This window comes from Delphinapterus leucas, chromosome 15 (genome assembly GCF_059928025.1).
Source record: "Delphinapterus leucas isolate spDelLeu-1000000601 "Yukka" chromosome 15, BTC_Dleu_Yukka2, whole genome shotgun sequence".
Lineage (NCBI taxonomy): Eukaryota > Metazoa > Chordata > Mammalia > Artiodactyla > Monodontidae > Delphinapterus > Delphinapterus leucas.
Genome location: NC_143143.1, coordinates 78766107 through 79054464, shown reverse-complemented (window position 1 = coordinate 79054464; position 288358 = coordinate 78766107). Strand labels below are relative to the sequence as shown.

Genomic DNA, 288358 nt, shown 5'->3' with positions numbered 1-288358 from the left:
AACTTCTAATGCCAGCTTCTACCAACACCCAGAATACATTTCAACAAGTTTCCTCTCCTATCAGTCCATGTTTTATCAAATGAAAATACATGTTCCTGCTAGTCTAAAGCAAAATGTAATTAGAAAGGTGAATCTGCAGCCCTGAGTCAAATATGGTCCTCCAAAGTCACACTTAAATGATTCTGGGTTTTCCACTGTTTTGAATTATCCATGCCATTGCTCCCCTTATTGGCACTGATAACAGAGTGTTAACTACATTACGTGCAATTAAGTTCAAAATATCTGTGCAGCAATTATATGGATTCATCAAGCCTAACGGTGCAGTCACAATTTCGTGTGTTCTCATCAGTGCTGCTCAGGAAGAAAGAGAACTGGCATGTGCAGAGATGCATTCCCACAAGCCGGCAATCACAAACTAGACGTCCTCCCGGCAGCTGGTACCTGTCCACAGTAAACAACTTAGAAGTTTCCCACAGCACTGACCCTACTGCTATCAGTATTCGTACGCACCCTGCATTAGGGATCAGATATATCAGGAGGGTATTTGTTCAGCAAGCAACAAGTAACCCACACTTGTGTTTATTCTTCTGTTTAGAAGGTTATCCATTTTCTTTCTTCCTTTGAAGTCTTCTCAACAAGTCTTCTTGTTTTTGGTTTTCCTGCATATGAACCCATTGTTAATTCCTAACCCCATACACTTGGTCCACCTCCAAGTTGACCAGGTGCCAAAGTGGACATTTTCTGCCCACAGTGACAGCTTCCTACCTCAAGCATTCATGACTCTTTCTCTCCCTGGGAGCTTTCTCCGGTACCAGGAAAGCTTACTCAGCTGGGAGTTGAAGGACCCTATTGGGACAACCCTCAACCAAAGAAGAATGGGAGTTGGAGGAATCGTACTCCAGCTTTCCCACCACTTGGTGGGTCAGTTCTGAAGCTTGTCCTACACAGTTCCTCAGAGGGTTCCCAAAGGGATTGAGGCCCAGATGCCCACAGTGGTAAACCACCGGCTAATGCTTCTTTTATTGACTTTCCTCCCTTCTTTGTCTCATTTTCCCCACTCCTTCACTTGTGCTTCCTGGAATCATCTTCCAAATACACTCCCTGGACCCAAGCTCTTGGAAAAGGGTTTGCTTTGGGGAGAAACCCAGCCAGCACAGCCCCTTTTGTTTAAGGACTTGACCTTCTTACAAAACTCCCACGGTAGAAGCTATATTCTCACTTTCCTGGACTCCTTTGTAGTAAGGATATATAACATAGGCTCCAACAATCAAGTGAGTCTTTGGGAGTTTATAACACAAAGAAGCAGAGCTTGTGCATCATCTATTCTAGCTAAGGTAGCAGCAACAGTGGCAGAGCTATATCTGGTTTCCAGAAATGGCACTAGCAGTGATTCTAACTGAAATCCCATTTCTGCCTGGTGTAGGCAGAAGCATCCGGACCCAGGAGTGTCTTCATGATACCAGTTCCTCCCACAGACTGATTTTGGCCTTTTTCCTGGCTTCTCTGGCGCTCTGGCCCTCTTCAGATCCTCTAATAAATTCCTTTTCTGTTTCAGTAAGCCAGAGTTCATTTTCTGCGGCTTGAAACCAAAAATACCAACTGATATGGGTTATGTTCTCCTTACGTATAAAAATAACAAGGCTACTCATGACATTGTCTGTCAGAGGCAAATACTAGAGACAAGCTAAAATATCCATGAGGAGGAAACTGATCAATTATGAAGTACCAAGTCAGTGCCTAAAAACTAACAAGATAGCTCTGAATGTACATATGTGGAATTTTCCCAAGATTCAGTTAAAAAAATCAGAACCATGTATGTGGTTTGCTACCCTTTCCATTTTTAATAGATAAGTGTGTATGTATAGTCTTTTATATAATAGAGATAGGTAGGTAGGTAGGTAAATAGATAGATAGATAGATAATGTCCTATATACTTGCACAAGTATTGAATGTCTCTAGAAAGATCTGGTAACAGGGTTTGCATCTTGGAGGGAAACAAGTATTCTGAAAATCAGGTATGGAGCCAAGTCTTACATTTCCCTATGTATCTTTTAAATATTTTGAGTTTAAACTTATGAATATTTTTCATCTATGCAAAAATAAATAAAATTTCAATTTAAATGTATAAATGAGGACAAAAAGCTGAAGAAGAGAAAAACGCAGATTCCAAGACCCTGATACACTTGGTCTAAGGCGAGACCAAAAATGCTGCATTTCTAGCAAGTAGCTCCAGCAGCTCTGATTCCAGGTGCTTCTGAGACCCTGGTCTATATTGTCAGGGATCCGGAGTGGTTTGTGCTACTCCATATTGTCCAGATCTCTGCAATGAGCCCAAATTACTATTGTATTTTTAAGTCAATACTTTTTTTAAAAGAGTTCATGCTGGGAAGACGCACATGCGCTGACGTCCACAGATTTCACCAGGTGTGTGAAGGGCTGCGTCAATATATTGACAACCAGCGGAGTTTCCTAGACCCAGACCAACTGCCCAAGGGCAAAGGTTCTAATTTATACCTCCTTTCCCATCCTTCTTGGAATATTACGTGGATATGATCCTATGTTCATAATATGCTATAATGTCTACATCAGCGTACACACACACACCCCTGCACACTATTCTTAGCTCTCATAAACCTTAAAGTTCTTGGAGTGTTTTCCACCAGAATATATTTTGAGCATGAGGACAAAGGTCACTCCTTGAAAGCTGAAAGGTCACTATTCTCATTGTGTGGTTGCTTTTCTCGGCTAAAAGGCTTCTTGCCCTATCCCAACTTTTGTCTCTTTCTTACTTTTTTACTTTCTTTCTCTGGGCATCGTGCCAAACATGTAAGGAGGTGACCCACTTTATCAATCTATCATAATCTTTTAAAGCCTCTGCCATTTCAAACCAATTTATTTTTATATGGCATCTTCCATAAAAATTATCTCAAAATACTTTGAGAAGAAGTAAAATTATGATGAAACGGTTGAAGCATTTTAAAAATTCTTGGTTGTGAGGATCAAGAGTTAAGCACATTTCAGTAATTTCCTGTAAGTTCACAGCTCTTAACCTAAGAGTTTTATTATTCTTAGCAATTCCTGTTTTAGAGAACAGTGGCTGGCAAAAACTGAAACTTAGGTCTAGATTACTCAGAGCGTGAGAAACGTTGTGAGCCGAATCGGGAAAATTCGATTGCATTCGATTCAGACCTGCGGTCATTCTGTTAAGCCAGCATCCTAGCCCGCTCCCCAAGCCTCACTTCCGCCTTCCTTCTTCCCCTCTGGCTCTCTCAGTGGCATTTGACTCCAGTCCTTTTATGTGGCTCTTCCCTGCTCTGTCCTCTATGACTCCAAACTCAACAAGTTCTCCTAACATTCTGGCCATTTCTTTTCCCTCATTTTTCTGGAATCTCATTTTCTGGAATCTTCCACCTGTCCCTTGGTTTTCCCCCAAAACTGTTTCAAGGAATTTGTAGGAGATCTAAATTTACACCAAAGCTGTTTCTGATCCCCTGTTTTCTCCTTTTCTCACTTGCATCTTCAAGTCTGTGTTGTTGTTTTTATTCCCAATGGAGTCGTCTATTCTGCTGACCAACATATTATTAATGGATTCTTCTTCTTCAGTCCTGCTCAGAATCTACTCTTTCTTATGTTGGTAATTACCCCCAAGACCTCCTTTGGAAAACAAGACCTCCACCATCTGTGGTCTGTGTGTCTTAAGTGGAGTCTCCCCAGGGCCCAGGTTGCAGAGGTGGGCACATGACCCTGACTGACCCAATCAAAGCTTTCTATTCCCCTGACCATGATCAGTTCACACATGAGTATGTGGCAGTCGTTTATTCTGTATGTGATCCCAGGAAACACCAGTAGGGAAGTGGGGGACATTAGACAGGAAAGGGGAGGCAGCCAACACAGGGTTTGTTAACAATGAAGGTACCATGTTGGGTACTTGGAGATCAGTCCTTCTCAGCCACGCTGGCATCCAGTGTAAAACAGGATCCAGAAGCAAGAGAAAGTCCTTTGGAAAGGAAATGCAGGTGCTGGATGATGGAATTTGGGCCAGTGTCTAATGAAGTGGTGAAGGCGTAGGGGTGGGACTCTGGGAGCACCCGCTACAGCTTACAGGACATAGTGGCCATTTGCCACGTGTCCTTGCCAGTCCCAAACATGAACCCTCTTTCATAGACATGGGTGAATTCCTACTAATGAGTCTGGATGAAACATAGTGACCACCTACGACTATAAAGACTAAAATCTATTTATTCACATTCCAAGCCTCTCTTGCAGCTAGGGTACAGGCATGTGACCTTCTCCAGCCAATGGAATGCACCCAAGCAAGATGTAAATAGTGACGTTTTGGGACTTCCCTGGTGGCGTAGTGGTTAAGAATCCGCCTGCCAATGCAGGGGACACGGGTTCAATCCCTGGTCCGGGAAGATCCCACATGCCGCGGAGCAACTAAGCCCGTGTGCCACAACTACTGAGCCTGTGCTCTACAGCCCATGAGCCACAACTACTGAACGTGCGTGCCACAACTACTGAAGCCCGCGCACCTAGAGCCTGTGCTCCGCAACAAGAGAAGCCATGATAACGAGAAGCCCGTGCACCACAATGAAAAGTAGCCCCCACTCACCACAACTAGAGAAAGCCTGCGTGCGGCAACAAAGACCCAACACAGCCAAAAATAAATAAATTAATTAATTTTTAAAATAAAATAGCGACCTTTTGGTACTCGGTAGCAGGAACATATTCTGGCAATATTGTCTGGGTCATAGTCTGCGCTCAACAAATGTTAGCTATTCTTATGATTAAAAGGAATATTTCCAATTATTTTCTTATATTTAAAATATGGGACCCCTCCCTTTAACAACAACAAAAAAAACCCCATATGCCCTCCAAAATGTTATTTGATATTCAAAAGAAATTAAATATTATTATGGAAAATAAACCAAAACAATGGAATAAAGCACTACACTGTTGGCAAAATATGCACAGCCCAATCCCCCAGCAGTGTGCTGACATGCCCACCTCCAGACACTTTTTCCCCAATGAAAAAAATGGAATGATTTGAAAGATAATTTATTATACTGACTAGAATGTCTAATTGAGCTTCACCATGTTCTAGACTCAGCAGATATTGGGGATAATACGATAAAAGAAAAATACCCTGCCCTTCAAAAGAACACAGATTAGGCAGGGAGATGCACTGGTAGAATAATAATTACCAAAGTGTTACCATCAAAATATTTCCAGAGGGCAATAAGAACGCCAAGAGGGGAGCACCTAATTGCTGGTTGCTTAAGCTGCATCTCGAAGTTCAAATAGGATTTAGCCAGAAAGAGAGAGGGCAGAAACATATTCCAAGAAGAGAAATGGCATGAGCAAAAGAGATAGATGTAAGAAGGTGTGAGCCCTTTGGATATTACCAGTGGAGGAGTGAGTGAGAAAGGGTGCAGGAACCTCCAGGAGCCCCTGTATCCACTCCATGGTACACAAATCTTACCATGGCTTCCTTTCTCCAGAAATTGAAGGAGGGAAGGAATTTCAGAGAAAAGATCAAGGCTGCTACTTACAGCCCTCTTTAGAACAAACGTTATCCAATACTAAGGACCACCCCTGGATCAACACGTGCAACCACATTTCTGTAATTCCTCACGTGAGCGAAAAGGCAACTGACTAGAAGATCCCATTCATTAGGAAGTAAAGTTTTGTGTGTGTACATGTGTTTGCATGTGTGTATATGTGTTTGCGTGTGTGTTTGCGTGTGTGTGTGTTTAAAGAAAGCTTCTTAATTATAATTTATCTCTAAGGAAAACCAATGTATAAATATGTAGATTTCAAAGTTATTCTTTAAACTAGTCATGATAACTATTCTACAGTTACTTCACAAATAGGAATTATCACAATTAGAAACACAGATGTATTAGTCCAGATTACTTCAGCTTTCTAAGAAATACCAAAACTCCACCTGGAATCACATTTTATTCTAGTACTTAAGTATTTATTATTAAGGAGATGAGGTGACAATTTCCACATCATCGATGTGTCCTTGTTTCATATTTGGAATACTGCTGGTCTCATTCCTTCAAACTATATATGCAATTGTCTTTTAAAGTTTGACCTTTATTCAGCTTCATCAGAAATTTCATTTTGGTCTTTGTGGTAGTCATCAGTATAAGAAACACCAACTATTCATTTCTCTTTTCAATTCAAATCGAATCAACAAGACTTATTGAATACTGGTGACTAGTTCAGCACTTAGTACAGAGAAACTAAATTTTCCTCCTGTCTATTTGTATTTACTACTTCTTTTTTAGCTATGAAATCCACTTAGGAGTCAAAAAAAGGAATTCTATTCAATTTCTTATTTAATGTAGGTAAATCACAAATGGATGCTTTAATTCTGAAAAGCCCAGTATTGTTTAGCCAACAGATCATACACATGATTTTGTTATTGATACATTCTGTTTGAAATCTACTTAAGGATCAAAATTTTAGATGGGGTACTAAGTTTAAAGTCAAATTTGCCCAAAATATTGAAGCCAAAACATAAATAAATAAAAGATGGAGTACCTACCTCTATAATAGCCCTTGTTCTGCAAATAAATCTAAAATCACTCTTCTCCTTCCCGATTTGTGAGACAATTTATCTGGATGAAAGTCTAACTTAAACTCCTGTGTAATTTTGGGTTTGTTTGCAAGTGGGAAATCCAGATGTTAACTAAGAGATTCCTTTGGGAGATGTGAAATGAATGATCCAGATGTTGAACACACAATCTGTATTATTTCTACTCTAGGGACACAATGCTAGAAACCATCAGAAATGTGGGATTATCTTGGTTTATTATCAATGGGAAGAGGTAGAATGATGAAATGTGGGGTTTATTTGGTCTAGAAACCAAATAACTAGTGACCTTAAGAAGAGGAGGATACTTTTGAATGGTCTCATGTTGACTTCCATTTTCCTAGAAGGCAGCTTTACACTCCTCTCTAAATCTGAGTTGTGCTAGTTAGCCAAGTACAAGATGCCAACACAGTCAAGAGACAACGTGCACAGGAGTTGGGCTCTAGAGGCAGCACGAAAAGCGCAAATTACAAATGGTCCAAATTATCCTTAAAAGGGTGTCATGCCTACACCTACCTACCAACTACACCTATACACCATCTCCCAGCAAGCCCAGCGCAGATCCTTTTTCTACAGAATTGAAACAGATGGTTACTTTTCTGGTCCATTCTAGAGCTCACTAGCACTTAAAGGCCATGTTATATGACCAATATGCCTCTTTAAATGCTAGAACCACAGCAAACAGGGTGAGATGCCCACTCTCTAAGTGAAATGCAGGAATTGAGACCAACTGAAGGAAAAGCAAATTCTCATTTCCCATCTCACACTGTGTGGAGCATTAAGTGTTACATAGACTGGTGAGCGTCCTTATTTAGATTGCTTTTTTCTTGTTCTCCTTTGCTTTATATACTTTTGATTGATATATATTAAAAGCACATAGGATGGACTCCACTAGCCCCTAAGACAGCTGTGTGATTCAATGGCACAGGAAGTGCCCCAGCAGCACGGGGTACATATAAGGCCACACTCAGCAGGCACACCCTGGCAAGGCAATGCCAACTGTTCATTTCCAGCACCTGTTCTGATTGACTGGGCTTCTCTTATGACTGGTTGGTGCCTACAGTTTAGTAGTTTTAGTACCGCCACTGCGTACAATTCCCTAAATACAGGGGCACAGAAAGTTAGACCACTGACAGAATTTGCAGGAGAAGTCTAGATATGTTCCAGCCTAACCAGTATACAAACTACTGAAACCAAAAGAAGTCAGGACTTCTAAGAAAAAGAATTTTCTGCCCTCTCTGACTCTCAAGGTCACGGTCAGGTAGGCATTTTTTTTTAGCTCTCCCCACCCTCAGAGAAGCCAACCTCTAAGGACTCCTGCTGTGCATCACGTGGGGTCCCAGCAGGCCTTGTGACAGAGAGGATGAAGAGCTGTATGGTGGGAGCCTCCGACTGTGGGGGGATGCTTATCACATGCCTCGAACAGCCCCCCGTGTCAGGGAACTCACAGAGCAAGTGTGGGCGTTGAAGGAAGCAGATAACCCTCTCTTCCCATCGAAAGCACAAGCCTTCCTTTGGCAGCTACACAAAGGCAGCTCGGGAGGAAAAAGCAAGATAGAAATGAACTCCAAAAGTGAAAGAAAAAGGCTGGAGTGAAATGAGAGAACAGGAAAACGTAGAATGTAAGAAGAACTTGCCAGATTCCTCCCAGCTGGTCACATCCCATTTGGCAGGAAAACAATGGGGCCGTCATCTCTATGGCTTTAGCTGTAAGAGCACACTTCCCCCACCCATGTCCCATGTTCTGAGGGGCAGATCGGTTCCTCCTTCCTCCATGGTCATGCAGAGTTTATGCAGTTTCCAAAACGTCACCCACCTGGGCTGGGGCAGGAAGGTACCAGGTGAGGTCTCCAGACTCAAACACAATTATCACAGTCAACAGGCTTCCAGTGCAACAGCAGTCTCTTTCACGTACTGTTGCTAATGAGAAATTACTAGCTGGCTTCCAGAGGGAGGGCACATACATATGACGCTTCTGCCTCTGTCCTCGCGCCAGGGCTCGTATTTACATAGAAATTAGGAATCAGCACTGGAAGTAAAGAATACATTTAAACTCTAGTTTACTTTTCTCCCCAACCACCAAAATCATCCTGGATGCTCTTCTCTGTGCTAATGGGATGGGCAGTGGGCAGCCTGCAGTGGGGACTTCCTGACCCTCCCTCTCCATGTCATGGTCCTATGAAGCCATCCTGGGTGTTCATGATAATATCATGCTATAGAGTCACATCCTACATGCATTCAGCTCCTGCCAAATCTACAATATGTGCTGGGTCGAGCAAGATAGAGGCCGAAAGGAAGAAAACCGTGCATGCTGGTAAGTCTGCTCCCTGTTTTCCTCAGTAAGCGTGTGCCCAGAACAGGTGTGAGAATGAGGTGTAAATCTGAGCTCCCCTCTGTCATTCATCAGCACATCCCTCCCACAGGTGAGCATCTCACCCTGCTGACCGTAGATTTTGTGCCTCTAAACACAAGCCAGCTCTTTCATCTGGAGTTCCACCAAAGAATCTGTGATCCTATACTAACCCTGGAGGAAAGCCTGGCTGGCTTGGACTTACTGAAAGATGCTGCATTGTTATGTAATTAGTTTGGGGATCTTCTGGGGGTAGTTTTTTGGGTTTGGTTTTGTTCTAATTTATTTATTTATTTATTTTTGGCTGCGTTGGGTCTTCATTGCTGCGCGCAGGCTTTCTCTAGTTGCGGCGAGCGGGGGCTACTCTTCGTTGCGATGCGCAGGCTTCTCATTGCGGTGGCTTATCTGGTTGCGGAGCACGGGTTCTAGGCGCACAGGCTTCAGTAGTTGTGGCACGTGGACTTCAGTAGTTGTGGCTCGCGGGCTCTAGAGCACAGGCTCAGTAGTTGTGGCGCGCAGGCTTAGTTGCTCCGCGGCACGTGGGATCTTCCTGCACCAGGGCTCGAACCCGTGTCCCCTGCATTGGCAGGTGGATTCTTAACCACTGCGCCACCAGGGAAGCCCCCAGGGGCAGTTTCGACTCTATGAGAATTCTCCCGTTGAGGATGACCTGAGAACCAGACTGATGTATAGGATGAGCATCTTCCTAGTGGTTGATGAGGATTTGAAGTGTGACCCAAGGTGGCCTCCATGGGTAACGTTTCTGAAGTTGGGACCCAGGACCCATCCTGTGTTGTCCCCGATCTATGTCACAGTTAAAGGAACCCATTGCACGCAAGCAAAAGTGATTTCAGAATTATGCCAGTCCTTTATATTTGACTGCAAGAAATAACCCTTTAAATATTTCTCCTGTGTCCCCCACGGCCTTGCACAGCCCAACTTCTCACCTCAAACCACTCGGAAACCATCCTCCAGCTCAATTCACCAAACACCTATTTCAATCTTGCTCCTTTTCTTCCTTTTTATTCTCCACCGCAAAGACCTACGTGGCATAAGGCCCTCTTTGAAGGGCAGAAAAGGGGAGGAGATAGAATCAAGCCAAGCCACAGTCTTCTTTAGGAGGCAAGGAATGTGGAAAGGATGGGGGAACATTTTATAATCAATATAATTTTTATCCTGTCACACATTTGCAGGCTCTTGAAAATAAATTATGTTAAGCCCTGAGGGCTTAAGCTATGATGGTGGGAATGCCAGGTGGTAAAGGCATCTACCTGGTACCTTTTCAGTCCACACAAACAGAAGCTACTGAATATTCCAAATCACTCAATATGGTCAGTTTGTTAAGTCCCAGATCTTTAGTTTGGCATTTGAGGCCCCCCAGAATCTACCCCATTCAACTTCCTCCATCTTCTCTCTCACTGTTCTTTCTATGCAGGAAGCACTCCTGCAAAGCTCACCTACTCACTGTTTCCCATACACACGCATGCTTTCCTAACACACCTTCTTGCCTGTGCTGTCCCCTCCACCCAAATGCTCTTTCCCTCATTCCCACATGCTGAAAATCTGCCCCATCTTCAATACACCATTCAAATGCCACCTCCTTCATGAAGCCATTCTTAAACTCCTTGGCCTTTTTCTTCTACCTGTTTGATGGCACTTACCAGTTTGGGGGAGACTCATTTAATACTGAATGAGTATAGCTTAGCCCCAGCATAGACCTAGACAACTAAATGGGCATCTGTCAAATGGACAAATAATGTAAACGTAAAGAGAGGAAACAAAACATGCACCTGTCAAAGACAACAAGGGAACGTATTTATGTCATCCCTATACCACACCTCTAAATTAGACTGCCAATATATAATGACATAACTCCTATACTCATAACAGACATTAACAATCAATCATGACTCTGAATCCCAGCACACTATGCCTCTAAATCAGAGGTTGTAATTATGTAGCATGTGTGCTGGTTTGCATATCTTCTACACCCACGGCAGACATTACTAATCAATCATGAGTCTTTTTCTCCTTAAACCCTCACAATCTCAGCATCCCTCCAACACAGAGCTCCAGGCAGACACTACTAGGCAATCTGGATCACCATGAAGCCCACTGCCCTGCAAGCTCTCCTTCTCTAGTCAGAATTGCTTATGCCAATTATTTTATATAACACATTCCATTCTTCTCTTAATCCTTCTGGGTCCAGACCTGTGCTCATGCCAGCCTCAACTTCAAGACTTAGCACTGGGGACTGTTTCCCACACAACAAGGTCAGCAAGGCATTGACCACAGTTCTAGCTTTCTAGCCAACTGGCTGCCTCAAGTAAGCTGGCCTCTAGTTCAACCCAATTGTAGGACCCTCACCCCTACTTTGGCACTGTTCTTACCCCAGAAAAAGAAACTCCTGTTATGTGCCCACCCCAGGAGCAGGAAACAGACACCTTAGGTCAGGAAGGGCAAATACATAGCATATAAACAGCAACTACCCCTTTCCCATGCCCATGGCAAACATTGCTGGTTGAATAAGATACTCTTTCATATGAGTCCAGAGGCATCCTCAGAAGTTTTCTTAACACAGGACCCCAGAAAACCACTAAAAACCAATCTCAGCTTGCATTTGAGATGAAATTTATTTGCCAGTCATGCCATATAGACCAGTGGGGACTCCAGTTCCAAAATCATATAACCCTGTAGAGTGGTTTTGTTACAAAGATCTCTTTTCATTTCCCTCTTAATTCTTGGGAGATTCTTAGAATAAACCTAAAATCCACATGAACCACACAAGGGCCACACCAAACTGAACTAAGGACTCAGCTGGAATCTGCTGCCCCAACATCTGAGCAGTGGCACACTATCGTGGCCAGCTGAAATGTGGCCCAGATTCTCAAGTCCTGGGCAATGAAAACTTTCTCAAACTCACTTCCTGCTTTACATTAAGGCAATCTTACAAAAGTTACAACCTGTCACATTATATTACCTCAAAGCATGATGTAACATCATAATTTTTTAAAAAGCATTCGTTTTAATTTATAGCGTTGCATTATACTACAGAAATCTTGATTTTCCCCTGAGCACCAATAAATTTTGACAGCGATGGTTTATCCCAAAACTTTGGCAGACTACAACACAATGAAGGTTGGCCAAAATCAGGTATTTAACTGCTACTGAAGAACTGCTTATGAGTCACCAGGGCACTATGCTGTCTCCTGTCCTGAATCAAACTCTATTGTCCTGTTCTGTCCAATATAGTAGCCACTAACCAATATGGCGATTGAAAACTTTACATGTGACTTATTCAAACTGAGAAATAACCACAAGTATAGAATACACATCGGATTTTGAAGGCTTAGTACCAGAAAAAGTGTGTAATATCCATTTAGTAACTTTTTTAATATTGATTACATGTTACTATTATATTTTGGATATATTAGGCAAATAAAATGTATTATTAAAATTAACTTCACTTTTTTCTTTTTACCCTTTTAATATGGCTGCTAGGAAATTTTATGTTACATTTGTGACTTACATTATATTTGTGTCATTAGGGTTACTACAGAACATTCCACTGTCTCCATGAGCAGGAAGACCAAACAGCTGAAATTCTATTTTAAGTAAAAGAAACCTTAAATCTCCTTTGTGGGCTCAGATAAGAGATGGCAGTCTGATTCCAAAGAGCAAAACTCTAAGTATTTTTATTTATGCATTCAAAGAGCATTTAGTGAACACCTACTATACACCAGGCACTTTTCTAAGCACTAAAGATAAGACAGAAGTGGAAAAGAAAACTAAGACCTTCCCCTCATGGAACTCTCACCCTAGGAGAGAGATAGACAATAAATATATGACAAGAAATGCTGTGAAGAATAATAAAGCGCAGTAAAGGATGGTGCCTATCAGGACAAAAGGTCTTGCTATCTTACAGGATAGCAGAGAAGACATCTCTGAAGGATAACAGACGAACCTTAATGCGGGGCAGAGTGACCTAAGGGGATGCCTGGGGAAGAGCATTTCAAGCTGACACAACAGCAAGTACCAAATCTCCAAGGTAAGAGCTGGTTTGGCATACCCAGCAAGTAGCAGAAGTCCTACAGGGACAGAACAAATTGAGAGAAAAAGTGGGAGGTAGAAGACGACATCAGAATGGGGGAGATAGGCATGTTTAGATCATGGAGGGTAGGGACCAGCAAACCAGGACCAGCGGGCCACATCAGCCTGTTTTCGTAAATAAAGTTCTACTGGAACACAGCCATCCCCGTTTTCAAATGTCAGGGCCAAGTAGTACCAACAGAGACAGTGTGGGTAAGTAGTCAGGTATTGGTAGGCTGATTCCTATAGAGTTAATCAAATCAAGTCCTCAAATATCCAGGGTGGTGTCTTTCACCTTAAAGACAGAAAAGTAGGAATTTATGGGATTTTTATTTGGAAAGGGTAGGGTTTCCCTCCTTTGTCATGTTCTAGGTTAAGGGGTGGACAGGTCAAATCAAGCCCCCCATCTGTTCTTTTATGGCCTAGGAACTAACGATGGTTTTTACATTTTTTAAAGGTTGGAAAATTTTAAAAAGGATAGGGCTTCCCTGGTGGCGCAGTGGTTGAGAGTCCGCCTGCCGATGCAGGGGACGCAGGTTTGTGCCCCGGTCCGGGAAGATCCCACATGCCGCGGAGCGGCTGGGCCCGTGAGCCAGGGCCGCTGAGCCTGCACGTCCAGAGCCTGTGCTCTGCAACGGGAGAGGCCACAACAGTGAGAGGCCTGCGTACCGCAAAAAAAAAAAAAAAAAAAAAAAGGATATTTTCTTATATGAAAATTACATGAGATTCACAATTTACCATCCATAAATAAAGTTTAATTGGAACACGGTCATGCCCATTTGTTTCCAAATTGTCCATGGCTGCTTTCAAACTACAATGGCATAGTTGGGTAGTAACAACAGAGACCTACAGTAGAAAATATTTATTCTCCGGCCCCTCCCAGGTGAAGGTTGCCCACCTCTGGGGAGGGCATTATATGGACTCTGGCGTGTATCCTCAGTTTTGTGACCTGACCAGACATGTGGTTTAAGGGTATCCTGTTTGTCACGTGGACACTTCTGGGATGGCCCACCCGTCTGCAATCTTCTTGTAGACAAAAGTTCCTGTCTAGCTCCAAGCCTCAGCAGAGCCTCACTTTACTCATGAAAGGTCCTCTGTAAATGTTTGTAGAGCGGCTGAACAATTGAATGGGAGGCTAGCCCCTACCTTTATACATCATGAACTGCGATAACCTATGTGGCCCTTCTAGGGACAGAGATATTCTACATGTGTGCCTGTGGAAACATTCCCTCTGCCTTGTCACACAGCTGTTCCACAGCGTGTAGAATTTCTGCCCTAAACACCAGCCACATCTGCTGGCCTAGGAATTCAGTCTTATCTACATGAGGGAAATTCTAGTGCTACCTGCCAGGATAATTTTTCACCTTGTTACATTATTTGTTTAATTCCTGATTATTTTAACCCAAACAGAAATAAAAAGAAATATATCTCCTTCAATGTGAGTAAGCAAATAACCCAAACAATTATCTTTTGACTAATGGTTTTAAATGTTCCCACTATGCAGACAAAATTTCAAAATATGAGAAAAGATATATGAAAGAGATACCCCCAAAATCATACAATTAAAATTCTGGTTTCTCAGATTAGTAGAAAGGGGGTGCGAATAAGCAATGCTTTGTGACACGTAAAATCTTAGTTCAGCACAAAAATTCTGGAACAATGAAAATAGTGTTCACAGTGTTCATGATAATAATACTAAAGTAGCTAGCATGTATTCAGCACTTGGAGATACCCAGCACTCTGCAAAGCTCTTTAATACATATTACATTTAAAGCCCTAATTCAATTAAAACTAAATTAAAGAGCACAATTATTCCCATTTTACAGATGCGGAAACTACAGTTGAGAGACGGGAAGTAGCTTGCTCAAAATCACCGAGCCAGTGAATAGTGGAGCTGGGATTCAAACCCCCTTCGGTCTAACTCCATCCAGACTGCAAGCTTTGCATCCTCGCTTCATGTTGTCTTTATTCTCCTCACCTCCCTCCTGACAGGTTACCATGTCCATTCATTCCTGCATATTTCTGTCAAGCCATGTCACCTTCCAGTTCTTGCAAAGACTGGCCCTGTACCTGGGTCTTTGGAAAATTCATTGCGTTTCCAGGATGACTGCATGGCCCCAACCTGTTTTCTCTGTCTAAATGCCTACTTCTGGGCACAGAGCTGTCCCTTTAAAATGCCTGGCTGACAGTGCATCACAGTGCATGCAATTTCCACTCTTTGCCCCTACAAGCAAATCATCTGTGGAATGTTTGAGGATAGGAAATTTTCATCAACGGTGAGACTTTTGATTCTGGAGCAGGAAGGAAAGGAAAATGCATTATGATGTATTATGCAAAGCCAGAAACCTTAGAACAAGCTTTCTGCTCCTCAGCACTACTGAGATTTGGAGCCTGAGAATTCTGCATTGGGGTAGGGGAGGGGTTTGTCATGTGCACTGCAGGATCTTCAGAAGCGTCACTGGCCTCTACCTAGTAGCACCATCCCTGCTTGTGACAACCAAAAAATGTCTCCAGGCGTTGTCAAATGTTTCCCTGGGGAACAAAATCACCCCTGGTTGAGAAATGCAGCTGTAGAAATATCCAACCAAAGTCTGCCATTTGCAAAACATCCCATTTTGAGAACCTTCCCAAGAGAATGTTTCTGCATTGGCACATCAGCATCTCTATACTGAACCTGCAGTTAAAAAAAACAGCACCTGGAGGCCCTGCATCTAGGGAACTGCAACAAAGACCAGCCCCAAATTCACAGCAGCATATAAAAAGGCATTCTCCCACCGCTCAGCAAATCCACCTCAACGACTCCCCTTGCCAAGTGGGCTCACATTTGCTTGGGTCTCAGAACTTAACACTTTTACTAGGAAGCACAAGAAAAACAATCCTGAATATCACAGACTTCCTGGCTTTTCATCTTCAGAGTCTAACACACTGAAAATAAACTAGATTTTCTTTAGTGTTCTATAATCTATTTTCACAATCCCTTCCTGGCTACCCGATTGTTTGTATCAGGGTTTCTCAAGCTCTGTGCTGACATCTGGGGCCAAGTAATTCTTTGTGGAGGGGGCTACCCTATGCCTTGCAGGGTCTTCCGCAGCATCCCTGGCTTCTACCCACTAGATGCCAAGAGAACCCCATCTGTGACAATCAAAAATGTCTCTAAATGCCCCCTGGAAGCAAAAGTGCCCCCTGGTTGAGGACCACTGGGTTACATGAACTTCTCTTTCCCAGCTATTCTGTCTTGATTAACCATTCCTGGTTTTACCCAGCCATCAAGGCACCATCCTAGGAGCCATTTAATTTTTAAATCCTTTGTCAACCATTAATACATATATGTTGTATCAATACTTACACTCTATTAATAAATCCATACATTTCTTTTCGAAAAGGGGTAAATCATCCCAAAATATCATCTTGGAGGACATAAGAGGAGGCAGCAGCATTTCCTTTCTGGAGCATTCGGCAGCTCTCTCCAGCCCAGGAGCATGTGCTGCGTTCCCTAACCATGGCAGCTGCACGACGATGATCCGTCATTTCAGAAAAATACTGAAAGAGCCTCGAATCCTTACTGCCCTCTTGAGAAATCCCAGCAGAAGAGCTCAGTCTGTTGCAGTCAGCAGAAAAACAACGCTGCCCCTCGCAACTGCGCCTGAAGTTGTAAAGCAAACAATTTATTTGCTGAAATTTTTGAAAGACGAGTCTACCAGACCCTTTCCTTTACAATCTCACACCTGAATCACGAGCTGATGTTGGCTCCTGAGTCGACGCAATCGTAATTTTCCCAGCTCCAGGTCCACCCTCCAACAGAGATTTTATGCCCACAGATGAATCAAATTCAGATCGTTGACAAAGTCACAGGTGACCATATTTTAAATGCAAATACTCAGGTTTGTACAAATGGGTTCTCTGGCCTTTGTTTACTGGCTTACCAACGGTCATATATACAGAGATTTCTTTTTTATGCGTCTCAGAAAAACCAGGACTGAAAAAGTTATTCACCAATTCTTCACATTTGCATTAGGTTTTGGTGGATAAGAACTATCCAGCACATCTTGGAGCTAATCATAACTCCTTTTTCATTAAAGCAATTTTTTTTAACTTTAGATATGGTTTTGATGAAGACCCATTATTTACTGACCATCTGTATTCCGATGAGTGCTGCGACACAGATTCAAGAGAGCTTTCCCTACCAAAGTCCTAAAAAAGTTACCCCAGCTCTAAACTCCTGTCTCTTTAGTATAGTTGGAAATTAAAAGAAATAACTTTAAGAAGCATATGCTTGAAGACATACACTAGATAGGAAATCTTGCAGGTTTAATCAGAACTTTCAGATCATTGTTTCCATTATGACAGGCAACAGCAAAAAATGCTGAATGTTTATGCCTAATGGGTTTGCCCTTTGCCAGACAAATCCTTTTAGCTACGGCAGGGAAACGCATAATTTTTATGGGCTCTTGGAGAGAGTGCACACTGCCCTCTGATGGTAACACATGCTCATAATTTTATGGGGTCCCTTGATCAGGTTCCAGAAGCCTGAAGGATGTTACTACCAAAGGCAGATCAATAATCCCATAGATTAATGGGCACCAATGGTTATCTTTACTTTTCCAATTTTGTCCATCCTCTTGACAAGGAAGTAAGAAATTGGATCCTTTCCTTTTTTACCAATAGCTGTGAGAACTATTTTGCCAAGAAGAAAATGTGTCAAAAAAGTAATACTTAAAATATTTAAACACCATCAGACACAAAATAATATGCACATATATAGCACAGCACAGACATAAAGCCTCAATGAAGTGATGTTTTACTGCTGAATAAAAGAAGTAAACTTCTCTCTGATTTCAACCTATCAATAAGTAAGCCACCTAAGGTATCAGAAACTCAGATTCAAAATTAGCCCCCCCCCCAAAAAAAAACAATGGAAAGGCTTTTGAGGGCTTGAGGGGCCTTTAGCTAGAGTTCATAAAGGTATTTTTTAGATGAATGAGACAGAAACTATAGTGTAGGATAAATTTTCCCCCAAGGCCTTTTGAAAGTCACCATACTGCACTGTGACCTCTTTAAAAATGTACAAATTTATCATATCCAACTATTTTTATCTACCAAATTACAGATGCCTCCGAATTTCTTTAATTCCCAACATCTAAGAAAAGGGAACAGGGAAAAAGAAAAGCCAGCATATTCCCTATGACAGCGAAGCTCTTGGAACCATATCCAAACGGGGCTGTTGATCTGTGGAAATGTAAATGTCACTTCTAAATATAGCATCAGGGAGCCAGAGAATCAGCATTTCTGTTGATGAAACACCTTTTTGGGAAGTAGCATGTGCAAGGCAACGCTTCTCTCCACACATGGGAGAGTCACGAATCTTCTGCCCAACGCTCCATCCCAGAGGCGCTCCAGCACCAGTCTGTGCTCAGAAGCCAGCGCGTTCTCACCAATTTCCTTAACCTTCTACGGCACCAGATTGTGAATCAAAGCGAATCATTTCCTGTGCCTCTCTCCTCTTGTCTTAAAAATAAAAAAGTAGGATTTCATTCTGCCTGATTAGGATTCCTTACTAGTTAGGGATGCTCGCAGGCTCACAAAGGAAACCCAAAATGGGGCCGTGGGCCGAACTGTGCAAGTGAGCTTATACTGGGATTTGGGGTTGACCGCACAGCCACCAGCTGCTGGGACACCATCATGACCTGCTTTTCAGCCTTGACCCCTGCTGTTCTTCCTTCCCTAAACCACACTGGAATGTTTTCAGGTTTTGGAATATTACATCTTTCCCACCTCGGGGGCCTTTGTGTAGGCTGTTCCCTTTGCCCAAAACCTTATTTTCCTGTGTGCTTTGCATTTCTAGCTCTTTCTCATCTTTCCAACTCAGATGGTCACTTGCTAGTAGGAGCATTTGTGACATCCTTACCCCCCCCCCCGCCCTTGATTTTAGTATATTGCAGCCCTGTTGGGTGTAAAACTTCTGCTCAGAAGGGCCCCAGACTTGGTTTAATGCTCTGCTATAGCTGTTTGAAATTCTTAATGTTTTTCACAAGAGGCCCTGCATTTTCACTTTTTCACTGGGCGCCACAAATCATGTAACAGTCCTAGTCACAGCCCTTCATTTCCTTCATAAAACAGAATTTGTAGTTGTTGATTTGTCAGTTTATGGGCAGGGGGGGACTGATCTGTGTTCTCCATTGAGGCAGAAATTGTATCTATTTTGTTTACTGTCTAGCCCAGCACTGTCCAATAGAGTTTTCTGCAATGATGAAATGTTCTAGATCTTTGCAGTCCAGTATGTTAGCTACTAAGCTACATGTGGCTATTGAACACTTGGTGGCTAATGCAATTGAGGAACTAAATTTTTATTTTATCTCATTTTAATTAATGTAAATTAAAATTGAAATAACCTCATGTGGCTCGTGGATACCATGCTGGACAGGTCTAACCGCTAAGGCCTAGCACAGCAGCTGGTAAACGCATCTAGAATATGATGAGGACTTTTTAAAAGAAGCTACTTGGCAGCAACACAGCACTTTGGTAGGACGCATCAGAATTCCCTGAGGAACTTATTAAAAATGCAGGCGTCTCTGCCCCACCCTCCAAGACTCTGATTCAGCAAGTTGACAAAAGGTCTAAGCATCTGGTATACCCCAAAATTTGAGAAGCACTGTGTATAGTTTACCAAAGAGGCTTGTCTTTACAACAATTATTTAAATCTTAACTCTTCCTGGTCAAATAATGTTAACACAAATACCATTTCTAGAATTTTATTACCCAAAAAGTGTCCCAGTTACAACCAATGGCTGTTTCAAGCGATATCTAACCCAGTAAAATTCCAGTGGAGAAAATAATTTTGACTTTTGGTTTTTTGTAATGAACTTTGATCTATGACCTTGACTTTCAGTGCCAAGAGTGACAGAGAGCTCTTTTTTCAAGACTCGAAAATTATGGGTTAAGTGTATGTGTTTCACCCAGCACTAGGTAAGCAGCACAACTTTACTAAGGAGACACATAGACTTCAACTAGGAATTATTTGTGGGGAGGGGCAGGAAAGTCTTTGTTCATAAATTTGGAGTGCGTCCTTTTTTGATGACTTGATCTAATCTTACTCTTCCTTTTCACACACAGACACACAAAAATGCAAAAAGCTGTTAATGTCCAACCCTCTATGTACCTTTGTCTTTAACCATTACTGGAATTCAGGCCTCTAACATGAGTCCTTTTTCCTCCACTGAGCTATCAAAGACACCTTCCTAATCAACATTACACACAGTAGCATAATAGATGGCACCACAGTGAATACAAGGATAAGCTGTAATTCACTCTGGGGCTCTGCTGATGTCATAAACCACACGACCAGCTTTATGGAGAGTGGCGGAGCCCAGAACGTGAATTCCGATCTCGGCTCACTCTGGGAGCCATCTGTTAAGGAAACAGATTTAAATGCCGACCTTTTCATCTCCGTCGTTTACAGAGACTTCAAAATTTGCTGTAAAATTTAAACTTTTCAGCCATGAACAGATTAAAATTCCTTTCTAGAAGCACTTTTTGTCGTGTATTCCCATCTTTAACTGACAAAGAGATTAGTGGTCTTACCACCCATTGCCACAAAATATTTTAAAAGGGGGAGGTGCACCCGGCTATAGTGAACGTGGCGGCTCTGTATGCCTGTTCCTAATGGCCAGACCCGCCTCCCACCCCAGAGACTGAAAAAAACCCAATGATTCACCTTCCCAGCCTCCTTTGCGGCAAGTGCAGGTCATGTGACCCAATTCTGGCCAATGAGACACAAAGGGGTGCCTTCTGGGGAACATGTTTTCCTTGTTTCAAAAACAAGAGCATGTGAAGAGAGAGCCCTTCACCTGCCGCTCCTCCACTCTTACCCCCAGCCCAGCACTTCCGACTTTGTTTGCTCAGGGGCGAGTGCATTACCTGAAGCTACAGTGGCCATCTTGTCATCATGACGGAACATGCCTGAAGGTACAAAGCCACCTGCTGCAGAGGGGGGAAGGGAAGGAGAGAAAAGTCTGGGTGCTTGACCACCTTGCCGAGATGCTGAGTGAACCAGCCCCAGCACTGTCCACCTCTGGGCTTTCTGTTAAGTAAATATTTCTATATCAGTTTCCTCCAGAAGCAGAGCCTGAGATCAGCATTTGGGTGTAAATAATTTACATGGAAGGTGATCCCAGGAAGTACCAGTAGGGAAGAGCAGGGGAGACAGGGAAGGGAAGGAAACCAATTCAGAGTGTTAATGAGCAGATAACCCCTTTGGCCATCCAGGGCCCAGTCCAGAGACAGCCCTGAGGCAGAGAATCCTGCTTTGAGTGATAAGCCAGTGACCTACGTGAGAACACTGTGAGTGTATATTGGGGAGGGGGGTGATGGTGGGCAGGATTCCAATAGCACAACATCCTCTTCTAGAGTAAACCATAAAGGCCTTAGGTTTTGAGTTACTATTTGTCAGTAGTCTGTTACAGGTTAACAGGTTGTTCCTAATTGACATCACTGCAGAACTGTTCCTCTAAGTCATTTGTACCCTACAAATTTCTCTACAATTCCATGCCAGTGAAAAGCCACAAATGCTAATTTGTTTGGCAGATTCTTACTGAGCACTGCCCTGTGTCCGGCATCAGCAGTGCAATGGTGAACCAGATAGATGTGGTCCCTGCTGGTGTAGGTCTTCCTCTCCAATGGGGGAGCTGGACACGGAACAAATCATCCCTCTCACGCTTCCCACTGGAACACAACAAGCAGTGCTAAGCACTCTCAGGAAACGGTGAAAGGATAAGAGAGTGCCACAAAATTAGAGTGTGGAGTCAGGGAGGAGTTCATGAATCAGAGACTGAACAGAGTGGGAGGCAGCCAGAAGAAAAGAGAGAAATATTACCCCTAATCCTGGCACAAGTGGGGAAGAAGCGCTACTGGATAGGACACCATAAAAGCCCCAGCTGGAAGGTCATTCAAATAACATCTTTCATGGGAAAAGAAAACAAGAATTTGACCCTCACCCAAAAACTTACACTGGCTGGTCTGAGTAAAAAGCAAATTGAATCATTACAAGAGCCATCATTTTCTCTTGAAACCAACCAAAAGTCATGTCCAGACTAAATAAATTCTGATCTTCCTACTGCTTCAGACTAGAAGATAACTCCTTTGGGACTTTATCCTTATAGAAATAATAAACAGTTATTCACAAAAGTGCAATTTTACTGTGGAAAAAAATGTCACCATTTCTTTACCACCACACTTAGGCATTTGTATGCACGCACATATAAAGAAGATCTGATTTCACAGATCAGTCTCTCAAAATGTCAGGTTCATGAACATGCCCATTGCCCTGGGGTCAGGCCTCCCTCTCTTGGCCCTCATCATTCCAACACCTCCACAGACTCTTACACCAGGGGTCCCCAACCCCCGAGCCATGGTCCCGCAGCCTGTTAGGAACCAGGCCGTGCAGCAGGAGGTGAGCAGAGGGCGAGGGAGCAAAGCTTCATCTGCTGCTCCCCACCGCTCCCCATTGCTCCCCATCACTCCCCACCGCTCCCCATCACTCCCCACCGCTCCCCATTGCTCCCCACCACTCCCCATCGCTCCCCATCACTCCCCACCGCTCCCCATTGCTCCCCACCACTGCCCAGCGCTCCCCACCGCTCCCCATTGCTCCCCATCGCTTGCATTATTGCCTGAACCATTCCTCCTGCCCCAATCCATGGAAAAATTGTCTTCCAGGAAACCAGTCCCTGGTGCCAAAAAGGTTGGGGACTTCTGTCTTACAAAATTCCATTAAAACACCAGACTACAAAGCACAGTTTGGAAAACACTAATAAAAGGTGTTTTGGGTTTTTTTAACTAGTAAGTCAAGACATAGATAAAGATGTTGCTGATCATCTAAGTCAAAGGTCAGCAAACTATGATCCTCTGGCCAAACCTGTTTCTAAATAAAGTTTTAATGGAACACAGCCACACCCACTCATTTACATACTGCCCAGGGCTTCCTTCTAATGACAGAGTTAAGTATTTGTGACAGAGACTGGAATAGCCTGCAAAGCTTAAAACATTTACTCTGGCCTTTTACAGAAAACAATCAGCTAACCCTTGATCTAAGTCATAGTTTGCAGGAAATGAGCATGATATGAATTCAAACTGTAATCCTGGCCTATACCCTAACAATCAGATTGCAGTGAAAGCAAGGAGTAGGGAGAGCAAAGGGAAACCACAGTGGGATGTGAGGCTCTGAGAATGCCTGGAGGCCAACCTGCCTCCTCCCATCTGAGAGAGAGAGGACCAGGGGCCTGACCCGGCCTCCAGGAGGATCACACCATAGCTGGGCTCTCTGACAAACTCAGAAATCCTCTCAGCATCCCTCATCTCTCAACTCTGGGGCTTGCAAATGCTGCTGCCTCAACCAAGAGCATACTTCCCTCCCTTTACTTGCCAAATCTGCATCCTTCTTGTGGCATCTTTGATATCACAACTTCTAAGAGTCTTCTCTGAGCTCCCCAACCTGATAAGGTGCCCTCATCTCTGGTCCCACATTGCTTTCTCTTTTCCTGCACCTCCACCTGTCATTCTGTGTTATAACTGATGGATTACTTGTCTGCTGCCTCCACTGAAGAGAAGCTCCATGAGATCAGAACTGCACCTGTCTTGTTTACTTTTGTCTTGTTCTCACTCTAAAACAGTTCCTGGCACATAGTAATACATAAATGTTTGGTGAGTGAATTCCTTTGTACGAAGGTTTGTAGATGAAATATGTAGAAGGGGAAAGTGATGCTTATGGAATAGGAAGAATTACACCCTATCTGTCTTAGATAATAATCTCCAGAGAGCATGTGCAAAGCCCCGGAGGCAGGAAGAAGCATGGGGCACTGGAGGCATGGAAACTAGACCAGCATGGCTGGAGCACAGAAAGCCAGGTGTGAAGAAAATCAAGGCCAGACCACACAGAACCTATACATCAGGTTAAGGATTTTTTTTCTCTCATCTTAAGAGCAATGGAAGAACCACAGAAGGTTTTAAGTGAGGCAGCAGATGATCTGATTTCTACTACCAACAGTGGAATTTGTAAATTCACAGGTAGTACATAACATACTTAATTGCCTTTCATTGTGCTAGACATTAAAATAAGATACTTAAGAAATCATTGTCCCTGCACTTGACATATTTTATATAAGGAAAACATAATCACAGTTTGACAACGGCTTCAGCAGAGTTAAGCTTAGAGGGCCACAGGGCAAGCACCTAAAAGGCCTCTACATTTTACTCACATGCATAAAAAGAGTGGATTCCTATAGGAAACCTTTAGTATTGCTCTCTACCTGGGGGCATATGACTAAAGGAGAATCACTCAACCCAGTGGAAATATTTCTGTAGCCAAAATTTATAATAACAGATATGAAGACTGAAAACATGAAATTATTCACAAGAAAATGTTCAGCCGGGACTTCCCTGGCAGTCCAGGGGTTGAGACTTCACCTTCCAGTGCGGGGGATGCGGGTTCGATCCCTGGTCGGGGAGTTGGGATCCCACATGCCTCATGGCCAAAGAACCAAAACATAAAACAGGGGCAGTGTTGTGGAAAATTCAATAAACACTTTAAAAAAGATGTTCCAGGGCTTCCCTGGTGGCGCAGTGGTTAAGAATCCGCCTGCCAATGCAGGGGACACGGGTTCGAGCCCTGGTCCGGGAAGACCCCACATGCCAAGGAGCAACTAACGCTGTGGGCCACAACTACTGAGCCTGTGCTCTAGAGCCCGCGAGTCACAACTACTGAGCCCACATGCCACAACTACTGAAGCCCGCACACCTAGAGAGAAGCCACTGCAATGAGAAGCCCGTGCACCGCAACGAAGAGGAGCTCTAGAGGCCAGGAGATAAAAGCCCACTCCCCACAACTAGAGAAGCTCTAGAGGCCAGGAGATAAAAGTCCACTCCCCGCAACTAGAGAAAGCCCACGTGCAGCAACGAAGACCCAACGCAGCCAAAAATAAATAAATAAATTTATTTAAAAAAAAGATGGTCCACATCAAAAAAAAAAAAATCTCTGAAAAAAAAAAAAAGAAAGGAAGAAAGAAACCGTTAAGTGAAAAAAAAGCAGAATTCCAATTCCAATATATACCAGGGATGGCAAAGTCTTTCTGTAATGGGCCAAATAGTGAATATTTTTAGGTTTCAAGGACCATGTGGTCTCTGTCACAACTACTAAACTGTGCTGCTGCAGCATCAAAACAGCTGTAGACAACATTGAGCGAATGGGCGTGGCTCTGTGCCAATAAAACTTTATTTACAACAACAAGTGATGGCCAAATTTGGCTCTTGGGCTGTAGTTTGCTAATGCCTGCTCTATTCTACATTAAAATTGTTACTAAATAAATGTGTAATGTTTATGAACATAGACAAAAGGAAACATAGAAAATGGAAGCCCTCGTTGTGTTTGGAGAATGCAATTATAAGTTTGGTGGCTCTCTATTGATTTTCCCTACTCAACATGTATTTATCCTTCTGGGAACAACACTCTAATTTAGGGGAGAGAGAACTACCTTTCTATCATCTTTAATCCATGTGATCCCTGGGGTTAGCCCACCCCCAAATCCAAAGTAAGGCACATGCCCCAGACCTGGCCTCCATAGGTCATCACATTGCCTTGGCCATGGTAATTCATTCAGAGAGAAGCATGGGCCCAAGCAGACCAATGAGAATCACTTCCCTGGATTTTTCTTCTCCTTTAATATCAAGAACAATGAGACCTCCTACTGCTGAGGTTGCTGAAATCATGGTGTAAGAAGCTGGAGCTGCTCATGACCATGTTGCCACTCCAAGGGTTGTCCTGCTCAAGAACAATGCCCACACATTGAAAACAGAACTAAGAAACAGAGAAATGCTGATGGATGTTCGTGGACTCTCAGGATCCAGCCTTATCTGAAACCAGCCCTATTCCTGGATTTTTCCATGACTTGAGCCCATATGTGCTTTCTCCATCTCAGCTTGTTTCAATTCAGTTTTTGTTTTTGTCAACCAAAAACCCAGAGTGAGGTCATTGTGAATGCTTTTCTTTCTTATTTAAAAAAATTCTTTAATGTTACTATACTACCACTTTATGAACAAATAAAAAACATGAAAAGGCAACATGTTTTAAAATTTTATTTCTCAAATCAAAGTCATGCTCTATTTTTTTGCTTTTCCTTATCAGTTGAGTGACTGAGTCAGTTGCAGTTCTTAAATTTAACCAAGAAAATCTAAACACTCTCTCCAAAAATTGACTTGGATCCTATTTTGAAGAAAATATATAAAGACAGGGCTATAGTGGAGATCACAAATGATGACAATAGAAAATATTTCAGGAAAGACCATCTGACTCTGCAAAAATATAGTGACATATGTAGGACAGCTGAGAGTCTCCACGAGGGGATGAAAGTGATCTGTGACCATCACGTGGTCACAATTCTGTAGACAAAAGACTTTGGAAGAAAACACAAATCTGACAGTGTAACAGCTGTGCTTAAAACTCAGCAATGATCCCCAGTTGACCTCTTGGGCCCAAACTCCCACAGTGGATATAATTTTCACAGAACACAAATATGAGTGTAAAAGAATATAATTTTTTTTTAATTTTGTAACTCTAATTTCTTTTTTTTTTCTCAAATCCCCTATCTACCTAATAGCAGAAAATGTAGTCACTTCCAGGTAAATGCCATCATTTGGGGCTAAACACAATCAATTCAGGATTCTACATGTGCGCGCGCACGCACACACACACACACACACACACACACACACACTCCTTCCTTCTCCCTTGGGCAGCCTCCAAAGACTAGGAGATTTGGGCATATAATCACATGAGGAGGCAGAATCTGGTCTATCACTGTACTCTACTCTCCAATAGCGTCTGGTAATATTTTCTGGTCTTTGGTGGTGTTGGCTTTTATCTCCTGGCCTTACTGAGATACCCGTGTTAACCTGTGTCCGTGGTTATCAGGTCTACCAAGGTCAAGACATGGCTTCCATGTCCAGGTCCAAGGGAGCTGCTCTGCCACCAACCCTCACAACCAGTTCCAGCAAGCAAGCAGTCAATGGCCTTGCTGCGCACAAGTGCCCCCAAACAGTGGCAAAAAGCACTTCTACTCACATCCATTAGGCCAGAAAGAGGTGAAGTGGTCTCCTTAGTCCCACAAAAGGCTGGGCTATGCCGTGGTACTCTCAGTGACACATGCCTGGAGAACCTTTGGGGTTCTCGCTCCTAAGAAGGAAAGGGAGATGTTAGGAGAAAGCAAGTGCTCTCTGCCTCAGGCGTTTAATACGCACCTCAAGATTGTTCAAGGTATAAAGACAAGCGCAGAGAAGCAATAGGTCAGAGACTGAAAACAAAGAAGGAAGGAGCAAAGGAAGACAACAAAATTAAAAGAGCAGAGGGAATACTAGTAATCAAAAAAGTAAAGGGTTTAAGAGTCATTGTGGCCAAAAGCTGAAATAGGAAGGAAAAAGCTAGAGTCGAGAACTGGGTGGTGGCGGGGCGGGGGGGCGGGTAGGTGGCAGATTCCGGAGAACAGAAGTAGAAGAATTGAGGCCACCTCAAAACGTGAACAAACTTTTCACAGTCATTTCTTGATTCTTTAGGGGAAATAAACTGAGCGTGAAGCACAGAAGGTGAGAAAAACACGGCTTATAAATGGAAATGCACCAAACAAAGTGGAAAATTCACATCAAGCCCATAGATTACTCTCAGAATAAAGGGGATCTTCATAGGGTCAAAAAAAGGAAAATGAGGTTCTCACACTGGAAAATGTGAGTTGAGGAGGAACGGAAGCTTTGGGAAGAAACTAAGCAGGTGCTCCCACCGAAACCTGACCCTCAGATTGGTGAAACTTGGTTATTTGGTTTTATAAAATAGAAAATTACATGCAGGTTTTATCCTGGAATTTGATACCTGGCATTTCTCATTGTCTGGTTTTGCACCGGTTCTAATTCTGCGAGAGCGAAGGACCTGCCTGCTCTAAACGACACGCAAATTAAGGTGTGACTTTTGGCTCCCTTTTTTGTTATATATAGCTATCGTCTGCTCTGGAATAAGCTGGACTTCTTCCACCGAGTTCATATCTCCTTCTGTCTTTTCTAAAATGCATTTTAAAGCTTCGTGTTTCTTTCTGGAAAATCTACCATAATGTAAAAACAGATTTTAAAGCTTATATATATATTAATCAGGATGCCAACAACCACAATCTAATATAGTCCTTACCTTTTACTCACAATGTGAATTTTAATTAAGTGCATAATTAAGATCCGAAATGCAGAATATATTTTTGGTCCTGTTAACTGTGTGTAAGAAACTCTAACATGGAATGAACTTAGCCTCCCTGCTTACAAAGACTTAACATGTTACAAATTAAGTGAATGGCAGCTACAATTAGGTTTTCAAAGGCAGTTTGAAGCCTTCAAGACTGCAGACAGAAATTGGAAACAAGTTTTATGTTCATCAGTGGAGTGGGGGGATGATCAAATAAATTATTGTACATCCATACCATGATTCCATATCCTTTCTTCAAAATAACAGTAAACTTATAGGCACTGATAAGGAAAAATTACCAAGATACATTATGTATAACAATATACATAGTATGACTCCTTTAAGCTAAAATATATAGGTGTGTGTATGTGTGTACATATATATGCATTCATATATGTGTGTGTTTATGTGCAAAGATGTGTTTGTATAATTGGATACATATTCAGACTTACTCAAAAACATGTAAAAGAGTCTGAAATAACAGACAAGAAATGCAAACATTGATCAGCTCTAGAGCAGGGCTTAGCAAACGATTTAGGTACAGGGACAGAGAGTGAATGTTTCTAATTCTGAGGCCATACAGTCTCTGGCACAACTATTCAACTCTGGCCTTGTAGGACAAAAGCAGCCGTAGACCATATGAAGCAAAGTTTGTGTCTGGGTCCGAATAAAATTTATTTACAGAAACAGGCAGGGTGATGGGGCAGCTGGCGGTAGCCCATGTGTCATACTTTGCCAAGCCCTGCTCTGGAGGAATGAGTGAAAAGAAATGAGGAAAGAAATGATTTCTTTCCTTCTGCTAACTTTGGGGGTTTTTTGTTCTTCTTTCTCTAATTGCTTTAGGTGTAAGGTTAGGTTGTTTATTTGAGATGTTTCTTGTTTCTTGAGGGAAGATGGTATTGCTATAAACTTCCCTCTTAGAACTGCTTTTGCTGCATCCCATAGGTTTTGGGTGGTCGTGATTTCATTGTCATTTGTTTCTAGGTATTTTTTGATTTCCTCTTGGATTTCTTCAGTGAGCTCTTGGTTATTTAGTAGTGTATTGTTTAGCCTCCATGTGTTTGTATTTTTTACAGATTTTTTCCTGTAACTGATATGTAGTCTCATAGTGTTGTGGTCAGAAAAGATACCTGATATGATTTCAATTTTCTTAAATTTACCAAGGCTTGATTTGTGACCCAAGATATGATCTATCCTGGAGAATGTTCCATGAGCACTTGAGAAGAAAGTGTATTCTGTTGTTTTTGGATGGAATGTCCTATATATATCAATTAAGTCCATCTTGTTTAATGTATCATTTAAAGCTTGTGTTTCCTTTTTTTATTTTCATTTTGGATGATCTGTCCATTGGTGAAAGGGGGTGTTAAAGACCCCTACTATGATTGTGTTATTGTTGATTACCCCCTTTATGGCTATTATCATTTGCCTTATGTATTGAGGTGCTCCTATGTTGGGTGCATAAATATTTACAATTGTTATATCTTCTTCTTGGATTGATCCCTTGATCATTATGTAGTGTCCTTCTTTGTCTCTTATAACAGTCTTTATCTTAAAGTCTATTTCATCTGATATGAGAATTGCTACTCCAGCTTTCTTTTGATTTCCATTTTTTTTAATTTATTTATTATTTATTTTTGGCTGTGTTGGGTCTTCGCTGCTGTGCGCGGGCTTTCTCTAGTTGCAGCGGGCAAAGGCTACTCTTTGTTGTGGTGCACGGGCTTCTCATTGCGGTGGCTTCTCTTGTTGCAGAGTATGGGATCAAGCACGCGGGCTTCAGTAGTTGTGGCACACGGGCTCAGTAGGTGTGGCTCGCGGGCTCTAGAGCACAGGCTCAGTAGTTGTGGCACATCCTCTGCATTGGCAGGCAGATTCTCAGCCACTGTGCCACCAGGGAAGCCCTGTAGCTCCCATTGTTTTTGGTGTCTGCCCCCAGTGGGTAAGGTTGGTTCAGTGGGTTCTGTAGGCTTCCTGGTAGAGGAGACTGGTGCCTGTGTTCTGGTGGATGAGGCTGGATCTTGTCTTTCTGGTGGGCAGGACCACATCTGGTGGTGTGTTTTGGGTTGTCTGTGAACTTATTATGATTTTAGGCAGCCTCTCTGCTAATGGATGGGGTAGTGTTCCCGTCTTGCTAGTTGTTTGGCACAGGGTGTCTAGCACCATAGTTTGCTGGCTGTTGAGTGGTTCTGGGTCTTAGCGTTGAGATAGAGATCTCTGGAAGAGTTATCGCCATTTCATATTACATGGATCCAGGAGGTCTCTGGTGGACCAATGTCCTGAACTCGGCTCTCTCACCTCAGAGGCTCAGGCCTGACACCTGGCCAGAGCACCAAGACCCAGTCAGCCACACGGCTCAGAAGAAAAGGGAGGAAAAAGGAAGAGAGAGAGAGAGAGAGAGAGAGAAAGAAAGAAAGAAAGAAAGGAAAGAAAAGTTATTAAAATTAAAAAATTATTAAAAATAAAAAAGTAGGGCTTCCCTGGTGGCGCAGTGGTTGAGAGTCCGCCTGCCGATGCAGGGGACATGGGTTCGTGCCCCGGTCCGGGAAGATCCCACATGCCGCAGAGCGACTATGCCCGTGAGCCATGGCCGCTGAGCCTGTGTGTCCGGAGCCTGTGCTCCGCAATGGGAGAGGCCACAACAGTGAGAGGCCTGCGTACCACAAAAAAATAAATAAATAAAAATTAAAAAGTAATTAAAAAAAGAAAAAAGCAAGCAAGAAAGAAGAGAGCAACCAAAGCAAAAAACAAATCCACCAATGATAACAAATGCTAAAAACTATACTAAAAAAAAAAAAAAGGACAGAACACTAGGACAAACAGTAAAAGCAAAGCTATACAGACAAAAATCACACAAAGAAGCATACACATACACACTCACAAAAAGAGAAAAAGGAAAAATATATACATACATATATATATATTAAAATATAAAAAAGAGAGGAACCATATCAATAAACAAATCTATCAATTATAATAAGCTCTAAATAGTAAATTTAAAAAAACATAAAACCAGAAACAAATTAGATCCAGAAAGCAAACCCCAAGTCTACAGTTGTTCCCAAAGTCCACACTTGTTCCCAAAGTCCACCACCTCAATTTTGGAATGATTTGTTGTCTGTTCAGGTATTCCACGGATGCAGGGTACATCAAGTTGATTGTGGAGCTTTAATCCGCTGCTCCTGAGGCTGCTGGGAGAGATTTCCCTTTCTCTTCTTTGTTCGCACAGCTCCCGGGGTTCAGCTTTGGATTTGGCCCCGCCTCTGCGTGTAGGTAGCCGGAGGGCGTCTGTTCTTCGCTCAGACAGGACGGGGTTAAAGGAGCCGCTGATTCGGGGGCTCTGGCTCACTCAGGCCAGGGGAGGGAGGGGCATGGAGGCGGGGCAAGCCTGCGGCGGCAGCGGCTGGCATGACGTTACACCAGCCTGAGGTGCACCGGGCGTTCTCCCGGGGAAGTTGTCCCTGGGTCGCGGGACCCTGGCAGTGGCGGGCTGCACAGGGTCCCGGGAGGGGAGGTGTGGAGAGTGACCTGTGCTCATACACAGGCTTCTTGGTGGCTGCAGCAGCAGCCTTAGCGTCTCATGCCCGTCTCTGGGGTCTGCGCTGACAGCAGCAGCTCGCACCCATCTCTGGAGCTCATTTAGGCAGTGCTCTGAATCCCCTCTCCTCACGCACCCGGAAACAATGGTCTCTTGCCTCTTCGGCAGCTCCAGACCTTTTCCCGGACTCCCTCCCGTCTAGCCATGGCGCACTAGCCCCTTCAGCCTGTGTTCACGCCGCCAACCCCAGTCCTCTCCCTGGGATCCGACTTCCGAAGCCCAAGCCTCAGCTCCCAGCCCCCACCCGCCCCGGCAGGTGAGCAGACAAGCCTCTGGGCTTGTGAGCGCTGGTTGGCACCGATCCTCTGTGTGGGAATCTCTCCGCTTTGCCCTCCGTACCCCTGTTGCTGCGCTCTCCTCCATGGTTCTGAAGCTTCCCCCTTGCCCACCCATTTTCTCCACCAGTGCAGGAGCTTCCTAGTGTGTGGAAACTTTTCCTCCTTCACAGCTCCCTCCCAGAGGTGCAGGTCCTGTCCCTATTCTTTTGTCTCTGTACTCACATTCTATTGGCTAGAATTGTCATATGGCCACACCTCGCTACAAGAGAGTCTAGGAAATATAGTGCAACCATTGCCCAGGAATAGTTTTGAACAATTAGCAATCGCTGCTACAAGTGGTATGTAAACCCCTGGAGGGCAAAGATTTTTGTCTATTTTTTTCTGCCCCTGTGTTCCAAGTATCTAGAACAGGGGTCAGCAAACCTTTTCTAAAAAAAGGCTAGATAGTAAATATTTAGACTTGGTGGACCACATGGTCTCTGTCCCAACTACTCAACTCTGCTGTTGTAGCATGAAAGCATCCATAGTATGTCAATGAGTGAGCATGGCTGTGTTCCAATAAAACTTTATTTACATCAACAGGCAGAGGGCCAGATTTGACCCTGATTTAGAGCAGTGCCTGACACAGTGGGTGGTGCAGAATAAATGTTTGCTAAATGAATGATAGGGCATAAATAGTCCAATTTCACAGGTTTGTCCTGAGGAATAAATAAAATATTGCATGAAAAGATTTAGCAAAGTACCTAATGTATGCATGAACGCTATGCACTCATTATTTGGAAATACAAAAGAGAAATAAGATATATTCCTCAAGGAGCAACCACTATAGTAGAGGAGATAGATGTTTCCAGGAAAATAATTAAAATAGTGTTTGTGTGAGGTTATAGGAGTATGGCCAGGGCTCAGATATAGTATAGGGTGGTTAATTCTGGGGAGGAGAGTTGGCCAAGAGGAAAATCACAGAGTGGGTAAGACCTAAAAAGGGGTTGAAGAAATAAAAGCACCTGCACAGGCATTCCAGGAAATGAAAATTTCTTTCACCTTTCTGAGCCAGAAACTCATTAAAAGAAAGCTGATAGCAGATGCCAGAGTCTGTGTAGGAGATGTTCTGTCTGCCTGTACCAGTCCTCCCCTCCCATGTTTTTACCTTTAGTTCCCATTCTCCCTTCAAAGTATCAGCTCAAACATCACCTCCTAAGGGAAATGTTTCCTGCCCGCCTTTCCCTGCCCCATGCCTCACAGACCAGGTCAGCCTCCACTGCTGGATGCATTCAGTATTTGCTCCTTGTAGATTTATACTCAGCTGACTGTGTGTGTGTCTGTGTGTCTGTGTGTGTGTGTGTGTGTGCAATGTCTACTTCCCCAGAGTACAAATCAGCAGGACTGCATTGCTCACCACCTGGTCCCTAACTCTATGCGAGGTGCAAGGAAAGCACTCAGTCACTATTTGCTAAATGAAAGAATAAATTTTGCATCATGTCCTCCAATGGGGTCTTGAATGTAGTTAATCGGGGCCTATAACTAAGGTCAGAACTACAGTTAAGAAGCTGGGTGGGCTGGTGATAAAGTTGACATGATTTGGTAAAATCTTGGAGTCTCAAGAGACAGTAAAATGCAATGGTGAAACAGTAGGCTCGTACTATCTCTGCAACTCCTCTGGAAATCTAAAATTATTCCAAAAATCAAAGTTTATTTTCTTAAATGGCAAGCTCTAGAGCAGAGCATCAGGGCTGCAGTCTTGGCCCTGCCGGGTATTCAGCATCATTGGGCGTTCACTCAGCCAGTCTCCTTATCTATCAATTAGGGATGGCAGGAATACAGGCTTGGGCTCCACAGGGCAGTAAGGAATTTGCAATGAAGTGCTTGCACATGGGGAGTTTTCAGTAACTGTTAGCTACTCCTATTATCATTTTTTTTTCCTCCTACCTCTTCAGAGTTAAACAGGAGAGTCGTTCCCCTTCCCCAGGGGTGAGCCACAGCGGCAAATGGAGGTGACAGAGTACAGGACCAAAGAGATTTAGTTCAGAGTAATCATCTCATCACATTCTTCAGACCTTACTATGACTTCATTTCCTTGAGACGATTCACAGACGTTCACACACCAATGCAGGGAAATAGAGCTACTCAGGATAAAATTAGGTCAATATTGATCGAGAAGGCCGAATGACGCTCAAACACACTGCCATGTGCACCCATTTAGCTGTGATATAATTGACATTTCAAAGTTAAGACCACAGGCATTGGGATGAGAACATGACTCACAGATATATGTGTATACATTTGTTCACCAACTCCATGGTATATATATATGCACACAAGCCATGAATTAATTACCTGATAATTCAATATTAGATGCACATAGACTCACAAGCATACAATGTCGCTTCCATTTAAATAAAACGTGTGTGTGTCTGTGTTTTGTAATAAAAGCTTACATTGATCAAGTGTTTACTATGTTATAGGCGTTGGACTAAGCATTTTATATACGTTAAGTCTGTTTAATAAATATAATGACGTATAAGTTGGTCTTTACTATCATGCCCGCTTTACATATGAAGAAAATTGATGAGAGGTAAAGCAACTCACCCCAGATAACACAGCCCAAAGAGGCAGAACAGGGATCCCAACATTTGGAAACAGTGCAGCACTATCTAATACTAGCTACTTTTGGTGTTGGTGTTGTCAGCAGTTAGTGTATAGAAAGGAAGGCCCAGGGACTTCCCTGTTGGTGCAGTGGTTAAGAATCTGCCTGCGAATGCAGGGTACATCGGTTCGAGCCCTGGTCCGGGAAGATCCCACATGCCGTGGAGCTACTAACCCCATGCGCCACAATTACTGAGCCTGCGCTCTAGAGCACGTGAGCCACAACTACTGAGCCCTCGTGCCACAACTACTGAAGCCCGCGCACCTAGAGCCCGCACTCCGCAACGAGAAGCCACCGCAACAAGAAGCCTGCACACCGCAACGAAGAGTAGCCCCCACTCGCTGCAACTAGAGAAAGCCCACATGCAGCAACAAATACCCAATGCAGCCAAAAATAAATAAATAAATATATAAATAAATTTATTTTTTAAAAAAAGAAAGGAAGGCCCAGATTATAATAGTAAAAAAATTAAGTAAATGTTCAGTGTTTAGGTACTAGAACAGAACTGGAATGATTCCAAAGAATAAAATTTAGCTTCATTTGCTATCATGACCCATTTGCCTGATCTCTGAAATGAATTCTAGCCCACCAGAACCAAGCCTGGATGGCATACACTGTCTCAACTGAAAAAAAAGAATTCTTTTTAGCTTATTAGAAACTCTGTGCATTCCTGAACACAGCTTATAAAAAAATTCCATAGAAAGAAAATAGGTTCAATAAAAGACCAAATTCTAATTAAAATAAATAGAAACACTGGTCATAGCAGAGGTAAGAGAAAAAAATAGGCAAAAAAAAAAAAAAACTAAAGCTGTGTGATTTAATCTTCTTATTGTCACATGGAAATAGAGAAACCATGACAAATGAACGTAAGCAGTATCTACTAAAGAGGGGTAAGAAAGGAGGGCACAAGAAAATGTCCTTTTGCTAATTTGAGATATTTGGCCAGATAGTTCCAGAAAAACAACCAAACACTACTCTTGGCAAAAGTTTTGCATTAACATTTTCTTCCAAAATTTTCTTGACTTTGAAACAGGAAGATGGGTAATACGGAATTTCTTGAGTCAAGGCCATGGACAGAAACATGCAAAGCTCCCTCTGATAAGTGAAATGGGGAGCCCTGTGGCATCTGTACCCGTCACTTCAGGGCCAGGCTCTTATCACCTGAGTGAATGACACTGACATCCAAAGCCAACAGCACCTACATTTCTTTGCCTGGGAGATTTCTTTGGCCTCTGGAGACAAGTTGGCCACTGGCACGGTAGATCAGAAGGACCAGAAGGACCTCAGGAGGCAGCCTTCAACCACCAACTGACAGTGTTGGTGTATAAATACCCCAACTCCCTCTCTCCTCGTTGGGAGCAACTGTGAGGTGTTTTTCTACACTGGCTTCCAGAATTTTCCAGGAGGCATTAAACTCCAGTTGCCTGTGGTGGTAGCTGTCTTGATGATGCAACTTTCCTTCCCTGTCTCACTCCTTACCCCTTTTTTAGTATTTCCTGGTACCACCTCCCAAGGAAACGACCTGCACTTAGACCTTTATCTCAAGTTCTTCTTCTGGGAGAACCCTAAATAAGACAGAATCTATGTACATGTTGAGGGGGAAGAAACTTGCAAGGACCCAGCTTTATTCAGGTCCCCAATGGGAGTTGGAGAGGGAGAATGGGGAGATACAAGGAGATCAAGAAGAGAAAATAAGCACAACGCACATCCTTTTGTCTCAACCCTTTCATGGGAGTAGTTCCCATAAACAGAAGTTGGGATAGTGATCCTATAGTTTGTATGCACATGGGAGACCCCACATGGGAACTCTCAGAAATGCCTGAGAAAAAGGTGAGTTGCAGGATCTGTGGGGCAGTGTTACCGTGCAGGTAAAGGCTATGATGCAGGTCAGTGATCAGCACTCTATTACTGCCCCTGGTGGCTGAGGCCTGGGAATCTGGGATCTCAGGGTGGTTGAGAAAGACAAGGCTGATAAGTTTAGACAAGGCTAAACTCACAGATACACTTAAATTGCCATATTCTAAGCAACGTTTTTAAAGTTCTCAATTTCTTTCCATAACAGATGGTAAACTTCTAGAAATTACATCCCAAAGGTAATACTGCTTGTAAATTTAAGTAGTTATGAACATTTTTGTTAAAAAAAAAACTCTTGGACGATATATACATAGGGAATGTTTTTTAAATAACGCTGTAAGAATTAAATGAAGAGGTCGATATCAAGAGCAAAATGATTTACCCCTCAGCATAGGGTATGTATTTTGACACAAATATAAAGGTAAATTTAAACCTTCTATACTTTCTAAATGTGTTTTTAGATTTGGTGTTTACAAAATTCTATTTTTCAGATGGTTGTAAGCCTGGTGTCTGAGGTGGGTAGTCTGGGTTCAAATCCTGGTTCTGTCACTTATTGGCTCAGAAACCTTAGGCAAGTTACTTAACCTCAGTAGGTCTCAAGATTTTCATCTCTACGACAGGAATTAGTATGACGTTGTTGTGACCATGGGCAACGTATTCAGCATCTCTGAGTCATTAGATTCTGTTATTTGAGGAAAGGCTGTGATTCCAAGTTAAGATGTTCATTGGAGGGCTTTATCACCTCTTACTGAATTTCCCTGGTGGCCCCCTCATTTAGGGTATGTATTCCACAAACGCACATCTACAGAAAGGCAAATAGTTAAATAGGGCTAAGGGCTTTGGAACCAGAGGTTATGTGGCCCCTGAGCCTGAATCCCTAACTCTCCTGATCTTCTGTGAGAAGCCAGTATTCTCTTAATAAACTCAGGCTTTGTCTAAGTTAACCAGAGTTAGTTTCTGTTGCTTACAGCCAACAACCCTAACTGATAAGATACTTCATTCTATTTCTGGGCTGAACTCTCTCAGGGCAGTTTCTCTGCCTTAATCACCAGTATGACCAAGAACTACTGACCAAGGATCACAGTATTAACCAGGGGCAGAGTACCAGCACTTTGGCAGTGTGTTAGTTAGGGGGGTGGGGGAGAGTGTAGAGCAAATAAAGTTCTACACATCTTCCTGGCTCTAGAGACGCCACAGAAGTCTACCGGGCAAATACAAGACTGGGAGAGGTGAAGAGCTCAAAATCTAGAATGAGGGAGATGTGGGTCATATTCAAGCTCCACTGCTTCCAGGCAAGAGGGTGCCAGGGAATTTACTCTTTGGGTCCTCAGCTTCCTCACTGGCAAAAGGCAGATAATCATTTTTCCCACCAGACAAGGTTGTTGTGAGGATTAAATGAGAAATGGTGCTCTTTGCACTCAATAAACGTGGACCAGTAATGATGAAGGTGATGAGGGTGATGGGTATGTCTGGTTCACTGTGGTGAAACCTGCAGGGAGCCTGAAGAGCATCCTGGAAGAGAAGTCATCCCAAGGGAACAAGGATTCAAACACAGTGAGACTGGCCTCATACAGAATTCTTAGTCACCTAAAAGAAGGCGTGGTTCTAAATATAAACATAACTTGGGTTTATTTCCTGGCCAAGACCCTATTGGACTCTTGTCCCCAAGTCTGATGCAGAACTGGAAAATGTGAGTAAACACTGAAGATGCTTTAGGCACGGGACCTCTGTAAGACATGGGGGTACCAGCAGATTGTCTGGGGCCCCTTTATCAAAGAGCATTACAGGGGGGCACCTCCACATAATACAGCACACCTTGAAGCCTTGAGAATCCAATTTCTCAGTATTCTTCTCCATAAGATGGATATCAAAATTTTAAATAAAGACAGAATCACGAATAGCACTGCATAGCCAAGCCATATGGGAGCCTGAGGCATCAGGAAACAACAGCTGTACTGACCCTGTCCTCATTTTAAATTTTTGATATTTTGTTCATAGTGGATTTCTTTGCATTCATTTTGATTTTTTCAATGTTCCATTAAAATATTTATCTTGATAATGGGGTTTTGGGGTACCCTTTAAATTCTGCACCCCAGGCGAGTGCCTCACTTGCCTCATCCTTCAGGGTACCCCAAAATATTCATTAAGGAGGGAGGCCACTTGATGGTGCAGAACTGGGCAGATGGAACCAAGGGGCAGAAAAGGGTGGGTTAATTCTGTCACTGTGCCCCCAACCTCCATTTGCACTCACCAATAGAGGCAGACAACGGCTTTGCTGGAAAGCATTTCAGAACAACTGATATTTTGGTAAAGTGTTGAAAAATTACCTTGTCAGTTAAATCTGCTTTTTGGTGCATGGTCAGGGCCTGGTTCCCTTTCCTGCCCTGGCCTGCCCACCCCCCAACCCACTGCCACCATACACACAACACGGGAAGTTTGTCAGCAGCTAATCTGAGCCCATCTACTACTGCTCTTTTGTCCATAATGGAGTATCTCCACGTGGCGACACAGCAGTACATACGAAATAGGACCTGCCCTCCTGTCCAGCACACACACGCGGAGGCTGAGGCCAGCGCTAACAAAGGCTAATTGGCAGGCTCAGCAGTCCGTTTCTGATGACACAGTCGAAATCATAAAAGTCAGAGATGGGAACAAAGAAAGTTTAGAGGGAATAATAAAGGAAATAGCTATACCTTGAACATTTGCCAACGAGAAGAGAGGGCAATTTGAAATAGAGGGGAGGAACAGCTCTCAGGAAAGAAGAAGGAATAAGAAACAAAGACGTGGATATGCCTTCCTTGATAGACCATGTTAAAATAGATCAATGCACCAACCAATACATAAACCGACAGAAGCGCTGATGAAATAGATAATTTGGCATGTTATATATTCTGATCCTGCCATGTACTTGAATTCAAGGAGAGACACACATATACAAGTTAAATTTAGTAATAAGCAGAGCTCAAATTATAAAGTCAAATACTGATGCGACTTGAGGGAATGGCTACAATATCTGTTTACATACCCGCATTTGCCCTAGAGTTTTCCAGGAATATTTTTATCTCCTCATTTGTTACTTCACCCATTATTAAATTCTACAAAATGGAAAAAAAAAAAAAACCTACAAACTTCTGGAAGGGAAGGAGAAAAAATAAAAACAAATAACTACGTTCCTTGTAGAGGTCAATGTTGTCTTAAGGGAAACTAAGCAGTTGAGTTGTGTTCTTGCAGGAAAACCAATTCAGGATTTCTGCTTAAATTAAAGTGATTAAAAATTTTAAACTGCATGAATTTAGCATTTTGGTCTGACGTGTTTTTTTTTTATTGTTATCAAACTCTGTGTATGTTTCGGGGGGGGGAAGTATATACTTCTTTAGCAGGAAAATGATGGATTTTTTTACTACTTTTGTTTCAGAGAATTTCCCTGTCCAAGGAAATGACCTAGTTTATGGCTTTTCTGCATTCAGGGCATGTTACCAATGTGCACACAAAGACAAAAATATACAGTAACAATGGGAAATATCTTTTGGATTATTAAAAGAGAAATTATAAGCCCAGTTTTATGTATGGAAAATGCTCCAGACTTCTTTGACCAAAATTCAATTCCATTCACATCTATCTGCCTATCTTCTGTGGGGAGGTCACAGTTCAAACCCTAGAGGAAGCTATAAGATGAAGCAGAGGTTGCAAACTGGTGGCCTGGGGGCCAAGCTGAGCTAGAGACGCAGGGTTTTTTTACCCTCCTGTTGTTGCACTGCAAAGGATATTAAATTTTACTTATTTAGCTGCCAACATTTAAAAATTAGGAGACTTCATATAAGATTTCAGTTTTGGCTTCTCTTTAAAAACCTGACAATCCCATAACATAAGGAGGTCTGCATTCCCACATGAAAACAATTCGCCTGAGTAGTGGCTGCCCCCTTAGACTGCATGAGCTCGCTCCACTTCTTCCAGTCCCCACCACTCCCTAACGTCCTTTGCATAGAAGCTGAGTCTCAGGTACCATTTATCACCATACTTATGCTATTGTTTTCCTTATAGTGAATTTAAGAAATATGACTACTATTCCTTATACCCACATCTCTATCTAAAGTGGGAAAATTAAAACAGATCAAGCAATTCATGTGCTTCAAGGAAAAAAATTTTCTCAATTTCAGCTTGCTTGATTCACTTCACTAGTAGGTCCCCATAAAAATAACAGCTAACACTTCTACAACTATGTGTCAGGCAATTTTCTAAGCCCTTTATGTATTTAAGTGCATTTCATCTGTACATCTACTCTATGAAGTAGATGTTGTTATGATCCAATTTCACAGATGAGGAAACTGAGGCTCAAAGATGTTAAGTGACTTGCTCAAGGTCCATTGCTAGGATTTGGGAGGACCCTGTGGGCATTTGAATGCATGCCCTTTGGCACAAATATATGATACCAGCATATAATAAGAATAAGCTAGCATGTGTTACCTGCCTAGTGTGTTCCAAGCACCAGAAAACGCTCTTAAAATATAAATCGGTATAGAAAGAAACTTATGGTGGGTTGCAAAAAGGCTACAAATAAGATGCTTCAAAGGTTAAAAAGAGAAAACTGTTACACTGAGTGCCCATAGGAAGCTCAGAAGTAGTTTTCATTGAGGAAGTGAAAGTTGTAATGGACCTTAAAGTGTAAGAAGGCGTAAAATACATAGGGATGTGCTTGAACACAATGGTCTTTAGCTGGAGAGAACTGAATAAATGGCAGACTGTGAATGGGAAAGTACAGGACACAGCCCAGGACAAACAGGGGCAAGGCCAAGGTAAAGCTGGGTCATATTTCTTCACGTTTCTTGATATTTCTTGAAGTAGCAGCAATGCATCATGCATTTTGGAGGAGACGGGGATGAACAAACCTTGACACTGCCCTCACAGAGTTAACACTCCGGTAAAGAAGAATAAAGTGTGTGGAAGCATCTCCAATTCAAGGGGGGAAGTGAGAAGTAGCCTAGAAGAGTGGCCCACTTATCCAACTGCCTGAGGAACGTCCTCACTTCACTGTCCTGCAGGCACTGCACCCCAACATAGGACGACGAGGGCCCACATCTCCTGCCACACACACCCTTTCCAGTTCAATGAAGGGTGGCTCCCTCCCAAGAGGACAGCTCAGATAATTAGCACCATTCTTTTCTTCTCCTTCATCCTCACTCCCAACATCCCAGTCACCCAGCCCTGCCAATCCTACTTCTAAAAGGTCTCCAGAATCCATCCTCTTCTCTTCTTGCTTCTACCACTGTCTGGCCCAGGCTGCCATCTTCTCTTATCTAGACCATTCTAACAGCATTCTCATTGGATGTCTCCCTTTTCACAGTCTAGCCATTTTCCCTAAGTTTATAATATGGATTTTCATTTATTCATGGCATATTTTTCTCTGCTAGAGTCCACTTGATCTTGTGAAAAGACATATTATGAATAAGGATACAAAAACTGACACGTTATCAATGTAGAAAATCTATTTAACACAAAAAATAGCAATTCAGATAACGTAAGGCTGCTAATTATCTCTGCAGAGAGTGATATAATGGTTATGTTGCATTTTTGGAGTCTACCAGGTCTGAGTCAAAGGCCACCTCCACCACTTACTAGTAGTACGTGACCTCAAGTAGTGTGCCTCTCAGTTTCCCCTTCTATAGACTGGGGTTAATAATAATACCAGCGAAACCTTCAAGATGGTGGAGGAGTAAGACGTGGAGATCACCTTCCTCTCCACAAATACATCAGAAATACACCTACACGTGGAACACCTCCTACAGAGCACCTACTGAATGCTGTCAGAAGACCTCAGACTTCCCAAAAGGCAAGAAACTCCTCACGTACCTGGGTAGGGCAAAAGAAAAAAGAATAAACAGAGACAAAAGGATAGGGACGGGACCTGCACCTCTGGGAGGGAGCCGTGAAGGAGGAAAGGTTTCCACACTCTAGGAAGCCCTTTCACTGGTGGAGACAGTGGGCGGGCGAGGGGGAAGCTTCAGAGCCATGGAGGAGAGCACAGCAACAAGGGGTGCGGAGGGCAAAGCAGAGAGATTCCCACACAGAGGATTAGTGCCAACCAGCACTCACAAGCCCGGAGGCTTGTCTGCTCACCTGCCGGGGCAGGGAGAAGGGCGGTTGGGAGCTGAAGCTTGGGCTTCAGAGGTCAGGCCCCAGGGAGAGGACTGGGGTTGGCTGTGTGAACACAGGCTGAAGGGGCTAGTGCACCACAGCTAGCCGGGAGGGCCTCCGGGAAGAAGTCTGGAACTGCCTAAGAGGCAAGAGACCATTGTTTCGAGGTGCGCAGGGAGAGGGGATTCGGAGCACCGCCTACACGAGCTCCAGAGATGGGTGCGAGCCGTGACTATCAGCGTGGACACCAGAGACAGGCATGAGACGCTAAGGCTGCTGCTGCAGCCACCAAGAAGCCTGTGTGCAAGCACAGGTCACTATCCACACCCCGCTTCCGAGAGCCTGTGCAGCCCACCACTGCCAGGGTCCCGGGATCCAGGGACAACTTCCCCAGGAGAACACGTGGCACGCCGCAGGCTGTTGCAACGTCACGCCAGCCTCTGCCACCACAGGTTCACCCTGCGTTCCAATTATAACTATAGTACCCCTCCCTCCCCCTGGCCTGAGTGAGGCAGAGCCCCCTAATCAACGGCTCCTTTAACCCCGTCCTGTCTGAGCAATGAACAGACGTCCTCAGGTGACCTACACACAGAAGTGGGGCCAAATCCAAAGCTGAACCCCGGGAGCTGTGCGAACAAAGAAGAGAAAGGGAAATCTCTCCCTGCAGCCTCAGGAGCAGCGGATTAAATCTCCACAATCAACTTGATGTACCCTGCATCTGTGGAATACCTGAACAGACAACGAATCATCCCAAAATTGAGGCGGTGGACTTTGGGAGCAACTGTAGACGTGGGGTTTGCTTTCTGCATCTAATTTGTTTCTGGCTTTATGTTTATCTTAGTTTAGTATTTAGAGTTTATTATCTGGGCTTCCCTGGTGGCGAAGTGGTTGAGAGTCCGCCTGCCGAGGCAGGGGACACGGGTTCGTGCCCTGATCCGGGAAGATCCCACGTGCTGCAGAGCGGCTGGGCCCATGAGCCATGGCCGCTAAGCCTGCGCGTCCGGAGCCTGTGCTCCGCGATGGGAGACGCCACAACAGTGAGAGGCCCACAGACCGCAAAAAAAAATAGAGTTTATTATCACTGGTAGATTTGTTTATTGATTTGGTTGCTCTCTTCCTTTTTATTTTTTAATATATATATTTATTTTCCTTTTTCTCTTTTTGTGAGTGTGTATGTGTATGCTTCTTTGTGTGATTTTGTCTGTGTAGCTTTCCTTTACCATTTGTCCTAGGGTTTTGTCTGTCTCTTTTTTGTTTGTTTGTTGGTTGGTTGGTTTAGTATAGTTTTTAGTGCTTATTATCATTGGTGGATTTGTTTTATTGGTTTGGTTGCTCTCTATTTCTTTCTATTTTTTATGACTTTTTAATTTTTTCTCTTTTTAATAATTTTTTAATTATTTTATTTTATTATATTTTTCTTTCTTTCTTTTTTTTTCTCCCTTCTGAGCCGTGTGGCTGACAGGGTTTTGTGCTCCAGCCTGTGCCTCTGAAGGGGGAGAGCCAAGTTCAGGACATTGGTCCACCAGAGACCTCCCAGCTCCATGTAATATCAAACGCCGATAACTCTCCCAGAGATCTCCATCTCAATGCTAAGACCCAGCTCCACTCAATGACCAGCAAGCTACAGCGCTGGACACCCTATGCCAAACAACTAGCAAGACAGGAACACAACCCCACCCATAAGCAGAGAGGCTGCCTAAGATCATGATAAGTTCACAGACACCCCAAAACACACCACCGGATGCAGTCATGCCCACCAGAAAGACAAGATCCAGCCTCATCCACCAGAACACAGGCCCCAGTCCCCTCCACCAGGAAACCTATACAACCCACTGAACGAAACTAGGCCACTGGGGGCAGACACGAAAAACAAAAGGAACTACGAACTTGCAGCCTGAGAAATGGAGACCCCAAACCCAGTAAGTTAAGCAAAATGAGAAGACAGAGAAATACACAGCAGATGAAGGAGCAAGGTAAAAACCCACCAGACCAAATCAATGCAGATGAAATAGGCAGTCTATCTGAAAAAGAATTCAGAGTAATGATAGTAAAGATGATCCAAAATCTTGGAAATAGAATGGAGAAAATACAAGAAATGTTTAACAAGGACCTAGAAGAATTAAACAGCAAATAAACAATGATGAACAACACAATAAATTAAATTAAAAATTCTCTAGAAGGAATCAATTGCAGAATAACTGAGCAGAAGAACGGATAAGTGACCTGGAAGATAAAATAGTAGAAATAACTACCGCAGAGCAGAATAAAGAAAAAAGAATGAGGAGAATTGAGGACAGTCTCAGAGACCTCTAGGACAACATTAAATGCACCAGCATATGAATTATAGGGGTCCCAGAAGAAGAAGAGAAGAAAAAAATGGACTGAGAAAATCTTTGAAGAGATTATGGTTGAAAACTTCCCTAATATGGGAAAGGAAATAGTCAATCAAGTCCAGGAGGCACAGAGATTCCCATACAGGCTAAATCTAAGGAGGAACACACCAAGACACATATTAATCAAACTATCAACAATTAAATACAAAGAAAAAATATTAAAAGCAGCAAGGGAAATGCAACAAATATAAGGTTACAGCTGATTTTTCAGCAGAAACTGTGCAAACCCGAAGGGAGTGGCACGGCATATTTAAGCGATGAAAGAGAAAAACCAACAACCAAGATTGTTCCACCCAGCAAGGATCTCATTCACATTTGATGGAGGAATTAAAACATTTACAGACAAGAAAAGCTAAGAAAATTCAGCACCACCAAACCAGCTTTACAACAAATGCTTTTTTACAAAGGAAATCCTTTTCCTTCTCTTGTGTTTCCTTATCTCTAGGCAGGAAACACAAGAGAAGGAAAAGACCTACAATAGCAAACCCAAAACAATGAAGAAAACGGTGATAGGAACATACATATTGATAACTAACTCAAATGTAAATGGATTAAATGCTCCAACCAAAACACACAGACTGGCTGAATGGATACAAAAACAAGACCCGTATATATGCTGTCTACAAGAGACCCACTTCAGACCTAGGGACACATACAGACTGAAAGTGAGGCGATGGAAAAAGATATTCCATGCAAATGGAAATCAAGGGACTTCCCTGGTTGGCACAGTGGTTAAGAATCGCCTGCCAAGGCAAGGGACATGGGTTTGAGTCCTGGTCTGGGAAGATCCCACATGCCTTGGAGCAACTAAGCCCATGCACCACAACTACTGAACCTGCACTCTAGAGCCCACAAGCCACAACTACTGAGCCCATGTGCCACAACTACCGAAGCCCGTGCACTTGGAGCCTATGCTCCACAACAAGAGAAGCCACCACAATGAGAAGCCCACACACCGCAACAAAGGGTAGCTCCCACTCACCGCAACAATAGAAAGCCTGCGCGCAGCAACGAAGACCCAACACAGCCAAAAATAAATAATAACTAAATAAATTTTTAAATAACAATGGAAATCAAAAGAAAGCTGGAGTAGCAATTCTCATATCAGACGAAATAGACTTTAAAATAAAGACTATTGCAAGAGACAAAGAAGGACACTACATAATGATCAAGGGATCAACCCAAGAAGAAGATATAACAATTGTAAATATTTATGCACCCAACATAGGACCACTTCAATACATAAGGCAAATGCTAACAGCCATAAAAGGGGTAATCAACAGTAACACAATCATAGTAGGGGACTTTAACACCCCACTTTCACCAATGGATATATCATCCAAAATGAAAATAAAAAAAGGAAACAAAAGCTTTAAATGACACATTAAACAAGATAGACTTAATTGATATTTATAGGACATTCCATCCAAAAACAAAAGAATACACTTCTCAAGTGCTCATGGAACATTCTCCAGGATAGATCATATCTTTGGTCACAAATCAAGCCTTGGTAAACTTAAGAAAATTGAAATCGTATCAAGTATCTTTTCTGACCACAATGCTATGAGACTAGATATCAATTACAGGAAAAAATCTGTAAAAAATACAAACACATGGAGGCTAAACAATACACTACTAAATAACCAAGAGATCACTGAAGAAATCCAAGAGGAAATCAAAAAATACCTAGAAACAAATGACGATGAAAACACAACGACCCGAAACCTATGGGATGCAGCAAAACGGTTCTAACAGGGAAGTTTATAGCAATACAATCCTACCACAAGAAACAAGAAACACGAAACACTTCAAATAAACAACCTAACCTTACACCTAAAGCAATTAGAGGAAGAAGAACAAAGAAACCCCGAAGTTAGCAGAAGGATATAAATCATAAAGATCAGATCAGAAATAAATAAAAAAGGAATGAAGGAAACGATAGCAAAGATCAATAAAACTTTGATCTTTGAGAAGATAAACAAAATTGATAAACCATTAGCCAGACTCATCAAGAAGAAAAGGGAGAAAACTCAAATCAATAGAATTAGAAATGAAAAAGAAATAAAAACTGACACTGCAGAAAAATAAAAGATAATGAGAGATTACTACAAGCAACTATATGCCAATAAAATGAACAACCTGAAAGAAATGCACAAATTCTTACAAAAGCACAACCTTCCGAGACTGAACCAGGAAGAAATAGAAAATATAAACAGACCAATCACAAGCACTTAAATTGGAACTGTGATTAAAAATCTTCCAACAGGGCTTCCCTGGTGGCGCAGTGGTTGGGAGTCCACCTGCCGACGCGGGGGACATGGGTTCGTGCCCCGGTCCAGGAAGATCCCACATGCCGTGGAGTGGCTGGGCCTGTGAGCCATGGCTGCTGAGCCTGCACATCAGGAGCCTGTGCTCCTCAAGGGGAGAGGCCACAACAGTGAGAGGCCCGTGTACTGCCAAAAAAAAAAAAAAAAAAAACTTCCAACAAAAAAAAAAGCCCAGGACCAGATCGCTTCACAGGCGAATTCTATCAATCATTTAGAGAAGAGGTAACATCTATCCTTCTCAAACTCTTCCAAAATACAGCAGAGGGAGGAACACTCCCAAACTCATTCTACAAGGCCACCGTCACCCTGATACCAAAACCAGACAAAGATGTCACAAAGAAAGAAAATTACAGGCCAATATCACTGATGAACATAGATGCAAAAATCCTCAACAAAATACTAGCAAACAGAATCCAACAGCACATTAAAGGGATCATACACCATGATCAAGTGGAGTTTATCCCAGGAATGCAAGGATTCTTCAATATACACAAATCAATCAATGTGATACACCATATTAACAAACTGAAGGAGAAAAACCATATGATCATCTCAATAGATGCAGAAAAATCTTTTGACAAAATTCAAAACCCATTTATGATAAAAACCCTCCAGAAAGTAGGCATAGAGGGAACTTACCTCAACAAAATAAAGGCAATATATGACAAACCCAGGGCCAACATTGTTCTCAATGGTGAAAATTGAAACCATTTCCTCTAAATCAGGTACAAGACACGGTTCTCCCCTCTCACCACTATTATTCAACATAGTTTTGGAAGTTTTAGCCACAGCAATCAGAGAAGAAAAAGAAATAAAAGGAATCCAAAACAGAAGAGTAAAGTTGTCACTGTTTGCAGATGACATGATACTATACATAGAGAATCCTAAAGATGCTACCAGAAAACTACTAGAGCTAATCAATGAATTTGGTAAAGTAGCAGGGTACAAAATTAATGCACAGAAATCTCTTGCATTCCTATACAATAATGACGAAAAATCTGAAAGAGAAATTAAGGAAACATTCACATTTACTTGCAACAAAAAGAATAAAATACCTAGGAATAAACCTACCTAAGGAGATAAAAGACCTGTATGCAGAAAACTATAAGACATTGATGAAAGAAATTAAAGATGATACAAACAGATGGAGAGATATACCATGTTCTTGGATTGGAAGAATCAACATTGTGAAAATGACTATCCTACCCAAGGCAATCTACAGATTCAATGGAATCCCTATCAAACTACCAATGGCATTTTTCACAGAATTAGAACAAAAAATTTCACAATTTGTACGGAAACGCAAAACACCCCGAATAGCCAAATCAATCTTGAGAAAGAAAAACGGAGCTGGAGGAATCAGGCTCCCAGACTTCAGACTATACTACAAAGCTACAGTAACCAAGACAGTATGGTACTCACACAAAAACTGAAATATAGATCAAGGAACAGGATAGAAAGCCCAGAGATAAACCCACGCACCTATGGTCATCTTATTTTTGATAAAGGAAGCAAAAATATACAATGGAGAAAAGACAGTCTCTTCAATAAGTAGTGCTGGGAAAACTGGACAGGTACATGTAAAAGAATGATATTAGAACACTCCCTAACACCATATACAAAAATAAACTCAAAATGGATTAAAGACCTCAATGTAAGGCCAGACACTATAAAACTCTTAGAGGAAAACATAGGCAGAACACTCTATGACATAAATCACAACAAGATCTTTTTTGACCAACCTCCTAGAGAAGTGGAAATAAAAACAAAAATAAACAAATGGGACCTAATGAAACTTAAAAGCTTTTGCACAGGAAAGGAAAACAAATAAGATGAAAAGACAACCCTCAGAATGGGAGAAAATATCTACAACGAAGCAACTGACAAAGGATTAATCTCCAAAATTTACAAGCAGCTTATGCAGCTCAATATCAAGAAAAAAGCAACCAATACAAAAATGGGCAGAAGACCTAAATAGACATTTCTCCAAAGAAGGTATACAGATTGCCAATAAATGTATGAAAGGATGCTCAACATCACTAATCATTAGAGAAATGCAAATCAAAACTACAATGAGGTATCACCTCACACCAGTCAGAATGGCCATCATCAAAAAATCTACAAACAATAAATGCTGGCAAGTGTGTGAAGAAAAGGGAACCCTTTTGCCCTGTTGGTAGGAATGTAAATTGATACAGCCACTATGGAGAACAGTATGGAGGTTCCTTAAAAAGCTAAAAATAGAACTACCATACGATTCAGCAATCCCACTACTGGGCATATACTCCGAGAAAACCATAATTCAAAAAGAGTCATGCACCACAATGTTCATTGCAGCTCTATTTACAATAGCCAGGACATGGAAGCAACCTAAGTGTCCACTGACAGATGAATGGATAAAGAAGACCTGGCATATATATACAATGGAATATTACTCAGCCATAAAAAGAAATGAAATTGAGTTACTTGTAGTGAGGTGGATGGACCCAGAGTCTGTCTTACAGAGTGAAGTAAGTCAGAAAGGGAAAACCAAACACCGTATGCTACCACATATATATGGAATCTCAAAAAAAAAAAAAAGTTTCTCAAGAACCTAGGGGCAGGGCAGGAATAAAGACGCAGACGTAGAGAATGGACTTGAGGACATGGGGAGGGGGAAGGGCAAGCTGGGATGAAGTGAGAGAGTGGCATGGACATATATACACTACCAAATGTAAAACAGGTAGCTAGTGGGAAGCAGCCACATAGCACAGGGAGATCAGCTCGGTGCATTGTGACCAGCTCGAGGGATGGGATAGGGAGGGTGGGAGGGAGATGCAAGAGGGAGGGGATATGGGTATATATGTATATGTATAGCTGATTCACTTTGTTATAAAGCAGAAACTAACACACCATTGTAAAGCAATTATACTCCAACAAAGATGTTAAAAATAAATAATAATATCAAACTTCCAGGTCGTTGTAAGGACTGAATTAAGTAGTCATAGTGCTAAGGGCTTTGCACATACTAAGTGCTCAAAATTGTATTGTCTTTATTATAAAGGTTATTTTTTTATTAGGTAATCCAAAATGTTGATTGTTTAATAAACCAGGTGAGCTGCATTGCTGCTCCCTTCCAGCATATAATCAAGAATTCCAGCATACCTGCAAATCCTCAGGGCCTTGAGTACTCTGAAGCTAACCAGTGTGTGTTGCCTTAATTAAGAGCAGAGAAATGGTTTCTTCTCTGTGCTGTGATTTTAAGTAATATCAATGTTTCATAAAACTTATTAGTATAAGTCTAGGTGAAACAAAAATAAGATAGCACACTGGGAAATTAATTTTAAACAAATTACATGTAAAATGTGAGGATTCATAATATTGTTTCTAAAGCAGTCTCATCTTAATATCATATATTTTGCTTTATGAAACTCCTAGTTTTAGATTAATCATATTTTTTTATTTACTACTTCATATAATAATTGGCTTATCTGTGATATTAATATGCATGAATTTTTTTAGTTTGCTTCTTCAAGAAAGCATTCAGCCTGATGTTTATAATATGTTGATTTTAATATGCAATTGATATGTTTATATACAGATTAAATTGGATTGCATTTATACTAAACAAGAAAACTAAAATGTAGAGAGGTGCTGAGACCTGAGTAAATCTCATTAAAGTATGAGAATCCATGATGGAATTTTAAGCTCATTACCTTCTTATAGCATAGCAGTAGATCAAAATTTACCCTGTCTACTTTCATGATGCTCTACATATTTTTAGAATGATGAAGAGGTATTTGACTCTGGGTTTCTCCCATAGCAGTGGTACTAAATGAGGGAAAGGGGAAGGATTTTGACCCCCAGAGGACGTTGGGCAACATCTGGAGATATTCTGGGTTGTCACCACTGGTGAGGGGTCAGGGAGGGAGGAGCTACTGGCATCTAATTGGTAGGGGCCAGGATGCTATTAAACATACTACAATGCACAGAACAGCCTCCAAAACAAAGAATTATCCCTCCCAAAATTTCAAAAGTTCTGAGATTGCAAACTCTACCCTTACTACACAAAAGTTAAATTGCTGTCTGCTTACAAGCTAATGATTTCTATATATTTATATATATTTACTCATTTATTCAACAGATATTCATTGAATTCCTATGGTGTGTCAGAGACTCTTCTAGGAAAAGTCTTCACAGAGTTTACATTGATAGATTGAGATAGATAGAAGATAGACAGACAGACCAATAGATCGATGATAGATCGATAATAGACATGATACAATTTAGTGGGTAAGTGCTATGAAGGAATATAAAGTAAGTTAAGAGATGAGGACTTTCAGAAACACCTTTCTGAAGTGATGACATTTGAAAGAGACCTATCTGAACTGGAGAAGGGACTCATGCAAATACCTGGGGCCGCAAATGTAGGCAAATGCAGACTGAAGTGGAGATGTGCTTGGCATGACGAAGAAGGAGCAAGGAGGCCACTGCATTGCAGGGAAGTGAACAAGAGGAAGAAAGGAAGAAAATTAGGGCAGAGATAGCGAGGGGTGGAATCAGGTAGGGCCATGAGAGCCCTAATAGGACTCTGGATATTATTTTAAGTGTGACATCTTAATAGGGGCGTGTGTGTGTATACATATATATATTTTTTTTTTCTGGTTCCAAAAGTAATACATACTTATTGTTTTTAAAATATTGTATTTCAGATATAATACTTGAAAATACACCAAAACACTAATATTCACAGTTTGGTGTATATTCCTCCAAATTTTTTTCCAAGAGTATACTAACACTGCCATATGTACTCTGTTTATTTATTCATTCACTTTTTTACAAGTGCATATATATATACATATCCTTTTTGGCATCTTTCTTTTCTCCCACTTACTTCTAAAACCCAAATGGTTTTGCTTTGTTTTCACTTTTTCAACAACTCTCTGAAGAGGAGCAGAGAAGGGAGGAGGAAACATTTAAATAAGTTTTGTTTCTGTTCCTTACCTTTCCACATCCAGCAGAAAAGTAATCAAGAGAAAAAATAAACAATGAACAGCACAACTATTGGGCTTTACAACAGCAGATTTCTCTATTTTTCAAATGCCTGCTTCGTTTCTGTAAATTTCTCCATAGATATCTTACGCGTCTTTTGTTAGTTTTTTCCTATAGGTGTCACTGTCTTCCTTGAACACTTCACTTACCTGTTTACAACATCCCAGAGTCCCCAGGGGCTGCTGGGTAAATGGCAAGCCCCTTCGCTTGACAAACCAAGTGCTTCTTCATGAATGATCTTCCATTTTCACACACGTGTTATGTACTTTCAGACACCTTCCCTTTGGGGCCCTATCCTTTCTGTCAACAACATCCTTTTTCTTTACTTTACCTCAGAGACAAACTTATCCTTCAGTACCAGCAAAAAATAACACCTCTTAGAAAAACCTTTAATGACCCTTTAATCAAGGTCTGTGGCAGGAGTAGGTCTTGAACTATTGTTCTGTGTTATTTCAGCCTCACTCCCTCCCCCGCTGTTCTCACTGGTATTCCGAGAAACATTTTCTCCCAAACCAAAAACAGACTCAAAGAAGCCACAAGACTAATTCTGAGACAGAAAAATTTAGATGCATGTTTCCAGGGGGAGTTTTTGTCTCCCAATAAATAGGCCTCAGACTTGGATAGTAGGAAAGGGGGTCAGGGGGCAGACAAGTGGCTCAAACTGGGGAAGGAGTAAAGACCTTGGAATCCGGAAGCTGCAAGAGAGAATTCATACCGATGGCATTTTGTCTCCAGGACGTCAGAGCAGAATATGAGACCTAGTGCCAACACATCCCCATGTAGACAGTTCAATGCAATAATCCAAGGTACCTGTAAACCCTCTGAGCAAAGAGTTGGGGGATCTGGATATCTTGAGTAGGGAGAGCATCATCAAGGGAAATCCTTGTCCCCTAAACAAGAATTAATGGAAAAACAGAAAGGTTCTTATGCAAGTTCTCAGCAGTGGGAGAAGAATCTCCAAAGAACCCAGGACAATGAGAGGGAAAAGAGTCAGCTTACACGTCTGCTAGTGTCAGACTGTGGAGGCATTTCACAGCATTATCAGGAACGTGGACACTTCCCTGCTCACCCAGCCTCAACTCCATCCCCATTCTCTGAACAAGAAGGTCAGAAACCCCTTTGAACTGTCTTGTATCTACAGAGTAAAGGAAGAAAGAAGGTGACCACGTCCCTATTTAATGGATGTAGGCTTTCTTGAAGAGTATGTCTAAGGGAAGGAGATTTCAATTTAAGACACGTTCAGAAATTGGCTTCTTATATGGTGCAAGACATTCTAATTTCTGAACTAAACCTATGTTTAGTAACAGAGCAACTGTAGAAATTTCTATTAAAATGAGTGATCAAAATAAAAATCATCTAGGGGCAGAGGAAAACCCCTCCCAGTTCAATAAAGTTTTAAGTGATAGTGGGAGATAAAATAAAATTGCTTTATGTTTACACCCCATTATTCCTAACTTGTTTAATGTTCTATTATATACATAAAGCCAATGCTTAGCATAATGTCTTACACATGGTAAATTCTCAATAAATGTCCTTGAAATAAGGAAGACATCCTTGAAAATTACCATTTCAAGATAAAAGAGAAGGAAGAGAGAGCACAAGAGGACGAAATCCACATAGGTAATTTCTAGCCCACTTAAATTTAAACTGACATTAAAATTATCATTCCATTTATTCCTGAGCACTTGAAAATTTCTCCTCTGCACCCATTCCTGTTATTAAGTCAGTGAACAAATGAGGTTGATAAGAACCCAGAGTTCCAAGGAAGGAGGGGCTTAGGAAATGTATCTTCTCCTTGAGGAAAAGCAGTATGGTGCTACCCCAGAATTCCAAAAGTTCAAGTTTTCAACTAGTTATTCTATCAAAACATAAGCCTCCATAAAATAAGAACTCTGTCTATACACATTTCCAAAAACGGCCAAACTACTTCTCGAAACACTTATTCAAATAGTATCTCTGCCTGCCAATGGTGATTTCCTCTCTTCACTTCTTTTTTATTTTTCTTTCATGTTTATTAAGATATAATTGACATACAGCACTGTGTAAGTTTAGGGTATAGAGCATAATGACTGACTTAGAATCATAAAATGATGACCGCAGTAAGTTTAGTGAGCATCCATCATCTCATATAGATACAAGATTAAAGAAATAGAAAAAAAAAATTTTCCTTATGATGAGAACTCGTGGATTTACTCTCTTTCATATATAACACACAGCAGTTAATTATATTTATCATGTTGTACATCCCTGGTACTTATTTATCTTACAACTGGAAGTTTGTACATTTTGACCGCTTTCATCCAATTCCCCCTCCCCACACCCCTACTCCTGGTAACCACAAATCTGATCTCTTTTTCTATGAGTTTGTTTTTGAAGTATAACTGACCAACAACACTATGTTGGTTCCAGTTACACAACATAGCCATTCGATACTGCTATACATTTCAAAATGATCTCCAAGATAAGTCCAGTTACAATATGTCACCATACAAGGATATTATATAGTTACTGACTGTATTCCCCTCACCATCTTCATTTCTTCTCGAGGGCAGTTAGGATTTGGCCTCTAAGAACTAGGAAATAAGGGACATGTCAGACGGAGATAATAATTGTGCAGAGAGATGTGGAAGCAAGGAGATATTGGAGACGTTACCTGGTTTTGTTATGATCCTCTGGAGTCAGTCCCCAACAAGAGGCCTCCTGCCCAGTGTCACTCAGGACAACAGAACGAGACGGAGCTCAGTTCAGAAGCAAAGGAAAGCTTCATTGTTTGATGCAAAAAGCTCGGGAGCACGCGCTGCCCCACAGGTAGTGGGCAGGCCTGCTTTATAGGGTCTTGTCAGCGGGGAGGGGAGAAGGCGGAATTCTCGCGGCGCTAGCAGCGGGGAGGGGAGAAGGCGGAATTCTCGCGGGGCTTGCAGTGGCTCAGCTGCTCACGGCACCAGATCACAGTGTCGGGTGTAGTGTCTCTGCGCACGGCTTGCCGCTGCCATCTTGGATTGAGTGTCGAGTGCAGCGCTGTGTACACGGCGCCCCAGCTGAGGTGCCGGCGCAGATGTTTTGCATCAGGAACTCTGGTCTGAAGCGCCGGGTGCGAGGCCTCTGCACGTAGCGGCCTGTGAGCCAGTGAAACCAGATGAAGCACACAGGAAAAAAAAGGTTAGGCTTTATTTTATTACCCAGATTCTATTTTTATTTCCGGGGAATTGTTCATAGGCTTTGCCGGTGACAGTTTGGTTCAGCGGGAACATAGGTTCTGTGGAACAGGAGTGTAAGGAACGGCACCAAGAAACGGAGGAGAGCTTAAACAAGCGTTATTTGGGTACGCTCCCGGGCGAGGTTCACTGGTCCGAGAGAAAGGGGCCAGAGAAGTCGCGCCTGGGCGAGGGTTTGGGCAGAATTTATAGGGGAAGAAGGGAAAGGGGTGTGGTGAATCCGGGAGGGCGCAGGGTATTCCTTATTTAGTGGTCTTTTCGGGTATCGTGGCAATATCTGGTGCCCGTCGCATCAGTCTTGGGACCATTAGTCCCGCCCCTCGAAAGGCGGGAAGGCTGGGCCGGGTGGAAAATCCTCAGGTCAGTTCCTGGAACTGGGTGGCCCGGAAAGTCTCCAGGTCAGTTTCTGGAACTGGGTGGTCCAGAAAGTTTCGGTCTGATGCAACCTGTGAGTCTGATTGCGTTCCCCTGCCTCGGGCCAGTTGGCCTTACAAGGAGGAGGAATAAATGTCAGGACATGAGATCAAAATAGTAGACCAGGACTTCGCTGGTGGCGTAGTGGTTGAGAATCTGCCTGCTAATGCAGGGGACACGGGTTCAAGCCCTGGTCTGGGAGGATCCCACATGCCGTGGAGCAACTAGACCCGTGAGCCATGGCCGCTGAGCCTGCGCGTCCGGAGCCAGTGCTCCGCAACGGGAGAGGCCACAGCAGTGAGAGGCCCACGCACCGCGATGAAGAGTGGACCCCGCTTCCCGCAACTGGAGAAAGCCCTCGCACAGAAACGAAGACCCAACACAGACAAAAATAAATTAATTAATTAATAAACTCCTACCCCCAACATCTTCAAAAAATGAAAAAAAAAAGATAGCAGAAAATTTCGAATTAGTCATGAACATGAATTAAAAAAAAAAACATAGTAGACCAAAACTATGCCAGGCATTTGGAAATCTATTCTGCCAGAGGTCCCAACACTCATCCTGTTAAGATGCTACCCTTGGGAAAAGGAGCGTTTTCTCCCAGCATTGTCCCCCTCTCTTCCTCACTCTTTTTGTTTTTTGGTACGTGGGCCTCTCACTGTTGTGGCCTCTCCCGTTGCGGAGCACAGGCTCCGGACGCACAGGCTCAACGGCCATGGCTCACGGGCCCAGCCGCTCTGCGGCATGTGGGGTCTTCCCGGACCAGGGCACGAATCCGTGTCCCCTGCATCGGCAGGCAGACTCTCAACCACTGCGCCACCAGGGAAGCCCTCTATCTCACTTTTAATCAGGTTTTCAGATCTGTATTCAATAGTTCGGGGCAGAACTCAAGATGTTCTCAAGGTTTTTTGGCTCTCTTTTCCCAAAATCCTGCAATTAACAAACGTGACTTTTAAAAGACAGAGAGAGGAGGTTTGCAAACAAACCCAAAGCATATTGGACAAAATATGTAGGAAAAGGGGTTTCCGCAGAATAGAAGGAGAATCCTTCCAGGCTGGAGAAGATGAATATAAGCAAAAGAGAGAAGGAAGGTGGTCCATGGGCTCAGAAAGGTGGGAGGTCTGTACCTCACTTCTTGTAGCCCACTAAAAAGGCAGCAAGTCCCAAAATGCGAATGATCACACAGCAAGTCTAGGCGGATGGGGCCATAAGCATCTCCCCCAAAGTCCCTTCATCCCAAACATGGCAGAGTGTTAGCAGGAAGCTGCTGGGTTTGTCAGGCAAATTGGGCAGTGGACATGCCTATGTGGTTTAAAGCCAGTAGATCAAGGGACTCATCTCTGATGCCTGGACACAGTGCAAGGTCCCCAAACTGTGGCACAAATCAGGAAGGATCAGGACTCACGGCTGCAAGCAACAAAAGCTCATTCTGATTAATTTCAGCAGAAAAAAAAAAGTTTTAAAGTATTCTCTGTAGCTCACAGAATCTCCCAGAAGCTCTGAAGAACGAGAAGCTCTGGAGACTTTGCAGTCATAACAATGCCTAAAACTGAGCTGTGAGGCTGGTCCCATGGTGATGCCCCCTATGGCCAGCATTGGGCACAGACCCTGTAGTTTAAACAGTGCTGGACATTGGACACTGATGTCAGAACAACTTCTACCTCTGCCTGGACGTGACCATTGCTATTGCTACAGCCTACTGCCAGAATGGATCCTGTGCAATCTCTGCTTTTCCTGTTCTCAACAGAATTTGGAACTTCCAAGGAGACTGGGAAAGCACCTTTCCATCATTAGAAGTGGGAGGTGAGCTCAGCTTTGTACACATGAGGGCTCCTCAGACTTGAGGAGGGAATTCAGATGCTCAAAAACCACAAACAAGGACACATGTCCATGACAGAAGGGAATCTCCAGGAAGAACTTAGTCAGCAGAGTGGGAGCTCCCAGTCAACAATTAGGTTGAAATCTAGAGACTACAGTTCCATTGTGCATTTCACTTTGCAAACTAAAATTGATACTCACTCCACCATGGTGGTGTGAGATTTCCAAAGCCCAAGTCGATGAGCTACAGGTTTTGTGTTGGTTACAACCAGCCTAGTACAGCAGCAAGAGCCCAGACTCTCTCAATTTCTGACTGGAGATTTTCTTGTTGTTTACAGCATTAATTAAGCACCCTATGCATTAATTTCCTCTGTTGCAAAATGGGAATAATAACAGTACCTACCGTATAGTGTGATGGTCAGGTTTAATGAGCTATATGGAGGATTCCATTACAGGCCCCAATTCTTTTTCATCCCTGTGTGTACACCCTTTGCCAGATCACTTTACAGTGTTTCTCGATAAAGAGGAAGAATCCCTTATACCTGAGTTGACCTTGTGACTTGCTTTGGCCGATAGAATGCGACGGAAATGATGGTGTGGCAGTTTGAGTCTAGGCCTCAAGAGTCTTGTGTATCCTGCTTGGCCTTCTGCCACTATCATGAGAACGTGCCCAGGCCAGCCTGCCAGAGGATGCAAGATGTGGAGCAGAGACAAGTCATCCGTCACCCAGTGGCCCCAGCTGACACCCACATATGCGAGCAATCCAGACAAAGGCCACTTAGCTGGCCGCCCTCAAGCAAGAGTAACAAATGCTTATGTGTATGTCGCTGAGCTTTTGCAGCAATACCTTAATGATACAGAATGGTTAAAAGAAAAAAAGAATGTTTAGCAAACAAAAAAACCAAGCACATAGTAAGAACTCTATAAATTTAACAAGCATATCAAAAAGAAGGTATCCTATTCATGCTAGCAGCTGTGTAATTTGACAGAGCGGGGGCTGATAGTCCATATAAAATCATCAACGAGATTTTTCAGCCAAGGGCACTTTCCAAGGCATAGATATTCTTAATGTCACAGGTAGAAAATGTCGACCCTCTCCCTAAAACACGGATCTGAGTGAAGGTTAAAAACTAAAGAACTTGCAGACCCCAGCTATCGAGATTTGATGTCTGCTAGAAGCGTATTTGGCCTTGCTGACTCAACACGTAAGTTACATGGGATAAAATAGACAATTGAAGCTCAAAATCCTATTTAAGCCCTAGATCAATGGTTTAACTCCTATGTCAGGACAGGTAGACACCGCTATGTGATGGAAATGTTGTTTGGGAAAAAATGAGTTTTAGGTTTTAGTGGTAAAAACCAAGACAACCACACCTGTTTTTACTGGTTTAATGTCAAACCAACACTTCAAAAGGTAAATTCCAGATACATGTGAGTAGATTGTGGTGCAAGCAGATTGTTTTTATTCTCTATTATTGCATGTTTCATCTTGCCCCAGTCGCTTCCCTTACAAACTTGTCATCTCCCAAAAAATCACTGTAGGAATCACAAAATAGTCTTACTTTGCAAATCTACCGAGATTATCAAAAATCTGTTCCTTGTGCTTCATTGTACAATGAAGTCAAAAATTCAGTAAATAGAGCTCAGTGGGCCTACTTTTTTCTCCTGACTCCAGTGATTATCATAATTTGATTTTATAGTTTTCTGTCCTAAGCTACCAGCTAGGGAATAATCTTTACTGAGTCATGAACTTTCCCATCATTAAATGTCTGCACCTATTTTCAACGTATCAGAAGTGTCCAATAACTACATTTTATCTGCCTTGAATAAAGTCGAGTTGGGACACAGGGGAGCATACATATAATAAAGTTTCCTTTATGCATTAGCGAAGTCCTTGTGGTTTGGAGTTCCAGCTTTGTCTTTGACCACTTTTTCAGGAGCATAAAGATCGTATAACACATCTTCCGTAGAGACCAGGACATATGTTTACAAGGACAGAAATCTGAGTAATTTCCCACCAGTCCAAAGAGAATATTAAACTCTTCTGTCATTCTGTAGTATATTATTTATGGTCCCTCTTTTGTTGGCTTTTTTTTTTTCATTTGTAAGTTCAACTCCATGTCCTGATAGAAGGTGATAAAATGCTCCATATGTTAAAAAATCTTATCACTAAATCAGGAACAATACTATAAATTTTGACCTTTGAAATCAAACTGACTGGTGAGGACCATTTTGCTCCTGAAATATTACAGTAGTGATCAATTTGCTGTAAAACTAAGCAGTTTAGCTCAGCAGTCTATAGTTGGAAAGCAAGTTGTTCAAGAGGAAAGTTTATACTCAGCCCAAGGGATAAATTAAATTTTATGGGGAAAATATGCATTATTACGTGCTTATCTGTTTAACATATTATTCTTTTCCACATCAGCATAATAAATATTTTTAATCGTATATTTTATCTCACATACATATAGTGATGTGGTAATTTTATTCCTCCTGTATTGGCCCAAACATGTTCAATTAATCACAGAATAGAGAAGAGCTTTCAAATCTTTTTTTAAAATTCTGATGCACTTAGCAAATGTGCATTCTCAGTGAGATGGAGTTGCTTTGCCATAGGAGAATAGTTCAAATTCTATTTCCTTGAAGGGTGAGCATCGACTGATCTATTTTATCCTTTTTCCCAATTTAAAACCCCTTCTCCTTGCATAGCGGCTCTCAGCCAGAAATGCTTTGGCCTTACTTGATTCCATTCATAAGGAGTGATTTCACTTTGAAGATTTTTGCCTCAGAGTACATGTTGGTTGTAAGAAATCAAAATTAGAGAATATGAATTCAGGGCCTGTGCATATAGAAGTAGTAAATCATGAGAGCTAACATTAGTTGAGCCTCAGTACTTGTCAGGCTGACTTACCTTATTCCATGTCATTCTCACAAAAATTCTGTGGGGTAGGAATGTTGTTATGTCCATTTCAGAGATAAGGAAACTGGGCTTCAAGAGTCAGGCTAAGCAGTGCCTGGAGCAGAAGGCGAGAACCACTTAGGAAGCCATTGCTATAACCCCCAAGAGAGAAAATAGCAGCCTGAAACAAGATGGCAGCCATGGAGGTGAAGACAAATAGGTGAATTCCAGAAATATTTGGAAGATGGAATCAACAAGATGTGATGGTTTGGTGGCTGGTGCCATTCCCAGAGAAATACATTTTCGAATGTTTGCCAGCAAGCTCTATCTATGCATGTACAAGAATAACTTAATACAGAAAAACCCAGGCATGTTTCTACATTTTCTCTTCATCCCATCTATCTTGCATGTAAGTAAGTATACAAGGACATGTTACCTCAAACTTCAAAGGGTAGAAAAAAGGTTGAGTCTGAAGCTTATTCTAAAAGCATGAACTGTTCAGTGCATCATGGTGACTCCCAGTGGGGAGGGGGTGATTCTCCATGGTGTTTCTACATGTCTTGTGACAGGTTTTGTCCCAGACTGTCTTCTCAAGGATGTTTGTTTGTATAGCATATACCCTTGAAAAATAGAAATTGTGTCTTCCTCCAGAGCAGAGAGCAGATTTGTTTCCTGAACGAGAGAATAAAGGTAACGCCCCCCTCTAAGGCAAAGGTTGAGCAGATATGCCAGTAGCCCCTTTATAATGATATTGGAAGTTTCTTAAACATGGGGGTCCTCAGCTATAGTATAAACCTGCTGCATGTGCAAAATCTACCTAGGCCACTCCACAGTGTTCACATGGGACTTGCAGGCAAGGGGAACAGATACAGATAGGAAGCTCATGCCTTCTGCTGTGCTATGGAGTATCAAAATCTTTTTTCTCTGACCCAAGTCTTATGTCTTCTGCCAGCATCCATGAAACTGTGGCAGGCTCACTTGTCAGCTGGAAAGCAAAGTGAAATCTTATACCCTCCACAGATCTTGACAGTGACATTGCCCATTATCTAGTGATTTTTTAAATTAATTTATTTTTAAAACTTACTAAATTAACCAGTATTCCTCCATCCTCTCCAAAGGACCTAGAACAGCCTATTAATTTACATTGCTCAGGTTCCACCCTTTTGGATTTCTGCTTCCTTTCTTCATTTTTCAGTTGGCAAAATCACATGGCACATCAGTATTATCACAACCCCAAAGTATGAATTATCACAACTATCTATACTTGTACATGTCTTAACAACATTCTAAATAGACTGTTTCATATAAACAAACTAGCGTAAGCACTCCATCCATCAATAAATGTTTACTGAGAGCTTTCTATGTGCCAGACACCGCACATGTCATAGTGAAAAAGACAGACACGATCCCTGCCCTGGGAGAGCCTCAAGTCTAAATAGAAATGCAGATAATTGATCAAGCAATTACAATGAAAGGGATTAAGCATCATGTTGGAGAGATGGTAGCTGCCATCCAGGGGAGCTAACCTGTAAGCTGATATTTGACACCACTCATGCATAGCGGGGTCAGCCAGGAAAAGTGAAGAGAGTTGTGGAAAAGTGACTCAGCTTATGCAAAGTCTGTAGGAAAGCCAGGACACAGTGCGTTTATAAAGTAAGAATGGGACAAGGAAAGAGATGAGGGGAAAGGTAGGCAAAAAACAGACAAGGGAGCTTTGTAATCATGCATAAGGATTCAGGTCTTACCCTACAGGCAATGAGAACACAATAAAGGGTCTTAAGCAAGGAAACGACGTCATCAGATTTACTTTTTTTTTTTTTGGCTACATCGCACAGCTTGTGGGATCTTAGTTAAACCCAGGCCTTGGCAGTGAAAGTGCCTAGGCCTAACGCCTGGACAACCAGGGAACTCCCCAGATTTACATTTTAGAAAGTAAAACTCACTATGGCTCCTGAATTGAGAACACATCGGAGGGAATGACTAGAGCAGGGATTCTCGGTACTGTTGACATTCTAGTCTGGAGAATTCTTTGTTGGGGAGGGGGGCTGTGCATTGTAAGATTTTATCACCATCCCTGACCTGTACCCATTAGATATCAGTAGCATCCTCGTGATTATGACAAAAAAAAAATCCCCTGGGAAGCAAAATCACCACAGTTGAAAACCACTGGGGGGAAGGAGACCATGTTGGGAAGCCATAAGCAGGAGAGAGGAAGGCAGCCTGGACTGTAGGAATGGGGAAAGGAGATGGATTTAAGAGAAATGTAGACACACCCTTTAGATTTCCCATCATCAGTTTATACATCCCTGAGAAGGGCCTGCTTCAGTGACCCACCCCTCCACTTGTGTAAGGAAGTGAATTTTACTACTTGCTTCTGCCTCTTATTCTAAGCAAAGCCTACTGTTGTGTGTGTCTGTCTCATCCCTGCTAAGTTGTATACTTTCATACATATGTATGCATAAGTTAAGTTTTTGCAAGCATAGTTTAGACTTTTCAAAACAGTGACACAGTAACAAAGAAAAATTGAGACATGCATGCATTTTGAATATTGATTCCAGTTTCTCACATACTACCCCTGACATTTTCCATACTGCTTTGTTTTTATGCGTTTGTTTTCTCTGCTTTCCCACGTCTTGCCCAACTTTAAAGGAATCTGCAGCTAACAGGCAATTAGGCCCACCATTAACTATAGAATGTAAACACTATTCCAGGCCAACCCACCAGAAAAATCTGCTGGTTACTAAATAGGGTTTTCATAGGCTAAGGGACAACTTAAATAACAATATTTTCATAAAGTTTACTTTGGTAGAAATGGAAATTATGTTTACGGGAAGTGAACTGTGTGCTAGGAGCTTTGCAAATATTACCTCAAATGTTAAATCTTCACAAGTACTATAAGGGAGCAATTATTTATCCCATTTTATATTTACAAAATCTGAGATGAGACTCAGAGAAGTAAAGGAACTTACCTAAGGGCACCCAACTAATAAGCTACAAAGCTAGAATAGAAAGGCCGTAGAAAAGGGCTGAGCAAACTTGTTCCATAAAGGTTTGTAAATATTTTTAGCTTTGCAAGCTATTCAGTCTCTGTCGCAACTACTCAACTCTGCCCCTGTAGCTGCAAAGCATATGCAGGTGATATGTAAATGAATGAGCACGGCTGTGTGCCAATAAAACTTTATTTATAGACAGTGACATTTCAACTTCATATTTTCACATGTCAAAAAATGTAATTTTTCATTATTATTTTTTGACTATTATAAAAGATAAAAATAATCATAGCCCATGGACAGACAGAAAAGGGCAGTGAGCCAGATTTGGCCCACAGGCCAGAGTTCACCAAGCTGTTGGCAGAGTGTGGGAAAGAACACAGACTCTAGAGGCTGGCTCCCTTGGTGTGAATTCCTACTCTCCCACATCATCTTAAATATAGAAACTTAATGAGTTACTTAACCAATATCTCTGTACAACAGTATCTCAGGTTGGGTTCCCCCAAAACAGACCCTGAGACAGGTTTTGAGGACAAGTAGTTTATTTGGGAGATGATTCCCCAGAAGCACTGGTGGGGATGTAGGAAGCAAGACAGGGAAGGGAGGGAGCCCGATATGGAAAGTTACTGCTCATCAAGGAGCAGGTTACTGCTGGGGACAACTGGACACAATCCTGCCAGGCCCTCCAGGAGACAAGCCTCAGTACTGCCCCGCCTAGCAAGGAAGGGGGCTGGGGGGATATTCATCCTCTGCCAGCAGTGGTGGAGGGCTGCTCTCAGGGGTAATGACAGGGCAGCACCTCTACACCCATGTAGATAAGACCATTCGCTGGGGACCAGAGAAGGCCCTGGGGCAGAGTCACAGGATGCCTAGGGAATGGGGCGGTGGGGGGGCGGGGAGCACTGAAAGGTCCCCTGCCACTCAGCTTCCTCATCTGCAAGTAGGCATAATAATAAGGCCTACCTCGTGGGTGTATTGAAAGATTAAATGAATAATATATAAAGTGCTTTAAGTCTGAGACTAGGAAAGGTGGGTGAAGCACTTGCCTCAGGCATAGAATATAAGGGATGCCAAAAAACTCAGTAATCAAGATCAATCATATTTTGGGACTTCCCTGGAGGTCCAGTGGTTCATACTCCATGCTTCGACTTCTGGGGGCACAGGTTCAATCCCTGGTCAGAGAACTAAGATCCTGCGTGCCACACGGCGCAGCCAAAAAACCAAAACAAAACCAAAAGAGTGTTAACTTTATTTTTTTAAAAAAAAAAGATCAATCATATTTTGATGCAACATTTTTTTGAAAAAACAAAGTTATCGGAAAAAATCCATGATGAACAAAATATCAAAATGTTACATAAAAGTAGGATCAGTAACAACTCTGTGTGAATCCATACTGGATTCTTAGTCAAAACAAAAAAATATACATTACCATAAACATGCTTTTATGTATTTTTAGTGGTTAATTTTTTTCAGAATTAGATTTTGAAAATGTTGATGATGGGTTTGCTTCCATTCAAGGAGAAGCGTGAAATTATCATTAATTCTGTTTGGGGTAGAAATAAAATATTTAAACTTAATGTTATGCACTTTAATACAACTGCTTGTCAACTTTTCAGTATTTTTTTTCAACTTCTTTAATGTTCTGGAAAAAAACTAACAATTAAAAAAATACATATGAGCATCATATGGGAAATGCAAATTTTCCTCTTTTGCCTTAGGTTTCAATATGGCTCCACACAGCACTGTCTTTATTTAAATTTTTGATATTTTGTTCATTTTGGATTTTATGTTAATTTTGATTTTTTTAAATATTGTACAAAATATGAGTTATCTTGATAACTGAATTTTCTGATGTGCCCTCCCCCCTAAATTTTGTACCCACAGTGAGTGCCTCACTTTCCTTACCCTAGTCCTGGCCCTGGTTAGTATATACCTGGCAAATAAGTGCCTAATAAATATTACAGCTCATCTTCAAACCCGGTTTATGCAGCACTACTATCAGTGTTCCTTTTTACAGCCCCCATGCTGCTTCCTTGGTCTATCAGGATAACCACATATTCACATCATTATATCTTTTTTTTCTATCATGGCATGTGGGAAAAAAATGCAGCCTTTTATTGAATATTTCTGAAGCATATGTGTTGATAACTACTCACATAACCTGTTATGGAGGGGGGGAAGTTAGCAAAGCCAAGGCAATTATGGCTGGATAATTTGAAGGACCCACTTTTTCTTGACAGCAAATTAATTGATGTTATAATGGGTATGTCACCCTGTCATCCATCAACATTTAGTGAGTTCTGACAATGTGCTAGGTTACACGTGAAACAGAACACACACACACACCAAAATCCCCAACTTATTCCTTGCCAAGTGTGATCCATTGATGATATGGTTTGTAATGTATATTTTTTTGAGTAAAAGGGAAATAATATTGCCTGTACTCCCTGTTTCATCTTACCCTGCCTCTCACCTCCTCCCTCTCTGTGCCCTCCCACTGCTTCTTTCTTTCCCTCTTCCCTCCACCCTCCCACCCCAAATTTATCTTAGCACAATGGTTCTGGTTCGTTTTGAACACGAGTTGTAATCAACTTCTGAAGTGGAATAAAGAGAATTCTTATTTGTGGGAGGAAGTAAATTTGATAGATGCATTTTAATGACTTCTGCTTATTAATGACCCAGGCTTTCCAGAACCACATTCAGGCATTGAAGCTGTGATCGGCTCTGCTGATTTGGCCTCACAACATATCACTGTAAAGCAATGGAAGAATCAGCAGCAGCTGCCTAAGCGACTAACCCCCTGTGCTCCCTTCTCTGGGCCTGTTAACAGAGAGGTGCTGGGGTCTGGAGAAGTAAATAAACAATAGCTTTGTTGAAAGTGCTCCTGGAAGAAAAAAAAAAGCCTATGACTCAAAAGAAAAAAAAAAAACACACCAAGTAATTACAAAAGAAACTTCGTTTCCAGTTGCTGAATAAGACATTAAAGAATTGTAGGAAGCAAAACCCAGTACAAAAACAGCTATTTAATTTTTAGAGTTGTGGTTAGAAATCAAAATGAAAGGATGCTCTGGAGTGGATTTATAACTTTGTCCATAATTCCACATTCCCATTTTTTTAATTTGCGTATGTACATTTGTTTTGGACAACACATTCCAGTATCAGATTGAGACCTACAATAGTGAAATTTCATCCTTAACCCCACATTTCCTTTATTCCAGCAGCTCTAGTTACAACCTAATGTTATTTTAACAGTTTTTCTTTAATTTAACGATATTTAATTTGCATTCGCTCAAGTGACATACAATAGATCATGCTATTACCATGATTTATATCAGATGAACTGGCATAAATTCAACATTATAAATTGCGCCTGTAAATGAAACTATTATTTTACAGGAATTACTGAGCAGAAAGGGTAAGGACCCTCCAGTCAACCTTAGTCAAACCCACTCTTTAGAGTTTTATATTTTATGCCTGCAATAAATGCTTTTGTGAAAGCCCATAACCCACAAAAAAGTCATCCGAAGTACATTAATTACGATAATACTATCCAAAAAGCTGCAAGGGCCTATTTTTGTGACATCATTCTTTGATTTCTTGCTGCCTTAAATTATCCCTTTGATGGCTGTGGAGATTAACAGTCATACTTTTGTCATTAAATGTAAGGCATTTTAAAGCTTAATCCACCTAAGTCCTAATTGATATTGCTTTCAGTTGGCAGATAGCAACCTGATTTATAATTTAAATATGCGGCATTATATGCATCTCTTCAGTATAATGAAAAAGCAAAGTTCCTCTCATCTTTCTCAGCAATGTTAAACATCAAGGAAAAGTCTCTTTCTTTTTTCCTTTTATATCCTGAGCCTAATTGAAAACTGTTCATTGAATTTCAACATGATAGAAAAGTCTTTTTATCTCTCAATTTGTCCATTAGCGATTATAATTGAAGTATCTGCTACACAGCTGAATTGATATTGTTCTTGTTTAAATTCTGAATTACTCTAAATCTTTCAGAAGACATCAAAAAATATATATGTATATGTATGCACACACACACACACACACACACACACACTTGCATATGTATGTGGCTGAGGAGATATCAGCTAACGACTTTGCTTAAATGGAACATTAGACTAGCTCACTCTCCACGTAGATAAAGCCACACAAAGAAGGAAATCATCTAATTTTGCTGGAGAATGTGTTGCATAATAATCTTACCGGCATGACCATAAGGTTTGCTAATTGCCACATCTGTTTAACATCTGTCAGAGGCTTCCCACATGTTGCCAGCAATATTACAACACGAATTTTATTGTTTTCAACTGTTATTTATTTGTCATAGACATTACTACAGCTAATGATGTCTATTTATGTTATACCACTAATTATTTTCTGTTTTTTTAGAAATCTCTATTTAATCTACTTTCTCAGTTTGGATTATGCCTTTCTTTCCTGCCCCCCGTCCCATGACCCCTGGCTTCCTGTAACCTCCCTGACAACCCCTTCATGTTAATGATACTAATTCTTCTTCATCCGGAGTCATAAATATCCTAATGGGTTTGTAGAATTGAAAAAAAAAGTTTGCAAAATGTCTTCATTTCTTAATGGCACTGCTGAATTCTTTCACTAAATCTCTAGGCTGAGCCCATGTTAGTGATGATAAATGTACAAATATATCACTGTTTAGGCTGCCTTTACGGAGGCAGAGTGAGTCTTGCTGATTTTTTAAATTATTTTTATATCTCACCTGGCTCCTCACTACAGTGCCTTTTTTTTTAAGCACAGCAAACCACGACGTCTATTAAGCAGAAAGTAGAGATTGACAAACTGCAGACTGAGCGAAGTACGCATGACCTGATTTAAAATGAATTGATAGGTGTCACTGATCTCTGTTACACATAGCATATGTGAATGCCATATGATGTATTATTTATCCATAGTAGATGCCTTTTCGTTTCATTAATAAACCTGTATATCAGAGATATACAGTACCAATGATTAGTGTGAGGCAGTACAAAACGACATGGTATTTGCCCGCCATTGCTCAATTATTTTCCTTATTTTTTCCCTGTGTCTTTGCATGAATTATTAAGACCTTGGCTGTTTATTTAAGAATCTAATTTTAGTGCATGTGTCCAACTGAATTCTGTTTTCTCCTCTAATGAAGGAAAATAGTGTGAGAATTTCCAATCTTGGTCTCTGATTTTAGATATGCAATGCACAATGCAAGTCGTAAAGGTCATTCTGCTTTTGAACCATATAGTATAGACATTTGATGGGTCTAAAAATCCATTTTGGTTACGCATCACATCTTGCCAGCAAATTAAAGCAGAGCTGTTTGGTTAAGTCAAGCACAATTTGCATTCGCTTAGAGAGAAAGAAATTAAAGGAGCAAGGATCTGATTTGAGCAACCCTACAGAAAAGCTCTTCTGTAAAAGGAAGGTAGGTGATTGGAGATAACTTCTTGAAGTTGCTGTGAGTGACCGTTGTTCGTATCGTGATGTCTAACGTTGCCCGTCCTAGTCACCACGTTTGGATGACTTTGGTTTTCACGTCTAGTAATGCACATTCATTTACAACCAAATCATGCCACACCCTGCATAGAGATCTTTGAGATTGCTTATTGAGAGAGTAGATAGAGATGGCTTTACACATAAAATTTGCTTTGCTTTTCTAAATATGAACTGAATGATAACATTTTGTTATGGATTAAAAGTGATTGAAGATAATATATAGATGTATAGTTGGGGGGTTTTCTTAGATTTTTTTTTTCATTAAATGACTTTTTCAAAGATAAGTCTGAGACCAAGTTTCTTTAGCTTGTTTGTTCAAGATCTAGTGGAAGGAAAATGATAAGTTTTCAATGTCCACATTGCTTTGAGAGAGTAGTAAGTGCTGCAGAGTCTGATAAGAAATCTCACATGGTGTAAACCAAGCAGTGTCTGGAAGCATACAGTCCTGCCACAGTCAAATTTAAATTAACTAGGGAGATGCAACGTGGCAAAATGAAAAAAATCACCATGCATATCAAAAACACCTTTTTCAGAACCAGGCACACTCCTTCATAGCTAGTGGGAGTTTAAATAAATTCAAACTTTTTTAGGGCAGTTTGGCAATAGCTTTCAAAATGTATAATGCTGTTCCATTTGACCCCAATGTTCTCCTGATAGGAACACACGCACTATAGATATTCTTGCACAGGAGTACAAAGTTAAATGTACAAAATCAATTTTGCAAAGTTGTTTGTAAAATTAAAGATTTTTAAATAGAAAACTGGAAACACTTCGAGGTTGATCAATAGGGGAATATTTGCACAAATCATGCTTGATCCATTGTTTGTAACAGAAGAATATTGGAAGTAATCTAAATGATTATTATTAGGAGAGTAGACAAATGATGGGTTCATATAATGAGACACCGCACAACCATTAAAAATAATAAAGAAGATCTATGGTACTAATATGGAAAGATGTACTAGATGATAAGTAAAAAGCAAGCTATGTATAATATGGCCAGTGAGTGTGTGTATTTGTGGATATAAGGTGTGTTGGATATTTAAAGCTTTACACATTCACTAGAATGTACATCCCCAGACGGAAGGGATTTGGCCTGTCTGGTTCACCAACATATTGCTTACATCGCTATATCAGTGCCTGGCTCAAAATAGAGACTCAATAATTGCTTGTTAAATGAATAAATGAATTCTCATATACTAGTACAAGCATAAAGGTCTGCATTAAAGATATGGAAGGATACAAACCAAATGTATAAAAGATAAGGCACAGGATTAAAGGAGACAAACTAGGGAAGGTTGTGTTGATTCTCTACACTGTTGGAGTATTTTTAGAATTGAGTGTTTTTCAAAAGGCTTTATCAGAAAAAAAAAATTAAAAGGCTTTCAAAATATAATAAAACCAAATAATGGAAAGCCATGTTGTGGCTCCCATTTGCATTTTTGTATGACTGTAGGATCTGCCACAAAGATCACAGTCTCTTCTGTCATGCCCCATTTCCCCCTTCCGGTTAGAAAAGAGGGCGGGTGAGGACATGATGGGCAGCATTTACAAGGAATAAGATGCTCTTCTAAAGTTCCTGTGATTGCACATTTGGGGGGCTGACCTCAGCTCTGTGGATGCTGACCTTGTGAAATACTCAACAGGAAAAGACTTGAACAAAGCCATCAAGGACAGCTCAATCAAGGTGTCCAACTCTCTGGAGCAGCAGTGAAGAGAGAGGGGGATGGATGGACATCTTAAAAATTAATAGAAAGTATATTAAAGGACTTCGGGTTTAAAATGGTGGGTTGAATTCACCGGTTTATCTTCTCTTCTTCTCAAAACCATGCTAAAATGATGGTAAAGGGATTAAAGAGTTATAAACTCCACAAGGACAAAGAGAGTGGGAGAACAGACAATGACAGGAGAGAAATGTCAGCCAAATTTTTAAAGATGGAAAATGAATGAACAAGTGGTAAGTGACTAGGTCCCAGTACTTTCCCATTAGCCCAGGACTGGATGGTGGGAAGGCATCGTGAAGCCAGTTCAGCCCCAGCACCTGGAGAACTTTGAGACTGGGAGGCACCAGTTACTTCTGAAGGCAGAAGTGCAGGCTTGGAGTGAAATCAGGAAAACTCTAAGGATTTCCTCCCTCACCTTCCTCCTACAGAAAGGAAAGTTACTAAGGGCATGAGTTTAAAGACTCTGGAGGGAAGGACACCCAGCACAAAGGAGGCTGAGAGCGACAGCCCTTTATGATACAAGCAGGCATACTGACAAAGACCCTCACCATCCTGTCTCTGCTCAGCTCCCAGTCTGGGCTACCAGGTCAGCACTCACCTCCCTCCCAAGTGAGAGGCTCACTGTTTCCTCTCTGAAAAAAACTCACCTAAGAGAAAGGAAAACTACAGATACTGACATCCTGGGGGATTTCCATGAAACAGGCAAGTCACAGCCCATTGCTCCCACTCAGAGGCCCACCTGTCAACAGTCATCCCCAACGTAAAGCATTGAGTGTGCTTTTAGTGCCTCACTTCAAAATACAGATGGACATCCAAGCATCACCATGTATTTGAGAAAAACCTCTAAGATAAAATTCAGAGATGAAGACATGGGGAAAAGGAGGAACGCTAAGGAGATAGAGACTGTGTAATGTGCAAGAAAAAAATGTCAAAAATACTGAAATATCTTCAGAGTGTTAAAGAATTCATAAATAAAATGCATACAACGATAAATAGCTTTTGGAAATTAAAAGATAGAGTGCAACATTTAAAAATTCAAACGATAGTTTGGAAGACGATGGTGAGAATTCTCCCAGAAAGTAGAACCAAGGAAAAAGAGGTAGACAATAGAGAGAAAATATTAAGAAGAAAATTAAAGATACAATATCCAAATAATAGAAGTTTTATAAAACAACAATATTAAAAATTAGGAGTGAAAAGGGGGAAATAACAAGAAAGTTTGGAACCCATTAGTTACCCAGCTCAGTAAGTGAGAAAAGTCCACACCAAGTTATATCATCATAAAATTTCAAATCCTGAAAACTTCCCAGAGAGACAGAGATTAGAAAAGCATCATCACACATCACAACAGCCATGCTGAAAACTGGAAGACAATACATTTCTTCAAAATGCTAATGCAAAAGTATTTCTTACCAAGAATTCTGTAACCAGCCAAATTGTTACTCAAGAATAAAAATATTTTCAAACTTGCAATCTCTCAAAAATTGAAATCTCAGATCCCCTTTCTTTAGAAAAAGGGGGAATTTTTTTCTTTTTCTCCAGATAAAGGGGGTACGTCTGTCTGAGAATGAAGGCAACCCAGAGGAAAAGAGAAAGGGCAGTGGGGAGGGAAGGTGGAATCTCACCATCATCATTTGAGCCCTGAACCCAAAAGTGACGAGGAGTGTGGGTGTGTCACCTGCACCGCAGTTTTTGGTTCATTCTGACTAATGCAATCCCTGTTAGTTAGAGCCCATCCCTTTCTACCTCATCCATGAGTTTTTCTGAATTGTGCCAACCAATATGGATCTCTCTTCTTCCTGATCATGAATCATTTTAGCTTATGATATTAAACCAGTAAGACACTTTATTTCTAAGGCATTACTTCCTTAGCATGTAGGTATTATGTTTCTCTCCTACATATAAGCCTGTCTTTCCAAATGGGTTAAAGCTACTCTTAGACTGAAATGGTGAGTTCCTGGTTCCACCTCCCCCTCACACCCAATGGGCCACCAAGTTGATTCCACTTCACCTCCTTGCTCCTCCCACCTTCTTTCACCTAAATTCCTACTGATCTCCTTGCTTTCAATTTCCCTCCTCTAGAATCAGTCCTCCACACAGCTGCCCAGCCATTCTAAAATGCCAATTGGATCATGACCCTTCTTCCTGTTTGAAACACTTTAATTGCTCTCAATGGCAGCAGGATAAAATCCAACATCCTTAACACATCATGCAAGATCTAGCCCCCAGCTATCCGCCTCCCCCTCCCACGTGAGTCATCTGAAACCACTTAGAGCTACTTCATACCCCTATGACTTTGCACACCCTGTACCCTCAGCCTAGCATGTCCACCCCTTTAGTCAGACAAGTTCTCACACATCCTGCTAGAAACAGCACAGATAAGTCCTGCTCTCTGGAATGTCCCCTAGTCCTTCCCTCCCTGTTTAGATTGCCTGCTCCCTCCACTAACACCTGTCCTCTATTAGAGCACTTACCATATCTTTTACCTCTTGTGACATGTTGGCTTCTCACACTAGGTGATGAGTTCATTTCTGTGCCCCAAAATTGAGACAGGCTCTGTCCTTGGTAGATAATAAATACTTAGTGACGGATCAATGAATTCTCCTCTAGAACCCACTTCCTAGCACTTTTGTGGAAATACACCTCAATAGATATCTAGTAAAATAAATGGAAGTTTCTTTACTCTCTGTAGGGTGCTTTTGTTGGCTTTGTCTGGCCCACCGTATTCCCCATCATCCCGGTGCTGGTGCTAGAATGATGATTTTTTTTTTTTTTAGGAAACTCTCTCTTGGTCTCTTCCACCTCTCCTTTGTCTTACCAGCTCATGAAAGCTGACTGTTAAAGTTTTAGCAACCTTCTAAGCCATTTGAGACTGTGCAGGTAGTCTGAAATCAGGCATGGTGGGAGTATTTGCACATAGAAATGTCCCCTGCCCCATCCCCAGAGCCAGTTACTAAATATTTACCAGATTTCAGCCCATGTGGTTTGACAGGAGTTGACCCCACCCACAGCCCACCCAAGGTGGATACTTGGCCAAAGCCTGGCCACTCAGTGTGGGCCAAGCTTCCCAGGGCCACAGTGATTGGTTCACAGAGGGACACGTTATTTTTGCCTGACCAATGAGAATCTCCTGAGATGTTGCTCAGACTACTCAAGAGAGGTGCTCCAGGCACTGAGATGGACATCTCTACAGAGGACAAATAATCCCCGAACTTCTGGGCTGCCAGGAAGGGAAAACCTGTCCGAGAATGAAGCCAACGTGGGGCCGGGGTTGGAGGCGGGGGAGAGCGAGGGAGGTGAAACTAAATCCTGACATAACCATTTGAGACTTGGATCCAGCAATGACTCAGCCGGTTTTCGTTCCTACACATTCCAGTTTACTGAGTCAGTAAAGCCCCTTTTTTCCTTTGGGGGGTTTGGGGGTTTTTTTTTTATGTCACTTGCCATTGAACATATCCGGCATGACGTATAGTCTATCCCACCAGGTCGTGTGAATTCTCCTGTAATGTGGAAGGCACCTCTTCAGGTGGTTACCTTGCTCCAGTCAATGACCTTGCGCTGGGGACTGCCCCTAGACATGGACCAGGGCCCCCAGCAGCAGTCTACACACCATGGCCTGCCTCTCCTGGCCACAACTGAACCTCTTCCTCCCCTGTATTAGCAGGTTTCAGCGGGAGGTGTCTTCGAGTTAAACCACATTATTGGGAGCACTTGAGAGAAAAGAGCCACAGCCTTCACTAAGTCCCAAGCTGCCCAGTGGCTGCCCTGCCCATGGCTGCTTCCTTGATTTTATGAGAAAGCCCAATAAATTCCTTATTTCAGCTTAAGTTACTCAGACCTGCTTTCTATTAACTGCACTTAAAAGAATCTTAACGCAACCTTTCCCAAAAGGTAGTTCATGAACAGCTGGGGTACAGGACAGTTTTAAGTAGCAGAGATGTCTACTTCTAACATTGTGTATTTATTTTATGTATATTCAGAAAAATAAAACTAACACATCTAAAGTGATTCCGTGGATACCATTACTTAGGATGAAGCTGAAACAGGTTTGTTTTTTTTTAATTTGTCAATTTCAAGAAAACATTCAATAAATATACCCATCAGGGTTCTTGGCTACAAGCAACAGACCAAATCTGGTTAACTTAGCAGAAATTAATTTGTTGGCAGGAAATCAAGAAGTCCCCTAAAAGAGAAGAAGGCTGGAAAAATGAGCAGGAACCAAGCAAGGGAAGTTGTGTCAGAGGAACCACTTCAAGGTCACTCCAGAGGGACCTTAACTCTTGTTAATACACAGTTACCCAAGTAGCATGGCCACTGCTGCTACTGGATATTTCTGCCATTGAGCTCACAACACTGTCCCAATGCCTTTGCTACAAATACTAAGTAAAGTACCTCTACGTCCCTCAAGGTTTAAGTGCAACAGGGTGTGATGTGAGCCAAGCCAAGATGCCACCCCTGTACCACAGTGGGGAGAGAGAGGGAGTACTTGCCAGTGGGTCTCAAATGTGGCTGCTCGGTGGAACCATCTGGGGAGCTTTACAAAATGCTGTAACCTGGTCCCACCACACAGGTTCAGACTGTATTGGCCTGGAGTACAGCCTGGGCATCAGAGCTTTTAAAGCTGTCCAGGAGGTTCTATTGGGCAGCCTAGGTTGAAAAGCACTAGGCTAGGTCGCCTAGCTTTCATAGTGGGCAGTTTTATTCACTGAAGGGAGCTCGGCCTTATCTGAACTTCTTTCCTACATTCCACGATTGATTTCCTTACTCTCCTTATATGCTCTAGTGCTAATGCTGTTTTCAGCTCTTTCAATTATGCGATTTCCTAATCTTTATACTACTGAGAATACCTTACAAGATTTCTTAAACAGCAACTAAATTTATCTGCCTGTCATTTTGTTTTCATTATCCATGATCGCAATCTCTCGAATAGCTTATGAGATCATATCAAGTGATTGGTTTTAAACAAACAAACAGAAATCTACAGAGTCAACACTTGTCCCAAGGTGTATAGGATGCTTGTTGCTTCGATGGCTTTGGAGTGATCTGCATCTGATTTGGGCGTTCATCCTGGCCCACAAAGGCTTCTCTCCTGAGCCTGTGGACATTTGTTCTATCTACTGTTCCCCTTATCACAGATGCTGGCGTACTGTTGTCTGGAGTGTGTTGCTGTGGCCCAAGTTTTGCTCCATAATGAAAGCAATAATTCTGAAAGCATGCCGAAGGCATAAAGACACATGGTAATTGTCAGAAGTTCTTCATTTTGAACGTGAATTGCTCATCGTGGTTGACAGTTGATGGCTTTTAGCTGTAGAATGCCTGTAAAAATAACAAGAATTTTAACAACCTAACTTCTGGCTTGCTTTCAGGTGAGCTTATGAACAAAGGAGGTCTGGATCCATGGAACACATGAGGAGATCAAACTCAAAGCTGTGTTGAACCCCCATGATTACCCACTTGGCTACCTGGGTACAGTGTTCATGCGTTTCTACTTGCCACCATCTGCCCCAGAGTTAAACTCGTATGATGCAGCTAGCCAGGCTTCTCTGACTCCTCTAACCCAGGGTTTCTCCACCTCAGAATTACTGACGTTTTGGGCCAGATAATTACTTGTCGTGTGGACTGCCCTGGGCGTTGCAGGATGTTTAGCAGCATCCCTGGCCTCTCTTGGTCCACAAGATGCCAACAGCACATACCTCTCCCCAAGCTGTGACGACCAAAAATGCCTCCTGCCATTGCCAAATGTGCCCTGGGCAGGGAGCAAAATCACTCTCATTTGAAAACCACTGTTCCAGTTCTTGCTGAATATTAGGTTTACCCTTGACGCCATCCCAATGGAATCAGAAGCTTTGGGCATGGACCCCAGGCGCCAGCACTGGAAAAGCTACCCAGGGGTTCTAAAGCACAGCCTGGGTTGAGAATTTCCATCCTAAAGCAGCTAGTCTAATATTGCTATGGAGCTTCTTAAAGTCCTGCTCAAATATTTTTATAATCGGACCCTCCACTTAGCAACACGTGAGCAACTACTACGTAGAAACAATATTAGCTATAATGTCAAGTACCGTCTCATGGAATTTGCAATTTAATGAGGTCATGAGAGTGCGAGGGAAATAAATTGTTTTTCATGTGTGAGTACATATGGAAAAATACCTAGAAAGGAAACCTAAAAGGAATAAGAGAAATGAGTGCTGATCTGTGAAAGGAGGGCAGGGGAAGTTAATAGACAGGTTGGACCCCGGGGAGCTCAGCAGGGGTGAATATGCCCAAGACCCCTGAGGGGGCAGGAGAGGCATAGGGCATTTTGATGTTTTGAAGATCCTGGTGTATTTTTAAATGTAGGGGGTTACAAAAACTATATGTTCAGCATTTACCTTTTTTTAAATATCAGCTTTATTATAATTCACACACCATAAAATTCTACATTTCAGTGTACAATCCAGTGATTTTTAGTATATTCATAAAATTGTGCAATCACCACCACCATCAAATTTCAAAATATCTTCATCACCCCAGAAAGAAACTTCATACCCATTAGTAGTCACCCTCCCTCATTCACTGCTACTCCCCAGACCCTGGCAACCGATAATCCACTTTCTGTCTCTGTAGATTTGCCTATTCTGGACATTTCGTATCAACAGAATCATATAATATATGGCCATTTGTGTCTGGCTACCTAGACAGCATCTAAAAACAAAACAAAGCAAAATGAAAGGGAAAACAAAACCTTCCTCCCAAGAGGCAATTTAACCTGGAGCCCAAGAGATAGACTTTGGCACCAGACAAAACTCAGATTAAATCAAGTCCTAACCCTCTAGCTGTTTGATCTTGGGCAGACAGCTTTGGTCAGCCACCTAAAAGCATTCCCAACACCCTTCTCAGCATGCGGAATCCTAGTTCCTCAACCAGGGATCAAACCTGGGCCCCCTGCAGTGGAAGCACGGAATCTTAACCACTGGACTGCCAGGGAAGTCCCTAAAAATCGAGTTGTTTGCTTTTTTTTTTTTTTTCTAACACCCTTCTCAACGCCCAACTCTTACCATAGAGACTGGAAAGGCTAAATAGGCATTGTCCCAAGTCCTCCAGTTTTACCAAAAAGAGAAAATGGGAAGTCTCAGGCAACTCCTAATAAGGATATTTCCTTCTGTGATTAGAGAGAGATGTACCAGAAGAAAACACTGTGTCATTTGTCCTCCACCCCTTTCTTCCTTTGAAGGATGTGTGAAGGCAGGAAGCTTGGACAGTGGCTGCCATATTGTGACCATGAGGGAAAGACCAAGAAGATCACAGAAATGCCAGCCCAGATTCTGATGTGTTGCTACTGAACCAGTACCAGCAACTGCCTTCTCACTGATTTGTTATGCCCAAAAAATAAGCCCTTGTATGTCTAAGCTACTGTTAACTTGGGTTTTGGTTACTGGAAGCATCAACTATCCCAAACTGGAACAGAAAGTTATTTCATTTCTATGCGTAATTTCACATGTTGGTGGGCAGAGCTTCCTCACTTATGTCCCAAGAACCATTACCATTTGTTGAAAATAAGGAGTAGTTTCCTTTAGGGAGTGTCTCTTCCCTTTGGGGAAGCTCATGGGACTTCCATCCTGTTCTCCTTTTGGTAAGATATGAGCCTGTTAGTCAACATACACTCATCAGAAACCCCTCCCTGAAATTTGATTTTTGAAATGGAAAATTATTGGAGTTCATTCTTTCCAGTGGGAGCACAATGACTAATGAGTCTGTTTCCACCACAGGGCTGTTCCTGTATTTACCCATGCATGCATTCATCCATGCATTCTGAAAAAAATTTATTGAACACCTAATATGTGCAGTGTGAGGACATGGAATTGAAGAAAACAGACAAATTCAAGTACCTTATATCCTAAGAGGGAGTTAGACTATAAACACATCTGTGTCTTATATAACATCACGTGGTGATGAGGCTATGAAGAAAAATAAAGTAGGCTGAAGGGGATAGATTGTGAGAGAGATGGGGAAAACATGGCTTCTATTTTAGAGGGCAATCAGAGGAAACTATATTTGAACAGAGAAGCTCTGCAAAAGTGTTCCAGGCAGAAGGCAGAGCAAGTGCAAAGGCCCTGAGGCAGGAGCCTGCTTGGTATGTTTGAGGAACAGAGAGGAGGAAGTCAGTGTGGCTGGAGCAGAGGGATGGAATGGAAATATGGTGGATGAGAAGGCAGGAGAGGTGTCAGGAACTGGATCAAGTCAGATCAAGCCACTTACTAAGACATGAGGCAACCATTTTAACTTAATCCTTCTGGCTGCTGAGTGGAATGTAGACTGAGGGAGAAGACAGGGAGACCAGCGAGGAGGTGATGGTAGTACTTCAGGTGAGAAATGATACTGCCTAGAACCAGGGTTGTAACTGTGGGGTGAATGGGAAGTAATCACATTCCATATATATTTAGAAAGTAGAGCTAACCAGGTTTACCGAAAGACTGGACGTGAAACGTGAGAGAAATAGGAGAGTCAAGTACAATTCCAACACGCTGGCCCTTAGGAGCCATTTACTGAGGTGGAGGACCACGAGAAGGATCAGGTTTTTGGTAGACGGGGTGATGTCAGACGTTGTGATGGCCGTCATTACTGTGGGTCTGCTGCGTAGCTCTCTGGGGCTCCCTCTCGGAAAGTCTGGTCCCTCAACCTTCCCACTGATTCAGGGCTCCCGCTATCCTTCCAGTAATTTGGCTTAAATTAACCAGAGTTAGTTTCTATTATTTGCAACCAAAACCCTGTAATCGATAAAAGGGGCTCACTTGGCTCTTAAGTGTCAGCACAGGACCCTAAACACCATTCTTACTGTGGGAAAAACGTGTTCTGAGCAACAACCAACAAATTCACAAATGAACTTTCGGACGCCACCCATCTCTCCACGGGAGGCTGACTTTTCCTCTCTGGCATCTCTCCTCAGAGAGACAGCTTCTGCCAGTACAAGGTGGGGAAGTGTCAAATACTATTAAAACCTGATTGCTAATTCAAATGCTATTGTGCTTGATATGCTTGTCATGTAAAAGTGCACAGTGTAGCTTAATAAAATTGATAGAACTCCCTTTGAAGATATTTTTGTCACAGAGGCACTCAATAAAACTGTTTCCATCAGGCTCTTCTGCCTCTTCGATATTTTGCTAGTGACACATTTTAGTGAACTAGTCCAGGGCCTAGCAAAGCATGTTTTGCAAAGAATGTTGGAGGGGAAGGAGTACTCAGATTTTTCTTTTTTTTTTTTTTTTTTTTAATAAATTTATTTTTAGTTTTGGCTGTGTTGGGTCTTCGTTGCTGCGCACGGGCTTTCTTTAGTTGCAGTGAGCAGGGGCTACTCTTCGTTGCAGTGCATGGCTTCTCATTGCGGTGGGTTTTCTTGTTGTGGAGCATGGGCTCTAGGCGCGGGCTTCAGTAGTTGTGGCACACGGGCTCAGTAGTTGTGGCACAGGGGCTTAGTTGCACCGTGGCATGTGAGATCTTCCCAGACCAGGGATCGAACTCGTGTCCCCTGCACTAGCAGGCAGATTCTTAATCACTGCGCCACCAAGGAAGCCCTCAGGTTTTTCTTTTTATTTCTTGTAATTAGGAAGCCCTCTATCAACTGCCTAATACAGTTCATCTGGTCACTGGGAAACCATATCAAAGCTGTTTTGCTTCAGAGTCGTGTGCAATCCAATAAATAACCAACAGAGGTTGCTGTCACTAACTCAAAAATAGCTAACTGTATATACTAAGTCCATTAATCTGTTCAAGGAAATGTTACTTTTTTTCTTGCCTATGTCCAGCAAGTGTTTTCGGCCTGGGACCCAAGAGAATCACAGATTTGTGTTCACTAACAAGATGGTGGACCTTAACTCCCAGCTTTGGACACAGCCAGCATGGAACAGAAGTAGGTAAGTGATTTCTTAGTGGTAAACTGACCAGCCTTGGAGGGATACTGACCTGAGTTCAAAGCTGGGCGGTCTTGGACAAATTATACCATCCTGAAGCTCAAGCTTCACATCTGTAAAATGGGGACGGTATACTCTTGAGTGAGTGGTAGTACTCTTTTGAGTGTAATGGGAAATTCCATTCAAATGGGTTTAAGAAAGAAAAAGGAGATTAACTCACTTCAGTATTTGAAAATATTGAAGCTAGAGCTGGCTTCTAACCCAGCCACATTTGGAAGCTCAAAAATCTCATCAAGACCTGGTGACTCTGTTTCTTGTCTCCGTTTTCCCCTATATCAGCTTCACACTCAGGCTGACCAGCTCCATATGGGAGCAGGATGGCGGCCAGGTGCTCCTGGCTTACATATTTTTCTAATGAAAAATAGAACACCCCTCTCCAGCCATTTGACCATTGGCCCAAATTGTGTCATGTGCCCATCCCTAAGCCTATCGCTAAATCAGCAATGCTCTGGTTATCCACATGCCCATGATGGAGCCATAATGGTGTCAACAGTACTCAAATGACATGGACAGACTGTGGGGAAGACATTGTTTCCCCAGAGGGAAATTGTGTGCTGTTACCAGGACATGGAAGAAGGCAGGCTGGATAGAAAATGTCTGGTACCAATATCCACTTTATTAGGACTGTTGAGCATTCAGTAAGACAATATTGGTCTAACACCTGTTTCAATTAAGAATTCTTTTGGTTCGGGGGTGATAAAAATGTTTTGGAACTAGATAGAGGTGGTAGTTGCACAACACTGTGAATGTGCTAAATGTCACTGAATTGAATTCACTTTAAAATGGTTAATTTTATGTTATGTAAATCCCTCCGTTTTTTAAAAGAATACTTTTGGCTGCAAATAAGAGAAAACCCTGAGCCACTGGCCTAAAAAGTAGAGATTTATTTGTCTTATACAACAGGAAGTCTGAAGGTTTATAGGCGAGGGCTGGTCAGTGAAGCCCTCAGACCTTTCCTTCTTTCTGCTCCATCACCCTCAGCATAAGGCATTTATCCCCATGGTCACAAGATGGCTGCTTCTCTTCCAGCCATCACATCTGTATTCCAGATGGGAAGAATAATAAAGGCAAAAGGACAACAGGGGGAAGGTAGGAAGGGACTGCACATGTATCAGGAAACTGAAGTTTGACAGAAAGACCAGCTCAGTCTTCCTGACTAGAACTGTGGTAGATGGCTACCCCTGGTTGCCAGGGAGACGGTGGAAGAGCACTTTTTTTATCTGGACACATTGCGTGCTTAAACAAAGTTGGGGTTCTGCTAACAAGGAGGAAAAGAGAACAGATATTAGATAGACAACTAGCATTGTCTTCCATGTGCCTGCAACAAAGTAGGACTTCAACAGAGGCCAGTGGAGGTACAAGGAGCAGGTGTGGTATTGAAATTCTGAAAACAAAAGATACAGTCCTCCTTCATTACCTCCTAAATCTCACTGATTTTTCAGGTGTGAGTTTAAATAGGTTTATTTTTAGTCTTAAATACAAGCTGATTGAATGGGGGAAAATGAAAAGGTAAGTGAAAGAGACCAATAATCCTCTTATACCAATCACTTGCCTTTTTTCTTGTCTTTTCTTTTTTTAGTTTTCATTTTAATGAACTGCATCTGAAACAGCGACCCTAACAAAATCTGGGACACAGGTTTACCAGATTCCAGATTTACTGCCTTCAAGTCCCCCCAAAGAATCATTATTTGTAAACACTTTATTTTTCAATCCTGATACCTCCCTGTGACTCGTGTGTTCCCACAGTAAATTAACGTACTGAGAATGACTTCTCACTCAAGGTACAATGGAAACATGAGAAATGGGTTTTAATAAAGAGGGTTTGAAGAAGGGCATCTGAGGGATAGCAGAGGAGGGACTTGGGTTACATCCAAACATTGAAAGGACAACAGAGAACACATGAAGAATCCCAGCCGTTTCTCTCATCGTGGAACTTGTATAGCTTGATTGTCAATGTTTAGCTAACTATAAAAGACGGTTGCTGTATGACTAGATGTCATTTACATAAAGTAAGGATTACACTCAATATGAACAGAAACTTCATTTTCTAATAGAAACATTTCAGCTTTTTCTCATGAAAAATAATTATTGTGTATTTTTGAAAGTCAAATAATAAAGAAAAACTAAAGATCCTCCTCATAGTCCCAACCCACAGGGAGAACTACTGATCAAACATCCATCTCAGGCTTATTTGTATATCTATTTCCACAAACATACACACATTTTCAAAACAAAAATGGAATCACACGATGATGCCGGGCAGGGAACATTTATATTCTGTGTCTCACATTTCCCTAAAGAGGGACCACAATCACAGTGACACTTCTGCTCCCACCCCACAGAGGAGTGAGTTACTTGATAGATGGGTGATAGCCATTGGTCCGCATTGCTCAGGTGGACGGGCTAACATATTAAAAGGCTAATTGCAACTTGCTCCCTTTCCTCTCTGTCCCAGAACCATGCAATCTTTGAGGCAACAATCTTTGACAAACATAGCTTTTCCCTGGGTGGGCTGTGCCCAGGTGGACGCACTCCTAAAAACATCCTCCAAAAAAATTTTATCAGAAATAAAGCTGACGTTTTTATCCCCATCTATCTGAATTTCCTCTGTACCCATCTAATTATTTCCCTAGGTAAATTTCTAGAAGTGAAACTGCTGGATGAAGGCACATGGACATATATAAAGTTAGTGAATTACTTAGCTAGTTATTGCCAGGTTTCTTTCCAAAACGTTTATATTGATGGAACCACAAATGTCTATTTTTCCACATCTTTATCAGCACTGAGCATTTAAAAAATCTTTTCCAGCCCTCTGAAATAAAAATAATGTTGGATTTTATTTACAATTTTGTTATTACTGAGGCTGCATAATTTTTCATGTGCTTAATACATTCTTTTCTGAATTGTCTGAGAAATTAAATTTTATTATTATATAGCCAAGTCCTAATAGACATTTGTTCAGTGTCAAATTACGTCACAAATACCTCACGAAGCCTCGTCTCCCACCACTCTCAAATGCACTCATCCTAAAGTCAGGATTCAGAGTTGCAGTAGGAACCATCTCTGGCTGTTTTGAGTGGGAAATGATATTTTGTGGTCAGAGAATCTTCATGAGAGACTGAGAACCAGGCTTGGAGGCAGCTCAGCCAGGAAGAATGCCCACAATGCCACTGCAGAACTGCTCCAGGGGGACACTGATGTCCCCTTGCAGACTCAGACCCTGCAGCTTGTACCACCTGCATCACCCTGTATGCTCTGGACACCAGTCCTAACATCCCTGCAGCTGCTGCCTCCAGAGCCTGGATGGGGCTCCCACTCCAATCACCAGAATGCATTCCACGTGGTGCCTGCTTTGTCTCCCTGGCAGGATCTCAGGATCTGCAGTGGCTGTCTGACTGTGGCTGTACAAGAGGTGCCAGGGAGGCTGGGAAGGTGAGCCTTCTATGGTAGGTGACAGTTCTTACAACGTGGAGAATCTCCCGTGCCTAGGAAGGATGCAAAAAGGGTTTGAGCTGCCAGAAAAATGGAGAGTGTCTGCCACAGTTCTTGAGGACCTGATCCACATGTAACGGTACCTTTGGAACTTCAGAAGTTTCCATCTGTTCCATCTAAGTCAGGCAATTCAGAGTCATTCCCATCCCCCATTACACCTATTATCCCATTTTTATACATGCTGATACCTCTCCCTGGGATGCTGTCTCTTTCTTCTGCCTGTCAAAACCCTGCTGGTCCAGGCTACACTCCATTAAAAATCACACTTAAAATGTATTGCAGGATCTGAAGTTTCAAACTGTCTCATGAGAAAAAAAATCAACTTGTCTTCTGCATCTTTCTTGCTACATTTAGAGGAAGACATTTGGCCCGTTCTTCTGGGGAGGATAACTTTCTCCAGGATGGAAGACAAACACCATAAAAAGAGGTACCTGTCCTCCTGATGCTTATGTTATCTTTTTTAAGTTTGCTTAATGAGCAAACAGAAACTTCTTCCTTAACCTGGAAAGCCTGGAATCCTCCCAGCTATCCCTTACCACCATTCCTGCACAAGAATGATGGAGCCCTGTGGAGAAAAATCCCCTAACAGTGTGGATTGACATCTCGACAAGTGTAGAAGGATGTAACATGTTTTGATGGGTACATTCCACTTTTTTGACTTTCTCTTCACTTCAATGGATGATGCCTTCTGGAAATGGTGATCAGCCACTTGTATATCCCAGAGGCTGAGCCTGAGGAAGGAGTATCTAGTTTCATAGTGTTCAAAATTGGAGCTCCTTTTAACAGGCAATCAATCAGGCCCTTCCCGGATGCTCTCAGGGTAGCGGGTGGGGGGGGGGCGGGGGGGCCTCTGCATCCGCTCTTGTCAGCTGAGTCAGTCTCACTAAGGACCTCGACAGCTGCGATGAGTGCCCCCCCCATTACAAAATATGCATTGGAAAAAAATACCCAAAAGAACTATGTCAAAATTATAGCAGTGTTTGCCTTTGGGAGGGCAAATGAATAGGATTTCTTAAAGTGTTTTCTGTTTTCTAAACTTTCTACTAGATGAATGCATGTCATTTTCAAACAATAGTTCATCCACTCCAACTACTCCCCACCCTGCCCTTCATCGTCATGGGTGAAAGGTCTGCCCAGCTCTCAAGACCCATCAGGGATGCCACCTCCTTCAGGAGCCTCCACAGCTGGGTGATTCCCTCTCCCTCTCTCTCTCTCTCTCTGGCCTGCTCCACTGTCTCCCACTCTTCTGGCTGGGATTAGATTTAGCTGGATTCTCAATTTACCCTGCCTGCTAGCTGCCCTCTGTGAGCACAGACTATTTAACTTATTTTTTTTTTAATTTAAAGCCATGACTGGCACAGCAGCTTACACAGATCAGGTACTCAACAAGTACTCAGAGTTGAATTCTCATTTTTTCTTTAATGAAGGTTTACCTCATCAGGTTAATGGTCTCAAATGCCACTTCTCTCTGAGAAACTGAATCAGCTTGGGCGCAGTCATATTCTTGAGGAACCAGAGGCTGAGATTTTTCACAAAATCCACACATGGAGGCTTAGGGCTTTCCCAAGTTCTCACAAGCTTCAGGTGATCCTGGAGGACCGCCCCCCCACCAGAGATCCATCCAACAGACCCACCAACATGGGCACCAAAGATATATAAACAAAGGTGTCCCCTGCAGGGTTGTGTGAAATATTTTAAAAATTGGATTCAACCTTAATCTTTGAATATAAATGAAAGAACATCCACAGAGACCATGGAATATTCTCCAATGGTTGTAAAGACTATGTTAGGTGTACACATAGTAAAATGAAAAGGTCACCAAGACACATTGTTAACTAGAAAAAGCAATATATCAATACATAGGCTATAATTACATAAGGTAGAAGTAATAAAAACTTAACAGTTTTTTATTTTTTAACATCTTTATTGGAGTATAATAGCTTTACAATGGTGTGTTTCTGCTTTATAACAAAGTGAATCAGCTATACATATGCATATGTCCCCATATCCCCTCTCTCTTGCGTCTCCCTCCCACCCTCCCTATCCCACCCCTCTAGGTGGACACAAAGCACCGGGCTGATCTCCCTGTGCTATGCGGCTGCTTCCCACTAGCTATTTTACATTTGGTAGTGTATATATGTCCATGCCACTCTCTCACTTCCTCCCAGCTTACCCTTCCCCCTCTCCGTGTCCTCAGGTCCATTCTCTACATCTGCATCTTTAAAACTGTCCTGCCCCTAGGTTCTTCAGAGCCCTTTTTTTTTTAGATTCCATATATATGTGTTAGCATACAGTATTTCTTTTTCTCTTTCTGACTTACTTCACTCTGTATGACAGAGTGAAGTATGTCCCTCACTACAAATAACTCAATTTCGTTTCTTCTTATGGCTGAGTAATATTCCATTGTATATATGTGCTGCATCTTCTTTATTCATTCCAACATTTTTAAAGTACAGATACACATAGGAAATGTCTGCAGTCTGTACATGTACATGTGAATGGTGATTACTTCTGAGGAAGGATGAGGATTTTCAGGAAGGGATAAAGAGGGATTATAATGTTTACCTCTATGTTAAAAATTATGTCATGAAATGATTATTGTTTGAATTTTTATGAAAACATATGTTCCTACATTATGTGTGTAATTACAAAAATTAAAAAAGAATTGTAATTTCAGGACAAAGTTAGAATTCTCAAGCATATGCAGATGAAGTCTTTTGTAGAACACCATGAAAATCAATTTATAAAACTTTAACTAAATTTTGCATGTCTGCACTATGTCAATATCATATTAAACTATAGCCTTAAACTGTAGCAGTTTAAGAAAAATGTAAAGCACTGAAACAACTTAAATTGAGAAACTCCTATTGATTAATTTACTTTTCTGAAAATCAGGAGGGAAAGTCATAATTTTTGTGTGTGTGTGTGTGGTATGCGAGCCTCTCACTGTTGTGGCCTCTCCCTTTGCGGAGCACAGGCTCCAGAGGCGCAGGCTCAGCGGCCATGGGCTCACGGGCCTAGCCGCTCCGCGGCATGTGGGATCTTCCCGGACCGGGGCACGAGCCCGTGTCCCCTGCATCGGCAGGCGGACTCTCAACCACTGAGCCACCAGGGAAGCCCCATAATTTATTTTTAAAGGCAGCATACCTCAGTGTGGTTTCAAGAATACTAGCATCTCATACAGCATAGTTTGAGAAGCCCAAATCTAAAGAGAAGGGGAAAGAATTTAGAAGAATAGAAAAGTAAGCCATGATTATCAGAGAGCTAAGACAATACAAGCTAAACAGACTGAAATCCTGAAAAACAAAAGAATGTCCTGGAAAATTGGCTTAGATAACAAAAATCACTCTGGAAAAACCAGCAGAATCACCCACCTAGACCACACTGCCTCTCTTTGTCTTTTCACAAAGAACGATCTAAGCGGACGGTATTAATATTTACAATAAATTTTCTTTGTGCAGTAACATATATAGAGAAACAATAGTCAAAAGACCTATGGGATTACAGTAATTTAGACTTATGTCTTTGCCTCTATCGTACCATAATACCATGGGGATTTTTATACATATTGAAAGACTCAGGATCATGTTATACTTCTTAAAGTGGAATTTCACACATATAAGCTGAAAATAAAACAATGTCTGGGAGAAAATTTCATAACATGCTCAAGGAGAATTGTATCAGAATTCATAGCACTGTAGTCATTTTTTTTATTATTTTTACAAAAAGGAAAAGAATGTTAAATATGCAACTAAAGAGCGCCCTCTAGTGGGAGATAATGTTTATACAAAATACTCAGAATTTGACCTATTTTCCAGAAAATGTTGCAACTCAGATTTGCTATGGATAAAACAGACTATGCTTAGAATATATTGCTTCAAATCACAGTATTCTTTGTTAAAATCATTACATTTCACAATGCTTTTTCTCTTCAACTATTAAATGCAATTGGTTAGTCTAAAATATCTTTCTTTTTCTCAAAGCTCATCAAGATTGGAAACAATCACTTTTTCTTATTAAAATACCTTCTTTGTTCAGAAATCCTTGAATCTTGCAAACATGACTTCTAATGAATATAAGATGAAGACACAGTTGCCCCTCTTAAAAACTCTTCTTTGGCCTTCAGTACAAATCTGTTGATGCTGACTTGTGGCCTGATGCAGACAGTGATAACGACCAACTTAAAATCCCTCTTTAGGCAGAAATGAAAGGTGCTGAGGAAGCCTACCACAGCATATTTCAGAAAAGTAACCAAGACTGGCCATCTTTATACAACTGTTAATCGTAGTTTTTCCCTATTCGGTACACCAAAGAACTCATCACACAAGTAATGGGGAAAAGATATTAAACCCTTAAACACTGAGAAGGTTTAACATATGACCCAAAAGACCAACAATAAGAGTTTCACCAAAACAACAAGGTTCTCAAAGAACACAGAAACACTGAACTTTTGAATCAGGAGAGCATTTAGAGTTTATTTTACTCAGTATCTCACCCTCGTGATTTTTACCATATTAACATCCCATCTGTACAGTTATTAGCTTAATATTTGTCTTTAACCAGTTTGACTTTCATTTAAAGACCAAGATCACATACCATAAATAGAAACTAACCATAAAAGTAAAAGAAAACAGTAGTATTACATTCTAGAAACTGGGTTTTGCATTGGGGCTTGCTCTTTTTTATGAAAAAGAGGAGGTTGCAAGAGAAAAGAAGTGTTTGGGACAAAATAGCACCCAAGGTAGACTTTCTCATCCATATTTCTAGAAGGACTGAACGAATCAGGATTCAGTGCTATTTGAAGCTATGTCCATGTAGCACTAAAATCATCTCTCATTCTGGCAGTGGTCCATGTCCACAGTTTTAGGAAGCTTTCCTCAAACTCTAGCTTCTCACGTGATTGGCGAAAATAAAACTCAAGAACGGAAACTGCCTTGCCCAAGGCTATTGGAGGGACCTGGCTGGTGTCTGCCCACAGCCCCTCAGGCATTTCCATTGCTGTGCTCTCTAGATCAGCTTCCCACTGCCAGCATCCCATCTCTTTGCCTAAGGGCTCCTTCCAGTGGAGGGAGCCCACTCTGCATATGCACTCAGCGCAGGCCAGAAGTCCTGGAGAATTAACATCCCCAAGAGCAGTTCTCAACAAATGACCAACAGGAACTGGTGTATAAATACCCCAGCTCCCTCTCCATCCTGTCAGGGAGGCATGCTGTCCACTCTAGCTCCTGGGGTTCCCACAAGGGATGTGGCTCCATTTACTCACAGAACTAACTTGCTTGATAGCGCATCTTTTATTGGCTGTTCTCAATTCTAGTCTCACTGCCCCATTTCTTTATGTGTGTTTCCTGGGGTCACCTATCAATCTACTAGCACTCGGATCTGTATCTCAGGGTCTGCTACTTAGGAAACCCAAATTAAGACAATTATGTAGTAAATGAGCAATAGAGTCCGTTTCTTAAGCCCAGTTTTCCTACCTCCACATCTAGGATGGTCTTTATTTGTCTCCTCCTTGCCATTGCTTCCTTGCCCCAAGGTCTTTGGACTAACTGAGCCAAATCTAAAAAGATGGTGGCTTTCAGTCATGAGTGTGCCAGTTAGAAGGTGCCCAGGGCTCAGGGGGTTCCCAGGAGATGGAACTTGCAGTGAAAAGTCCTAGGCAAACCAGGACCCATTGGTCACCCTAGTCAGCTACCACCTTTGTGTGGAGGGGGCTACAGTTCTGAATTTAGAGACCCCAGCCTTCTATGTGTAACAAATAGGTACAATCCATAAAACATGACTTCAGTAATGAAGCATCTGGAGTTCCCCAAGTTATGCTACATATTCAAGTGGCATCATTGACGATTCTATACTAGGTATGCATTTATTTTCCTGTGTATTAGAAAAGTATTAGGGAAAAGTTAGCACAGTAAATCTGTGATTTTATAGACATTCATGTCAAAGAAGATGCTCAGATAGTTATTTACTTTCTTAAGTGAGTTCATTAAATAAAAATAAATGATAGTACACATTTTATGTACCCATGGCAAAAAGTCTTGTACAAGTTTGGGGAAACCGAGCTATCTAGATAATTCTAGAAATCATATATTTATAATTTTTTAGGTAAATTAAATTCAGTATTTTAATCTGTTAAGTAACTAATCAATTGTCCTTAAGTAACCATTCCTCTTAATCTATTAAAAATAAGGATTCCTAAAAAAGAAAAGAAAAGAAAAAGGATCCCTATTTGTCAGAATCACAGACAAATGAATCCAACAATCTCTATCAGGCAGCATATATCAAAAAGCACATTTCAACTACCCTATTTGGTGGACCCTTACTATATGCGGACAGGAAGATTCAATTACTAAGTGAGTTTCAATTACTGAGTAACTGCTGGGTGCCAGTCATTGGACAATCAGAAAATACATACTGAGCACACACGCTTTATGGTCCTTTATGCAATAGGGAGGGAAGCAAACACAACCCCTGCCCTTGGGGAGTTAACAGTCAAGAAGGCAAGATAGACATTAATTGAATACTAGTTACACAGATAAATATGCAATTATTGTAACTGAGGTAAAAAAAATAACATTCAGCAAGCTGTGTTCAGATACTCAAGGGAAAATGTATCTTCATTTTCTATAACAGGCCCTGGGGGGCAGTGGGGTGGCCAGATGAGAGGGACATGCAGAAATAAAATTAAAGCTTGCTCATTAAGGTATCTCTGTCTCTTCTGGTTTAAATGCAGCCTCTTTGAGTTCAAAATAGTATCTTTCAAGTAACCTTCTCTCACTTTTGGCTAAATGTTGCATTTTTCTGGGTTTCTCCCCCACCTGCTCTGTAAGATCAACTTTCCTCTATGCAAAAAAGTATAGTACTCTAAAAAAATTAATAACCCAAGAAGGGACCCTGTCTTAGTCTATTCAGGCTGCTATAACAAACCATAGGTTGAGTGGCTTTAACAACAAGCATTTATTGCTCATGGTTCTGGAGGCTAGAAATTCAAGATCAAGGTGCTGGCATATCTGCTGTCTGAGATCCTGCCTCCTGGCTTGCTGCCTTTTCCGTGTGCCCTCACATGGCTAAGAGAGAGGAAAACAAGCTTCCTCATGTCCCTTCTTATAAGGGCATTAATCCCTCCATGAGGGGTCCATCTTCATGACCTAATGACCTCCCAAAGCCACCATCTCCAAACTTCATCACACTGGGGATTAGGGTTTCAGTATATGAATTTGACCCATAGCAGACTCTAATGATCATTTTCTATGGCTCTTCTTTCTTGCTACAGAGGGCCACCCTTCACCCTTCTCTACCCACCATTTCCATCCCAGCCTCATGGTCCATGGTCTGAATGTATGCACTCCCCCCAGAATCTCAGAAATAAGGCCACGCCGCTTACGTCACAAGGTCACTAATTTAAACTCTACCACTCAATGTAAATAGAGCATCGTTGTTTTCTATAACTGGCCTATTCTTCCTCTAGAGCTTAGCTTTCCAATATAGTAGCCGTGAGCCACATGCGACTATTTCAATTTAAATTGCACTTAATTAAATTTAAATAAAATTACAAATTCAGTTTCTCAGCCACACCAGCCACATTTGAAGCTCTCAATAGCCCATGTAGCTTGTGGCTACTAAAATTGGACATGAAGATACAGACCGTGTCCATTATCACGGTCTGTATTAAACAACCCAGGTCTGGCACACACAAGAGGGAAAAGCAAACAAACTTGCCCATCACTGTATCTTAGCCTCTTTTAGTTTTAAGACAATCTCTTCCCATTTAAAGGAAGTTCTTGAGTAAACTTTGTTTTTCAAGGTTTCTCGTCTCTCATCTTCCAGCAGATGGTGTCTGGATCAAAGTCTCTCAGGGATTCAGCAAAGTATTGAAGGTAAAGCTGGACATCCGCAAACACTGGAACCTGAGGAACAGAGGTGAAAGTTTCTCCAGTTGTGGGATAAGGAAGCCCACAGATGACAACTGAGTTATGCCCATTTTATAGGTAAGAAATTGTTGCTCAGAAGTGTAAGCTATTTGCCTAAGGTCACAAAACCAGTGAGAGGTGGAGTCAGAATTCAAACTCTGAGATCTCAGCTCTGTCCACTTCATTGCATTGCCTTTTATATTCTTTACAGTGCATTCAATCTCCTTGCTAAGGGCACGACCCAACAAAGCCTTGGTTGATCAATCCTCAAGAGAAAAAATCTGTGCCAGTTTTCCCGTGGTCCCCATAGTCCAGGACGGGGAGATGCATATACCTGATGACTCCTGAAGAGCTCGGAGGACAGGCAGCTGGTGTAGGAGTATCCCAGCCACCTGATCACGCAATCTGGTTAAACCCAGTTAGGCCTGTTGTTCTGAGGGTGCTTCTCCATCTCACCAACTCTTCTACTGCTAAGGAGCTTTAATTGTATTAGACCTGCCCATATAACATCTAGAGATCCTGAATCTTACGTTGTCAACTCCTCATTTTGGAGTCGTATTAACTGAGCACAAATTGCATGCCAAGCACTATGATAAGTACTTTCCAAGATCGTTATCTTCTATGGGCCTCACAATAGTCCTTTGGAGTTTATATTGTTATTCTCATTTATAGTTGAGGGAATGAAGCTTAGTTTCAGCCACTGACCAAGATGCAAACACAAAGCTGTTTGGTATCTAAGCCATGCTTTGCCACAGAAGGAAATCAAAATTACCTTTGAAGACATACCTCTGAAGTAGAGATCAAAACTGTGGGAACAAATTATAGCTCTGTCAGGCACTCACTGTGAGATTTGGTGCCAGTCATTTAGCCTCTCTGAACCCACAGTTCCCAATCTATAAAATGGGGGTGGGGATGCCTGCTCCCCACTCCAGTGTGGTTAATGAGAAATGTAGATGCTCTTTCCGTTAGAATTATTGGGTGGCAAGCAACAGAAACTGTTTGACCACTGTTATTTGGCCAGCAAAAGCAAACAGGGAATTCACTGGAAGGAGATTTGCGAGCCTCCAGAATTTATGGGAAGGCTGCAGAATGGGGCGTGAACAAAGGTCAGGAACAAAGGCAGGAGCTAGTGCAGAACAAGAGTCAGGGGTCATTACTCTTGGACTATCTTTCCATCTCTGAGTCACTTCACTCACAATTCAAAGTCCTGGGTTAAGAGAATCTGATTTACTGACCTTAGGTCACTTGTCCACCCTTGGCTGCACTGGAATAATTAGAAGTTTCTGGAAGAGACCTCTTTGGCCTCCACAGTGGGAAGTGAGAACCCTTTGATTAACCATGCTCATGAGGGAAAGATAATATCTGAAAGTGAAAACAGGATACTGTTGGAAGAGAGGGAAAATCCTGGGGTTGACTGTAAGATAAACGGTCACAGAAACGTAAAGTAGTGGTAATATTACCATTTTTCTTATCCTTACCTGGAAGCCCTGCTCTACACATTTGGGGTAGAGGGGTATTGGGAAGGGGCAGTATTTGCTCCCCTAAAGGACTTCTTCACACTCTTTTTGTTTCCAGCATTATTGCAAAAATTTATATACTTAATTGCAAACATAGGCTATAAGTTTTGATTTATACAAATACAAATTCTTCTCCCAAAAGTATCAACCATAAATAGCAAAAAGATAAGTAAATAAGAGCATGTTAAGCATGAGGAAATCCATGGGCTTCATGACTGATGTATGAAATTCCTGATGATAAAAACATGATCATATGATCATGCATTTTTAAGGCAAAAGTAGTAGATCATGTGGCTAGAATAAATGTGAGGCATGACCGTTCAGTTGGGAAAGAAGTGTTCTTTTTTAGGTTCAAAAGAGAATGAATCATGGCCTGAAAGTCCAAGAACATAAATTTTACCATCATCGTTTACAAAATATTACTATTGAAACCTAGGCCATTATGCAAAAAATACAGGTAGTTCCTCAGGGGGAAGTACGTCAAGCATTAATGTAAATAATAATGTTTTAAAGTTAAAAATGTTACCAAGAATGCAAGACTTATATACATAATACTTGACTTTCTTTTTTTTTTAAATGCCATTCCAGGAAAAAATGTCTTCTCTTGGGCACATATATAAAGGTTAAGAAATATTAGCAGATCATATATATTACTAGTTCTGTTTTTCTACCATAAAACAAGAAAAAATGTAGAACAATTAAAAATTTTGTCATGCTTCATCCAAATGATATGTCGAAATATGCCCGAAAGAAAATTTTTCAAATAAACAATAAAGTTAATACAGAAGGCCTCCTACTTCTGTGAATTTGTTGAAGAAGGAAGAAGAGTGGTGGGGGAAAAGAAGAAAGAAAATGAAAAAGAATAAAAAGAACCCGAAGTTGTAATGCTAAAAGAACACCTTTACAACTCAAAAATTTATATTTGGTTACACTGTAAATATTAGAGCCAAACTGAAGTAAGTTACCTCTGAGAATTTTTTTTAATGTTTGATTGACGGTATTTGAATAATCCATTTAAACGCCAGTTGAATTTCAAAATGATTCAGCATTGTGTGAGGCAAAACTGTAAGAGGGACTTACTATTTTAAATTATATGATATGTTACTGTCAATAGAAGTATATCCAACATGTGTCTAAATTTTGCCTACACCGCTAGAAAATAATAGATAACAAAAGCTTTTAAGAAGTACATATTCGTATACATATATCCCCATATCCCCTCCCTCTTGCGTCTCGCTCCCACCCTCCCTATCCCACCCCTCTAGATGGTCACAAAGCACTGAGCTGATCTCCCTGTGCTATGCAGCTGCTTCCCACTAGCTATCTATTTTATATTTGGTAGTATGTATACGTAGAGCTGATTCACTTTGTTATACAGCAGAAACTAACACAACAATGTAAAGCAATTATACTCCAATAAAGTTGTTTTAAAAAGAAGTACACATTCGTATAAGTTCCATTTTCTATTATCTATTGATACTGTATCTCATGTTCTAATACAGTGGTTGTTCCGATGACACAAATTACACAGAAACTCACTATTTTCCCCCAATTTTACCCATCATTCAAATTCCAAGTCAAAGAAAAAGTTCCTCTAAATGAATTTTAGGACCTCCTTCCCCTTCTGTTAATTTTTTTTCAAGGCATTAGGCACCTAATGAGAAAAATACATTCTATACATTTCACAGTTATTTGAAAATATGCTAGTGGAAAAAGCTGTAGAGTACTGTTTTTCAAGTCTATATCAATAAACATCACCCAGTGTAAAAACCACAGTGCTTTATCTATAATGCTTGGACTGGAGGAACTAGCATAAGGTTTGTAGAGTAAAATCTCCACCAAGAATATTACACTGAGTAAGATTTTGGTGTGTATGAGTTAATAAATTTCTTGTCAGTCTGGCCCTTAGGATTACTCTTCTGTCTGAATTTTGGTTTTGTTTTCTCTCTGCCCCTCCCTCATGGAGTTGAACCTGGAAATAGCATCACTCTTGAGCTCATTAGCTTGATAAACTGGCCTAAGTGTGCAGCGGTAGTGGGTACCTCCAGTACAGAAGCATTTATGGGTCTCCAGGGAATTCTGAAAAACACCAGGAAGTGTTTAGGTACTGAATCACAGCCAAGTGTTCTGAATCTTTAATTTTTTTTTCCTTTGAGGATGTCAGCACTAAAACATAGAACATGCTTTTCCCACTTGGTTTCTATTAACTTGTAAAGCATTCAAGAGTTTATAGGCTAGAATTACCTCCTTCCCAGGCAAGAGAACGGGCAAAAATTCCAAGATGCATTAACAGTCCCTCTGCTGGTCTTCTTTTATATTTTTTACCCAACAATATAATAAAAATGACTAAATACTAAACCTGACCATTGTGCTTCTGAATCCATCATATTTTTTATCGTATTTATCCATGCAGTGTTTTCATCTTTGGTGGTTTAGATAACTCATGTTGAAATAAATTTCACACAATAACTAGTTTGTTTTCAGATATGACACGTCCATCATCCAAATAACCAGGCAATTATGACATTGCAAACCTTTGGAATAAATGATTTGTTTGAAAGATGGTTTAGGTTACAGTTAAAAATTAAACTTCACAGCAAAGGCTGGAAAAAACAAGACAAAATTAATGTTTGTAAATAATAATTTAAAACAAATTTGGGTGGAAATGACTTGTTTTGTTTTGTTTTGTTTTAATTAAGCACATGTATTATTTATGTTGGAATACCTCAGACAACCGCTGGCGGGGGAAAGAGGGATTACAACTGTATTTTCTCAGATCTTAGCTTATCTATCTTTGCTTGCTGACTGCATTAGCATTTTTAAAAAATCACCGCAACAATTGAACATTGAGATATTTATCCGTAATCAAATAAGCAAAAATATAGGTACAAAGACGTTGAATGAACCAAAATATAATTTTTTTTAACATCTTTATTGGGGTATAATTGCTTTACAATGGTGTGTTAGTTTCTGCTTTATAACAAAGCGAATCAGTTATACATATACATATGCTCCCATATCTCTTCCCTCTTGCGCCTCCCTCCCTCCCACCCTCCCTATCCCACCCCTCCAGGCGGTCACAAAGCACCGAGCCGATATCCCTGTGCCATGCGGCTGCTTCCCACTAGCTATCTACCTTACGTTTGTTAGTGTATATATGTCCATGCCTCTCTCTCGCCCTGTCACAGCTCACCAAAATATAATATTAACAAATTGGAGACAACTGTCCATCAATAGGGAATGACTAATAAATTTTAATTAGAGTCGTATAATCGAGATATATAATGCTTTGCAGACGCTTTGAAAAATTGAGCAGATCTGCTTATACCAGTGTGGAAGTTTATCCGTGACACAGAGTTGAAGACAAAAAGCATTCTGCATTCAGTAAGAATAGTAAGATGCCATTCTAAAATAAGCATTCATAGATATATTTGAACATTGCTTGCATTATTATAACAAAAATATATTATTTGCTCACTGTTATTTTTCAAATGATTATTTAAACGGTCCAGAGGATACCAAAAAACCTGTTAAGAGTTATTGTAGTGAGCAGGATGTGAGGGAAACACATTCACTCTTTACGTGTGTCCGTGTTACTCTTTTTAAACAAAAGACCCCACATTGCTTTAAACAATACTAATTTTGTCTATACCCTGGTTCAGCAAAGAATGAAAAAAATGTCATTTATGTGAGGTATAAGGGGATAATATTAAAATAAGTGTGAGTAACAGGGACTAGGGAAGGAAAAAGCACGAATATCTAATGAAAGAAATGTAAACTAATATAATATCTAACTTGGCAAAAAGGGTATTTAAAGTATTTTAGCGGACGGTAGAAACAGAAGTTGGCACAAATTTATAGAAGGCACCTCAGCATTATATAGCATGAACTTCACAAACATTTGTGCTCTTGAATCCAGTGTTTTAACGTCTAAAAATTTAGCTTAAGAAAAGGGTTGATGCTAACAGCACTACTTTAAAAAGCAAAGAGCAGGAAACAACCTATATATCTGGTCAGAGAGGATTAGATGATTTTATTATTATTATTGTTATCATTGTTGTTATTATCTTACCTTTATTGATTATAATATACTAGGCATTGAAGTATGGTAGGCATTGTTCCAAGGGTTTAATGGACCTTCTGCCATGTACTCTTGTAACAATCATATGAGATATACACTGTTTCTTTCTACTTTTATAGGGAAAAAAAACAGAGACATGAGCTGTTCCATAACTTGCCCAAGATCCGCAGCTAGTGAGGAGTAGAGGAGGGATCAGAACAGATGGACAAGATGCCAAAACCTGTGTTCTTAACCAACACATTCATCTATATTCATCTGATGGAATACAAGGTAGCCATTAAATATCATGGAATATTACTGACCTGGAAAAATATTCATGATTTCTTGTTCCATAAAGAGATATAATTCGGGCTTCCCTGGTGGCGCAGTGGTTGAGAGTCCGCCTGCCGATGCAGGGGACACGGGTTCGTGCCCCGGTCCGGGAGGATCCACATGCCGTGGAGCGGCTGGGCCCGTGAGCCATGGCCGCTGAGCCTGCGCATCTGGAGCCTGTGCTCCGCAATGGGAGAGGCCACAACAGAGGCCAGCGTACCGCAAAAAAAAAAAAAAAAAAAAAATATATATATATATATATATATATATGTATAATTCAACAATGTGTATAGTCTGATACTTTGGAAGTGCACATTCACATACAAACATAGAGTTTTCTAAAATTAACATATATCCCTTTTATGATCAGAATTAGACATAAAAGAAGTTATTTTTAATCATTTTATGAATGTTTAATGACATACTAAGCAAAAATAGAAGGTGCCAATTGCATATATTATAAAATATGATCCCAAATGTTGAAGCCCCAAATCCCCATGCCAGCGGGCCTTTCTAATTGATGTCTTCATCTGCCTCTGGTTGATATCTTATACATATACACAAACACACACACCCATGCATGCATACAGACACACACACACACACACACACACACACAAAGGCAAAAGATGGGAGAGGAATACATAAAAATATTATCAGTGATCCTCTGAGAGGTGGGATTTAATCTTTTTCATTATACTTGCAAAATATTTTCCAAATTTTTACAATACAAGTGTAGAATTTTTAATTATAATTAATACTTATATTTATATATATAATATATATGTAAAGCAATACAACAAAGCTTTCTCTATTACACATCTACTTGTATTATATTCGTAAAGTTGTATTTTGTATCGAAAAAATTCAAACATACACAGTAGTATGACGCCCCATATACTCATTATCCAAATTCAAGGATTATCAAGAATTGTTAAGACTGTGCTGCATTTACTTCAGTTTATCAAGAAAGAGCTCAGGAGCAGGGCCAAGTTTAGAGTGAGGCAAGTGAGGCACTCACCTCAGGTAAAAAATTTAAGGAGGCCCCAAAAAGTTCAGTAATCAAGATAAATAACATTTTAATGCAATATTTTTTAAAATTAATCCAAAAAATCCATGATGAACAAATATTTAAAAATTAAATAAGGACAGAATGTATCCCTCCACTTGCAAGACTCACTGACCCTAGTCCCAGCCCCGGCTGTTAGAAAGGGGAATGGAGTGGAGGAGGGGGAAAGGGAGGATGGAGACAGTGAGGAAAAGAGAAAGGGCTCAGCACTCAGAGGCAGGTCCTGGTGTGGGAGAGAGAGGAGGGGCTTGCCCACAACACACCCAGAAGATTGGAGGTGAGCCGGCCCCCCAAAAAGGGAGGCAGGCTTCAAATCATCCAAGGATTAGGGAGGCGCCCTGAGAACAGGCTGAGGTCTCTGGGCTCTGGTAATTTCTAGTAAGAAATTTTGCAGTACTATCGATACCGTATCACAGTAGAGAGGAGAGCGGGAGCTAAACCTCAGTCTGCCAGAGCCCCCATTTACATCCACGATGCTTTTCACCAAATCCATCTCCAATTAAAGAGCACTATGTAAATACACACATGAAAAATTATAAACTAAGTATAATTACAAAAAGAGGAAGAGATTCAGTTCATCTCTTTGTATCATCTTAGATGATGGCAAAGAACACTAGCAAAATTGTGACGCCTAAATTAGGAAGGATTCTTTGAGGGTATACATTTAAGGTAATATTTAAAGAATGAAAAGAAGCACATGTGCTTTCCATTTTTAGCTGCATAGATATCCTGGCAAACAAACAAAATTAGAAGATGGTACAATCCTTATCGTGAGAGACAAAAACCCTGCCCCCTCTCCCACCAAAAAAATAAGTTTTCATGAACAGAAAGTTCTGGTGATGTGGCCATTGACACCTCCTAGCCACTGGTTTGCAATCTAAGACATAGTCTGGAATTTCCCTAAAACTTATTGACCACCAAGTAAGAGATATGGACAAAAAGGAAACTTCCAAATAATACATTTCAGAAGACAAAGTAAACATCACTTCAGAGGTTGAACCTCAGCTCTGACAATATCCTTAATATTTTCCGCACACTTCCTCCAAATTAGTAATTATACATATTAGGAAGGAAGCAGACAAATTACTGTTTTAACATAATTAATTTGACATTTATTCATTGTTGTAAAATTATTGTTGTCACATAATCATACTTTAATGTGCACATGTCAATAAGGCAGACCAAGGATGAGGATTTTAAATAGTTTTGAGAAGGAAGACAATTAACTTTTATGATAGTTACATAAACATTGCATTAAGTGTCAAAGTAACACATTGGAGGAATTCAAACGGCTTAATAAAATCGAAAAGTAGGAAAGTCATAATTACACATATCAGAGAATGATTGACTATTCTTTCTACAGAATTCCTTTGCTGAAGATTAAAAAACTTCGTTTGTGCCAGAGTGTTCCAAAATTTGCACCATCAGTGGGACAGGAGATAAATATGATTCTATTTTAATTGTTCTGTGTTTATTTTAATTTATCTTAGAAATATGACTAGCGTGTCAAGCCTGAGACGCCACAGTAGTATTGCTTATGATGAACTTTTGTTTTAAAAGAAATTCTTATAAAAAAAAGTTCTTATAAATGAAAATAAAACTAAGTCATTGTGTAAGTACTACACAGACTAGAACAGTTGATGTGAGTATATAATGTCTCTGAGCACCCCTTTCCCATTTTCCTGCACACGGACTCTCAACTTGTACCTACTTCCCATAGCCCTGCACTTGGGTTTTTTGTCCACTTCAAGCTGCCGAAGGCAGTTCTGCCTGGGATCAGGCAGAGCTAGAAATGCCTTAACCAAGCCTTTAACTAATGACCAATAGGTGCAAGGGTATAAACCAGCTTCATCCAATACATAATGCCATCCACCTGTGTCATTCAAAATTTTCTAGAAGCTACTTTTCACAAAAGCACAAATAAACAGGTAGAAATAATTTTTATTTACTTATTTGTTTGTTTGTTTGGTTTTGGCTGCCTTGGGTCTTTGTTGCCGCGCACAGTCTTTCTCTAGTTGCGGCGAGCGGGGGCTACTCTTTGTTGCGGTGTGCGGGCTTCTCATTGCGGTGGCTTCTCTTGTTGTGGAGCACGGGCTCTAGGCACGCAGGCGTCAGTAGTTGTGGCTCGCGGGCTCTAGAGCACAGGCTCAGTAGCTGTGGCACAAGAGCTGAGTTGCTCCGCTGCATGTGGGATCTTCCCGGGCCAGAGCTCAAACCCGTGTCCCCTGCATTGGCAGGCGGATTCTTAACCACTGCGCCACCAGGGAAGCCCCGAGGTAGAAATAAGTTTAATTATGCATTTCATTTAACCCATTACAGTAAAAATATATCATTTCAACATGTAATCAATATTAAAAATTACTAATAAGGTATTTCACATTCTTTTTTTGGTACTGAGTGTTCAAAATCTAGTGTGTATTTCACACTTACAGTACATTTCAATTTGGACTAGCCATATGTCTAGGGCTCAGCGGCCGCATGTGGCTAGGGGTCTGCCATATTGAACAGAACAGATCTAGACAGGTGCTGTGGACTGAATGTTTGTGTCTTCCCGTTCCTCTCTCTTTCTCTGCCTCTCTCTCTCTGCCATGTGAGAATACAGTAAGAAGACAGCTATTTGCAAACCAGGAGGAGAGCTCCCACCAGAAACTGAATTGGCCGGCATCTTGGTCTTGAACTTCCCAAACTCTAAAAGTGTAAGAGACAAATTTATGTTGCTGAAGCCCCCCAGTCTATGGCATTTTTGTTATAGCAGCCCAAGCTGACCAAGACAACAGCTGAGTATGTGCAACACTGCCCCCAGAGCTCCCTGGGGGATTCAACCAACATAAATTTTGGAGGGTACACAATTCAACCCACAACAGAAGCTGGGCCCTAAACTAAGTTATTTGTGTGTCTCTTTAAGCATTTCCCAGATGGGAAGCCTTGAAGGAAAAAAAAAAAGTACAACTTGTGCCAGAAATGAGCTGTTATGAGACCTTATTGAAATCTTCTTGATCAATTCTGCTCACTTTTCTTTCTCATTTTTAGTCTAGGCCTGGTCAGCCAAGTGTACACACCAAAGTCATCCTTTTCTTTTTTTAACTTGAGCCAAATATGCTAGGACACAAGACTAAAGAGTAATGACACCTTGAAGTGCTGAATAAGTTTTTTGGAAAAAAATGTCACATCCCTGCCAACAAAAAAACAAAGCAGACAATGAAATCTCTGGTAAAAATCAAAAAGGAAGTCAGTTGTGATGTTTCAACCATTGAGTCCTCTTTGCAATGTGGTAAAAGAGATTAAAGTCAGTAACCATCACTGTATAACTTTCTTCTGTCTCTGACACCTCTTGGACGTGGCCTCATTAACACCAGCTTTATTTCCTACAACTACAGGAGGTCTCAAGAACCTTTTATGTACTATGGTCAAACAGAAATGCTGACCCAACACTATCTTTGTTTCTCATACTTTTAGTTGAATTTCTGTTACATTAATAGGAACTTGGGGATTTGAATGCATTTTGAAAACCACATAAGTGATCCTGATATAATAAAAGCTTACTTTAATTCAGGCTGCGGGCTTCATTTTGAGTTATTATGTTAGTGAGTTTTTCAAGCACTTCTCCACACCAACCTTTTCATCTGAGGCACAGGCACTAAAATTCCCTTTGTGTCCCAAAGCAGAGAGAAGTTTCCTCTTGCTGCTGTACCAAATTACCACAAACTTAGTGGCTTGAAACAACACAAATGTACTTATCTTACAGTCATGGAGGTCAGAAGTCCAAACTCAGTCTCCCTGGGCTAAATTCAAGGTGTTAGCAGGTCTGGTTCCTTGTGGAGGTGTTAGAACCAGTTCATAGGAGGATCCAAAGAACAAACACATTCACAGACCACGGATATTGAATGAATGTGTGAAAAGAGGTGTATTGGTTTCCTAATGCTGCTGTAACAAATCACCACAATTTAGTGACTTTAAAACACTAAGTGGCTTATTAGCTTACAGTTCTGGAAGTCAGAAGTCCTAGAACCAAGGTGTCGGCAAGGCTGCATTCCTTCTGAAGGCTCAATGGGAGAATCCGTTTCCTGGTCTTTTCCGGCTTCTAGAGGCTGCCTGCTTTCCTGGGCTCGTGGCCCCTGTCTCCATCTTCAAATCCAGCAGTGTAGCATCTCCAAATCTCTCTTTCTCTGACCTCTTCTTCTATCACCACATCTCCTCCTGCCTCCTTTTTTATACAGACCCTTGTGGTTACACTGGACCCACCCAGACAATCCAGGGTCATCTCCCCAACTCAAGATCCTTCATTGAATCATGTCTGCAAAGTCCTTTTGAAACCGGTTGGTTCATGGTTTCCAGGAATGACTTGAACATCTCGGGAAGGGGAGAGCATTACACTGACTACACAGGAGGAGAGACAGGAAATTTGAAACCAACTTGCCCCTAGTACGGTGTCAGAAAAGGAGGGGTGTGTAGAACTCCATCAACACACACACTCCCTCCCTGAACCTCAAATCTCACCTCCACAGAGCCCAGTTCTAGGGGTTCAGATTATATACCTTTCCAAGGGTAAAGCCTTTCCTTAAATTTTTCATTAATTAATACATTTAAAATTTGTTTTAGCTTACAGTACAGATAACTTGATCTTTTTCCTTTAAATGTACAGATCTATATATTTTAACCCATGTATAGATTTGTGTAAGCACCACCACAATCAGGATACAGAACAGTTCCATCACTGTCCAGAAAAGACCCTCATGCTGCCCCTTGGTAGTCACACTTTCCCCCCACCCTTTAAAATCTTAAAATCTTTAAAGTGTGTTCACTTTTCTACCAGTATGAGAGTCATGATTTTAGCTTTTCTGAGAATTCTCTTGCAACACTGAGAATGCAGCGAACAAGTGGTAACTGAATCAGCAGATCCAGGAAAGCCAAATCCTGAGCCAGCAGTGGGAAAGGCCAGAAAGGAGTCCATGTATCCTGCGGAGCCCTGGAGATGCTCAGGAATTAGTGGCACCAGATACCTCTGCAAGCTGGAGGTGAAAGTGTGACCAAAAATAGTAAGAGTGCGCGAAAATCTAAGAAAGAGTCAGATCCCCATTCTCCCCTCCCCCATGCCACATGCTGGGCACCCGACTCCCTTCAAACCTGGTTAAATGACTGGACTTTGTGCTTTTGAGAGGATGAAAGAGAAAGAAGGTCTGTGGACAGGGACTAAACTGAAGATAGAGGGGACAGGGGAAAGGTGACATTCTGATTGCTGAGACCCCGGCCTTCCTCCCCACCCTTTCCAAGACCAGGCAAGAAGGCTGAACTCCTCCAGGCAGGTGAGTGGACAAGAATTCTCTGGAAATTTTGCCCATAAAGAAGAAAACCTAAAGATACTGATATGTGAGTGTAGGGAGGTGGGTGATCGGCAATGACACAGCCCAGCCAGGTCACTCCACAGCGATGCTCAGGCTGCCTCTTTCTAGAAGACAATTGGACAGCCAAGGAGTACGAGACCTTTGAGGAAAACTGAAAGACACAGGCTAAAAGAACCGAACCGCCAAAGGCAGCCTGCACGGAGGAAACCAAAACTCTCTCCCTAAAACATTAACATCGTCCATAAGAGAAAATACTGCAGCCACAAAATAAGAATCAGAGTTCATTTTTTTTTAATTCAGATAACAAGGAAGAATTCTGGGAAGTTAAAAATATGAGCACAGAAATGAAAAACTAAGTTGAAAGCTTGGATGACACAGTTGAAGAAATATTCCAGAAAGTACAGCAAAAAGAATAAATAAATAACAAGACGTGGAACTTGGGGAGAAATGATAATTAAGAAAAGGAGAGGACCAGTGCAGGAGTTCCAGTGCTGAATACTGGGAGTTCTAGGAAGAGAACAGAGGAAACAGAGGGAATGAAAAAAAAAAAAATCCAATAAAATTCCCAGAACCAGAGGACATGAGTTATTAGACAGCAGGGATCCATGCAATGGGTGGAAATAGACCCAACCAATAAATATCATCATTAAAATTTAGATTACAAAGGGACAAGGAAAGGTAGAAGCTAGTGGAAAAAAATACGAAGTTTGCATCTAAAAGTACAACAATCAGAATGGCATGAGACATATCATCAACAACATGGTAAACTCAAGGACAGTGGAACAAGGCCTTCAAATTTCTGAAGGACAATTATAGTTGATCCTCATTATTAGCGGATTCAGTATTTGGAATTTATCAACTCGTTACAATTTATTTTTATCACCAAAATCAATACTTGAGAAGCTTTTGGGGTCATTCAAAGACGTGCAGAGCCGCAAAAAAAATTGAATCACATGAAGCATGCATTTCCAGCTGAGGCCAACCAAGGCAATGCTCTACCTTCTTGTTTCAGATCTCATACCTAAGCAAGTGGCCTCTTCACAGTCTATTTAGGGTCACATTTTGTGTGTGTGCTTTTTGTTAGTGATTTCAAACTGTTTAAAACAGCCCCCAAGCCTAGTGCTGAATTGCTATCTAGTGCTCTAAGTACAAGAAGCCTGCCATGAGCCTTGTGGAGAACATTGGTGTGGTAGGTAAGCTTTGCTCAGGCATGACTATGAGCTCTGTTGGCAGAGAGTTCAACGCTAATGAATAAACAATATATATTAAATAAGCTGTCTTTCAGCAGAAACACACATAAAATAAAGTTATGTATTGATGTGTTGATGAAAATGTCATGACCAGGGACTCAAAGCAACCCAACTCTGTATCTCCTCTAGAAGCAGTGGTTCGGTTTTCGCTAATTTGGTAGTCATGGTGACTGCAGGACACAACTAACTCCAACACCAAGAATCAATTAGAATTATAACCTAGGATGTTTCTTTCGTTTTTGTTTTATAATACAGGTAATGACTTTTTTCTATCAGTGTACAGTTCTATGAATTTTAACACATGTATAGATTTGGGTGACCACCACCACGATCGGGATGCTGAATATTTCCATCACCCCCAAAATTTCCCTGGTGTGGCCCATTTGTACTCAGAGCTTCCCCTTACCCTTAAACCCTGGCAATGATTGACCTGTTCTCCATCACTCTGTCATTTTGTCTTTTACAGAGTGTCATATAAATGAAATCCTACAGTAAGGAACCTTTTGAGACTGGCTTCCCTCATTCAACCTAATGTTTTGGGATTCACCCAAGGTTTTACAAGTAGCTACCATTTACTCCTTTTCACTGCTGAGTAAGTCTACATAGCCTAGAATTTTAAACTCAAATCCATAAAGTGTGAAGATACACAGATCTTAAACTGTACCTTCCTTATACTTTGTCACAGGAATCTACTACACACACACACACACACACACAAAAAGGAGAAGTTAGGGAATAAACCAAGAGGTGAAGACATAAGGGGATCTGCCATAAGGAAGAAACATAAGAAATCCCCAGGATGATGGTGAAGACAACGTCTTAAGACAATAGCTCTTCAGCTGCTCCAATCCACATTGAAGAAACTTCTTCAGAAGATGAAATCGATAGAAGTTGTAAAGTGTTTGAGTACATTGAGAAGAGATTTACACAACTGGTGGTGACTAATTCAGATGAATTAATACACAGAAAAGTAAGCAGACAAGCAGAAAAGGAAAATTATTAACTCTAATGAAAACAAAAAGGTGTGCAGAACAGGAAAAGTAGTCAGAATACCCTATGGTGCAACTATGACCACTGAATATTTGTCTAAACATAATTACACTGTAATTCCTTTGGGGCCTCGGAAATAGGGGTGGGGAGATCACTCTCGTTCATAACAAGCCTTGCAGAATTATTTAACTCTTTAAAATACGTGCCTTTATAACATAGATAAAAATTAAAACTAAACTTAAAAATTTAACTTGATGAAATATATTCTTTTTCTATGTAAGGTCCGAGAGAGAGGGAGAGAAAGCCATTCCTGGTAATACCATCCTTGAAGGGGAAGTCATTAATTCCCTTCTTTGTCTAAAGCCAGTTCAAATTTGGATTTCATTAACAAAAGAAAACTGACAAATACTAAAGCTCTGGACCCTCCACACCAGGAAGCACCAGGTCTTCATTGTGGTCCTCCATTGAGCAGCTGGGATGGTGCAGGATGTGCTGAATGTGGTCCGGAAGATGCTCCGCCAGCTGGACGTCCACATCAGCTGCAGAGCTCGCTGCTACGAACAGTGGCCCAGGTGTCCTGGAGCTGCTGGAGGGGCTTGTGTTCCAGATGCCCAAGGAACATGGTGCCCAAGCCAACCAGCATGGGGTTGGTTGGGCGTCTGGCCAGATCTCCTAGCTGGTCCATTTCCAGGTACGTAGTGGTCCCAATCTCTGCCTTTATATAAGTTGGTTACTTCACTGCGTCCTTAGTTGTGCCTGTTTAGTGGATGCAGGCTACCAGCAAGTGATTGCTTGAACCACAGCTCTGTGCTTTGCTGGTGGTAGTTCATCATTATTGTAAAATATACAATATTTCACCTTTAAGTCTGATTGGACTTGAAAGCCAATTGCACTATCACAAGAAATTCCAACATTTACCAGTGACAGGAAAGGATATGCTTGCTGTTAGAGCCTTTAAATAAAACGTTAGTATTGGAAATTTCTGCAAGTTTGTTGTAAAAATAGCGTATGTTTTGGGCTTCCCTGGTGGCACAATAGCTAAGAATCCGCCTACCAATGTAGGGGTTACAGGTCCGAGCCCTGGTCCGGGTAGATACCACATGTGGCGGAGCAACTAAGCCCGTGCGCCACAACTACTGAGCCTGTGCTCTAGAGCCCACAAGCCACAACTACTGAGCCCATGTGTCACAAGTACTGAAGCCCACGTGCCTAGAGCCCATGCTTGACAACAAGAGAAGCCACCGCAATGAGAAGCCTGTGCACTGCAACAAAGAGTAGCCCCCGCTCACTGCAACTAGAGAAAGCCCGCACACAGCAACAAAGATCCAACGCAGCCAAAAATAAATAAATAAATTTATTTAAGAAAACAAAAAAACCATAGTATATGTTTTTATATAGCTTCCTTGTGCTAACAAAGCTTTGCATTGATGGTACCTATCATATATGTAACATGATCATCATTAAAAAGACCCAAACAGGAATTGCATGGAGCCACTTTAAGCATAAAATCTGATACACAAACTTTATGGATGCAAATTCAAGTTTCTCATGTAAAAATCTGATATGTTATAACAAGAAGTTTTGTAAAATTGTAATATTTAATTACTTTCTAAACTTTTCTATTTGAGTTTTTATATTTTAAGGAAATAACGTAAAGAAATATGATTAATTTTCTTTTCCAGCCTCCACATCAATGCCTCAAAAGTCCTGCCATTTTACCCCAGTGTGATAATAATTAAATTATTAGCATTTTAATCATGATTAAATCATGATTAATGTGAAAAAAAACTTGGAGAGAACTGGCTGAAATCATAAGGACATCTGTTATTATTACAATTAATGACAAGTCAGGAGGTAGGCAGTCTCAGAGTAGGTTCGATGGCTCAGTAATATCAGCAAGAACCCAGGTTCTTTTCAGTTTTGCTCTCCACCTGCCTCAGCATCCCGGCTTCCACCCCCAAGCCTGCCACCTGGTGTCCACAAGACGGCTGCTGCAGCTCTAAAACCCAGGTCCACTCGTGACAATCCCCAGAGCAAAGAGGATCAAGTTGGGAATGAGGGAGGAAAGGGCTTTCTTCTCACATGCCTCTTTCTTTTCAGGAGGAAAATTTTTTCTCAGAAGGTTCCAGGAGATTTCCCCTACATCTTATTGAGCAGAACTTGGTCACATGTTCCAATGTGTGTGTGTGTGTGTTTCGACACCAAGTAATTCTCCAACACTAGCTGGGTGTCCTCCTCAATTCTACAGGTACATAGTGTCAGATCCCACAGGCTAAGGGCTCAGTCCTGCAAGATGGCCTCCCACTCTACTTCAGAAGCCAATCACAAGTCCACGTTGTCACCTGTGCTTCTGACAATAGCTATAGATCAGAGGTTCCCAAGACCCCCCTCCTTGAGGTCAATTAATTTGCTAGAGTGACTCACAGAACTCAAAGAAACATTTTACTTACTTGTTACCAGTTTATTATAAAAGCACACAACTCAGGGACAGCCAGATGGAAGAGAGGCATAGGGCAAGTATGTGGGAAGTGGCCCAGAGCTTCCTTGCTCTCCCTGAATGGCCAAGTGTTCACCAACCTGGATGCTATCTGAAGCCTGTTCTTTGGGGTTTTCATGGAGGCTCTGTTACACAGGCAGTGTTGATTAAATCATTAGCCACTGGTGATTAAAGGGGGAGGTGAAACTGAAAGTTCCAACCCTCTAATCACAGGGTTGGTTCCCCTGGCAACCAGCCCCCATACTTAGGTTACTTAGAGGCTTTCCAAAAGTCACCTCATTAACATAACAGAAGACACATTTGGACTTCTCTGGTGGCGCAGTGGTTAAGAATCCACCTGACAATGCAGGGGACACAGGTTAGATCCCTGGTCCGGGAAGATCCCATGTGCCACAGAGCAACTAAGCCCGTGCACCACAACTACTAAGCCTGCACTCTAGAGCCCATGAGCCACAACTACTGAGCCCGCATGCCACAACTAATGAAGCCCGCACACCTAGAGCCTGTGCTCCACAACAAGAGAAGCCACAACGAGAAGCCCGCGCACCGCATGGAAGAGGAGCCCCCGCTCACCGCAACTAGAGAAAGCCCGTGCGCAGCAACAAAGACCCAACGCAGCCAAAAATAAATAAATAAATAAAATTTTTTTAAAAAAAGACACTTTCATCCACTCTCGTCTCTTAGGAAATTCCAAGGGGTTTTAGGAGCTCCGTGCCAAGAAAGGTGGAAAACCAAACACATATTTCTCATTATGAATCACAACATCATACATGTCCACTGGTAGACTAACCACTAGTGAAAGGAAACGAGTATTTTCATGTATAGCTTAGAAGGAGGCTGGACACAGCCCGAGACAAAAGCTAGTCCTGACCAATGTAACCAGTCCAGCAGCTCCAGTAAACCCACTCCTGTCCATCTACTGAGAGGATTGACGTTATCTATGCCTTGAGGCATAACTGAGAAAAACTCTATGTAAGATGTCGACAGCCAAAGGCATCCTAACTGAAACAGGCCAACAAGTCAACCAGTGGTTACAAAACACTGTGGTAAGTGCTAGAATATGGCCACACAGACGGATCTAGGGAGAGGCTCTTAAATCTACCTAGGAGATCCTGAAAGAGGTTCCGTAGAAGGGGACCTTGAGCTCAGATTAAATAAGGAGATATGATCCTGGTAGATAAAGTGAGAAACAGAATTTCAGTTGGGAAACAGAATAGAACGTATATGGTACAGAAACTTGGATGAGCTTCAGATAATTCAGTATGGTAGGAGTTGCTGGCTTGGTCTGTGTCACATGACCACCTCTGTGACCTTTGGGCTGGGGGGCTGCGATTAACATTATGTGGAGTAAGGGGAACCTTTCTCAAAGGAAGTCATGGAAAGAAGCAATCCTGTTATCAGAAGTAAGAGAGGGACACTAGGAAGACCAAACAAAAAAGTCCAATAGAGTTAGCTAAATAATAATACACTGAATTAAAACCTAGGTCTACAGATCTCCTGGGTGATACATCATCTGAGAAAAAGTAGAGAACCTTTTCTGTGGCAGACAGCTATCCATCCATCAAAACTTGCCCCACTCCCACTCTAGAAGGTCCACATCTCCTTCAAGGAGACCTCCTTCCACTGACAGCAACACCCATCTTAGAATGGAGAATGAGAAATTAGTTTCTGTGACTTTGAGCCTTTGTATTTTGGGGACTATTGATTTTGTTAGCAAGTGTGGCCTAACTAAAATACTTACTGGGACACTGTAATGAAAATCTGGATTATCAATACAATTGTGACATGACTACCTTCTGAATTGGCTGTGATCTTGGATGGGTCAAAAGCATTTAAAAGTAACGAACATTTCAAGAGTTTTTTGGCAACACAAAAAGAATATGATGTTATCACTGTTGGGGGGAAGGTAATGTGAGAACTCTGTACTGTTTTTGCAACTTCTTGTGAGTCTTAAACTATTCCAAAATAAAAAGATATGAAAAAGTATTCAAAAAGGTGAAAAAAATAAATATTTTCAGATTTCCACCTGTAGCTTTGGATTCCCACAAGGGAAGGACCTCAGTTTCCCATTCTGTAAAATGAGAATTACAGCAATGGCTTTCAAACCGTAGGGTCACTGAGGGTGTTTCAAAAGCTCAGGCAAATATCTGATTTGAATTTTGTCTTTAACATATTAAAACTATTTGAAAACACACAGGCCAAAGCATTACATGCTAACTTTTAACATATTGGGGACCCCCACAAGTTCACATGAACTGTCACATTAGCTCTTTGACATTCAGACTTTGGAACAAAGTGTCTTCTTTGCCATCTATGCATTATATTTGAACCTCTTCTGAATCAATAATTACACATTTTGTAACTACATTGTTCTGTTTTGTTGGAGATAGATAGGTGTTAGGAGTTTGTTTTGTTTTGTTTTGTTGCTTAAATTCAGAACTGTATCATAATTAGAGAAATGCAAGTTAAATTTACAACATAGCATTTTTTTTTTACCCACCAGATTGACAAAGATCAGAAACTTGATAACACTGTGTGAGTTAGGATGTAGGAAAGAGGTGTCCTAACAAGTTATTGATGGGAGTTCTAAGTGCCATTGGAAAGCATCAAAACTTTAAATGCATATACCCATTGACCGAGCAATTCTATTTTAGGAATGTATCCTACAGATATACTCTCTTCTGTACAGGCATAGATACAGATATATATTCATTGCAGCTTTGTCTGTGGTAACCAAAAAACAAATTAAATGTTCATTAACAGGGAATGTTTAAGTAAATTTTAGTATATGTATATACAAATGGAAACCTGAAATCTTCCTAAAGCAATGAGGCAAATCTAGATCCACTTGTAAGCAATATTTTCCAAAATACATTGTTATGCAAAAAAAATAAAATAAAGCAGGCCGTAGAGTGTTGTTTGCATTATGGTATTATTTGGAAGAAAAAGAAATGGATGGATATACATATACCTTTCTGAAGAACACCCCAGCAACTGGTAATAGTTACTATTTCCTGAAAGGAAACTGGGGGGGGGCTGTGAGAGGTTGAAGGGGCGCCCACTTCTCACTGTATACCTTTTTATACTGTTTGAGTGTTTTCATGTTAAGATATTAACTATATAAAAGAGTGAAAAAATCAAGCATGTGTATGCTTGCTCGTATGAAATTATCTAAGTGAATATACTATTAAAACACAGGTGTGCCACCCTCCGTTAGATGCCAGGCAAGACTCAAAGCCAGCTCTCATCAAAATAATTGGTTGCGTAATCACCACTTAATGCCCGACAGGTTGAGTCTTGATTATATCCTATTACAGTAGGTTTTAGCACTTATTTAACTTTCAAGTGTTTCTTTATTGACCTTCATGTTTATGTGAGGACTGCACGCAGTTGTTAAATATTGTTAGTGAATCAATTTTGGAATATAAAAAATTTTCCCCTGGTCTGCTCCAAGATTTCAGATCAGGTTTCAGTGAAAAGGTCAGGAGGGGCTTGCTAGTGTCATCCACGACGTGCCTCCATGCTACGTGCCTGGAGCCCACGCCCCAAGATTCTATTCCAATGCATCTGGGTGGTGCCTGAGCATGTGTGTTCTCAGCAAGTTCCCTTGGAGACTCTAAGGCACTCTCCAGTTAAGAATCACCTGCCGCATCCAGAAAAGCAAGAAGAAAATTATAAGCCCCACAAACCTTAATCCAAACCTTAAACCAGAGCCCAACCAGAAAGAGAAAGCAACTCTGAGGATTTAAGTAAAGTTGATGTCAGGAATTGATTCACAGGTGATGAAAGAGCTGAAAGGCTAAATGGGAATGGTTAGGCAACCAGAAGTTAGTAACGGCTGGAAGTCACTACCCCTGCTCCCCAGGGAGAAGGCTGGGGACCAAAGGAGGAGGACATATTTTCAGACACCAGGAACCAGTCACCTGCCAGAAGCTGAGGCCACAGTGGGCCCTTCTGGGATCCGGGGCCATAGCAGAGACACAGCCACTGCCACCCAGATAGGGAGAGGAGTGGCAGAGAAATACTCTGGTTTCTTCCTTCCATCCATTAGGCAAACCCAACAGGAAGCTAGAAGCCCCAGAAGCCTGGAAATTACAGACAGGGGTCATCTCCGCTGACATGCAGAGCTGAGCAGAGTGGCAAGGAACGGATCAAAGGGCAACAGACTCAGGGTCAGCTCACCAGCCTTGGTTCAATTTATAGGTGAAACTTTAGGCCAGAATTTTCTGTAGTACTTTTGAGGAAACTGAGTGGAGAGGTTGCTGACACAAGTACTTCTGAAAAGTGCAAAGCTAGCCATTCTTGTTAGCCTTTGTCTAGGAAAATAAAGGAGACTAAAAAGGTATTTGCATACCAGTTACCACACAACTTAAATGGAATCTATAATTTTTCTAGATTCTGTCATTGTACCACACTTTTGTCTGTATGTTTACTGAAAAGGGAAAAATGCTTTTCTGTAATAGTCAAAGGTTTGCTTTAATAGTTATCTTCCAAAGTAACCATGATACTAATCACCCATCCAGCCATCACTTTTTAGATACCAGGCACTGTTATAGACGCTGGTGTACAAGGAAGAAAATAAAAGTTTCTGCCTCGAGAACTTAAATTTTAGTCAATTGTGCATGGTTGCCATAGGAAACTAAACTTGTTAAAATGTCTACTGTCAAAAAAATTTTGATCACTTGAAATTATAAATGATTTTGTTAAGAGAAGGATATCTTTGCTCACAAAACTGATGACAACCCAGTGACTATGGCCTCATTATTCTTGTTATGATATTACCAGAATTTTTAAAATATTGTGTATTTTCTTAATAATTGAAGAAAGTATCTGGAAATCTCCTGCCAGGAATCATTTAATGAAGGATATAATTCTAACTGACTGACTTTGAAGCCTATGCAAATCTCTATTCTTCTACAGTTTCTGATACTTGCCCTCAAGGATTCTTAACTGAGCTGGTCCTTTATTGGCCTTTTGACTGGAGGAAATTTATTTAACCTTTAAGAGGCTGTTTCTACATCCATGAACTAGTATGATAGTGTCTATCTCTGTGTTGTTCTGAGGATTACATGACATAGCACAGGTAATACAGGTAATTCCTTGGTAGAGATTTTTAGTCAAAAGGAATATTTAAACCATGGGGGGGGTAAATCCCTTTTTCTATCAGAAACATGTTGGAAATTTTGTATAAATACATTTTATTTGAATGTAAAAATTCAAATACATGCAGCACAAGGGCAATGATCTAGGAGAACTGATACTCAGTCTTGATATCAAGAAGTATTAAGGAGGAGTGGAGACTGGGGTAAACTGGAGAAGTCAGGCTTCATCCAAAGGAGCGGCTTCTCAGACCTAGCCAAGCGCTACCATGTGATATTCCAAGTCCAGATTGGAGTGCCCACTGAGGCAAAGAGATTGTTTTTTTTGTTTGTTTGTTTTTTGTTTTTTTTGCGGTACGCGGGCCTCTCACTGCTGTGGCCTCTCCCGTTGCGGAGCACAGGCTGCGGACGCGCAGGCTCAGCGGCCATGGCTCACGGGCCCAGCCGCTCTGCGGCATGTGGGATCTTCCCAGACCAGGGCACGAACCCGTGTCCCCTGCACCGGCAGGCGAACTCTCAACCACTGCGCCACCAGGGAAGCCCGGATTGTTATTTTTAATCCCACGTTCATTAGGATTTATTGAATGTAAGGGGCAAGGGAAAACAGGTAATAAGTAAATTGTCATCTATCTCTATAGACAGATATACAGATAGACTGATGGATTGATAGCTAGATACAGATAGAGATATTCCAGATATACAGTGTTAGGTGTGATAAGTTCTAAGAAGATGAAGCTGACCGGAAGGAAAGAGGGAGCCATTGGGTGGTGGAGGAGGGACTGCAGGATTAGAATGGGCTAGCCAAGGAGGGTCTCTCTAAGGATGGGAATTTGAAATCAGGACCTGAAGGGGTTATGGAAGGTGGCAGGTGGATAGAGGGAACAGTAAGCACAGAAGCCTTGAGGCTGGAGAGTGCTTGGGGCTGCCGCCTGAGGGAAGGAGAGAGTAGTAAAGAGAGGAAGTCAGGCAACCGGTCAGATCAGGGAAAGCAGCGTCCACCAATAGCAGGAACTTCACCTTATAACTTAGAAATGCTCATCCTCGGCCCTCACCCTAGACGCACTGAGTCAGAAACTCTGGGGTGGGCCCAGCAGTCTCCGTCCTAACAAGCTCTCCAGGTGGCTGTGATGCACAAAAAAGTTGGCAGACCCCCGAGCAGGGAGCTTACAGCGATTGATCCCAGTTGTTACTCAGGCACGTGATCACGGTCCTCTTTATTTCATTAGCTGGGCAGGGGACCCGCCCAGCGCTCTGCTGATTTGCCGGGCGCTGACGCTCAGCCGGGGTTCACCCCAAGCCCGCGGCGCCCCGCGCACCCACCCAACTGCAGCCCGACTCGGTCTTCTCTGCAAACCACCCGGGCGACCCGGGGGCGACACGGCTGCTCGGCCACAGTGGGGACCAGACGCCCAGGGCTGCAGGTGCAAAGGCGCCAGAGCCGGGGAGGCCAAACGCGCCGGCCTAGACAGCAAGGGTGTGAGCTGGCCGCCGGCTGCCGCAGCCCGGGGTGCGCATCCCTCGCCGCCCGTGGTCGCCCAACCCGCGGAGACGCGTGTGCGCCATCCGGCTCCCGGGGGATTCCGCGGGTGCAGGGCCTCGCGGCCCGGGCATCGGGATTGGACCGCTGCTTCCCCCGGGAGCCTCTGATGCAAAGGCAGGTTGGGGCGGCCGAGCCCGGCCAGCGCCCTCTAGGCAGCGGAAGTGGAGCTTGCTTTACATCCGTCCTCCCCGCCTCGCAGAGTTGGGAGAAGGAAGGCTGGGGGGTGTGGAAAAATAAAAGGAAAAGTCCTTGCACCATGTAGACCCGCGCCCCCCTACCCTGGCACCCCGGCCGGCCGGGGACCTCCCAGTCTGCGGCCATGAACGCGAGCAGCGAGGGCGAGAGCTTCCCGGGCTCGGTGCAAAGTAAGTGCTTTTCCGGGCGCAGCGCGCGCTCCGGGGCCCAGTGCGCGCTCCGGGGCCCGGGCCCAAGCACGTCTGCGACGCAGCTAGCAGGCCCGGGGCCCCGAAATCAGGGTGACGGCCTGGAACCGGCGTCTCGGGGACCGCGGCGGGCGCGCCGTGCGGGAGGCGCCGGAGACGGCTGGCGGGGGGGGCCCCAAGCCGGCGCGGGGGCGGGGGCGTTCTCCAGCCTCCGGAGATCTCTTGGAAGGGAATCGTGGGGGAGGGCGTGCCGTTCAGACAGTCGTCACCCCCTTGGGGCATTCCCCGCCCCCCGGCGGAGTTTGGAGGTAGATTTGGGGTAACCGCGGCAACGCTGATGGGAAAACTTCTGTCTCGGCGGCCCCAAATTCTGGAAGTCTGGGGCTCGGGGACTTTCACGAGGTCTGCCGGCTTACTGCAAAGCCTTTTCCACATTAAAGGTGGAGATCTGAATGGGGAACGGGGCCGTGGTCGTTTTGAGTTTGGGGTTCATTTTAATTTTCTTGTTGAAGACAGCCTTTTTCAAGTCCATGGTTTCGCCCGGAGCATTGTTTCCCAAAGTGTGGACCAGGGACTGAGCGCAAACCGGCCACCTGGGAGCTCGAGCGCTTACTTAAAAAAAGAAAAAAGGAAAAAAAAAAACTCTTTGCGTCCCACCCATCAGGTGGCGGGGCGGGCTTGAGGGGAGGAGGGCGGCCTTATCCTGGGCGATTCTGATGCACATAAAGTTTGAGAACCCCTGGCACCTAGTAAGCGCTTAGCTTGTTAGCTGTTACTGTTTACAAGTTTGGAGACATTGGTTTCCAAACTTGGCTGTGTATTCCATGCATAACTTGTGAAAAGCGCAGATTTCCCGAAACCTTAGCCCGCATTCAGCCCACCACCATTATGACTCAGTATCTCCGAAGTGGGGCTCAGACGTGGCCATATTTAAACAACCCCCCACCCCCGGCCCGCCCCCTTATTCTGATTTGGAGAACTTTGGTTTGGAGAACTTTGCAAAGATAAAGGGATTCTTTTTGTTGGTGATACGCACAAATTGTGCCCGTTGTTTGTTACTGGGTCTCAATTAATACAGATTTTCGGAGGGGATACTTTCAAATTCAAATAGGGCACCTCAGTAATAACCTCACCAGGTGACACGCTGGGGGAGGGGATCCCTGTGCTGGCCTTTTACAAGCACCATCTCATTTAATGCTCATAACCATCATATGAAGCAGAAACTTCTCCCCATTTCTTCCTGGGTATCAGTCCTATTTGATCATTAAGGAATCCTCAGCGATGCAATCACTGCATCTCTTGATTCCTTGTCTTCCTCTTAGCTTGGGCACCTTAGTAGCTACAGGAAGGCAGTGTTCCAGAGGAGAAGAAAAGTGTCCATTCCTTCCATCCATTGATTTCGGTGTTTGCAAGATGGCTTATAAAACATTACCATGCTCAGCCCAGAGGATCTCTTCATAGCAAGTCAACCAAATTGTATTTCTGCACAGAGATGTCTTGTCTTGGTTGGAAGGGGGAAATTGGACGTAAAGCAAATATTTTATAAATTTTCCAAAAAAGATTATGATGCATGGATGCCAACCATATGTGTACAAAGGTAGTTCTCGTACTGTTTAGACTGGGGAAAATTGGGAATAATATACAAATCTTATAGCTACTGAGAAATTATGAGGCTTGGAAAACATGGAATAATGTGTTGTCATTAAATAATTATTTTATAGAGATTTTAGTGATATAGCACAATGCTTGTGCGATAGCATGTGGGAAAAATATTAATTTACAATGCACTAGGATCTTAAATAATTTTTAACTGAAAATGAATGGAAGAAAATATTTTGTAATGTTCATGGTATGCATGGGTGGAAAGATTGTGAGTGATAGCCCTCCTTGCTTCTTCTCTTCCAAATTTTCTGTTATAAACATGAGTTTCCTTGTAATAAGGCAAAGAAATTTTTAAAAATAAAAAGGTAGTCATATTGGTTAGAGACTTATTAATTGTATTTCTTTATTTAACAAACATTTATATAGCACTTTCTAATGTAGTGCCAGGACTGTGGTAAGTGCTTTGCAAATGTTAATACAGTATTAACTCTTTGTATTATTACTATTGTGAAATAACGCCTCTGTCAGTTAGGAATGAATTTTGGTTACAAGTAACAAAACTGAACTATACTGGCCTAATGAGAAGTCTAGAATTGGTTGATTCCAGGGTTGATTCAGGGGATCAGTGAAGTAAGCTTTTGTAGAGATCTTAGCATTTATCTCATGGTTACAGTGTGGCTGCAGAAGGCCCTGGCATCACATCTGCATTCAAGGCCAGAAGAAGAGGTGGACAGTGTTAACAATGTCAGATCCCTCTTTATCATGAAAGCCACACTTTTCCCAGAAGCTCCTCCAGCATTGTGCTGGAGGGGTTCCCAAGTATGTAGTGGACCAAGATTATTTAGACTAGTGCTTCTCATAATGGGATAGGGGGTTGGAATAGTGGGGGCATTGGTTTTCATAATGACTGGGAAGTACGACTACCTTTTAGTTGGGGTAGGAGATGGCTGCTGGTCCTTTGACGTGTAGGGTAGCCCTGCACATTGGAGAACCTTCTCACATAAAATACCACTAGTGCCCCTGTAGGCAATGACCAGGAGCATCACTTGGGTCTGGGTACATTGCTGCTAGGGCAGAACTGGGATTCTGTTTGCAAGAAGAGGGGAATGGAATAGCTATTGGGCCAGCAACTAGCTATGTCTCTCTGTCTGCCACCGTGCCCTTTTTTTTTTTTTTACCATGAATCTGGTTTGTGTTGTAATTTCAAGCTGTTTGGAATTAATCTGTGACTTCCCCTGTGTCCCATGGAGTTCCAGGTGGCACAACAGTGCTGGTTGAGCTGACTCCCGACATCCACATCTGCGGCATCTGCAAGCAGCAGTTTAACAACCTGGACGCCTTTGTAGCTCACAAGCAGAGTGGCTGCCAGCTGACCGGCACGTCTGGGGCGGCGCCCAGCACGGTACAGTTTGTATCAGAGGAAACGGTGCCCGCCACCCAGACTCAGACCACCACACGAACCATCACCTCTGAGACCCAGACGATCACAGGTATGGCTGGGGGATGGGGGAGTCACTTAGAGTTGGCCTGGCTATGTCCCAGACGCCTCCACAGAACTTGTTAAAAATATAGACACTCAGGGCCAACCCTCTAGGGTTGCTGATTCATTATTTTTAACAAGCTCCACTGGGAAGACAGCTGCCCAGCCAGGTTTGGGAACCGCTAGGTTAAAACATTAAGTGGTAGCAGTTATAAATTGTTGTCATGTGGTAAACAAAACAAACAGACAAAAACCAGGTTTCTAAAACAAAAACCTATATACTACGAAAAAATACTCGCAGGAAATGGTAAAAAGGAAAAGGTGGTAATTTGGGGTGGTGGGAGTATGTGTGTGATTCCTGAATTTGCATTATTTGTCTAAAGGGACAAAAAAATGTTTAAATTTTTTTTTTTTAGTTTTTAAATCTATAAATAAGCATTGATGCCTCCCCTCCCTTGTGCTACCAACCAGGAAAACAGAAAAGTTCATCCTAGTTCTTGGTTGTGTCCAAAATAAATTGCAAATGAATGTAAAATTTAAATGTGCAGCATGAAACTGCAAAAGTTCTAGAGTAAAAATTATACACACACAGAGACCCAAACACACACGCACACGCCACGCACACACGCACACACGCACACGCCCCTATACTTATACCTATATAATCTGCCTTACGGGACCAGACAGATTACTTTAAAAAGAGGAAGTAAGCCATTTTTGAGATAGTTGGTAGACACACTGCTGGATCCAGTGGGGAAATGGAAAACGTATTCGTTAGCTAAAGGCATCCCAATTTTTAAATTAAAAATTATATTTATTAATACTGTGCCTGCCAAGGAAGACAGGTTGTAGGATCCCTCCCCCAAAAGAAAAAGAATCATGTGATGAGGTTGTAAATAAAGCTACCATTTTTCCAAAGGAAAAACAATGTATAAAAAAGTCTAAAGACAACTGGGGAAAAAATAGCAGCGCATGTGTGACTAAGGCCTAATGTCCCTCATATATAAAGAACTCCTAAAATTCAATAAAAGAACCGAGCAGAAAAGTCAGCAAAGGGCAGCAGATGATATTCAAGAGCCACTAAACATAAAAGGATGCTCCATTGCCTTAGTAGTTAAAGAAATGCAAATCAAATATTCCTTTCTTTACTTTCTGGAAATGTAAATTCATATAAACTGGGCAATTTTGTGATATCTTTCAATCTTTAAATCTTACATTTAAAATCTTCCAAATTTTAAAATGTACAGAAACATGTTTACCCAGTAAGTGCACTTCTAGGTATTTATCCTATAAAACTTGATAAACAAATGTACATGGGTATTTGCTTAACTTATATACTGTAAAGAAAATGGAACCTTTGTATGTATATGTCAAGAGGAAATTAGATGAATAAATACCAGAGATGAATAGTGAATAGTAATCTAGTAATTTATTAGATGAATAAATTCAGACAGTGGAATGTGACTTAGCATTGAAAAGAGAAGCTAGATCTCTGTACAGACATAGATTCTCAAGGTAAGTGTAAAAAAGCATATATATGCATACATACATAGTATTATATTCACGGAAAGCTGCTAGAACAGGAATGAAGCGTGTAATGTTAATGAGAGAAGTAAGCTGTGCATAAGGCATTAGGGAATGGTGAGGACTGTGGTAAAGTAGAGAAAGCTGCTCTTTGGATCCAGTCATATTTGGGTTTTTCTGAGAAACTGAAAAATGTAAAACTTCCGAAATTTTAAAACTTTGTTGGCCAAACAGGATACGTCTGTGAGCCTGATTGAGCACACCAACAGCTTCTGACTTGTTCTCAATGTTTTGCAAGCAGTTAATCTGGAGCCGAGGTGTGGAGAACATCTGAAGTGGGGGTACCAACTTTCGCCCTATCAGTTGTACATTGGTGTGGTGTCTGAATTTTTCAGCAACAAGCAAAATTTTGTGGTTGTTTCCTTAATGCCCCCAAAATAATGTTTCTGCTGAATTCCTTAAGCATTGAAATATAATTGATCACCTCACAAACTTTAGTAGGATTACCTTGAGGTCTTCCCACTTTCTCCCGAATTTATTTTAATTCTCATTTTAAAGGAAGTCACCAAGAAAATGTTAAAACTGAAAACCACCTTAGAGATGAGCCTGGTACAACCTTCTCATTTTACAGCTGGACAAAGTAATGCTGCAAGTGGGTATGAGGCATGGCCAGGGTCCCACCACAGGTTCAAGACGGTCCTGGGACTTAAGTGCTTTGGCCCTTACCCTCGTGGTCTTCTCCCTGAAGACTCCGTGTTGGGTTCCCTATCTTCAAACACAAACTCCCAGTAACCCCACACACTGGGTGTGAAGCCTGGGACACAAAGCCCCAGCGTGAGGAGACCTCAAGGCCTACACTTTATTGGTGGCCATTGCATCCTTCTGGGTTCCAAGCCTTTGCTTATGCTGTTCCCTCTGCCTAAAATACCTTTCCTGCCTGCCTGACACCAACTCAACCTCAAAACTTTAAGGTTCATGACAGACTGCACACAGAGGATCTGGCTCATCTCAGGACATTCCCCTCCCCTCTGAATTGCAATAGCCTTGATGATGTCCTTTCTGTTTTCCAAGTGTGCCACATTTCCTCAAGCCTGGGAGCCTTTGTATGTGTTGTTCCCTCTGCCTGGAACTGACTCAATTCTTATGCGTGTGTCAGAGCTGGGCTTAAAGGCATTTCCTCAAAGAGCCCCTCTTTGACAACACACATGCATGCGCACGGTTCTCCCAGACCAGGTCAAGTCCCAGTACTTAAATGATTATTTGCAGAACAAACTTCAAGGTCTGTCCCATTGCTGAACCTTAAGCACCATGAAGTCAGGAGCTGCACCCCTCGTGTTCACCGTGGATCCCCGGCACCATATTCTTTGTGGAGTGAATGCACAGTTGCCCAAATCTCACATCTATCAGTGAAGCTGACCCCACACCAAATAACTGCCCCTTCTTTTGTCCTAGTTCTTTGCTCAGAGATGTTCACCCTCCTCTTAGCATTTCCACTACCCTGCCGCCATTCACTCTGGCCATGCCTCAGTTTTGCCAACTGCCCTGTACGCTCAGGCCAGGCCTGGAGCCCTCTTTGTGCCCAGCTCATGGTGGTACCTACTGCACAGAGTTGACAGGAGCTCCAAGCTCCAGAGACGGACTGCTGGACATTTATCCCAGTCTGCCATCCTGGCCTGTGGACAAGTCACTTACTCTGCTTAATTTTCCTCATCTGTAGAAAGGGGTTATAATGGTTCTTAATACTATTAGGTAGTAGAATTAGGTTCCTAATTCATACCTAATATCATTGGGTTATTGTGAGGACTCTGCAGTAATCCACATAAAGGACCTGGGACAGTATCTCAATAAACGACCGCTTTTATTCATGCAGAGATTAACACATGGGGCGAGATTTGCAGGATGCCGAGTCTCTGCCGGATCCAGCTGCTCTCCCTGACTGCGCCTGCATTTCTGCCACAAAACAAGCAGAATCTTGCTTTTTTTCCCTTTCTTTAACACTGTTTAGTTTGGTTTTCTGGGCCCGACTTCCCCCAGGTTTGGGCTTCAATGTTGGCATAGCCGCAGTTTCCAGACCTACCTATGGACCAGGATCCCAGGGGAGCTTGTTAAAGATACTGGTGCCTGGGCTGCACCTCTGAACCCGAATCGCTGAGGCTTAGGCATCTGCATTTTTAACAAGCACCTGGGGGATTCTGGGCCTCGACCCAGTTGGAGGGTCGCTCACTGCCCTAAGTCACAGTCTGACCCCTCACCCTGGCAGATTCCTCCAGATACCCACACCCAGTTACTGTCCTGGGCAGTTTGTCCCTCTTCAGTCCTTGATTAAACGAAACCCTCCCTCACTCAGCTCATATGTCTTGTCTCAGCCCAGTAATAGTTGGATGTAAAGTAAAGTTTATTCTCTGCTAGCTTTGAAAGCTGCCTACAGTTTGGCAGTTAATTTAAGAACTTTTCTATAAAAGCAGTAAAATTAGATACTGATGCTGGCAAAAAAAAAAAAAAAATTAGCACCCTATATGCATTTTCTAAGCTCACGGCTTAAAATCATGGGGCTTTGGAGTCAGGTCCCCAAGTTTGGTCTTGGCTGCACAGGGCCTTAGGAGCTGTGTGACCGATGCAAATTATAATAGCTCTTGGTGTCTCGTTTTTAAAGTGGGGACAAGAATAAATAGAAAGGCCACAGAATTTGGTAGTGAAGAGTCTAAGGTCCTGAGCCAGACTGCCTGGGTTCAAATCCCAGCTACATCACTTGCTAACCAGGTAACCTTGGGCAGGTGACTTAGGATTTCGGTGTCTTCGTTTCCCCAGCTGTAAAATGGAAGTAATGCTGGTTCTCAGCTCAGAGGGTCCCAGCCGGGCTGCCATGGGCACCTACATGGAAGACACTTAGAGCTGTCAGGGTTAGCTCTCATTACTTACCCAATCAGGGGCTGTGAAAATCAAATGAAACAGCACACGGAAAATTTTGCACAGGGCCTGGCTCATGGCAAGCCCCCAGCCAATATGAGTTGAATTATCACTGGACCTAGAATGATCTTTCCCACCTCTTCTGCTTAACTCCCACTTTTTTAGGTCCCAGGTTAAAAGTCACCTCCACCTAGAAGCTACCTATGATTTCTCCCTCCCCCCACCCCCCCACCCCCCCCACCCCTAAGGTTAGGTTCGTCACTGCTTCCTCACCTAACACATATCACAGTTGCAATTAATTTTTTATTTCGTAACAAGCAGTCTTTAGCCAGAAACGTAAATTCAGGTGCTCCTGGGGATCAGGCAGTGGCAGCAAATGCAACAGTGGATCCACTGTGATGGAGAGTGGGCGGGCCTTTGGACAATAAGCAGAGGAGGAGGAAAGCAGCCCCTGAGAGCCAGGAAGCAGCATCAGCTGGGCCTTGGTGTTGCTGGGAGCTGGGCTGACTCTCGCTGGTGGGTCGTGCTGTTCTCCTGGTGAACGCAAACAGGTTCACAGAATGTCTGCAGGAGACAGGGCCACTCTGATCGTGGTGGGACAGGATGAAGACAGAACCCCTCTGTCATCATACCTGAGCCACGGAATACCAGACATCCCCTCCTCCCCCACTGAGCTGAGTGACACTGCTGCTTTACCTACTACGGCTTTACCTTCTGTGCTTCTCAGTAATAGTCGCTAAGATACCAAATCATAGACTTGTCCCCACCTTTTGACAGCCTCCAACGCAGGCTTCCGTGAACTGTCCCCCCAAAATCATCTAACATGAGCCCCAAACCTCTAATACTTTTTAGGTCCTTTCTAACACCCTCTTACTGAGACCCTCCACGGCTCGCGTGGTATGAGGTTTCCTTCGTTATAATGACTAATCAACCTATCCAACTACAGGTGTGTCCCTGGTGGTCTTTGGCCAGAGGTCATTGACCTAGGGAAACCCACCTAGTTGATTTTGAAAGCCTTAAAAAAAAAATTCTGAAGGCTCAGTTTGGCCTGTGGGCCCCCAACTAGTAGTTTAATATCTAGTTTCCTAGACTGTAAATCTCCCTGGAGCAGGAAGTAATCAGTCTTGTTTTCCTGCCACCCAGCACCAGGCCTGGCACATCCTAGGCACTCAATAAAACAGTTACCAAGTGAATGCAGGAAAGGGCAGCTATAAGGATTAACTTCATTAAATGTGCATGAAGTTCATGGCGTGGCACCTGCCCCATCATCAGGGCCCAGTGAGGGCAGCTCTGGGACTGTCGTGTGCCAGATGCTGGAGCCGAGATAATGGAGATGCTTCCCTTGGAGAATTCCAAGCTCATCAGGGAGGGGAGGAGAATTTAGTTGTAAGACATACAAACCCAGCCATCTGTGACAAGTACAGCCTTTTGCAGAGAGTTCATGGAGTAGATTGGTCCCAATGGGAAAGCCAAGGGAAGAAATGACGAGTGAGAGCAAATGTATAATAGGCCTTGAAAATCTCACCTGCCTTGGGGAGGAAGATGGCGGGGGGGGGGGGCATTTCCTCCTGGTGGTCTGGAGGTGGAGAAGCTGATCTTGCTTCTGAAGGCGAGATCTGATAACAGTGGCAGGAGATGACACGGGGAGTATGGGGTAGCAGCCCTGCTTTGATCTGGCCTTTATTGTGAAGAAGCTGGGGAGCCGTTGAAGGTTGCCGAGCGTGTGAGTAATTAGTAAGGCAAACGATGTAATGATTTGCCGGGAGAATCTGGCAATAATAATAATAGCTAATTCTCATGTACTGCTCATTAAGTGCCGTGTACTTTTTTTTTTTAATACCTAGCCGCGTTGGGTCTTCATTGCTGCACGTGGGCTTTTTCTAGTTGCAACGAACGGGGGTACTCTTCGTTGCGGTGCACGGGCTTCTCATCGTGGTGGCTTCTCTTGTTGCCGAGCACGGGTTCTAGGCTCGCGGGCTTCAGTAGTTGTGGCTCACAGGCTCTAGAGCGCAGGCTCAGTAGTTGTGGTGCACGGGCTTCGTTGCTCCACGGCATGTGGGAACTTCCTGGACCAGGGCTTGAACCCGTGTCCCCTGCATTGGCAGGTGGATTCTTAACCACTGCACCACCAGGGAAGCCCGCCATGTACTTTTTAAGTACTCTATATATGAAGTAGTTTTTCACGACTTAAATTGTTATGAATTTAAATTTAACATTTCATTTTAAAAATTAACTTTTCACAACATAAATTAGGCACTAAGAATTATTATCCCCATTTTACCCATAATGAACTAAAGCACAGAGGAATTAAATAACTTGACCAAGGTGACAGAGCCAGAAAGGGGCAGAACGGGGCCTGAAAGCCAGGCTACCTGGCCGAGGAATCTGCACTTGACTGCACCACATCACCCCTTAGGAAAGTCCTCATCGCAGTGTTTCTCAAAAGAACCACATGGAACTTTGGTGAAAAATGCAGACACCCAGCCCCCTCCCTTAAGCGTACCATCTGGGTGGGTCTGAGCAGGGTCCTGGGAATCTGGACCAGCCAGTGAGGGCTTGGGTCAGTTCAGATGCTTTCAGTTGCTCTTAACAGCACTAAACTACAAGAGGGCTGGATTGTAAAACATTCCTTACCTCAGGACAAGAACGGCGGGGTCTTTGCATCTTCTTGCTGTCCTCGGCAGTAGTCCTCCTCATGGCCACAAGGGGGCTGCTGCTGCTGCTTTCAGCCTCAAGTCTTCACTCAGCCCTGCCCATGGATGGGGAAAGGGGCGGCTTCGCTTTACCAGAGAGGAAATGCTTCTCCAGAAATTCTAGATCCCATTGGCTAAGATGCCCCGTTCCACTGTCTTGGAAGAAGCCAGGCCAGCAACGGACAAGGAGGAGGGGCTTAGCAGTGGAATCCAATCCCAAGGCCCCTCTGGACAGCCACACTCCTGCCACTACCCTGTTAGAATAGTCTAGAGCAGGAGTTCTCAAAGCTGGTATGCAGAAGAATTACATGGAAAACTTGTTAAAAATCAGCTATAAATATACCCAGACTATACCTAGATCTCGGCATCAGAATCTTTGGTACATGATCAATTTTGAGAACCACTGGACCAGGAGGAGAAAGACAAGAAAGGATGGAAATCTTTCAGTGGCAGTGTCAGGCACCTAGGTGCTTCTTTTTTCAGAATGGAAGTCCATGTCAAGCCGCATATCTTCGCCCCAATTCCTAATTCCAGGGCAAGGGGGTCTGATTGGTCCAGCGTTTGTGCAGGTGTCTGCTTCCAAACCAATCGGCTGTGGCAGAGAGAGGGGGTGAGGGTCACCCTTGGGATGGGGGACAGATGGGCTGATGTGCTGGGGCAGGTGTGGACCACATTCAGGAAAACCCTTTGGAAGAACATGAGAAGACTTTTCCTTACAGAGAGAGGTGGATTTTTCTCCCAGCAGGTGAATTCTGAGTTTGCATTTGAATCAAGACCCCTAAGTGTGAGTCCTAATAAGCATGGCCTATACTGGAAGAAACAGGAACAAACAAACGATAGATTTGACGATATGACAATGAAGCAATTTCCTTAATCTGTAAAGATCGGGTCTTCCCCGGTGACTTAGTGGATAAGAATCGACCTGCCAATGCAGGGGACTCGGGTTTGATCCCTGGTCCAGGAAGATCCCACGTGCCGTGGAGCGACTAAGCCCGTGTGCCACAACTACTGAGCCTGTGCTCTAGAGCCCGCGAGCCACAACTACTGAGCCTGCACACCACAACTCCTGAGCCTGCCCTCCAGAGCCCACGTATTGCAACTACTGAGCCCACAAGCTACAACTACTGAAGCCCGCATACCTAGAGCCCGTGCTCCGCAACAAGAGAAGCCACCACAATGAGAAGCCTGCGCACCGCAACGAAGAGTAGCTCCCGCTCACCGCAACTAGAGGAAGCCCACGCACAGCAGTGAAGACCCAACGCAGCCATAAATAAATAAATAAATCTGTAAAGATCATTTACAAGTCAATGAGAAAAACGTAAAAATTCAATAGAAAAAAAAGAGCTAATAGCATGAATAGGCAGTTCATAAAGAAGGTATATGAATGAATAAAATATGGTGGAAAAGAGATTCATCTTCACCAATTATTAATGAAACGCAAATTAAACTAAAATGATCTCATTTTGTCCTGTCAAATAGTCTGTGTGATAGCCAAGGTGAAGGGGAGAATGTACATTGATTTAGATTTTCTGGAAGGATCTCATAATTATGAATCACCAAGCAATAAAATGACCCTTCCATTTTGACCCGGTTCTTCAGCTTACAGGAAGGTATCCAGAGAAGCTAGAGATAAGTTAAAATTTTTGGATAGGTATTATTTATAAAGGTAAACACCTAAAAACCAACTCATTGTCCAAAACGGGGGAATGGTCAATTTAACTGTGACAACCAACATGATGGCGTATTATGTAGCCATAAGAAATTGTGTTTTGGGTGGATGATAACGTGGCAGAATGCTTTCACATAGCAAAATTGTTTAATAAAATTGCTTAATTGTTTAATAAAAAAGAAAAGAATACAAAACAATTTAAGCCATGACCCCAGTTTTATACTTTTAAAATCTATATAGAAAGGCTACGTTAGCCATTTGGTCCATCATTAATTCAACCAATATTCTCTGAGTCCCTGCACTGCCAGCGTCTGTGTGAGGTTCTGGGAAACAGTGATGGAGAGAAACAGATGTTGTCCTCACCTGGCTCATCCAACCAAAGGAGGAGAGGATGGTCATTAAATACTTTCCCAAATAACTGTTTAATTACAGTAGAGATAAGTACTTTGGGGAAAAAGTACAGTATTTAATGAGCATATTATGCAAGGGGGTATACTGCCAGCACTGGGCAGGTTTTCTTCTCTACACTTTTCTGTACTCCCTAGATTTTCTACCATTGGTGTTTACTTTTGTTCTGAAAAAATAATACATTTTTAATTTTTAAAAAGAGAAAAGGTTTTAAAAAATGGAGCTTTTAAGTCGAAGAAGAGAAGCGAGAAGCAAAGTGGCTTGGGAGACGTGGAATCTTCAGCTATTTGAAGAACAGTTTTGTGGGAGGAACTACAGTTGGCCCATGTGAGCCCAGCGGGTCTAAGACACCAGTGGGTCCTAACCACAGAGAGAGATTTTGGTTCCCTGTGAAATTCATGTGACATTCTTACTTTTTAAGCAACAACATGAGTGAATAACTGAACACCCAAGGTGCTCCTGCTACAGACCAGGACTGCATAGAACAAACCGCGCGTTTCAGATGCGCACCTGGGCACACAGGCAAGCCAGGGAGAGCCCCGGGGGCAAAAACAAAACCAAAGGCCGGAGTGAGGCTGTGAGCTGCTGGGGGTTGTTGGGGGAGGGCTGGGGGAGCTGATCTCACTAAGCACTGGACTTGATTATAAGAGCCATTGAGAACATTCTCCCCTGGGGATAGGTCATGCCTCTGCTGGAAGCAGTTCTCCTCTCAGCAGATCTGGGTGCTTGGGGTTGACCCTGCTGCCTTCACTTCCTCTGGACACTCAGATTCCCCAAGGCCACTGCCACTGTTTATGCCAAATCTGAAGACAGACAAGGGACCCCCCCCCCACCAAATGATCCCTGCATTTGGGTGCCTGACTCCCTATGCTTCCTGCCGCCTCCCCCAAGACACCAAAAGCACAGGCAACAAAGGCAAAAATGGGCACGTGGGACTGCATCGAACTTCTGTACATCTAAGGAAACAACCAGCAGAACATAAAGGCAACCTACTGGATGGGAGAAAATATTTGCAAACCATATATCTGAGAAGGGGTTACTATCCAGAATACTCTCGTGTTTCCCCTTTGCCGTGACTCACCACGAAAGGGATGCTAAGGCTTACGGTGGAGGGGCAGGTGGACAGTTAGGGGACGAATCCCCATCTATCTCCCTGGAGGGCGGGAATCCCAGGCTCAGGATCATTCAGGAACCCGTACTTACCTCCCCAGGAGGGTTACGGACTCCACAGCTGAGCTGAGCCTTAGGGAGGGCCTGGCCGCTGTCACAACCCCTCCCCACCCCAGGGTCTTCCAGCCTTTTTTGTTCAAAAAGTGGTAGAGCAGAAAGTTGGGAAGTCATGGTAGCGTGAACAGCCATCCTAGTTTTAGCACTGAAGGTCCTGTATCCCGGGGAACCCTCAGACCCAGGCAAACGAAGGCAGTTGGTCTCCCTGAGTCTTGATCATATTCCTGTTGAAAGTTTGGTGCCCAGTTCTGCTCAATTGTAGTAACTCACATTTATTAAGACTCAGCTGTGGACATATCCTGTGCTACTGATGCTCTCATGAAACTTTGCAATAACCTTATGAAGTGGGCACAGTGATTATCCCCACTTACAGGCGAGGAAACGGAGGCTCAAAGAAGTCACGTGACTGGCCTGAGGTCCCACACCTAGGAAGTAGCTGAACCTAGACTTTTATCAGTTCAAAGATACATTGTAACATCTGAAATGGGGGTGCACCTTGGAATCAAGGAGATAGCTGCCAGCCAAGAGGCAGTCACCAAAAAATTGTCTTTGCGCGCTGGTAAACAACCTTGATTGCATTGTCATTGGTCACTTTTTTTGTAACTTTGGCAGAGTTGTGTGCATTTTTTGGCACTACATTTGTTGGGTTTAATTGCTGTTTGGAATGTCTTCTGCGATATTGCAGGATGATTCAGATAGAAGATGAAAAGTAACTGTGCCCAGAAATACCTGGAAACAGTAGCAGCGGGTCAATTTGATATTACTGAAGCAAGTATTTGTTATTGGAGGAACAACTGTAGTTTTTGCAAAGCAACAACCAAGAAAGATGGAGTCCCTCAAATAGACAAAGTTGGGTTAAGGTTTGCTGCCGAGATGCCTGGAAAAGGATCCCTTACACCAGTGGTTCTCAAACTTGAGCATGTATCGGAATCACGTGGGCAGCTTGTTAGACCAGATTGCTGGGTCCACCTGAGAGTTCCTCATTCAGTTGGTGGGGGTGGGGCCCGAGAATTGCCTCTGTAGCAAGTTCCTAGGTAAGTCCAGTGCTGCTGGCTGGGGACCATGCTTTGAGAACCAAGCAGAGCAGAGGAAGCAGGAGCAATAGCTAATCCCGCAGAGTAGATGAAACATCTCAACAAGAGGCGGGTGTGGTTGGTTAATGCATCAGAGAGACTCGGTGTGAAGATGGAACATCAGTTTGTCAGACTCTTTCGGCCAGCTTTAAACAAAAGCCACTTCCCCCGACATACTTCAATTGAGGAAAATGGAAACCATGATTTTGCTCAAATACCAAATACTGATAGAACCCAGCTATTCTTTGACATGCACTGGAATGAAGTTGTCATTGCCAAAGGTGCCCAAGGAGTACAGGTAAGGAACCTGAGTTTCCTATCAAGTATCCAAAGAAATCTAAAAGAATTCATTCAATGAATACTATAAAATGTCTAAGGAATATCTATACGTATATAAATACCTAAGGAATATGAAAACATTGCATTATAATGTGTTGAATAGGCAACTTTTAAAAATTTATTGTGTGTAAAATAATGCTGCACCTTACAGTCTATAACATCTTAGATTCAAAGAAAGATGTTTGTTTTAAGAGAAACTGTAATTAACACCTCAAACCTGTGGAGGGAGTATTACTGCTTCAGGCAAAGCCAAAATAGGGAGTAATGTCAGGCCCATGTTGATTTAAAGAAGTGTACTCTGTAAGTACGATGGCAGAAATGTCAAAGGTGGTGCCTCAGTGACTGAGGTTTGGAAACAGAATATGACGTTGGCTCTCAAAGCCATCATTAGGGCCTCTCAGCCTGACAAGTTCATCTAATGAACAAGCCCCATGGTTGTATTTACTCCTATTTGAAGCCAAATCTCCATGTGACGATTACATGTAATAAAGGAAGAAAGAAAATACATATTCCCAAACCATAAATTTAATGAACAAAGTAGTCAAAAGAACTATAATTGAAAAAAAGAAAAAAGAAATTTGAGACTGCCTATTTTTCCTGTTATAATGACAAGGTTAAAGACAAAGATGATAAAGATGTTTGGTCTCCTTTTTATTCTTTTTTCCTCAAAATTTCAGTAAGAATACAAGGTTTGTTTGTTTGTTTTAGGAGTACTTGTGTTAAAAAGTATTTATGTTTAGAGAGTATTTGTAGTTTTGCCCAGAATTCCTTCAATCAGTTCCTTTCCAGTTGTGTGTTAGGATTTTGTGATAAAGCCTATGAAAGTAACTAATGCTTTTGGCTGAAGTTAACAGAAAACCTACCTGGTAAATGGTAGGGACATTTCTTTTTTATTTAGTAAGTCTAGATTTGAATGGTTTTCAGGGCTCTGGCTCAACATCTGGTTTTCTTGCTCTCCCTTTATGGTTACAGAATGGCTGCCACAGATCCAGACATCACATCCTCACTCCAGCATGTCCAAAGACAGAAAGTGGGGCAACCAGGGCAGCAAGAATGAGCTTTCCTCAACTACCTCTCTTTCTGCCCCCACCTTTTCTTCAAGTCAGGGAGAAAATCTTTTCCAAAGGCCCTGCAGCAGATGTTCTCTACTGTCTCATGGGCTAGAGTGGGGTCACATGATCACTCCTAAGCAGCAAGGGAGACTGGGAAAGCAATCTCAACATGTTCATTCTCTACAAAGGAAGGTGGACAAAGGGAATATCTATTGGGTATTCATATTATGAAAATTAATAATCGTCATATCTTTTAGTTTCAGCTCCAGAATTTGTTTTTGAACATGGCTATCAAACATATCTGCCCACAGAAAGCAATGAAAACCAGACAGCCACTGTCATCTCTCTCCCTGTCAAGTCACGAGCCAAAAAGCCCACGGCCCCAACTGCTCAGAAGAGGCTTAACTGTTGCTATCCAGGTAAAGGCAGCATCTTGTCCTACCTACTTTTGTAGAGAATGTGACATTTAACAGGTCCAAGACTCGAACTCGTGAATTCCTGACAACTGGACGTAGATGTGCTCCAAACTGCTTGGCTTAAAAAAATCAACCCACAGCATTTGCATCATCACATACGACCTCTCACTGTCTCTGGTCACCATGCACTGGGCTCTAAGACTTTTATAGCCATGGGTCTTTCTTTGAATGGGACTAGTGAAAATTTCAGATTCCTGTGAAATTTTCTTGCTGTGCTGTAACTTAGGAAGACATCCAGAAAAATTATTCTTTCCTTACTTAAAAAAAAAAAACAAAACCTTTAGGGGGCTTCCCTGGTGGCACAGTGGTTGAGATTCCGCCTGCCGATGCAGGGGACACGGGTTCGTGACCCGGTCTGGGAGGATCCCACATGCCGCGGAGCGGCTGGGCCCGTGAGCCATGGCCACTGGGCCTGCGCATCCGGAGCCTGTGCTCCACAGCGGGAGAGGCCACAGCAGTGAGAGGCCTGCGTACTGCAAAAAAAAAACCTTTAGGGAAGGCAAGGAAAACTTCAGGCTTAAGGAAAAGTTGTAAGAATAGCACCAAAAATTTCTATGTATCTTTCATCTGGATTTCCCAAATATTAACATACTATGTTTGCTTTGTTATTCTTTCTATATATACATATATTTCCCCCAAAGTTGCAGACATGATGTCCCTTTACCCCTAAGTACCTCAATGTATATTTCCTAGAAACAAGAATATTCTTTTATGTAACCACAGTACAATCATCAATATCAGGAAATTAACATTTATACATACTATTATCAAATTGCTGACCTTATTAAGATTTTACCAATTGTCTCACTAATGTCCTCTGTATCAAAAGGAAAACTGGTCCAGGATCCAGTTCATAATACACATTGCATTCAGCTTTCATGTGTCTTTAGTTTCCTTTAATCCTAAGCTTTTGTCTTTCATGACCTTTGACAGGTTTGCAAAGCACAGGCCAGTTATTTCATATTGAATAAAATGTTCGTCACTTTGGGTTTGTCTGATGTTTCCTCGTGATCAGATGTAGGTGAAGCAATTTGAGCAGGAAGTACAGACGAGATATTATGTACTTGGTACCTGGTATCAGGAGCACACTGATACCTGTTGGTCCCATTACTGTGGGATTAACTTTCATTACTTGGTTAAGGAAGTTTCTGCCAGGCTTCTCCATTCTAAAGTGACTGTGTTTCCCTCTGTCATTGATTTTTCCTTGCCTTTTCTTAAGGTTGCCAGTTCAAGACTGCCTATGGCATGAAGGACATGGAGCGTCATTTAAAAATCCACACGGGTAAGTGGTTCACACACATCCCTTCTCTGTGCTGGGAGCTGGGGATCCGGACAAGTCAGACACATGATATGATGCAGAACCTCACTGGTCATCATGGGAATACAAACACAAATGAAATAAAAACGAGATGCTGTTTCTACACATGATTTTGGCAGAAAATGTTTAGAGCAATAAAATCCAGTGCTGGAACAGATATGAGAAAACTTAGAAGTGGAAATGTGAACTGGTACAGACATTTTGGAAATTGATCTGCCAGAATTAATTTAAATGCACATATTCTTCTCATTTGGAGGAGATGATCCTGTAAGTAAGGGGTGTGTGTGTGTGTGTGTGTGTGTGTGTGTGTGTGTGTTTGTGGTGTGTGTAATGACTGGTAAACAAACGAAGGAAGGGGAAAATAGTGACTTTTCATTTATGTATCTTTACACTGCATCATTGGATACCTGAGTGTGTTTTGCAATTTTGAAAGGGGAATTTAATAAATACTTTTTTTAAAGGAGAGAAAAAAAGGATTACATGGAAAAAGAAAACTGTGATTACTTCTGGTGATTTTAATTTTCTCTAATGTATTATTTTTATGTCTCCCAGACCTTCTGCATGGAGAAGGAATTGCTTTTAGACTATTTTTCCTGAAGTATTAGACGCTCATAATTCAGATGATACAGTCATATATAAATTCAGTGAGTGTCAACGTGTATAAGGGAGGGACACTGAAATTTGGCGTGGGCATCCCTAATTGCCCAAATTCTGCTACTTAGCCTCAGATAAAATATCTGGAAGATAAAGAAGATAAAATATCTAGCAGTTATCGCTGATATTCCTTGGCCACGGCCAACGATTGCCTTGTTGCACTGGGATCACCATCATATCTAATCAGCCTCACGGCGTCATGTCATTTAGATTTCTTCTAGTTATCACAATCTGAAGTTATTAAGTTTTAGGTATTGGTAAGCATTCTCAATGTGACAAGCAATGAATCTCTCCTGGTGGGTGCCCTGTGTTGAAGTTCCATCAGTCACACGTAGCATATTCTTCATTGTAAGAGTAAAGTGCTGTCATTATGCATGATAATTGGGGAAGCATTATAAAAATGTAAGTGAGGACAGCACCCTGGAGTCCATCGCTGCAAATCTTCAGGAAGCATCCTCTACTCACAGTTAGCCACGCTTGGGTTTGTAGGATGATTTGTGCATAACTGCAGCATCTCCGTCAACATCTTCAAGTCAGAGAGTTGACAAGGTGTACTTACCTTAGTTACTTTCGGAGAAGAGCTCGTGGCCAGGAACAGCAAGAGTGGGGCTCTTTACCAGCAGAGCTGGCCGTAAGCCATCCAGCTCCACCGACATCCGGCATCTGCTCGGTGTTGCACATACACAGGATGGCGCCCACAGAAGCTGTTTAGCAGCTGACAGTAATGAGAAATTATTGTTCCTGGATTTTTTAATTTGACTGTGAACATTTTTAATAATAAAATTACAATCTTGGGCTTCCCTGGTGGCGCGGTGGTTGGGAGTCCGCCTGCCGACGTGGGGGACAAGGGTTCGTGCCCCGGTCCGGGAAGATCCCACAGGCCGCGGAGCGGCTGGGCCCGTGAGCCATGGCCGCTGAGCCTGCGCGTCCGGAGCCTGTGCTCCGCAACGGGAGAGGCCACAACAGTGAGAGGCCCGCATACCGCAAAAAAAAAAAAAAAATTACAATCTTTAATATACTTCTAGATGTATTCTTAAATCCCAGATGTTTGTTCTATGAGGATAGTGACCAACTTTTGGCTGACAATTGATTTTAGCACTTAGCTATTTAGGATTTGGCCAAAATACATGTTTGATATGTAAAGAGTGAAAATCCTGACTCACAGCCCACATCCTTCTTATCTGACACACGCACAAAAGTCACCAGTCTTAATAATCCAGTGTGTCTCATTCTTAAATTTTGGCATGTGTATACCAGGCTTAAAAACACACAATTTACTTTTTCCGTCTCTTATTAAGTTAATAATATATACACTCTCTGCAACTTTGTTTCTCCTTTAATGCTGGATGTCCTTCCATGTCCGTATGCATGTATCTACTTTATTCTTTTCGATGGCCAAGTAGGAAATTGGTTCAATAATCTATAGTACATTTACAGTATAGTACATATAATACTTCAGCCTTAAAAATCATGTTGTAGAAATTTAATGATGTGAAAATGATTGAAATTATTTTAAGTGCAAGAAAGTAGTCAGTGGAGAGGCAGTGTTGCATTTGGCTAAGAAAGCAAGACTGTCCTGGGTTCTAATCCCGGTTGTTGAGAGAATTAAGTAAAATCATTCAGAGGCACAGTACCTTCCAAAAAATAAGTGTTTAAATTGATGTTGGCCAAGAAGGTTTTTGTACCCCAAAATGTGCACACACACATACAAGATAATTGGAAAAGTAGGCATCAAAAATTAGCAGTTGTTCACGGGTGGCAAGTTGACAATGTGCGTTAGTGTGTACAGTTTAAGCTGCTGTAGCAAAACAGCCCAGCACCAGCTCACACGAGGTGGGGGTTTATGTCTGTCTCACGTAGCTGTCCAGAGGTAAGCAGGTGGTCTAGGCAGTAGGCAGCTCTGTCCCCATCACCCAGGGACTTAAGTTCTCTCTATGTATTACAGTACATTAGGCTACGTATCCAACATCTGCAGGTGTGCTGTCCTCACCTGCTTGTTCACCCTCATGTCTTGGTAACAGCTGGCAAGACAGGTGGAAAGAGAAAAAGTAAAAGGCCAGCCATTTCCTTTTACGAGAGGGACACATTTACCTTCTCTGCCATTTGATTAATGAGGACTTCATCGCAGAATCACCCCTGGCTGCGAGTGAGGCCGAGAAATGTATTCTTTGGCTGGTCAGACGTGAGCTGTACTAAAACTTAGAGATTCTGAGTTTTAGGGTGTGTCTGTTATGAAAAAGAAAAAAGAGCTAATGGGTATGAGACAATGTTTCTTATTTTACTTAGCTGTACTTTAAAATTTTTGAGTTGCCTTCTATTTTAAATTGATAAAGAAAGAATTCATCTTCAATGTAGGAAAAATTAGAAAATACTAATAAACAACATAGAAGAAGCAATTCCTCCTCTCCCAAGACGTTAGCTCTTTGCCCGTCATCCGTGTCGTTTTGGGGGGGGGGGTTCTAAATATCCTTGGGTGACTGTGTCTTACGCTTTTCATAAGGCAGTGGGAAATAAGCCTTTTTCCCTTTTCATCTTGTTTCCTGATGCCGTGTGTGCACGTTTGAAGGAGACAAACCCCACAAGTGTGAAGTCTGCAGCAAGTGCTTCAGCCGGAAGGATAAGCTGAAGACCCACATGCGGTGCCACACGGGCGTGAAGCCCTATAAGTGCAAGACGTGTGACTACGCTGCTGCGGACAGCAGCAGCCTCAACAAGCACCTGCGGATACATTCCGACGAGCGGCCCTTCAAATGCCAGATCTGCCCCTACGCCAGCCGCAACTCCAGCCAGCTCACCGTACACCTCCGGTCCCACACAGGTACGTCCTTCATGTGGTCCTTACGCTGTGCTCCCAACTGCCTGTTGCCTAAATCACCGGCACCTTCAAGCACTGAGCCACAACCTAAGTAAAGGACCTGGGCACGTTAGTTCATCCCGTGGTTTGCAGTTTTGCTTTTCATCTGCTCAGAAGTCGCTTTCCCTGTAAAATAGGGAAAAACATTAAGGTTATAACTTTATACACATCTTTATGTAGCTTTAGACCCTATTCACTAGTATTTACTTGAGGAGGTGCGCTAAATGAAATATAGATATAAGCAATGCATTTTTAATCAGTGTCTGCATAACGTATGGTTAGGCATTTCAGTCGTCTTTTGAAGACTGCTCTGATCAGTTCAGCATGGGACAGCTTGATGAAAAAACTCAGCTGAGTAGGCAACTTAACAAATGATGTATGTTTTCCTTTTAGCAAGTGTGTCTCTTAGCTTTCGATACAGTGGTACTGTGTAACCACCACAAAATCTCAGCAGCATATTATAAAAGCATTTATTGCTCACATACTTCAGGTCAGCAGGGAGTTGGCTAGACATTCCATTGATCTTGGCTGGGCTTAATCACATGTGTGGGAAAGGCTGAGTGTCCACTGACCTTGGCTGGGGATCTGCTGGCTGTCTCCTTGCCTTGGCTGGGGCAGTCTGGCTCTGCCCACATGTCTCATAGCCTCCCTCTGGGACCAGTGGGCTACTCCAGGCTTGTCCTTCTCATGTCAAGGGCAGACCTCTGCATGGAAGACAAAACAAGTATGCCCCAATGCGTAAGCTCATTTCAAGCCTCTGCTTGCATCCCATTGGCCTAAAGTAAGTTAAATGGTCGGGCCTGGTGTCAAGGGGTGGGGCTGAGCTCACCCACAGTGGAAGGTCATCCCAGGGTTACATGGCAAAGGCCATTTTTGCACCAACCATCATTCACCAGTTCACCCCACCATCATTCACATCTCTCTGACATGCAGATGCATTCATGGCCTCCCAACACCCACACAAGTCTAGCCAATCATAGGATCAGGAACTTGCAGTCTCCATCAGGTATAGATATGGCTTCTCTTGACCTAGAGCCTTCTGCAATAAAAAGACAAGCTGTCTGTCCCCACGCTCCCAGCATGCAGCAGTGAAACGCAGCCAGGATACTTATAATATTCCTGCTGTTCCAAAGGGGAAGAACAGGAGGCGCTTGGCAGTCACTGGTGCACAGATTTCTGAAATCCCTCTGGGCAGGTGTTTCCAGGTCCCCCTACTCTGGGAACAGGGAATGTTTCTTGATTAGGCGTTGACTCGGCCGCGTGCTTTTTGACTCTGCTCCCTGGAGCAGCCTTTCATCACCTCCCTTAACCACTTCTGAAAAGGAGTGGAAAATGTGCCTTTGAGAACCTTTCTCAGCCTGCTTCCTGCCTACCGAAAGTTGGGATCTTTTTAGGTTTTATTTTAGTCTAGACTGACAGCTTTGCTGATAGAGCTATCTTAAAAACGTTGTGAGTTTCCTGTGTATCTGTGTGCCAAAAGCCACACCCATAATTCTTCCGGAGACTTGCCTTTCCTCTAAACTCAATTATAGGCACTTTCGGCAAATAATGTTCTGTAGGTTGAAGCCGGTGCGACTTTTAGGAATCCGTGTCCAGCTGAGAGGACTTACTTGGCACCAACTTTATTCTTTTGGAGATTTTGACAAAGAACCTTGTGCTTACACCCTTCATTTCTCATTCGTTCTTCCCTCTGCGATCAGTTCCCTGGATATGATCTTTGTTCCCAGGCTTTTGTCGTACTTTGAAAATCTTTTGCTGGTTGAAGATGGGAAACTTCATCTAACCCAGCACATCTTTGATTTTCTGTATTCTCGCTAAATTCCATTTTGAAAATGGCCAGTTCTTTTTTGAATTTGTCTCTTTCTTGTGGGACCTTATCATATGCAGCTTGTAAGACACTTTCACTGTTCTGCTTAGAACTAATGAATCTCTTCGCTCAAGTTCAGAATTCAGTGGTTACATTTTCTATCTTCTAAGTTACGACAGGTGACAGTTTTCCCAAATGCTTGCCGTGAAATGTGTGCACTGCCACTTTTCCAGCCTTTACCTGCCCCCCAAACCCAAAGCTACGTATTTTAGTTTTCTGTTACGGCAGCGCTCTGTTTCTCGATGCCAATATGTGTATCAGTTATCTGTTGTCACAATAATGCAGTGTAACAAAAAACCCCACAGAACCTCAGTGGATACAACAACATGCCTTCTCTGTTCATGTTTGGGGATCAGCTGGGTGTCATCTGGGCAACTCTGCTGGTCTTTGCTGGGCTCACTTACAAATCTCAGAATCTGCTGGCTGTGGGCTAGCTGTCCACTGGCCTTGGCTGCAACAATCCACCTGCGCTCCACGTCTGTCTTCCTCCTCCTGGGATCAGCGGGTAGGACAGGATTGACCTCCTGGCGATGGATGACAGAGGTACAAGCGAGCAAACCCCGATTCACAAACCCATTCAAGCCATTACTTGTATCAAGTCTGGTTAACATACCATCAGCCAAATCCAATGACGTGATAGAGCCTATTTTATTAGGGGTCGTGACAAGTCATCCTGTCCCGTCGGGAGAGCATGCATAATTACATACATGGCAGAGGCCATGGCGACAGGGAGCGATAGGAGGTGGGGAGGTCTGGGGACATTAATCTTCTACAGCAAGTTAAGACATTGGCATAACTGGCACCCATCTGATTTTCTTCAGAAATCTCCTCAGCCTCAGAGGCACTGAAGGATTCATTTAGGGAAGTTGTTCAGAATCATCTTAACTTAGGAGGGTAAACTTAACCATTTCATTTATAATAGCATCTTTAAGTTGGTCTAGAAAAAGTATATTTTCTAAAAATTTAAATGTATGCCATTTATGCAGTATCTCCATGGAATGTTCATTTCCCTTTTATAAATCTGTGGCACTTGTAAAATTTTACAAATTGTAAAATTAATAGGATTTTGTCTTTACCCTTCCATCGCTTTGATCAACTATATTGTCTCGGTGGCAACCTAAACTCAAGAGATCTGTCAGCTTAAATATATCAGTTGCTTGTTCACGGAGCAACATTCACTAAGTCCTCACCAGGTACCAGACACTGCGAGGGTCAGGTAGTGGGCAGGAATGAACGTGGTCATTAGCTTTGGGGAGCTTATGGTCCAGTGGCACTGGTACTGACCAGTCTGCCTCATTTAAGAAATAAATCTATGGTGAAAAGGAAAAAGAAGATAATGATGAGGAAAAGATTTAAACCTTTTGCCTTCACGTCAAAAAGTGTTGTTAAGCTCTGCGACTCAGCTGTGAGATTTGGTTATCTGGTTTTCCTGGGTTTGACCTCTGCTAAATTGCTTTTAAAAAAAAAAAAGGCAAACAGATCGTCACTAATTTGGGCAGTGATGTAACTGGAAGACCTAGCAGAACATTCTAGAGCAATGATTCTTCCTCTGATTCCACAGACACCTCCACGCAGGGATCCATGAGTAGAATTTAGGAGGACCCTGAACTTGGATGAGGAAAAAAATTACATCTTCATTTTCACTCATCTTACTGAAATGTGATGTGTCCTTCAGTTATGAAAATAGGCATCCAGCCTGATTACCGTGCATGTGAACTTGTCGCCAGTAGAAATCACAGATCTTTTTATAACGTGTTTCTGATAGATCGAAACATCGTTTACACTCTTCTCCATTTAGAAATTGGTGTAGTCACTAGACCCACCGCTAGAGCTTGTTACTTAATGCACACACATTGCCAAATCACAATTTAATTATTTAATAATTTTCAATATAGTTAGTTTGTTTTGTATTCCTTTTGATTTTTATTTTAGTTTACTTTGTGCGTTTAAACATTACCCCGAGAAAGCGTGCATGGGTTTCACTAAACCGCCAGAAAGGGGTCCGTGGCATAAAGATGGTTGAGAGCAACATTCTAAGACAGAAGTCAGCAAACTTTTTCTATAAAGAGCCAGATAGTAAATATACTTTAGGCTGAGCGGGCCATACAGTGTCTATCACAATTTACTCACCTCTGCCAGTTGTAGCATGAAAGCAACCAGAAACAACACACAACAAATGGACATGGCTGTGTTACAATAAAACTTTATTTACAAAAACAGGCTGTGGGCTAGATTTGACTCACAGTGTGTATAGCTTACCATTCCTTGTTCTAGAGTTTCACGTGAATGATCTCAGTGGCATTTAGTCATGCAAAGCATTGTTTAGTTTGGGGCTTCTTCCTTTTCTCGAAGCTTGTTTAATTTGCTCCATCATTAATTGCATTTATTAAACAGCTCATTGTGATGTTATAGGTCTTATACCAAAAAGCCAGAACACAGTCCCACTCTTTTGAGCTTATGGTAAGAAAGCAAACATTGGTCATATGTACAGATAATCACCTAGCATCCAAGAATACCAGCTTTGGCTACATACGCTAAGATGTTAACCAATATATGACATTCTGCAAAGGGTAGAACTATAGAGACAATTAAAAATATCAGAGATTTCAGGGGTTCCGGGAGTGGGGTTAGGGGTGAATAGGTGTAGCACAGGGCATCTTTAGAGAAGTGACACTATCCTGTATGCTACTGTAATGGTAGATATGTAATAGTATTCATTTGTTGAAACCCATAGAAATATAGAAAACAAAGAGTAAATCCACATGTCAGCTACGGAGTTTAGTTAATAATAATCTATTAATATTGGTTCATCAGTTGTAACAAGTGTACTGCATTAATGCAAAATGTTAATAATAGGGAAACGACGTGCAGGGGAGAGAAGGAGCGAGCATATGGGAACTCTGTACTTTCTGTATAATCTCCCCAAACCTAAAACTGCTCTAAAAAAGTAAAGTCTTTTAATTACAAAGAAAAAAAAAAAAGAATACCCGCTTTGGAATCAGCCTGGGTTGGAATCCAAGCTCTGCCATGTACTACCGAGTGACTGGAAACAAGTGATAGAGTCGCTCCAGGCCTCAGCCTCCTCATTTGTACAATAGTGTTGGGAATAATATTGATAATAGTACCCACCTCATGGGAATGTCGGGATCATCAAGTGAGACCATTCTTGTGGAATGCTCAGCAGGGCGCCTGCCGTCCGGGAAGCCACCGAAGAACCTTAGCGGCTGTTGTTTCGCTTGCTTAAACAATATTACAATGGGCGGGGTCACCAATTCGCTTGAATTATCAGATGATTGGGACTTAGCGTTCACTGAGGAAATAAACTTGGAATATCATGTCCTTTCAGATGTTGCAATTTCGCTTTTCCTGTTCATCTTTCACCGAACATGAATTAAAAAAAAAAAAATCAAGCAGCTGGATTTTGTAACTTCACAAGTAAAGAACGCAGCTGGCAATGTGGGATAAATAAATTGTGCGCAATAAACACGTCTTTATTAATAAAAATCTGCATGAAGTGTAAGCTGGGCGTTTCAATCATTGTAAAAAGAATATTCTGATGAGTGAGCATGGAGCTGACTGATTTGAAAATGTGCCCTTGAATCTGTTGCAACATGTAACTCAACCAAAATCAACGGATTATGCAAAATTATGCAACTGTGAATGGTTCCCTAGCAGAGTGAACACAATAACCATAGGAACGATAGCGTGATTGTTTTCAAGGATATACTAAGTGTATTCGCAAATCTTATTTTTTTTTACTGGGGACAGTTAAATAGCTTGATTTTCAATCTCCGTTTTTCTTCCGGGTGTTATAATGGTGGTGGTGCTTTAAGTTTGGGAAAAGGAGAGAAGCCCCCGACCCCTCTTTTTTTTTCTCCCAGGGGCTGCTAGGAGCTGCAGTTAGAAGGTCTCCACCCGCCTGCCTTGGTATAAGCGATTTTCTGGTGTGTGCTTCGGGGGGATCCGCTATGGTTGTTGCCTGCCTGTTCTTATCGAAACTCACCTTGTGTTGACAGGGGACGCCCCCTTCCAGTGCTGGCTCTGTAGCGCCAAGTTCAAAATCAGCTCGGACTTGAAAAGGCACATGCGCGTGCACTCGGGGGAGAAGCCTTTCAAGTGCGAGTTCTGCAATGTCCGCTGCACCATGAAGGGGAACCTCAAGTCGCACATCCGCATCAAGCACAGCGGGAACAACTTCAAGTGTCCGCATTGCGACTTCCTGGGGGACAGCAAGGCCACGCTCCGCAAGCACAGCCGGGTGCACCAGTCCGAGCACCCCGAGAAATGTTCCGAGTGCAGCTACTCCTGTTCCAGCAAGGCCGCCCTGCGCATCCACGAGCGCATCCACTGCACCGACCGCCCCTTCAAGTGCAACTACTGCAGCTTCGACACCAAGCAGCCCAGCAACCTGAGCAAGCACGTGAAGAAGTTCCACGGCGACGTGGTCAAGACCGAGGCCTCGGAGAGGAAAGACACGGGCCGGCAGAGCAGCCGCCAGGTGGCCAAGCTGGACGCCAAGAAGACTTTCCACTGTGATCGGTGCGATGCCTCCTTCATGCGCGAGGACTCGCTCCGCAGCCACAAGCGGCAGCACAGTGAGTACAATGAGAATAAAAGCTCGGATGTGACCGTCCTGCAGTTTCAGATCGACCCCAGTAAGCAGCCCGCCGCGCCCCTCACTGTGGGGCACCTCCAGGTGCCCCTCCAGCCCAGCCAAGTGCCCCAGTTCAGCGAGGGCAGAGTCAAAATCATCGTTGGCCATCAGGTGCCTCAGGCAAACACCATCGTCCAGGCTGCGGCGGCCGCAGTGAACATCGTACAGCCCGCCTTGGTGGCGCAGAACCCAGAGGAACTGCCCGGGAACAGCCGGCTGCAGATCTTACGCCAGGTCAATCTGATCGCCCCTCCTCATTCCTCGGGGTGTCCGAGCGAGGCGGCGCCGATGCCCCAGCCGGCTGTCCTGCTGACCACTCACGACCAGACGGACGGAGGCACTTTGCACCAGACCCTCATCCCCACGGCCCCGGGCGGCCCCCAGGAAGGCTCTGGCAACCAGACTTTCATCACCAGCTCGGGCATTACTTGCACTGACTTCGAAGGCCTGAACGCTCTGATTCAGGAGGGGACCGCTGAAGTGACTGTGGTCAGCGACGGAGGCCAGAACATCGCCGTGGCCACCACGGCTCCGCCCATATTCTCCACCACCTCTCAGCAGGAATTACCCAAGCAGACTTACTCCATCATCCAAGGAGGCGCCCACCCAGCTTTGCTCTGTCCGGCGGATTCCATACCAGACTAGTGCTTATAAAACAAAAGAAAGGGGGAAAAAGGAGTGACCAAAACAGAAGGCAGAAATGGAATTCTGTGAGAGGTCTGCCCTTAATGCTTTTAAGGCCTGTTGTGAAAACACCCCGCCCGCATAATAAATTGTCATTTTATACTGCTTACTGAAATTTCTTTTATGCTGCGGTAGTTGTGAGACCTCTGAATCGCGGTGTTCTAAGTGCTGTAGAATCTTAAATACTACCAAGATGATCCCGATTAGGGGTTGGAATGAAATGAATTGAGTAGTGAACACGTTTGTTTGCTTCCAACTTGATTTGCAAACTCTAATAAAGGTTTTTGCCACCTCATTAAATTTGTGTAGTAGATGGTGCTTCTAAGCCTCTCAAGTCCCCATTCTGAAATACCCCCGATGTTTGGGGTAATAGTGTGTTAATACATGGATACAAATCTATCGGCATGAAGGACCATTTTCTACATAATGTTACATGGACTTTTGATCAAAAAAAAAAAAGTTTAGCGTAAATGAGGGAAAAAAAGGAATGGTTTCCTAATAAACTGCTACATCATTAAAACATAACAAATGTTAGTGATTCTCTAGAGTCACAGTATGATTTGGGTTATTGGGGTTTGAATTATATAATTAAAGAGAACTTGAAGAAGCAAAGCTTCTTCTTAGTCCTCTCTCATGAATAGTATATAAATGCCTTACCTTCTTCACAGTCAAATATGTGTGGTGCCTAAAGTGACCCAACTATCATTTTTATTTTGAAACTTCAGAGTGACAAACCTGACGTTTCTGTTTAGATACTGATATAATTAACCTTTAGGTTAGGTTAATTATAATATTAACCTTTAGGACAGTTTTCTAGGATGGCATTGTTTTAGATAGTAATATACGTGCAGTCCCAGGGATCAGATGAGAGGGATTGGAAAAGCACCTAGGTCCAAAGCATGGGCTGTACTGACGAGAGGGAAATTTCAAATTTGTCTGTTTTGAATTGAAATGCTGTGTGATCAGTAGGTGGCGCCAGAGAGCTATCTCAAATTACCCGTGCTTGGATCCAAAGACCTGAATTTGGGTCTTCATCTCTGATTTCCAGCTTCTAGCATTATCTTCAACTCAGGGTGGGCTCTTAATAAACACTGCATAAATGAAACATGCTGTCACAGAGCATGAGCAAGGATTGATGAGGAGGGGAAGTTACTCTTGTGAGAGAAGCGTATTTAAAATGCGAGAACACTTTAGATACATTTTTACCAGAGTAATCAACATTTTAATTTTATTCCCTAACACACAAACTTATTAAAATTCTCATGCATATCAATTCACTTTTACATAAAGATATTATTCCCTCCCCCCCCTTTTTTTTGTAATAACGAACTAAGGAAATATGGAAAATGGTGATGCTGAAAACCTTGAGAAGTGCCTGTTGGAAATAGAAAGTCAGCATCCCTTAGGATACACATACAGGGACTTCCCCAGTGATCCAGTGCGGTGCTTCCAATGCAGGGGACGCGGGTTCCATCCCTGGTCGGGGAACTAAGATCCCACATGCTGCGCAGCGTGGCCAAGAAAAAAAAGAAAACACATACATATATATATATCCTCAAGCTGGGCTCTGTCTTCTTTCTTTTTATCTTTGATCCTTCTTCTTCGCCAGAAATTATTTTTGTATCAGCAGTGATGATAATGCATCATAACTATGGTTTGGTAAGAAATCAAAAAAGCTTGCAGCTTACTCTGTTAGTATTTTATCACTTTAGAATTACTGCTTGCAGTTCTTTAGGAAACTATTCAGCCATTGGATTTTACCTGGGAAACTTCTATTGTCATGAACCTGTGTTCTACATCTTTTTTCCCAGTGTGCCCCTAGTTTCAACTTTTAAATGATTTTTTTCCTGATTATAAATGTAATGTGTATTCAAGATAAAAAATATGGGAAACACGTTATAGATCTTCCTCGACGTACGAACGGGTTATGTCCTGATAAACCCATTGTAAGCTGAAAATATCATTAAGTTGAAAATGCATTTAGTACAGCTAACCTACCAAGCATCATAGCTTAGCCTCATCTACCTTAAATGTGCTCAGAACATTTACATTAGCCAACAGTTGGGCAAAAATCTGCCTATTTTAGAAGAGAATATTGAATAGGTCATGTAATTTAATGAATACAGAAAGTGAAAAACACAGATTGGAGGGGTACAGAATGATTGTAAGTGTATCAGTTGTTCACCTTCGTGATCCCATGGCTGACTCACTGCCACTGCCCAGCATCGGGAGAAAGAATCAGACCACATAGTGCTAGCCCAGGAAAAGATCAAAATTCGAAGTATGACTCTATTGAATGTGTATTGCTTTTGTACCATCGTAAAGTCGAAAAATTGTTAAGTTGAGCCATCGTAAGTTGGGGACCATCTGTATGTATATTAAAAATATTTAAAAGTCACTAATAATTTTACTATCCAGATGTAAAAATTGTGACCATTTTAATGGACTTCCTTCTAATCTTTTTTTTCTATGCTTGTGTATGTTTTCTATTTTTAAAATTTATTTTATTTATTTATTTATTTATGGCTGCATCAGGTCTTAGTTGCGGCATGTGGGATCTTTCATTGTGCTGCGGGCTCTTTTGTTGTGGCGCGTGGGCTTCCTTCTAGTTGTGACATGCAGGCTTCTCTCTAGTTGTGGCGTGCAGGTTTTCTCTCTCTAGTTGTGGCACATGGGCTCTCTCATTGAGGCGTGTGAGCTCAGTAGTCGTGGCACGCAGGCTCAGTTGCCCCACGGCGTGTGGGATCTTAGTTCTCCCACCAGGGATTGAACCCGCGTCCCCTGCATTGGAAGGTGAATTCTTTACCACTGGACCACCAGGGGAGTCCCGTATGTATGTTTTCTACTCCAGTTACAGAGTTGGGGTTGAATTGAGCATACTATTTTCTTTTTATATACTATATTTCTCTTTATATCATTATATCTCCACAGAACTGCTGCCCTCCATAGATACATATAATGCATATACACACACATGCATATTTGGATTTTTTTAACAAACTACAACAGCAAAACTTGTTCCTTGTGATAAACTATATATAGAATTGTACAAAAACCAAGCCAATAATCTCCAGCCTATTCTCATTCCACCCAAGGTAAGTAAGGTCTCTGTGTTCATACCAACTTAAAAGATAACCTAGAAAAGGCTTTCCCTTATTTTTATAGTAATTGTATCACACTATGTACATTTCTCTCTACCTTGCCCTTATTATTCCATTTATTAACAGTACTGTGTGTCAGTACAGCTATGCCTAACTTTTTTTTTTAAGCAAACGGTAGACTATGTCTTACCATGTTATAAGCACCATGCTTTATTCACCCATCTCCATCTTCATGGGTATTTTGGTTGTTTGGGGGTTTGTTTGCCATTACAAACTGCCACAGTAAACATCCTACATAGTTCCTCTTATTCAGTTGTGCTTTCTTTTCTTTCTGTAGGTTAGAGTCCCCAAAGTGCATTTCAATGAGTTTCTGTAGCTTGTACTTGCGTAGATTCAGATGAGTTTTTCAGAACGATAGATAGTCTCGTTGGTGGTGCTGGTGGTGCGGGCTCCAGCTATCACAAATCTTGTTATCCATCTTTTGAAGTTTTGTAGGTCTGATGTGTGAAAATGGTAATCTGGTCTTTGTGCATTTCCTGAGCTGGTGTTTTGATCTGCATCTCTGTGACACCTCTGCATAGACTTGTTGATTATTTGCATTTTTCTTACCTATGAACTTTAAACTCATACTCTTATTTTTTTCCTTGGGTTGCTGGGCACCTGGGGATGTGAACCCCATGTCTGTCAAATGGTGCTGAGTTTTCTCCCCTCCTATCCTTTGTCTTTTGACTTCCTCATGGTGCTATTTCCACATAAAAATAATCATTTTGTATGCAGTCAGATTCTTCTAGTGCTTTATTTGTGGCTCCTGTAGTTTCTAAGAAAGTCCTCCCTTCCCTTGAGGGTTTTTTCTTTAATATTTTCATTATTTGTTTTCAGTTTCTGCAGCCAGAGTTCATATTTATGTGTGTATGATATAGGAGTTTAGCTGCCCAATTATAACCAGGACCATGTGTTAAACAAAATATTATTTTCCTTGGAACTGAAATCTTAATTTCACCTTTAGATGAAGTTCCCAAATATACTTGGCTCTATCTCTAGAATCTCTGTTTTATCTCACTGATCTTTATACTTCTCTGGGTTGCCAACATTACATATTTGATTATATTAGCATTAAGGTAATCCTTAGTATCTTTTAGACTTGCAAAGCCTCCCCATAGCTATTATTTTCCAAAATTTTCTTAGCAATTCTTAAATATTCATATTTCTAAACGAACTTCATTTTGTCCATTACCCCTCCCCCCATAAAAAGTAAACCTTTTGAGGATTTGTATTAGAATTGTATCTGTATGGTTACATGAACTCATGAAAAGAAGACTTTAAAAACTGTTAAATCTGGGACTTCCCTGGCAGTCCAGTGGTTAAGACTGTGCACTTCCACTGCAGGGGGCACGGGGTTGATCCCTGGCTGGGGAACTAAGATCCCACGTGCCACACAGCGCAGCCAAAAAAATAAAAAATAAATGTTAAATCTTCCACCCAAAAACTTTTATTTAAACCCTGTTGTAATATATAGTTTTCTTCATATACAGTCTATTCTTATTAAATAGGGCCTGTATTTTCTTGTTGTTTTGAATTCTATTGTAACTGTAAATAGGATTTTTTTATGTTAAAATAATTATTTGTTGCAAGCATAGGGAATAGCTATATTTGGTATATTTGTCTATATTGTACTACCTTAGAAAAAAATTTTTATTCATTGACAGTATTTATTAGAAACTCTTGGTCGCTGATAAATATGACATGATGGTTGTGGTATAGTCACCTCATTCCCAGGTGTTTTTTTCTCGTCCCTTGCAATACTTATACTACTTATTTTGCAGTCTTGTCCTATTGTATTAGTCAGAACCTCCAAACAATGTTGAAACAGCTGGCATCCCTGTTGCATCTCTGATTTTTAACTTGAATGGCTTTAGAATTTCCCAATTTAATATAATATATGCTATTCCTTGGGTGACAGTTTTTATAGTACTTAGTCATTTTCTTCTCCCATTTTCAGAGTTTTTATCAAGGTGGGTTGCTGATTATTGTCAAATATCTCTTAACTATCTCTTGACATAAATATTTGGGTTTTGTACTTACATATGTTGATATGTGAATTAGTGTAGGACATAGCCTGGTACTGAAGCCTCTTGCATTCCTGAAACAAACCGTCTAGGTGATGTTGGATTATTCTTCTAATACATTCCTAGATTTCATTTACTAATATTTTCCTTGGAATTTTTATAACCTTATGTGTAAGTGCAGTTGAATGCTGGTTTTCTTCTTTGTTCTCTGACTTTGCTTGTTTGTTTGTTTTAGGTTATGTTTCTCTGAAAATAAATTGAGGCTCTTTCCTCCTTTTTCATTGACCAGCAATAGTTTGTTATTTCAGGAATTATCTGTTTATTTTCTGGGCTGATACCCTTTTTCATTGTACATTCTTAACAAACTTTCCATTTTTTTCTGTAATTAATGGTCTATTTGGACTTTATGTCTCAACCTGATAAATTTTGGTAATACATACTTTGCAAAAGAAAAAATCATTCATTTTGGTCTGTAATTCCACTTAACATTCTTCTAAACTTATTTTAGAATCTTTGGCTTTTTTTTTTTTTTTTGATCTAACAGTGCTCTTGTTACTTTTTTGGGGGGGGTGGTTTTAGGGGAGTTTGGGGTGGGTTGTGTTTTATTTGTATTTTCAGTCTTCTCCTTAGGTAGTTTGCCAGGAGTTTATCTGTTTTGTCATTTATGTAAAAGTAAAGCTTTTGCTTTTATTTATTCTCTCTCTACTCCTCCATTTTATTCATTTCAGCATGTATCCTTATTTCAGCATTATCTTTATTAATTCTTTCCCCTGCTTTTCTTTCAGTTTATTTTGTTAGTCTAATTTCCTGTGTTAAGTTCACTTATTTTCAGCCTTTAATAATGGGGAAGCATTTAAAGCTGTGTATTTTCCAGTATGACTTCACCTATGTTAAAAGATCATTTTTTTCAAAGTTAAATCATGACTGCCATACAAATATAAAATGAGCATGTGTTAGCAATTTTATCTAATTCATTAATTAATGAGGGAATCAGTAGGTTGTTACAACAGGTTTGAAGGGGAGTTCAATGAATGCTTACACAGGCAATCAGGAATGCTGAAACAGACTTACAGACAGATGCAAAACTGGTTGGGGTCTACAGGGCAACCATCAGTTGCATTCCACCCACAAGGTGTGTTTACATTCTTATATGTTTTTTGCATTATTGTATGTTTCTGTAACTCACAAAGTTGTAAAATAGCTCAAAAACGCTAAAAGGCATTGACCGCTATAGGATTCGATAACCCAGAGCTGGGATATGACGGGACAACCAGTGATCTTTTTTGCCTATTTCCAAGTCTTTAAGAAATTTTCATGACATCCATATCCCTATAGATTTTTATATGAAGTGTCCTTCTTTCATAAATTTCTAGATACTTCGTTATTTCAGTTTTAGGGTTGGTTGGTTTGTTCGGTAAGTCAGGGGCATAAAACCCAAGAGTTATATAAAGGTTTATGTCTTATTTTTCAAGTAGTTACAGTTTGTGAAACTATATTTTCATTTTTGGTTTCTGATATTAATGAGTTTTGATCTGAGAATGACCTGTAAAATACGTGCTTTTTGTAATTTATTAGTTTTCTTTATGGCCATGTACATGACCAAGTTTTGTAAATGTTTGAGGAGATCTATGAATCAAGTATGTTGACTTTGTTATTCAGATTCTCTTAGTTTTTGTCTGCTTGATAAACTTTGAAAGAAGTATTTTTAAGCCTCTTACTGTGGCTGTGTTTTTTTATCATGCTTTTCTTGTATTACTGTGTTTCATTTTATTATACTTTGTCATATGTTGTTTGATGCATGTGAGTTTGTGGCTATTATGTGTTCTTTGTCAATTTTACATTTTACCCTTTAGTATATGCCTGATCTTTCTATTTAATAGCTTTGGGCCTTAAATTACACTTTATTTAATAACAGTATTCTAAGTCTTGTTTTATATTTTATTACATTTGCTTGGTTTATCTTTCCCACTCAGTGGTTTAATATCTTCCTTTAATAGCATGTCTTTGTCTTTGGTTGGAGAAGTCAAACTGTTTGCATTTCTCATAGTAACGTATACTTGGTATTATTCATTTCTGTCTTATTTAATATTTACTATTTATTAAACGTTGTAATTTTCTCCTTTTTCTTTTCTAACTTTTCACTTTGTTCTTGAAAGTTCTTATACGTTTCCATTCTGCTAATAGTTACTTTCTAAACTCTAGCGATTATTTTTAAATCGATTCCTCTATTGCTATATCAGATATAAATATCACCTAGGCCCAAACCTTTCATTAAGAAGTCTCCTCCTCACAAGAGGAGGCCGTTGGGCCACATCTCTTTCTACAACCCCTCTCTCCAAATCCTGGGTGTTGCTGAGGTAGCTTGTGAGTTTACTTCCAGGCTTTTGTTAAGTTTTGCCCTACAGTATGTCTCTTATGTTCCAATTCCCAAATGACCACATCAACTGAGATTTAACCAAAGATTACAACATTCGTTGTTCACCATAATTTCTTATACTCTTCTTCCCGTATTTCACATCTTTACTCTGAGTTTATCCTTATTCCGTTCATTTCTTGAGTATATTCCTTAGAAAGGGCACATAGGCTGGTATTTCTTTTGTCCCAGCAGATGAATGATACCTTTGCACAGTGGATTCTTTTCTCTTCAGTAATCTTTAAATTCTGTTCTCGTGGAGGTGAGAAGTTTGATACTGATCTGATCCAATTCTTGAATGCCCTAGATCCAGCGACCAGCAAAGTTGAGACAAAATGGTAGTGTTGCCAGGAAAAAAAGTTGGGAGGTCCCTCACCTCAGCCAGTCAGGTTGAGAGAACCAATCTCTAAAATTTCCAGAACAGAGGGAGGGGACTGAAAATGGGAAACATTACTAATCTTGAGGAATTTTTGTTGTTCATTTCATTCCACTACTCAGCAAAAAAATTATAGTTCTGTAAATTGAAACACGTTTTTTATTCCCTTTGACTGTAGGGCTCCAAGCTTTAAACATTTCCTTTACATCAAATTATCATTCAAAACAACTTTTTGTTGTAAGCTACATAAATACATTACACATTTTTGATAAATAATTAAAATAAGCAAGAATATACCTTAATGAGTTTGATAGGCCTAGTTTTTAATCAGTTTATATATCTGTGATGATATTACTTAAAAAAAAATTTTTTTTTACCAACTGCTAGAATGAGATACAGATCTCTTTCAGTTATAGTCCCAATTTTCTTCTTTTATTGATGTAAATGCTGAGAAGTCACATTCGCATAAATAAGGATAGGGACAGAGAAAGTGTATTGTTACAGCAATGCTTCTCAATTATTTTAATTCCTTCTGAGTTAAATGCCAGAAAATCATACGATGATCAATCATAATTATTTGGGTCAATTTCGTTAAAAGCAAAGAAATGAAAACCACCTGGGATTTCTTTCCCAGTCATGGACCAATTACTTTCTCAACCTCGGCACCATGAGTCACCTTCTGGGTGTACTCTTAGATGATCAGTTTTAGGGAAAAGTACTCATCAAAGTTGAGGATCTGAGAATTGATTTCCTCAATCATGCCCATACACCTCTTGAGAAATCTTTGTATATTCCCCAAATACAAGAACCCCAATTGAAGGCCCTTGCCCTGAAGCAGGGTTCAGCAAACTTCTTCGGTAAAGGACCAGGTAGATGCCGTGGAGCAACTAAGCCCGTGTGCCACAACTACTGAGCCTGTGCTCTAGAGCCCACGTGCCACAACCACTGAGCCCACGTGCCACAACTACTGAAGCCCATGCACCTAGAGCCCGTGCTCTGCCATAAGAGAAGCCACTGCAATGAGAAGCCCACGCACCGCAACGAAGAGTAGCCTCCACCCGCCGCAACTAGAGAAAGCCTGTGCACAGCAACAGAGACCCAACACAGCCAAAAGTAAATAAATAAATAATTTTATTTATTTATTGACTTTTTAAAAAAGGACCAGGTAGAAAATATTCAATATTTTTCAGCTCTGTGGGCCACATGGTCTTTATTGCAGCTCTTCACCTCTGCTATTGTAGCATGAAAGTAGCCAGAGACAACAGTAAAGGAGTGGGTGTAGCTGTGTTCTGATAAAACTTTATTTATGGACATTGACATCTGAACTTCACAAAATTTTCAAGTGGCACAAACTATTATTTTTCTTTTGTTTTTTTCCAACCATTTAAAAAAAAAATGTGAAAACCATTCTTGGCTCGCAGACCACATAAGAACAAGTGCGTTGGACCATAGTTTGCCAACCCTTGCCCTGGACCCTGCACGTAATAGGTACATAACAAATATTTATTAAATAAATGGTACTAATGATTTTCAGTGATAAAAAGCTAACATTTATTGACTCAGGATGTGCCAACACAATGCTAAATGCTCTACCTAATAATGTAATCCTCCCAACATCCCATGAGGGAGGATTACTATTATTACCCACATTGTGCAGAAAAGATATTTCCCAACTTTCCTGGTTTAAGAATCACCTGAAAAACTTGTTAAAAATGCCCACAGCTACAGCCCAGCTTTGGAAATCCCAATACAGCACATCTGGGTGGGACACCTGAGAATCTGTATTTAAAATCTAGGACTCTGGCTATTTTTCTGATCCAGACAATATGGGAAATACCACAGTAAAAAACCGGAGGCTCAGAAAAGGTAAGAGATCCACCCAGGGTCACACAGCGATTAGGTGATATTTAAACGAAGAGCCAACACTCAAATCACCTGCCCTCGTTCTAATCAGCGTGTTTTCTGTAGTCATGACCTACACCCAACTTGCTAAATCTGGGCTTCTTTGCCGGAATTCATTTCCCCTCTACTCCCACCCACCCCTGGATCTCCCTGGAATGTTAAGTGGGACTGGGCAGGCCTTGCTGGGGTGCCTGCCACGTCCACCCCCAGATGTGAGTTACAGGCCTGTTTTGTTGCTCGTCAGTTTACCACTGTAATTTGGGGAGTTCAGAGTTACTGTCTTCGCTCTGAGCTTTTTTTTTTTTTTTTTGCGGTACGTGGGCCTCTCACTGTTGTGGCCTCTCCCGTTGCGGAGCACAGGCTCCAGATGCGCAGGCTCAGCGGCCATGGCTCACGGGCCCAGCCGCTCCGCGGCACGTGGGATCTTCCCGAACCGGGGCACGAACCCATGTCCCCTGCATCGGCAGGCGGACTCTCAACCACCGCGCCACCAGGGAAGCCCTGCTCTCAGCTTCTTACACACACCAAAATATTTCAGTTTTGTGTCCCACATTATTCTGCTGTGCTTGATCTAAGAGGTCAAAACATAAGCCTGCTAGCATCTAGTTTTACATGGGTTTTCCTGGGGAAACCAAGAATTCAAGGGTTGTGTCCTGGAACAGGGTTTCTATATTGATACTTCTTGGGTGGGTCTTGTTTGTTTGTTTTCTTGGCTTCAGAAGGATTCTCTGAGCAATAAAAACTGAATGCTTACAACTGAAATTGATCTTTGGTTCATCAGCCAGAATTGGATGTTCTGGAAAGATTTCAGCTGAAGATCTGGAATAAAAACTATGATAGCTTCTCTCCCCTGCCCTTCTGTTTCCTTTACTGCTGTGACACTGTCCTGTGTTTAAGAGGCTGTGTGAGGAACTAGATTTGACCCAGGGGACTGTCCACAGCGAGACTGCCTAATCTCAGGCAGGAACTGCAAGGCCCATGACTACAGCCTGCAGAGACGGTGAAGTCTTGCTTAAACCAACCCTTCACGCTTTAAAATGCTCTTCCGCACTTTCAGTGACATGGGGAAACCGAGCAAGAAACAGGTCACGTGACTTGCCCAAGCTCACTCTGCTGGTCACTGGTCTTTGCTTTTGAGCCCAGGTCCCTACCTCCTTCCCTCCCTCACCCCTCCTTCCCCCAGCGCTGAGTGTCCGGCTAGTGGGTAATGAACAGAGGCAAGAGTACCCATTCCATTTCCTTTGGTTTAGTTTTCTCATTTAGCTTGGTGCTTCCGACTTCATCCTGGCATCATGAGAGCAACAGAGGGTGCCCACGAGTCCCCAAGCCAGAGAACAAACTCTGAGAAAAGGCTGTGGTTTAGTATTGAATTGTGGGGAGCCAGCAGGGTCCCACTGCCACTGTCCTGGACTAGGGGCATTTTTGCCCCTTCCTACACACACACACACACAGAAAAAAATTATATATATATATATATATATATATAGAGAGAGAGAGAGAGAGAGAGAGAGAGAAACTTACATTTTACAACTGTGTGGGCACAAGGATTAATATAATCTAAACTGGATTATATTAAAATTTTTTGCTTCTGATTTTAAAACAAATTAAAGCTCTTCCATAGGCCCCTAATTGGAGATGTCAGCCCCTGGGGGTGGGGAGATTATAACCAAGACACGAGGAATGTTAAGAGAAGTTTTCATTCTACACGGAGAAGAGACAGGTTGGGCAGAAAGATAATTACTTATCTTGGTTTTGCCTAGTTTGTTTTTTTATAACAGCTTTATATTGAATTATACTAAGATATAATTCAAATGCCATAAAAAGACTTATATTCTTTTAAAGAATATAATTTAGTAATTTTTAGTATATTCATAAAGTTGTGCAACCATTACCAGCATCTTTTTTTTTTTTTTTTTTGCGGTACGCGGGCCTCTCACCGCTGTGGCCTCCCCCGTTGCGGAGCACAGGCTCCGGACGCGCAGGCTCAGCGGCCACGGCTCACGGGCCCAGCCGCTCAGCGGCATGTGGGATCTTCCCGGACCGGGGCACGAACCCGTATCCCCTGCATCGGCAGGCGGACTCCCAACCACTGTGCCACCAGGGAAGCCCCATTACCAGCATCTAATTGCAGAACATTCTTATCATCCAGAAGGAGACCCTGTACCCGTTAGCAGTCACTTCCCATCCCCACTCTTCCCAGCCCCTGGCAACCACTAATCTACTTTCTGACTCCGTGAGTTTGCCTATTCTGGGCATTTTATCAATACATAATTGGAATCATACCATATGGGATCTTTTGTATCTGACTTCTTTTACTTAGCATAATGTTTTCCAGGTACGTCCAGGTTGTAGCGTGTATCACTACTGCATTCCTTCTTATGGCCAAATAATATTCCATTGTGTGGATAGACCACATTTCATTTATCGATTCATCGATTGATGGAAATTTGGGTTGTTGCCATTGTTTGTCCTAGTTTTAAAGATACTCGTGTATTCAGGTTTTTGGAATTATTTGTGAATTTTTGTCATGATACCCACTACCTACTGAAGAGTTACTCTGTGTCACTCACATTAACTCTTTGAACATCCCCATCAGCCCTGTTCAGGACCTCTTATTAGCGTCATCATTTTAGGGTTGGTTAGGCTGAGCAACAGAATGGGTGAGCAGCTGGCCCTGGGTCACACAGCTAGTCTAGTTGATTTGGTTGGACTCACCCAGTGATTAAGATCCTGTTCTAGATTCTGATCCTGCCAGAATCCCATACTGCAATCTAGTAATGGGCGGGGCACATTCATCCATCTTTGCACGAAGACAAAGACAAAAAGGTTGATTCTAGCCCAGGGATCAGTATGAAAATAGTCAGGCACGGCAGGGAAATGACACACTCTTCTCTCAGATAAGTAGCAAAGGTGGAGCCTGGCCAAGGAGCTACTCTGTTCTGTTAGCAAACTAACGTTTATTGAGCACTTACTACACACCAGGTATTTGCTAAGCATTTAACTGCTGTGCCTCCTATAACCAGCTCTCAAGAAACCAAGAGTGGACCAGAGGAGAACTCCGAAATTTCTTCTGACCCAGTATTGGCATCCCTTAGTTCTCAGGAAACACATCCATACATACATATATCACATTTACCTCTTTTTTTTTAACACATATATATAGATATGTACTTGTATTTTTAAAACACGATTTCTTAGGATAGTCAAAATGTTTTGCAAATTATAAGTAAAATAGTACTTTTGAATATTCTTCCTTGAACCAATCTCTTTATTTTTTTCCAAAAGTGCTAGCTATAAAATTGTAAAAGAATTCCTGTAGTTAGTTGTTCAGTTTTTAATGCTGATTTTGTGGTTCTTAAGCAGTGATGAGAGTCATTTATCTTGGGCTATATTCTTCTGGCATTATCTTTCCCTGAGCATTACTTCGCTGAATTTTGAGGGTGGAATTGAGTGATATTTAGTTATTAGGGAAAGGGAGACAATAGGGCGAATGTTCTGAATGCCATCAGCTGCTTTGGTTTTGTGAGTTGATTGGTAGCTTCACTCCAGGTAGGTGTATAGAACTTTCAACAGGGCCCACGGAGCTATGAGGACACTAGATGCTACGATTGAGCCACTGCCTTGAAGCAGCTTATGTCTAGATGCCACTGTTTCTTGTCTTGTCATTGCCTCTACCAAAACTGTGGATCTTGAGGGCTCAGACTGGTTCTAACCATGCTAACCCCTGGAAGGAAGTGTTCAGCAAATGTTCACTGAACTCATTCATTCATTCAGTGTTTCTTGAGCACCTACTCTGTGCCAGGTGTGGTTCTATAAACTTGGGAGGTATCAAGAGCAAACAAAGAGTGATCCTTGCCCTTGTAGTCTACCTTCTAGTGTGGGGAAAGAGACAGTACATGGAGAACAAAACACATATGTACATTTTACAGTGTCTTAGAAGGATAAGTGCTGTGGCACGGGGGGCAGGGTTTGATAGGGGAGAGGGGTTGCAGTTGTATATAGGATGGTCAGGGAAGGCCTCCCTGAGAAGTTAAGACTGGAATGAGGGAGGGAGGGAGCCATGTGGATATCAAGAGGGAGAGAGTTCCAGGCAGAGGGAACAGCCAATGCAAAAACCCTAAAACAGAAATGTGCCTGGGGTGTTTGAGATTAATGTGACCAGAGAAAAATGAGCAACAGAAAGAGAAACTGGTAGAAAGCGGGGTTGGGAACAGTATGATTCTGTTTTTTGTATTCTGCCATATTTTAAAATAACTAAAACAATAACAACAGTTGCATTCATTCAGCAAATACTAATTTCATATGATGGTAGTGACACAAGGCAGGCAGGGTCCTTGCCCTCTGGGATCTCACAGACTAGTAAGGCAGATGGGCAAATAAACATTTGTCACAGTATATGAATGCTCTATCAGGGGGACATAGCAGGACGACAGGGAACCCATATAACCCAGGTTTGGAGGGCCCAGGGGAGGCTGCTCATGGAAAGTCAAAATGATAATTGAAATTGGGAACAGAGAAATGGGGGGTGAGCATTCTAAGGTGGGCTGGAACACATGAAGCCCTGGAGGAGAGAGGTCATTTGTAATCGGAGCATTTTTCTAGAAAGGAAAAGGCAAAAAAAAAAAAAGGTGCTCCTTGGAGAATGTTAGCTCCTGGGAAGGTTGTTTATTTCTAGAGAAGCAACACCACATTTATACCATTTATATAAAGTGATCATATAGTCCATCATCCAGACTGGGACATCAGACTGGGACACCTTTGAGAGTGGTGTGGCAAGCACTATGGGTAATTATGCTGGGAGAGCAGGTATAAGTAGCCTCCAGTATGCCCTTACCACCCTCGCTGATGGAAGGCCCAGCCCAGAAAATGTAAAATAATGCCTAATGCTTCTCCCTAGTGGTGGAATGCAGCAACACAACACAAGTCAAAGATCAGAGTTTCCTATCCCATGAGTCAGTTTTCTAAGAAAAATAACAAGTCACATGCCACAGAGCTGATCAGAGTTTGGGTTTTGACCTAATGCTTTAGAGATAAATTTATTACTATAAATGTATCAAGTCTTTATCCATCTGTTTATTCTTCACTGTGTGATTGTATTCCTATTTTCAGTGTTAGTGGCTGTGGTAGATTAGATTTCTGTTTCCAGCCCAACACTCCCTCCCTGGTACAGAATCATACTTATCAACCCTTGCACATTGGTATCATGGTGGGTAGAGTGGCTTCCTGGCCCCATTGACTTTGGGTGAAGTTGTGTGATTTGCTTTGCCCAATGGAATATAGTAGACCCAATGGGAAGAGGGGTTTTAACTGTGTCTATACAGTTTGGCTCATCCTCTTGCTCTCACGTGACCTGTCATGAGAAGGACATGCTGTGTGTAGCAAAACACCCAAGGAGACACAAGCAAACACATGGAGTTTACCTCAACCCAATCCAGTAGAGCCACGATGACTCACAGACACATAAAAAATAACATAAATATTTGTTGTCGAAAGCCACTGAGATTTTGAAGTTGTTTGTCACGCAGCAAAAACTGACTAATACAGGAGACTATTAGTAAACATAGTCAACTTACCATTGTCTACTGAATTGCCATTTCCAGTGTTTAGCATTTACTTGAATGCGTGAAATAATGTTTTCCCTGCAGTACCACTTTAAAATCACTTTCAACACAAGTATGATGAAAAAAGTATTTGTCCTTGTAAAATCTGGATGCAAATCCAGCAGGTCTCTTCTTCCCATCTTGTCTTGCATCCCTTTTCTTCTTTTTTTTTTTTTTAATTTTTGGTCAGTTCCCTTTCATAGGAGAGAGAAAGAAAACCTGCGCAGAGGACTCCCCACCCAATCTACCCAAGACCTGTTAGTCTCCATAAGGGCATCTTTTGTTAGAGGCAACATTTTCCTCACTGGCTCTGAGACTCAATGTCTTCCAAGAGAACATACATGGGAGGATTAAAGTGCTGGAGATGCCTCAGCTTTTAAGAGACTTTACACCTTTTCTTAAAGAGGATTCCATTCATTTTGAGCTAACTCTAAGTTACCATGTGTCTTCAGAAAGATTTGCAGAGTTCAGATTAATTTGTAAGATTGGTATGCTGAAGGCTCAATAAGAACTTAAATTTTTTTTCAGTATTAAAGTTCTTGCAAGTTAGCAAATCGGCAGTCATCTTTACAGAGTTTCTTTCCACCTAATCCAGTGTAGACAGCATAGATACACCCAGATTACCTGTAAGCAGGTGAGTAGGTACTGTCATTCAAAGACCTTGCAAGCCTGGGTTGTACAGCAGGCCCATGGAGAAGTGGAACAGTGGATGGTAGTGGTTAAGAACAAGGGCTCTGGAGTCAGAAGAAGGTGGGTTCAAATCCCAGCTCCATATTTTCCCAGAGATATGACCCAGACAAGTGACCCAACCTCTCTGAACCTCAGTTTCTTCTTCTGCATAATGGGGATAATAACAGTTCCTACCTTATAGTGTTGTAAAGAAGGATTAAATAACACATGTTAAATAAAATAATGCATGTTAAGATATAGAAAACAAACTTGTGATACCAAAGGGGAAAAGAAAGGGAGGAAGGACAAATTAGGGGTGTAGGATTAACAGATACAAAATAAAATAGAGAAGCAACACAGATATTCTGTATAGCACAGGGAACTGTACCCATTATATTGTAATAACCTATAATGGAATATATCTGCAAAAACACTGAATCACTATACTGTACACCTGAAACTAACACAATATTGTAAATCAACCATCCTTCAATTTAAAAAGAAAAAAAAAAATAATACAGGTTAAGTACATTGCACATAGTAGGCAGTCAATTAATGTAGCCACATAGGTAGCAGCGCTAATGACCTGCTTTCTCAGTTTTTCTGTATCTTTGGTTAAGCCGTCAGTAGCTCACCTTTGTCATCATTAGGGCTGCTCAGGATCCACCGGCTTCCTGTGTAGAAAACATCTGTCACTGTGCTCATCCAGGTGGAAGGCAGTGTCCTACCCACCACTGTACAAGCCGGTGAGCATCAGCCACTCCCACGACTTACTTGCAGCTTGAGGACACGCACAAGCCCTGGGCTTGGCCAGTCAGGTATTCCTGCCTAAGACCGAGCAAGCAGCACAAACCGCAGGGAGGCATTAAAATTCATCCACAATAGCGGCATTTCAGCAGAGGTTTAAACAGTGTGTGATGACAGCAGCGGCGGTTTCTGGGAGCAGTGGGGCCCAGCTTCGGGGTTTCCAGCATCAGCATCAGAGATGTTCCCCTGCAGCATCCCAAACAGACGTCCTTGCAGGGCACCTCGTTCTGGCCTGCCTCACTTTCTGCCCATCACCTGAGCTGGGCTCTCACTCAGGTCCCTCACATGCTCCAATCAATCAATTCCTGTTCTGGTTCAACTGGCCAGCAGTTTCTGTTGCTTGTAATCAAATGAACTCGAATTGATACACTCCCAAAGAGGGAAGCTCTGATGGGCTCTACTGTCATTGACCAATAGTGAGGACTCCAGTTGGGCAGAATTGGGAGCCATATCAGCGTAGAAGTCATTGCTTTAGACTCAGCCTTTGCACTTAGCTAAAAAGCCAGCTCAGGGGCTTCCCTGGTGGCGCAGTGGCTGAGAGTCCACCTGCCGATGCAGGGGACACGGGTTCGTGCCCCGGTCTGGGAGGATCCCACATGCCGCGGAGCGGCTGGGCCCGTGAGCCATGGCCGCTGAGCCTGCGCGTCCGGAGCCTGTGCTCCGCAACGGGAGAGGCCACAACAGTGAGAGGCCCGCATACCAAAAAAAAAAAAAAAAAAAAAAAAAGCCAGCTCAGATGTTTTCAGTCTAACAGTGCAACGCTTGGCACCTTTAAGCAGAAAGATGCCCCTACCACCACCATGGGAATTCTCCTTCCTTCTGAGAGCCTGATGGGTACCAATGCTTCAGGGCTGGCCTTTGACTTCATTATAGAAGCGGAACTTCTTAAAGGAAAAATGTCCAACAATTTTTTTTTCCTTCAAACATACAGCAAAGTTGAAAAAAAGTGTTTGGTGATCACCCACATTCTTTCCACAAAGATTCTGTCATTAACATGTTACTCTTTTGGCTTTATCATATATCTCATTACGATATTTTTAATTGAAAAACTAATACATGTGAAGAGTGAAAAAATTCAAACATTCCAACATGGTATATGATGAAAAATTATTCTCCTTTCCACATCAGATCCCGAACTAACTTCCCAAAAGCAATCACGTGTTTACATATGCTTATATGTATAGTTTTTGTTTCTTCTTTTTCCTGAGTTCCTTTTAACGGCCCCTTACTCAACTTACCGTCTTGTCGTTTGCCTTTCTTTTTTCTTTCATTTAACAATATATCTTTCATTCAGGATTCATTCATAAAAGCTTATTAAGCACCTACTCTGCTGTACCAGGCACTTTTTCCATAAACCAGGCACCCTGAATGGGTGGAGTAGTTCTGCTCTCCTCCCTCAGGGCCAAAAATTCAGAAATCATCCCATGTCACCTCATGTGAAACTAGTTCATTCTTTTTTTTTGGGGGGGGGGCTGCATTTTGGGTCTTCGTTGCTGCGCAAGGGCTTTCTCTAGTTGTGGCAGGGGCTCTAGCAGGGGCTACACTTCGTTGCCGTGTGCAGGCTTCTCACTGCAGCGGCTTCTCTTGTTGTGGAGCACAGGCTCTATGTGCACGCGCTTCAGTAGTTGTGGCACACGGGCTCAGTAGTTGTGGCTTGTGGGCTGTAGAGCGCAGGCTCAGTAGTTGTGGTGCACGGGCTTAGTTGCTTCGTGGCATGTGGGATCTTCCCAGACCAGAGCTCGAACCTGTGTCCCCTGCATTGGCAGACGGATTCTTAACCACTGTACCGCACCACCAGGGAAGTCCGAAACGAGTTCTTTTTTTTTTTTTAATAAATTTATTTATTTAATTTTGGCTGCGTTGGGTCTTCGTTGCTGCACGCGGGCTTTCTCTAGTTGTGGTGAGCGGGGGGCTACTCTTCCTTGTGGTGCACAGGCTTCTCATTGCGGTGGATTCTCTTGCTGCGGAGCACAGGCTCTAGGTGCGCAGGCTTCAGTAGTTGTGGCTCGTGGGCTCAGTAGTTGTGGCTCGTGGGCTCTAGAGCACAGGCTCAGTAGTTGTGGCACACAGGCTTAGTTGCTCCGCGGCATGTGGGATCTTCCCGGACCAGGGCTTGAACCCATGTCCCCTGCATTGGCAGGTGGACTCTTAACCACTGCGCCACCAGGAAAGTCCAAAACTAGTTCATTCTTAAAGGGACTTTTAAACCAGGGCTTAAATGCATATAAGACCCAGGTGACAACAGAAATGTACGAAGGTATCTGCAACACAAAACAATAAACATTTGGAATCCCTGGCGGTCAAGTGGTTAGGACTCTGTGCTTCTACTGCAGGGGGCATGGGTTCAATCCCTGGTCGGGGAATTAAGATCCCTTATGCTGCATGGCAAGGCCAAAAAAAAAAAAAATTATGATGTAACAATAAACGTTTGACCACCAGGTGTGCAGGAGGTCAGAAGTTGGAACTAAAATGTATTAGTTCTGGGAATTCTTGGGTATTTTCTCTGCTATAAATGAAACTCAGCTATTCCACATTTGGTTGGTTGGTTGGTTTCTTCCTTTTGCTCGACCCCTTGCCCTCTATTCTATATCTTTTACACACCTCATGGTTTCTACTCCCGTAGGGTTTTCACTTCCCCCTGACTTTAGGTGAGGGGAGGTCCTCTCTGGCCTTTCTCTATGGCTTGCCCACATATTTCCAGCACTCTGTTGGTTACAAGGAACAGAAAACACACTAAAACTAGCAGAAGTAAGAAGACTCCCTGGACAGTTACTAGGTAGTTTCCAAAATCGAAGAAAGAAACACAGGGTTCAGGGCTGCTCCCCGGACCTTGAGACCTAAACCAGGGAGATGGTCGTGTGTAGCGTCTTTTTTCATGATCGTGCTCTTCACTGCTGGCCTTTGCTTGTTCTTATTCTTTCCTCCTAAGGTGGGTTTTGTAAACTTGCTAGAAAGTTATGGGCACAGTTGGCAACCCCAACTTAACACCAGCCCAATGCGGCAAATCTAGAGGGTAGTCCTTCTGTCTCTGCTTTTGGACATAAACACGCCAGGAATGGTGCGCCCAGCGCCAGAGCACATCTGTGGTCAGGCAGACACAGTGGGTTAGGCTGAGCCCATCCTGGTCAGTGGCCCACTCATCTGGCCATCAGTGGCTTTCCATAAGTGGCACCCATACCAGAACTAGTTCCCCAAAGGAAGGAGGGTAGCATGGTTACACAAAACCATGAATATTCATTGCCAAGGCCCTGAGCCTCGGACCCCTCAGCTAACTACCTCCTTCTCTGCGCATTTTCCAGATTTTCCTTGGGGATCCACTCCACCCCCTCTTTCAGCCTGTATGCTTCAAATGGGGCTAACACACCCCCTTCATGAGGGGAGGGCACGTATCCCATGCTTGGCCAATCACAGTACCCCGTGACCTTGGTCAAAGTTATAAGTCCAAAAGCAAGGGTTAGCAAGTTTATTCTATAAAGCAACAGAAAGAGTTGCTGGTTTCAAGAGAAATAATTGATAGTAAATATTTATCATCTCTGTTGTAGCTACTCAGTTCTGTAGTTCTAGCACAAAAGTAGCCATAGATAACATATAAATGCATGATGCTCTGTTCCAATAAAGCCTTATTTACAGAAATAGGCAAGTGGGCCAGATTTGGTCCACAGGCCATAGTTTGCCAAATCCTCGTCCAAAGGATGGGTATATCTACCACCCAAACCAGTCAGGCACAATGTAGGTATTCAATAAAATATAGAATAATGGTTATTACATTTTTAATTAGTTTTTAAAGTTATTATAGTATAAGGGTAGTAGGTAGATGGCAGCCAATAATAAATAATAATAACTAATAAACTTGATTCTTTACTATTTGTCAATCCCTTTACATATATTTCCATTTTAATACTCAGAAAAACCATTTGAGGTAGGTAGAATTATTATCCTCATCTTATAGATGAGGAAACTGAGGCTCGAGGAGGTTAAGAGACTTGTTCAAAATCACACATCTCTGAAGAGCTGGACTCTGGTGAGATAATATATGTAAAATATGTTCTAAAATGCTACTCAGCACACGGTGAGCCTCTGTGAATACTCACTCTTCTCATTGTCATCGTCATAGTCATCACTACCACCACTGTTGTTGTGTCTCAGGTTAGGAGAGGTTGAGTAACTTTCCCAAGCCAGGCCTAGGATCTGCCTTTGGATGTGTCCAAGTTTAAAAGGGAGAGGGGAAAGGAGAAATAGGAAATGGTTTAATTATACCCTACTTGCTATACAAAGCCTTTGCATCTACTCCCTACCCATGTCCTGTCTCCAGCACTCTGCCCACCTCCAGCCAGACCGAGGTTCCTCAAAAGTGCCACAGCTGGTCTTTGCACAAGCTATTCCCTCTGCCTGGAACCCTTTTCACCTCATTTCTCTGTCTGCCCAAGACCTGCTCTTCCTACACCTCTGGGGTTATGAATCTGCCTCTTGCAGGAAGCTTTCCCTGACCACTGTGTGAGTCTTTTTTTTCTTTTCTTTTCTTTTTTAATACAGCATGTGTGAGTCTTTATCACACTGTATTGTAACTGTTTACTTATTTTTCCTCTCGATTACTCTGACTTCCTTGAAGGCTTACTGTTGCATTCCTAGAGGTTAGTATCATACCTCACACCCAGATAGAACCCAGTTAATGTCTGTAAACAAGTGAATGGTTCTGGAACAAGCCCTGGTAGAATATGTCAGTCAGGGAGACCGTATGCCGTAGATATGGAACACGAAAAGAACCTGAAAATGACAGCCGGTCTGGGAGATTTCAGTGTCACCAGAAAAGGATTGGAAACTCATTTTTCTCAAGAATAGGTAAGACAACTGACCAGCTCAGGCCTGCCACACCCAGCCGCACGTCTAGAAGCTTAGAATTCCTATTCTTGGATAACATTCCTCTACAGTTCAGGAACTTCCAAATCTGTAGGTGTTAGCAGGTGAATTGGAGGCTGTTTTCACTATAAAGGTCCTGATCCACATTGTTGCTTATACAGTATCCTCTTCCAGTATTTCATCTCATCATTTCAAATTCTAATCCATGAAGGGAAGGGGCTGCAGTGGGGGAGGAGAAGGGAAAGAAGAGGAAGAACTGAGGATCTGTATCGTGGTTATTTCCATTTTCAATTAAGACTGTGCCCTAGTGACTTTTTAACTAGCTTTTTTTTTTTAATTTTAAAAGTTAATATGCTGATGGGAATATAAATTAATATGGCCACATTGGGATAGAGTTTGGCATTTCCTAGGAAATTTGAACGTAAGCATATGCTCCGATCCAGGCATTCCTCCCACACTGCATTTCTCAAACTTACCATGCGTGAGAATCACTAAGGGATCTTGTTAAAATGCAGATCCTAGGCTTAGAGAAACTTACACATGTGAATCAGGAAAGCTGTGCAAGAATGTTCATAGCTACGTTGCTCATAATTACAAATTGGAGACCACCCACTGGCAATGAAGGTGTAGATGAAGTGTGATATAGTCACAGGGTAACGATGAATGAACCACAGCTGCCTGCAGCAACGTGTTGACTCTCACAGGCTTAAAGGAACAACTGAAGGAAAATTAGTCATACTGTTCAACAAGTGGCAACACTAAGCAACATAGTTAGGTGACAAAACTATTTTTAAATAATTATTACACAAAATTAGCGATCCTGGAAGAAGGTGGCAGAAAGAAGGAGAAGCTGATGGATAGGAATATGTGAAGGGCTTCTTTAGTACTAAGAATGTTCTGTATCTTACGGTGCTGATGGTTACTCAGGTGTTGTTCCTTAAATTGCACGTTTATGTTTTATACGTTCTTGTATGTGTGCCAAATTTTCAATTAACTTAAAAGACTGTAAAAAGGTATATAGCAAGATGTCCGTCACTCAGACAACTGCATCACAAATACTGCTGTCCTGTCCCCAGAGCTAACTCATGTTACCAGCAACCTGGCCTCCTCTGCATTCACAAGTTTGTGTGTGTATGTGTGTAGATGTATATATGTTAAATTTGACATAGAGAGATACTGTTACATATATGTATTTACATACATATATACACATACCCACAACAGCATTACGTGTTCTTTTCTGTCCTTTGAATATTTCACCTAATACATCCTGAAAATATTCCATCGGTGCACAGAGAAATACATTATTCTTTTTATAGTCATAAAGAATGTATTCTATTTTATGATAGAACCATAATTTAGTAATTTTAATGATTAATTTTTAACCGTAAAGTAGTATGTGAACACACTCCCTATTTTTAAAAAATGTTACTAAGGATAATGTTCTCTTACGCATACCTGTGGAAGTTTTAGGTTCTCCAATCCTTCCCCTCTGAATCTACTCCCTGCCGCCACCTTGCTTAACTCATAGCCGGTGTGCATCCTGCCAGGACTTTTGTCCTCTGGATTTTCATTTTCACCACTGAAAACATATGTGGACTGGAATATGTGTTTATGTCTATGTAGAACTTACTTTTCCTCTTCAGTGCAGTATAGCTGGAGCTCTAGCCATCCCTATAAACATAAAACTGGCTGATTACTTTTATTTGCTGCCTGGTATGGCTAAACCACAGTTGAATCTAACCATTCCCCTATTGTTGTACACTTAGGTTGTTGTTTGCGATGACAGTAGTGTTGCAACAAACATCCCTGGACTCGTCCCCTTGTGCCCATGTGCAAGCATTTCTCTATAGGAGATGGAAAGCAGAGCTGATAAACCATTGGGAGGGCATAGCTAAAGACTGATTGCCAGATTGCCCTCCAAAGTGGCTATAACCATTCACACTCCCACTAGCAATGCATTAGAAGCCTAATCTCCCTTCACTCTTAGTAAAAGGAGATGTTATCAGCAGTCTTAATTTTTATTGAGCTGATAGGCGAAAGAAAGGAGGACTTTATGGTGAATATTCATCCCCTTATAGTTAGCGACGCTGAACGCCTCTTACGAGTTTGTTGCCCAGAATCTGCATTTAACACGATCCCCAGGTCATTCTTCTGCACACTGAAGTTTGAGAAGCACTGGAGTCAGAATCTGCATTTTAACAAGGTCCCCAGTGATGCCCGTGTACAGCCTGAGGAGCACAGTGGGGGAGGAACCGCTGGATCATAGCATACGCTCACTTTTACTAATATGTGTGGGGTTGTACTTATCTTTTCTATTCAGACAGGATATAAAACAGTACTTCAATGTATTTTTAACTTGCACTTCTTTAATCGTAAGTGAGCTTGGACTTTGTTTTTCAAATTCTTACAGGCATATTTTTCTTCTCTGGAAACCAGGTAGTCACTGAATCTTCTTACTTTGCTTCAAACACACGAAAGCTGATCTCCTGGGGGCTTTTGCTGTTATGGTTTTCTCTCCCTTGGAACGTTCTCTCCCTGGTTCTTCCCAGGGCTGCCTATTATATTCAGGTTTTAGCTCAAAGGTCACTTCTAGCAAAACTCAGGTACCGCCCCTACTACCACTCTTCATCTCGCCACCCCGTTTCACCTTGACCGTGGCCCCCACCCCTATCTGAAATGACCTGCACACTCGTTCTTTCTTTCCTTCTCTGACTGCCCTGCTGGATCTTGTGTGTCTTGCCTATCCCTCCATACCCAGCACCTGGAACAGAGCCAGGCAACAGTCTAGACTCAAATTATCGTCAGATGAACAAATAAATGAACTCTCGGCAGATGAAGAAATGAGATTTGCTCCTGTCTAGCTTTACGCCCCACTGGGGCATCACTTTTACCTGGATAAACATTTCTTGATTCATTCCTGTATCCACAGCAGAAAATACTAGGTGGTAACGACAGAAGTCGAGTGAGCTTTAGGAGAACACGACCCAAGCAAGGTGCTCAGCCCCACAGGAAGCCCAGGACAATCAGAGAGACAATTATGTTTTTATCTATTTCTCTTAAAAAGAAAGCAATTACTTGACCAATATTAAATAATATTATAGTGCTCATTTACTATATATAGAGAAACTGGTATAAAGGCATGGAAGTCTGCAACTCAGAAGGGTTGGGTAATGTCAGTACAGGCTTGTGTGCTTCCAATTTATTCCCACATAAAACAGAATATCTGTCCCAAGTTCATTGGAACCACCAATTCTTCTGTTTTTTTTTTTTTTTTTTTGGCTGTGCCGCACAGCTTGTGGGATCTTAGTTCCCCAACCAGGGATCGAACCTGGGCCCTCAGCAGTGAAAGCGCCAAATCCTAACCACTGGACCACCAGGGAATTCCTGGAACCACCAATTCTAGATGAGCATTAGCTATTTTTACAGATAACTGTAACTCTTACCCTACTCTTATAAATAACATTTACAGAGTGCTGCCTCTGTAGTAGACATTGTTCCATGTACTTTATATATATGTATTCATTCATCCTCACAACCACCCTGGCTGTATTAGCATCGCCATTTTATTGAAGAGAAAACTGGGGCACAAGGCAGCTTTCTCAAGGTCACATGGTAAAAGCCAGGATTCTCACCCAGGCTGGCCCCAGTCCGTGTGCTTCGTGATGACATGATACTGCCTCTGGAATCTTTGTAATGCTTTGTAAGATGTCGAATGACCGGGAGAATCTTCTGTATAATTCAGAGGTACACTTCACCTCTTGGCAAAATACTTAAGTTATCAAAGTTACAAATATACTCCGTTTTTCTTTTACAAAGGGACAAGCGTTGAAAATTTACTGACTTTCTTTTTGAAGAAAGGGAACTACCTAACCATTAAAAAAAAAATCAGGATACAGGTGATATACATATAAAGAATGACAAAATGCTTTCCAAGAGAAACATGCTATGGAGTGAGTATTTGAAATGCATGTTTGGCCATGATTCCCTTGTTAGGTGATTTTGTTGCTGAAAATAATGAAAAGTTGTCACCTGTAAAGACCTCTATCTGCGTGTTTAAATTTGGCAACAGAATTTCCTAATCTGTTTAAACATCTTCCAAGTAAAGAGCTTCAGTGGGTTTGAAATCCAGTTGTTAAAGATATAGTTTAGGGTTTCCCTAGGGCTTCCCTGGTGGCACAGTGGGTGAGAGTCCGCCTGCCAATGCAGGGGACATGGGTTCATGCCCCGGTCTGGGAAGATCCCGTATGCCGCGGAGCGGCTGGGCCCGTGAGCCATGGCCGCTGAGCCTGCGCGTCCGGAGCCTGTGCTCTGCAACAGGAGAGGCCACAACGGTGAGAGGCCCGCGCACCGCAAAAAAAAAAAAAAAAAAAAAGATATAGTTTAGGTTAACCTCTTCAGGTTAATTTGTAGAAGCCCCAGGTTGATTATCAGGGGAAATGAAAATTTACGAGCTGGATTTCAAAGAAAATAGTCAATTTGTGTAACTGGCAAATGGGATTAAAAAGGGAGAACCAAGATTTAAGCATAGCCAATGATACTTTGTTTTTTTCTATATATCCTGTGAGTTTTTTTTTTTCTCTTCAGTTTTTCACTGATAACCCTTGAAATCAAGCCATTAAAACCAAACATGGTAATAAACTTAATTTAGGACCATAACATTGAATGGATGTATGGTAAAATACTAAAATAGTGCCTTCAAAAAAGGAAGCAAGTTTTAATCTGTTGCTGTCATTATATTTGTAGAAAATATTGATAATTTACTTTGCCTTTTGTTGAAATATATTCAAGGAAAATGCAAATCAAAACCATAGTGAAATATCATTGTATGTCAATTTGATTGGCAAAAATTAAGACATCTGACAATACGGAGTGTGGTAAAGGATTTGACTCCACGGTACCTCTTACCTTGCTGGGGGAAGTGTAGATTGGTGCCTCCACTGTGGCATCATTTCTTACATAGTCACTTACAATCCAATCAATGTATACATTCATTTAAGAAACTGACACTTTTTAGAAAGATCATAGCTGCATTTTTCACGTGGCAAAGACTGGGAAACAACCCAAGTGCCCATCAACGGGATGGCAGATGAACCAACTGGGATATTTTCACACCATGGAATATTACACATCAGTCAAACTGGTTGAACAACAGTGATAATTTGGATGATCTTAGCAATATAATAAATGCGGGGGAGGAGTAATTACTGGAAGATTACATACCCTTTTCACGAAGTTCTTTAAAAATTAAAATTTAAGGAATACATGTAGGTGCAAAAAAGACTTGCTAAGAAAACAAAAACAAAGGAATGAAGAATGAAGGGTTTAGGTGGATGGCTATTAAATTCGAGGAGGGGATGAAGGGGGATAGATGAGAAATGCAGGTTATGGTTAAGGTCCTAGCTTGGGTCAGAGAGTTCCCTGGTATTAATTATATCTTAATAAGCCAAGCAACAAACAACTAACCAGACAAATACAGGTCAGCGACAGATCAGGGATGACAACGGGTCTTGTACCAAAGATTGGTTAATCCAGTTGTGTGCACCTGAGCTGAAGAAATTATTTCTATCCATAGCAAATACAAACACAGGTACACACCTCAAGTAGTAAAAAGCGGGTATCAGATGCCTCCCAACCTCCCGTCTGGGTGCTTTTCCTTCATCAACTTCCCCAGAGGCAACCATTGGCCCCTAGAGATCCTTCTGAGACATTCCAAAAGGTCACACGATAAACAGAAGCACACACGTATGTTTTGAAATGGCTTTACATATATGTGTACCTAGACACATATGCACACAGACCAAAGAAAACTTCAAAAGTTGCTTTTTAAAAATTTATCTCGAAAATTTAACCTTGAGTGACTTCACCTGGCTTTACACAAACATCCCTACAATCAATTCACAACTTGAAAATCAACGGGAAGTTTGAGGAAAAGAGCTCCTTTTTAAAGCAATATAAAAATGCTCTTCTTGCAGACAGTCCCCTAGGGTTTGTCAAGGGTAACCTCGCAGAAGGTGAATTACAGGACGCTGCGAAACCCCACAGGGCCGGAGCAAGCCACGGCAGAAAAGCTCACCGCGGCGATGTTAGAAATACGGATTCCCAGTCCCCGCCCCACGGATTCAGAGCTGAACACGGGTCTTTTTTAACCAAGGCCCCCACGTGACTCTCAGGTTCGGGCAAGCTTGGGGCACAGCCCCGCCTTAAGTAACTCCCCAATGGAAGAAAGTAAACATCTGGGGCTTGTAGGTGGCTTTCTTGCTCTCTGTTGGATGTCGTTTACCTGGTGCAAGGAGGGGTCCCCTCGGGTCTCATCAAGGGCCCAGCCAGTCTGAGCACGAACGCCAATTAGCTCAACCCCCCGAGGACCACGCCTCAGTCGCCTGCTGGGCGGGGCCCGCGCCTCTGTCGGCCCCAGGCCTCTTTCCTCCGTGTGGTCTCAGACCCCGGGCGCCAGAGTCCGGGGGCCGGGGGAGAGATGCTGCTTGGAAATGCAGATGCCTGGGCTCCGCCGCCTGAAGCCAAAACTTCCGGAATCTGCATTTTTAACCAACTCTTCCAGGACCAGTAAGCTCACCCTGCCGTTGGAGACGCACTAGCCTCATTTAAATTTTAAATTCGAATATGCAGCCACGAGTGGAGGTCGTGCTTCTCAACCTTGGCTGCCCTTCAGAATAACCTGGGGAAGCTTTTTAAAATATATATACACCAATGCTCAGGTTTCAGTCCAGACCAATTAAGCCAGAATCTAAAAGCGCGGCCTCTGCGGCAGCAGCCGCAAAAGCATCACCTGGGAGCTCGTTAGAAATACAGACGCTCAGGCCCCACCCCAGACCCACTGAGTCAGAATCTGCATTTTAACGAGATCCCCAGTGATTCGCGCGCACATTAAATTGGAGGGGAGCAGTGCTTATAAAATTTTAATGGGCAAACGAATCACCTGGGGATCTCGTTAAAATGCAGATACGGTTTCTCAAACTTAAGTGTGCATGCGAATCACCTGGGGAGCTTGTTAAAATGCAGATTCTGATTCAGCGAGTCTGGGGTGGAGCCCGAGAGTCTGCATTTCTAACGAGCTTCCCAGGTGGTGCGGGCTTCCCGGGTGTGGACCGCGCTTCCCCTGGAGTCCCGAGGTCTTGGCTCCGGGCCAATCAGCCGTCAGGGCTCTTGATAAATCGCCCTGTTCGGCTGAGGAGCAGAATTGCCGGGACATGCGCGCTCCGGCCGAGGGAGGGGGTAATTTCCGAACTCCGGGAATTGGTTGTGTGAGGCTGGCCACTCGTAGGGACTCGCCAGAGCCCTGGTCCTCACGCCATGTCGCGGCGCAAGCAGGCCAGGCCCCAGCATCTCGGCTCCGAGGAGCCGCAGCCTGAGCGCCAGGAGTTCGCCGAGGCGGCCCCGGAGGTGCAGGGGGAGCCGGGTGAGTAGTGCTGCGGACGTCCGGCCCGGGGGGCTGGAGGCAGTTTCTCGGACGTTCCCCAGAGCCGCGCCGGTGCGAGGTTCCCCAGAGCCGCGCCGGTGCGAGGTTCCGGCTGCCGGGCGTGAAAGGGTGGGTGAAGCTTCCAACCCGAGTTCTGGGTCTCGGGCCTTGCTGACCCCGCCTTTGTAAGTTACACCCCCCACACGCACACCTCGTAAGTTCACCCTCCTCGGGTAAATTACGTCGCTCCCCGAGGGGATTCCTGCCTCCACTCCCCATCCCCCCAAGCGCTATGAAATGACGGTTCATCTCCCGAACACGTTGGAAGGATGCTCTGAGACCCTTTGGAGGCTGTCTTCGGGGTGCGCCGGCACTCGGGTGCCCGACCTCCTTGGCGCTGGGCTGGAGCTGAGCGCCTGGAAGGTGGGCGCTCCGAGACCCGCGGCCCAGGCGTTTTCCTGAGGGATGGGGGGAGATGTCTGTAAAATGTCTGAGCTTCTGCCGGGACCTGGGGCTAGTTGCTGGAGAGAAACAGCAAAGAACAAGGAGGATAGAATTCCGACCCTCCTGGAGCTTATGGCCCAGTGGAGGCGAGAAAGATGGCACGTGAGATAAAGCGGCGGAGCGTGAGGTGTGTTAGCGCGGAGCGCCGGGGAAAACCTCAAGCTGGGAGGGGGTTGTCCCGGGAAGGCCTCTCCGTGGAGGGCAGCCTCGAGTAACACTCTGGAGGTTGTGAGGGAGCGAGCGGTGGAGATGGCCGAGGGAAGAGCACTCAGGCAGAGGGAACAGCAAGTGCAGAGGCCTCAGGCGTCAGCGAGGCTGGAGCTTTGAGGCGCGTCCGATTGAGGTTTTGAGAAGTGACGGGAGCTCCGGGCTCCGGTAAGGACTTTGACTTCTACTGTAAGCGAAGTGGAGCCATGTTGGGGGCGGGGAGTGAGCAGGGTGCCGCGGTGGGATTTAACAGGCTCACCCCGGCTGCCACCGGGCTAGAGGGGGTCCGGGAGAAGCCTAGGGACCCCGGACTACCCTAGGCCCCCGGGGCAGTATTTCTCACCCGGTGGGCCTTGGAGACTCTGCTTCTGAAGAGCCTGCAAGTAGGGAGCTTCGAGAACTCTCTAAATTCTCAGGCTCCCACCACCCCCTGCGCTGCTGTAATCTCAGGGGTGGGGTGGAGTCGGGGACTCTGCATTTCTAAGGCGCTTCCCCTTCTGATTATCTTGCACTCAGGTAAGACAATGTAGGTTCCTACTTGACGGTCCCTCTGCCCGCCACCTTCCCTCCCGCCCGGGGGTCGCTGCTGCCTTTCGCTTAGCAAGGGGGTAGTGAGAGGAGTTTTAGCAGAACTTTCTTCTCTTCTCTCCCTTCCGAGCATTTTCCTGGCTCGGAAAGGGAGAGGGGGATCTAGTCTCTTATGCCAGAAGGATCAGACTTCCAGCAGCAGGTCTGTCTGGTGGGCTTTGCTACGCTCCCAAGGAGGTAGTGGAGGAAAGCAGAAGCTTAAAGTCACTCCTGAGCTAATAGTTTGGCATCACGCTTTAGTTTTAAATACAGTCCTAAAAAGAAAACCAACCCTTTAGATAAATAGCTAATTAAACAAAATGTGTCAAGAAACTCTTAACATTGCCTTTGGAGGGAACTGGGTAGCTGGGGAGTGGGGTTGGAGACTTTTCACAGTAACTTTTGGATTATACCTATTAACGCTCTAGTACCTATTCCAATAAATAAAGTTTCTTTAAAAAAAAAACAAAAAAACCTAAAGCTTGGCTGGATGGAACTACTATAACCAAAATATCCTGTCTTTGTGCGCAAGGTCTAGAGTGGCGATAGGTGGGTGGAACCGGAGTGGGGTTCCACCCTAACCCTAACCCTAACCCTAGGGTGGGGTTCCTGGGGTGGGAGCAAGGCTTCTCCTGATACTCTGTAAAAGAATTGGGGAGGTATTGGGGATGTTGAGTCTTTGGGGGAAGCGATTATAAAAGACAATTCCTGAGTAAACCCGGGCTGTTCAAAGTGAGTGCCATGGGCTGCTTTTTCTTCCTGCAGACAGCGCTTGGAGGGCACCTCCTGGAGCCTTGCCCTGTGTTTGGAGGGGTTGGGGAGGGTGCTCTGTGTTGTGCAGCACTGTGGGTGCCAGGGCACCTCAACACCAGCCGCCGCTGGGGGGAAAAGCAGTCTTGCAACTGATGTTCCCCCTCCATGTGTTTTAGGTCTGTTATGATGCTGAGTTAGAAGCCCGCCTTTTTTTTTTTTTTTTTTTTTTTTTTAAGGTTGGGCCACTCTTAATTTGCAGATGGCTTTGCAACTCACCTCTTTTGGAGGAGACAGAACAGAGCAGGTCAGTTGGTAGACTTCAATCACTTCAATCATAAGAGGGGCAGGAAAACAGCCTTACCAAAGGAACATCAACCAAGGGTTAAAATGGCCGCTGTGCTAAACTGAGTTCTGTCAGATGTGGCCCCAACCCCATCTTTCAGACTAGAAGGGCCTCTGCCCCAGCTGTACCTTTCTCAGGAGAGTAGGCTTCTGACCTTCCTTGCTTTCCTGGATGCTTAAAATTGAAGGAGGAAGGCGCCTTTAGAAGCTCTGCATGCCTCTGCCATAGTCTGCCATAGTGACCCTTTATAGCCTTGGGCACAGTTTTCTGATAGCTTTAACACATCCATCTCCCTTCTACCTTCAAGCCTTCAAACTTGCATTGCTCAGTGTGTTTTCCACTCCCTGAGAATCCGGTGGCTCGTGTGTGTACACATCAGTGAATAAAACCAGTAACATTTATATAGTGCTGACTTATGTATAAGGTTCTTTTACGTATATACATTAAAGAACTTAATCTTCATCTAAACCTGTGAGATGGGGGCCATAATCCTCATTTTACAGATGTGGAAACTGAGGAACAGGGAAGTTGAGTAACTTACTCAGGGTCACACAGCTAGTAAAGGATAGAATTGGAATTTGGAACTTATCACCTGGCTTCCCAGTCAGTTTGCTAAATCGTTGTGCTTTACAGCCTCTCACTTGGATTTCAGCTTTTCAGCCTTCCTTGGTTTCTGTGGGATTAAAAACCCTCAATAGTTTAATGGCTTTCTTTAACATGTGAATTGCTAAACAATGCTAGGTTTTGTGTCTTCCTCTGAGGGGCAGAGTGATGGACTTCACATCTGGCAAGTGTGGGTTCTAATTGGCTGAAACCATCTAGCCCTGCGGCCTTGAGCAGCATCTCTTCCGAGCCAGTATCTCTTCTGGAAGAGCAGAAATTCTCAAAATGTGGTCCCCAGACCAACAGCATCAGCTGGGAGCTTGTTAGAAATGAAGAATTGCCAGCCCCACTCCAGACCTACTGAGTCAGGAACTGCAGAGGCGGAGCCCAAGCCACCTGTACCTTAACAAGCCCTCCAGGTGATTGTGATGCACAGGTTTTTTGAGTAGTGCTGCCTTGGAGTTACACTTCTGCCACTTTAATGAGCATAGGCATCACCTGGGGATCTCGTTAAAGTGCAGATTCTGTAGGTCTGGGACCTGAGGTTCTGCATTTCTAACAAGCTCTCAGGTCACGCTGGTGTTAGTGCTCTGAGGACCACCGTTTGAGTAGCAAAGGCTTAAAGAGCAGTATGAGGATATCACTTGGAGTGCTTTAAAAATGCAGGTTCCTGGGCCCACCCCCAGTTAAGTCTGGATGAGGCTTTGGAAACTACATTTAACCCGCAATTCAGGTGATTCTGATGTAGGTGTGGAGGCCGTCCTGTGCATCATAGGATGTTTAGCAACGTCCCTGGCCTCTGCCCACTAGGTGCCACTATCGCAAACGTGTGCACACGATCATGACAATCAAAAACGTCCCCAGGTATTGCAAAATGACCCCCAGTTGAAAGCTACGGGACTAGGTCAGTTGTCCAGACCCTGTTAAGGGGCTTCAAGCACCACAGCTACTTGGATGTGATAGCTGCAGTCCTTTACCTGAAGCCCTGTAATAGCATTGACTCAGTGGAGGCCGGGCGCTGTACCAAGTATTTACATTGTTCATCTCTTAACTCTGAGGCAGGTGAGTGATACCTTTTTACAGATAACCTTTCTGAGCCTCAGTTTACTTAAGTTGCCCATAGTCACACAGCTAGCACGTGGCTAAGCAAACCCTATGCTTGGAACTGAAGCCCTTATCAATGTGTTCTACAGCTTCTCATGGTGAGAAGGTTTACCTTAACAAACCTAGCAAGAAAGATGGAATCCACCTTCTATAACTGGGGCCAAAAGTCCCTGACCTTGGCCTGTAATTCATAAACTAGTTAATATATTCTTTAAGATTGTGCTCCGCAACGGGAGAGGCCACAACAGTGAGAGGCCTGCGTACCGCAAAAAAAAAAAAAAAAACGTAAGATACTGACAGCATCCCTTTTTACCTTGGTCTTAAATCTATTTGGAGAGAAATCACTTTACAATCTTCTAGGCGTACTTAGGCTTTGTTATAGAAATTTTTAAACCTGCATATTAGATTGAACCCTATGAAATTATCTGGTCATTTTGGCCCACAGAAACAGCAGTTTCACCTAGCTTAGCCTTACTAACAGAGAGAATGATACAGCGAACTTCGTGGACCAGATGCTCAGTTTCAACAACTAGTTACAGTGGCCAGTCGTTTCTTCTGTGCAGCCATTCCCCTCCCTGGATTATTTTGAAGCACATCAGACATATACAATTTATAAACAGCCATTTGTAAACTATTAGAATGCTTTTTAAAACTTTAATTTCATCTTCACACCTTTATAAAAAAAAAAAAATTCCCTTATCAAACTTTCAGTTAGTGTTTGCACTTCCCATGGTCTTAAATGGCTTTTACAATATGTTTAAATCGGGATGCAAAAAGGTCCTGATACTACAGACCATCTCTTTAGTCTCTGACTTTTCTTTCTCCTCCTCCATCTTTCAAGTTGAAACAGTGGCATTTTGTCCTGGAAAGCAGTGGCACTTGAAGTGTGGTCTGTGACCTGTTACTGAGTTGAGTCAAAATAAATTCGGAAGTGGAGAGCAAGCACTTAAAGACAGCTCGACATCCACCTTTCTGTCATATCTAATAATGTTTGGGCTTTTATTGTCTTATTCCACTTTTCTCATAATTTGTCTTTATTTTGTAAAAAATACTGGTCTGGGCTTCCCTGGTGGCGCAGTGGTTTAGAGTCTGCCTGCTGATGCAGGGGACACGGGTTCGTGCCCTGGTCCGGGAAGATCCCACATGCCACGGAGCGGCTGGGCCCGTGAGCCATGGCCGCTGAGCCTGCGCGTCCAGAGCCTGTGCTCCGCAATGGGAGAGGCCACAGCAGTGAGGGGCCCGCGTACAAGCAAAAAAAAAAATACTGGTCTGACGGATTGGAAATTATTCTATGTACCAGGTCTTCCCCACGTTGTTTGAGAAGCACTGCTGCAAAGTTTTGCAGTCTGGATCTTGGCAGTTGGGTCCCTGTCACGATACCGTGTTCCTTTGTCCCCTGTACTTCCTGGAAATTGGTAAAGAGGAAGAGGATTGTTAAGACCAGAGTGTGCATGACTTCTAACTTGTGATGTTTGGGGTTTTGTTTTTTTTTTTTTTTTTTGTGGGGTGGGGGGGGTGGTAGGTGAAATAAGTCCAAACCTGCTATAAGACTTACCGTGGTGCTCATATTTGAGAAATTAAGTAACACTTATTATTGTCTCAATTTCAGCTTCAGAACTAGATAATGATGTTCAGAAACCAACTTGTCCCTCCGCTGATAGCAGTGATACCCAGAAAGCCCCTGTCACAGCTCTTCCCTCTGAGTCAAAGGAACAAACAGCAACCCTTGGGGAGAGGACCTTCAACTGCTGCTATCCAGGTAAGAGTAAACTCGAGGCGCTGAGCCCCTTCTCTGTACGGGGCTCGGTCACAGGAGCTCAGCATCAGCTCACTCACTGGCTCAGCACGTGACTTGCCAGAATTTCAGATTCCTGGTAGCTTTCCTCTTTGAGGTTATTTATATTAAGGGAACCTGTTTTTCTTTTCTAGGTTGCCACTTCAAAACTGTTCATGGCATGAAAGATTTGGACCGCCATCTAAGAATCCACACTGGTAGGTATCCATTCATTTGTTCAAAACTTGAGTGTTGAAAAAACCTGAGGATGTGGATATGAACGAAGTGCTGGGCATATAGTGGCAAGCAGGACAGAAACAGTCTCTCTGCCTCATGAAACTTAGTCTAGTGGGAGGGTCTGGGACCTAAAAAGTCACGAAGGCAATAATGGTAACTAACAGGCAAGGGGAAAAGTACCGGGACTGTAGTAGGGGATTTGATCCAGGCTGGTCATGACAGGCTTTTCGGAGGAAGAGACTCTCAAGTTAAACTATGAGAGATGGCTAAGGGACTTGCCGGGCTGTCCAGTGGTTAAGACTCTGTGCTTCCACTGCATGGGGCGCAGGTTCGATCCCTGGTTGAGGAATTAGATCCTGCGTGCTGCATGGTGAAAAGAAAAAAGAGAAAAACAGAAAGATGGCTGAGTAACCAGATGAGGAGAAGGAAGGGTTCCAGGCAGAGGGAACCGCGGTGCAAAGGCTTGGAGGGAGCAGAAGCAGGATGGGTGTGAGGTGAAGTTGGGGAGGCGGGTGGAGGCAGGGGAGGCGGGTGGAGGCAGGGGAGGGGGACACAGAGGCCCTGTGGCCATAGGTACCTTAGATAAGAGCAGTGAAGTTGCTTCTCGAAGGTGCCTTCAGAGCAACCAGCTGCTAAGGATACAGAGAAACCATACGTGCTGGAGCAAAGGAATGCGTGATCACGAACCAGGCTCTGCACACTGCGTATGGCCTGTTATCATGTCCATTTGTCTAACTGTTATCTGTGGCTGCTTTGTTACCAATAATGTAACAGTAAGCCCATTACATATTAACAATTTTATGAAAACTAACTTTTCTGGCCCTACAGTGGGGTTATTAAGTAGTTCCTGGAGACTGCATGTTGCACAAAGCCTAAGTTGTATTATACTCTCTGGTTCTTTCCATAAACTTTGCCACCCTCTGGTCTCTAGTGTAGACTCTATAGTAGCCTGTATGAGTTGGGATACTGATGTCTTTGCTCTCAGAGAAACCAAACTAAGTGACTGAAACACAATCAGATTTATTTCTCTCAAGTACAATTTAAGAAGTAAATAATCCACAGCTGGTGGAATAGCTGGCAGCCTAAACATACAGCTTCGACTCCTGGTCCAAGGCAGCTGCTCTAGAACTCAGTCTCTCAACCAGTGGAAAAAAGAAGCAGGAGGAAGGGCTCATGCATGCCTCCCCTCAGGTCATGCCCCAGAAGCAGCATCCCCTGTGACTTAGCGGTATAATGAGCAGACTCAGCCGTGGCCACATCAGGCACGAAGGGGGGCTGGAAAATGGCTTCAAGAAGGGCAGCCGTACACCCAGCTAAAACCCTGAAGCTCCATCATTAAGAAGACAGCTTTCTGGACAACCAGTCTCTACTGGAAATGGGCGTCGTGCTATGGAAACTAGAGAACAAAGGGTCAACTTTGCCTGGGAAGGGTGGATCGTGAAAGGCCTCCTAGTGAAGCCTTGAAAGGCAAGGCTGCCAGGATGATGTCGGTGAGAGCATGCAGACTGTGGGAGCCATTTGAACAAAGATGACCCCCCCTCCTCCCCAGCAGGGTGGCCTGGCTAGGCAACTTCAAAGTGGGTGACTCTGCCCTGAGGATAACTGAGCAATCCTCCATTGGGGCGGTGCTACTGCCATCTAGTGGGTGGGGGCCAGAGGTGCTGCAGAAATCCTGCAATGCACAGGACAGGCCCCAATGTCAACAGTACCAGGTGGACCTAGAGAGCTAGGCAGGGGCTGGATTGATGTTTTATTGAGGTGATACAGAGCATGATGGGGATACAGAAAGAAAAGGCCCTGCCCTTGGTGGGGTTCACTGAGTCAGGGATGCATGTGTAGGGCAGACCCGTGCTTCTCTGGTAGGTATACACTTGAGCTGCTTCTCTGAATCTCTTACCCAGTGGAAGATAGGAGTGGGGCCTGGGGTGCTTACAGCATCTTTCTCTCTGGGCATGACCCAGAAGCAGTACCCCTGTGACTCATGGAGTAGTGAGTAAGCAACTACAGGTTGCATAAAAGCAAAGTATTTCAGTCCTGTGGCAGTCCAGGCATGGTGGCCAGGCCCCATGGTTTCAGGGACTCGGGCTCTTCTTTTGTTGCTTTGATATCCCAGTGATGTAGCTCTCATTGGTGTGGTCTGAGATGGCTTACTGCACCTTAAAGGCACATCCTAGAAGTTACACACACCATTTGAGTTGACACCCATTTGGCCAGAACTTAGTCACATGGCCACTCTTAGCTGTGGAAATGAAGGCCGGGAGCTTGAAATCTTCAATCTGTGTGGCAAGTGCCCAGCTACAAAGAGAAGGTTCTATTACCAAGAAAAAGAACTAATATAGACCAAATGACATCTCTGACGCAGCTGTTAGTGGGAGGCAAGGATGGCAGTATATGTATGGCTCATCACTTAGGGACCTTTGCCAAACGGGTAGAACATTGATTTCCCAGCCACTGTTTGAGATCTCTTACACTTCAAAACTGAAGATCCCCAAAGAGTTTTTTTTTATCGACAGTTACTGCATTAAAAGTTAGAATGAAAACTTTAAAACATTATTCATTTAAAAATAACAGTAGACGACTTCCCTGATGGTCCAGTGGTTAAGACTCCACACTTCCAGTGCAGGGAGTGCGGGTTCAATCCCTGGTCAGGGAACTAAGATCCCACATGCTGTACCACGTGGCCAAAAAAAAAAGTAAATTTTTAAAAAACCAGTAAGCTCATTATATATAAACACTTCTATGAAAAGTAACTATTTCCCAAAACTGTGATAAGTGACATTGTATACACATTTGCAAACCTGTCTTAATAGCTGGATTCTCATCCCTCTATTCGAGTTTACAGTCTATTGCCATGTGTTCCTTGGAGGATATGAAGAAAATCTGACCTCTCATATAATGTAATTGGAAATGGAGGAGGTTTTTTGTTTTGTTTTGTTTTTTGTTTTTTTTGCGGTACACGGGTCTCTCACTGTTGTGGTCTCTCCAGTTGCGGAGCACAGCCTCCGGACGCGCAGGCTCAGCGGCCATGGCTCAGCGGGCCCAGCCGCTCCGCGGCATGTGGGATCTTCCCGGACCGGGGCACGAACCCGTGTCCCCTGCATCAAACCCATGTCCCCTGCATCGGCAGGCGGACTCTCAACCACTGCGCCACCAGGGAAGCCCTGGAGGAGTATTTTGATAACCTTTTCCGATAATACTACACCAAAATACAACAAATGATAGTTTGTTAAAGACTAGTTGCTGTATAGAATTTGCAGTCATATCCATAAATTTTTCAAACTGTTAAGTTAAAATCCATTCATTAGTTTGTTTTCCACTTTGAATGGCTCCTACCCAGGCTTGATTTGACAGTCATACACTGGACGTCTGGGAAAATGTAGGTTTTACTAACTTTTATAATTGTTCCAAATGTTGACCCATTTCATTGTAACCATAGGAGAAAATCACATTTAATATTACCAATCTCATCAGAAGTATCTAAGAACTAGGATGCTGCGGGCCCAGGGTAATGGGGATATATGTTCTGAAATCCGAACTTTTCTTTTAGAATCCAAAAGTTAACCTCACAGTATCATCAGTAACGTTCCTTGACACGACAGTCTCACTTAGTTCATATTTTAGAAAACCTCTGCCGAATACCAAATCTGAAAATAATCATGGTTTTTTCAGTTCTTTCAGACCAAAATGGTGCAGCATAAGAAAAGCACCCAGTTTTCAGTGCAATCGTCCCACAAGCGCTTGTTCTCAAGCCAAGTAGCATATTTTGGTTTACAGCAGACTTTTTAAAAAATATAATTGACATTTTTAATAGGGAAATTTACCATTCAGATTTCAAATATACTAAATAAGTTAAATATTAAAGTATATGACTTACTAGCAAATATAGGAGGACAAATTTATGGGGGGAGATAGACAGGCAAAAACAATTAGCAAAGACCACAAAGAAGACATTAAATATGACTAAAGTTAAAGCTTACAATAAGATACGATTAAGGAGTTAAGACAAGTGCCCGACAAGAAATGTGCAACGTGGGGCAGAGTTCATCTTCAGAACACACAGGATGCCTACAAATCAAAGATCACTCCAACGGAAGAGGATTTGAACAAGCAATCACTTAAGACGTAGAAGTGCCAATATTCACATGAAAAGCCCACAAGGAGTAAAGTCCAAAAGAAACGAGTACTGTATTTTCCTCAGTCGGCTAGCTGGAAAGTTCTAAATTAAGACTGTGAGAGGGAAGAGATATGGGAACATATGTATATGTATAACTGATTCACTTTGTTATAAAGCAGAAACTAACACACCATTGTAAAGCAATTATACTCCAATAAAGATGTAAAAACAAAAAGACTGAATGACAGAGCATCATGTATCACCTGGCACTTAATTCAATCACCACCACACCCTGCCTCCCCACCTTCCAAGTGGGGATGTGCTTATCTTTTTTTTTTCCACTTGTATGTGGAATCTTTATTTTATTTTTTTACATCTTTATTGGAGTATAATTGCTTTACAGTGGTGTGTTAGTTTCTGCTTTGTAACAAAGTGAATCAGTTATATATATACATGTGTTCCCATATCTCTTCCCTCTTGCATCTCCCTCCCACCCTCCCAGAATGTGCTTATCTTTAGGGAGGAGACTGGGATTAAGGACGGGGGAGCGAGGGGGGACGTTGGAACTGGATAGAGTGCTGAAAGGAGCAGGACTAGTTTCAGAAGAATTGTGTGTGTTCTCTCCAGGCCCCTTGCTGTCTTAGTTATTCTAATAGTTCAAGTCCACTCTTTTGGATTGTCCAGGTAGATTATCATATGCAAAGAGTGAGTTTTCCTCTCTTTCTACTTGATCTGGAATGCCTTGGCCGTGGTGCTCTGGGTCAGAGTTGAAGAGTAGTGGTGAAGGTAAACCATCCATATCTTACCCCTTAACTCTAATGAAATGTCTTGATTTTTTTTTTTTTCTGGGGGGTGGGGGGCTGTGCTGCACGGCTTATGGGATCTTAGTTCCCTGACCAGGGATTGAACCCGGACTCTCGGCAGTGAAAGTACTGAGTCTTAACCACTGGACTGCCAGGGAATTCCCTTATTTTTATTTATTTTTTTAAACACCATTTGTGGTTCGAGTCCTTAGAATTCTCTCGAGATCATTTATCATGTTAAAGAAGATTTTTTTATTCCAAGCCTTCTGAAGTTGGTTTGGGGGCATGTTTGGTTTGAGTTTGGGTTTTTTCATCAAGAATGATGATTGAATTTCAAATGTTCTGCACTTAGGATGGTTCTCGGGCGTTTAGCCTCATAAAAGAGAGTGACTTCCAATGTTTGTATTTTTATCCCACTCTATTTCTTCCCTTGGTATTGATATCAGAATTAATCTATCATGAAGTGAGTTGAGGCATTTTTTTCTTTCCCTCTGTGATTAAACAATTGAACATGAAAACACTTTTGCTGGAAAATTGGTTAGAACGCGCCCACAGTACTCTGTTTATGACTTTTTTCCAGAGGCTGGAGAGGGTGTAGGTTAGGCTGTGATGACAGTGTCCATCTCAGTGGCCACTGAAGCCTGCTCTGCTCACCCCTGTGTCCCCAGAGTCAGTGTCAGCTCTGCTCCTTGTGGTCTACTCTCCGGGACCTGGCTGATGGAGCGACCGCTCTGGAATACGCCAGATAAAGGCGTTCTTGACCTTTTTTTTTTTTTTTTTTTTTTTTTTTTTTTTTTGCGGTACGCGGGCCTCTCACTGTTGTGGCCTCTCCCGTTGCGGAGCACAGGCTCCGGACGCGCAGGCTCAGCGGCTATGGCTCACGGGCCCAGCCACTTCACAGTATGTGGGATCTTCCCGGACCGGGGCACAAACCCGTGTCCCCTGCATCAGCAGGCGGACTCTCAACCACTGCGCCACCAGGGAAGCCCTTGACCTTTTTTCTTGCTGTGGACTCCTGGCAATTTTGTGAAGCTTACAGGACCCTTCGCAGAACAGTATTTTTAAACATAATAAAAGCACATTAAACTATATTTAAGTACAATTGCTGTCAAAGTGTTCATCGTGTGGTATTTTAATACACTAAACCCTCGCTTTTCTGAAGTGTGGTACAGACCAGAAAGGTCACCACCACCTGGGAGCTCGTTAGAAACACAGAATCTTAGTCCCCACCCAGGCCCACTGAATCTGAAACTGCATTTTACTTTGTTTCTGTGAGCTCAGCTTGAGAAATGAGGAGATGTTGGTTAAAGGGTACGAACTTGTAGTTATTAGAGGAATGAGTCCTAGGGATCAAATGTACAGCATAGTGACTGTAGTTAACAATTCTGTATTATATACTTGCAAGTTGCTACGAATAGATCTGAAATGTTCTTACCACAAAATGGTAACTGAGGTGATGGAGGTGTTAAGTAACCTTATTGTGGTAATCATTTCTCATGATATACATGTATTAAATCATCACATCATATACCTTAAACCTACACAATTTCATATATCAATTATATCTCAAAACTGTGAAAAAATCTGCATTTTAATGAGACCTCCTCACCCCCAGATGATTCGTTGGCACAGAAGCACTGAAGCTCTGCAGTTAATTTTCAGATCCAGTGGCTGGTCTACTATCTTAATTGTGAAGTAGTGATGAGCATAAAGGATACTGAGAACTACAGCAAGTAGAATGTGGTCTGAACATGGCTTATGTCTATTAATGTAGGTCTCGGGTACCATTATTATGGCTTATTGACTACATCCATAATTGGAGGAAATGCTAAATTCCAGTTTGAGGTAATGGAGATAAAAATCTAATCCTTTCTCATGCAAGGTCTTGGATCCCCTAACTTGTATCCATGAGGCCCAAAATAAGAACCCCTGCTCTGGTTGAGAATACAGCCTGCCAATGGAGGGAACACAGGTTCGATCCCTGCTCCAGGAAGATCCCACATGCCGTGGAGCAACTAAGCCCATATGTCACAACTACTGAGCCTGTGCTCTAGAGCCTGTGAGCCACAACTCCTGAGCCCACATGCTGCAACTACTGAAGCCCGCACACCTAGAGCCCATGCTCCACAACGAGAGAAGCCACCGCAATGAAAAGCCCGCACACTGCAATGAAGAGTAGCCCCAGCTCACCGGAACTAGAGAAAGCCCGCGCACAGCAACGAAGACCCAACAGAGCCAAAAATAAATACATAAATAAAGTAAATTCATTTAAAAAAAAAAGAAACCCTGCTCTTCACAGGGAATAAAGCAAGCCAATATTTTATAATAACTATAAGTGGAATATAACCTTTAAAATTGTGAATCACTATGTTGTACACCTGAAATATATAATATTGTATATCAACTATACTTAAAAAAAAAAAAAAAAACCCTGATCTGGAATGTTACAGGCCATCTTGGGCAAGAGAGGCGAGTGTAGCCAGCCAGACACTGGCTGTTTTTTGTTGTTTGTTTTTGTTTTGTTTTGGCCACACCGAGTGGCTTGCAGGATCTTAGTTCCTGTACCAGGGATCGAACAGGAGTCCTAACCATTGGACCACCAGGGAATTCCCAAGGCACTGGCTCTTAAAAGCATTTGCCTAACAGTAACTCATCAGTTTTGCTCCTCTTCCATTGGGCAGAGCCAGTCACATGTCCAAACCTGCAGTGATGGGACCATGCAGCATAATTCTCCTGGGAACGACAGTGACTATTTGAACAATAAACAATTTACCTTGGGGTACATCTCTGACATAGCAGTTTTTCTAAGTGGTATCGCTCCATTTTCTTTCTTGATTCAGACTGTAATTTTATATCTTCCTGGATGATCACCATTTTATTGAGTCTTCTAAACTGATTGGGGTAAAGGCCTACTTAATAATCATGATTGAGTTTGTCTATTTCTTGTCCACTTTCTCCTTTCCAATGTCTATTAAAATGGTTCTCAGCCAGATACAATTTTGTCCCCCTCCCCCCAGGACATTTGGTAATATCTGAAGACATTTTTGACTCTCAGAACTGGGGAGGAAGGTGCTACTGGCATCTAGTGGAAAGGGTCAGGGATGCTGCTAAACATCTTACGTGCACGGGACAGGGCACAGCAAAGAATCACCTGGCCCCAAATGGTTGTAGTGGTGGGATTGAAAACCCTGGCCTATTGGTACCTTTTCTTTGAGCAAACCTTCCCCTTTTAACAGCCATTTTTTGTTTTTATTGATCAAGTGCTGTTCATTTCTTCTAGTTTCTTGAGTTGCAAATGGTTTGCTTGCTTTCAGCCTTTTGTTTAAAATGACCTGAAGTTCACAGACATTCTTCTGGAAAGTGACTAGGCTACGGGCTTTGATACATGGAGCTCCCCCTGTTCATCTCTTGGGAGTTTGTAATTGGATTTTGATTCTTGAGCAAAAGTTGTTTTAAAACATGTCCTACAATTTGCAAGCTTTTCTTTGAAAAACCTTTTGTGAAACCGTGTTAGATTCATAAGTCTGATTCACATCTACTTAGTGAGTTCTGTCTCCTCAGTATAAAATTTTTAGTGGCTTTCACCATGATTTGTTTTGCCTAATATTGATATTTCTGATGTCTTTTAGCATTTTCCTAGAGTATTTTTCTATCGTTTTCTACTTCTCTGCCATTTTTATTTGGGTATCTTAAGAGCATTAAGCTGATTTTTTTTTAAATGTAATTGACATTTTTAATAGGAAATTTAATCCATTTGTTTCTTGTACTAAGTGATGTTTAGTTTGATTTTTACCTCATTTTGTGTTCTGATGTATCCCTTTTTTTTTTTTTTTTTGCGGTACGCGGGCCTCTCACTGTTGTGGCCTCTCCCATTGCGGAGCACGGGCTCCAGACGCACAGGCTCAGCGGCCATGGCTCACGGGCCCAGCCGCTCAGCGGCATGTGGGATCTTCCCAGACCGGGGCACGAATCCATGTCCCCTGCATCGGCAGGCAGACTGTCAACCACTGCGCCACCAGGGAAGCCCTGTATCCCTTTTTTTTTTTATGATTGGCAGTCTTCGGTGGTTTGGAAGCAGTACTTTCCATTTCATTACTTAAATCCCACATCTTATCCACTTACCTTTTTGTTGTTCTGACGTACACGGTTCAAGTGTGATACCCTGCGTCATCTGTTAACTGGCTTTACTTTTTCTTCCCATGGAATGCTAGTTCAAGTACAGGATATAATTTCTGTGGAACTTTGCAGATACTGTTCCCATCTTGCTACCATCCAGTGTTGTCTGAGGAGTTGTGTGCTCATCTGGGCTTTTTTTTTTTTTCTGAAAGCTTTAAGATCTCGTCATTCCTAGGCTTCTGACACTGTACCACCATGACTCTAGGTAAGCCATCTTAAGACACATGTCTGGGGAATTCCCTGGAGGTACAGTGGTTAGGATGTGACGCTTTCACTGCTGAGGGCCCGGGTTCGATCCCTGGTTGGGGAGCTAAGATCCCGCAAGCTGGGTGGTGCGGCCAAAAAAATTTTTTTAATTAAAAAAAAAAAAAAATCCATGTCTGTTTTTAGTGTTGAAATAATTATTTTCTCTAACTTCAGGTTCTTGAGTTAGGCATGTCTTTCTGTTCTGGCTTTCCCCAAACATTTGGTTATTGGGTAGACTTTTATTTGGATATGATCAGTCTGGAGTGGTTATGTGGTGGCAATGTTCTGGGCTTGGGGTTCTCTGCTCTCCAGGGTACCTCTAGGTACTTGGGGCCTTTAACATTGTTTCTCCAGCCTAAGCACGCTCACTTCCTAACAGCCTGGGAGGTAGATACCATTGCTGCTTGTGGTTTAGTACAAGTAAGGGAAGGGTCAACCTGACCATTCTCCCTGTGTTTTATCAACTAGTGAGCCAGAAAGCTGTTCTAATACCCTTCCACCTGCCCGCTCTGATCTTGAATACTTCTGTGACCACTCTCGTTTTCCCAAACAAGGTTTGGCCTATGATTTTCTCTCAGTCTGATATTATCTCTGTTCCTTAGGAGCCTTCAAACGTTCTGAGCCATGAGTGACTAGCACACCTACTTGTTGCCCAATGTGCTAATCTAGACCTCAGCGTCTTCCTATCTCTGGGCATTTGGTGAGAAGGAAGAAGCAGACCCCTATGCTCAGGCTACCACCTTGGTCACATCTCTTTGCAGTCATCTTGGTAGAGAAAACCCTTAAAACCTTGACTCTTCTTATGTGTTTGAAGGAGACAAACCCCACAAGTGTGAGTTCTGTGACAAGTGCTTCAGCCGGAAGGACAACCTGACTATGCACATGCGGTGCCACACCAGCGTGAAGCCCCACAAGTGTCACCTGTGTGACTACGCTGCCGTGGACAGCAGCAGCCTCAAGAAGCACCTGCGGATACATTCCGACGAGCGGCCGTACAAGTGCCAGCTCTGCCCCTACGCCAGCCGCAACTCCAGCCAGCTCACCGTACACCTCCGGTCCCACACAGGTACGTCCCACACCTCGAAACCTCGGTGCCTCCCTTGTTCTCTAATTCCTTAGCGTTCATTTAGTTAAAGCACAAGCAACTTAAAAAAAAAAAAAAGCACAAGCAACTTAAATGACTTCAGGGTGTAAGTAAAGAAGTTTGGAACTTCTCTGTTGATGGTGAAGTTTGTGGTTTCTTCTACCGGGACAACAGCTTTCAGTAAAACATGGAAGTCTGACATCTGGGTTCTCTAACTTGACTACATAGAATACCACTGGGGATGATAATCCAATTCAGCAGTCAGGAAGCAAAGGATGTATCTCAATAAAAGTCTGATGTATAAACTAGGTGTTTCTGTCATTTAACTTAAACTCTGATTGCGTGGCTTAATTCAGAAACGTGTAGCAAAATCACCTGAATGTAACTGCAAGTCACAAACTTCTAGATCTAGAAGTTAGGCTTTGCAGAAAAGCTTTTCCTTCCCTTCTTTGTGAGACCCTGTTGAAATAAAAAGATAGAACCAACCCACCCCACATGGCACAGAAAAATGGGCATTGGGAGGCTCATAAGGAGAGTCGTAAAATGAGAATTTCCAGTGAATTCATGGAAAATGGCAAGCAGACAGGCATATACTGACATCTAAAATTGAGTAAAGAACACTGTGTCCCAGCAGACAAATGGGAGGTAGCTATAGTGTTGGGAGCCAATCTTTCCAGCCAATTTCTGTCTGCGTTGAGCGTTCTGGACTTGGAACTGGTATGTAGGCTGCAAAGGTCAGAGTTCAGAGGAGAAGCTGAAGCCTATTAGCAAAATGGTCTAAACTATCCAGTAACAGGTAAAACCCATGACACCTGTGTCTAATCCTTAAACCAGTCTACTCTTCCTAACTGTAAAATGTCAACTATGGATTATCTCGTCATCTGCAGAAAACGAGTGGTATGAAATGTGCCAAATCTAACAAATAACAAATTCTGGACATAACAGAGTACTTGGGTAACTTACAAGAATTTTTCAGTTTTCTTTGGTATCTACCCACCGGCAGAAATGTTGCATCCAAGAAGAGTTTTATGAGCAAAGGTAGTCAGAAAAAAGAGGTATGAATTGAAACTAGGGTTGCTGGCTATAAAGTTAAACTTCCCAGAGACCAGGAAAAAAGTTGGAGAACTAATGATAAGAAGATAGAAGTCTGGTTTCTGACTAGGTCTAGGAAGAAAAGAGAAGTGAGAAAATCAAATGAGAAAAATGTTTCAATTCTCGGGGGCCATGAGAGATGAAAGGGCTTACAAGATGCCACACAGGACAAAGGGAATGGCTGGAGAGATCCATACCTAGAAAGACTTTTCAGTAATATTGGCTTCTCGGAGATAGTGGAACAGTGCCCACAAAATTAAGAAATGATTTGGTATGTAGACTTCTATACCCAGCCAAACTATCTCAAGTGTGAACGTAGACTAGACAACAATGCACAAGGACTTGAGACTTCACGCACAGCCACCAGGCTAGTGGAAGTTACTGGAAGATAAACTCTAGCAAAACAAGGGAGGAAACAAAATTTGGCATGAGATATTTGATATGTGAAGATCTGAATGAAGCTGACTGGGGTTGTAATAAAGGGAAATATCAGGATGATACTTATATGGAAAGTTAAGAGGAAATTCAGCAAATCAGAAACTCAAAATCCATAAGAAATTCCATGTAAAATGTTACATAATTAAGAGACTGGATGTCTTTTGTGATGGTGAGATTCTTCTTTCCCTCAATGCACAAGCCAAGAAGCAGGATAAAATGTGACCCCCAAGTGAGCATGTAAGAAAAGAGAAGGGAAGGGCAAGATAGGGGTATGGGATTAAGAGATACAGACTACTATGTATAAAATAAGCAACAAGGATGTACTGTCCAGCATGAGGAAATATAGCCATTATTTTGTAGTAACTTTAAATGGAGTATAATCTATAAAAATATTGAATCACTATGCTGTATACTTGACCCTAAGATAATATTGTAAATCAAAATACTTCAATGTAAAAAGAGAATCGAGGTGAACTTGATACTAGCCACACGATCAACTGGCCCAGGTGGAAGTGGACGTTTATCCACTATAAGGAAGTGGACGTAATCCCAGTGCAGAATTTGGCTCAGGTGAACGTCACATACCCAGTCATAATACACATTACCTGTGGTTTGTGTCTAAAGCTTAAAGCAACTAGTTAAAGCATGGGAATTAAGTCAGAATGCAAACCGAACTTAAATGTAAAAATAAAGCTATTTCTCAAGCAGGGAGAAGGTAGTGTGACAAAGAGAAAGGAATCCTTAAACCTCTCAAGCTGATGGACTAAAAGTTGAAGCTGTTACTCAATTTAGAAAGTAAGGCTAGAAGAGTCAAAATCACAACCAACAATGCAGGAGAAGTTTGGGGAAAGGATGGTTATGTAGGATAAGTAAGAATCTCATCTTTTCATACAGTCAACTGACAATGATATTTAAAGTAACAACCTCCAAAAGAACTAAACCCTTAGCAGTGCCTCCAGGGAGTACAGAGGAGGCTATGGCATTTCATGATTTGTCTTCTCCTGCTGCCATATTCTTGAGTTAATTTTATAAATAAAATTCATTCTGCCATTGTGAAACTACAAAACTTTAATAATACAAGCCAGTTAACTGATGTAAAAATACAGGTTAAACACTAAAGTGAGCACATTTATAAGTCTTAACTTGATTTGGAACAGTTGTGTGTAACATAAACCACACCTCTTCCTTCCCTGTCCAAATTTGGGGTGTCAAGTTAAGTGAGTTTAGATCTGAAACGGAAGTGTCATGAAGAGTGTGGACTTGGATGCCATGATGCCTGGATTCAAATCCCTGCTGTTTGGCCATGGTCAAATAACTTGACCTCTCTGAGCCTCCATTACCCCATCTATTAAAATGGGGGTAGTAGTACCCACACGTAGGATTGTCGTGAGGATTAAGCGAGTTAATATACGTGGTAAGTGGTGGTGTTACGAGGTGACAAGTCATTGGAGTTCAAAGACCCAGCTACCTCTCTGCGGCCAGGTGTTCTGAGGTGTGTTTGGGGGGAGTTCTGTGTTGCCTGCCTGCTCTAATGGAAACACACCTTCCGTTGCTAGGGGACACCCCCTTCCAGTGCTGGCTCTGTAGCGCCAAGTTCAAAATCAGCTCGGACTTGAAAAGGCACATGATCGTGCACTCGGGGGAGAAGCCTTTCAAGTGCGAGTTCTGTGACGTCCGCTGCACCATGAAGGCGAACCTCAAGTCGCACATCCGCATCAAGCACACCTTCAAGTGCCTGCACTGCGCCTTCCAGGGCCGGGACCGGGCCGATCTCCTGGAGCACAGCCGGCTCCACCAGGCCGACCACCCCGAGAAGTGCCCCGAGTGCAGCTACTCCTGTTCCAGCGCCGCCGCCCTGCGCGTGCACAGCCGGGTCCACTGCAAGGACCGCCCCTTCAAGTGCGACTTCTGCAGCTTCGACACCAAGCGGCCCAGCAGCCTGGCCAAGCACATCGACAAGGTGCACAGGGACGAGGCCAAAACAGAGAACCGGGCCCCGCCGGGCAGGGAGGGGCCCCGAGAGAGCGGTGGGCAGCACGTGGCCCAGATAGTGACCCAGCGGGCCTTCCGCTGCGAGACCTGCGGCGCCTCCTTTGTCAGGGGCGACTCTCTGCGGTGCCACAAGAAGCAGCACAGTGACCACAGTGAGAACAAGAGCTCGGGCTTGGTCACCTTCCCGTCCGAGAGCAGTGCCTCGGGGCAGCTGGGCACCCTGGTCTCCGTGGGGCAGCTCGAGACATCCCTGGAGCCCAGCCAGTGCCTCTAGTTCCGCCGGAGAGGGTGGGCAGCCGTCCGGAATGCCAGACACGCGCCCCTACCCGGCCCTCTGCACTCAGGCCTTCGAGCCAGACTTGAGTCACCAGCTGAGGGGACACCTGCTCCAGCGAGGCCATGGCCCCAGTCACCGTGGCCTGAGGGCAGGCAGGCGCCAAGGCAACGCTGTGGAGACCCTCCCCCATCCGTGTCCCTGTCTTCCCTCCAAGAATCGTCTAAGCAGGTTGTCTCGGTTCCAAGGTGGGGGGCGTCCATCGAGCACTGCTCCCTCCAGTAGGGATAGTTTCTTCGCAATGGATTCCAGTTCTAAAACCAATCCATCTCCGATGGCATTATGAAACTAATTAGACCACATGGAAAAACTAATACTACGCTCATCTGTAGAGCGGGAAAGGTGAAGGTGATGGCGGGGTACCTGGAGGGTCTGGGGTGGCCGGAAAAGTTCTATTTCTTAACCTGGGTGGTGGTTTATGAGTATTCGCCTTCTACGTTTTTTGTGTGGTTCCTTTTATCTGTTGTCTTATAATAAAAAGGCAAGCTCATCTGTAGAATGGTGTAAGAGGGGCACTCCATTTTTATGGTCTTCCATAGACAGGTTATGGTGTGGGGTTCTGTGGTGCTGCCCCGGCCCCGTAGTAATTTCTCTGTAAATGCACGTAGGAGATCTGTGTCTTAGTGCTGTAGTGAAGCGAAATGCAGTTTGATCTGTAGGTGGCGCCAAAGATCAAGCTGACGCTAGCTCAGCCTGTAATTGTGTGTGTTGTGAAATTCAACCTTGGCCTACTTGGGTTCATAAAAAAAGAGATGAGGGGCCCAGTGGGTCCTGGGCTTGGTTCTGGGACATATGATGCGTGGGAAAGCCTGAGACTAGTGCCTTCATCACGGTAAGCCCTTGGTGTTTGCTGAACCAACAAACGAGAAACCCCAAACCTCTTGTAAATGGACATTTCACTTGACGGAAACTTAGGAGGCCATGGAATGCCAGTGGATATATAATTTATCCAAAGTTGCTTTGTTCTTTTCTTCAAATACAGTCTTTGTTTAATACAAATTCTTGTGTGCCCTCATCAAGCTAAACATCTGTGCTTTTAAAACATTGAATAGATCCATTGTTTTTGATACACTAGAAACAAGGATGTGAAAACATTTTTTTATAGATTGTATGCAGGGGATCGGTACAGAACTTATTTTAGAAATTTTGTTTGAACAAATCTGATTCCGTTTAAGTCTGACTTCAGGCGAGTTATAACGCACTGTTGGATCTTTTTGTGAGAAGAAAAGATGGAAATGATAGCAGAGAAAATTAATCATTTCTTTGCTCTAGAGCTATTTTTGGTTGTTCAGAAGTGTTTTGTTACTGAATGCTGGTGCACTGTACAGATTCTTTAGTCACCTTTCTGCCGTTTGTCAAAGAGTCTTATCTGTGTTTCTGTTCTGGTAACAGAAGGGCTGTTGACCTTTCAAGTGGGAACCGATAGATCGAAATCGTATAGACGTTGCTTGTACTTCTGGTGTTATAGCTCTTCAGATAAACAGGAAAAATATCAGCCTCTTTACAAGACATTTTTTCACAGCTGTATGGGCATCAAGGGTCTTGGATCCACGCTGGTATCACCTAGCAAATTTGCTTGCCCAGTAGAGCGGAGGTCAGCAAAAAGTTTGGGATCAGATAATATTTAATATAAATAGTAAATATTTGAGGCATTATGGAGCCATTAGGTCTCCTTTGTGACTAAACTCTCTGCACAAAAGCAGCCAGACTATAAGAAAAAGAACATGTCTGTGTTCCAACAAAACTTTATAAAATGAGGATGAGACTTAAAATATACAGCTAGTCACCAAATAAAGCTGGGAAGCAGCCATAGTAGGTAAGAGGCCGCTGACATGGTTTCTGCACCCAGCTCTGTTTCGCAAGGTCAATATGGATCTGAAAGGGGAAATTGATTAATGAATATGTTTGCAGTTTGACATCACCTGGACCAGGGGTTGGCGAGCTTTTTCAGTAAACGGCCAGATAGTAAATTTGGGGGGCTTTGCTGGCCTTAGTCTCTGTTGAAACTACTCAGCTCTGTTCACCTCTGTGGCACGATCACTCAACTCTGCCATTGTCACCGAAGCAGCCGTACATAACAGGTAAGTGAATGGGTATAGCTGTGTGCCAATAAAACTTTATTTACAAAAAGCAGGCCATGATTTGGAGGGCCATCTTTTGCTGACCCCTGAGCTGGGCTATTGAGTGCAAGCAACGGGGTAATTGATGATGGGTGAAAACACAGGAGAAATACTGAGAATGCCAAGTTTCCTGGGATCCCTTTAAGCAAGCTACAGCTTCATGCAAGAGATAGGCAAGTTCCAGCTTAGGCACTGGGAAAAGCTGCGTCCTTTTGATCCTTAGTCAGTGTAGCTATAAAATCTCCAGTGAAGAGTACAGAAATCAAGATGTTACCCTCATGCTCTCCTCTGATTAAGGTTTCTTGCTGCCTTCTAAACATTGTAGAACATGAATTTTTTGTTTGTCCCTGGGTTTAATTTCTTAAAAAGTATGCGCCTCAATTCCTGTTGCTATGTTGTTGTGAGTCCTTACTCTGAGCCAGACACCGTGAGAACGTGACCTGTGTTAACTCATCTACTTCTCCCCGGTGCCATCCAGAGCTGGAACTAGGGTGAGACAAGGGAGGCATGTGCCTAGGGCACTCAAAACTCAGTAATCACTCGTTTTAAAGCAATGTTTTTTTAATTGGCAAACTGTGGCCCACAGGTCAGGTGCTTTGTTTTTGTAAATGAAGTTTTATTAGAAGTTGGCCTGGGAATTAAGGCAGGACCATGCAGGGGCAGACTTGGACCTGTCTTTAAGAGTGTGGTGTTTTTGTTCGTTGTGGATTCTTCTGCGTTACGTTTGGTTTTTAGGAAAATTGCATTAAAATAGTCACCTTGATCAGTGAGATTTTTGGTGCCACTTTCTATTTGCACCAGAGGGGATTGCCTCAACCACCTCACCCCGGTCTCTGCCTCTTGTTCAGATACGAAGGTGAAGAAACTTCTGTTATTTTGTTAGAGTAATAAGTTGATCTGAGTAAGATGATGACACAACCATCCAAAAGGAGCCTTCTTTTGTTAAAAGGTAACAGGGTTGAGGAGGAAGGAGGTAAGAACAACCCTGCCTCTGGCACTACTGTCTGGCTGACGTCCGGCTAGAGATTTTACCTCAGATTCTCAGTTTGCTCGTCTGTAAAATGGGCCATTTCAGGCATTTGGCTTAATGATAAAGTCGACTGGTTGAAAACACCAAAACAGAAATTGGCTCACCTGTGTGCCTTTTTCTCGTTTATTTTGTTTGGGGCCAGGGAATGGGGACAACCAGGAACTAGTACTGTGACCTTATGACACTGGGCATCGTGGTTTCTATCTTACTTCTCAGCCCCGCCCCGCATCTTCAACACATGGTCCAAGGTGGTGGCAACTTAAGCTCCAGCCAAGATAGGAGGGGGAAGCCATCCTCCCTCTTCTTAGCACTGCTAGAAGGTTGCACATAAACTTATGCTCACCTCTCCTGGCTACATGGCTGGTCATATGCCGTGGCTGTGGCAAAGGGTGCTGGGAAATCGTGGCTCTGGAGTAGCCTTGCCGAGTTAAAACCCCACAAGGAGATGCTGAGTCATGAGTATTCTCTGCCCCTGAGCAATAATGCAGGCTCTTGAAGGCTGGAGATGACTTTGCTATGAAACACCTGGCACGGGTCCTGAACACCCAGGGTATTCTGTACGTGAACGTTTCTGTTTTATCAGGGCTTGTTGGGGCACCCTCTGTCCTTTGTGCATACTGGCCCATGGCATTCTTCCAAGGCTTTCTGTCCCTCTAGTCCGGTGGGTCTCAACTGTGGCTCTGGGCTGCAGTAGCTGGAAAGCTCTGAGGTATTTGGAATCCGTCTCTGTGGGGAAGGGCCTGGGCATCAGTACTTTCTAAAATTCTGCAGGTGATTCTAACGTGCAGCCAGGTGGGAAGAGCTGCTCCAGTGAAGGAGCAGGGCTGTCTTCATGGGTGCTTGCCGTCTGTGCAGTCACGAAGGGCCTCACACTCGGGTGCATGCTCTGCTTTTGCCGTCTTGGAATTCTTAATTTTTGAACAAGGGGTCCTGCATTTGCATTTTGCATCAAGCCCTGCAAATTACGCAGCCAGTCCTGTGAGGAAAGAAAAACATGCCTAAGAAGGGAGCCTGTGTGCATCACTGGTACAGAAAAGGTCTCAACTTTTGAAAACAAGACTCCTGGCTGGGGCTGACCAGCCAGGGCTCTGGGTGGGAGGAAGAAGCACCGTGAACCATGAAGTTCAAGCATTTCCCTGCCGGATTCCATTCAAACCTTACAATGAATGACATTTGTATTTGCTGTTACAAGAGAAAGCTAATCTTCAGAAAAGTTAACCTGCTCGGTGCAGCTAACAGAGGAAAGTCAGACCCACGTGTGCTGGACTCCCGTGCCTGTGTGTTATTTGCAGCCTGACTCTCCACTTAGACTAGGGTGTCTTCCACTGGCAGAAGTAGGGGAATCAGGGACGGAGCGATTTGAGTTCTAAGTGTCGAGGCAGGAAAAGGACAAGATCTTTTGCACGAATGGTGAGGTCGATAGTTGGATTGGAAAAAATTTTGAACATGGGTGTTGTTGGATGATCGGAAAATGTCCCTAGGCTGTCTGCCCACATGCTGGGGGCAAGTATTGCTGGAATGACCCATGTTACATTCCCCCAACAGGCAGGTTACAAAATGGTTGAGCAAATTTTGCTTCAATACTGATCGTTGGTGATAACCGCACTTGAACTCCCAAGAGTATGAGTGGCCACCTGAGCCTGTGCTCAGCCACTCTCAGGGGCCACGTGGATAGGATCTCGTTCATGCCCCACCTTGAGATGTTTCTGTTTTAATAGAGAAGGGAATGAAGGTAAAGAACCCAAGTCCAGCAGTTGGTCAGGATTAGAACCAGTGTCTGCGTCCTCCAAGTGGAGCTCCTTCTAATACCCAGCACCACCTACTTGGGAGACCTGCCTTAAGGCCAGTTTTCTTCATTGCTTTTTGAGTCATGGACCCCTTTGTGAATCCAGTGGAATCTCTGAATCCCTTCTCTGAGTGATGTTTAAAAGAATAAAACAAAATGTATAGGTTTGCCAAGGAAAACAGTTATATTGAAATAGTTATCAAAATATTTCTTGGATTATGGGCATTTTTATTAGCATTATATTAAATGAAGGCTGTAGCAGCAGACCTAGTTAGTAACCATAGTTGACCCTTGAACAATGCAGGGCTTAATCTTAGTCTAATTTATAGTCGGCCTTTGGCCTTCCATGTCCGCAGTTCCTCCATGTTTGTGGATTCAACCAGCCACGACATGTAGTACTGTAGTATTTACTTTTGAAAAAAAAAAAAACCTGCGTGTAAGTGGACCAGTGCAGTTCAAACCTGTGTTGTTCAAGGGTCAGCCATACTCTTAATTTTGAAGGAGAGATGCGTATAAATGTTATTTCAAGATAGCTACAGCAACCAGAATGTTATATGAAAAAAACTGATTTCTTTTGCTGACTGAATCACTGGTCCTGTTAATGCTTCTGTGGTTTGGTACCTGCATCCCAAACTGACAAATGCTCAATTTCAGTTAGAGGCGAGTGAAATAAGATTCATCTTCTTTCCCATCCAAATCCCTGGACCCTCTAAATTCTATCCAGGGTCCCTTTGCTGCTAGGTTAAGACCTCTGATGCTAATGGAATTTCTGGGGTCTGGTTTTCTTGGTAAAATTTGAACTTGCAGTTCTTTCCATCATAACTAGATCTAGTAGCACCAGGACTTAAATATTTACCCCTGCCTCCCCTCACCCACCCCCCAAAAGACCTTGCATTAGGAGGGATTCACCGAACAAGGCTCTTTGTAATGCCTACGTACAGCCCTTTTCTGATAAACTGTTCTTAAGATGGCTCAATTCTCACCTGTTAGTTTGAGGGACTTTGGCCTATAGAAAATAGACAGTGTATGTTTGTCAAACAATCCTGAAATTCTCGAGGCATTACACATACTCACGTGCTCTCACACTGCACCACCTATTTCTGGAAAGGTCACAACGGACTGGCTTCAGCCTAAAGCTAAGGGTAGGGTTTTTACCCAAGGCTGAGAGAGTAACACATGAATAACAGCAGATAATTCTAGTGTTCAGTGCAGGGTTATCTGCACTTGTTCATTTTAAGCATCCTGGGAGGGAAATGGTTATTTCAATTGTATTGGTGGTTACTTGTGGACTTGAAACAATCTACCTTCATTACTTTTAGTTTTGATAAATGATCCCTTTATATTTAAGAGAAATTCACATCCTGTGTGTAATTCTTTCAAAACACATAGACATCTCTAGATTTTGAGAAAAAACTGGACATATTTGCCTCTTATTTAATTGTCCATTTGTCCCTCATTGCAAGAAGACATTTCTAACATCGATATCTGAGGGAATCAATGGTACAGACATCATTTAGAAATTGTCCTTGAAAGAAAAATCTTTATTCCAGATACTCATTTCTCTCCTGACCCTAGCCCAGTCTGCAGCCCAAAGGCCAGCAAACTTTTCTGTAAAGCTGGTAGGAAATATTTTAGGCTTTGCAGGTCGTACGGTCACTTGCAACTGCTCAGCTCTGGCCTCACAGCACAAAAGCAGCTGGAAGTGGTATGTAAAGGAATGTGCGTGTGTTCCCGCAAATCTTTACGGACACCGAAATTGGAATCTCATGTAATTTCACATCACAAAATATTTTTAATTTTCTCAACCGCTTAAAAATCCAAAAATCCTTAGCTCATGGATTATACAAAAACAGGTGATAGATTATATGAGAAACACAGGGCAAAGTATACAAGGAATCTCTGTTACTTTTATAACTACATGTGGATCTACAATTATCTCAATAAAAATTTCACTTAGAAAAATAAACTAACAGGTAGTTGGCTAGATTTAGCCCCCAGGCTGTAGTTTACTACCCCTGCCAGTCAGAACAGCTTATTAAAATATGATACATAATTTTAAACTGCTCTCCTATTTCTTGATTGTTTTTGACGTGAATGGAATGTTTGAATAGGATTTTTTTCTGACGTGTGCTGTCTCCAAATATTGGTTTTATATTACAGTTCAAATACAAAAGCCTTAGCCATGTAGCTGTTGTAATTAAAGATTCTAGTGTGGCTTAAGTATCTAAGTGATACTAAGTAAATTTACATTTGTCAAATGTTCACTTAACTAAAAAGCTCAGCATATCCTCTCTCTGAAATATGAAAGTCATTTATAAGAAGTCCTCAGTCCTAAAATGTTTTCTTTTAAAATAATAATCTTGACTTTCTAAAAAAAAAATCAAGCAATACCAGGGGATGTGCAGTGAAAAGTCTCTCCTTTCACAGCCCCTCATTTTCCCTTTCAACAGGCAGTCACCATTAGCAGTCGGTGTCTATATCTATAAACGTTTTGGTTTAAAATTGGTCATCATGGCTGTCTTTTGGGGTTGGCTCCCAAAAATCATAATGATAGTAGCTGCCAGTGCCAAAGGGTGCGTGAACCTCACAAACGCCTTGACTCCATACAGCAACTCTCCAGAGCAGGTGACGCTGGCCCCATTTTACAGATTGAGCTCTTGAAGGGCAGAGTCATCGGACACAAGTGGGTCATGGTGTTTGCATGGTTTTGTGGTTTGATGAAACAAAACCCTCCTGATGCTGAGTGGCTGTTGGTATGGAGGTTGGATGAGACATTGGAAAGATAAGCTACCTTCCGGTATTGAAAGCGTTCAGTTCTTAAGAGCTGTCACTATTGTAAAGTGAGTTTGTCTTCTTATTACAAAAGCAACATGTGGTCACTGGAGGAAATGTAGAAAAGCAAAATAAAAATTAACCTGTAGGGGCTTTCCTGGTGGCGCAGTGGTTAAGAATCCACCTGCCAATGCAGGGAACACGGGTTCAAGCCTTGGTCCGGAAAGATCCCACATGCCATGGAGCAACTAAGCTTGTGCTCCACAACTACTGAGCCTGTGCTCTAGAGCCCGCGAGCCACAACTACTGAGCCCACGTGCCACAACTACTGAGCCCACGTGCCACAACTACTGAAGCCCATGCACCTAGAGCCCATGCTCCACAACAAGAGAAGCCACTGCAGTGAGAAGCTGGCGCACTGAAAATGAAGAGTAGCCCCTGCTCTCTGCAACTAGAGGAAGCCTGCACACAGCAACGAAGACCCAACACAGCCAAAAATAAATAAATAAATAATTTATTTTTAAAAAAAAATTAACCTGTACTTTAGCCATCACAGCATCTTGCCGTTGGGGACACCTCCAACCCAAGGCAGGTAAGGAAGTTTTCCATCGTCAGTGCTATGATGAAAAGCTTTGTGGAGAACTGTTGAATGCATCCTTATTTCCTGAAGATGAGCTTTGAATGTAGCATGGTAGTTAAGAGCCCAGAGGCTGCATTCGGAGTACCTGGCTGGAATTCTGGCTCTGTCATTTCGTTAGTTGCATGACCTTGGTCATATTAAGACCCTCTGTGCCTCATTTTTTTAAATCTATAAAATAATCGTAGTACCTACCTCATAGAGTTGTCATGAAGGTTAAATAAGTTAATCTATGTAAAGAGCTAGAACAGTGCCTGGCACATGCTAAGCACCAGATTGGACTAGCTAATCATAATTTATATTTTTTAATGAGTAGTTAATACTGCCAACAATTCTCAATTACCCAGGAGTTTCCTTAATCCTCAAATTGGTATGCGTGACTTTGGAATTAATTACATATTTTATGAATTGGATTTACTTTCTTAATAGTAATTTCTGATGCACCTACTTGAATCAGGACAAACCTACACAGACCTTGCCGTTTATCCTCTTCTCTTTGGTCAAGTAAAAAATGCCTGTACTTTGAAAATAAATAGACATATTAAGTGAACACAATGGAATAGAAATCGCCTATTCGTTGTAAACAAAATTTAATTCTACAGCCAGATAGTGGGAAAGAGTATTCTTATGCCTTGCTAGAGGGAGATTTTGAGGGGGACCAATTTGATGATATCTACCAAAATATTAAAATGTGAGTTCCCTTTGACCCAGCAATTATTCTTACAGGAATTTCTCCTGTGGAATTAATTCAAGTATGCAAATGAGTATGTTCAAGGATGTTCAGAGAAGTGTTGTCCACAAGAACAGTTAGCAGGATACAACCAGATGTCCATGAGAACAGGGCTGGTCAAATAATGATACAGCCATGCAGTCCTGACCACGCATCACTAAAAAAAAAAAAAAAAAATGTGGTTGACCCATGTGTGTTGAGATACAAGTGGTTGAAGGTCAATTATTAAGTAAAATTAAGTTGCAGAGTACTCTGTACAGTTTAATCTCCATTGGTGTTTTTTTTAAAAAGTTATATACATGAGTATTGTCTTAAAGGATATGAAATAACTTTAATGGTGGCCGTCTCTGGTAAGTGAAGCAGGCGTGGGAAAGAGTGGAGAGCTTTTATTGCTTTACTAAAATCTATTCTGTTAGGCTTTTTACAACAAGCAAGTATTACAAATAAAAATAACTTTTAAATTTATCTTAGAGGTTCTCATCCACTTTGCCAGTTTATTCACTTTGATGCCCAGTTCTAAATATAAATGATACATTAAATGTGTAAAGTCCTTTGGAATTTAAACATTCTATGAACATCTCATCTCTTGTGTTTTGCTTCTTCTACACTCTTCCTCCACACCTATAGCCTCCTACCCACCTTTGGACACTTTTTAACCTCATTTTCTGGAAAATACTGAAAAGAGTTCTTTAAATGCAGTTTATGAATTGCACAGAACGTCTTTCAAAATGTGAGCGTGGAAGAATTGATCACCTTCATGGGTTTCTTTGTTATTTTCTGGCATTCTAACTTCAGGATAAAATAGGAATTTACCCAATTAGAGCAGTAGTCATTTCAGCAGCTGACCTTGTTTCTGCCCAAAAAATTCAGTCACAGAGTAGATCTATTCCCTGATTTCATCTGTAACTCACCTTGCACTCCTGTGCTTTCCTTTAACAAAATATTCTCAGAGAACGTGACCACACCTCTGGAGAACAGGGAATATTGTGCTGGGGGCAATACAATGCACTACTGATATTTCACTCCAAAAGAATATATTGATCTTAATGTTTTAATTTAAACTATTGCAATACAGTCAATCATTTTTATCATATTAAATTCATGCTTAGGGCTTCCCTGGTGGCGCAGTGGTTGAGGGTCCGCCTGCCGATGCAGGGGACACGGGTTCGTGCCCCGGTCCGGGAGGATCCCACATGCCGCAGAGCGGCTGGGCCCGTGAACCATGGCCTCTGAGCCTGCGTGTCCGGAGCCTCTGCTCTGCAGCGGGAGATGCCACAATGGTGAGAGGCCTGCATACCCAAAAAAAAAAAAAAAATTCATGCTTATAGAAAATTTGGAAAATACAGAATAATACAGAAAACTACCTGTAATCTAGTCCCAAATCCATAGGCAACAGTTGCTAACATTGTACTCTATTTTCTTAGCCTTTTGTTCTGCTTAGTATGTTTTTACATCGTTGTGTAATACACGCTAATGTCTGCACAATTCGAAATTTTTATTTTCCCCTCTTTGTAACCTAATACGGTATTTCTCCATGTTGTCAAAACTACGTATAAATGGTACTTACCATTACTCCCTTGGTGGACATTTGGGTGTCTTTTCATTTTTTTATTCTTAAAAACAATGCTGCTTTTATCACAATGCATAAAGCTCTTTCCATATATAGCATTATTCAGCTAGATTCCCAGAAATTGAATTACTAGGTCAAAAGTCATGAACAGTTTACAGGCTCTTGCTAAATGTTACCAAATTGCTTTCCACAAAGGTTGTACCAGTTTACCCTCATCAGCAATGCTGAAAGGCCAAGTTGACTTTCTCCTTCTCCAGAACTGTGTGTTATTTTGTTAAGTACAATGCTAATTTAGATAAGCTGATTATCATGATCGCATTAGTGGAGGACTTTTTAAAACTCCATCCATGATCGTATTTTTGCATTAGTTAAGTGATGTGTATTAAATTTTAAAATGGCAAAAAATATCACAAGTGTCCTGATGACCAGGTATCAATTTGCAAGTATAAAATCCACCAACCCCTTAATCCAACATCAGAGTAGGCACTGTATAGGCATAAAATCGCTTGAAATTTCACCACTAATAATAATATATATAATATAATAATGTCATCGTTTAGCACATAATTAGTGCAGTAACCAGCAAAAAGGAGAATTGTTAAAAATCTGGACTGTTTGCCCAGGGATGTTAGGAATTTATACCATGTGCCTTGATTAGTGTAATCAATATGAAATACCAGTTGTGTATAAATCGTAGGACTCAGCAAATGCTGTAACTTCTAATTGGACGATGACGTTCACGATGACCAAAGCTCCCAGCATAGTTAGTGTTTGGTGATGAGTCTGCTTGAAAACTGCCAGGCAGGGAACCATTTCCAATGAATTATCTTTCACTGCTGGTAGCCTCACAGACTGTTTCTGTTCCTGTATTTAAACGTAACTCTTGAAAGCTGAACACAGCCGTGATCAAGGAAGGGGATGGGGCGGGCACCACAAAAAAATAAATGCAGAGCTTTGCCGGATTTTCAGTAACTGAGGGCAACCTAAAAATTGGAAATGCTGCAGTTGAAAAGCCCATGTCAGAAAATGAATGGGAGCCTTGGGATGGGGTGGGGAGATGGAGGGAAGCAGTTCCTTAAAATTGGACATATTTAAAAGGAAGGAAAAAGAAATGCTTATCTAGTGTCTCCTAAGGGCTACTCCTCGTGCCCTCATTGCTATATCATTTAGTTATTTGGGAAAAGATTCAGGATTGCTGCAAAGTAGCTTAGTTTAAGAATAGCCAAAAATGGGTGCTATGAATAATCCTTCAGTGATTAAGGGCTTAAGAGGGCATGAAGATTATATACCATTTGTTGATTTCATTTTTTTTAACATCTTTATTGGAGTATAATTGCTTTACAATGGTGTGTTAGTTTCTGCTGTATAACAAAGTGAATCACCTATACATATACGTATGTCCCCATATCTCCTCCCTCTTGCGTCTGCCTCCCACCCCTCTAGGTGGTCACAAAGCACAGAGCTGATCTCCCTGTGCTATGTGGCTGCTTCCCACTCGCTATGTTGATTTCATTTTTAAAGCAGAAAATCCTGGTACCTCACATTCCTGTTTTTATGTCTGTAGAATGGGATTCTGTAAAATCTAACTGAAAAACTGGCACTAAAAGAACAAAATCTTTAATAATATGATCTTACCCCCAAATGCCTGTAATGATGCCATAGCTAACGTGAAGATTACATCACAGATTATATACCATAATACTGTCAGGAGAAAACAGAAAAGTTGACACCTTCAGTTCAGAAATATTTACTGAACACATACTATGTTCCTGGCATTGTGTGAGCCATGGGGAGACACGAGAGAAGGACATCAATATATGATTTTATTCCTTTCAAGTAATTGTATTTCAGCTATTGCTATTATAAAAGTAACACATGATCATCTGAAATAGATTTAAATCTTACATGTAATTTAAAAAGAAAGACAGAGGACAATCCAATAAATGTGGCTGGGGAAATTTACTATCAAGCTAGAAAAAATAAAGTTAGATTCCCTGCTGTAGTTACAAAAATAAATCCCCCTTGATTAACAAAACCTGAACAAAACTGACAGTTGTGGAAGAAAATACGGAGGAATACATTTTTAGTTTATTCAAAAGACACAAATACCATCAAAGAAAAGAGATTCGACAGCTCCAAATTTAAAACACCGATAATAGTAATAGCAATAAGGCACCAAATAGCAAATTTAAAGGCAAGCAGGATACTTGCCACCTATTTTAGACAAATTATTAACATCCAGCATGCACAAAGATCTCTTTCAAATCACTAAGAAAAAGACAGTCCAACAGAGGAGAACATGGCAAGGGCTAAGGACAGAAAGATGGTGGGAGAGGACAAACCTGTGGTCAGACCATTTGCAAGGGGCTGACTCAAGAAAATGGACTTGAAAAGGACAGGTGAGCTAGCCTCCAACTGTAAGATCGGCAGACCTTTACAGCTGGTGATACCAAGTGTTGGCAAGAGTGGCTAAAATATAAAATATGGGACTTGAGGGTCCAGTCCTTGTAATATATGACTTGTATGTTGCTGCCTTAAGCAAACACACTGACTTGGATAAAATTGTAAGCCCTCCATGCCTGGTCCTGCCCTCTGCTAATTGTGGAAAGAGTAGAGTACAAAGCAGAGGCCCTGCAGCTGTGGTTAGAAGCCTAGACCCACATCTCAGGCCAGCTCTGCCACTTACTGGCTGAGAGGCTGGGGGCAGTGACCCCCAAATACCTTCAATTCATCCTCACACTGTAAGATCTTGAGCAGGTTCATTAATTTCCCAGAAACTCAACATCCTCATCTAAATGATGGGCACAGGTTTAGTGGCATTTGGCCCCTGGCCCAGATCCTGACACATGGTAGGTACTCACTTAATGACGGCTATAATTGGAACTTTGTATTGGATCCCCCATAAATTGTATAATACCTGTGACAATAGACTCTGGGACAGGCACAAAATAAATACTAGCTAATTCTAGTGTTTTGCCTCAAATATTCACAAGAGATTCTCATTTTAGATAATAATGAAATTAAGATATACATTTACATATCTTGTATGCAATTCAAGATGTATACATTGGTATACATTCATAAACGTGGCCTCCCCTGTTGGAATTTCCCCTCCTCCCTTCTGGAAATTCAGAAGTGAAGTGATGCCCAATAATACAACTCCTACTGGACATATAAAGTAGATTTTACTGTGTACAAATAAATGGGTGTATAGACAGACAGATTGCTCAGGGATGATTATACAGTTCATCTTATGTATTAGGGCATTTTTACTTGTATCTATATCTTACTTGATAACAATGCAAAGCAGAATGTAACTTTTTTTTCCCTTTTCTTCCTCCCAACACACCTGTTGATCAACAATCCTGTTCATCATTTCTCCAAACCAGATCTTTTTTTCCCCTGGAGCTTTAAATATTTTTATTTTGAAATAATTTTAGATTTAGACAAGAGTTGCAGAAATAGTGGTTCCCAAAAATACCCTTCACTGAACTTCCCCAAATGTTAACATCTTACATGAGCACAGTACAACTGCGGAAATGAGGAGAATAACCTTGCTACAATACTGCCGCCTGATCTCTGACCTTATTCAAAATCTGCCAGTTGTCCCACTCAGGTTCATTTTCTGGTCCACGATCCCGTTCTGCATCCCACGTTCATTTAGTTGTCCTCTAACAGATCCTCAGTCTTCCTTTGTCTTTCATGACCTTGACACATTTAAAGAGTACTGACCGGTGTTGTGTAGAATGTTCCTTAATTGGAAATTCTTTGATGTTTCCCACGATTAGGTTGCAGTTATGCAACTTTTTTTTTCAGGAATGCCACCCGTGGCTTTTTTCAGTGCATCATATCAGGACTTACCTGAAGTCAATATGTCTCATTAATGATGATGTTAACCGTGGTCACTTGGTGAAGGTGGTGTCCATAGGGTTTCTTCATTCTGAAGTTACTCTTCTTCTCTTTGTCCTTAATAAGAACCCTGGGCGGGAGATTCTTTGAGACTATGCAAATACTCCATTTCTCATCATTCTTTTGCTCACTAACTTTAGCATCCATCCACCGTTCTTGGCTGTAACAGTTATCCCTGTGGTGTTTGCTAAATGGTGATTTTCAAATTCTGTCATTCCTTTCACAATTGTTAATTGGAACTTCTGTAAGAAGGCTCTGTCCTTTCCCCCCATTTGTTTATTGACTTGTATCATTTATTATTCTCATTGCTTATTTAGTTCAAATCACTCTAGATTTGGCCATTCGAAGGTCCTTCAAGTTGGCTCCTGTGTCCTTTCAACATGGCCCCATAGTTTTTAAAGCACTTCATTACTTTCTGGCATCACAAGATGTTCCAGGTGAATCTTGTGTATTACCTGCCCCAGCTCTGAGATTAACTGTTTCTCAAAGGAGCTCTGGTTCTTTTTATGGGAGAATAGTATTTAATCGTGATCTGCACACTAGTGTATCCATTGCCACTGGGTGTCTCTAGACTGTATCTATCTTGCATCTTCCCTCCTCTCTCCATCCCCACCACCATCCCCCTGGTAGAAGTCATCATCGTATTTCACCTGGATAACTGCCTCTTTATGGATCCCCCTACTTCCAGTCTTGCCTTCCTCCAAGCCATCCTCCAAACAGTAGCAAAAATAGAATCTTCAGACATTAGCTGGACACCATCATTTCCTTGCATAAAACCTTTGCTGGGTGTCAAGATTAGGTCAGAATAACTGAAATCACTCTGTCTTCAGACATAGGGAGAATTGAAGCGTTGCTCAAGGCCTGCCATGTCTTAGCACAGGGTTGGCAAACTTATTTTGTAAAGGACCAGAAAGAAAATGTTTTAGGTTTTGCAGGCCACTCAGCTCTGCTGTTGTAGCACAAAAGCAGGCATAGAGGGCTTCCCTGGTGGCACAATGGTTAAGAATCCGCCTGCCAGTGTAGGGAACATGGATTCGAGCCCTGGTCCAGGGGCATTCCCCATGCCACGGAGCAACTAAGCCCATGCACCACAACTACTGAGCCTGCGCTCTAGAGCCCACGAGCCACAACTGCTGAACCCGTGTGCCACAACTACTGAAGCCCACGCACCTGGAGCCCGTGCTCTGCAACAAGAGAAGCCACTGCAATGAGAAGCCCACGTACTGCAACAAAGAATAGCCCCCGCTCGCCACAACTAGAGAAAGCCCATGCACAGCAACGAAGACTGGCAGAACCTGGAACCCATGGGGAAGGGGATTCTGGCAACAGACAGATTAGCCCAGTGGCTTTCACGTTCCCGTGGACTGAAATTCCCTCCATACCGTGGCTGCTTTCTCCCCTTGCTCACTGCACACACTCCACTATGTTCTTCTCTCTCAGTTCTTCAAACCTGCCAGTCTCTTTTCCACCTCAGGACCTTTGCACATGCTGTCCCATTTGCTGGGAATGCTCTTTCCACCCGCTTTTTTGATCTTTTTTATCTTTTAGATCTCAGATGAAAGGGTACTCGCTTGGAGAGGCCTTCCCTCACCCTTCTATTTAAAATCACCTTCCCTTTGAGTAGAATCTGTCTTATCTCAAAGCTAAGGGACCTCAGCACCTTAGTTTTGTTCCTTGTCACCTCTCCAAGATTTAGAACAGTGCCTGGCACACACAGGTGCTCAGATACATACTAAATGAATGTAACACTTAGCACGAATGGCTAACATTTCACTTGCCTTATATACTATGTTGATTGATTGTTGATCTGCTTTCTATATCCATATAAGCTCTTTTAGGGCAGAGGTTAGGACTCTAGCATTTATTGCTTATACCTAGCCCCTAAAATAGTGCCTGGAACATAGTTGGTATTAAGTAAATATTTGTTGAATGAATCTCACGCATTTAAAAAACCTTACTATGGATAGTAAATACTAGATAATCATGGAGATCAGGTAAAATTACATAGCAAAATTTTCTTTTTATTAAGTATGTTTGATGTCCATTCAGTGTCTAGACTTCTCATATTTTCATGTGGCAACCCATCCAAGGAGGAGAACTCTGGATTTGGAAGGTCCCCTCCAAGTGTGGGACCAGCGTGACCTGTCAGTTCTTTGCCTCACCTTAAGATGTCACTAAGTGACTTGGCCGTGGCTTCCACTGGCTGTTGCTGGAAGAGCTGGGAGGTCAGGCCAGGGAGGGAGGAAATGACCTGGTGTCATGAGCAAATCTCCCACTTCCTCCGGCGCCTGGCAGACAAGGTGACGAAGTGCTGATGTGTCCCTCCTGCTTTACGGGGCGTTCATTAGCACACCTGATATTCCAGAGCCCTGGAAACCTGTTTTCTTCTACAGCCAGAACTTTAATAAATCAGGCCAAGCCAGATAAATCATGTCACGTCACCATTGACTCCATGGTCGTGGGTCCAGCACTGTTCCTAGGACACTAGGATGGACTCACGTGTTCAGTAATATTTCTGCTTCCAGGAAGTAGTGGGGGAGCTGATAAATATAGGAAAGAAAAAAATAAAAGTAACAGAAAAATCCTAAAAGCAAAGTGGTATTCTGGATTGGATCCCAAAGCAGCGAAAAAGAACATGAGTGGGGAAAATTGGTTAAATATAAACAAAATGTCTAGTTTAGTTAATAGTGTTGTACCAATGTTAATTTCTTAGTTTGTTAACTAGGAGAAGCTAGATAAAGCATATCTAGAACTGTACTATCTTTGAAATATTTCCATAAACCTAAAAGTAGTTTTAAAAGTGTACGAGGCAGTGTTGGCTTGGATAGCAGGGATATATTTTGTAGGCTCCTGAGGCAGTGAGTGAATTCCTGAAATCGAACAGACCTGGGATGAATCTTTACCTCTACTACTTACTAGCTGTGTGACCTTAAGCAAGTGACTTAACCTCTCAGAGTTTTAGTTTTCTTACTTTTTTTTTTTTTGTGGTACGCGGGCCTCTCACCGTTGTGGCCTCTCCCGTTGCGGAGCACAGGCTCCGGACGCGCAGGCTCAGCGGCCATGGCTCACGGGCCCAGCCGCTCCACGGCATGTGGGATCTTCCCGGACCGGGACACGAACCCGCGTCCCCTGCATCGGCAGGCGGATTCTCAACCACTGTGCCACCAGGGAAGCCCTAGTTTTCTTATTTTTAAACAATGTCCATGTCATTGGGTTGTTGTGAGGGCTCCATGAGATAATATCTCCTAGTATGGAACATGCACATCATAAATTCTCAATAAATGCTACCTCTCCTTTCTCTGGCATTTCAGAAAAAAAAAAAGAGCAATCAGCTGTGCTTAAATATTTGGAAAATAAATAACAAGAGGTGAGATTTGTATTAGGTCACCAAGGTTGGCTCTTTTGTATTAGAAAAGCAGGAAGGGGACGAGCGCCCCACCTGAAAGTGAGCCAAAAGAATCACATTTGGTCAGTTTTTAAATCTATGAAAAGTATTTCTTAAGCTGTTGAAAGGCATTTTTCTATTAAAACTGGTCTTAAAACTTGTGATTTTTTTCTAAGATAAAATTAGAGATGAGCAAAGCAATACTTGTGAAGGTTATTCACTGCAGCACCGATTATAAATGCAAAAGATTGGAAACCACTTAAATGCCACCAAGTAGGGAAGAGTCTGGGTAAATAACTTATGGTTCATCCATTTCATGGAATTCTCTGAAGACATTTTTAGAAATAAAAAGCAAGTGTCTGTATATATACATATATACTTATATGACATAGTCATACACAAAGATGCATTGACAAAAAAGAATAGGGTGCAGAATGTGCACACAATATGCTATCATTTATATATCAAAAAGAGTATATGTTAGTATTTATTTCATATATGCATCCAGTATCTCTGGAAAGATATGCAAGAACCTGGTAATAGTGGTTGCTACTTGATCTGCACCAAAGAAAGGGACCATCTATCTTGTTAAAAGTCACATCCATCTTGTTAAATTGTTACTGCCAATAAAATTTTACATTTTTTGTTTAGGAATGTTTAACCAGAACTTATAACATACTTACTTCTTCAATATATTTTTTAACTTTTTATTGTGGAAAATTTCAAACATATACAGAGGAGTGAGAATCATAATGATCCTCCCTGCACCCATGACCCAGCTTCAATAATGATATAACTTCTGTTGCTCTGATTTTGTAGTATAGTCACCTTGTTTTCATCAATTACACAAAAATTAATAATTGTAATAGTGACTCAGTTCTGACCAAAGGAAGTTAAATTTTTTGAACTTATGTATAAATTTCCTTGCTGAGAATTTTGATAAGGTGATCAATAAAAGACTTCTAAGCAAAAAATATTTATTACATTAATATAAAATTCCATGAGGATGTGGAATTGAAGTGCAAATTTAAGGAGAAAACTTAAATAATGACATAAAATTTCAACTATTAAAGAACAGCTTATTCATGTATGATTTAAGTGGGTGACAGTGGAGGTCAAGGATACATGATATTTAGATTATTTTCAATACATTTAAAGAAATTATATAACAAATAATTATAGTGCCAGAGTCCTTTTAAGCTGTTTAAACATAGGAAGATTTAGATATAAACTTTAAAACATGTAAGGGAGTACATACTTTTAAGATATTATTTTATAGAGTATGAGAGAAAAACAGTTTGAAGATCACAGCTCTAGAAGACCTGATGTTTATTTCCAAGTCTCAGGGAGCTGTTGTGTTGATGGGATAGAAGGTCATGCCTGCCTGAACCCTGAGACAGCACAGGGAACCTGGAACCTGAGATTGAGGTCTGATCAATGTGTCTCTTTCCCACTATCCATCATGACTGAGTTGGATTATTTCAGGAATGCAAGGTTGGTTTAACACTTGAAGATCAACCAATTTAATTCCCCCATCCAAGCCTAGGGTCACAGATGTTTAAGTCCCCTTGGCCATTGTATATATATAGAAATAAACACCACTAGCCACCATCCCTTCCTTTACTTATCAAGCAACCTGTTGAAAGCAACCTGTTTTCTCTTGAAAACTTTTTTCTTTCTTCAATGCGTGGATAGTGGAGGGTGAAACACGTGTGTACTCTAACCAACTACCTTGAAAGAATGGTGGCCACTCTGTCTCTTCTCCCTGGCTGCGTATTCTGTCTTAACACAGTGTTCTTCCAAGAGTGGCTTTTCTACCTGCAGTTGGAATCCCTGTAGATTCCTGGGCCCCAGCTCAGAACCCCTGAGTCAGGATTTCTGGGAATCTGTGCTTTAAACATCTCCCCTCCCCAGTACCCTAAAGTTTATAAAATGCCATTCTAACTCACTTTCACTATTCACACTGTTCAGAAAATAAAGTCTCTATTTTATTTCCACACTGGGGCCTTCCCTAAACCCTGTCTTGGCCTTTCTGCGACCTGACTGTTCCTCCTCTGATCCCTTTGAGGGTTTCACTTCCTTCCTATATTCCCCCAAATCCCTATGCTCCCCAATACATATGCCTCCTGCCCCGTTCTCTTCAGATTTCAGTTGCCTGCCTTTCTGCTGATGATTCCCAAGTTCCCATCACTAATCCCAATGATTCTCCTAACAGTGGCCAACTTTACTGAGTACTTACTGAGGAATGTGCACTAGACCTTCACTTTGATTAGCTCATTTATTGCCCAGAGTAGCCCTTTGAGATAGGTCATCATTATCACCCTCTTACAAATGATAAAACAGAAGCTCAGAGGGAGAAGCAACTTCTTCCAGCTTGTAACAATTAAAACTGGGTTTTGAACTTGGGACAGTTTGACCTCTTAACCTCTCTGTAGACACCTCACCTGTGCTCCAAAATGCCTGACACAGAACTTGGTACCTTCCCTTTGCATTCTCCCTCCCCAACTCCTAGGCCAGATATCTTCTGTTTGCCCTTCCAGAACCACAGGATGTAACCCCATGTCCTGAGTCTTCACATCTGGAAATACTCCCTGCAGATCTCTAACTTCATCCTTTTACTCTCTTATCTCGCATTTTTTTGCCACTCACTCTCCTATTACTAAAAATGAAGTACAATGAAGATCTCTCAAAAATTATCTGAACTTAGTGACAGAACCAGAAACAAAGTAACATGTCCAGGTATGGAGGCTTCTCTACTTGTAAACAGGACGTTGCTGAGTCCATATTATGCAAAGTCTAAGTGATGGAACACAGGTAACCCTTGTTAAGGTGTGAAGTGAAGGTGTAAATAGAACCTTCACTTTCTTTTCTAACCTAATCACATACCTCTTCTTCCCCACATTTGACTCTGTCATTGCTTTAGTATTTATCAAAAATGAATAATTAATGATCATAAACCCTTCAGAAATAAGCACAAATAGGAAAATGCGGTAGACCAGAAGGCTGATCATGGTGGCTTTAATAATCAATCCAGCCTAAAGATTTAATCCCTCCAAATGTGCCCTTTATTTTTTAACTTGGATTATTTGTAATATTTTTTTTTCATATAAAAACCCAGAATTTAGCATTCTCTTGAGAAATCAGACAGTCCAGCAACAGCAGGTCCACTTTCCTACATGTCAGTAATTGGTAAGGGCAGAATGTTGACAGTTCTCTTTAGACAGGGAATGGGCTCCCCAGATCACTGCATCTCTACCATGTCCTGTCATCTCTCTGATTCTGCCCCTTAGTGTCAGCGGCCCTTCATCTTCCCACTTGGCGTTGTTTGTTTAATCTAGCCTGCAGTCTCCCTTTAGACTTGGGCAAGAGGAGCCTCTGCCCTGGACTCCTCACTTTTGTGTCTCTGAATATAAAACACACAAAAGAAATATTTGCTAAAAGTCATGGGCAAGCCTGCCCCTCAACATCTGGTACTCAGCGGTGGCATTGTGCAACCCATGGCATTAAACAGGCACGCTTGTGACTGACACCGTTCAGACCCCGGGAAACACTTCACATCTCTGGTCCCATTCTGCAAAGCAAAAGGCACTTGCCTCTGAATGCCTTGAAGGTTTGTTGTCATACTGCTGCCAACATCAGACAACACTGCTTCATGGTGCATGGAGGATTTGAGCACGGGAAGCACTTAGGAAAGAGAAAAGACGACTGAATTAACTGTCGGAGCCTTCTCCCATGCCATAAATGCATCAGATACTTGTATAGCCCATCTCCATAGCAATACCAGAGCAACCCCTTTCTTGTTTCGCATTGTCCCAATTCATTATTCTAGAGGTGCTTACAAAGAGCACAGTATTTGTACCAGGACATTTTGTAATATTAATTCATATAACTCTTCAATTTGCTTATACCTTGGTCCTGATGTAGCAGGCTTAGATTCTCAACATTGGCAGCTGGACAAACACTGAATGCTAAAATTGAAAGTAGTTTTATTTTTATAATGAATATTTAATGGGTTTAACAAATTCTTTTAACTATATATATATATTTCAGCTTCAGCTTTGTGTAAATAATTTTTATGTAAAGCTTGATCTCAATTATCATTTGTATTTTACCTTTCCATCTTAAATAATTTTGGACATTTTGGTAGAAAAATATTTTAAAACATTTGTGAAGTATTTATAACATCTAATTTTTTAATGAGTATTCACATTTTTTATACTTTGATAATTGTATTTGATTTTTTTCCATTTTTTAGATGATTATTGACGAAATCAGGGGTCAAAAAATGACAGGATTTTATTTCAAACAGCCTAAGGGCTATATTTACCCCATGAACTAAGAATGGGTTTTATATTTTTAAAGGTTTGTGCAACAAACCGAGAAGAATATATGAGATCGACCACAAAACCTGAAACATTTATTATCTGAATCTTTACAAAAATATTTTAGTCTTTGGTCAATAGAATATAAATTATGTAAAAACCTGACTGTAACTATACATTTTATGAGTCTACTGAAATGGAAACAACAAAAAGAAATGGGATAAATAATAACTTATGAATTATGTTTGTTACTCATATGAATATCACAGGCCCATCAACAGGACACCCAGACGTGCAGTAATAAGTAAATTCTCTCCTCTGGTTGTTTGCAGACTTTTAATCATATATAAACAATAACTTGACACGTATGTTTTGCTTTTGTCATTATGAATGTATACGTGTCAAAGTGGGAAGATTAAATGTTTTGAGATTTGTTTAATGACTTGCACGCCTCCTGGCATACGGTGTGCGAGCCATAACCCACGAATGTTGTTGGCAGATCTGCCTGTCCGTTTTCCTCTGCCCCCTGAGCGCATCTGAGTTTCAGTATTGCCTTAGCCTAAAAATTTTGACCAGAACTCAAGTGACAGATCCCAGTATCTATCGCCCTCTGTTGGCGTTGAGCAGAGTTGTCACACTTTTGCTTCCGCGTGGAGTTGTGTTCAAATCCGGAAAAGCTCGGAGTTGAACACATAACTAGAGGAGTTTCTGTGCTTTGTATTAATATCCTGGTTACATAATAACTTCAAAATACTTGAAGCAGCAAAGGTGCTTTATGAGGCAACATTTTTTTTTTTGAGGCAACATTCCTATCCCAGGAAAAAAGTCATTTTGGTCAAATCCTGTCTTTCTTTTTACTAATCATCATCATTGCTGCAAACGCTTTGGGCCAATGTTTCCATTCAGTCTCTCAGACCTTTTCATTGATATTATTTTGACACCGGGAAAGAGACGCATCTTCCGGTTAATTGATGGAAGAAATAACACTAAGTCAAAGGATGGGAGGGCATTGATAACCCCAAAGAAAGACTCAATCCCCTCGCCACTGGAGGCAAAATAAGACAGACGGAGAAGGGGGACGCGGAGAGGGATGGTAGGGGAGGAGCTGGGAAGGGAGAGTGAGAGAGGATGCCTCTGGGCTCCGACCCCCACTGGGTCCTTAGCAGCTGCCCCTACCTTAACTGCTTCCTCCTTAACAGGCTTTCACCAGCTACGCCGGTTACTTTCTTTCTGGGTGGAAAGAGGTATTGCTCCTTTTAAGGGTGAGCCTTAGCGAATCGGAGCTTTGGGGTCTTTCTCCTGAAGCCCCGCTGACCGACCCCCAAGTGCAGGCTCTCAGTGGTCAGACCCCACTCATGAGAGCAAACAGACCACCCTCCCCGAGGGACGCCCCTGAAAATGTTTGCGACCTGTTCTGCTCTGGGATTGAGTCCCGAGAGGTTCTGAAAGTGCAGTGAGGGACTGTCTCAGCACTACAGACGCGTGCAGGAGTATCTGGATCCTGTTCCTTAAAGGAATCAGGAACGTTGCTCATCCCACATTTGAATCTACATCTGACACGTATTTTGTCCTGCGTTGTAAGTACTCAGACATTTTTCTACAGTTGCATAAATTAGTTCTTACCTGTGGCTTTCAGTTTCACACCTTTTTAGGATCTTTACCATAACCAGAGAACTAATTTATGCAACTCTAGGTTAGTATACTTCTGAGTGTTCCTTTTAGGGTTCAACCTATAAAAGCCAGAAAGGGAAAAAAAAAAAAAGTTTGGTCTAAGAAATTAAGAAAGATTTTCACTTTTGCTGGGGAGTACCGTTTAATTCTGCAACTCACTTTTTAAAAATCCATTGAAGTAGTATTCTAGCACACTTGCTACATTGTCAACATTCCTAAAACTGCCCACAGTACTTTTAAAAAAAAAAACCCTCTAATCACATTTCACATTGACTTTCATTTTGTCACTTTGAATCGGGGCAAAAAGTCTCAAGATCTTTTCTGTTTTCTTGTTTTTGAAAATAGCGATTCCAAAGGAGGGGCAGGGGCCTTTTTCCCCATATAGGATTTTATTTTTTAAACTCAGATCCACTGTTCTGACATGCTAAGACATCGGAGTCTTTTCGTGCCTATACTTTCCCTTAATTCCATCATTGACATATTTTGATGTCTGTAAACCCAACAGAAGGAAGGGTCCCGAGTAACCAGACGTAAGTCAGTATAAAAAAGGAGTTGGGGGATCTTGGGGACACGGACTCCTCTTCAGAATCCCCTGAAGAGAGATTGACCATTGACAATTTAAATCTTCAATGCTTTATTTCTTTGTTTGAGTCTCGGAATGCCATTGATACCTTCTTTGTATTTATAATTGTTTTAATTAGCCACCCAGCAGGGGCCCCTCTCCCAGCTGGATTATGGGCAGCACAGCAGGACCTTACAACCCAGTTAAAACAAAACCCAGACTTTATGGCTCGCTTAATTTCTTTTATCTGTATCAAAAATTTTTGTTCTTTTTTCTCTTGCTCTCCCTCATTTTCACTCTTTTTTCCCCTCCCCCTCGTGTTTGTGGGGTCAGGAGCAAAAAGCTTAGACTCCCAAAATGGCTTTGCTTTTGAAGAATCAAAGAATTATGGAAAAACCTCTACAGTGAATATTTATCAGCAGCTCACATCTCAAGGAGGAAAATAGCATGTGCTTGTCCCCTGCTCTTCGTAACATGCCATAAACCTCTACCGTGATTGTATCTTGAGCATTACGCTGAAATTGATGTCGGTTGCTAAACTTTAGTGGGCGGAGGGGAGGGGAACGTTAGCAAGAAGGCTCCTCTGTTGTCCCTGGTGTTGTTTGTTCTATTTGACCACATCCTTCTTTTGTGGATGGAAATCTGGAGGATCAATTATGATGCAGATCTGACACCATTTCCATTTGTGGGAGCGGCGTGGCCAGGGATGTTTGGACTTTTGGAAATTCTTACATTGTTAAGACTGTTTTTCCTCCACTTTGAACTGGATGCTGCTACTTTGGTGTGATCACAAACACACTGCCTGACCCAGAGCATTTCATCAGAAGAAACAGAAACATAGGGCTTGTTTGTGGCTTTATAGAAATTGCCAGGGCCTCTCTTTATTTGTGAATCTATAGAACTGCCAGTCTAGAAATTAAAACAGGACTGATCCCTGTGGAAACATGCATCACTGCTAAAAGTAATCTTCCTTCACTATGCTGCAAATAATCTAGTTTAATTTTTTTCTAATAATACCCGAAATAACTCAGTTGCATTTAAAAAGAAGTGATAGCTCCAGTTATCAGATATGGAAAAGGCTTTGAACTGGCTTCTGTATTTCTGTACAAAGGTCTTAAATGTTGTTGAGCCCTACCTTTATTTCTAGAACTTCCCAGCAACCAGACAGGGTTGGGAGTGGAGGGGTGTTGTTTTCAGTTTGTGTACAATTACCCAGTATTTGGGTGTCTTGAAAACCAAGGATGGTTATAATTAAAATTTTATCATGTTACCTGGATTTATTTTTGGCTTTGTAGCCTATCAGAGACCCAGACATTCCCTTGGCTTTGTAAAACAGCAAATATCACAAAGACCATGAATAAATACCCATAGCAATTTGTTGGGTGCAATTGTAAGGCTTTGAAATTCAATGACAGGATTGAGAAGAGGCAGGAAACCCTGTGTGAGCTAGAGGTCTAGGGGTTGGGAGACTCTTGCAGGAGCCTAGTGTCCTTGAGGGGCACTAAATTACTAAAGGATCAAAGAACGATGCCCAACATTGTCACGTGCGACATATGTATATATTTATGTTCATGAAGATAGTATAGTTTGATGGTTGCACAACATCACGAGTGAGCTCTGCCTCTTAATTATACACTTTAAAACAGTTAATTTCATGTTAGGTGAATTGCATGTCAATAAAAAATAAAATGAGACAATCTCACCAAAAAAAAAAAAACAGGATAATTAAGATTTGGAAAGCACTTTACAATTTACAGATTTTTTTTCTTCTATTTTTTAACATGCACTGTCTGGCTTAATCCTCATAGGATAGGACCCCTTTGGGATCCATGTTTTGAATATTCATCTCATTTCGTATCCAGGCGAGGGGACTCGACTCACCTAGAGTCACCCTCTAGTGACAGCACAGAATGAGAGACTTAGAAATCCTGCTTTTCTGTAGTGCGCTTGCTCCATCAAAATGACAAACAACAGCCTAGTTTTCTACGTGTCGATTTACAGGTTTTGTGGATGCTTGTTTGCTTGCTTAGATGGTATTAGAGTGGGAAATGTGGCGCTTAGAAGCCAAGCAGATCTGTGCTGGGAGCTGCTAAGTACTTGCTCTGAGCCCCTCCCCCCCACACCGGCACCCCCCTCCCGTGCTCATCTCCACCTGGGGCTGGATCTCACCCAGCCTCCCAGGGCTGCTGTGTGATTTCCAGAGCCAGCCCAAATGCAGTACATTATAAACATGCTTTATAGTGTATCTGTCATGCAGCCAGACCTCAGTAATGGAGCATTTTCACTTCTATGACGATGGTTATAATCGCTGTCATTTTTATTCCTATAAATGTGACAACATTGACCCACAAGCAAAGGCAGAGAATTCTTTTCAATGTAGAATATGGTTCAGAGCGTCAGCAATTTTAATCTGTGTGCAGATTAAAGATAAACAGGAATATTTTTAAAATCACTTATTTGGGAGATTTTTATTCCCCTCACAGATGTTACTGTGAATATCTGTATGTCTGTGTAAGTATATACATATCCATACAAGAAATCCCCATCACTGTAAAATATTATATGTTAGCATAGGCATGGAAGGAAAAACACTGGAGAAACCCATGGTCTCTGGAGTGGGTGGGCTCATAGTCTTTCCTTTCCATGGAATATGTTTTGTAACGCTTGATTTTTTGTTTGTTTGCCTTCTTCATCCTATATCACCAGTCCTGGAAGCATGCCAGGCACAAAGTGGACCCTCCATACATTTTTTGTGGAATTAATATATATAGCGAATATGTAACCAGGAAAGCAATGAAGGGAATTACACAAAATAAATTTTACGAAATCACCGCTTTTATCACAGTAAGGAAAATACCCTATGATAACATACTGGTCAAATTTCCAACAAAAGATGTATTTCCAACTTTATTTTTCACTTTCTTTTTTCTTAAGCCCGAACTGAAACAACAAAAGGCATGTTTTTTTCAGAATCTATTAGAGGCACTGAGCTCCTGGTGGAACAAGCTGGATGGCTCTTGTCCTGGCTAAATTCTATTAGCGGAGGGCCACGCCGGTGGCTTTGCGCTGCCTTGTGAGCTTCAGACGGTTTCGACTGCACCTCCTGAAGTCCCTCTTCATGACATCATTCACATCTGTGGCGACTTAAGCCTCCTGTTTCTTTGAAAAAGGAATTTGAGAATATGAAGGGTTTATACTCTCTAAACTAATTAGCAGTGACCAGTAACTTGAGGAGGCCAACGTGCCCTCTAGGACACTCAGTTTACCTGGGGGTCTCACCAGGTCCATCCAGCCATTTCTAGATGCGTTACCAACCCCAGTGAGGGAGGAAAGGAGGCGTGCACGTTTTTAAAATAGAGAACTAATTAAGTGTAGTTCTTCCAAGATTTCTTTTTGTGTGATGTGACCTGGCAACCAAATGTAGCATCCGGTGTTTGAGAAATGGATTTTCAAGGAAAAGGTGGTGCTCTACGGAAAAAAGTTTAATTATATAAAGCAATTAGTGAGATGGATACATTAAAAGAGAAGACAATAAGTGGGTTTTCTTGCATAATTGTAACATACAAAATATGTATTTATAACATACATAAATAATATAGTGTGCTCTATCCTGATATGGAACAAACTTGAAGATATAGTAAATAAGGAAGTCCAGGTATAAAATGGTGTACATAAGAACTGAAATTCGAATGGCTAGGATGGCAAGAAAAGCCAGCAACTTCTACGTACCCACTGAACCCAAATTGGCATTTGTCATCAGGATCGGAGGTATCAGTGGTGTGAGCCCAAAGGTTCAACAGGTGTTACAGCTTCTTCGCCTCCATCAGATCTTCAATGGCACCTTTGTGAAGCTCAACAAGGCTTCAGTGAACATGCTGAGAATTGTGGAACCGTACATTGCGTGGGAGTACCCCAACCTGAAGTCAGTAAATGAACTGATCTACAAGCGTGATTATGGCAAAATCACCAAGAAGCGAATTGCTCTAACAGACAATGCGTTGATTGCTCTACCTCTTGGCAATACAGTATTATCTGCATGGAGGGTCTGATTCATGAGATCTATACTGTTGGAAAACGTTTCAAAGAAGCAAACAACTTCCTGTGGCCCTTCAAATTGTCTGCTGCACGAGGTGGAATGAAGGAAAAGACCACCCATTTTGTAGAAGGTGGAAATGCTGGCAACAGGGAAGACCAGATCAACAGGCTTATTAGAAGGATGAACTAAGGTATCTACCATGATTACTTTTGTAATCTGGTCAGTTAATAAACAGTGACTGCTTTCAAATTGAAATTAAATAAATTAATTAAATAAAATGGTGTACTTAGTATAACAAAAAGCATATAGGTTTAGCAGCATCCCTGGACCACTAAATGCCAGAGGTACCCACCCCCCCCAGCTGTGATCACCAAAAATATCTCCAGACAGTGTGAGATATCCCCTGCTTAAGATCATCCCTGCTTAAGAACCACTGGGCTAGGGAATTCCCTGGCAGTCCAGTGATTAGGACTCCACGCTTTTACTGCCGAGGGCGCGGGTTCAATCCCTGGTCGGGGAACTGAGATCTTGCAAGCTGCGTGGTGAGGCCAGAAAAAAAAGAACCACTGTGTTAGATTGTGTAAGTCATCCGGTGACTGTTTTCCAGTTTTTCATCTCACCAACTTTTGGGAAATGCTTGCATTTCCTATAGTAACGATTAATGCACTGGGTAAACAACATGAATGGATAACTTACAGATTTGTAGAAATGTTAATTCTGAAGTTCTGTCCTTTTTATAATCAATACTCTTGTTTTTTATGAATTCTCAACCATGGAAAAATTCTTAAAGACCTTCACCTCCCTCAGCTGGACTCTCCTTCCTCCTCCTAAAATATCCTCCTCTTCTTCTCCAGCCCTAACTCCAGGAAGTTAAAACACAACCATTTACCTGTTACAAATGACTAGCTAAAGTAATCCCCAGTCTTTATGGCCCCCAACTTTACTTCCGAAGAGTGTTTTTACCCAGCCCTAGAAAGTATTACTTTCTGCTTGAGTGTAATTAAAATCCCAGTCATCTATTCAAGAATGCCATTGCCAGTAAGATATTAATTGTGTCTTGGAGCTGGAAAGTATTCTTCCTAACAGGACTTAATGGAGCGTCAGATCCAAGAGACATTCATAATCGTTGTCCCGTCCGGAAACATGACACTGGGGAGATGGATCATTCACTTTCACTATTTTAGGATTTAATGGAGGGTAAAGTTTTTTGTGTTTTTTTTTTTGCGGTACGCAGGCCTCTCACTGTTGTGGCCTCTCCCGCTGCGGAGCACAGGCTCCGGACGCGCAGGCTCAGCGGCCATGGCTCACGGGCGCAGCCGCTCCGCGGCATGTGGAATCTTCCCAGACCGGGGCACGAACCCGTGTCCCCTGTATCGGCAGGCGGACTCTCAACCACTGCGCCACCAGGGAAGCCCCGGAGGGTAAAGTTTTTAACCTACTTGTTGGGAGCTTAATATTTCTAAGAAAGAAAAGACGTCTTACAGCCTCAAGAGCCAGGCGGAAGTCTCTTTTTATTTTTTCGTTGAGTTTAAAGACCTTTTCTGGGTTTTCTTATGGGAATTTATTCGTCATTACATTAATTCTAAACAACGTTCATTTTCCCCACTGTTCATTACCAAATAGGCAGCACAAAAATGTTATTTTTTTTAAAAAGGCATAAAGGAACAAAACAAATCATTGTGACTACCAACACACAGGGAAAGCCACAGAGACATTGGGATGTGTCTGTCTTTTGCACACCTTTATGATGGTGAAACTCAGAGCAGAGCTCAGCATTGATTCTGGAATATCGGGGCCAACACCAAATCCGTGGAAGGCATTATATTCCTTAAGTGGATTCTGTTAGGAAGGCCTAATTCCCTCACATGACTTAAAGTCTGAGCCAGATTCCAAGCCAATGTTTCAATGTTGCTGGGTCAGAATACCTTAGATAATCCTGTGTTGTTTTGGTGTCTGCGATTTCTGCTTGTCGGTTTTTGTCATTTGCATGTATGTGATTTATTTATTTAAAAGAGGTAGTCCATTCACGGGATTGAATATTCATAAGGTACAAAGGGCTGTGCAATAAAAACGTTTGCTTCTCTTTTTCTGCAAGCACCGATTCCCATCCCATCTCAGGCACCACTGTGAGTTTCTTGTTTATCTTCCTGGAGATTTGTATACATTCACAGGCAAAGGTTTTCACACTGTCTTTTTTATTGGTTGCTACAAATGAAGCATATTAGACACACTGATTTTTATCTGCTTTTTCCACTTATATATGCATCTTGGATATCGACCCGTATCATCAGTATTAGAGAAAGCTACCTACCACATTTTTTAAAATAGCTGCCTAGTATTTCAGTATACAGCTGTACTTAACGTTTTTAACCATTGACCAACTTATTGCCATTTACATGGCTCTACTCTTTTCTATAACAACAATGCCACAATGATTATTTGTAAATACAAAAGCATAATGTAGCAACTACCTGAATACCACCCACACCATCTGAATTAAGAAAGACTCCTCTGCACTGCACCCCAGATTAAAAAGCTGCTCTAGAATTTTTTATTATTATTATTTTAAACTAACTTTTGTGGAAAGATTTGTATTTACTAAGATAAGTCATTGTTATAGACTGAATGTTTGTGTCCCCCCCCAAAATTCGTATGTTGAAATCCTAACCCCCGATGTGATAGTATTAGGAGGTAGGGCAGGGAATTCCCGGGCCATCCAGTGGTTAGGACTCTTTCACTGCCAAGGGTGTGGGTTCAATCCCTGGTAAGAAGAGACACCAGAGAGCTTGCTTCCTCTCGCTGTGGTCCAAAGAGAGCATGTGAGGATACAGTGAGAAGACAGACAGCCATCTGCAAACCAGGAAGTGGGCCCTCACCAGACACCACATCAGCCAGCACCTGGATCTCGGATTTCCAACCTCTAGAACTGTGAGAAATAAATGTTTATTTTTTAAGCCACTCAGTGTATGGTATTTTTGTTGTAGTAGCCTGCATTGACTAAGACTTTCATACACTTGTTTATCTCTAGAGACCCTAGAATTGAAGGAAAAAACTCTTATTGCAAGCTACATCAGTCAAGTCTCCTTCAACTGTGAGAGAAACCTAGCTCACATAGGCTTAAACAAAATAGAAAATATACTGGATTACATAACTGAAAAGGCAATTGCTGTCTGGTGTCGCTTCAGGCATGGCTGCATCCAGGTGCTCAGATACTGTCCCACAGGCCCTGCCTTCCTCTTAGGCAGGCTGTATGTGCGGGATCCTAAGGAGCTCCAGGCTTACATCCTCCCAGCTTCCAGTCCAACACCAAGAGGGTATATCCTCAGGGTTAGATCAGGAGTTCTAAACAAGAATTCCATTTTGCTTTTTCTGAATGGCCTGGGATGGGTCAGTGTGGCCAGGGACATTCAATACTGGAAGAGAGCCTCTCTGTTTACTCTACTTGTTCCCATCTTTGCGTGGGACTGAGTGAGAATGTGATGGCCATGGCAGCTTCTGGCAACCACGAGGCAACAAGTCCGAAGATGGAAAACCAGTGCAAGAGGAGAGACAGCAAAAGGATGGAGAGACCCTGAATCCTGGTGGCTTTGCTGAGCCACCAAACCCACCCGGAACCACCTACCTCCAAGACATCTTGTTATGTGAGATCATTAAATATCCTTAGTATTTAAGCCATGGTTACTTGCAGCTGAAAAGATCCTAGTGGGCACAGCATCCCTGTGAGGTAGGCTTTCTTCTCTTCATTTCACAGTTGAGGAAACTGATGCTCAGAGGGATTAGGGTTCTGGCTGAGAACAAAATTTAAGAAAATAAATGAAAGAAAATGGTCCCGTTGGTTTCCACATTGCCTCCCTCACCCCAGCCCTACCTGTTCCTCTCAGTCTTCCCCATCTCATGTTAGGGTATCGCCAATCGAGGCTAAAACCAAGCTGCTAGAAGTGATTCTTCTCCTCACGCAGTCCACCTGGTCCAACATCACAGCCATCATCCTGGACTCTGAACCCATCTGCCTCTCTCCACCTCTACCACCACAGCTGAATCCAAGCCCCGGTCCCCGTCATCTCCCGCCTGGCAGCCAGCAGGCAGCCCTCACTGGTCCCTGCTAATATTTCTGACTCGAACACCGTGTTCTCTACCCAACAGCCAGAGCGAGCTTTCAAAATGAGATCAGAGGATTTCCATCACAGCAGAGTTACAAACAAACAAACAAACAAAACCCTAACCGGGGGACTTCCCTGGTGGCGCAGTGGTTGAGAATCCACCTGCCAGTGCAGGGGACACGGGTTCGAGCCCCGGTCCGGGAAGATCCCACATGCCGCAAATCAACTAAGCCCGTGCGCCACAACTACTGAACCTGTGCTTTAGAGCGCGTGAGCCGCAACTACTGAAGCCCGCGTGCCTAGAGCCTGTACTCCACAACAAGAGAAGCCACTGCAATGAGAAGCCCACGCACCGCAACAAAGAGTAGACCCCCTTCACTGCAACTAGAGAAAGCCCGCGCGCAGCAACAAAGACCCAACGCAGCCATGAATAAATAAATTTAAAACCTAACCACGTCCCTTGAATAAAGTCCAATGACCTGGGCCCAGCTCACCTCCGCAAATCCATTTTCTGACACCCTCCCCCAGCCCAGCCTTCACCCCAGTGTCCTTTTAATCCTGGAGATCTCTGAAAGGGACACTGGAGCAGCTTGGGTCCTACATCCGCTAGCTGAAGGGTGAGGGCATGATTCCATCACTTTGTGGAGTCCGTTGCCCATAAGCAACTCTACTAGCCTCTGGGAAGACAAACTCATCTTTCAGCCAAAAAATTATTTGGTCCAAGTCTGCAATTCTCAACTGGGGGCAGTCTTGCCCTCCAAGGGGCATTTGGCAATGTCTGGAGACATTTTTGATTGTCACACCTGGGACGTGCTAACAGCATCTAGTGGGGAGAAGTCAGGGATGCCGCTCAACATCCCACAGTGCTCAGGACGGCTTCTACCTCCGAGAACAATCTAGCCCCAAATGTCAACAGTGCCAAGATCGAGAGACCCTGCCCTAGGAAACGGTGGCCCCTTTTGGATGGGGACCTCCTCCCTTCTTGTACTGACCTCCTGACTACAGTCTTTTCGACCATGTGCCCTTCACCCATCGTGGGCTCCCCCTTCAGGTTCTCCCTCTGCAGACCCAGTGTCCACTGCTTGGGGTTCACAGCCCAGGGTCCCAGGGAGGATGGGTGTGGCACACATATTCTAAGAGGAGGCTGTCCTGTGGGATCAGTGTGAACCCCCTCCCCACTGTGAAATGTGCTTGCTGTCACCTCAGAATGCCCCACACCTTAGCAGGTCTTTGCACCCCCATTTCATCCGTTCTCCTCCCTAAACTCCTCCCCCCAACCCCATCCTTGGGCCACTACCCAGCCCTGGTCTACAGAAGGAGCCCCCTAAGGAGGCAAGGCAGTGACATTTAAGCTAATCCAAGGACACTAGGCAGGAAGCAAGGGTGCACTGGAAATTGGTGGGGTGTTTGTGGCTGTTACACTAACTAGGGACTGTCCCCTGGCATTTAGTGGACGGGGCCAGGGATGACAGATGCCCTCAGTATGTGGGATAGCCCCACACCACAAAGAGATACTACCCTCTCCAACTTTCTCTGTGTTGTGGAGCATTAATGTAGGACCTGTAAGAACATCTGTAAGATATTCACCTGTAAGAACATCACTCTTGCTTATTTTGTCCTCTGTGCTTATCTGTAATTGGCCTTGGCCTGTTATCATGATGTTAATTAAGGTCAACTTCCATTTTCTCTTATCTGATACAAATAAGCCTGACCTATTCATTCTTGTTGTAATTATGTCCATGCATGCCCTTTGCTCTTTCTTTTCCTATTCTGATTGGCTCCTAAATCCAAACTTGGCCATTATTGGTTGGAATAATTGTCAGACTTCTTTCAAATGTCTCCTAGCCTAGTATCCCAAGCACTTCCGTATGGAAATAAATATTAACATTTTTGTCTGGAAAACAAAAAGTTACCTCTACTGGGAAGCCTTCACTGCCCCCCCCCACCCCTCCTCAACCCTCTCTCTGTGCTGAGAATGTCTCTTTCCTGGAACTCATTGCCACGGTAGTTAAATTGTTTTATCTGTACCTTTGTTTAACGTCTGACTGCCTCCTACCCTGCAAGCTTCCTGAGAGCAAGAACCCTGTCTTTCTTATTCTCCACTGTACTGCATTGCTTGGCATGTGTTCTAGAACACAGGTGATGACCTGTATATATTTGTTAGATAAAAGAGAAGGGACAGAGGAAGGGAGGGAGGGAGAGAGGAAAAAATTGTATCCAGAGCTTTGTTTCTTGAAAAGATATTAAATAATACATTGAGGCTCCTTTTGGGGTTTGGAGGGACACCTGGTAGGTTCACTATAAAGCACTATGTCTCATATTTTTCTAGCTTATATGTTTATTATTTATTCCCTTGAGGGGAATTTTTGAAAAGTGGTTCCTGCTTTAAGAGACCAAGCAGAATCGACAAAAGTGAGTGGCCACTTTCTGTACGAGCAAAGTTTGGAGTCATTCTTCTGACAGGTGGCATCACAGTTCCTACTCTGGGCCCAGCAAGTCCCTGGTCCTGCCCTCAAGCAGCTCACATGCTGGAGGGCGACTCAAACTCAGAGACAGGTCGTTACAGAGATGTCGGGGCGGGGGAGGGGGACACGGGGGGCAGAGTGCCCAGGAGCGCTAGACAACATGGTGAGGGCTGGTGTGTTATCCAAACATGTCAGTTTCTGGTGACAAATGGAACCACCAGGGGGGTGACAGCCTCCTCCAAAGCAAGCATGGCATGTGATGACTGGGAGTTGGATGCAGTGTGTTAAAGCCGTGGCCATAAATCGGACGATGTTCAAATGTGCCATCATTGGGTCAGGTCAGTCTCCAAATCTGTCAAACCACTTACTCTTGGCCCCGGGTCAGCCTTTGTAGAAAGAATTGTTTTCCTGAACTGCCCTCATACTTCATTTCCCTACTGTCTGTGATCCCTTAAGTTTGGATGAGTCTAGATGGTTTTATAAAAGCTTTTTCTTGAAATTACAAAAGTAGTAAGGGAACATTGAAAAAAACTTATAAAATATACACAAGAAAAAATTGTGTTCAGTTTTTAAGGTAAAGATTTCAGTGTCATCTCTTTGCATAGATACTTTTTAAACAAAATGGGATTTTTCTGTATATACTTTTTTTTTGGAAATAGTTGTAAACTCCCAGGACATTGCAAAGAGCATAGAGAGGCCCCATGTTCCTTTCACCCAGCTTCCCCCAGTGGTCACGGCGCACATGACCATAGTACAATGTCTGTACATACTATTGTGTAGCTTTTTAAGAAAATTACTACTCTAATGCGAACATCTTTCTGTGTGTTACTCTCTGTTCTCCCAGGTGCCACGCTTGGCCCCTGCGGTCTAGTTTTCACGCCGCAGCCAGAGGGATTCAGTTAAAATCTAAGGGGGATGGCAGCCCTCCTTTACTCAGAATTCCCAAGGGGATCTCACCCCACTCAGAGTCTTCACAGTGAACTAGGAGGCCATGATGATGGCACCAGTCTCCCACCCCCAACCCTCTTAAAGTCTGGTCACTTTTGTCTGGTCACTTTTACCACTCTTCCCCCTGACTCACTCTGCATCGGCCATGCTGGCCTCTTTGCATTGTCTAACATCTCAGATGTGCTCCTGCCCCAGGGCCTTTGCACTGGCTGTTCCCTCTGCCTGTATGCTTTTCCTCAGGCATATAATTGATTGTTATATCTATTATTCATTGTATGAACAGCTGCCCCCCAATTAGGATATGAGTTTCATGAAGGAGGTATCCCAAGCACCTAGAGCACACTGCTATACACCTAATAAGAGTTCAGTGAAATATTCACTGACGTACAAATTAAGAGTGATTAAGAGCTTGGATTCTGTGTTTGAATCCCAGCTCTGCCACTTAGCTGCGTGACCTGGAGCAAGTTACTTTTCTGTGCCTCAGTTTCCTCATTTGTAAAATAGGGGAACAATAATTATCTATCTCACAGGATTTAGTTACCTTAGCTAAAGATTACCTTAGTTAATGCATGTAAAGAGCTGGTGCAATGTCTGGCATCAAGTAAATGGGAAGCAAATGCTAACCACAGTATTGTTTTATAGCATTGCTGTTAATTATGTGCCATGATTGATTTTAGCAATAGCTGGATATTTAGTTGCTTTCCATTTTTCATGGGCTTTTAGAAAAGTACAGTGAGCTTCCTTATAGCTAGAACTTTGCACATGCTCCTAATTACTTCTTTAAGAAAAAATATTTGTGATAGCTTTCTTTTTCCACATAACTGCTCTCCCCAACCAGAGTTATTGCTGGATAACTCCCCAACCAGAGTTATTGCTGGATAACAATTCCTTTTGATTGTTTTTCCATCACCAGTGTCTTATATCTCATAGGTTGCACACATAGCCCTCAAGCAATCGTTGTTGAATAAATGAATATTTAAGTGAATGAAAAATATACTTTTCCTAATACAAGCTGACACATTAGTAAACTGCACATTTGTGTTTCAGAAATGGCACATGGTAGGTACCTGTGGCAGAGACTGCCGTTGTCCTCAAGTAGTCATTCTTCTCTTCTATAAAAGCAGAAACACTGATTGATGGTAGGACACATTGGTGTCCAGAATAAAGACTCATTTCCCAGCCTCCCTTGCAGCTAGATGTGGTCATGTGACTATGCTCTGGCCAATGAGATGTGAGAACTTCCCAGTAATGGCCTTAGGGAAGGAATGTGGTCTCTCTCCTTCCTCTTTTCTATTAGGTAAATGTTGATATGGTTCCTGGAGCTCTTGCTTCCTTATTGGACAATGAGAATCACAATTTGAGAATAGTAGGACAGCTAGATGGAATGAGCTTCAGTTCCTGACAATCATGAAATCGCCATACTGGCACTCTACTGCCTGTAGGTACTTGAGAGAAGTAAACGTGTCTCCTTGTTTAAACTACTGTTACTTTGGGTTTTCTATCCTGCACAGCCAGACCTAATCCTAACTCATTCAGGGCTCAATCAATATTTCTTGACTAAATGAATGGAAAGTTGGTACCTACGTTCCTGGGTTTGCATTTGGCAAAGCATTTTCTCAAGCTTTGTTTAATTTGGTAAAAGTGCTAAATTAAGTTTCCAACCTTGTACCTTCCAAAATCTACTGCTAGTCTCTGGTATTTCTATAATGTGATGTATCATGTAGGATGCATCTGTATACAAAGGTCACTCAGTTTGGTTTAGACAAAGACATTTAATTATCTCAGAAAACAAAAGTCTTGCATCTCCATTTGACATAATGATTCAATGATGTCATCCAGGACACAGGCTTTTCCTATAGTCTGTTTCCCCTTTTTCAGCATTTTACTGACATCTTACCTCATGGTCCCAAGATGGCTGCCACCACAACCAATATCATATTCTCACACAGCAAAGGGAAATGGGAGTGGGCACAACAGTCCCTTTTCCTCCTGTGGCTTCCTCTTTTTGTCAGGGAGGGAAATCTTTTCCAGAGGCCCCCCAGCTGGTGTCCATCTCTTTGGCCAGACTGGGTCACGTGACCTCCTCCACAGTAATCACTGGAAAGGCGACAGAATTGCTCTGATTGATACAGACCAGCTGGTCCTCAGAGTGTAGTCCACAGAATCCTGCGGTCTCTGAGACCCTCTGAGTCAGGGGAGCTGTGAAGTCAAAATGATTTTCATAATGACACTAAAACGATACTTGCCTGTTTTCATTGTGTGGACATTTGCACAAATGGTGCAAAAGCAGATATGAGAATCCTGCTGTCTTCTATTAAAGCCAGTCATTGAAGAGATTTGCATAAAATGTAAAAGACTGAGTGCCACTCTTCTCAGTAAATTTTTTTGATTTTGAAAAATATTCATATTTCATAAATTTTTTTATTACCATGTAATGGGATTATTATTGTTTTAAATGAATTACAGTTGTCCCTAGATATCCTCTGGGGATTGGTTCCAGGGCCCCCGCAGACACCAAAATCTATGGATGGCCAAGTCCCTTGTATATTGTAAAATGGTGTCGTAGGGTCAGCCCTCAATATCCACAGATGCAGGACTCACCCATGCAGGGGGCCGATGGTAATAAACAAATATTTTAAAGTTTCTCAGTTTTCATTTCTAAGTTGGTATCTTGAGATAAATCAATTTGAGAATTGCTAATTTAGATGAATCCAGGAGGTAGACACCATTTGGTCTGCACAAAATCAAGGTCTTGTTATAAGGAATGAGAAGAAAATGGTTGTCCAGGAGACAAGCAAGAATGTCTGCCACACTTTCCAAGAACTCAGATTATATATACAGCCTATGTATTGTTAAGTACTTGTATCTATTTTTTTTTGGTCATTTGAGTATATGGTTTATATTAAATTTATACGTCATGGCACTGAGTTTCATATTTCAGAGTTTAGACCCAATGGTTCTAGCACTAATTAGTTATATAACCTTCAACGGTGCCTTCACCTCTAGGAGCCTCAATATCCTAATCTGTAAAATGGGATAATGGACCACTCTTATCATTTTTGCAAATTCCCTCTTCCGGTGGGTTAAAGAGATAAAGTACAAGAGCACCTAGTACCATTCCTGACACATAGTAGTTGCCATTAATTCTCTCTCTCCTTTTTTTTTTTTTTAACTTTTATTCATGTTCTAAGTCACAATCATCCTCATTTTGGTTCCTTGAGAAACTGCGGCCTACCAAGGTGATGTTTTAATATGACGTGTGGTGAAATAGCCAGAATGACATGTGTGGCCCCTCACTGTCAGCGGAACATAAGATTGCAAGTGACCAGGCAGTGGTGAAATGGTTCTTCCCTTCTCCAGCTCCTGATCTATTCTCTCTCTCTCTCTCTGTCTCTCTCTCTCTGTCTCTCATACACACACAGCTACCTAAATATATACGTATGCATCTGTATTTATTTATTTCATGCCTGACTTTATATCCTATCCTGAGAAATAGAACCACACATAAATCCAGTAAGCAATTTCCCACCATCTTTGATGGGCTTATTACATTGTCCCCACCAGGAGTAAAATTGTTATTTTAAAAAAGGCCTGAGGGGCTGCTTAATGGGCACGGGAGTTTCCTTTTCATTTAATGAAAATGTTCTGGAACTAAATCATGTTACTGGTGGCACAGTGTTGTGAATGGACTAAATGCCACTGAATGTTACACTTTAAAATAAAGCGGTGGGGCTTCCCTGGCGGCACAGGGGTTGAGAGTCCGCCTGCCGATGCAGGGGACGCGGGTTCGTGCCCCGGTCCGGGAAGATCCCCCATGCCGCGGAGCGGCTGGGCCCGTGAGCCATGGCCGCTGAGCCTGCGCGTCCGGAGCCTGTGCTCTGCAACGGGAGAGGCCACAACAGTGAGAGGCCCGCGTACCGCAAAAAGCAAACAAAGAAAAATAAAGTGGTAAATTTTATGTTATGTGTATTATACCACCAAAAAATACATAAAGCAGTCCAAGAGGCTTTCCGGTCCATTTTAGGGAGACTTGGAGAGGGGGTAGGGTTCCCCAAACTCAAACCTTCCACCACAGTGAATCCTCCCTCTGATGGAGGCTTGGGGCCCTACTCACAGACTCGCTTCCTCTTGGACTGACTGGTCCATCTGCCTGTCCCACCTCTTCATTTCCTCCTGTCCTGGAAGCTGGAAACATTACAAATACACCCCCAAGAATGTCTTACGTAGAATGATCTGCAAAGCTGTGTCTCTTACCAGAATGGAACTGTTGTTGCTAATGCCTAACGAGCGTTACCTTCCGAAGCTGCACCAAGACGTGTGTTCACAGGCAGTATCTTCGTCCTTCCCCATTTCAAGGGAAGGGGATGGCTTCTTGGCACTTTTTGGAAATCCAGGATGCGTACTCCAACTGTTCAAAGACCTGCCGTTTACTTACTGTACATGTGTTATCAGAGACCCCATAAAATCAAGCGACTTCCTCTGCTTTTGTCCAGGACTCTGGAGAAAATGACACTTAATCACCTCAAATTCCCTTCTGTCTGTGATCCCCTCCGAGAAATAAAGCCATAAATATGTTTAGTTTTGTTGACATTCACACCGGAAAGAGCAGAGAGTTGCAGTAGTGCGGTTCCTTTCCTATTTTATTACCAAACAGCAAGAAAGAAACAGCAGAGGGGCTTTCCTGGCAATTCAGGGTACGACAGTGTACTTGTTTTTTCTCCCCAAGGCGGGGGCGGGGGGGGAGCGTATCTCTTCACACCGTTGCCAAAGCCAAAAGGCTTCTGAATGCACTGATGCTGCACACAGCCATTCAATAAAATGCTTAGAGCACCTCTGCCCCGGAGCAGGGAATTGGGGGACCTGAAAAGCGTTCATGAACAGAACTGCGTCCTCTCCTCCTCCTTGCCTCACGTTTGAAAATATCAACAACATTCCTGTCCACTGTAATCAAATACTTACGCAAAAAGCTATGGAATGCGCAATAATTTGTCAGGCGTCCTTTTAGTGAAGTCCGCTAGAGCAAACTCTGGTGGGCCCCCTTGACCCTGAGAGAGTGTGCCCTTTAACCTTATTTGGGCCTCTTTTATGTGGGGCTTCACTCTGACCAGATGGCTAAACTATCAAAGGATTTTATGAGTAAAAACTGCTTTCTCGACTCACAAGTTGTATATTTCTTTCCATGTTAATGTGAACTATCAACCCAGAAGCTTTAAATTGAAAACACAAAAGGTGTCCTGCAGCTGGGCCTCCAGCCTCCCCGCATTGTGTGTGAGCACAAGGGCTACGGGTGTTTGCAGAGAAAACAGCTGACACCCAGATGAGGACAATTTCAGCTAAATATTTAAAATAGCCATCAAGAAAGGAATGATTGATTGATATTTTTTTTTTTTTTTTTTTGGTTCCAGCCATGATCTTTTATCAAGCTGCAGGCAAACATGCTTCCTGCATAAATCCAAACTGTTATCTTTCTCTCTCTCTATCCCATGCTTCCACCTTTCAGGAAGGCTGGGTGACAAACAGTTATTAGACCCAACTGCACCTGGAATCCTAAATCGAAAATGTCGCCTCTCAACGTTAGATTTCAAGTTACATAGTCCTGAGAGCTTGGGTGGGTGGTGTGTGTAAATGAATAGTTTGTTTTGTAAATTCTTGGAAATGTTCCTCAGAAATGAGTTGACTCAACAAATATTTATGAGCGTAACCCATGAGGCAGACAACGATTCTAGCACCAAGCAGATTGCTTGAACCAGAGCTGGAGGACTCCTATCGAGAAGATGCTCATTTGTGTTGTGTGCTGAGAAAAGCAACAAAGAAATAAACACCCCAAAATGGCAGGTGGTAATAAGTGCTAAGATGAGAACAAGACAAGGCAGTGTAATGGGGCCGTTGTGTCGTACAAGGATGACTCTCAAGTCTGTATGGTTAGGAAAAGCCTCATTGAGAAGATAATGTTAAAGCAAAGATCTGAGTGAGAAGGAGCCAGCCTCAGGAAGACACAGGCCAGAGCTCTCCATTCAAAATATAACACAAGGGCTTCCCTGGTGGTGCAGTGGTTGAGAGTCCACCTGCCGATGCAGGGGACACGGGTTCGTGCCCCGGTCCGGGAGGATCCCACATGCTGCGTAGTGGCTGGGCCCGTGAGCCATGGCCGCTGAGCCTGCACATCCGGAGCCTGTGCTCCACAATGGGAGAGGCCACAACAGTGAGAGGCCCGTGTACCAGAAAAAAAAAAAAAATATATATATATATATATATATATATATATAAAAAACACAAGCCACACATGTAGTGCTAAATTTTCTAGTGGCCAGCTTTAAGGAGGTAAAAAGAAATGGGTAGAAATAATTTAAAGTTATTTTTATTTTAATAAATGTTTTTAAAATATTATACTAATTACTATTTAAATGTTTTTATTTAAAAAGTTTTATTTTATTTTAATATATTTTATTTCACTTGTATTATATACAATTTTATTTGAGTTTTTAAAACTATTTTAAATTTATTTTTATTTATTATTTTATTTATTTTTACATGTATTTAATAATACATTTTGTTATATTTAACCTCATATGTAATGTTAAATTTTCTAGTAGCCAGATTAAAAAGGGTAAAAAAGAAACAAGTGAGATTAATTTTAATAATATATTTTATTTTTACTAAACTCAGTGTATCCAAAACATCTTTTCAAAAATGTTTTGAAAAAAATAACAAATGAGATTTTTTTACTTTTTTTTTTATCCCACAATAAGTCTTTGCAGTCTGGTACAGGTTTTTTACCGACAGCACATCTCAATTTGGACAGTAAATTTTCATGAGAAAGATTTGATCTGAATGTCCATTTCATCAGGTTTACAATTGAAAAGGTAGATTCACATACGCAAATTGTACTAAAGATACTTAAACATGTTCTAATAGTTGAATGAAGTATCAGTTTTGAAGTTTTAAATTAAAATGAAGTAAAGTTAGAAATCCAGTTCCTCAGACACAGCAGCCCCATTTCATGTGTGGCCCCCATGACACGTGGCGATCAGGTGGGCCAACTCAGGTCTGGGGAGGAACATCAGAGCTTCAGAAGGCCAGCTCGGGGGAGAACCAGTCAGCACAAGGTCTGGGGGCTGGAAAGGGCTTGCTGTCTTTCAGGAGCAGAGAGAGTAACCACGGCGGGGAGCAGAGGCAAGGATGGGCTCGAATCAGGTCCCGCTGGGTCTCACAGGCTGTGCAGAATGCTTGGATGTATCTTAAGTGTGACTTGTTAGTCCCCAAATGGAAGGCAGGGGCATAGAGTAGAACTAAGTTTATTGTGATACTTTGGAGAGTAAGGTATCAACTTCTGGGAACACTGCATATGTCCACACCAGCCAACCTAGGAACACACACCAACAAATGTCACAGGGTCGTAGGGAGGTTCACAGCACTGCTGGAAAAGCAAAATACTGCAAGCAGCCTGAATATCCACCCATCTGAGAAAGGATAAATAGAACGTGATACGTTCCTGAGAGGAAATATGATCCTGCAGTTGAAAAGAATCATATGTATCAACATGATACATCTCAAGAACAAGAAACTCTTTATATAAATTAACTTATAACATTTAAAGATACAGATATATAGAGGTATACACATAGAATATTAAAATTATTGTAACATAGGCTAGAAGGAAACATCAATATCGTGATAGCAGTCACTTTGGGGGGAGGCCTTCAGAAAAGGTACAGTGGGCTTGACTTAATCAGTAATGTTTTATTTTTTATTTAAAAAATGTCAGAGATTGCAACAGAATGATTCTATTTGCTGATATGGGGGCAGTGGGAATGTAAGTGTTTGTTCTACTATGCTCTGTACTTTTCAGTTGATTTGAATATTCTCCAAATTTAAAAAAAATATCAGAAGAGAAGAGAAAGGAAACCTTTGTCACCCTCAGTCCTCATATGCTATCTGTCTCTGCATTTTCTGTAACCTTCCAGCGCTGACCATGGCTTAGAATTAGGCAGTACGGATCTATTACATATTGCGTTTACTTATAACCTTTTCTGGAAAAAAAAAAAAAAAAAAGTTGCTGGCCTGGTTCTGCAATGTCTGAGGCTGACAATCAAGAGCATTTTTAACTCTTTCTTCACTAGCGTCAAGCCACCTATTTTTTTTTTCTCCCCACTAGGATTTTTTTTTTTTTTTTTTTTTTTAGGTACGCGGGCCTCTCACTGCTGTGGCCTCTCCTGTTGCGGAGCACAGGCTCCGGACGTGCAGGCTCAGCAGCCATGGTTCACGGGCCCAGCCGCTCCGCGGCATGTGGGATCTTCCCGGACCGGGACACAAACCCGCGTCCCCTGCATCGGCAGGCGGACTCTCAACCACTGCACTACCAGGGAAGCCCTAGCTTCAGGATTTTGAGGCCTCACATGTCCCTGTACCTCTCGTGGTTTGGAGCATTGAAGGCCAAATGTGTTCCACATTGAGCAAAAAAATAAGTTAAGTGGAAATTCAAGACTTGGCATCACCATTCTCCATTGCTGCAAAGAAAGTAAAGAAATTCCTCTTCTCTGATTTCTGAAGCTATAACTTCTGTTAGGGACTCCATGTCTGTATCCTTCCCAAAGTTGCATGCTGAAACCCTAAGCCCCAGTATGATGGTATTTGGAGGTAGGGCCTTTGGGACATCATTAGGTCATGAGGGTGAAACGCCCAGGACAGAATTAGTGCCCTAATAAGAGGAAACACTAGGGAGTTTGCTTCCTCTCTCTCTGCTCTCCACCATCTGCAAACCAGACACCAGATCTGGTGGCACCTTGATTTTGGACAGCCTAGCCTCCAGAATTGTGAGAAATCAATGTTTGTCACTTATGCCACCCAGCCTGTGGTATCTTGTGACAACAGCTCGAGCTAAGACAACTGCCAATCCAGCCTTTCTATAAAGCTGTGTGGCTCTCAGCACTCAACTTCCCCGAGCCTTAGTTTCCTCATCTGTCTCATGGGGATAATATCTCCCTCATAAAACTAATATGAGATACAAGTGCAATAATGCATGTAAGGTCCTTGGCGCAATTGGTGTTATATACATATATGTTAATTATTCCTGTATCTCTCTTTTTGTTGCTAACATTTATGTGACCAGATGACTCTATTGGATGGTGGCTAAGAACTCAGGTTTGTCAAATAGGCGTGTTGGAAACCTACTCACACACTTCTAAGTGAACTTGGGTCACTTGATAGCCGTAGGGTAGCTGAGAGAACTGAAGGAGATAATCCTTGTAAAGCCCCTTCCTGGCAGGGGCCCTGGCCCGAGGTTTGTGCTCAGGGAATGTGGGCTGCCAGTGAAGGCGCTGATATGCGGAAGGCCCTGGTTCCTATTCCGTGCAGGACAGGAGCGGTGTTTGCAGCAGAGAAAGTACTAGCATTTCAGAGAGTCCCGCCTGCTCACGTGCAGCGCACAAGCTGACTTAATCTTGCAAATGCATTCAACAATTTCTTAGAGACAAATGTTATTCTGAGCTGCATCTCTATCAACCACCACACATCCTTTTAAAAAGCAGCCTTTTATATTTAAAAGAATGGTTTGGCCTCCTGTTTGTCGCTTTCTAAGTTGCCCTAGTTGTCATTGTTAACCCATCAGGCTTGCTTACCCAACCAGGTTTATCAATGGCAAATGCTGAGGGCTTCATTGAGTTATGACTATAAACATAAGGGATACGAGAACAAGGTGAAAGGTGGCTTCTTTATAACAGCTGTAATTTATCCAAGATTTTGTCCTGGCCTTTGATTTGGGGTCTGAGGATCTAGTGTCCCCCTGATTGCATTAGGAGCAGCCTTAGGGGCCAGACGGAATTCCAAGGTCCTGGAATCAGTTAGAAAGCTGGAACATACACATGTGTGAAGTCACAGGGAAGAGGCCTTTATAGCAATCATCCTCCAAGACCCAAACACCAGCTCTCTGCCCAGGTGACCTTGGGAGAGGACTGGCCAACTTCAGGGACGTCCAACCTGCTCTCGTGCTCAGAAGGTCCCCTTAAATACTTGGTTTAAGGCTCTGCTGTTGCCATCTTGAAATTCTTAATAAGGTTTGTTTTTGTTTTTGTTTTATTTATTTATTGGCTGCGCTGGGTCTTTGTTGCTGCTCGCGGGATTTCTCTAGTTGCGGCGAGCGGGGGCTACTCTTCGTTGCGGTGCGCAGCCTTCTCATTGCGGTGGCTTCTCTTGTTGTGGAGCACGGGCTCTAGGCGCACAGGCTCAGTAGTTGTGGCACCCAGGCTTAGTTGCTCTGCGGCATGTGGGATCTTCCCGGACCAGGGCTCGAACCCATGTCCCCTGCATTGGCAGGTGGATTCTTAACCACTGCGCCACCAGGGAAGCCCTCTTAATAAGGTTTTAACAAGAGGTCCTGCACTTTCATTTCGCATTGGGTCCTGCCAGTTCTGTAGCCGGTCCTGGGAGAGGAAGCCAGGGCTCTCGCTCACCCCAGACACAATCAGGACAGTTATAATAGATGACAAGTATATTGTACACCCAGGGAATAATACTCATCACAAGTGACATGCATGAACCAAGGACTTGCACAAACTATCTCATTTCATCCTCCCATGGACCCATTTTAGAGATAGTAGAACTGAGGCATAAAGATAGTAATGATAATTTACATTTATCAAGGACTTGCTCTCAATATATACCAGTCATCTTTTTTTTTTTTTTGCCGTATGCGGGCCTCTCACTGTTGGGGCCTCTCCCGTTGCGGAGCACAGGCTCCGGACGCACAGGCTCAGTGGCCATGGCTCACGGGCCCAGCCACTCCACGGCATGTGGGATCTTCCCGGACCGGGGCACGAACCTGTGTCCCCTGCATCGGCAGGCAGACTCTCAACCACTGCGCCACCAGGGAAGCCCTATACCAGTCATCTTGATAAGCACTTCATAAGCATAATCTCCTTTAATTTTGATAACAATCCTGTGAGGTGAGAGTCATTCGTTCAGCCACATCTTAATTCTTCTTACAAATATAAACTATTAAGCAAGAAACAAGATAGAATAATCCAAAGAAAGCAGAAGGAAGATGGTAATAAAGATAATTTTTGAAATAACATAATAGAAAACAAAGATTTTGAGAGGAAAAAAACTAGCCAAGCCAAAAGCTGGTTCTTTGAAAAGACAGATATCTAACTAGGCTGATTAAAACAGATAAAAAACATGTAAATAAAAATATTAGGGATAGAAAGAGGGCTTAACTACAGATACAGGAGAGAATGATAATTACAGTTGAATACTGTGAAAGATTTCACGCCAGAAAAAGGTGAACTCTCGGCAAAATTAACTTCCTAGGGAACATCACTTATCAAAACTGAACCAAGGGACTTCCTCGGTTCAGTACACATGCATATCATATGTACACATGCATATACACATGTGTACACACACATGTATGCACACACACCAGGCAAGAGGTTTACAGGTTAGTTGTACCAAATATTCAAGAAACAGGAAAGAAGAAGCCGTTTCCTGCTGCCTGATACTGATAGCTAACATTTACTGTGTACCAAGCGCTGTGCTAAAGACTTTAGATGTTTAACTTCCTAAAAGGTGGGGACTAGTATCCTCATTTTACAGATGAGGAAACTGAGACCCGGAGATTTTAAGGAATTTGCCCAGAGTCATGCAGATGGCAGGTGGTAGAGAGAGCTGGAATTGAATCAGTTCTTGTGTCAACTCTACAGTGTAGCATCCATTGCCTCTACCTTCAACTCCCACCCAGAACTGGACGAGGGAAGCCATGTGGTCTGCGTCTAAGAGGCAAAAGAGCAGGACCTTTGTGGGCTCAGGCTTGACTCAGTGTTTATTTCAGTCCCTGGGATAGTCACCCAATTAGAGCACCTAATGGGGTTCCCTGCCCCCACCTAGCTCACATTCCACTGTTTTCTTAAGTGGTTTTGTTTGACCATCCTCTTAAGAGATAGCAGCTTTGTCATAGGAGGGCGTTGTCTTTTGGAAACTAATCAAGTTTGGAGGTAGGACCTGATGAGTATCTCAGCCCCATGATTAAGAACAAGACAGCTGCGGGCTTCCCTGGTGTCTCAGTGGTTAAGAATCCACCTGCCAATACAGGGGACATGGGTTCAAGCCCTGGTCCAGGAAGATCCCACATGCCTCAGAGTAACTAAGCCCATGCGCCACAGCTACTGAGCCTGCATGCCACAACTGCTGAAGCCTGCACGCCTAGAGCCCATACTCCACAACAAGAGAAGCCACCGCAATGAGAAGCCCCCGCTCACCGCAACTAGAGAAAGCCCCACGCGCAGCAACAGATACCCAACGCAGCCAGAAACACTAAATAAATAAAATAAATAAATTTTTTAAACATAAAGAGAATAAATAAAACAAAGACTATAAAAACATCTTATGTTTGCAAATTTTACAGAAACATGTGACCATGTGAATAGATGCTAGGGCCCTTACTAGGGCCACTGAAGGAAACTTGAAACTTAGGTTTCACATGCCTAACACATCCATCTCAACCTCTCTTAAATCATGCTTTCTGGACTTCCCTGGTGGTCCACTGGTTAGGACTCTGCACTTCCACGGCAGGGGGCACAGGTTCAGTCCCTTGTCAGGGAACTAAGGTCCTGAATGCCACGTAGCCAAAAAAAAAAAAAGTGCATTAGAAATTAAGAGATCAGCACCTTAAAACAATCATATATATATATATATATATATATATATATATATATATATACACATATTTTATATATATAGAGAGAGAGAGAGAAAGAGAGAGAGAGAGTACTATCTAAAAACCTCATGGTAACCGCAAAGAAACCGACACTGGTACATGACTCTTAGCTGAACTCCAGACTTTCATTTGAACTTCATAAAAGGAGCATTTTAAAGGGGCTTTTCATAGCTGACATTTGTTGAACACTTACTATGTGCCAGGCGTTGCACCAAATACTTTGTCTTGTTTCATCGACGCAGCTCCCTGGTGGGGCAGCCGCTTTGATTAGCCCCATTTTACAGATGGGGACACTGAAGCCCAGAGACCGCAATGCTTATTAAGATGGAGTTTGAATCCAGGCAGCCCAACTCCAGAGCCCTCAGTGCAGACCACCGCATTAAGTTTCCTTTTTCTTCTTTTTTTTCTTTGGCTGTGCAGCATGGCATGTGAGATCCTAGTTCCCTGACCAGGGATCTAACCCGCACCCCCTGCAGTGAAAGTGCCGAGTCTTAACCACTGGACCGCCAGGGAAGTCCCTTAAGGTGTTTCTTGTACCTTCTCCTGAGGAAAACATTCTCATTCTGGCCCTCTCACCACCCAGAAAACTCAGCTCAAAACCAGAAACCCCATTCATTCATTCAGTACATATTTTGTTTCTTCCTCAACTTCCCCAACCCCTCCCCATCACCACCATCAATGATCCAGCCCCTTCGATGAACTCAGATAACTTGAAACACCAGCATCACCAACTCAGTGACCTCAGGGCCTAGGCACAGATCAGAAATGCGGGCAGCAGGGCAGGTGGGAACTCTGGTGGCCCGGAAAGCCAGTCCATATCCAGCAGTGCATCTGTGTGTATGTGTGTCTCTCAGCCCGTCTGTCTGTGTCTCTGTCTCACTCTTGCCAATGCTCTCCATGCAGAAATGCAGGCCCCAAGTCACCAAATCTTTCCAATTTTCAAGTAAAGCCAGAAGCTCGAATTTTATATGAATTTTACCAACCTTTCAAACTCTTTGTAGGTCAGACAGAATCTATCTGTGAGTCGGAGGTGGCCTAGAGACCACCATTTTACAATTCCCTCATCATTAGAATGGGGACAGGAAAAGTTACTATGAGAAACAAGCCAGTTAGTATTTATAAAGCAATTTAGAACCATACTGGACACAACATAGAAACCGTTTGCCTTGCTGTTGATGTTTAAATAATAATAATCAATGAATTAGCGGGAGAAACCTATTCAAACGGAGTCATTGATTGCATCCCCCTCCCTCCACAAACCCCTCCGTGTTGACTAACTGAATCTTTCAACTTTCGACTATTTTTAGTCATGTTGACACAGCCTTGGTGCCTGCATTTGAGCTCAGTGGGGCCTCACCCCACAGCCATGTGGCTGGAGCCATCAAAGGCCTCCGTTCACATTAAAAGACGCAAAAAGGAAAAACTTTCCACCCCCAGGGATGGTCCTCAGCGTGTGCCGAGGCTCACAATATTCCAAAAAATGATGAGCTCTGCCAGAGAATTTGCTCACTGACGGTGCCACCTGAGGTTCCACATTATGCATATAAATATCTCCTTTTTCTCTTATTACAATCTTCCATCTAAAGATGTGAAGCCGGAGAGCTGATCTTAGGTCAGGTCAGATGATCTTCCCTCCGTTTTCTATTTCTGACACGAGAAATCAAAAATGAAGTGCAGCTCAGGAAGGCCTGGAAGCCTCTATCTCTGAATGCTGAAAGATTGTCTCATTTTTCGTTCACTGTAAAATGAGAGAAGTTATCCCCAGATGTTGCTATCAGTGGAGGACCGAGAGCCCCCTGCACTTCTCATTGATACGGTGCCTGGCGTTGGAAAGTGAGGAGCAGATGTTTTGAAAACTCACATGGGGCCGGGGGTGCCACTGGGGCAGAAATAAACCTGAAACTGTCAAGGGAATCATGGCTCCGTTGTGCGCTAGGTCGCCCAATCTCCAAGCACAGGGGTGGCCTGGAGGGCTTCGTTCATTGTCTAAGAAACCCCCCAGTGCTGGGATTTAGGGAGCTTCTTGCTCAGGTCCTGGGGAATCATCACGTTGAAATGGAATCCAGTGGGATGGTCCTAGGAGAGGAGAGAAATCAAGCAAATGGCCAAGGCCATCCCCCTTCTGCTTTGTGCCTTAGAACCATGTAATGTGACATTCCCAAGTTTGTGTTTTCTTTAAATTTCTGAAATTAGCCACACAAGTGGTTTAGTTGTTTCACTCACCTTCTTCGGAGCCCACTTATCTAATTCAATAAGATTTGGAATTTTTAAAATATACAAATAGCGATTGTACTACTTATTCAAACCAAACCTCCAAAGCATGCTGGATTTTTTTTTCACCCTGAGCCACTGGTAGCCCTTTAGAAACATTTCCAACAGATTGTATGAGTGAGTGAGTGTGTGTGTGTGTGTGTGTGTGTGTGTGTGTGTGTGTGTGTGTAGTGTGGGCATGTGGGGTTTTTGTTAAAACATTTTAAAGGCACAGAGGGTAAGTTAGCAATCTAAATTTAAATTAACTTCTTGAACTATGCATACATCCAGGCCTTATTATTTAATTTTCTTTCTTTGTGTGTGTTTTCAACTAACTGATAAAAAAGATCAGTCACAGGCCTGTCAGTAGGATGGGGTAAGGTGGTACCTTAATATTTGTCATCTTTGCCTAACTTACCCTGAGAAAACAAACAGCAAAGAAAGCAGCTTTTCATGCGTTATCAGCCATCCCAAACATCTGGTTTCCCCCCCAAAATAAATCACTCCAAGTCAGTGAAGGCTTAGTGATGATTTCATATAATTCTCTCTAAATAACAACAAAAACACCCATTAAGGAACCTAATAGATTAAACATGGCATATAATCAACTAAAGGTTTAATTTTTGTGTTATTTGCCATTCATCCTGCTTTTGGTTAAGAAAGCTTTTGTTTTACAAAAGAATTTAGCAAAGGATCAGTACTTAGTAGGCATTCAATGGTGTTATATTAATGAAAAGCATTCTTAAAAATTAAAAAAATTAACCGGCTTAAGATACATTGGAGACAATGTACCAATTAAAAGTTCAGCCTATTTGACTGATAAAAATAATCCGAAATTTTATTTATATAACTTGTGAGTTTTTTTTTTTAACGGGGTAGTATAGTCTCATATTACAAGATTGAAAAGACACAACAGAGTCTACAGCAAAAAGTCCTCCCTCCCAATGAGCCAGTTTCCAGGTGAGCCCATATTATGCACGGGGTTTTATCAACCATCCTATGTACAATACCATATTTAAATGCTCCCCAAAGGCTCTTATTCATGTAATTGAGGTTTTCCTCTTCTGGGTTTCTTCTAATATATGAGGTGGTAATTTTAGCAGGACCTATTCAACCTAAAGTAGTATCCTTTGGCCAAGAGAAGCTGAAAGCTGAGTTCTGAATAAGGTAATAAATGCATTACCAAGTGCTTCTGCCCTTGCTCCAGAATTTAAATTTGCGCAAACTGTTCAAACCCACTAGAATCTGCTGTGATGCTTTGTCTAGGCATCCTGCGTGGGAGCCCTGCAGAAGGAGGTTTGCAGGAGCGAAAGCAAAGTGATTCTTTTCAAGACTCTGGGAGTCAAACAGCTCTTATGCCAAGTTCCTCACTCTCTGGGGTCTTCCACCAGATTCTACTACACAATAATGTGTTGTAGCATGATTTTTGTTCCTTGGATTATATCCTGCCCACGGCCCCAAAGAACTTAGAACAAGTTCTGTAGGATATAGAGTGGCCGCGATCATGGACTGTGCTCCCACCTCCCTCCTTGCTACCCATGAACACGCCAAGCAGGTTCCCACAGCAGGGGCTGTGTATCTGCTAATCCCCCCTCCCCGAATGCCCTTCCCCCACATTTGCATAATCTCATCATTCAGGTTTCAGCTCAGAAATCCCATCCTGGGAGAGCCCTCCAGGGCTACCATTGCTGAAGATCCTCCTTAGTCATCCACCCGCTCCATCATTTTCTACCCAAGTACCAGTTTTACTTCATTATAGACATTGCCATCAGTACCATCCTGTCGTTTATTTCTTTTTTTTTTTCCAACTTTATTGGAGTATAATTGCTTTACAGTGTTCTGTCGTTTATTTCTTGATTTATTTATTCTCAGGTTTATGATCCACATTCCCCACCAGACTGTAAACTCTATGTGTGTCTGTCCCATTCACGGTAAAATCCCAGCAACTAACAACATGGAAGTTATTCAACAGATACTGTTGAGTGATTGAAACATATCGACCCTTTCTCTTTGTCAAACATACAAAAGTGATCTATACTTGATGGGTTGGAATAGCTTTATTTGGTTTTCTATTGTTGGGGGTGGAGAGAGAAAGCCTCCAATAATTATTATGCAATATTCCACATAAAATTGCATGGAGAAGTCACAAACTCCTAGATACCATTCTGGTCTGCCTGTTGTAACCTGTGTGACCTCAGACATCCCCACAGAGCCTCAATTCTTCATCTGTAGAAAGCAGGGATCAGAACAAATTTACAGGATCGGAGGAAGAATTAAAGAGTAAAACTGAAATTTTTTTTTTTAAAAAGGCACCATTCTGATATTAGGCATTATGACCATGTGACATGTTTCTCTGAAGATGAAAAGGGGTCCCACTGTCTTCGTAGCACTGATCACTCGTTAAAAGGATTTGATTTATTCATTTTTCTTATTAGTTAATCTATATTCGTAAGCTTCTACAAGGGGAGGGTTTTGGTCTGTCCAGTTTGCTCAATGCTTAGATTACCATTTATTTAGTAGTTAGTTACCGTTACTATTTCTGTAGTAGTAGTACCTTCCTGATAAGGTTGTTTTGAAAGGAAATGAAATAATACACATAAAGTGTTTTAAATGATGGATGTTTGGCACGTGGGAAGCATTTAATAAATATTAGTGATAATTATTATACTATTATTTGAACTCAGATTTTTTTTTTTTTTTTTTTTTTTTTTTGCGTACGCGGGCCTCTCACTGTTGTGGCCTCTCCCGTTGCGGAGCACAGGCTCCGGACGCGCAGGCTCAGCGGCCATGGCTCACGGACCCAGCCGCTCCGCGGCATGTGGGATCTTCCCAGACCGGGGCACGAACCCGTGTCCCCTGCATCGGCAGGCGGACTCTCAACCACTGCGCCACCAGGGAAGCCCTGAACTCAGATTTTTGATGCTTTGATTTAAATTAGGAGGGAATTAAAAGTACCTGTGTTTGTCTTTTAAGTCCCTGATCCTGTTTAAATGGCAGGGATAGATGGCATCAGGAGTTTAAGAAGTAGCAACTGGTGCTTAAAACCATCAGAATCTCGGGACTTCCCTGGTGGTCCAGTGGTTAGGACTCCACGCTCTCACTGCCGAGGGCCCAGGTTCGTTGGGGAACTAAGATCCCACAAGCCGCACGGCACAGCCAAAAAACAAAACAAAACAAAACACAAAAAAAATCAGAATCTCTATATAGTCAGAAAAAAAAAATAGCTTAGGGAAACTTCAAAGAATGTACCAGACAGAAGTCGTATGTTAAATGAGACACTTTACTTTCCACTAGGAAAATCATAACATATTGTTTGAGAATAATCTTATTCCAGTACCTTCTGTTCCTTATGTTTAATAAATAGGAGGGGGAATAGCAGGAAAATAATGCAAAATGTTATTAATGAGAGAAGGGAGAAGTAAGAGGTGAATGGGGATCTCTGCTTTAGGAAAATTCATTTTCATCCAACTTTGATAGGCACTTTTAGAAATATAAGATTTGAGATTGGAGATGAGAATTATCATTTTCAACATTGTCCTATAACATGTTGCTATTCAGTGTCATTTTGGGATTGTGTCTAGCAAAGGAAAAAGAAGTGATTCTCTACCAAGAAGATTTCTGCAGTTGCCTAGATTCTATATAATAAGCATCCATAAATCAGTATATTAATACTTTTTGGTAGTAGCTCCTAGAAATGCATTACCACCATCTCCATCAGGCAACAATTATTAAGCACCCATATGCTGACTCCAGGAAAGATCTAAAAATTAAGTCTAGGACAAATATGTGGATGTCCATGCATAGAAATAAAGCCCTGTGATCGCATGTAACAAACTGACAGCAACAGCTACCTTCTGTGGAGATGGGAACTAGATTTAGGCACAGTAGTCAAGAACTTTTAGCTTTATCTCTGAAATATGACTGTTCTTCAGTATGAATTGGATTCATGCATTGCGTGTGTAATTAAAATTTGATTTTTTAAATTGTAAGACAATCATGCTAGAAGTATAAAAAGTAATAAAAGCAGTAGTAGCCACTAAAAGAAAAAAAATGCAACCAAGCACATTGGTTTAATATTAACATTACTACACTTATGTTTATTGTACAACAGCATACATAACTTGCGTGTCTTTCCTTCAATGAATAGTTATATTTTAGAAAGGAAATTTGAACATATGATAATATTTAATGCTGACATACATCTGAAACCCTCTACTCATGCATCCCTCCTCCTAACCACCCTGCACCCCACCCACACACACACACAAAAAAAAAGTTCCTAGTTTTGACAAGACCAACGGGCATCTTTGCAGTCAAAATGAACAGGCAAAGCTGTTTAGCCTCTTGTAACTGCTACTGAATCCCTGACTCACGGCACTCCCAGTTTGTTCCTTGATTCCCCTGAAAAACGTCTTATCAGATCAACAATGATTTGTCAAAAAGAAAAAGAAAAAGAAAAATCCCCCGTCTCCCCTCCAAATGAGGGGTGTCAGCCCCTGGGCGTAAATTCTAAAGCTCCGGGGCCGTGACGGGCCGAGGAGTCATGGTGCGTCTGAAAGGATAAGGGAAGATAAAGTGTATCAAAGGAGCCTTGACACATGGGATGCTACGCAGGCCTGTCTCCCCAGAGCATCTCTGGCGTGAATGACAGGGGATTAATCCACGGGAGGGCGGTAAACAATAGCGGAAGTGGGTTTGAGGCCCAACACCTGGATGTGAGGTCCAATGCAGCGCGGGAGGCTTCGAGGGAGCGTAGCCCTCTCCACACACTGCCTAACCGCCCTTCCGCGTCTCCGTGCTCTGGCTTGGCACCCTTTCTCTTGGATAAACGTGTTTGAAAACTAGGTCGGGATTTTTTTGTTTTGGTTCTGTGCTTGGGGGCCAGGGAAGCAGAAGATGTCAGAGATTCAACAGTCGCCTCCTGGGAGTTCTTAACAGAAAGGGTTTCCTATGACAGCCACATGCAGGGGATGGGTTTGGATCCAGACTCCAACAAATCAAGAGTAAAGTAGACATTTTTGAGATGATGCGGGCCACTGGAAGATGGGCTGGGTGATACCAAGGAATCGTCCCTTTTGTTAGAAGTGATAATAGCATCGTGTGGTTTTCTTTCCCTGAATAAACTGGGTTTTTATTTCTGAACACTCACATGTGTAGGGTGAAATGACATGAATTCTATGACATGCTTTAAGATACTAAGGGTGGGGAGTGAGGAAGGAAAGGAGCCTAGCTAAAGCAAGTGCAGCAAAATCTTAATAATTATTAAATCTAGGTCATTACCTAGAGCCTAGAGCATTCACTGTACTGGTCATTCTATTATTGGGTAGAGTTTGAACATTTTTACCGAAATAATAATGATGATAATGATAATAATATTTTGAAAGTGTTCTGAAGAATGGTAGTGGTGGTGTGAAAATTTACCAAGCCCTGCATCAGCTGGGTTTGTTAAGCCCTGTGAATCATGGACACATTCTTATTCGTGAAGTCAAGAAAACCTTCTGAAAATGATGACCATTGTTGTTGGTGACAAGCAAAACTGGAGTAAACTGAGATCGTTTTATTTCTTGAGTTGCACTGCCTCATTAGGAATACCTGCTCCCTCTCCCTGAGAGCCTGCTCTACGTGCATGATCTCATTTCATCCTCACATGGCTCAGAGAGGTTAAGTAATTTTCCCAAGGTCACCCAGCTAATAAGTAGTAGGTCCAGAGGTCAAACTCAAGGCAATCAAGTTTTAGATTCTATGCCCTGCCAGGTACCTACTTTCTGACCAGAGAGAGGAGAAAGGAAAGAGGAGATTCACAAGCTTTGCTGCCCTGTCCTTCTTTGACATCATAATTATTATTAAAAAGTAGTTATTTAGGGCTTCCTTGGTGGCGCAGTGGTTGAGAGTCCGCCTGCCGATGCAGGGGACACGGGTTCGTGCCCCGGTCCGGGAAGATCCCACATGCCGCGGAGCGGCCGGGCCCATGAGCCATGGCCGCTGAGCCCGGGCGTCCGGAGCCTGTGCTCCGCAACGGAAGAGGCCACAACAGTGAGAGGCCCGCGTACCGCAAAAACAAAAACAAAAACAAAAAAAACCAAAAAGTAGTTATTTAGGGCTTCCCTGGTGGCGCAGTGGTTGAGAATCTGCCTGCTAATTCAGGGGACACGGGTTCGAGTCCTGGTCTGGGAAGATCCCACATGCCGCAGAGCAACTAGGCCCGTGAGCCACAGCTACTGAGCCTGCGCGTCTGGAGCCTGTGCTCCGCAACAAGAGAGGCCGCGATAGTGAGGGGCCCGCGCCACCGCGATGAAGAGTGGCCCCCACTTGCCACAACTAGAGAAAGCCCTCGCACAGAAACGAAGATGCAACACAGACAAAAATAAATAAATAAACGAATGTGGGGTTTAAAAAAAAAAAAAAGTAGTTATTTAGCTTCAAATGTCCCATTTGGATTTTTTCAAAACTTAGTGCAGTCTTCTTATGGATTCAGTCTTTATCCATAATTTTGAAATTTTGTTCATCGTGTATTTTTTTAAGGCACTGAGCTTCATATGTGTTATCTCATTTAATCCTCCACAACCCTGCGAGGTAAATATTACTCCCATTTCACAAATGAAGAAACAGAGACACAAAAGATGAGTATCTGCCCAAAGCCTCATAGCTAGAAAGGGGCAGATCAAAACACTGCATTTTTTAAAAAGCATTTCATTAAAATATCATTTATCTTGATGACTGAGTTTTTTGGTGTCCCCATAAATTTTCTGCCTCACCTTCGTCCCAGGCCTGCTTGCTTTGTAGCTAATGACATATTTTAAAGGTCTTTATAAGTAAAGAAATTAAATAGCTGGGTTGGGGCTTTGGCCCTCACTACTGTGCATTTCTCCCAAGCAGAGAGATATATCTCATTTCTCCCAAGCAGAGAGATATATCTCATAATCATATCTCATTCATTTCATGCCCCTAGCTGTTTGCACATGGAAAGGTCTAATGTAAGTGTCCAGTTAAAGCAAAATCTCCGATTACCACGATGTTTCCTCCTTTTCAGAAATTCTGGCAAATAATAATAGTCTAAAGATGACAACGATGGATGAAAACAAAAAAACAAACAAAGAAACCACAGTCATTGATTATGTAGCTGTTTCAACTCATTAGGAAAGAAAAACTAGCATTTAAGCACTCAGAGCTCTAGAAAACAATATTCGTAAACAAGTCTTAGAAGTAGGAAAGGAAGCCCATGTAGACATTTTGCCTAAGAATTGTCAGTTATTGTAGCTGAATGTAGGAAAATGCTGGCTGAAACTTTTGAAGGAAGAGCCAGCAGAAACCATGAAAGAAAAGTACATCATGAATAATAATTTTTACAATAGTGATAGTTTGTCCTTTTAGAAATCAGAAATTCCAGGCTATAGCAAGAGAACACTACATCTTTGGGGAACTGGCATGAAATTTTTTTCAACTTTGGGTCAAAAGGACTGTAACAACAACGACCATAATCATAATTTATTGTACAATTAATAATATGTACGAGACACTTAGCTAAACACTTTATATGCATTAACTCATTTAATCCTGTGATGAGTATTACTCCCATTTCATAAATGCAAACATTTGCCTAAAAGACTCCTAGTTAGAATCAGGCAGAGCAGAGATTTGAACCAAAACACCATAGTGCCCTGCCCAACCATTTAAACCAGGAAAAGAAAACTCAGTTATTTAAGTTTTTTAGAGGTGTCCCAAATTCCTTTAAATTGTTTCATTGGAGCTCATGCCCTTCTGTTGGCTTCTTCTGGGCCTTAAACTATTAGCAGTAGAATCTTCCAGTCTGATCCAAAACTTAAGGTAACTTTCAGTATTCAGAAGGACCTAAACTTTTCTCAGCTCATTGTGGGTTCATTCTTCCCAGAAGATAATTAAACATTATCCTACTGACCCTAAATCAAACTGTCAAGTAAAATAATAAAAAGGAATCGTTTGCCCGGAAAGGTGGTTCTGATTTGTGGCCCACGGAACCCATCCCAGCAAGTGGCACTAGGGAACATTTGGGGGGGATAGTTTCAGAGCAGACCTTCCTTAGATCAGTATCAAAACTGAAGAGTAAGGGACACACATTGGACATTCCTTAACAGAACACAGTCACCAAGGGAGAAAAAAAACAGCTGAAAAGGATGATTCATTTCCCAGTAAATTGCAGGAACAAATTCCATAATCTCTCCCAGTGCTACCAAATTTCATCATTCCCAGATGCACATTTTTACACATTTTTACATCTCTGATGTTAGGCCTGCCTCTTAGAGTGGAAGGCATGCCGTAAGTTAATTAGCCTCAGTTTTTCTTTCCTAATGGTACGTAAAATAATTACGCGGTCTACAGTCTACGGTGTCTTGGATGAAATCATGTGTTAGAGAATACGTCTTCTATGTGATTCTCCCTAAAAATCCCAGTTTATATCCGCAGAATCCAAAACTTTAGTACAGACGTTGGCGCATAATCGTGAAAAACAGAGGCTGTGGAGCCAAAATATATTTAAACTAGTGGAAGTAAAAATAGGTTTGTGGATTGCAGCCTCAAATTGCTTATTAAAGAAGTCAAGCTGAATCGTTTCATTAATTCACTGCCCCCTGCTCCAGCCATCCGTAATTTTAAATCTGTTGAATGTGGTTCGGCTAGAATATGGGGGTGGCTCAATTTTTCATATCGGCTTGCAGTAGTTTTGTCTCCACTCAGCACCAGGAGTTGCGGACACAATGGCATGCATGAATCTTGTGTATCAGTAAAGAGAGCCCCTTGAACTCCGCCTGAGGGGAACAAAGGGTTTCCAAGATGCATCCGAGTAGCAGATGTTGAGTTATCTGAAGGGTCAGAATGCCAATTAGATATTGAACATGGCAGGAGGAGGGTGGAGTTTCCAAAACAAATGAAAGATGAATAGGAGCCGTCGGGAGTTTAGGCTCAGGTCCTGCTGTTCTTTTGTACCATGATTTGTGGCAAATTTGTTTTGTCACTGAGGCATAGTTCCCCCGGGTCTTAAAGTGATTTTGTAATCACCAAAAGAATTTTTTTTCCTTTAAATGTCCTTTTCCTAATCAGAACTGGATATCAATTTATTACCTTAAAAAATAAATTTGAACAGCTGCATATTATCGACATGGGAGATGTACAAAAAAGAGTGATCCTATATGGAAAAATAGAAGGCAGACATAGTCAGGAAGGAGGAAATAATTCAATTTAAAAAATTCTTGGAAAGAAATCAGGAATTTTTTTTTTTTTTTACTTTTTTCTAAAGATTAAAAACTTATCATTTGGTCCAGCAATGTGCAGATTTTACTGATTTTCTGTTTTATAGGATAAGGATATATCATTTTAAATCTAAGACGCCTGCAAATGAGAGAAATGTGGGAAACCTAAGATACAAAATGCTTCCATAGTTAATTATGTATTTATATTGGTGTTACCATCATAAATCATTCTTAGAGAAACAAAACCAAGTAGGAGGAGAACAACAATGGCGTTCTGTTTAAATAATTTCATTTGGTTCCTGAAATACTTCTGGCTATTTTTTTCCTTGAAACCACCCACATTTAGTAAAATTATATCGCTGAGCGGACCCTACCCTGCTCTCTCTCTCTCTCTTCTGACTTCTGGGGAGTACTAGACCGTGGAATACCAAAGGCAAACCAGCAAAAAAGGAAATTGGGATTGCATTGATTTAAATCAGCCAGGGCTGTGACCAAATTATTTAGCTCTCTCTTGACCTTTGGAGGTCAGATTTGACTATTTATGCTATCTGCTAATGCTTTACTATTTTTCATTGCTTTGCCTGTTAACAATTCTGACCTACAGCCTTTCCAGCCTGCGGGGTCGTTATATTAAACAATCACTAATTATTCCTTGAAACATATGCTCCCGTTTTAAAATGTCATTGAAATAAAAGCCCAACCAGAAGCCCTATGTTCATTTCATGAACGAAAACAAAATGTAAGCATTTGAATACTTCCGAGAAGTCAAACATTGCCCAATTTGAGGAGTAAGGGGAAAATAACCTACCTTACTCTCATTATTAACTTGGAAATTGTTTAAAGATTACTCCTTAAAATGAGTATCAAAAGCAGCAGGTACTCTCCTTCAATCACAATTGCCAAATGTGCTATTTTAACATTCCTGCAAAGAATATGATTTTATACTTGCTAAAGATCTTAAGTGCAAAAAAATGTTATGTAATTTTTTTCTCTCTTCCTTCATCTACTCTACAAATGTGGATATTAATTATGTGCCAGACACCATGTTAGGTCTTGGGATATATGAGTGAGAAAGATAGCCAGAATTCTTTCAAAATTGGCCTTTTTGTTATCTTCCTTGAAAATGTTTCATTCATTAGAGAACAAATAAAAGACAAACAGGTGTTCATATTAACAACGTTTACCATGGAAAGAGGTGAATATGAAGTTATGGGTCAGGAAACATGGTTTACTTTCCAAAATTTCTCTCAGATTGTATTTGAGACATAAAAAAATTTTTACTGTCCACAAAATAAAAGATAAGTAATTTATTCTAAATAAAAATAGCCAGAGACAGAGCACATTAAAGTAATTCAACTAAAATCATCATCATCATTATGCAGTTAACCCATAAAGTTAAAATTCCATGCAGGAATTTCAAGGGCTCTGGTTGAGGTGTTAGTGTGTATCCATCCACGTGCACTTGCCTTTAGAACTCAGAGATGTGTCATGCCAAGGTAATCTAACAAAATCTCTCCTCTTGATGACACAGCTCCACGAAAACTAATGAAATATGACAGGAAAGGGGTACCCTGTCGAATTCCTGATTTCCTGCACTTTACATTCTTACACATAAACCTCTAATTCATTTCAGAACACAAAGGTCACCACAAAAAAAATTTGAGGCTAAATATACCCTTTTGTCCAGCAGAAGGATAACAGAGATCTTTTTTTTTCTTTTTACCAAAATGTAACCATAGCCAGGTGTTTCCCATGTCTGACAACCCACATCAGGAGAGTGTTTACATACCAAAAACTTAAAAAAAAAAAAAATTGCATTAAACTGTCTTTTAAAAACTTATTTGGAATAATGTTAGATTTAAAGAAAAGTTACAAAGTTGATACAAAGAGTGCCTGTCACCACACTTCCCCTATTAGTAACATCTAATGTACCCACATACATTTGTCAAAAGGGAGAAATTAACAATACTATTAATTAAACACACTGTGTGGATTTCACCAGTCTTCCCACTGATCCTTGTGCATGATCCAATCCAAAAGCCACATTGCATTTAGGCATTTATCAACTTGTAAATTCAAATATTTTTATGGTTCACCTATCAAAAATAATTTATTTGGAAATTAGTTAATTTTAAGAGTAAAAAGTCTGGATTTGTTTTAATCAGTCAGATCAAGCAAAAGAACTCACATTTTACAGACATTTATTATTGAGCAGGATATGTGTTTTCTCAACTGAGAAATTCTCTTACCCAAGTAATAAAACATATTGTCAAATTTTAAAAACAGAAGAAAAAGAGATACCCTTAAAGGTTAAAACCACAAGGTACCATTTCTCACCCATCACATTTGCAACAATTAACAATACTTTTGGTCAAGTTTTTTAGCTTCTCTACACCTCAGTTTCCCTCTCTGTAAAATGGGGGTAGTCATTGTTCTTACCCCATGGAGAAGGGGGACAGCAGAGTGGTGAAGAGTGTGGACCCCGGAATTGCGCTTTTTGGCTCAATCTGGGCTGTCCCACTTTTTGGCTGTCTGATACTGGAGAAATTACTGGACTTAACGTCTGGTGCCTCAGTTTCTCATCTGTAAAGTGATAATAACAATAGTATCTACCCCGGAGAGTTGTTACAGGGTCAAAATGAGATGATATTTGTAAAACACTTAAAACCGGGTCTAGCATATAAATCCTATAGAAATACTTAGTATTATTTGGGGGGATTGTTCTAAGGGTTAACTCAGTTAACACATGTAAAAGCCTTAGAACATAGTGTCAAATTAATGTGAGTTCTAATTACCCAGTGTTGATGAAGGGGGCATTCTGCCTTTGAAGTTCAAATTTATAGCAACTCTGATCAAAAGTTTACATTTGATCCACAATTCCACTTATGGGAGTCTAGCCTGCAGAAATACCTACACAAGTGCACACAGATGTTTATATGTATAAGATGCTTATTACAGCACGATTCATAAAAGCACCCCACCTACCCCCATTCAAAAAAATGAAAATATGGAGACAACTTAAGTTTCCATCACCTTGGGAATAGTGAAATGCCCTATTCTGCAGCTATGGAAGAGAATGAGATGCAGCTTTATTTGCATGTATGAACTTTGAAGGATAAACATGATAAATTCATTGTTTTTCATCTATTTATCCATTTATTGATTATAGTAAATATTTACTGAGTGCCTGTTGTGTGCCAGGTTCTGTTCTGGGTGCTGGGACACAGTTTTATAAAAGACACACAGTTTCTGCCACCATGGAGCCAATATTCTAGGGAGGACACAACCAGTGAACAAGTTAACAAGTATCCAGCCAGATGTCAGAGATGAGAGCTAAAGAAAATGAAGTCAAGGAGGTGAGGAATGCAGGTGGAGGAGGGGACTAGCTTCCATAGGGAAGTCAAGGAACGCCATCCTAACATGTGATCAGATCTTAGTACAAGAGGGATGCAGGCCATCAGATACCTACCTGGAGAATGAACGTTTGAGCGAAGGAGAATAGCAGATGCAAAGTCTTATGGTTTGGAGTTCTGACTGAAAGACAGGTGGGAAAAGATAGCATAGATATACGCATATGCATGGCTTCTATGTTTGACCAGGGTGGGAAAAAGAGTTAAATAGATGAGGAGGTAGACTAACAAATGTCCATAAGTAGAAAAAGATAAGAATACGCCAAACTGTTAATAACGTTTACGCCACGGCATGGCAGAAATTCTTTCATTTATAAACTTTTCGTTTATAAACATCTTTTCCTTTACAACCATCTGTCTTGTTTCTGTTTTTCCAATGAGCATGTATTATTTATAATGTAGAAGACACACAAAATAAATTTCAGGAGTTCTAGAAGAATGATGGTCTTATCTTTTCTTGAAAGAGTCTAGAATAGGGTTTCTTAGCCACACTATTGACATTTGGGGATGAGTAACTCAGGGTGGGGACCTTCCCCGGTGCATCGTAGGAGGTTAACAGCATCCTTGACTTCTATCTTCTAGAATCCTGTAGCACTCCCCAAGTTGTGACAACGGAAAATGCCTGCAAACATTGCCAGATGTCCTCTGGGGGTGAAAATACCCACACACCCACCACCACCTTGGAAATCTACTGGTCTGGGGAAACGCTGGGTTCTGGAGGCAGCCTGCCGAGGTTCCAGTCCCAGCTCTGTGGCTTGCAAGCTGCAGAACGTGTTATGTCTCCCCTCTATGCCTCAGTGTCCTCATCTGTAACATGGGCATAATCGTGTTGTCTTCCTAGGCTTTCCATATGGATGAAAGGAGCCAGTTCATATAATGTGCTTAGTACAGGACGTGACACACGCAAACACGGGGTAAATGTTATCACTGATGTCCTTTGGTGTCCCCCTACCGTCTGAGACTCCTTCAACAAGGTAGACCAAAGCCTCCTTCACGTTCGCCCTCAGTCTCCCTGCCGAGCAGCCGAGCAGCTGTTTTCAGCCTGAGCCGGGCTCTGTGCCTGTGACAGAAAACTCAGAAAAGGAACAAGGGCAGGAAAAGAGTGGCTCAAAGTCATTGTTCAGTTTTGGGGAGACGCCCTTGTTAAAAGCTTCCTGCATCTTTTGTTTTAAGGGGGAAAGTGAGATTTATTTTAACCGAAAGTGGGTTGTGTAACTGCAAGTGTAGTTTTCTTGCCATAAGTGTTTCCAAACCTGTCTGCGTGTGGCTTTACCAAGAGGTCGTTGACCAAGAAATCATTGGCCACCCTTCCCCTTCCCCCCCACCCCTGTTGGGCACGCGCACACGCGCGCGCGCACACACACACACACACACACATAAGATAGCTTATTTTCCCCAAAGCAAACTGCATTCCTCTATGAGGCCGACTCATCCCCTACCCCCATCTGGTCCACATTTCACTTTGGTGGAAATTAGAAACCATACCACTTTGGTTCAAATTTTGGACTGCCCTTTGTTTCCTTAGATTTTTCTTTTCTGTATCTGTGGTTTTTTGTTTGTTTTTTAACTTTGAACTGTCCTCATCAATGCTTTCCTTAATTAAAAGTAAATGTATATTTTTTTACATATGTTTATATATATTTTAGATTTCACTTGTATTTATATATTATATATGTATATTATTTATAAACAGGTTTATTTATAATACTATTTTATGTTAATATGTTATTATTAAATAAGTTAATATTATATATTATATATTACATATATAGCATATTCTATATTATACAGGTGTGTGGATGTATTTTTTTAAATTAAGTGTATATTTAAAGCAGTGGTTCTCAACCAGGGGCAATTTTTGTCCCCTCCATCCCCAGGGACATTTGTCAACATCTGGGGACATTTCTGATTGTCATGACTAGGGTCCTGCTACTGGCATCTAGTGGGAAGAGACCAGGGATGCTGCTAGAGACATCCTACAGTGCTCAGCACAGCCGCCAGCCACCACAAAGAATTATCTGACCCAAAATGTTAATACTCCCGAGACTGAGAAATCCTGATTTAAACAAATGAATGCCATGCAGCCATCAAACTGATACCTAACATTTGCTGAGTGCTGAGAGTTTTACATACATCATCTCTTTTTTTAATCCTTTTTTTAATCCTTCTATCGTTGCCATTTTGCAGATGAAGAAACCAAGGCGGACAGAGTTATGGATCTTGCCCAAGTGCACACAGTTAGTGAAAGGAAGAGCCAGGATTTGAATCCAGAAGCCAGGGTCTTACCTACTATGTTATGTGACCTGGAAAATCTGCCTTGGGTATACTGTTAGGCAAAAAGAGGCAAATTTATGAGCATGGTTCCATTTCTAGAAAAGTAACAAATCACTGTTCTCATTGTGGAAAAATCAAACAGGAAGAACATCCTTCATGCTTTAGCTGGTGGTTCTCCTGGGCAGTATTGGCTTTAGGGACGCACACTGACACACACAGATACAAACACACACACACAAACACACCCTTGGTCTCTTGTGGTAGCCTCTAGTTACAAATTGCAGTTTTCCTACGTATCACTCACTACATCCTATAATTTTATATTGCCTGTGAGGTTTGATTGTTATCTTTGTCCCCCACTACAGTGTTGCCTTCTTGGAAGCATCTTCAGTGCCTGGTTTTCCCCTCTGTTAAATCCTCAGCTCAGCTCAGAGCTCAGCATGTATTTGCCAGATGGATGGTTGGGGTGGGATTATGGGAAACTGTTCCTTCGTATGTGATAGAACCCTGTAATGTTTGAAGTTATTTACTTCAAATGTATTCTTTTTGAGATCAGAAAAAAACAATATCGTTTATGTTTTTAAACACAAATGTGGTCTATCCATAAAATGGAATATGGCACAGCCTATACAAGTAAAGTTGTAGGTAAAGATTTAATGCATGGAATGCATATTGTTGCACTTGAAGAGGGAGAGAACTAGAAAAGTGATGTGTGTATGGTTGTGTGTGCGTATTGATGCAGCGAAAACAAGTTAGGGAACGTAATTTCTTTTGGTGGGGAGGAAATATGGGTGATTTTTGCTCTCCTTTCTCTTTTTTTCTTATTGAACTTTTTCTAGATTTTCTACAATGGGCACGCAATTCATTTTGTAATATGGTCAGTCCTGTGACACTCATGTTCCTAAAAGGCACCATGCTATGCGGAATTGCACAATAAAAACCATAGGGCTGATGGAAAAATGGGAGTGGGCACAGTGTTGAAAAACCTCATCGGTGACACCTTGTTGAAAAAGACAGGAACCTAATAAAAACAGTATCACCGTTTTACATATATTAAATTGTTAAAAAGTATATAAATACTTTACTAAGTAACACTTTACCTTGAAAAAGACCTCAACTTTGCTTATAGAAGTGGATAAGTGGATTTTGGAAGGTTGCACCTGTGAGGTATTGTGATGGGGAGGGAGAAGGGTTATCTGATTTTGAATAGAAAGTTTCACACCAGGTATGGAAGGGTCCAACTCGTAACACACAGGGAACTGAGGCAGCTGGTAGGCACGTAGATGTGTGTGCGTGCATTTTGCACGTCCCTGTCTCTGATCACCTGGGTGCAATTTCCCACATCCATCTTGTGTTTCTTGCCAACGAAACTGCACGTAAGCAAATGCAAAATTCATGCTCCAGTTGCCTCCTAATATATGAGTCATGATAGAACAGATTCGTGTTTTCAAAACAAGTGTTAGAAGAGAACTGACTGTATGAGGAAGGAAGACATTTCAAGTCACTGAAGTACTAATATTTATGGATTATAACTTGACTTTTGTACTTTTCCACCAGTTGTTACTCAGGCTTTACAGGAAAATAGTAGACGGGCTATGAAACTTTAAAAGTGGTAATAACAAATGTCTATGGGGCACCTACTACTCACTTTTTATGTGCACGATCTTATTTAATCCTCCCCCAAACCCTTGAGGTGGGGACCACATGGAGGAACCTGAAGCACAGAGAGGTTGAGCAGTTTGCCCAAAGTCACATAGCTGTGACGTGCCAGAGCTGAAATTCAGACCCAGGTCTTCCCTGACCCAAGATCATGCCCTCACTGATTATTCTATGTTAATCTGAGTTGGACATGATACTAGTAGTGATGTTTACATGTCAAGCTATAGGAGGCACATCATAAAGGATAAAGGATGATGTAGCTTCTGGAGGCTTGGCTTAAATGTGACGGACAGTGTGCCAGGGCATGTGCCAGCAGCCCTGCCAGGAATACCAGCTGATATGAGACCATCATCGTGACCCTCCAGGACATGTCCAGCCCTGCACACAAACTCTCAGATGTTAGATCAGCAAATCATATTAACATCGAGATTTACAGACCTGAAAAGGCAGGTCGTAACCCACTTTGCTGTTCAGAGCAGTATTTTACCCTACAGGGCATAGCAAGTATCTGAATCATCTCAGAGGCAGTTTGGTGTAGTGTTAAGAGTGTGGGCTCGGGAATTCCCTGGCGGTCCAATGGTTAGGACTCTGAGCTCTCGCTGCTGAGGACCTAAGTTTGACCCCTGGTTGGGAAACTAAAATCCCACAAGCAGTGGGGTGTGGTGCGGCCAAAAAAATATATAAAAAATAAAGTGGAGAAAAGTTTAAATACATTTAAAAAACGGAGTGTGGGCTACGCACATGCCTGGGGTCCAATCCCAGCTTCACTACTTGCTAGCTGTGTGACCTTGGGCAAGTCACTTTACCTCTCTGTTTCCTCACCTATAAAAGAGAGGATAATAATAGAGTGGTTGTGAGGATGCAACAGGTTAACCCGGATAAAGGACTTAGATCGGTGCCAGCCATAGTGAGTACCTAATAACCGTTAGTGGATAAAGTGATTATTGCCACCCATGATGGTCCAGTATTGCTCATAAATAAAATTTTCTGATCAGAAATTTAATCTGGTAGAATACCATTATGTCTCAGTTTTTCTTACATAGATGCAGAAAATAGGTCCAGCCAGTGATCTCCAAAGTTTAAATCATGCACCCTAGTAGTTATAACATTTTTAGTCCACTCCCCGTATATGGGTGTGTTTATTTATTTATAAACTCTAGGTATATAGAACTCTACCACTTCAAACACTGTAATAGCTCTCATTTCACTCAGAGGAAAAGCCAGAGTGCTTATAACAGCTGCACAAGCCCACTCCAAATGAATTAGCCTCCTATTATTTCTCTGATTTCATCTCAAAATTCATTCTGCTCCAGCCAACTCTGGTCTCCTGCTTCTTTGCAGACGTCACTCAATCACGCATGCTCCCACCTTTGGACCTTTGCATTGGTTGTTCCCTCTGCCTGGGAACCTCTTTCCCCTGATTTCTGCAAGACTCACTCCCTCACCTCTAAGTCTGCACAAATGTCCCCTTCTCAATGAGACCCACCCATCTACCTACATAAAATTGCCACCACCCTCGCTGACTTCCACGTCCCCGTCCTGTTATTCTTTTCTGCTATAATAATCTATACCTACTAATATAGTATGTAATTTAATTACTTATATTTATTATTTGATATCTTTCCCTCCCTGCTAGGGCATAAGCTCCCTGAGGCCAGGGAATCGCGTTTTATTCACCAATGTAGCTCAGCCCATAAAACAGTGCCTGGCACGTAGTATGTGCTCAATAAATATTTGTTGAGTTAAACCATTGGATGAATGAATGAATGATTTTCTTCATGCATATGAATCTTTAGGCTAAATCCAGCAAGATAATTTTGTTCCGGTAGAAACTCTTAAGTTGTCCCTCAAGATCCCAACTCTCTTTCTTCCACATAATAGAATTTTCAGCTGGGCTGAAAATTTTCACCAAGAAAACAAGGCTACCTTTCCAAGCCTCCTATCTACTTTAGCTGAGGTCACGTGACTACATTCTGGCCAATGGGATGTATGAAGAAGTGGCAGGTGGCAGATGAGTAGCTTTGCTGTCTTCTCTGCCCCTTCCTCCGTCTTGCTGCCTGGAACTTGGTTGCTGACATCTGGGGCCCTGAGGTCAGTCGAATCTGCAAAGCAGAGAAGAGAGAGAAGCAGCTTGGGTCCAAGGAGTTCATAGCAGCCCTAGACCACCTACCTAGCTTTCAATGGAAAGAAAATAAACTCCTATCTTGTTAAAGACACTATTTTTTTAAGGGCTTTCAGTATCCCTCTCAGCTGCAAATACATAATCCACTACTTTTAACATGGAATAAAAATTAAGTTAGGCTTCTGTTTAACTTCAACGTGCAATTGGCAAGCTTTTCCCAAACACCCCGTCCAGCAGAGCAGTCCCCACTAGTTGATTTCTGTTGCTGAGCCTCCAATGTCTAACATTTCTGGAATCTGAGTCATGTATACTCCCTTGTGTTATTACACATAATATATTGTTATGACTTTAATCAAGGAAACATTTTTTCACTTGACATATTAGTCGTGTTGCTTCTGGATGGTCAGAAACAGCCAGGAGTGCTAGCTAGGATTGCATCATTTTTGTCTGTTCCTTCCCCCGCAGACTGGTTTAAAATCAGATCAGCTAGATCCAGGCAGATACTGGGTCTTGCTTTCATTAGTTTCTGCATTTCATTTTTCAAAAGGAATCAGTTTCCAAGGCAGAGGAAGGAAATAAATACTGTTTGCTGGGTTTTGCTACTGAAGTGATGTAATTTACATAACAGCAAAATTACAACCTAGAATCCTAAGTAGCAATTATAATCTTAAAGAACAAGACAAAATTTTACTCTTAAACCAACAGCAAAAATAAAGAGCCGGAAACATTGGTAAACTTCACACAAAATTTGACTACTAATTTAATCTCATTTGCCTAGAAGGGAAAACAAAAACAGGCATTCTTTGACACTAAAATTGAAATAAAGAGAACTCTCACAGACAGTAATTCAATTCTAAAGGCCCCAAAGCGGGACAGTAGACATGGAAGGTCCCAAAAACTCATAGGAATGAGGTTGCGGATTAACTTTCTAAGCCTCATGATGGATATGATCCTCCCCTAAACAAACAAACAAAAAAGCTAAGTAGGAATTCTCATTTTGTCCTTAAGACAACCCTAGTTTTATTGTCTTGGACACACTCGGAGCGGTTTTATAACCCTCCCATTTGTTCTAACGCTCACAAACCATGGTTTAATTTTAGCTAAGTTATTAGTAAGCAAATTTTGGTCCTAAAAAAGGTGAACTTGCTCTTCATTCAGGATATAGTAATTGAAGGAAGTCTTGGATTGGGGGACCAGTTAAATGCCCATCACTGTGGAATATGCTTTGGGAAACTTTGGCAAGGTCAGTTTTCCCAGAGTGAGGAATGGGCTCAAGGGGGTGGTCTGGAGATGAGTTTAGCTCCTGTGCTGGACAGTTTAGGTGGGGCATGGATAGGGCACTCAACAATGCTGAGAGGGTTCACCGTCAATCTGCCTGATTACATTAGGAGAAAGCCTCTGTTTGGTGCTAATAGATCCTTAATGCCTTTCCACACTCACTAATTTCCCATTTAACAAAGAGTAGCAGCCCTCAGGTGCTGAGGTTTTAGTAGATGAGCATGCGTAACTCGGGTTTAATTTTTTTTAATTCATTTGCACCGTTACCTTCTGTTTATGATAACTGAGACTGAGCTCTTCATCATGACAGTGATAGACAAAATTTCCTTTTAAAATAAATACGTGTAAGTAAAAGAACATGAGTTAAACTGTTTTATGTGGATTAAGTAAACTATTGAATACTCAGACGTGGCAAGAATTTGATGGCGCTGCAAGAATGATGAATGCTGGGAAACGCTGGACTGGAGATCCTTTCTCTCCCTTTGTCTTCTGCCATCCTTTTCATATCCTTTAGGAGAGAACTCTGCATTGTGGTCCACACACGACATCCTGCCATCTATCTTGAATGACAAACCAGTGAAGAGTGGTTTTTCCATTTTTAAATGGTTGAAAAAAAGAAAAAGAATACTTTGTGACCCCTGAAACTCATATGAAATGTAATTTTCAGGATCCACAAATAAATTTTTATGGGCACACAGCCACACCCATTGTTCATGCATTACAGTCGCTTCCTGAACATAAAGGCAGAGTCGAGACCCAGACAGTGAAAACAAGATATCCAACTATTGGCAAAGCTGGGGTTTGCACACCTGTTGGGATTCACCCAAGGAGCATCTTATTTTTTTAAGTTTTTATACTTTGCAGAATGCTTTTCCCATTTATGAGCTCATTTATCCATTGTTCCCTAAAATGCTCCGGGTGAACCACATTGGTTTTGCTACCTGGCTTTCAGCCCTTTTCTTCCAAAGAGAGGAACGAGGTGAGGGAGTGCCCAGCATGAGTCTTACTGAGCTGCTGAATGAATTAAATGATACATTACTTATTTTATTTTTGTGTTGTTTATTTCACTCATTTTAAATATAGTCCATGTTCATAGATGAGAAGGAGAAAAATATAAAAAAGTAAAATGGAAAAATCACCTGAAATCCTACCACTCAGCAATAGCAACTAATATCTTAATACACATACACGTGTTTTTTTAAGCTGTAATCTGTGATGATACGGAACAGAGTCATCAGAAAATCAGAGTCCTCTGTGAACACTAACGAACATAAATCTTTTTACCTTGAGCTTCTAGAGTGTGTAAGCTCAACTCAAGACGCCTGTTGAGAAATACAAAAGCACAAATTCTTCTATGGTTTAGTTCAGCTGGATGTTAAGGTCTTTAATCATGTTGTCTGATAAACCTACCTGGTTTTAACTTTAATATCAGCTGGTTGGTGAAATACATGCTCACATGGAAAGATAACATTATGTTCACCTGGATTAATTAGTCAGCGTTTCCTCTCCTGACCTATTTCTTTAGGCTGTACTTTTATTTGCATAATTAAAAGGTTACTTATAAGCTGGAAAAACAGGTTTGATTTAGTTCAGATGTGTGACAACTGGTCACTTAGAAAGCATTCCTCTTGCTTCCAATATGGGGTAATACTTGTCAAACTAGTAACACGAGTTAGATTTTTTTTTTTAAATACACAATCAGTAAGTTTAAGTTGATTGTAATTGTGTAAGGAAAAAAGAAATTATTCTTAAAATAACGTGGAGGTGGTGGAGTGTGAGCAGAATTTTAAATTTCTGTTTAAAGCTGTACTGTCGGGGCTTCCCTGGTGGCGCAGTGGTTGAGAGTCCGCCTGCCGATGCCGGGGATGCGGGTTCGTGCCCCGGTCCGGGAAGATCCCACATGCCGCGGAGCGGCTGGGCCCGTGAGCCATGGCCGCTGAGCCTGCGTGTCCGGAGCTTGTGCTCTGCAGCGGGAGAGGCCACAGCAGTGAGAGGCCCGCATAACGCAAAAAAAAAAAAAAAAAAAAAAATCTGCTGTATTGTCTTCAACAAGCTTTCTATGAGTAAAATACATGGAATTGTAATTTTTAAATCATAAAAGACATGGGACCAATAATGATAACGTTTTCTATTTGTTTTTACTTAGAAAACAGACAACATGGCCTACTGAATTTCACTGTCTATGAAACAATTCTGGGTTTTTAATATTTATTTATAGTCTTTTTTCATAAGTGTTCGTTTTTCTCAATTAAAATCACAGAATCCTGCAATTATGCTTCTGACTTTTTTCTTTTAATGTTTTTCCCTGATGTAAGAACATCTTATACTCATTATAGAAAAACTGAAAAATACAGAAACATGTAAACTTATAATGAAGAAAATTAAAATTACCCCATAACTCAGAGATGATTTCTATTAATATTTTGGGGGATATTTCTTTCTACTGTTATATATATGTAAATGTTTTATGTACGTGTGTGTGTTTTGTATACACACACACCGACAATTATCTGTTTCCATGTTACTACGAAACGTAGATCGTATTGTATCAGTTATCATAATAATCACTTTCCCCTGTTGCTGCAAATTCTTCTTAATTCTCATTTGTAGAAGCTGGGTATGACTTTATTGAAGATTAAATGTGCCCAAGCTCATTTCATTATTGTTCCATTGTTGGACATTGAGATCTCCTTTAATTGGGGGGTAAAAAAATACAGCCTTTAAAAAATGTAAAGTCTGTAGAAATGCTTATGACAAGAGGAAAAATGTACATATTTGCAGGTGATAAGAGCTGACAGCTGGGAGAAAACAAAGATAATAGACTTTGGGGATATAAGCTATTTGTTCCTGTTAGATTTCTATTTAATAAACAAGTGTTAATTCCCTATATCTTCGGAATTTTGAGTCACTCAGTGGGTAAAAGGTTTTTCTTTTCACTTCAAATAATGATAAAATTCCGGACCATTTTAAACACTGACTTCAGATGTACTGGACATTTCAAATGATACATCATTCTTTTCGTTGTTATTTATAATAATAGTTATTGAGTACCTGGCATGGATTTTCTATTTGTCGTCTAATCCAGAGGTCAGCCAGCTTTGTCTATAAAAGGACAAAGAGTAAATATTTTCGGTTTTGCAAGCCATACAGTCTCTGTGGCAACTACTTAACCTGCCTTTGCATGGAAAGTAGCCAAGGGCAGTGTGTGAAGCGGTGGGCGTGGCTATGTCCCAGTAAGACTTTGTGGACACTGAAATTTGAATTTCATGTAATTTTCATGTGTTACAAAATATTATTCTTCTTTTGATTTTTTTTTCCCAGCCATTTAAAAATCTAAAAAACATTCTTAGTTCACACCTGTGCCAAACAGTTGGTGGAACGTATCTGGCCCGTGGGCCAGTTTGTACAGTCCTGTTCCAACCTAATCTTCTCAACAAACCTATGAATAGAAATTACTTTGCATCATTTTGTGAATGAGGAAACTGAGGCTCAGAAAGTTTAAATAACTTGCCCAAGGTCACACAGCCAGAAAGTGACAGGGCCAGGATTTAAACCCAGCTCGCTGATGGCAAAGCTCTCATGCCTTTTCAGAGCTGGGTGGTTAGAAGCAATCATGTGACCTCTTCAAACCTCAGTCTTCTCATCGGTAAAATGGGAATCATGGAAAAGTAGCTTTCCGTCAAACAGCGGTGAGAGTTTTTCGTAACAAAGCTTGTTCTTGGCAGTCCTAAGAGGTGAGAAAAATGCAACCAAGTATTATCTTGTGTTATAATTACTTCTATACAGAGAGGTGGTGACTGAAAGGGTAGAGTTTGGAATAGAACTGTTTGGGTTGAGATCCTGTCTCTACCAGGACCTCAAGCAATGTAAGGTCTTGTACCTTAGTTTCTTATCTATAAAATGGATGATAACCATAGGTCATTAAGGGATTAAATGAGTACATACAGGTAAAGTAGGTAGATCTGGACTAAGTAGATCTGGCACAGTCAATCAGTTTGAGCCAGTATCTTTCTATCTTCTCTTCCTGCACTTCCTGAATAATTCATAACCACAGCATCTGACTTTGCAGCCCTCACACAATGTCAGGCACATCAACATGAACTCCAAAAATGGTGCTAATGAATGAATGAATGAATGAACGAACAGAATGAACGAATGAATAGATGAACAAACAGACGAATGAATGAAAAAAATAGTGAAAAAATTCAAGTCAAAATTTGAGTGGTGGTTAATTTTTGGAATCTGGTACCATGAGAGCCAGCTTTATTTCTTCTTTCTAATATATTCACTGCATCCTCAATGTAGTCAATGGTCAACATAGACCTTGTCCTGTCTGGGTCACTAATCCATGTCCAGTGCATGCTTAGAGGTAGAGTTCTTAGTGTCTTAGAGGATCTTGTGGAGGCCCAACTGGGGCAGAAATATGTTTTCAGTGTAAGAACTAGAAGAAACTCAACAAATGACCTTTTCCTGTGGTTCCCCCAGAGTTAAATGTCTCTGATCAAAATGTGTGGCAAGATATAGGATTCCCAACTTTTTATTATACAAACCAAAAGGACCTTAAATTAAAAGAGTGGCAGCTACCAACACCATCATTTCACTTTAGGATGGGTATTGTAATACCAAAATTAGGGAAAAAAGGACAATTTCTGAATAAAGGGTATTCTTTTCGTTGAATAAATCTAGCTCTATTTTTAAAAAACAAAAGCAAAAATTCAAATCCTAGCTCTACCACTTCCCAGCTCTGTGGCCTTGAAGAAATCACTTCTCTTAGCCTCAGTGTACTCATCTATAAAATGGGAAAAATACTACTAATAATACCTGCCCTAGAATGTGGCTGTGAACATTCAATAACGTGTTGCTTATAAACAGCACCTTAGCGTGGTATACATCAGGGTTTCTCAACCTCAGCACCACTGACGCTTTGGGCCAGGTCATTCTCTGGGGTGGGGTCTGTCCTGTGCCTTGAAGGATGTTTAGCAGCATCCCTGGTCTCCACTCCACTAGATGCCAGTAATAATCTCACCCTCCCTTCTCACCCAGTTGTGAAAATCATAAGTGTCTTCGGACATTCCCAAATGTTCCCTGAGGGGTAAAACTGCCCCTGACCTAGAACCACTGGTTTGCATATCCCCCCCTCCATGACTGGTCCAGGTTCCTCATCTGTATTTAGAACTACTGGTATATTCCAAACCTTGCCTGTTACAGATGAGGAAACCAAAGCCCAGAGTGATCTTCCTGTAGTTATTGCATTAGTTTCCTAGAGTTGCCATAACAAAGTACCACAAACTGAATGGTTTAACACAACAGAAGTTTATCGTCTCAGAGTTGTGGAGAACACAAGTCCTAAAATCAAAGTGTCAGCAGAGCCATGCTCCCTCCAAAGGTGCTAGGGAAGAATCCTTCCTTGCCTCCTCCAGTTCCTGGTGGCTCCTTGCATTCCTTGGCTTGTGGCCACATCACTCCAATCTCTGCCTCTGTCTTCACATGGACTTCCTTTCTGTATCTCTATCTTCTTTTTTTATAAGGACCTTTGTCATTGGATTTAGGGCCCACCCCAATAATCCAGAATTATCTCATCTCAAGATCCTTAACTTTATTATTTGCAAATAAGGTTATATTCAAGGTACCAAGGATTGGGACTTGGGCCTTTGTCCAAATAAGGTTATATTCAAGGTACCAAGGATTGGGACTTGGGCCTGTATTTTGGGGGAAGCGCAGTTCAGCCCTCTGCAGTTGTAAAGCTTGTTGGTGATAGGGCTAGAACCAAGGCTGAGGTATCCTGACTCTCAGGATGATTACTTAATCTCTCTAAATTTCAATTTCCTTATTTGTAAAATTGGCCTAACTAAGGGATCCACTTCATTGGGTAGTTGGGTTCATAGCAACCCGGTTTGTGATCCTAGTTTTACACACGAAAGTACAATGTCTGGTTTATAGCAAGTGCTCTGGAAAGGTTAGCTATTGGCTGCCATAGTCATTATCATCCGTTTTATTTTCATTTGCTCTTCCCTTTAATTAAGTCAACAGAATATCAGTAGGGAAAGATGGCCTCAAGCTACAAACTAGATGTAACACCAACAATTGAATTATTTGTCTTATAGTATTATTTCCCCCCATGGAAGTGGGTGCAGGATGTGGAACCAGGGGTTCACCTTGGAAAGAAAAGTAATAAGTAATGTCAGGAAAGCACACTGTGTACTTTTCTCTTCGTTGCCTGTAAACCGTCAAGAAAGATGACACTTCTTTTTTTCACGATTAGACTCGAAACTCCTGACATCAATGTTCAGTTACTTTTAAACAGACAGACGGTCTGGGGAAGGATTTTAACCCAGAAGAATGTGCGTTCTGTGCAACTCTCTTCTGGGAAGTTCTGACTGGGAGAAATTTACATACAAATTGATTTCATGCCCTTTTCTTTGTCAAGCTTAAGGCTGTTTAAATTTATCTCTTTCCATCTTTAGTAACCCCAATTGAGTTACTAGTTAAAATATACCCTGCTAGTCTCACTAATCTGACTACCTGTAATTGGAGGATTTAATTACCAGCAGTACTTTTGTAATGGAACAATCCTGCCTTGCAGTTTAGCATCTCAGTTTATCTCCTTGGCAGCAGCAAGGTTATTTGAAAGCCTGAAATATGAAGACACAGGGCAATGCAGTAGAGAGTCTAGGGATTTCTGGAGTGAACTGCACTTAGCCAGCTTCACAGGTGAACTTTGCCTGAAACAAGATTGCAAGCAAAGATCTTGATCACATACGCAACTGCTACCTTCCCTTTCTTCCTTGAAATAAGACCTCCAATTTTATTCAGGTATCTGGAGGTGGGTGCTCAAGAAAAGTGAGCTCCCACCACCTTTCCACCCATCCATTGAGCCCTTTTGCCAGAGAATGTTCTAGAAGTGGGCATGTAACCCAGTTCGGGCCACAGACACAGGGGAAAACCTGCTGGAGGACTTTGCAAGAAAGTTTCCTTCCTCTGTAAAGAGGGATGCTCAGGTTTAGATCCCCTTTTCCTTCCTTTAACATTGCTGTAGGAGGGAGTGCTGAGGCTACAGCACTTCCTGTGTCTATGAGGACACTCGCTCAGGGCAAAGCGAAAGTGACAAGGATGATGGTATGGAAAGATGGAGAGGGCTGCTTTCTTGATGGTGTTGGTGATCTCCTGAACCAGTCTTGGAACAGCCAACCTCTGGGTTTTGTTAAGTGAAGGAAAAGATGGCCTTATTGTTTCAGCCAAATTTCATGTATCTATTGGGACTTGTAGCTGAAAACATCCTGATAAAGGGAATAGTCACAATATTTCCCTCTCCTGGCTCCGTTGACAGAATGAGAAATGGAACTTCCTCAAACTTTAAATAAGGCATATTGTAGAGCAGTCCTAATACTTACGTGATTCACCTCCACCCTGGTGGCTAAGGACACAGGCTTTGGAAGTCACCTGTGCTGGGTTCAAAATCCCACTCAGCTACATACCTGTGACTTTACAAAATGGAAATAACACCCAGAGAGAGGGCCGTTCACATTGCTTTCTGTATGGAGGGTGGTCTCCTCCCTCATGCAGTGCTTTTGTTTGTTTGTTTGTTTTTTAATTGTATTAGTCAGCTTAGGCTTCCATCATAGAAAATCACAGACTGGGTGTTTTAACCACAAAAATTTATCCTGTCATACTTCTGGAGGCTGGAAGTCCAAGATCAAGGTTGGTTTCTGGTGAGGGCTGTCTCCTCGACTTGCAGATGGTGCCTTCTTGCCATGTCCTCACGTGGTCTTTTCTCTGTGCGTGGATGGGGAGAGAGAGATCTCTGGTGTCTCCTCCTCTTCTTAGAAAGATACCAGTCTTATCTGATTAGGGCCCCACGCTTATGACTTCAAGACCTTAAAGGCCCCGTCTCCAAATAGTCATGTTGAGTGTGAGAGCTTCAACACAAATTTTGTTTCCTTTTTAAATTATTTATTTAGTTATTTGGTTGCACTGGGTCTTAGTTATGGCAGGCGGGCTCCTTAGTTGCAGAATGCGAACTCTTAGTTGCAGCATCCATGTGGGATCTAGTTCCCTGACCAGGGATCGAGCCTGGGCCCCCTGCATTGGGAGCGTGGGTTCTTAACCACTGTACCACCATGGAAGTCCCCTCAACATGAATTTTAGAGGGACACAAGTTAGTCCGCAATAGTTACCAATTTCCTAATTTTCAAATTTTTCGTAATTGTTTTCTTTAGGCATATGTTGAAAAGACTGTTTTTCAAAGCAAATTGAGAGATTGGACTGGAAGTTTTGTGTAACATTCTAGGCAAAGTGTAGGAAAACTCATTTTTTGAAAAAATGGATTTAAAAAAAAAATACAGATTTTGGTTCCAATTCCAGCTTTACCATTTATTTAGCTGTGTGACCTTGGGAAAGTTGCTTAGCTTCTCTGAGCCTAAGTTTTCATATCCATGAAGTAAAGATAATACTGTACCCATCCTCCCCACCTCTACTGGGTTATTGGGAGAAATCAGGGAGCTAACATGTATAAAGAACTTAGCACCATGGCTGGCAAACAGTAGGCTCTCAAGAAACACGATTCCTTTTTTTTTTTTTAAAGAAATTTATTTTATTTTATTTTTGGCTGCATTGGGTCTTCGTTGCTGCACACGGGCTTTTCTCTGGTTGCAGCAAGCAGGGGCTACTCTTCACTGTGGTGCGTGGGCTTCTCATTGCCGTGGCTTCTCTTGTTGGGAGCACGGGCTCTAGGTGCGCGGGCTTCAGTAGTTGTGGCACACGGGGCTCAGTAGTTGTGGCTCGCGGGCTCTAGAGCACAAGCTCAGTAGTTGTGGCGCACGGGCTTAGTTGCTCCGGGGCATGTGGGATCTTCCCAGATCAGGGCTCAAACCTGTGTCTCCTGCATTGGCAGGCGGATTCTTAACCACTGTGCCACCAGGGAAGCCCGAGACATGATTCTTTAGGTTTTAAACACAAGTGTACTCAATCAGATGAAAAGGAATTCAAGTTGCATTCTAGAAAAAAATTACCATTTCTCAAGGGAAAATAAAGATCTGTATAAGTAATTGTTGGCTATTTTTATGATTCTTTTTGAGAATGCAAAGGGAAGATTGCTTTTATCATTCTTTTTACTGTGACTGTAGATTTAAAGAGAACTCAGAATTCCCAAAAATGCATATTCTTAAAATGACCCCCAATTTGTTTCCACTGAGCCTGCAGACATAGATATCTCACTAAGGACCCAGCTATAAATTCTTTCCTGGAAAACTTGTATATAATTTGTACTTTAGCCTTGGGGCTAATATCTCAGAATCTCAATGTGTTATTTAAAAATCATCTTTGGGACTTCCCTGGTGGTCCAGTGGTTAAGATTCTGCACTTCCACTGCAGGGGGCACGGATTCGATCCCTGGTCGGGGAACTAAGATCCCGCATGCTGTGCAGTGCGGCCAAAAAAAAAAAAAAAAAAATATTCTCTGCATCCTCTCTCTTATAACTATTGAGTAAGCAATAACCTTCCAAAACTCAATCAAGGAATCATTGTGTAAGTAAAGAAAAATATAACGTTTTCTCCAGGATGGCAAAAGGTAGCCACTCAGATTTGGTTAGCTTAAAACATTTAAAATATCATCACCCCGTTTCTAGACTTTGCCAAAATTCTTCAGCTGTTTGTGAAGGACTATAGACAGAGGATATTTTTTCTAATTATTTGCCTTTGGGACTTTGATTACCTGGCACTGAAACTAGACAGTCTTCCTGAAATGGAGCCTCAAGCTATAGGCCTGTTCTCCTATTTTCAAATCCTCTACTGTGTGACTTTTGGTTTGTTGCTTAACCTCTCTTTGCCTCAGCCTTCTCATCTGTAAACTGAGGATTATGGCGGCCACCACCATATAGGTGTATGGTGAATATTAAATGATTTAATCCATGTAAAAATATTTAACATAGTTCCTGGCACAGAGTAAATATTTGCATCACATGAACACTTAACTTATGGGAAAAGTCAACCACAGGAGCTGGGGAAATTAATGAGAGAGAATAATGTGTACAGCGTAAGTGCTTCCACAGGCCGGTATTCTCAAGGGGCCCTGACATGAGCTGGCGTTGGAGAGGAGCCTCTGACTGTGTGTCCCTTCCAGCAGCCTCGGTCCCAGGTGCAGGCATTTCACCTCCGGGGGTCAGGTGTTTAAAGATGCGTTTATCGTGGAGCTGTGGTCCCCACATGGGTAGCCAGCCACGTCAGTGGACACTCAACCAAAGGGACAACCGTGCATCCCACAGCTGTCCTCAACCTGAAGGCCCTTCCTAAGGGGACTTCAGAGGTAATTTTGACCCTGTATTTCACTGGTTATAATTCAAACATTTTCCCCACATTTTAACATCTCTGAAATCAGGATACATCTATAATCATTGGTGTGTCATAGTTTGATTGAAGGCATTTTCTCTTCTCTAGTGATGTATAAAATAACAACAGGAAATAAATAAACAAACAAATAAATAAAATAACGACATGATATATGCACATGTCACCCTGAATGCCGACTCTGATCACTGGCACAGGAGCTAATAACTCCAGTGTATGCAGCGGCCACTATTGCCCTTACAGTTTGTCTTTCCCTACCTCATCCACTCCCTAAATATTCTGCTTTGGGGAATGTATTCCTAACTCAGTTTCACGAGTCACATAGTTGTAGCCAGAACAATCAACCTTTCAGTGGCCGAATTCTTCCGTATTAGACATCTTCCTCCTTGCTCCCTCACCAAGCCATCCTGCGGAAAGGTAGGATGCTAAGGAGAGATGCATGCTCCTTGCAGAACGGCCACATTCATTCAAAGGCAAAGCAGAACAAAAGAACACCAGTAAGCTACCCCAGCCATGGCCACTTTGTAGGAAACCATGAAAATCAAGCTGGAGCAGGCTTGTGAACAAAGGGTGAGCAACGTGAGCACAGAATGTCTTTCGTAGAACACCGTCCTCAACATCACTGCTGAGCCCTGAAAAGACAATCTGTTCAGAGTAACTGGGACTTTGGGGATGGACGCTTTTACTGGAATGTTAGAAACAGAAAAGGGCCTTGATAGGAAAAATGAGATTGCCACATGAGAGATGATTTATTAAGCATCGTTTGTATCATGAGTCACAGCTAACCAGAGTTATCACTGCAGCTCTTGGAAAGAAACTATATGGAATAAGTCCCCGTGCATTTAATTCTGCAACCCTCTCCTTCCTTCCTACACGATCAGGGTTCTGGGATAAAAATATAAATTGAGAGAAAACATAATGGACTCTGAATGAGCATTTTGCTTCCTCCTCTGTAACTGGGAACTGTAATAATAATTCCTGTTTCACTGGAGGTTTGAGAGGATTCAAAGAAAGATACTCTTTGAGAATTCCTTTTTAAGTGTAAATCACTGCTTCATTTGTGTTATCAATAGGCCTTAAGAGAGGTTCAGACCTGTGCTGCCCAGTAGAAATATAGTGTGAGCCACATATGTAATTTTAAACTTTCTAGTAGCTTTCTTTTAAAAAAAGGTAAAATTAATTTTAATAATATATAACCAAATATAGCAAAATATTGTTTTAACACATCATTGATACAAAAAATTATTAATTCAATATTTTACTTTTTTTCATACTAAGTCTTTGAAATCAGGGGTGTATTGTAAACTTAGGGTACATCTCAACCCAGACCAGCCACATCTCAAGTGCCCAGGAGCCACAGGTCCCAGGGGTGCCAGAATGGACCGCACGCATCGAGAGCTTGTAAGAATGATCTCTAGCTCCTTCCCCTTCTATTCAAAAAAACTTTTAAATTAAAGTTGTTCAATAGGTATTGAATATACATGATACAAAAGTTCAGCAGGTATGAAATTCTATACAGCGTAAAGTAAATCTCACTCCCTCCTTTGTCTTCCAGAAAATGAGTTTCTGTCCCCAGCGGCAGCCACAGTTAATGGATTCTCAGAGTCTCCTGCCTCCTTCTAGAAATATTCTAAACAAATAAAAGCATATATTTATGTACATATCCATACACACGTGTCTACATAGTTACCTAAATATATACATATTTTTTTTACTCCCTTTTCTACACAAATGTGAGCATTCTATACACACCATCCAGACAGACCTTGAGTTTTTTCACTTAACACTAACCTTGCTACTTACTAGTTGTGTAACACTGGGCGAGTTATTAAATTTCTCTGTGCCTCCATTTCTGTGAAGTGGAGGGGACGATACCTAAATCCTCCAGAGGGTTACTGAGAGGATTAAGCAAGTGAAGAAGCACCTACAACTTTGAATAACACCCGGCACATTCAATAAATATTAGACTTTCTTTTTGGTAGCCACAGTAGTGCACTGCATGGCTCTCCTCTAAGTGATGGAAACAGCCCCCTTTCATGGGGCTGTTTCATGGGCACTTAGTTTACTTTTCCTCCCAGTCTCTTGCTCTGACAAAGAACATCTCGGTGACTAGCCTTGTACATATGTCATCTTGTCCATGTGCAAATACACTAGAGGATCAATCCCAGAATTAGAATTTCTGGGTCTGAAGGTATGTGTGTGTTTAAGTTGGGTTTCATGGCCATATTATCTTCCCAGGAGATCCCACCAGTTTACAGTCCCACCGGTGGCGTGGGAGGGCTGCCTGTTTCTCACAGCCTCACTCTCATGGGACACGTCCACTTTGTTTTTCTTCTGCCAGTGTGATAGGTGGGAGACACTACATCATCGAGGTTTTCATTTGTCTTTCCCTTATGGTGAGGCTGGGCGTCTTTTCATACGTCTAGGGGTTACTTAAATTTCCCTTTTTGGGACCCTTTGCTCATTTTTCTGTTGGATTATTGCACTAAACCTTTCTTGACCCTGTCTACACCACAAACCTTCAGTCCCTCTCTCTGCAGACCACCTGGATGCCTTTTCCCCGCAGCCCTCCCTGGCAGTAATCTAGACTGCCTTTCTGGTGTTATCTTGAGCTATAATTTCAATCTCACATTGCTCAGTTTTCACACAAAATAGCATATGTCCTTGGTCAAATCGTACGTATCTCCAGGGCAGGAGTGGACTTCTTCATGTCCTGAGAAGGCCCGGCTCTCAGCCGTGAATAAGGCAGGCGTCTGATGAACACTTTTCACATTCAATTTTGTAATTGAAAATCAGTGGCAGGTAGTTATAGAAAAAAGAACGTCACTCTCCCAACATTTTATTTTTCAAATTATTCAAATTATTTAATTTATTCCATGATTAAAATTACAAAATGATTAGCCCTTATTTTATTTTAAAATTATTAAAACTATTGGGGTTTTATTAAATTATTAAAATTTCAGCACCTAAGAAGCAAAGACAGTTTCTCTCTCCCCAAAGAGAACTAAACAGTTCGTTAAACACCTTTAAAGATTTTACCTATGATGATACAAACTTATATAACAAGTATAGGGTGTGTGTGTGTGTGTGTGTGTGTGTGTGTGTGTGTGTGTGTGTGTGTGTAAACAGAAACACATATGGTTTGGGAAAGGTTGTTAGCAAAAATCAGATCCTACATTTTGTTTTTCAATTTGTGATTCTTTTACTTCAAGCATTTAGTCAACAAATATTTATTGAGCACTTACTATGTGCCAGGAGTCATGTTTTGTTTTGTTTTGTTTGCTTGGATGTGCATTTCTTTTTTGTTTTTGTTTTTTAGCAAGTGATTTCTGTGATCAAGGAAGTTTGGGAAACAATGAGATGGTCACAGAATCCTGGGTTTAGAATAACCTTCCAGATTTCTTTTCCCTTGTCTCCAGAGCATCTGACAAATCCAAGTCAGTCTAGAATCTATCGTAGTTTAAAAGGCCTCCAGTGAAAGCGACTTCACTGCAGTCTTTAGCACCTCTCCTAGAGTTTGCTCAGTTCCGTGTTCTTTGAAGGAAATGATCTCTGTAACAGATAATAAATGATGCACTAAAGTGCATCATCAGATCCATAGCATGGACCTGTGTCAAAGGAATAAAACATGTGACATATTAAATTTAGGAGATGTGTTAGGTTCAAAGAATCTAGTCCCAATAGTTGTTGAATCTGCTTGTGCAGACATGCAACTTTGCTGTAGAAGACATTCAGCTCCTCTGAGCCTTCATTTTCAAAGCCAGTAGTTCTAAAAGCTAATGTATAGAGGGAAAAAAATCAAGTATGATAAAAAATTACCCTTTCTGTTATCATAGTAGAGCAGGCAGGGACCAGACAAATCTCAGGACCAGGAAATGCCCACTTCATCTCTTCCTTGAAATAGTGCACATGATTGCCTGGGTAATTTAAATCCTTCTTTTTTCTCCCTCCCTCTTTTCTCTCCTGAAGTAGAATTCAGGGAGGTGAAATGGATCTAGAGGTGGCTGTACTTTAATAGTAACTACCTGTATGCTTTTTCTAGGATTAAAAATATAATTCGTGTAAAGCAGCTAGTTCAGGGCTTGGCACATGGTAAACATCCAACAAATTTTAGCTCTCATCACTATTCCTACTATTACTTCTCTACTGAAAAAATGTTACTTCTTTTGAGAAATTCTTGAAGCCAGATTTCACATTTCATTCTGTCTTAGTCACCCAAGCCCACTTCCAGCAACAATGCAGACATATAATTTTGTCTTCATCCCATGAGTAGTTTCATGGCACAGTCACTGGCAAATAAGTGATCGATAAACATTTGTTAAATGAATTACAAAATCTGTGGTTCAGAAGTGATAAGGGCAAAATAAAGGAGGAAGATTATCTGATAATAGCACTTGCCTAATACTGTCAAGATTTTTAAAAAATAAGTCTGATGTTTAATAAATGTCTAAATTGGCTTTAGCTTTTAAAAAGGCCATATACTCTTACATTTATTCTGTATTTCTTACACTTCTACCCTGTGCCAGGCTCTGAGCTAGGCCCAGAGATCTGGTAATGACAGATAAGAGCCCTTGGAGACCTGTAGGAGAGAAAGCAATAAATAAAGACAGTCCAAGAGATTATTTCAGATTCCAATGCATCATACAGGAAATAAACAGAGAGATGGGATAGAAAGTGACTGAAGAGGAAACCAACCTCTACAGGGATTCAGGAAGGGCCTCCCAGGGGGGTATATTTGAGCTGAGATCTGCGGTGATAACTTAGTGTCAAAATGTAGTACCAGTGTAAAAAATAAAGATGTTTAAAGGTGTGATATAGTCTGAAGATAACAGCTTCATTTACATTCTCCCCTTTAAAGAGAAATCATGGCAAAGCATTTAAAAGTCTGATCTAGAAAGAATGCAGACAAAGGGGACCCCCTATGAACTGCTATTTGGGAGTAGAAGTTGATACAACCCTTTGGAAAACAATTGATGACATCTAGTTAAAGTTGAAGGTGTGGGGCTTCCCTGGTGGCGCAGTGGTTAAGAATCTGCCTGCCAATGCAGGGGACACGGGTTTGATCACTGGTCTGGGAAGATCCCACATGCCACGGAGCAGCTAAGCCCTTGCACCACAACTACTGAGCCTGCACTCTAGAGCCCGGGAACCACAACTACTGAGCCCGTGTGCCACAACTACTGAGCCTGCGCTCTAGAGCCCGCGAGCCACAACTACTGAAGGCCACGCGCCTAGAGCCCATGGTCTGCAACAAGAGAAGCCACCGCAGTGAGAAGCCCGCGCACCACAATGAAGAGTAGCCCCCGCTCACCACAACTAGAGAAAGCCCGTGCGCAGCAACGAGGACCCAACACAGCCAAAAATAAAATTAATTAATTAATTAAAAAAATATATATCACCTCTTAGGGAAGTAAGGAAGTAAGTAATTGTAAAGTCAAACTGTAAGACAAAAGGAATTAACTCCACAAATATTTACAGAAGACTTAATATGTGCCAGGTACTAGTCAAGGCTCTAAGAAAACCATGGTGAATGAAACCATCAAAGACTGTGGCCTCATGGACATAATGGAGGAAGACACACCAGAAACAAATAAAAAGCCCCAGCACTTGCTGCATACTTAATGTATATACCCAGTTTGTTATGCTGGTTTTACGTAAGAGGGAACTGAGCCTCAGAGAAATTGTCACTTCTCAGCTAGTAGATGGAGGACATACTAGCCCAACACCTTAGTCCCTGGACTCCACTTGAGTCCGTGTCTACCCTCCCCACTGGATCCCATGGGAAGACAGATATGAGTTTTCATTTAGCACACTGCCTGGCTGAGAAAGAGTTGCATAGTTTTGGGGTGAGAGTAGGGAGATTGGAGAGCCATCCAGAACTGAAATCTGCAGAAAAGACTGGGAGAAGAAACAGATTTCAGAATTAGCTACTCAGATATGGGAAGAGAACCCATGGAGACAGGAAGAAAGAAGGCCCCTTTCTCCATGCTAAGCACTGCCTCGAGCACCTTACCTGCCTTCTCTCCTTTCATCCTTGAAGAAAATCCCACAGCTAGTCCTTGGCAGCTCTAGAGTTTGAACCTGGCTGTCTCCAGAATGTGCTTAACCACTGAAGTAACAAAATCAGACAAAATTCTGACATGCCTTCCATAAGGGGGCAGTAGGAAGAAAAGTGAAGGTGGGCAGAGGAAAATCAAAATCAGGCGTCCTCTGTTAATTTTTATCCTCCACTGATGAGGAAGTCCTGGTTTGGGAAGCAGCAGCCCACAGGTTGGAAAAAGGAACACTGACATCATTGTGCCCAGGGGTCATGCCTCTTGCTTCTGGAAGAGAATGACCCTCATGGGGACACTGTGCTGAATTTGTCTTTTGCTACAATTTTTTCTAACAGGGAAGTGTAAAATTACATAAAAGTAGAAAAAAAATAATATAATGAGTATCCCTGTACCCTTCACCCACAATAAATGACTGTTAACATTCCATATTAGCTTTAAGACATTTCTATTTTTTAAATTTTCAGATCGGTGATTTCCTTTTATTTCCATCTTTCTTTGCATTTACCTTGTTTCTCTTTCTGCTAAATTCCTAAGTTAAATGTTAACTTACCTCCATCTTTCTTTCCTAAAAAATTCATTCAAAGCTCTATAGTTTCCTTCTATCACTGCAGGTGCCTCTCACATTTTTTTAAAAAGGCAATTCTGTTTATGTACATGCATGCATAATTATATAATTTTCATAAATACATAATTTTAAATATCACAATCACCTAATTTTCTTCCTTTTTTTCCCTTGATTTCTGCCACCTTCTCCCCTCTTCTCCATAACACTCTTGCTTCTGAACACCCAGCCCCCATACACAACCAGTCTTCACACTGAATTTCCTATCATTTCATATTTTTATCCAGGTTCAAGTAATCCTGGGAAAGGATAGTTTAATCATCATTTGTTTTACCAAAATGGAGTAGTGTTTTACACGTTAGTGCATTATATTCTTGTCACTCAACGATACTTAATGGAACTTCGTTTGACACAATTCTTACAGATTTATTCATTTTTGCTTATTGTCTGTACAGTCGTCCCTTGGTAACCTCGGGGGAATTGGTTCCAGGATTACCACCCGCCATACCAAAATCCATGGATGTTTAAGTGCCTTATATTAAATAGTGTAGTACGGTCAGCCCTCCGTATCTGTGGGTTCCACATCTGCGGATTCAAAGGGCCTACTGTATAATATTCCACAGTGTGAATGTGCCAGTATTTATTCCTTTTGTTTCCAGTTTTTTGCTACCATTAACAATGCTGCAATACACATCTTTCAGTATTAAAAAAAAAAAAAAGAATCCCAGGTGTCCTAGGAGTAGGAGGTTGCTACAGTGCCCCTGTGGCAGGTGAGCTGAGAGGCTCACTAGCGAGGGCTCTTCTCTGAGCTGCCTTCCAGCCTCTGCACAATAAGGAGATCAGATCAGAAAAGGACCAGGGTCCCTCCCTGCTGATGGAATTTTTTACAGTCAAATCATTCATTCACTCACCTCGCACAAACTAACTGAGTCTCTGGGATGTTCAGACACCGACCTAGGACCTGTGACTTGACCACAGAGAGGGCAGAGCTGCTGTGCTGGTGGGGAGAAGCAGGTGATAAACACACAAGTAAATGATATCAACTCCGCATGTTGAGAAGGGCTGGGAGTTGCAGGATGCTGGAGATGGTCTCTCTGCACAGGTGGCATTTACAGAGATGTGAGTTGGTCAGTAATCAAAATGAGTCTCGTGGTATTAAATTAGTGTATATTTTGATGTGTCCTTAGTTCTTTCCGATCGCTGAGTCTCCAGTGAGGGCAATCTTGCAATCAGTCTAGTTTCTAGACTTTCAGAGTCTGGTCCTGTAAATCGGAAGCAAAGCCTGAGAAATCCCCATTTTTGGAAAACTCAGCAGGTGATTCAATGCACGGTCAGGTTTGGGAATGACTTCATGATTGTCAGGAAGCAGAAAAGACTAGGGAGGAAGGAAAGTGGGGATTTGAATTGAAAAGGCTGGCTCAGAGAACTTTCTCTCTCCCCCAACCCCATCCAGAAAGTTATGCCTTTCAAAATCTTTAGCTGCAAAGAGAGAAATCCCACAGGGACCCCCACCCCCTTCCCCAGGAAACACCCTAGGACTATTTCTAGGGCTTGATTCATTTGATGTGCAGTTAGAGAAGTGAAAAACAGCGGTGGGGCTGCCGGAAACCCAGCAGAAAGAAAAATCTCGAATTGCAAATGTAAAACTCCCACCCTCTGACAAAGATTATGCTGATGGCACTGAAAGCCAAAAACAGAGGCAGAAATGACCTGATGCTGGAATATCCAAGAAGTGAAACGCCAGGGGGCAAGTCAGGATACCATCCCCCTACCCCATTATTATTCTGGAAATAATAATACCTACCTCAAAGAGTTGTCATGAGGATTGAAAATAAGACCGTTGTCATGTCCAGCGTTGAGCGGCGCTGGGTGCTTCGTTGGGGCTGGTTCCTGGCAGCTCCCTTCCCCCAAGCAAATTCTTCCTCCGGTGATTCTAATGCATCCAAGAAATCCCTGTGGTTACTGTGGACATGATCTGGGGACTTAGCTAGTGGGCTGACCCAGGTGGCACATTGTAACTTTACTCCAACAATTTGGAAAAACGAACAGAACCATTCTGACCTTTTTCATTTCTTTTGCTTCTGCATCCCTACCTCAAGCCTGCACGCTGGTTATGATCTACGATATTTATTAAAAACCGTGAGGATGCTCCAAACTGCACACGCTCAAACAGGCCAGGGCTTCTATCAACAGGTTCTTTTTGTTTTACCGCCTTCATTTCCCAACTTTGCGGATAATTGATGTGAATGCTATAAAGGAGCTTTCTTTTGTTAGTATGTCGCTGATTTTCTCCTATCATTGGTCTTAATCTCACTCTTTCTGAAAATTTCACTTTAGTCCATTTTAGGATAGTCCCAAAGGAACCCTTAACAGCTGTTTCAAGGCAGTGTTGTGAAAACAACCCAAAATGGTCCCTGGTTTGCTCTGTTTACACAACTGTGAGGGGATGGGGAGCAAAATGTTTGAAAGTCATTTCATTTAAATGTCCTCTTTAAAACATGTATTAAAATATGAGTTCTTTTAATACACAGATACATGTTATTAAATATGTATTTTATTTATAAATACATATGCATTAAAAAATTTTTTTTGGTTGTGCTGGGTCTTCGTTGCCGCACGCAGGCTCCTCTGTTGCGGCATGTGAACTATTAGTTGCGGCATGCCAACTCTTAGTTGCCACAAGCATGTGGGATCTAGTTCCCCGACCAGGGATCGAACCCCAGCCCCCTGCATTAGGAGCGTGGAGTCTTAACCACTGCGTCACCAGGGAAGTCCCTAAATATGTATTTTAAATATGTATTTATGTAATATGCAAATGTTACATATTACAGATATGTACATAACACGTGTGTATTAAATGGTACTATGTATTAGAGTATGTATATTATTATGTATTAAAATGCATGTGTAAATATGTATTTGAATACATAAAATATGTATACGTACATATATATGAACCAAGCACTTGCTTCAAGTGGTACCTTTGGATAATAGGGAATTTTTGTATGAGTGTCAGCACTGACATTCTTCCGGAGATCGATTTCTGTAGCCCCATCTGAAACACTTATTGGATATTTTTGCTGGTTATTGATTTAAAAAACTTGGAAAAGGGCAGTGAGAGGAGATACCACCTCTTGTCCAACCAATCCCAAATCAGGGCTCTAGCACTGAGCTTCCTTCTAGCCCTTTTCCCCCGCGATAACCATTTTAAACCTTTAGTCCAGCACCTCTGTTTACCGTTCCTCCTTGCATCCCATCTACCCATGGTCACAAGCTCTGCCCAAATCGCTATCTTAGAAAACTCAAAAATATTTTTGAGGGAAGCGACGTGAGGGGTGGAGAGAGGAATGGGTAACAATTCAGAAAAGCAGTTACAAAGTTAAGAAGGTAACTTTTTCGCTGTATAATCCGTCATCTGCGCCCCACCCCACCCTCATAAGACCCTTCCCCCTACACTGCACCTTCCCGAGAGGCACTTCACACTTTGTACCTGGGATGAAAAGGGAGGGAATTTACAGCCCTCAGTGAAAATGTTCAGAGTCAAATTATATACTCTTATGGTAAAGAGAGGGGAGTGGGCAGTGGCGGGAGCATGGCTTTAACAATTCCTAGGCAGGCTTTCGTCCTGGCCGACTAGCTCGCGTCATGATAATACAATTTTGTACGTTAAACAACAGATGTCAAACAGAAGAAAGAGACGGGGTCTTTGCTTTTCTTCTCCTGTGGACCTTGCTCCCCCAAAGCAGCCATTTTTTCAGTTGCCATGACAGTGGTAATAGGAGTTTATCATTTTCCCATGCCTGCTGCATGCTAATGCCGAATCAATTCACGAATGTTATCTGGTTAAGGGAAGAAAGGGTCCAAACCACAATCTGTCATTGTGCTGCAGAGGGAGACATGACCAGTGCCTTTTCGCTCTCCCCACAATCCTCAGCTCCCGCTTTATGGGGAAATTTCTGTGAAGCAGTTTTGATTTGCCTGTCTATTAAGATACATAGTCACAATCAGCCATAGAACTCCTGATGCTGTACGTGCGAATTGACAAAGCAGGTTAACCATTGCTTTTTTTTTGAAAAGAAGTTGTAAAGGACAAATTTCATCTAGATAGTAACCATAAGTAATACCTATAAATCAAATATGTATATTAGATATGTAACAATTCTACTCTTTCTTCCTGAATGCTGATCCCACTTTCAAAGCATCAGACCCGTTTACACACTGAATAGAAGATGAAAGCTCCTTTGAGACTTATCAAAAATGAGAAAATCATAATATTTTTATAAGAAGAGCACCTTCCTTCAATGAACAAAGATGAGATGTAGAAATACCACACTTGGAAGGACTTCTTAGAATGAAGGAAATTTCTTCTGAAAAATGGACATAAAGGAAAAATGAAAAAGTAGTTAAACCCAGATGATGGGCACACAGATGCTCCTTATATTATTCTTGGTACTTCTCTGTGTGTTTGAAATATTTTATAATTCCTAAAAACTTTATGAATCAAAGTCTTTCTGTTTGGCTTTTAAGTAACAGTGTTTAAGTCATAGCCAAATGAGGAAAAAGGGGGGAAAAAGGAAGAATAAACAATGTAGCAGGGCAGAAGCAGAACTAAAGCCCAAAGTGATTTACAGCATACTTAACGTTTTATTTCCCTCTTAATTTCTAACAGAAAGTGGTGGTGGTTGTCCACTGATGTTTGCTTATTTTTTTCTTCCTAATCCCTTAAAAAAAAATTCTTGCATCAGTTGACCGCTAAAATGATTACTTCAATTGTTGATAGAGTTTATTCTCCGGAATTGAAAACCCAGTTGCTTTTATATGCATTGTCTGCCTTATTTTTTAGGCATCTGGCATATTTTATTCCTTTTTTGTTATTTTGAGTTGTTCTTTTATCATTGTCTGCAGGAAGCAGCATTAGCATGCCCGAGATAAGACGAGGGATCCAGATGTGCATATCAAAGGATGAACAGCTACTTATTAAGAAAAACTTTTCTTTTTAAGCCCAGCTTCTGTTCAAAGGCATAATAAAGCCTATGGCGTTAGTGACAAACTGGTAATTCAATGCCTTGTCACCGCCATGCATTGGAATGGGGGAAAAAAAGGCAGGTCAAAGAAATTGGTAAGGTCCACACTTTAGAATTCTGAAAAGGCAGAACTAGTAAAAGTTCATCTTCTCCAGCCGTATGCATTTATATCCTGCTGTGTTTATTCACTGTTTTCTGGGGGAAATGAATGAGCCACAAATGGGCTGGCTGGCTGTTATGATTAAGGATGAATTTTAAATCACCAGGTTAGTTTTTAGAAAAGTGAAATATGTTTACATTGAAAGCATCTGATTCCAATGTCATCGACCGGCATGTGCTTTCTCTGCAATCAAAACACGCTTAGTAACACGCGAGGCGTGCATTTAGGTGAAAGAGCCCAGCGCTGTAATAGTTCATAAAGTAAATCTGAAAATCCCTTCCACTGTTCCTCTGCTTCTCATGTTAGATCACTCCCTCCCCCCTCCGTGTGCATCTCTCTGTGTCCCTTGTGGAAATTTACATTCATATGCACATAGCTACACACATACATTCATAAAGGCACAGATCTACACACTATATTTAGTGGTGGTGTTTTTTTAAATTAATGCTGCCCAACCATACATGTGCTTCCTTGATCTCGGCAGTTTGATTTGCCAGTCATTCCAAATTGGCACACATAAGTCGACCTCATTCTTTTTCATTTATACATTAGTGGTCTGTGAGTTGACTGTACCGTGATGTCCATAACCGCTTCCCTTTTGGTGGCCATTTCCGTTTCTTCCAGTGT

At 42.2% G+C, this 288358-nt stretch overlaps 1 protein-coding gene and 1 pseudogene across 5 annotated transcripts; both read left to right on the top strand.

The window, feature by feature from the left end:
* The first annotated feature begins 115927 nt into the window (after nt 1–115927).
* ZFP64 (ZFP64 zinc finger protein) lies at nt 115928–208761 on the top strand. Of its 5 annotated transcripts, XM_022597479.3 has the most exons (9): nt 115928–116541; nt 119412–119651; nt 132791–132952; nt 134229–134291; nt 137548–137799; nt 179942–180091; nt 180262–180324; nt 190497–190748; nt 193853–208761. In XM_022597479.3, exons 1-9 carry the CDS (start codon nt 116496–116498, stop codon nt 194560–194562), a joined length of 1938 nt encoding a protein of 645 aa, XP_022453187.1. In that variant the 5' UTR covers nt 115928–116495; the 3' UTR covers nt 194563–208761. The 5 variants fall into 5 exon arrangements, with proteins under 5 accessions (XP_022453187.1, XP_089753207.1, XP_022453185.2 ...); XM_022597477.3 differs by lacking the exons at nt 179942–180091; nt 180262–180324; nt 190497–190748; nt 193853–208761 and adding an exon at nt 143719–150737 and having other exon boundaries at nt 115937–116541; nt 119418–119651; XM_022597476.3 differs by lacking the exons at nt 179942–180091; nt 180262–180324; nt 190497–190748; nt 193853–208761 and adding an exon at nt 143719–150737 and having other exon boundaries at nt 115939–116541.
* A 29-nt stretch (nt 208762–208790) lies between these two features.
* Nucleotides 208791–229792, top strand: LOC149747516 (large ribosomal subunit protein uL30 pseudogene; annotated as a pseudogene).
* Nucleotides 229793–288358: the final 58566 nt, after the last annotated feature.

Bases quoted from the DNA above. Each gene is read 5' to 3' on its own strand.
- ZFP64 (XM_022597476.3), top strand. From the start codon at position 116,496: ATGAACGCGAGCAGCGAGGGCGAGAGCTTCCCGGGCTCGGTGCAAA. The intron at 116,542-119,411 runs GTAAGTGCTTTT...TGTCCCATGGAG, and splicing joins CTTCCCGGGCTCGGTGCAAA to TTCCAGGTGGCACAACAGTG. The intron at 137,800-143,718 runs GTACGTCCTTCA...TTGTGTTGACAG, and splicing joins ACACCTCCGGTCCCACACAG to GGGACGCCCCCTTCCAGTGC.